Here is a 288,358-nt window from a genome sequence, read left to right on the forward strand (position 1 = left end):
GCGAATTAACTTAATTAGGCCCTTGGAGTGCCCAGAAACGCTTGTTCAGCTATACTGTACGCGTATGAGGATTCGCGTGGAATCTGCAAAACAACAAATGACAACGGACTGAAACCGTGCGAATTACTAACGACACCGACAAATATGGATGTTACACGAACATTTTGTGCTTATGAAGTTTGGGTTGCAATATCAGGTCTCGCAGGAATTACGGGCCACCTACACATGAGATGGGCTTGTGGGCCCTGGACCAAAGCCCAAAACTCGCAAGCCTAAACCTACACATGATATACTAGATCTATTGCTTAAAGATCAATACAAAATCTTGCTAAATCCCTAAAAATCTATACAAAATCTTATCCAAATCTTAACAAAATATTTACAAGATTTTTTTTGATCTAAAGTTGGATCACAAGATCCACACCTAAGATCTCCTAAAGATCTCAAACACCCTCTATAAAACACCATCACCTCCTTGTCTACACCTCACACAACACCCACTGCCAAAACACTCCCTACCTCTCGATTCCATCTACTAAACATTACACACCCATAGAAACTTAAAAATGATTATCTTTTCCTTACAAAAAAAAAGACACACACATACAAAATACTGTCAACACCCTCCCTCTTCATCTATATTTCAAACATTCACAGACCAACAACACCCTCTCTCTCTCTCGATCTCTAATTTCCGGCACCAGTCACCGGCGACCGGAGATCAGAGCTCCGGCGCCTCATTTCTTACCGGCAACAAGCACAGCAACCCCACCCCCTTCAACTTCTGGTTTAACGACATCTGTGGCATGCGGCGGCGCGTGGTGGCGCGTGGCGGCGTGACGACGGGAAGAGAGGAGAGAGAGAGACGAGATAGAGGGAGAGACTGAGTCGACGGAGATGGGGCGGCGCCGCCGATCACGGCGGCGACAGTGGTGAAGCCGACGACGGCAAAGGTGGGTGGCGACAGGGATTACGACAACAGGAGTGATGGTGGTGCTGTTCCGAGTCGGTCAGAAAATCCAGCAGGTTCGATTCTGATTTGTTTCAAGTTTTGGTTCGGGTATGAGTTTCGATTCGAGTTATGTTTGTTTCGGGTTTCACGACTCAGTCGGGTTTGAGTTAACTCAGCTACATTTCGGGTCAAACCCGGTTGACTCGGTCAACACCCGAGTCAACTCGGGTCAACAGCAGATCGGCCGGTCAACAAACAGTAAATGATTTTGGTTTGGATTTTGGTTCAGATTCGCGTATGGATCTCGCGGGTCAAGTCTTGCGGTTCAGGTCAACGGAACGGTTCGGGTCGACACGGTCAACTCAGCGAGTCAACTCAGCCGGTTGACTCAGTCAACTCAGTCAATGTTCGATACGGAGATGGGTAAAGTCTAAACGACACGTTTAATATTTACATTTTTACATATATTTTTAATCTTATGCGATGTCGAGCTCGAACCGAACGGATTGATATTTAGTTTATATTACGTCACTGTTGCAAGAGTTATTTATATTAATTACTGAACATTGGTTGAATCTTGGTAAAAACAACGACAACTTGGTTGTCGGGGGCGTCCAAAAACAGAGGAAACTCTGCCCGATTTTCGAGAAAGTCTGTGAAATAAAACGAGTTTTTATCAGATCCAAACAACCTTCTATGAAAACAAATACGAATATATACTTACTTTCGACGACATTACATAACCTACAAAGCATGTTTATAACATTTCGACAAACCGCGTTACAAAATAACAAAACTTGATGGTTTTATAAAATAAATATATTCAGTTATATTTATTTCCAAACAACGAACAACTCGGATTCTTTTCAAAATAAATATAGTTATATATTTATTCCAAATATCGTACAACACGAATTCTTTTACAAAAATAAATATGGGTTATATATAACAACTCGACGATTCCTCTATAAGATAAATATAACTCTTCATATTTATTTTATACGCCTAAACGGCACATACGTATATTTTTGGCAAATATACACAAGACGTGATATATATAATACAAGTTATTATATATTATTTTCATACGAAACGCGATACGAGTTTGTTATATGATATTTTCATAGAAATATTCTTTTCATACACGTACGACTACTCGAGACGTCTAGCGCGATGATAACAATATATTTATATATTTATATAAATATTTAGTTATTTATTTTAAGTCTCTCGGAAACTAAGTCTTTTTCAAGACTTATTAAATTGCTGCTAACATTAAACGAGACTTAACACGTATAACTTAATCTTTTCCATTAAGTTAACAACATACCGTTGAATCAACGATTCGGTAGAGCTCGGTAACACGTAGTTACCGTTTTTGCTTAGAAACTTATTAGATATTCCATGTTAGGAATATTGTAGAATGCACGCTAGCAAGCCACGTCTTGGAAACGACATCATCGAAGTCGTAATTAGCTAGCTTTGCACAGGAATATTCAGGCGAGTTCATAACCCCCACTTTTTACTGTTTTACATTCTTTTTGTAAATGTTTTCGGGGTGGAAAGACATGCACGATTTTCAGAAACATACAAAGTTTTGAACAAACGCAAAACTCGTATTTCTAAATCATATCACGAATGGATTTTTAGGAACTCAAATGATTTACGAAAGGTTTATGCTAAACATACCGGTTTTTACAAAACAAATGCTTATTTTCAAAATATGAATGATTTTTCATAACTAAGGAGTCAGTCAGGGTGGCTGGGAAGGTTCAGTCAGGGTGGCTCGGAAGGTTCAGTCAGGGTGGCTGGGAAGGTTCAGTCAGGGTGGCTGGGAAGGTTCAGCCAGGGTGGCTGGGAAGGTTCAGCCAGGGTGGCTGGGTGGAATATATGTTACAGTAATTACGAATACTTTTTACATGGTATGGTTAGCGTAAGGAGGTTTACTTTTAGATCATGTGAATGGGTAGGCGGAAACTTGAGGTCATTAATCCTCAGGGTAGGACCGAGGGGCAGGAGCGGTAGATCTATTTGGGTGTAGCGAGCCCAGTCCCAGGTCCAGCATAACGGACCTTGGGATGACTTTGTTCCCGACGCATAAATTTGCTAGGTTTGAGCCTTCCTACTTGCATTTCACACATATCAATGGCCTTGCAAACCATTGGTGATCTCTTTTTCCTTATTTGCTACATACCAGGGATTTTATACTTACGGAAACTTCTTGTTCATATAAATTAACTACCATGTTTTATACAAATTCAAAATATTATGGGGGTATAGAGTCAAAGTCAGGGTGGGCATTGACGGTTATGCGAACATTACAAATACAAGGCTTTACAAATACATGGTTTTATGAACATAACGGGTTACAAACACAACGTTTCCATATAACTTGGCAAGAAAATGATCTTTAAATTCATTTTCTCAATACTATTTTAAAAACCGGTTACCAAAGATTTATTTCAAACCTTTCACAACTCAAAAGATTTATCTCAAATCTTTTATGAACAAACTATGAACTCGCTCAACTTTTTGTTGACTTTTTCGCATGTTTCTTTCTCAGGTTGCATTTCTAAGACAAGGCACGGTTGGAATAGGAGGACCATGAAGAGTCGAGTACTTAGTGGGCGTTCAATTTCTAAAAGACTTAGATTATTTGCTTCCGCTGTGCAATGAAGATACCAGTTCAGTCACGCCAATGCTCTGATATTTCGGGGTGTGACAAGCTAGGCTCGTCATGTTTTTTTGAAACTCGAGCTCGAGCTCGGCTCGGTTCGAGCATACTTATTTGAGTTCGAGCTTGGCTTGCAAGTAAAACCCAAAGCTCGAGCTCGGCTCGAGCTATTTTAAGAACAACCTTAGACGAGTTAAAAACTCGGCTCGAGCTCGCTTCAGTATCGCTTAAACGAGCCAAAGCTCGGCTCGCCAATGTTATCATCATTATTATTATTATATTATATAGAAAATAAATAAATTTTTGTTTGGGCTCGTTTAGGCTCGCGAGCCTAAACGAGCTTTGTATTTCACGCTGGAGCTCGGGCTCGATAAGTAAACGAGCTCTATTTCAGGCTCGAGCTCGGGCTTGGGCTCGTTAAAGCTCGGCCCGTTTCAGCTTTTAACTGAGCCGATAATGAGTAGCTCTTGAGCCTCTGAGCTTGTTTACACCCCTTTGCCTTTGCCTTTATCTGCTACAACATGTACCAAGACGACCACATAGTTCTTTCGCAGATACTTCCGAGCTTGAGTAGAAGACATGAGTTTGAGGCTACTAGCAGGTTTCTCACCATGAACCTGTAGGATCTCACCTGTCGAGAGAGGCACACGAACAATGTTCTCGAAACAAACTACCTCTGTGTGATGCTTGGCTAACCAATCCATACCCACTATAACGTCGAAACTTCCAAGTTGCATTGGTGTGAGGTCGATGGGAAAAAGATGGTTGTTAAGGTTCAGCTGGCAGTAACGAAGAATAGAATTAAGAACAATGGGATCACCACTAGCAACCTCTACTGTCAAAGGCTTTCCTAGTTTCGTTCTAGACATGCGAAGCAATGGCTCAAAAGACAATGACATTAAGCTCTTATCGGCACACGAATAAAAAAGAACAGAGGCAGACTGATTGTTAAGAAAGAACGTAACGTTCACCACCTCGTTGTCTGCACGCGCCTCATTAGCATTCATGTTGAAGACTCGACCTCGAGCCTGAGCATGATTCAGATTTGCGTTGGCCAGCCTTGGACACTGGTTTCGATAATGAGTCAGGTCCCCACAATTGTAGCGTGAACCAGGAGGAAAGTGAGGTCGTGCAGCTTGTACTTGCTGTTGAGCAGGCGGTTGAGCAGCCTGCTGAGCTGGGTTACATGCAGCTAGATTGGGAGCAAAGCGACAAATATCAGCAAGATGACCCGACTTCCCACAGTTAGTACATAAACGACACTAAACTTGCGGTTGATGGTGATTATTGCATCTGTTGCACAACGGTGCATTCCCCGCATACCGTTTCTTTGCTGGTGGTTGTGCAGGTTGGTTGGGAGCTGCCTAGTTGACTTGGGCAGTGACAACAAAATTCTGGGAAGCCTTGCGCTTCCTAGACCCTTTCGAAGAACCAGTTTCCTTACCCTTCTTGTTCTTACGCTTCTTGCTTTCACCCTTATCAGATGACTGTTTCTTACCCTTGTCACCCTTCCTGTGTAGCTTACCCTTTCGGACCTGCGACTCAGTCAATGTTGCAGCTAACTCGATTGCCTAACGAACTGTGGTCGGGTTACTACCAGTGACGATGTCTTGTACGGAGTCAGGAACCATCAATATACCTCTCGATAGCTTTCTCGAGTGGGGTAACCATTGTTGGGCATAGCAAACTCTAGTATTCATACCTATCAGTGTAAGCCCGGTGCTCACCACTATCCTACTTCAAGTCATCAAACTCCCTTTCTAAAGCCCTCAGTTCATGACGAGGATAGAATTCCCTCATCATGAGAGCCCTAAGCTCTGCCCAGGTCTGTGCTAACGCAACCTCAGCACCACGGTCTCTCATAACCCCGTTCCACCAAGTAAGAGCCCTCTTCTGAAACACACTTGAAGCAAACTCGACCATGCGATTATCAGGACACAGAACATGACGAAACGTACTCTCAATGCTCTCGAACCACTGGAGGAGCCCATTTGCTCCTTCAGAACCACTAAACTTGAGTGGTTTAGCCGAATTGAAACTCTTGAAATTGCATGGAGCATTTTGGTTATTGTTGGCTTCGTTAACTTGAGCAATAATGTCTAGGAGTACAGCAGCCATATGCTGCGCCATGATAGCTGCCATTTCGGCATTAGGTAGCGGATTTTCGCGTCGAGGAGGCATTATAAAAGAGGAAACAGAGAGAAAACGAGTGAGATGATTAGATGAAAAGAATGAGATGATACAAAAATAGACAAAAGCAAAGATGGTGGTCATTCGTCCGTACCACAAGGCAAACAAACGACACACAGTGACTAATCAAAGTAAGTGGGTCAAAAATAATGTATCGCGAAGACATGCTCGCCTATAAGTGAACACTCACCCCAAGAGTTCCCAGGTAAGAGTGACTGGTCCGATTATGTGGATTTGTACGAACACTCTAGCCTTAGACAGAAAACTCACGGTACAGGCATTCACCCTTCCAGTTTGCACGCGTTCACATTATTTAGGACCCAAAACCTTGACGAGATTTTGAAAACTTGGAAGGCACAAGGCCAAAAGAATCATTCAAAAATGGATGATTAAATTTTCAAAATCATTCTCAAAAATTGAAGGGTTCAAAACCTTATAACAAATTATTTAAAAATAGATGATTGATTTTCAAAAATTGTTTTGGAAAATCGTGTTCTTGTTTTAGGTAATCACCTAAGGATAGGTGAAATGTATGTTTTAAGTTCTAAACACAAGATAACTTGCGTTGGGGTCCTAGAAAAGTTATAGTCTAGGTCAAAGCACTACTAATAAACTAATTCCCTATAACCATTGGCTCTGATACCAACTCTTCTGTCACACCCCGACCGCGTAAAACAACAAAACCACGGCGGAAACGTCGGGGAGTGTTGTAACAGAATTATTGTTTCACAACCATGGTAATTAAATTTATGTTTTATTTATTAACAAAAGGATTACATTGTCTTAAAACGAAAGAAACAAGAGTGCATAACATAGTTAAACTAGTTCTAGCTTCGTTTTATGTCACTAAGGCACAGGTCCGCCTAAGTGTATCTCGATCATCCTATGCAACAGCTCCTGAAAACACATGTGAAAATAGGTACGTCAGCATAAAAATGCCTGTGAGATACATAGGTTTTGTTAAAATAGGATTCATGACTTAACTTTAAAGAAATGTTTAATAAAAATTAGTCATGAATCTTGTTAAGTGTTTTCTTTTATAAATCATACGAAAATGTGATAAGAAATCAGATTATATAAAAGAAAGGTGTATGGTTAATTAAATAACCAAGTAAAATGAGTTGTATAAAATAAACTGTTTGTAAAACAATGTCTTGTGAAGATATGTTATTTATGTAAAATGTAATATGTCTAACTTGAAATGGTTTAAATAACGCTAAGATATGTAATATCACAAAAGCACTTATATATAGGAAGTACCAGCGGCGTATCCACCATGCTTTTATCATATTACACACACCTCGATACTTAAATCACTTACCCAACAAACCACCAAAATGTCTTGTTTAAACCAATTGTCAAAAGTTTATGTGTAAAAAATGTCTATTGTCAAATGTAAATCATGTAATGTGTAAACAAATGTCAAAAATGTTCATGTGTAAACAATGTCTATTGTCGAATGTAAATCATGTAATGTGTAAACAAATGTAAAAAATGTTTATGTGTAAACAATGTCTATTGTCAAATGTAAATCATGTAATGTGTAACCAAATGTCATGTATGGCACGTGAAATATATCGACTAAACCATATGTAAAATGCACAAAACAAGGTATTGAAATAAATCATTGTTTAAATCAAGGTCATGTTTTATAAAATAATTGCATGCTATACTGATACAAACATCTATGCGGTATTGTGAAAATGCATACATTCAAGCCTTGAGACTGTGGCGACAAACCTTTAAACAAATTAAAGGTTTATCTGAATTATGTGTATCGAATTCGGTCATTCCTTCCATCCAAACAAACCTAGGATTTCAGGAACGGGAGTTGTCAATTCCTATGGTACCACTACCTACTAACGAACGACGTGATCAATGTTAATGAATGTATTTTTGTTGTGGGATCGTTTTCGGCCCTGTTTGAGTCGATTAGAGAAGTTTTTATCCAAATCAAGAGGCGGAAACTAATGATTCGGTGCTATTCTAGCTATATTCACTTTAAACTTGCTGTATTATTGATATTGAACGCGAATACAAGGTTTGACAGCACTTCAGCAGCATGCCGGAACAAACACACCTTCAACTATGTGTTCTCACTAACTGGTTCGCTCATCACACACTCCCCTATATATAGCTTAGTTGGGTTCGCTTATATGGACAGCCATATAAGCGAACCAGTCCCATGTACATATAGGCGATCCATACAAGACCATAAGAGCGAACCTAGACCTACATAGTGACATATAAGCGGACCTAGGACATGTATACATAAGCGAACCTATACAATTCACTATTTCTAGGTTTCCGTGTCATTTCCGATCTGTCTAACTCTAAGACTCGATGGAAGACGTAGTCAGCAGACGTAAGTGCACCAACAGACTCCCCCTCGGATGTTGACGGAGTCTTCATAGAGTCTTCGCACATGTCAATCTACAATCTTTATCAGTCATCAATCTTCCTCTGAAATATCTGTCATTCCAAGAAACCTTGTTCTCTATTTTCGTCAATAACCTTTTCTCTTTCAACTGTTCACACGGTGTCTTCAGACTCCCCCTCTCAAACAGCTGGGATCGTAGTCTGGAATTCACAACTTCATCAGGTTCAAGATCGTAACCTGGCTCTCCAGCACATAATTGTCACCTGGCTCAAAACCTGCACAATCTCTACCTAACCATAAGTTTCTATTAAAAATTAAACTTTCAAACTTTTCAGAAACTATGTTGATAAGCTATAATAATGATTTTGCATTCAGAATCGATTACTAGCTCTTTTCAAACAAATTTTCCAGCCTCACATACACTCTCCCAAACCAGTTCTTCAAGCTTAGCACTTTGAACTTCGAAAATCAGCATCTCAACACCAGTTGTCGAGACTCCTTTTGACTTTTCAAAATTTATGCTAAAACACACCAAAAATATTTTTGGATTTTCTGAAAGAAAGTAAATGCAAAAATAAACTATTTACAGACAATATTTTTGTGAGTTTGTGCAAGAGGATCATATCAGTTATGAAACAGATCACAAACACCGTTAAGCTTGATTACATATTAAGTTCTAAACAATTTACCTAGATTGTCAGTATATTTGTCCACTTAAATTTTCACACAGACTTCAATTGATTCGAGATACGATATTAATGTTTTAGAAACTAAAACTTAATTGTGTATCACTCCACTTGAATATACTCCCGTATCCAGATCCCAAATATTCAGTCTTACAGGTGAGTATGCCACAGATGATATCTGTAAAGAGGTAGATGCGAAACCGTGAGAGCTCAGGTCAGAACTTCCGTTCAGCAGAGAGATGACGGCTCGACTTTTGGTGGGTCCCCTTTAGAGGATCTTTTATTACAACAGCAAAGATTATCAATTTTATTGTTTAATCAGATTGCTGAGGGCGAGCTTGTGTTTCAAAGCTTTTAGCAGAAAGTATTATTCGGGGACTAGGTCAGTATTTCCATACAGCAGAAGTCCCGGAATAATACCCCAGATATCACTGAGTATAAAGACCTAGTATCTCAGAATATGGGACCTTTCAAACAAGATTTCGGGGGTTACCCATATATTCAAGAATAGTTACCCACGAATTAAGCAAGTTCGAATTTAGCTTTATATCTCGTTTCAATTTACTAAATGTGCGAAAACCTACTGACACATCCACAGTAAGATTGTTTATCACTTTTAGCTTTACAATTCTTTAGCGTGCTATGATAGTTCACTGATGTACTATCATTTCCTCTTTTATGCAACAAAAACTCATTTTTCAGTTTTATCATGTTTTTGACTTTTTCAAATTTTCTGATGTTTTTGGATTTTCTAAAATTCTTACTCCCCCTAAAATTCAAATACATCTAGTAAAAATTGATAACAAACTGTACAGAACATGGCAACTGATATCGAAACACTTCAATTCTCCATCCGTTTGCCTTAAACAATCAGAACTCCCCCTCTCAACAAACTATTTTCCAATAATGATTTCAAAACACTTAAGTTTGTTTTAATCAGAATGGTTTTTCCGGAAAATAAGTTTTATTGATTTTACCTCTTGTAAAATTGGGGATCCAATCATCATATCGTTTTACCAATCTTCTGAATAATAGTTAACTCAAGTTCAAATTAATGACCTTGATTTAACCACATGTAAAATCAACTGGTTCTCATTCTGAACCATTTATAACAACCACAAACATATAACCACATGTAGATTTTGCAATAAAACATTTCAAACCTGTTTTTCAACCAATTACCATCTTTTGGTTGAATTCTCAAAGTGCCGATTCCTACTCCTTGCTTACAAACCTGGGAGTTCCGGCAAATCCTGCAAAACTTCAAACACAGATTTAGAAGGATGCCGATTCATGATCCATGATACCATCTTGGGATCTCCGGCAAGTCAGGTTTTTATTCTTTGAAAAATATATCCACCCAAGCCTGACCTTCCTTGGGTGTAACAACATCTTCTTTCTCTTTACTTTCAATAGGCTTGTAAACACGTCCTTTGGAAGCATAAAAATCCTCAATGCTTTTGGCCTTACCATTGACCATTCTTCCAAAGATACGTTTTACATTTCCGTTGAAAGTTTTTTCAACATCAAAGTTCTTCTTATCAGAATAAAATTGATTTGAAATTTCAACTTTTCCGATTTTAGATTTGTAATTTTTAGCATTCAGTGGCGGAAAATTCACATCGTCCACTATCGAAACTTTCTTTTCGACCTTTTTCTCAACACGTGGCTCCTCTGATTTTATGGAATCAGATTCATCACCAGAACTATTACCTGAACCTTTCACAACCCATTTCTGATTTCGCACATTTTCTTTCCTTTTTGAAGCACTCTTTGAACATTCTCCTTTTTCAAAAATTGAATTTTCAAAGCCAGTAAACTTCCGAGTTGACAATTCAGTCTTTTCAACAACTTTTTCTTTCATTTTCCCAGAGACCTCCTGTTTTGGCTTGAATGTCTTCGGACAATCCTTTGCCACATGACCAGCTATTTTGCATTGAAAACAGGTTCTCTTTTTAATTTTCTTTGGGACTTCATTCTTCTTCAGTTCTTCTTGCTTCTTGGCAAGGAATTCCTGATTTGTTTGTCTTCTGAATGATTGTTCTTTTTCAGCCTCTGACGTTTTCCCTGAAACAAACATAGTTTTTGGTTTATACATTTTTTCATATTTATAGTTTTTAGGTGGAACAAAACCAAGACCTTTCTTTTTGAAATTACGATTATGGTTTGGTTTCTGTCGGAAACTATAACCACAATTGTAACCCATTTTCTTGTTGATTCTTTGTTGATCTCTTGAAGTGTATTGTTTAGGTTTTCCATTAAGATTGAAATCTTTTATTTCAGAAATATTAATTTCTGTTATTTTGAAAACCTTTTGAATCATTTCAAGTCTGACACTTCTTATTGGAAAATTCTCGTCAGAATATAATTTGTCAGAACCTTTCAAAGTATATGCTACTTTGATCGATTCATCATTCAAATTAGATTTCGAAAGTAAAAACTCTTTATCATAAACCCGTTTGTCCTTTTTATTTGTCGACTTTGACTCGGTTTTGGACTCCGGATTTGACTCCTCACTGTCATCTTTATCTAACACCTGATCGACCACACTTTTTATCAACTTTGACTCATGATCAGTGTCTGATGACGTATATGTGATATCAATACTTTCTGGCAAGTTATCCGACGGCCCAGACTCCCATTGTAAATTGACTGCTTTATTGACTCTTTCAGAATTTGGATTTCGAGGTGTGTGACAACTCGAGTTTCTGACTTTCGCTTTCGCATTAAATACGCGTTGACTTTGACTGCTTAGTTGCTTGGGTTGTGAACTTGAATTGTACGCGTGGTGTTTTAATGAAACGTATTGTCATTTTGCCTATATGTGATTACTTGCTGTGGTAGAATATAATATTAGAATTATTATTATTTAAAAACACTTAGTCTAGAAACATGACATGCAGATCGACGGATCACGAAAGATATCCTTCGATTCGAAGGATCAACTGCCGGTTCGAAGGATCACGAAACATATCCTTCGACATCCTTCGGCCACGAAACATATCCTTCGACTGGAATCCAGATCCTTCGGCCCAGTCTTTCAGATGGGCTTGGCCCATTCCTGTGATACGATTTAAAAACGTGAAAACATGTATGTCGGCTATTATTGTTAAAACCCTAGCTCCTTTGTGTGTGTGACGGCAGACCCCCACATCCGAAGCCAAATCCCTTTTGTTGATCATCCTTAATCTCGGTTAGTAAAGTTTTTTTTTGATTGCTCGATCGTTCATTTGTGTATGTGTTCATGTGTCGTGTGATTATGCTGATTAATGTTGATACATGTTAAATATTAGGGTTTCCTTATTATCATGTTAGTGATGATATAGATTTCATATAGGATTGTTGTTGACGGATATGCATATGGTTTAATGTGAAACTCGATGCGGTTGAACACTGATTGTCGGTATGGCGTTAATCTGAATTTGGTCATTATTTCTGATAGGGTTTGATAATGTGTTACTGTGTGTTAACCGGTTTCGAGATGCGTTTAAACTAAGGTTCATGCTAGACAATGATTTCAGGATGATTGCGTTGTGTTGAGATGTGCTAGATGAATTCTGATGGTTGTTAATGATGTTGACGGCTGTAGATGATTAGGGTTCTGTTTCTGTGATATCCGTAACTGATGGTGATATACGTAACTGTTGATTGATCGAAAGATGCTTGTAGTCGAAACATAGTTGTGACCGAAAGATATCTGTTGACCGAAAGATATCTGTTGACCGAAAGATATCTGTTGACCGAAAGATATCTGTTGACCGAAAGATATCTGTTGACCGAAAGATACCTGTTGACCGAAAGATATGTGTGTGATCGAAAGATGACAATAGGTTCGAAACATAACCTTCGGTCCGAAAGATAACTGAGATAACTAAGGTGTCGAAAGATAAGGGTGGATTCGAAGGATATTGTAGGTTATGAACATGCTTTGAATAATGGAACGTATGTTTGATTTATTTGGCATGCCATGCTTGGTGATGAATGTTTTGTGTACACTAGCTGATGATTTAATGTGAAATAATACGTGTCGTGCCGAGATGCAAACTGACTGTTATGTGAACATTAAATTTGCATGCGTATCATTGTGAACATGAACTGATTTGTTAAACATGCATACAATAGGACTTGATTTATTACGTGTGAGTGCATAACCTAGCATACCGAGCAAACCAAGGTGAGTTCACACTCCTACTAAGGCATGGGATTCCCGGGTCGTGGGAATGGGTTAAAGGTTTCAATTGACTTATAACGTACAAATGTTTTTCCTAGACTATCACCTATCATAGTCCTCGGATGTCAGGACGGTTCCGTAGGTTGGGATAACACCTACGTGGTTCCGTAGGTTGGATAACACCTACGTGGTCATATGCCATTACTGCCTCGGATGTCAAGCACGCACGTAAAACCTACGTGTACGCATTACTTACTTCTTCTGTAGGTTGGGATAACACCTACGTGGTCATATACTAATTACTATCCTCAATGCAAAGGATACGTGCTACGCACACCTCATACGCGCTACTGTTCTCGGACGAAGAACAGGGATAATACGAATAGTCTAGTGGTCACATAACATGGGAAGCCCCCACCTATATACTTACTATCGGCCCAGTAGAGCCAACCTGTACTTACTGTTACGTACTTATTTACTGTGAACTCGCTCAACTATTTTGTTGATCCTTTCTTTTACATGCCTTGCAGATCGTTAGGTACTGGGAGCTTGCACTGGAGGCGCGGTCGTTGTGGACTTGGATCGTGAACGTCATATGTAACCCATATGATACTGGATACACATTTACATTGGATATTTTTATATATACGCTTCCGCTAAACATTGATAACTGACTTATGTTTTGGGAACACCTTTCATATGGATTTGTTTTGAATTATATTGCAATTACTTCTACTTTATACAATGTTCTATATGATTGGTGGCTTGATCCTGGTCAGTCACGCTCCCAAGCGGTGATACTCCGCGTGTGGATTTTTGGGGGTGTGACAGATTGGTATCAGAGCCATTGGTTATAGAGAACTTGGTTTTAATATGGAAAAACGTTTTTATTAAAACCAGACTATAACCAGAACAGTGCTCTCAACGATCCACAACGACGCTTCGCTCCACGTGCAAGACTCAACTTCCTAGGTAATAAGGTTATGTTTATTGCCTACATGCTAGAATTTGCATAGAACTTTGCTCGTAGTATGCTTACATTACCTTGCTCACAACTTGTCATTGCATGAGAATACTTATGTGCTTACACTCTTCTGTCATCGCACTATTCGCGAACCTTTCTCACTTATGTTGCCTTTGATGTGAAGATCAATGGCCGCACGAATTAACATGACTCAAGCCCAGCTAGAGGCTCTCATTGCTGCGGCAGTTGCAGCCGCCCAAGCAGGTAGTATACCCTGCAGTATAGACACTAGGATCTTTAGATCCTACATTAATTCTCGTACTTAACTTTGCCCTATTCGTACACAATAGGTCAACCCGCTCAGCAGCAGCCTGGGTGCACCTTCAAGAACTTCATGGATTGTCGTCCTAACTCTTTCAGCGGCACAGAAGGAGCGGTTGGACTCCTCCACTGGTTCGAGAAGCTAGAATCAGTATTCGAGATGTGCGAGTGCCCTGAGGCTCGCAAGGTCAAGTTTGCTACTGGCACCTTGGAAGGAATCGCGCTAACCTGGTGGAACGCGCAGGTGCAGATTCTTGGGTTGGCAGCTGCTAACGCCACCCCATGGAACGATTTTAAGGAACTCATCAAGCGTGAGTATTGTACGCGTGAAGATATTCACAAGCTGGAAGACGAGCTATATAATCTGAAAATGGTTGGGTCAGAGATCGAAGCGTATACTAAACGGTCGAACGAGCTGGCCGTTCTGTGTCCTACTATGGTGGACCCTCCATACAAGCGCATTGAGTTGTATCTCAAGGGATTGGCGCCAGAAATTCAGAGCCACGTTACGTCGGCTAACCTCGAAAACATCCAGGAAATCCAACGCCTCGCTCATCGCATCACCGATCAGGCAGTGGATCAAAATCGCCTGCCTAAACGCATCAGCGCTACTACTACTGCTACTACGTCTGCTACTACTGCTACTCCCAGTGACAATAAGCGAAAGTGGGAGGGGGATTCAAGCAAAGCATCAGCGTCAGTCCAGTCCCAAGCTCAGCAACGAAAGACGGAAGGTTATCAAAGCCCCAGTCAGCACTCCTCGGGCAGTCACAAACAGGGAGGATATCGGGGAAATCTTCCGAAATGTAACAACTGCAACAAGCACCACAACGGCCAGTGTAACAGAGGTCGTTGTCAAAGATGCCTCAAGATGGGTCACGAGGCCAAAGACTGCAGGAGCCCTCGTCCTGCGAACCAGAACCAGAATCAGCAGCAGCCACACGCTCAGCAGAATCAGCAACAGGGCAATAAGGGGTGCTATAATTGTGGTGCTGAAGGTCACATCAAGAGACACTGCCCACAGCTAAACAGGAACCAGAACAACAACAACAACAATCAGGGCAACGGGAACAACAACAACAACGGGGGAAACAACAACAACAATGGCAACGAGGCAAGAGGTCGAGCTTTCGTGTTAGGAGGAGGAGACGCAATGAACGCTAATTGAACTTATAACTTGTTTTGGGTTTTCATTATTATGTTTACGCTACTCAAACAAAGTTTGGTTTGAACATTAATCATGTTGGGTTTTATGAATTATTTTAACTACTATACTTTATGTTTGATATGATGAATGGTTTGATATTATTGAGCGCACCTGCCGTATTTATGGACCTTATGAACAGGGTGTGCAAACCCTACCTGGACAAATTGTCCTTGTCTCCATCAACGACATTCTGATCTACTCCAAGAGTCAGGTAGAACACGAGCAGCACTTACGTCTTATCTTGGAACTTTTCGGAAGGAGCAAACGTACGCCAAGTTTTCTAAATGCGACTTCTGGATACGTGAAGTCCACTCCTTAGGCCATGTAGTGAACAGGGATGCGATTCATGTCGATCCATCCAAGATAGATTCGATCAGGAACAGACCAGCACCGCGTACACCAACAGAGATACGCCAATTCTTGGGTTTGACGGGTTACTACAGGTGATTTATCAAGGACTTCTCCAAGATCGCGCAGCCACTGGCTATGCTGACACAGGAAGGTGTCACCTACCGTTAGGGAGATTCCCAAGAGACCGCCTTTCAGTACCTTAAGGATAGGCTTTGCAGCACACCTATTCTCTCACTGCCGAAGGGCACAGATGACTTCGTGGTATACTGTGATGCATCCATCCAGGGTCTTGGATGTGTGTTGATGCAACGTGATAAAGTGATAGCCTACGCTTCGCGGCAACTCAAGGTTCATGAACGGAACTACAAGACGCACGATTTAGAGCTGGGAGCTGTTGTTTTCGCGCTTAAGATATGGCGACACTACCTGTACGGTACCAGGTGCACGATTTACACCGATCACAGGAGTCTCGAGCATATTCTTAAGCAAAAGGATTTGAATATGCGTCAACGGAGATGGGTTGAACTTCTGAACGACTATGAATGCGCCATCAAGTATCATCCAGGCAAGGCCAATGTTGTGGCTGATGCCCTCAGTCGGAAAGACACTCTACCTAAGCGCGTGCGAGCGCTACAGCTTACTATTCAGTTCAGACTTCCTGCACAGATACGAGCTGCTCAGTTAGAAGCACTGAAACCCGAAAACGTCAAAGCTGAAGCCTTACGCGGCTCAAGGCAACGCATGGAACAAAAGGAAGAAGGCGCCTACTATGTAACGGGGCGTATTTGGGTCCCACTTTATGGCGGTTTACGAAAGCTTGTTATGGACGAAGCACACAAGTCTCGCTACTCAGTACATCCAGGGTCGGACAAAATGTACCACGACATCGGAACTACTTATTGATGGCCTAGCATGAAGGCCCACATTGCAAATGTTTGACTGGTACTTCAGCAGCCTAAGATACCTCAATGGAAATGGGAAGAAATTTCCATGGATTTCGTTACAGGCCTACCTAGATCCCGGCGTGGGGAAGATACTATATGGGTGATCGTGGATCGACTCACCAGGTCTGCACACTTCCTGGCTATAAAGGAAACGGATAAGTTCTCCACTCTCGCAGACATCTACCTTAAAGAAGTTGTTTTGAGGCACGGGGTGCCCACCTCCATTATTTCGGATCGGGATGCACGATTCACGTCAGAGCTATGGCAAGCGAAGCACGAATATTTCGGCTCACGATTAGTCATGAGCACAGCACATCATTATCAGACGGATGGGCAGTCTGAGCGCACGATTCAAACTCTTGAAGACATGCTTCGGGCATGTGTTATCGATTTCGGCAATGGCTGGGAAAAGCACCTCCCTTTGGTGGAGTTTTGTACAATAACAGTTATCACACCAGCATTCAAGCCGCTCTATTCGAGGCATTGTACAGGCGTAAATGCCGGTCACCTCTCTGTTGGGCAGAGGTGGGGGATAGTCAGATCACGGGTCCAGAGATTGAAGTGGACGCCACAGAAAAGATTGCACAGATACGACAACGCATGGCGGCAGCTCGTGACCGTCAGAAAGCCTACGCGGTTAAGCGTAGCAAGCCTTTGGAATTTCAGGTCGGGGACCGGGTGTTATTAGAAGTCTCACCCTGGAAGGGTGTGGTTCGATTGGTAAACGGGGCAAACTCAATCCACGGTATGTTGGACCGTTCGAAATCACTGAAAGAATAGGCCAAGTAGCCTACAGACTGAACCTACCAGCTGAACTCGGTGCAGTTCACAACGTATTCCACGTGTCGAATCTGAAGAAGTGTCTGTCAGATGAGACCCTCATAGTTCCTTTTTAAGGAACTCACTATCGACGAGCGGTTGCAGTTCGTCGAGGAACCAGTTGAAATCACGGACCGGGATGTGAAGGTCCTCAAACACAAGAGAATCCCTCTTGTTCGAGTTCGTTGGAACTCCCGACGTGGCCCAGAGTACACCTGGGAACGCGAGGATTAGATGACAGAAAAGTACCCCAGTTATTCGAAACCAATACAACCACTACTGAGGCTGAAGCTACTACTACTGAATTTCGGGACGAAATTCCAAATCAACGGGGGGATGATGTGACACCCCAGGAAAACCGGTAAACGATATAGCTTACCTAGCTTCCTCAGTGAGTGCATACCAAATTTCGGGACGAAATTTCCAATTAGTTGGGGATAATGTGACAACTCGAGTTTCTGACTTTCGCTTTCGCATTAAATACGCGTTGACTTTGACTGCTTAGTTGCTTGGGTTGTGAACTTGAATTGTACGCGTGGTGTTTTAATGAAACGTATTGTCATTTTGCCTATATGTGATTACTTGCTGTGGTAGAATATAATATTAGAATTATTATTATTTAAAAACACTTAGTCTAGAAACATGACATGCAGATCGACGGATCACGAAAGATATCCTTCGATTCGAAGGATCAACTGCCGGTTCGAAGGATCACGAAACATATCCTTCGACATCCTTCGGCCACGAAACATATCCTTCGACTGGAATCCAGATCCTTCGGCCCAGTCTTTCAGATGGGCTTGGCCCATTCCTGTGATACGATTTAAAAATGTGAAAACATGTATGTCGGCTATTATTGTTAAAACCCTAGCTCCTTTGTGTGTGTGACGGCAGACCCCCACATCCGAAGCCAAATCCCTTTTGTTGATCATCCTTAATCTCGGTTAGTAAAGTTTTTTTTTGATTGCTCGATCGTTCATTTGTGTATGTGTTCATGTGTCGTGTGATTATGCTGATTAATGTTGATACATGTTAAATATTAGGGTTTCCTTATTATCATGTTAGTGATGATATAGATTTCATATAGGATTGTTGTTGACGGATATGCATATGGTTTAATGTGAAACTCGATGCGGTTGAACACTGATTGTCGGTATGGCGTTAATCTGAATTTGGTCATTATTTCTGATAGGGTTTGATAATGTGTTACTGTGTGTTAACCGGTTTCGAGATGCGTTTAAACTAAGGTTCATGCTAGACAATGATTTCAGGATGATTGCGTTGTGTTGAGATGTGCTAGATGAATTCTGATGGTTGTTAATGATGTTGACGGCTGTAGATGATTAGGGTTCTGTTTCTGTGATATCCGTAACTGATGGTGATATACGTAACTGTTGATTGATCGAAAGATGCTTGTAGTCGAAACATAGTTGTGACCGAAAGATATCTGTTGACCGAAAGATATCTGTTGACCGAAAGATATCTGTTGACCGAAAGATATCTGTTGACCGAAAGATATCTGTTGACCGAAAGATACCTGTTGACCGAAAGATATGTGTGTGATCGAAAGATGACAATAGGTTCGAAACATAACCTTCGGTCCGAAAGATAACTGAGATAACTAAGGTGTCGAAAGATAAGGGTGGATTCGAAGGATATTGTAGGTTATGAACATGCTTTGAATAATGGAACGTATGTTTGATTTATTTGGCATGCCATGCTTGGTGATGAATGTTTTGTGTACACTAGCTGATGATTTAATGTGAAATAATACGTGTCGTGCCGAGATGCAAACTGACTGTTATGTGAACATTAAATTTGCATGCGTATCATTGTGAACATGAACTGATTTGTTAAACATGCATACAATAGGACTTGATTTATTACGTGTGAGTGCATAACCTAGCATACCGAGCAAACCAAGGTGAGTTCACACTCCTACTAAGGCATGGGATTCCCGGGTCGTGGGAATGGGTTAAAGGTTTCAATTGACTTATAACGTACAAATGTTTTTCCTAGACTATCACCTATCATAGTCCTCGGATGTCAGGACGGTTCCGTAGGTTGGGATAACACCTACGTGGTTCCGTAGGTTGGATAACACCTACGTGGTCATATGCCATTACTGCCTCGGATGTCAGGCACGCACGTAAAACCTACGTGTACGCATTACTTACTTCTTCCGTAGGTTGGGATAACACCTACGTGGTCATATACTAATTACTATCCTCAATGCAAAGGATACGTGCTACGCACACCTCATACGCGCTACTGTTCTCGGACGAAGAACAGGGATAATACGAATAGTCTAGTGGTCACATAACATGGGAAGCCCCCACCTATATACTTACTATCGGCCCAGTAGAGCCAACCTGTACTTACTGTTACGTACTTATTTACTGTGAACTCGCTCAACTATTTTGTTGATCCTTTCTTTTACATGCCTTGCAGATCGTTAGGTACTGGGAGCTTGCACTGGAGGCGCGGTCGTTGTGGACTTGGATCGTGAACGTCATATGTAACCCATATGATACTGGATACACATTTACATTGGATATTTTTATATATACGCTTCCGCTAAACATTGATAACTGACTTATGTTTTGGGAACACCTTTCATATGGATTTGTTTTGAATTATATTGCAATTACTTCTACTTTATACAATGTTCTATATGATTGGTGGCTTGATCCTGGTCAGTCACGCTCCCAAGCGGTGATACTCCGCGTGTGGATTTTTGGGGGTGTGACAAGGTGAATATCCATTTTCGACCGGGGGCGGACATCTGTTATAGACCACACTTAATTTCTTACCAAAATTCTTTAACTTTTCTTCATCTTTTGTCACGGATTTCTTTTCTTCGGAAGTTATCACTTCTTCAAACGTCTTCAAATCTTTCACAACTGGATAAATCCTGTCAACAACAAAAGAAGAACATGAGTAGCTGTCTAATAATTTCATAATTTTTTCAGTTTCTATCTTTTGTGTTGCAAGTTCCAACTCCAGATCAGCACATTTCTTTATGTGAAAATTTGCATCATCAAGCTGTCTCAGATACGCAATCTTTAAGGTATTCATTGCCCCAGCTTGTTCACCACTCGAATCTGTATACTTGTTAATCTCTCTGTTCATCGTATCATACGATTCTTTCAACTTGTGAATATTGTGCAACAACTCATTATTCTGCTTGATCAGTGAATCACAGTTCATACACTTTTCTGAAACTTCAGCTTGTTCTGCATCAATTTTCACTTCATATTCTGGAACTTCTTTGACAATTCTGCTCGGTTGTAAAAACTCAGTGTAACGCCTCGCATTTTCAATCTTTCCATTTTTGGCAAGTCGACTTGTACTTTCTATTTTTGTAATTTGTACCTTTGTGGTATTTGGTTTCATTCCCAAATTGTACTCGAGACTTGAAATCATAATGAAAGTGCATTATTTTATTCATATTTGTGTTTGAATACTATGTATTGTCAAAACAATTAAAAACATGTCAAACTATGTTAAACACGTAAAAACAGTGAAAATACATATTAATCTCAGCACTCAAATTCATCATTGCCAAGAGATTACCCTAAACCGTACAAAAACCGGGAATTTATACGGTAAAAATATCAAAATTGGGTTAAATAATTTTTATATTATTTTGTTAATATTTTAAATAAGTAAACTAATAATTAAAATTAAATAAATAAATATTTTAAACTGAATTTTTAATGATTTTTTTATTATTTTGGTTAGTTAAATTAACCTGGTTAGCTAAATCCTGGTTAAATCAGCTAACCAGGTTAATTTTCTCAAAGGACAGCACTAACTGAGTTAGAAAACTCATTTAGTGACTAACCCAGTTAGTTAAAAAAAATGTAGTAAAAAGGGGGGGTCTCCTGGGTGAGAACCGGCCCCCTTGGGATCGAACTCGCGTCGCTTCGCTCACAAACACGCGCACTTACCACTCGGCCGGGCATGCCTCATCCGACAGATATCGTAATTTAATTGCATTTAACAACTAATTAATTTCGCTGAAATTAAATAAAAAAAAACAAACCGCCAAACCTGATCGTCTTCTCCGACTTTGAATTAATGACCGGAAAGCTTGTGACCTTTCCTGTTCGTAACCTACGGCCTACATGCCCTTTATAAAACGATCAAACCTCAAACATAATCGTTCCTTTCACTCTCGACCCCCAAGCAAACCGAAACCGACTCGCACTTTCGTTCACACCTTCGCCGGAAGAACTACACCACCACCGGAGCCACCACCTTCGCCGGAGTTCACCGTTAATCGCCACCGCGTGTTCGCTGTCCGTCACTGTCGATTCCAGTACCGATTTCGTTTCCGTTTTCCTATTCTTTTATGTTGAAGTTCTGTATTATTATTATTGTTTTTATTATTATTATTAATATTATTATTTATTATTATTATTAGATTATTAATATTATTATTATAATCTTTATTTATTTATCTATATTAATAATAATCAGATTTATTTAATGATATTAAACAAATATATTATTACTACAATATTATTAAAATAATTCAGAATAATTATTATTATTTATGTTTAACAGATTTATAAATATATGTGACATTTGTGCTTGTAATCATTGTAAACAGTTCGGTTATCAATGAAATAAAGTTATTTGATCCCAATGTTTGTTTATTCATGTTTGATGTTTTTCATGTTTTGGCTTTATTCGATTTCAAACTCTATATCGCTTTCTGGAGAATTTTACGCAAACTGGTACGAAAACGTAATCAGTTATATGCAACAAATACTCCGGAACATCATTTTATGCTTAACATACCTTAAATAACCTTTACATAACTTAGAAATAAGTTTCGAAGGCTTTGGTATGGCAAAATTCAGTTAATTCGCTTACAGGGACTAAAATTGACAAACTGCGAAAGTATGCCGATTTGAACTGTAACGAACATTCCGGAACATGATCATAAGTTAAACACACCTTAAATATCCTTTACATAGCTTAGAAATAGGCTTTGAGGGGTTCGGTGTGCTAAAATAAACTTTATGCTCATTCAGGGACTAAAAGTGTCAAAAAGTGCATAAGTTTGCACTTTCGCGCATATCTTACGTTCTGATTACTTCCGGACATCCAAAAATTTATGTAAGCATTAAAATATTATGTTTTAATGTTTGGCATGAGAAAAATCCATTCGTCGCGCAATTTGGATCATTTTTCGCGCTTATGCGCATTCCGTCGTAATTAAGCGAACATCGCGATCGTACGACCAAACGAACCGACATCCGAGATATTTTTGAGCATGTTTTGAGTCCCCTATACTTTAACTTCATTTTAGAGCCTTGAAATGAGGTTAACGGGGCTTAAACGTGTCAAAAATGGGCCGAAACGCATGTTTCTAAGCTGCAGGGACCAAAACTGACAAATCTGTCAAACTGTGCCCAGGCGGCCCGCGTGAACATTCATGCAATCCTTAGGCAGGCCGCGTCAGGTCCCCAGAACTGCAAAAACAGTTTTAACAGCTGCTAACAGCTGTTATGCACTCAAAAACCCATTGCAAATGGTATTTTCGAATCAGGGGACTGAAATAATGGGCTCAAATGGTTTTTAAAAACTATGGGTACACATGGATGGCCAAGATCGAAGCACGCTTTGCGAGGAACGATCTTAACGGTTCACCAAATCCTATATATACCCCTCCATGTCTTGCCCATTTCCCTCACACTTGAATTTAGAGGTTGCTCTCTAAGTTGGGGTGCTTTGACACTTCATACCTGAGAGTACTCGGAATTCAATCTTGCGGGGACCCGTTGTAAGTATTCTTTCGTTTTTTTATTGCTTTTCGAGTCCGAAAGTCAAACTTTGTTTGACTTTCTGCATTGACCAGTTTATGGTCAATGCGAAGTTCGTTTGAACTTCATAACGTGAGCGTAATCACGTTGGTTATAGTCCCTAGCGACTATACCTACTGATTACCACGTTATCTAGGCTTAGTGACGAGCCGTAGTTTCGGTCAAAATGTGTTTTCTTGCGCATTTTGTAACCAAACTACTTTAGGGTATTAAAACCGTTTGTTTTAATACCAAAACCTGTTTTCTAAACATGTTCTAGCATGTTTAGCTCGTCGCTTTTAGTTTTGTGCTTGTTTAGGGTCGTAAGGGTAAGCGATCTAATCAATCGCTTATACTTACGAACCCGACCCATTTGGTCGATCATTAGGATCCGACCAAACACATTAGGTGACCATAGTGTATAGGGAATAACCTTTCAAGGTTATACCTTATGGTCACGCCATTTGAGTAGTTGTATGACAAGTGGTTCTTATGCTTTAGGTAAATTACCAAAATGCCCTTTTTACACTAAAATTCATTTTAAACTTATGTAACATAAATTTTGACACCTAAACTGATTTAGCAACAATATTAAGTGTGTTAAGGCATATCTTGCTTGTCATAGGGCTAGTTAGGCGTTTCAAGCGCGTTTTACGCAAACGACGCGTTAAAGTAGCATAAGCTACCTAAGCGGGTCGTAACGGGTCAAAAGCACTTAGGATAAGTTTCGTTTTAGTATGTAGGCTTTGTCAAACCATATTACATAAGTTCCCACACTTATTTGGTTTGCGAACCCTCGTACTACCCGATCCTCCGATAGGTCCGTTTATTAATGTAGGTGCCTTTATAGGTGCTGTTTGATTCCGTGATCTTCTAGCATTGCTTGGTGGTTGTTCTACGACTTCTAAGCAATCTCAAGTGAGTACATAGTCCCCTCTTTTACTGTTTTCCAAACATTTTGGGGTGAAACACATGTGCCTACTTGTTACTTTCATTCTTTTCATGCTTTCATATCATATACTTGCTATGTTCATTAATACATTTGTTTTACATGACATTTTCACGCTATGTATGTTCATTATACTTAGTACATTTGTTTTTACATGACATTTTCACGCTATGTATGTTCATCATACTTAGTGCATTTATTTTACATGACATTTTCACGCTATGTATGTTCATCATACTTAGTGCATTTGTTTTACATGACATTTTCATGCTTACATTTTGGGTATGACATTTGGTTTGTTTAAGTGGGACAATATACATTCATTAACATTGATCACGCCGCTCGTTAGTAGGTAATGGTACCATAGGAATTGACAACTCCCATTCCTGAAATCCTGGGTATGTTTGGATTGGAAGGAATGACCGAATTCGATTAAAACATTTAGACAGATAGACCTTTAATTTGTTTAAAGGTTTATCACCACAGTTGCAAGGCTTGAATGTATGCATTTTCACAATACCGCATAAATGTTTGTATTCATTATAGCATGCATTTTCCACAAAACATAGCGTTGATTTAAACCATGTTTTACTTCAATACACTGTTTTGTGCATTTTTCCTATGGTTTAGTTGATACATATTTCACTAACCATACATTGACATTTTGATTACACATTACATGATTGATATTTGACATAGACAATGTTGATATTGATATATATACATTTTGACATGGTTTTCACAATAACATTGGGCAAATGGTTTAGACATGGGCAACTTTCATTGGGTGGTTTATTTAAGTCATTCAACTTGGACTTAATCATTTTTCTTACAAATAACACATTTTTCATAAGACATTGTTTTACAACACTGTTCGATATATATATATATATATATATATACAAACTCATTTTACTTAGTTATTCATTTAACCTTACATTACTTTTTCACATATCATCTACTTTATCATCGCTTTTCAAATGATTTATAAAACAAAACATGTTACAAGGATCATGACTGACTTCGTTAAATAACCCTTTTCTAAAACCTAAGTCATGAATCCTATTTTCACAAAACCTATGTTACTCACTGGCATTTTTATGCTAACGTACTTTATTTTCACATGTGTTTCAGGAGCTAATGCATAGCTTGATCGTGATACGCTAGGGTGGACTTGGGCCTTAGTGACTTTAAAATGAAGCTAGTCTAATTAAAACATGTTATGTACTCTATGTTTCAGTTATTTCAAGACAATGTACCTCTTTTATTGATAAATAAAATATAACTTTAAATGCCATGGTTGTGAAACAATAATTCTGTTACAACACTCCCCGACGTTTCCGCCACGATTTGATGTTTTACGTGGTCGGGGTGTGACAGAAGAGTTGGTATCAGAGCCAATGGTTATAGGGAATTAGGTTATTAGTAATGCTTTGACCTAGACTATAACCTTTCTAGGACCCCAACACAAGTTGTCTTGTGTTTAGATTTTAAAACATGCACTTCACCTATCCTTAGGTGATCATCAAAACAAGAACCCAGATTTCTAAAACGATTTTTGAAAAACAATCCTCTATTTATTTCAAATGATTTATTTTATTGTTTTGAACCCTTCGAGTTTAACTCATATTTGGCTTAGTGCCTTTCGAGTTTTCAAAATCCCGTCAAAGTTTGGGTCTAAATGATGTGAACACGTGCAAACTGGAAGAGTGAATGCCTGTACCCTGAGTTTTCTGTCTAAGGCTAGAGTGTTCGTACAAATCCACATAATCGGACCAGTCACTCTTACCTGGGAACTCTTGGGGTGAGTGTTCACTTATAGGCGAGCATGTCTTCGTTAAGCATTGTTTATGGACCCATTTACTTTGATTAGTCACTGTGCGTCATTTGTTTGCTTTGTGATACAGACAAATGACCACCATCCTTGCTTTATTGATTTTGTTTCATCTCGTTCTTTTCATCTAATCTTCTCACTCATTCCTCTCGTGTTTTTCCTCTTTTTAGCATGCCTCCTCGACGCGAAAATCAGCTACCCAATGCCGAACTGGCGGAAATCATCGCACAGCATATGGCTGCGGCGTTCCCGAATCTTATTGCTCAGTTTAACCAAGCAAACGTCAATCAGAACGCTCCTTGTAACTTTAAGAGTTTCAATTCGGCTAAACCACTCAAGTTCAGTGGTACCGAAGGAGCAACTGGGCTTCTTCAATGGTTTGAGAGCATTGAGAATACTTTTCGTCATGTTCAGTGTCCTGATAATCGCAAGGTCGAGTTTGCTTCAAGTGTCTTTCAGAAGAGGGCGTTGACATGGTGGAACGGGGTTATGAGAGATCGAGGTGCTGAAGTCGCTTTAGCACAATCATGGGCTGAGCTAAGGACTCTCATGATGAGTGAGTTCTGTCCTCGTCATGAGCTACGAAAGTTGGAAAGGGAGTTTGACAATCTGAAACAGGTTAGTGGTGAGCACCGGGCGTACACTGATAGATATGAAGAGTTGAGTTTGCTATGCCCAACAATGGTCACCCCACTTGACAAAGCTATCGAAAGATACATCGATGGTCTACCTGATTCTGTGCAAGACATTGTTACCGGGAGTAAACCTACCACTGTCCGTCAGGCCATTGAGTTAGCTGCGACATTAACAGAATCGCAGGTCAGAAAGGGGAAATTGCATAGGAAGGGTGACAAGGGTAAGAAGCAGGATTCTGACAAAGGGGATAGCAAGAAAGGTAAGAAAGGGAAGGATTCTGGCTCATCAAGGGGCTCTACGAAGCGAAAGGCTTCCCAAAATTTTGCAATCACTGCCCAACAGAACCAGGCAGCACCCAATCAGCCAGCGCAGCCTCCCGCGAAGAAACGGTATGAAGGGAATGCACCTTTGTGCAATAGGTGCAATAGTCATCATCAGCAACAACTCCCGTGTCGTTTCTGTACCAACTGTGGGAAGTCGGGTCATCTTGCAGAAGTTTGTCGTTTTGCTCGAAATCAGGTAGCTCAACCACCTGTTCAACAGCAAGCTGCACGACCTCACTACCCTCCCGGCTCATGCTTTAATTGCGGAGACCTGACTCATTATCGAAACCAGTGTCCAAGGCTGGTTAATGCAAATCCAGTTCAGGCTCAGGCTCGTGGACGAGCTTTCAATATGAATGCTGTTGAGGCGCAGGCAGACAACGAAGTGGTGAACGGTACGTTCTTAGTTAATAATCAACCTGCGTCTGTTCTTTTTGATTCAGGGGCCGATAAAAGTTTTGTGTCTTTATCTTTCGAACCATTGCTTCGCGTGTCTAGAACAAAACTAGGTAAACCTTTGACTGTTGAAGTTGCGAATGGTGAACCCATTGTTCTTAATTCCATTCTTCGCAACTGCCAATTAAACCTTAGCAACCACCTTTTTCCTATTGACCTCACGCCTATGCGTCTTGGAAGTTTCGACATTATTGTGGGTATGGATTGGTTAGCCAAGCATCGCGCAGAGGTGGTTTGTTTTGAGAAGATCGTTCGTGTGCCGCTACCGTCAGGTGAGATCCTACAGGTTCGTGGTGACAAACCTGTTAGTAGCCTCAAGCTTATGTCTTGTTCTCAAGCTCGGAAGTATCTGCGAAAGAACTATGTGGCCTTCTTGGCACATGTTACGGCAGATAAAGACCAAGGTAAGTCTATTCAAGATATCCCTGTTGTTCGGGATTATCCGGAGCTGTTTCCTGAAGAATTACCTGGTCTACCCCCAGCACGCCAAGTCGAGTTCCATATCGATCTTGTACCTGGTGCAAATCCTATTGCCAAAGCTCCGTATCGCCTTGCACCATCTGAGATGCAAGAGCTATCTAAGCAGCTTCAAGAGCTTTCTGACAAAGGCTTTATCCGTCCTAGCTTTTCACCTTGGGGTGCTCCCGTTCTCTTTGTCAAGAAGAAGGATGGATCCTTCAGAATGTGTATCGATTATCGTGAGCTGAATAAGCTTACCATCAAGAATCGATATCCCCTACCTCGCATTGATGATCTCTTTGACCAGTTACAGGGTGCTACTTGCTTTTCGAAGATTGATCTTCGTTCTGGGTATCATCAACTTCGTGTGCATGAAGAGGATATTCCCAAAACAGCATTCCGCACTCGATATGGGCATTATGAGTTCACAGTCATGCCATTCGGTTTGACCAATGCTCCTGCTGTTTTCATGGACTTGATGAATAGGGCCTGCAAGCCTTATTTAGATAAGTTCATCATCGTTTTCATTGATGATATCTTGATTTATTCTAAGACGCGAGCTGATCACGAGCAACATCTTCGTCTTACTCTGGAACTCCTAAAGAAAGAACAACTTTTTGCCAAATTCTCCAAGTGCGAATTTTGGCTTAAGGAAGTTCAATTTTTGGGACATATTGTCAACGAACAAGGTATTCATGTAGATCCCTCCAAGATCAGTGCGATTAAGGATTGGGATACGCCAACTACTCCTACTGAGGTTCGTTCTTTTCTTGGTCTTGCGGGTTACTACCGCCGCTTCATTAAAAACTTCTCGAAGATTGCAGTTCCCCTAACTGCTCTAACTCAGAAGAACAAACCCTTTGAATGGGGTTCTAAGCAAGAAGAAGCGTTTCAGACCTTGAAGCAGAAGCTTTGTGATGCACCTATTCTAACTCTGCCTGAGGGCAACGATGATTTCGTTGTCTACTGTGATGCATCGAAATTGGGTCTTGGCTGTGTTCTGATGCAAAGGAACAAAGTCATAGCCTACGCATCTAGACAATTGAAGGTACATGAGAGAAACTACACCACTCATGATCTTGAGTTAGGTGCAGTTGTTTTCGCTCTCAAAATCTGGAGACACTATTTGTACGGTACAAAATGCGTGGTTTTCACTGACCACAAAAGTCTCCAGCACATCTTCAACCAGAAGGAACTCAACATGAGGCAAAGACGTTGGGTCGAACTCCTAAACGACTATGATTGCGAAATTCGCTACCATCCTGGTAAAGCGAATGTTGTGGCTGACGCATTAAGTCGAAAGGAACATACTATGCTTCATTGTGTTCGTGATCAATCTGCTATCCAAGCTCGATCCGATATCCAAGCGCGCATTTCTCAGGCTCAGCATGCTTGTGTTTCACAAGACTTGATGGGTAAGGAATTACCCTATCACATTAAGCCTGATCTTGTTCTGAAGGAAGATGGATCGTATTATTTCATGGACCGTTTGTGGGTCCCAAGCCAAGATGATCTTCGTACTTTGCTTATGGATGAGGCCCATAAATCTCGTTATTCTATCCATCCTGGCTCAGACAAAATGTATAAGGATCTTCGTACTCAGTATTGGTGGCCTGGTATGAAGAAAGACATTGCCTTATACGTTTCAAAATGCCTTACTTGTCTTAAGGTTAAGGCCGAACACCAGCATCCTTATGGTCTTTTGGAGCAACCAGAGATTCCAGTTTGGAAATGGGAAAACATCGCTATGGATCTCATTACTAAACTTCTGCGCACTAAGAAAGGTCACGATGCCATCTGGGTAATTGTGGACCGTCTTACTAAATCAGCGCATTTCTTGCCAATCCGTGAGGATTTTTCTGCTGATGATTTAGCTAAAATCTACGTGGATGAAATTGTATCTCGACATGGTGTTCCTTTGAACATTATTTCGGACAGGGATGCTCGTTTCTCTTCTCGATTTTGGAGAACCATGCAATCTGCTATGGGGACCCAACTCAATCTGAGCACAGCCTATCATCCACAAACTGATGGCCAAACTGAAAGAACAATCCAGACTTTGGAGGATATGCTTAGAGCTTGTGTGATCGACTTCGGTGGTAGTTGGGATTCACATCTTCCATTGATTGAATTCTCCTACAACAACAGTTATCACTCCAGCATCAACATGGCTCCTTTCGAGGCTCTCTATGGTCGAAAATGTCGTTCACCAGTCTGCTGGAATGAGATAGGTGAGGCTCAGATTACTGGACCTGACCTCATTCTGGAGACAACTGACAAGGTAAAGAAAGTTCGTGATAACTTACAGGCAGCTCGAAGCCGTCAAAAGAGTTACGCGGACCTAAAACGCAAGCCCTTGGATTTTCAAGTCGGTGATCGAGTATTACTTAAGGTCTCACCTTGGAAAGGTGTGATCAGATTTGGAAAGAAAGGAAAACTTGCACCTAGATACGTTGGACCATTCCAGATCGTTGAAAGAATCGGTAAGGTAGCCTACAGACTTCAATTGCCTCCTGAACTTGGAAATGTTCATCCAACCTTTCACGTATCCAACCTCAAAAGGTGTTTAGCTGATGAGAACCTCCACATACCACTTGACGAAATTCGTGTTGATAAAACACTACATTTTGTTGAGAAACCTGTGGAAATTATGGATCGTGAAGTCAAATGGCTTAAACGCAAGCGCATTCCGTTGGTTAAAGTTCGCTGGGAATCTAAACGTGGACCTGAGTTTACTTGGGAACGTGAAGATCAAATGAAGGCGAAGTATCCACATCTATTCCCACGAGTTTCCTCTAAACGAATTTCGGGACGAAATTCCCACAAGTAGGGGAGACTGTGACATTTGTGCTTGTAATCATTGTAAACAGTTCGGTTATCAATGAAATAAAGTTATTTGATCCCAATGTTTGTTTATTCATGTTTGATGTTTTTCATGTTTTGGCTTTATTCGATTTCAAACTCTATATCGCTTTCTGGAGAATTTTACGCAAACTGGTACGAAAACGTAATCAGTTATATGCAACAAATACTCCGGAACATCATTTTATGCTTAACATACCTTAAATAACCTTTACATAACTTAGAAATAAGTTTCGAAGGCTTTGGTATGGCAAAATTCAGTTAATTCGCTTACAGGGACTAAAATTGACAAACTGCGAAAGTATGCCGATTTGAACTGTAACGAACATTCCGGAACATGATCATAAGTTAAACACACCTTAAATATCCTTTACATAGCTTAGAAATAGGCTTTGAGGGGTTCGGTGTGCTAAAATAAACTTTATGCTCATTCAGGGACTAAAAGTGTCAAAAAGTGCATAAGTTTGCACTTTCGCGCATATCTTACGTTCTGATTACTTCCGGACATCCAAAAATTTATGTAAGCATTAAAATATTATGTTTTAATGTTTGGCATGAGAAAAATCCATTCGTCGCGCAATTTGGATCATTTTTCGCGCTTATGCGCATTCCGTCGTAATTAAGCGAACATCGCGATCGTACGACCAAACGAACCGACATCCGAGATATTTTTGAGCATGTTTTGAGTCCCCTATACTTTAACTTCATTTTAGAGCCTTGAAATGAGGTTAACGGGGCTTAAACGTGTCAAAAATGGGCCGAAACGCATGTTTCTAAGCTGCAGGGACCAAAACTGACAAATCTGTCAAACTGTGACCAGGCGGCCCGCGTGAACATTCATGCAATCCTTAGGCGGGCCGCGTCAGGTCCCCAGAACTGCAAAAACAGTTTTAACAGCTGCTAACAGCTGTTATGCACTCAAAAACCCATTGCAAATGGTATTTTCGAATCAGGGGACTGAAATAATGGGCTCAAATGGTTTTTAAAAACTATGGGTACACATGGATGGCCAAGATCGAAGCACGCTTTGCGAGGAACGATCTTAACGGTTCACCAAATCCTATATATACCCCTCCATGTCTTGCCCATTTCCCTCACACTTGAATTCAGAGGTTGCTCTCTAAGTTGGGGTGCTTTGACACTTCATACCTGAGAGTACTCGGAATTCAATCTTGCGGGGACCCGTTGTAAGTATTCTTTCGTTCTTTTATTGCTTTTCGAGTCCGAATGTCAAACTTTGTTTGACTTTCTGCATTGACCAGTTTATGGTCAATGCGAAGTTCGTTTGAACTTCATAACGTGAGCGTAATCATGTTGGTTATAGTCCCTAGCGACTATACCTACTGATTACCACGTTATCTAGGCTTAGTGACGAGCCGTAGTTTCGGTCAAAATGCGTTTTCTTGCGCATTTTGTAACCAAACTACTTTAGGGTATTAAAACCGTTTGTTTTAATACCAAAACCTGTTTTCTAAACATGTTCTAGCATGTTTAGCTCGTCGCTTTTAGTTTTGTGCTTGTTTAGGGTCGTAAGGGTAAGCGATCTAATCAATCGCTTATACTTACGAACCCGACCCATTTGGTCGATCATTAGGATCCGACCAAACACATTAGGTGACCATAGTGTATAGGGAATAACCTTTCAAGGTTATACCTTATGGTCACGCCATTTGAGTAGTTGTATGACAAGTGGTTCTTATGCTTTAGGTAAATTACCAAAATGCCCTTTTTACACTAAAATTCATTTTAAACTTATGTAACATAAATTTTGACACCTAAACTGATTTAGCAACAATATTAAGTGTGTTAAGGCATATCTTGCTTGTCATAGGGCTAGTTAGGCGTTTCAAGCGCGTTTTACGCAAACGACGCGTTAAAGTAGCATAAGCTACCTAAGCGGGTCGTAACGGGTCAAAAGCACTTAGGATAAGTTTCGTTTTAGTATGTAGGCTTTGTCAAACCATATTACATAAGTTCCCACACTTATTTGGTTTGCGAACCCTCGTACTACCCGATCCTCCGATAGGTCCGTTTATTAATGTAGGTGCCTTTATAGGTGCTGTTTGATTCCGTGATCTTCTAGCATTGCTTGGTGGTTGTTCTACGACTTCTAAGCAATCTCAAGTGAGTACATAGTCCCCTCTTTTACTGTTTTCCAAACATTTTGGGGTGAAACACATGTGCCTACTTGTTACTTTCATTCTTTTCATGCTTTCATATCATATACTTGCTATGTTCATTAATACATTTGTTTTACATGACATTTTCACGCTATGTATGTTCATTATACTTAGTACATTTGTTTTTACATGACATTTTCACGCTATGTATGTTCATCATACTTAGTGCATTTATTTTACATGACATTTTCACGCTATGTATGTTCATCATACTTAGTGCATTTGTTTTACATGACATTTTCATGCTTACATTTTGGGTATGACATTTGGTTTGTTTAAGTGGGACAATATACATTCATTAACATTGATCACGCCGCTCGTTAGTAGGTAATGGTACCATAGGAATTGACAACTCCCATTCCTGAAATCCTGGGTATGTTTGGATTGGAAGGAATGACCGAATTCGATTAAAACATTTAGACAGATAGACCTTTAATTTGTTTAAAGGTTTATCACCACAGTTGCAAGGCTTGAATGTATGCATTTTCACAATACCGCATAAATGTTTGTATTCATTATAGCATGCATTTTCCACAAAACATAGCGTTGATTTAAACCATGTTTTACTTCAATACACTGTTTTGTGCATTTTTCCTATGGTTTAGTTGATACATATTTCACTAACCATACATTGACATTTTGATTACACATTACATGATTGATATTTGACATAGACAATGTTGATATTGATATATATACATTTTGACATGGTTTTCACAATAACATTGGGCAAATGGTTTAGACATGGGCAACTTTCATTGGGTGGTTTATTTAAGTCATTCAACTTGGACTTAATCATTTTTCTTACAAATAACACATTTTTCATAAGACATTGTTTTACAACACTGTTCGATATATATATATATATACAAACTCATTTTACTTAGTTATTCATTTAACCTTACATTACTTTTTCACATATCATCTACTTTATCATCGCTTTTCAAATGATTTATAAAACAAAACATGTTACAAGGATCATGACTGACTTCGTTAAATAACCCTTTTCTAAAACCTAAGTCATGAATCCTATTTTCACAAAACCTATGTTACTCACTGGCATTTTTATGCTAACGTACTTTATTTTCACATGTGTTTCAGGAGCTAATGCATAGCTTGATCGTGATACGCTAGGGTGGACTTGGGCCTTAGTGACTTTAAAATGAAGCTAGTCTAATTAAAACATGTTATGTACTCTATGTTTCAGTTATTTCAAGACAATGTACCTCTTTTATTGATAAATAAAATATAACTTTAAATGCCATGGTTGTGAAACAATAATTCTGTTACAACACTCCCCGACGTTTCCGCCACGATTTGATGTTTTACGTGGTCGGGGTGTGACAATATAATCAGAATTTTTATGAATTTATTAATATTAATATCAGAACATACATTTATCAGATTTATTTATATAAATATAAAATCAGAATTTTTATTTTATAATTAATCAGAATTATTATCAGATTTATTATTTTATTTAAATCAGAATTATTATTTTATATAATAATCAGATTTATTTTTAGATTTTCAGAATTATTATATAAAATCAGAATTATTAAATAACAGAATTATTATTTAAATAATCCGAATTATTATTTTATAGTAATCAGAATTATTATTATTCTACATATATCAGAATTATTATTTTGAATATATATTAATCAGAAATTATTATCTATATAATCCAGAATTTTAGTAGTAATATTTATAATATATTGGTAAAATCAGAAACATTATATACAAATCAGTATTATTGTATTCACTTATTTATAAAATAAATTTGACATTATTAAATACAAACTATAAAAAAAATGATGAGACATATGATTATTATTTTAGAAATGTTAATATTATTCTATAAATGCCTTGTTATTTAAATAATCTCTAAATTCCCAATAATTAACAAATCCTCAAAATTAATAGGGTAAATCTCTTGTGCACATCCTCTTGGACAATCCCTTGATTCTTAATCTTTTCCAAGAAAAACGCAACGCAACCTAAGGTGAGTATACATGACCCATTTTCTATTTTATCACATTTTGGGTGCTGTATGCATTTCTATATCAAACACACTATGTTAAACATTTTTGCACCCTCAATCCATATTTCATGTGAATCTATTTGACTCATGTTAATCACGTTATGCTACTGTTAAACATTTATGACTGTGTGTTCATTAACTTTGCAAGCCTCCCCTAACAATGGCAGCGCTGTAGGTTGAGAAACGCCCCTCCCATAATATTATGGGTATTTTAGGTTTATTCTATGTTACTCATTTACCATCCTTCTAGGGTTAGGCTATGTTAATTGCGTTAAACTTTGGTTTGAACACATAGATTTCATCGTTACGAGTATAACGGTTAATATGAAATCATATAGTCACGTGGACTTGAGCATGTTAATCTATTTCAAACATATTATACTATTATCAAACTTGTATACTCGCCAACATGTTTTGTTAACTCTATTTTAAATGCATACTCCATGATGAGGAAGTCAAGATTTGAAGAAATGAATAGGATGGCCTAGAAACCCACTTTTGAAATAAACTATGCTTAATGTTTGTTATTTCCTTTTATGACAATGTATGAAACTTTGCCATTTTAATAAATGAAATTTAATTATATTGTCACATGTAGTGTTATGATGTTTTGAGCAATTTGTTCGTCTCATCCCGATGTTTCCGCCATCGGTTGGGGTGTGACAGATTGGTATCAGAGCCATAACTATAGGGAATTAGGAAAAGTAGGAATGCTTTTACCTAGACTATAGTTTAGGAGCTTTCTCATTTATTTGCTGTTTAAGACAATATTCCCTTCTCCCTTCCTTGCTTCCCTCTATTCTTTTGGACTTCTAATATACAAGCCTTTCCTAAGGCTAACACAATACACACATGGAAGCTGTGAAGGCACTCATGTAACACAGTCGAAATGATTCATCAAAACAGGGGAGATTCCCATATTTGGTGATGATTTTCATTCAGCTTAAATTTGATTTTTGCACGAAATCTACCCTCAAGTTAGGAGTGACATCCATACCTTGATGGGAATTTCCATTTCATATTCTAGTGGACCCTCATCTTTGGATGAGTACCAACCACATCAGGGTACGATGTTATCAAGTTAGAGGTGAAACTCGCATCTTGTTAACTAGTCCCATTCCTTGATTTTCAATCTCGCCAAAGTTTCGATTTTCCCAATCGATTAAGGACGTGTAGTAACTGGAAGGACAAATATCGTTAGTCGCTCCTCGATGAGAGTATTTGTCTATTAGGCCAAAGCACGTCTCCTTAATTCGAAAAGGATTTCGATTCACTTTGGAATAGTCTTATGTTACGTTCTGTGACAATCCAAATTTTTATGATAAATCTCTTTTTATGTTATCTCAATTATCATGTGATTTACATTTGAGCGTTATCTTCATTTCAAGTTTGGGAACACGAATCACGTTATTATCGCAATCTAAAACAATGAATAATTACTCCTTCGTGAACAAACTAAATTTATCTTGCTTTCATTATACATGATATTCTATGTGTAACATTATGTTATTCTATGTGCAATACTATGTTATTCTATGTGAAACTATTTGACAATTTATGTGAAAAACAATGTGCTATGTGATGCATACATGAAATCAATTTTTCCTAAGCAAAAACATTATGATTAAAAGTCTCATCCATTCCTTGTTTTGAATTTCTAGATGTCGTCATCTCGTCAGTACTCTCACTCTCCCAGAAAATCCAAGGCTAACTCCAAAAAGAAAATGCTGACGTTCATGGCAAATCAGATTGCCAGAATCGTGCCAAAGATAGTGTCTGAGATTCAAGCCTCCAGCACTCCCAATCATTCTGGCGATTCTCACGTAGTACAGCCTAAACCAGTCTCGTTCAACTACAAACACTTCACTGCCTGTTACCCCAAAACTTTCACTGGGAAGGATGGAGTGACAGTTATGTTGGAATGGTTTGACAGCATGGAAGTCACGTTCATAAATAGTGAATGTCCAGAGGAACCCAAGGTGCGAAGTGCCACTGGTGTTTTCCAAGCCAGGGCACTAGACTGGTGGACTAACGAGAGAAACATTCGATCCAATGAGCTAGCTTACGCGTTGTCTTGGGAAGAGCTCAGACAGCTTATGATGGAGGAATTCTGCCCTCCTCATGAGCAGCAGAAGTTAGAAGAAGAGTTCTGGACCCTCAAACAAGTTGGGGATGAAAACCTTGCATACACTACCCGGTTCAAGCAGTTGTGTTTTATCGTGCCTCATTTGGTGTTGACCACAGATCGCACCATTCGGAAGTATATTAATGGGTTGCCTCCTACGATGCGTGATACCATCGAGGCGGCTAGGTTGGGTAATATTGAGGACGTGTACCGCCTCGCGGCAAGTTTGAATAATAATCGAGTTCGTGATAAACAAGTCGCAGCAGCATCTAAACCTACATCCTCCTCAAAACCCGCTCATCAAATCACCCACAACAATAGGGGAAAGAAGCGTGCTCACCAATCCTCAGTTTGCAACGCTGTTACACCAGTTGAAAATCCAAAACCTAACCCAGCAAACCCAGAAAAGAAGCAATACACAGGAACAAACCCTAAGTGCACAATTTGCCACTTTCATCACCCAACCACGAGCCCATGTAGACACTGTACCTCCTGCAATCGTTATGGGCATTTGGCAGCATACTGTCGCAATAACCCAACGACAGCCCAAAACTCAAAGCCAGCAAATGTGGTCAGGGCATGTTTCAAATGTGGGGATCCAACTCACCTACGACCTCAGTGTCCTCAATTGAGGCAAGATTTACAGCAGAAGGCACCACAAGGCCGTGCGTTTGTTATCAATGCTCAGCAAGCGCGCAACGACAATGAGGTCGTGAACGGTACGTTCCTCGTTAATAATTTGTATGCTTCTATTTTATTTGATACTGGTGCAGATAAATGTTTTGTATCTGTAGAATTTGAACCATTGTTAAAATGCACACGCTCAAAACTACCTAAGTCATTCCCAGTCGAAGTTGCCAATGGCAAGTCTATTCGTGTCGATTCTGTTCTTCGTAATTGTACTCTCACTTTGAATGATCATGCCTTTTCAATTGACCTCATACCCATGGAGTTGGGTAGTTTCGATATCCTAGTTGGCATGGATTGGCTTCGAAAGAACCATGCTGAAATTGCCTGTTTCGAAAAATACGTTCGTTTGCCTCTTCCATCAGGCGATACCCTACATGTTTATGGGGATCGACCTTCCAATGGTCTAAAGCTAATGTCATGCACCCAAGCGAACAGATACTTACGTAAAAAGTACTTTGCCTTTTTAGCCCACGTAGTGGAAGAAAAGGGCAAGGGAAAATGCGTAAGCGATGTTCCAGTGGTGTGTGATTTCCCAGAAGTTTTCCCTGAGGATTTACCTGGTCCTCCTCCTCCTCGGTCAGTTGACTTTCGTATCGACCTTGTGCCTGGTGCAACTCCTGTTGCACGAGCTCCCTATCGCCTTGCACCATCTGAGATGCAAGAGCTTTCCAGCCAACTCCAGGAGCTTCTTGACAAGGGTTTCATTCGACCCAGTACCTCTCCTTGGGGTGCTCCTGTTCTATTCGTTAAAAAGAAAGATGGTTCATTTCGAATGTGTATCGATTATCGAGAGCTCAACAAGCTCACTATCAAAAATCGATATCCACTACCTCGCATTGACGACCTCTTTGATCAACTCCAAGGTGCAAGTTATTTCTCCAAGATCGATCTTCGATCTGGCTATCACCAACTTCGTGTCCTCGAAGAGGATATCCCAAAAACCGCTTTTCGAACGCGCTATGGACACTACGAGTTCGTGGTCATGCCTTTTGGTCTGACTAACGCGCCTGCCGTGTTCATGGATTTGATGAATCGTGTTTGCAAACCTTATCTAGATCGATTCGTAATTGTCTTCATTGATGACATTCTAATTTATTCTAAATCTCGAGTCGATCACGAGCGTCCTTTACGTCTCATACTCGAACTTTTGCGAAGTGAACGTTTATACGCAAAGTTCTCAAAGTGTGAATTCTGGATCAAGGAAGTCCAATTCCTTGGACATGTCGTCAGCGAAAAAGGTATTCATGTCGACCCTGCTAAAATTGAAGCAGTCAAAAGTTGGATCGCACCTAAAAACCCATCAGAAATTCGTTCATTCCTAGGATTGGCGGGTTACTACCGTCGATTCATCTCGAATTTTTCTAAGATAGTTGTTCCTCTCACTATGTTGACCCAAAAGGAAAAACCTTTGTTTTGGAGTCACGAGCAGGAAGAAGCTTTTCAAACCCTCAAGGACATGCTTTGCAATGCTCCTATCTTAACCCTACCTGACGGAAATGATGACTTCGTAGTATATTGCGATGCGTCAAATCGTGGTCTTGGTTGCGTCCTTATGCAACGAGGCAAGGTCATTGCATACGCTTCTCGCCAATTAAATATTCATGAGAAAAATTACACTACTCACGATCTTGAACTTGGTGCTGTCGTCTTCGCATTAAAAATATGGCGTCACTATCTATATGTTACGAAATGTGTTGTATACACTGACCACAAAAGTCTACAACATATCTTCAATCAAAAAGAACTAAATATGCGTCAACGTCGTTGGGTGGAATTACTTAACGACTATGACTTCGAGATTCGCTACCATCCTGGAAAGGCGAATGTCGTAGCTGATGCCCTGAGTCGTAAGGCTCATTCCTATCGTATGCGTTGTTTTCAAGTGTCAAGTGACCTTCACAATTGTATTCGTGAAGCACAGTTTGCGGCAGCTAACGAAGGAAGTCTGCTCGTCGAAATCCGTGGTGCCTCTATGGATCAACTTGTGACGAAGTCAGACGGACTTCAATATCATCTTAATCGCATTTGGGTACCAAATCGCGACAATCTTCGTGAATTTATCATGAACGAGGCTCATAAGTCTAAATACTCAATACATCCTGGTGCTGATAAGATGTATCATGATCTTCGAACATCTTATTGGTGGCCTGGTATGAAGAATGATATAGCCTTGTATGTCTCAAAATGTCTTACATGCTCGAAGGTTAAAGCAGAGCATCAGCATCCCTCTGGTTTGCTCGAACAACCAGAAATTCCTGTTTGGAAGTGGGATAGTATTGCAATGGACTTTATAACTAAACTTCCTCGAACCTCATCTGGTAATGATAGTATTTGGGTCATCGTTGATCGTTTGACCAAGTCAGCCCATTTCTTACCTATTCGGGAAGATTTCAAAGTTGAAAAACTTGCTTGAGTCTATACTGATGAAATCATCTGTCGTCATGGCATACCTCGTGACATCATTTCAGACTGTGATGGTCGTTTCACGTCTCGCCTATGGCAAACTTTTCAATCAGCCATGGGTACTCATTTAAATCTTAGTACAGCCTTCCATCCTCAAACAGAAGGACAGACTGAGCGTACCATTCAAACTCTCGAAGATATGCTTCGATCCTGTGTCATTGACTTTGGTGGTAGTTGGGATGTGCATTTGCCTCTGGTCGAATTCTCGTACAATAACAGCTATCACTCCAGCATTCAAATGGCCCCATTCGAAGCGCTATATGGGCGAAAATGTCGATCACCAATCAGTTGGCACGAAATTGGTGATAAGCAATTTACTGGTCCTGAGCTTATTCAAGAAACCACAGACAAGATTCTTCAAATCCGTGACAATTTACTCAAGGCCAGGAATCGACAAAAGAGTTACACAGATAAAGGGCGCAAACCCATGGAATTCAATGTTGGGGATCAAGTATTACTTAAAGTATCTCCATGGAAAGGGGTTGTTCGATTCGGTAAAAAGGGTAAACTTGCCCCTTGTTACGTTGGACCTTTCAAAATCCTCGAACGAGTTGGCAAGGTAGCGTACTTGCTGGATCTACCACAGGAACTGAGTAACGTTCATCCAACATTTCACGTTTCAAATCTCAAGAAATGTCTAGCTGAAGAAGGACTTCATGTCCCAGTCGACGACTTGCAAATCAACGATACGCTTCATTTCGTGGAAAGACCAGTTGAAATTGTGGATCAAGGTACCAAGCAGCTCAGACGCAGCAAAATTCGCATTGTAAAAGTACGATGGGAAGGCAAGCGTGGTGCTGAGTTCACTTGGGAACTAAAAAGTGACATGATGGCAAAGTATCCACATCTCTTCGATCAGTCTTCTTCTTAAGATTTCGAGGACGAAACCTCCTAAAGTAGGGGAGACTGTAACGCCTCGCATTTTCAATCTTTCCATTTTTGGCAAGTCGACTTGTACTTTCTATTTTTGTAATTTGTACCTTTGTGGTATTTGGTTTCATTCCCAAATTGTACTCGAGACTTGAAATCATAATGAAACTGCATTATTTTATTCATATTTGTGTTGGAATACTATGTATTGTCAAACAATTAAAAACATGTCAAACTATGTTAAACACGTAAAAACAGTGAAAATACATATTAATCTCAGCTCTCAAATTGATCATTGCCAAGAGATTACCCTAAACCGTACAAAAACCGGGAATTTATACGGTAAAAATATCAAAATTGGGTTAAAATAATTTTTATATTATTTTGTTAATATTTTAAATAAGTAAACTAATAATTAAAATTAAATAAATAAATATTTTAAACTGAATTTTTAATGATTTTTTGATTATTTTGGTTAGTTAAACTAACCTGGTTAGCTAAATCCTGGTTAAATCAGCTAACCAGGTTAATTTTATCAAAGGACAGCACTAACTGAGTTAGAAAACTCAGTTAGTGACTAACCCAGTTAGTTAAAAAAAATGTAGTAAAAAGAGGGGGGGGTCTCCTGGGTGAGAACCGGCCCCCTTGGGATCGAACTTGCGTCGCTTCGCTCACAAACACACGCACTTACCACTCGACCGGGCATGCCTCATCCGACAGATATCGTAATTTAATTGCATTTAACAACTAATTAATTTCGCTGAAATTAAATAAAAAAAAAATCAAACCGCCAAACCTGATCGTCTTCTCCGACTTTGAATTAGTGACCGGAAAGCTTGTGACCTTTCCTGTTCGTAACCTACGACCTACATCCCCTTTATAAAACGATCAAACCTCAAACATAATCGTTCCTTTCACTCTCGACCCCCCAAGCAAACCGAAACCGACTCGCACTTTCGTTCACACCTTCGCCGGAAGAACTACACCACCACCGGAGCCACCACCTTCGCCGGAGTTCACCGTTAATCGCCACCGCGTGTTCGCTGTCCGTCACTGTCGATTCCGGTACCGATTTCGTTTCCGTTTTCCTATTCTTTTACGTTGTAGTTCTGTATTATTATTATTGTTATTATTATTATTATTATTATTATTATTATTATTATTAATATTATTATTATTTATTATTATTATTAGATTATTAATATTATTATTATAATCTTTATTTATTTATCTATATTAATAATAATCAGATTTATTTAATGATATTAAACAAATATATTATTACTACAATATTATTAAAATAATTCAGAATAATTATTATTATTTATGTTTAACAGATTTATAAATATAATCAGAATTTTTATGAATTTATTAATATTAATATCAGAATATACATTTATCAGATTTATTTATATAAATATAAAATCAGAATTTTTATTTTATAATTAATCAGAATTATTATCAACTTATTATTTTATTTAAATCAAAATTATTATTTTATATAATAATCAGATTTATTTTTAGATTTTCAGAATTATTATATAAAATCAGAATTATTAAATCACAGAATTATTATTTAAATAATCCGAATTATTATTTTATAGTAATCAGAATTATTATTATTCTACATATATCAGAATTATTATTTTGAATATATATTAATCAGAAATTATTATCTATATAATCCAGAATTTTAGTAGTAATATTTATAATATATTGGTAAAATCAGAAACATTATATACAAATCAGTATTATTATATTCACTTATTTATAAAATAAATTTGACATTATTAAATACAAACTATAAAAAAAATGATGAGACATATGATTATTATTTTAGAAATGTTAATATTATTCTATAAATGCCTTGTTATTTAAATAATCTCTAAATTCCCAATAATTAACAAATCCTCAAAATTAATAGGGTAAATCTCTTGTGCACATCCTCTTGGACAATCCCTTGATTCTTAATCTTTTCCAAGAAAAACGCAACGCAGCCTAAGGTGAGTATACATGACCCATTTTCTATTTTATCACATTTTGGGTGCTGTATGCATTTCTATATCAAACACACTATGTTAAACATTTTTGCACCCTCAATCCACATTTCATGTGAATCTATTTGACTCATGTTAATCACGTTATGCTACTGTTAAACATTTATGACTGTGTGTTCATTAACTTTGCAAGCCTCTCCTAACAATGGCAGCGCTGTAGGTTGAGAAACGCCCCTCCCATAATATTATGGGTATTGTTAGGTTTATTCTATGTTACTCATTTACCACCCTTCTAGGGTTAGGCTATGTTAATTGCGTTAAACTTTGGTTTGAACACATAGATTTCATCGTTACGAGTATAACGGTTAATATGAAATCATATAGTCACGTGGACTTGAGCATGTTAATCTATTTCAAACATATTATACTATTATCAAACTTGTATACTCGCCAACATGTTTTGTTGACTCTTTTTTAAATGCATACTGCAGGATGAGGAAGTCAAGATTTGAAGAAATGAATAGGATGGCCTAGAAACCCACTTTTGAAATAAACTATGCTTAATGTTTGTTATTTCCTTTTATGACAATGTATGCAACATTGCAATTTTAATAAATGAAATTTAATTATATTGTCACATGTAGTGTTATGATGTTTTGAGCAATTTGTTCGTCTCATCCCGATGTTTCCGCCATCGGTTGGGGTGTGACACTCAGCTCTTCTTCTTTTCTCAGCTTTCGCTTCTTCCTTCAATCTCTCTTCCTCTTCTGCCTCTTCTCTATTTCTTCTTCGTTTTTCTTCAGCAGCTTCCATGACTTTTCTGCACCTTTCTGCACATTTCAAATCATAAGCATTAGCAAAGAAAGCATGAGAAATGTTTTTGGACATCTCTTTGGCCATAAGATCTTGATCTGGACAAAAATCATCCCAAGTAAAACCTTCTGCCAACTTCTCATCATCTTGTTCAGCCAAACACACTTTGCTGTCTTTTGGAAGATACTTATCCCAGGTAAAATTATCATATTTTCCCTGACTAACAACACATGCTCTTTTCGAATTATCCATCACATCCCTCCCATGAGCTGTTTGTGCCTGCTGCTGTGCTGGTGGTGTGATTTGATGATAAATAGCCTTCTTGTGATAGTCATTGTTTCCGAAAGGATTCTAGGCACCAGTAGCTTCACGGTTTTTGCACTCCCTCTTGAAATGCCCCTTCTCCCTACAACGAAAACACGTAACTTTAGATTTATCAAAACCTAAAGCTGAAACGTTTGCATCACGAAAATCATCACGGCCGGTAATTTGTTTAAACTTTTCAGCACGTCTCATCACACTCGCCATACACCATTTTATATCCATCAATTCCATTTCCTCAGCATCAATTTGATCGTAATCCTCTTTCGTGGGCATTGGATTTCTGATCTTTCCTGCAACAAAACAACTATAAGACTCTAAAATCATCCCTAACAAAGACATTTGATTTTTTTGCAATGTCTTCAGTGTAGTCTTGATCATTTTCAAGGCTTAACACAATGTTACACTGAAGTTTTCTACCATTCTTTGTTACAGAAATGTTAGGATCATATGATGAAAATCTTGTGCTGTTAGATCCTTGAGATGCTTTCTTTTCAGGAGAATCTTTAACACTGTAAACAGTTTCGATCTTTGGAGAATACTTTGTAGAATCAGTAACACCACTTTTGTAGTACAAACTTATATCCTGTTCCCCATCATAATTCTTCATCCTAGCTATCTTCCTCTGCTCCATCTCCTAAGCTTCAAGATGCTTTATGAAATCTCCAGTGTCATTTTCTTATAATCTGCTTTGTTTGCCCGCAGCATCATCAGAAATGTTCCCCAAGTTTCATATGGTAATGCATCTGCAAGTTTTTCAATTAATTCATTAGTATCTTTCTTAACACCAAGTTTTGTCATATTTCTAACCAAGTTACAATATCTATCAATAATTTGCTTCGTATTTTCATTTTTCAATCCTCGAAACAAATCAAATTCCTTTTTCATGAGAGACATTTTATTTCTGAGCATATCATCACTTCCGGTAAACTTTGCTTCCAGCTCTGTACAAATAGAATACGCAGTTCCATCATGTTGAAGCAGTATCAGAATATCTTCTTTTATAGCTTGCTGAAGAAGACTCACCATCAATTTCTCATCACGATATTTCTTTTTATCTGCAGTACTCATCTCTCTAAGTGTTAATGGAGTACCATTCACAACATCATTATTTGTGGGTTTGACATATGGCTCTTCAGTGTGTTCCCACGCATCTAGATGATAAGCCTCGACCCAGTTTCCAAAACGTTCTGACCACACATTATAATCATCAATATCCATAAGTTTAGGTGGCTTCTGAGACGTTCCGGTTTCATTTTCAATCAAAGCACTTTGTGTCACTGAAATCGGGCTAGCAAATGCGTTATAGAATTCGTTGTCCATCGTTTTAAATGTCCAAATATCACAAAAATTCCAAAACTTATACAAACTGTTCAAAAGAGCGAACTATCACAAAAGCGAACCAACAAATGTTCCAAAAAGCGAACCACAAGTGTTGTATGAGCGAACCACAAATTTGACTTTTGGAGCGAACCAGACAAATGTCAAATGAGCGAACCAGAAAGTAGCACTCTTGAGCGAACCAGAAACTGTCACTGGAGCGGACCACACTAAAAACTTGCACAATGAGCGAATCAACCTTGTACTTTTGAGCGAACCTAACCCAAAGTAAATGTCCACAAGAGCGAACCAGATATATGTTTTGGAGCGAACCGGATTGCTGATGTCACCTTTGTGCGAGAATGTTCGAGCGAACCCCCTAAAAATTAGCTTTCTAGATCGATTTTAGTTCTGAAATCTTCAAGGATTTATTAGTTCATGATTTCGAGTGCACTGTGTGATTTTGATCCGATTTTACCGTGAAAAATTTTGAAAAAAATGAAGAAAGTGTAGAAAATCAGAAGAAATGCAGCTAAAATGGCAAGAACTCCTCCTCCTGAGCTCTGATACCAATTGTAGGATCGTTCTCGGCCCTGTTTGAGTCGATCAGAGAAGTTTTTATCCAAATCAAGAGGCGGAAACTAATGATTCAGTTCTATTCTAGCTATATTCACTTTAAACTTGTTGTATTATTGATATTGAACGCGAATACAAGGTTTGACAGCACTTCAGCAGCATGCCCTATATATAGCTGGTTCGCTCATCACACACTCCCCTATATATAGCTTAGTTGGGTTCGCTTATATGGACAGCCATATAAGCGAACCAGTCCCATGTACATATAGGCGATCCATACAAGACCATAAGAGCGAACCTAGACCTACATAGTGACATATAAGCGGACCTAGGACATGTATGCATAAGCGAACCTATACAATTCACTATTTCTAGGTTTCCATGTCATTTCCGATCTGTCTAACTCTAAGACTCGATGTAAGACGTAGTCAGCAGACGTAAGTGCACCAACATTTGTCCCATTAAACAACCCAAATGTCATACCAAAATGTTAGCATGTTTTATGAAAATAATGAACTAAGTATGCAACAAATGAACATACATAGCATGAAATGTAATGTAAAACAATGTACCAAGTATGCATTAAATGGACATACATAACGTGAAAGGTAATGTGAAACAATGTACTAAGTATGCACTAAATGGACATACATAGCAAAAACATAATGAAATCATGTACTATAAGTGTACTAATGAACATAACAAGCATATGATATGAAAACATGGAAAGCATGAAAGTAACAAGTAGGCACATGTGTTTCACCCCAAAATATTTGAAAAATAGTAAAAGAGGGGACTTTGTACTCACTTGAGATTGCTCAATAGTCTATGGATAACCACCAAGCAATGCTAGAAAGATCACGGAAATCAAACGGCACCTAATATAGGTAACTACGTTAATAAACGGACTTAAATCGGAGGATCAGATAAAATGTGGTTTCGTGAACAAAATGAGTGTAAGAACTTATATAATATGGTTTAACAAAGCCTACATTCTAAAACGGAACCTATCCTATGTGCTTATGACCCATTTTGACCCATTTAGGTACCTTACGCTACTTTAACGCGTCGTTTGCGTAAAACGCGTTCGGACCGCCTAACTAGTCCTATGACAAGTAAAATATGCCTTAAAATGTCTAATAATATTGCCTAATCAGTTTAGATGTCAAAATTTATGTTACATATGCTTAAAATGAATTTTGGCGTAAAAAAGGCATTTTGGTCATTTTTCCTAAGGCATATAATTATCTATCATACAACTAAGTAGACTAAGTGACCATAAAGTATAAGCTCGGAAGGTTATTCCTTATGCAACTATGTCACAAAATGTGTTTGGTCGAATCCTAATGATTGACCAAATGGGTCGGGTTCGAAAGTCTAAGTGGTTGTAGACCGCTTATCTTACGACCCTATATAAGCACTAAACCTAAAGTGACGAGTTAAACATATTAAAACATGTTTTACGAGGTTTGAAAACAAGTTTGGTATCAAAACAAAGGGTCTTGATACCCAAGGATAGTTTGGTCGCAAAATACGCAAGAATACGCATTTTGACCGAAACTACGACTCGTCACTATGCCTAAATAACGTGGTAATCAGTAGGTATAGTCACAAAGGACTATGACCATCGTGATTACGCTCACGTTGCAATGTTCAAACGAACTTCGTGTTGACCAGAAACTGGTCAGAGCTGAAAGTCAAACACTGTTTGACTTTTACGCTTAAAAACGCATAAAAGAACGAAAGAAGCTTGCAAGAGGTCCAAGCTATGAAGGTTTTGATCTAGAATTCTCAAGTATGAAGCAAAGAAGCTTCAACTTAGAGAAAATGGCCAGATTAAAGGTGAGCTTGGTTTGAAAAGTTTGGTGTTTATATAGAGTTCTGGTAACCGTTAAGATCGTTTATTGAAAAACGTGCTTCGATCTAAGCCGTACACACGCACCCCCTGATTTCTAAAACCATGGGCACCTAAAAACAAGCCCATTGACTTGAAAATACCATTTGCAAACATGGGGAACAACTGGAAATGGCTGGAACACATTTTTGCATAACTGGGCTGCTTACACGCCCCGCGTAAAAGCCAAGGCAGTCTTACGCGGCCCGCCTGAGCTGCATATCAGCAAAACAGTTCCAAAATGTGTAGAAATGGTCCCTGCACATGTTTAAGCCTCATTTTGACCCATTTAAGGCCCGTTAAGCTATTTTCAAGGCCCTACAATGATGCCTAAGCATAGTGGACATGAAACATGCTCAAAAATATGCCGGATGTCGGTTCGTTTGGTCGTACGGTCTTGTTATTCGGTTAATTATGACGAAACACGAACGGACGCGAAAAACGATCCAAATCACGCGACGAATGGAATTTTATCATGCCAATCACTAAAATAAAATATTTTAATGATTACATAAATTTTTGGATGTCCGGATGTATTCAGAACGTAAGATATGAGCGAAAATGCAAACTTATGCACTTTTTGACGCTTTTAGTCCCTGAATGAGCAAAAAGTTTATTTTAGCACACCGAACCCCTTAAAGCCTATTTCTAAACTATGTAAAGGATATTTATGGTATGTTTAACTTATGATCATGTTCTGGAATGTCCGTTATAGTACGAATCAGCATACTTTCGCAGTTTGTCGAATTTAGTCCCCGTAAGCGAACAAACTTGATTTTGCCATACCAAAGCCTTCAAAACTTATTTCTAAGTTATGTAAAGGTTACTTAAGGTATGTTAAGAATAAATTGATGTTCCGGAGTATTTATCGCGTTATACTGATTACGTTTACGCATCAGTTTGCGTATAATTCTCTAGAAAGTGATGTAGAGTTTGAAATTGAACAAAAATAAAACATGCAAAATGTCAAACATAAAAAAACAAACATTGGGATCAAATAACATTGTTTTATTGATAATTGAACTGTTTACAATGATTACAAGCACAAATGTCACAATGCGATTAGGGTTTGTCAATATTTATGCTTAACTTAGTAGCGATAATCTGATTACATGAGAAGATTAATCATTATATCGAAATCGTGATTGCATATGATACATGTGATGGTTTAGGGTAAGCAGTGGAAACTTGTGATCATGAATCTGCAATGGGTCTTGATCAATGTTTGTATCATGTTTGAATCCATGTTAATATACATCGATGATGAATATTGAGGGTTGATAGTTGTGATGATAAACAGTGATTAAGATTTGCTATGAACATTATAATGAAACTATTGTTGAAACCATTGTTTTGAAGATGTGTAACAGTTGCGATGAAATCTGGGTTCTGTAACTGACTTCGACGAAATATTGTGGTTTTTCGTCGCACATGTAGCCTGATGAAAGATGTAATCTTTCGTCAAATCCTATATGAAGAAACGTAGGTGGTTTCGTCAGAGTGAGTTATGGTGAAACATATAGTCTTTCGCCGAGATGGTTCACGACGAAACATGGAAGTCTTTCGCCAATGAGTCTTTCGCCGAAGGGTCTTTCGCCGAGGGGAAGTCTGATGGGCTTGGGCCTGGTGGAGTAACCCAGTTAACTGTTTAACTGTTTTTGTATGATATGCTTAGGATGTGAATACATGTGTGAACGAAGTATATATTATTTAACGTATAGTGAGTTGGAATAGCTCTTATGTGTTGTCCAATGATCGTTACTTTGAATGCACCACGATTATGATTTACACGAGAACAATGCGAATGTAAACTGATACGTGTACATGAATACCATAGGCTGTGACTGTTTAAGTGTGAACAAGTAATTAATCAAACCGAGCAAATCAAGGTGAGTTCACTGCTCATTTTCCAAGCATGCATCCCGGGGAGGGATACCGGGTAATGTTCCATGGAGGAATGTCAGGTTATTGGGATGCTGGTTATTACACTCATTTCTATCGATAAGTACCTTACATATACCGAATAGTTGTCGGGGAGGCAACAGGGTTATTAGTTGATAGCGCTATTAGGTTTGGCACCCTCACACCGTACTGGGGAGGACGGTCGTGAACTAATTACCTTAACCACTTGACCAATGTGTGATCGAGCATTGGGGTTTGGGCAAATAAATCTAGAGCCATCTGCGGTAATCGAGTTAATAACAACATCAAATCAAATCATTGAATTGTCTTACACTCATATCTGGTAACTAAAACGTATTAACAAACTTTGAACTCACCAGCGTTGTCTTACACACTTGTCTGCATGCTTGCAGGTCGTTAGATACTTGATTATGGACTTGCTATCTGGGAGTGCTGGAGTGGTCATGGGTCGAGACTCTTGGATACTTGCTTCATTGATTATGAACACATGTTTTGAAACAATTGATTTACAGTTTACATTATGCTTCCGCTGAACGTTTACTTTGGTTTAACTTATGACTTGGATTTATATTTTGAAATGAATGGAATGTTTTATTTAAATATTATGCGTAGTTCAATGTGATTGGTGGCTTGGATCCTGGTACGTCACACGTCCCGTGGTGATTCCTCATGTGGTATTTTGGGGGTGTGACAGTTTGGTATCACAGCCACTGTTTATAGTGAACTAGGTTTTAAAATGTTTTTATAAAAACCAGACTATAACCGAACAACTTCAAAAATCGACCATGACACTCAGCTCCAGATTGCAAGGTTCTTCTTTTGTTTACTTTATGCATTACTTGTCTTGTAGACACACACTCACAGCTTGCATGAAACGATATACTAGATACTATGGTGATTTGATAGTGTGACACTACTCTTCGACTTTTGTGGTTCGTAATCCTGGAATACCTTTCGTTTTGCTATTTGATTGTGGGGGAAACTTTTAGCGCAAGTTAAGAGGCACTGAGATAAGCATGCAAATTGCCTTGTTATTATGGGTGCACACATAATAATAATGTGAGGTGCATGTGAGTCCCAGTGAGGCTTAACGAGTATGAGAAGGGTTCTGTCCTATTGTTTGTTGTAAACTTTGTAGTTTGTAGATGTCAATGTGAGATTTGACTCCTACCTTATCTCGATTCTTAAACTTGTTCCCTCTCCTTATTTAGAATCATGAGTGGACGACGCCATGGACGTGGACACATTGCAATGACTCAGGCTGAGTTGACAAATCTGATTAACACCCGTGTGGCTGAGGCATTAGCAGCCTATCAAGCTGGTACTGTTGGACCGTTCTATGACCCGAAAAGTCAGTCGAAGTAGTTCATCTTTACATACGAAGGCGGAATCAACGTAAGTAAAGTAACAACAGCTAATCCTTTCAATTCCTTGTGTTTATATTGCTTTCTGATAAAATTTCAGCAGAGTTTCAGCACCGTAGCACACACATACATCCTTACAACATATGAACCGCTCACCCCTATATATACAGAACCAGGGCCGCTCATATGTCATGACAAATAAGCGATCCAGACCCCTTGACATATGAGCGATCCAGATAGATGACTAAAGAGCGGTCCACAATGACACAAAAGCGGTCCACAATGTATCATTGTCACATATGCGATCCTAAGTTTATCTTATACAATATTTACACTTTGACCCCCTATAGACCAATCTTGACTTTAGACTTCTTGTAGACGCAGTCAACAGACATTCCGTGCATCAACAGACTCCCCCTTGGATGTTGACGTAGTCTTTTAGCATCTTCAGATCCATAGTCTTCAGTCTTTGTTTTTTTCACCAACTCTGTCTATCTTCATCAGCATTTTTCACAGGTTCTAGAACTGACTCCATACTTCCCATTAGCTGTTGACCCAGACTCCCTCTCTCACTGACTCCCCCTCTCATTATGCTGGAATCTTGAGATATCTGGTTCAAACTTTTGCAATTTGCCTCCGTTGGGAAATATCGTCCAAACCTGTTACTCAACCAATAATATTACAATCTATCTTTTCAATCAACAAACACTAATTCAAACAGTTTTAGAAATCCACTCAAGTTTACAGGTTCAAGTTAATGACCCTGAATACTTGATTAATCTACCAAGTTCAATTTAATGACCCTGGTTGATCTTTTGACGAATCAAACTGATTTAGTAAAACTATTTTCCAATTTTCTTTCTGAAAATACCAAGTATCAACTTAATAAACTTGTTTGTGACTTTGAAAACAAACACATTTCCATCAATGTAAGCTCCCCTCATTCTTCAGCTCAGAATCTCCTGCATCTGCTTCATCTTTCCAGAATCCGACAATCAACTTTCCACTCTGGTTTGTCTAAAATAAAGCAGAAATAAAATCTTTTTGGATTTTAACATGATCTAAACTAAGAAATGAAATAACAGAAAACTTAAATTGTAGAAAATAAACTATTTACAGGTTTGTTTTTGGCGAGCGTGTCAGGGAATCATATCAGCTTTTCAGACAGATTACAAGTACCGTTAAGCTACATTACATACTCAGATTTAAACAATTCACCTCAATTGTCGATATACTGATCCATCTTAAATTTTCATACAAACTTCAATCTATTCAGGATACTGTTTAAGTGTTTTAGGAACTTAGATCAATCCATGTGTCCCACCTCTTGAATATACTCCCGTATCCAGAATCCCAATATTCAGTCTTACAGGCAAAAATACTACAATGATGTCTGTACATAAATTAGGGTATGCGAGAACTGAGGGATCTCAGGTCAGAACTTCCGTTCAGCAGAGAGATATCAGCTTCGACTTTACAGTGTGTTCCCTTTAGAGAATCTTTTCAGCTACAACAACTGATTATTAATTTTATTGTCTAATCAGCTGAGGGCTATAATGCTATGTTTCAAGCATTTTGGTGAAAGTATTAGCCAGGGACTAGGTCAGAACCACCGTTCAGCAGAAGTCCCGGAATAATACCCCAGACATCATAGAGTATAACCACCTAGTATATCAGAATACGAGACCTTTCAAACAAGATTTCAGGGGTTACCTATATATCCAAGTAGTGTTCCCCACGAATTTCACAAGTTTGAATTTTTAGGTTTATATCCCGAATAAATCTACTAAATGTACGAAAACCTATCGACACATCATTAGTGAGACTGTTTAACTCATTTTATCTTTCCAAATCTTTAGCATACTATAATTGTCTAGCTGATGTACTATCAATTTCCCTATATACACAAGCTCTTTTTCAATTTTATCATGTTTTTGTATTTTAGCATTTTTTACTGTTTTTGTATTTTTCTGAAAATAAAATATGTACAACTACAACTATCTATCTCCCCCTAAATACCAAAACACGTAAAAAATCGACAAACCATCGCAGATTGTTTCTCATCTTCATCCGCAACAGTACTCTCATCAACGCTCACAACTCCATCCGACACCGAAAGCAATTTCATACCATTAAGTTTTAACAAATATTGAAACCTATTTTTATCAAAAGCTTTGGTATGCAAATCAGCTTTTTGTTCGTCAGTGTGGATTTTCTCAATTCGTATCAACTTTTTCTCGAAGCAATCGCGAATAAAGTGATGACGAATCTCGATATGTTTAGTTTTAGCGTGATGTACTGGATTTTTAGTTATATTAATTGCGGCCTCATTATCAACAAACAGAGGTGTGTTAAGAAACTGCAAACCGTAGTCGCGCATCTGTTGCTGTATCCACAGGATCTGAGAGCAGCAACTGCTAGCAGAAACATACTCCGCTTCACATGTAGATAGCGCCACAGATGTTTGTTTCTTACACTGCCAGGTAACCAATCCCGAACCAAAGAACTGGTATCCTGCAGTTGTTGATTTCGCGTTAATTTTGCAGCATCCGAAATCTGAATCGGAAAACCCTTCGAGTGTAAAATCGCCTTTGCGAGGATACCACAACCCCAATGTGGGTGTGCCTTTCAAGTAACGTAAAATCCTCTTCACAATAATCATATGCGATTCTCTCGGGTTAGACTGAAATCTTGCTGCGAGGCACGTTGGGTACATGATGTCAGGACGTGAAGCAGTTAGGTACATTAAAGAACCTATCATGGATCGATAAAGTGTCTCATCAACCCTGTCTCCGGTGAGATCTGGGTGAATTCCATGATTAGTCGCAAGTGGGGTAGCAGCTGGAGTAGAACTTGACATTCCAAATTTCTCCAGAATATCATGCACGTGCTTCGTTTGATTAATGAAAATCCCTTCAGGAAGTTGTTCAACTTGTAATCCCAGAAAGAATTTCATCTCCCCCATTGAAGACATTTCAAATTTCTGCTTCATCACCTGTTCGAAATCTTTGCATAATTTCTCATTCGTCGATCCAAAAATTATATCATCTACATAAATCTGTACTATCAGAAGATGACCATCAACGACTTTAGTGAAGAGAGTGGCATCCACTTTTCCACGTATGAACTGGTTAGCGAGTAGGTGTTGAGACAAAGTCTCGTACCAGGCTCTCGGCGCCTGATGTAGACCATACAACGCTTTGTCCAGCAGATAAACTTTGTTCTTGTGGATTGGGTCAGTAAAGCCCGGCGGCTGACCAACATAAACCTCCTCTTTGACCTTCCCATAAAGAAACGCTGATTTAACATCTAACTGAAATACTTTGAAATTCTTCCAAGACGCAAATGCTAGGAAAATTCTGATAGCCTCTAGTCGTGCGACAGGAGCATAGACTTCGGTAAAATCAATCCCCTCCTGTTGACTAAAGCCCTGAACAACGAGTCGAGCTTTGTTCCTTACAACCACTCCTCTGTCATCCCTTTTACATTTGAAAACCCATTTTGTATTGATTTTTCTTTGACCATCCGGTAAATCAACCAACTTCCACACACCTAACTTCTCAAACTGACTTAATTCTTCTTGCATCGCTATGACCCAAGAGTCTTCAGTAAGCGCATCTTTGTAAGTTCGCGGTTCGACCTGCGAGATAAAACAACTTAATGAAAGTTCAGTTTGTAAAGGTGCTATTGTAAAATAAAAACATGTTAAGCCCTGGTCAATTTGACGTCTCGTCCGAACGCCCGATTGCAATTCTCCTATTACCAACTCCTCTGGATGATAAGAAAGAGTGCGCGGCATCACTTCGCTTGGAACATCTACATTTCCTTCCAGATTAGTAACATTCTGCTCTGCATCTTGTTCACCAACTTGGTTTGTTTGACTTGACAACTGGATCTGCTCCCCCTCAAGATCTGAATCACCAAGGTCAAAAACTGGCATATGTTCAGCTTCTTGATCATCATTCACCTCCGACTGATTACCAGGAGCAACTTCATCATCATGTTCACCAGCTTTACTAGGACCTGCTTCAGCATCATTTGAAGTCTCCCGAGGTCTGCTAGAATACTCTGCTGGAAACCTGAGCGACGATTCATACTCTCGTAAAATATCCATCTCATCAAAGAAATCTTCCTCTTCCTCTGATTCTTCTCTCATGTCAAACGATTCCCAAAGTTTGTCATAATGAAAACGCCATGAATCACCAGGATTCTGAGGCGACATAGTATAACCCTGACATTCAACATTTGCTGCTTCAATAATACGCTTTTCACTTGGAACAAAGACACGCCGTGTAGGACCTGAATATCCAACAAATATTCCTTCAAAGTTCTTTGAACCAAACTTGCCATTCGGCTCTATTACCGTACAGGGTGACCCAAACGGTTCTAGATACTTCAAATTCGGCTTGCGTTTATTGATTAGCTCAAAACACGTCTTGTTGAACTTCTTCACAGTAAGAACTCTATTGAGAGTATAGCATGCAGCAGAAACAGCTTCAGCCCAGAAGTTAATAGGTAACTTGGAATCTGCAAGCATCGTTCTGGCTGTCTCGATTAGCGTCCGGTTCTTGCGTTCTGCAACTCCATTTTGCTGAGGAGTGTACGGAGCACTAAACTCATGCAGTATACCTCTTTCATCACAGTATTCCTCCATCTTACTGTTTTTGAACTCAGTATCATTATCACTTCGAATTCTACAAATCGGTCTCTGGTACAGATTCTCAATTTTCTTAAACAATACTATCAAACTATCAAAGGTTTCGTCTTTCGTTTTCAAAAACATGACCCAATAAAATCTGGAGTGGTCATCAGTCATGACCAGACAATAGGAATCTCCTGTTATACTTTTGACGTTCACTGGACCAAATAAATCCATATGAAGTCTTTCCAAAGGTCTTGAAACTGAATTGACTTGTTTTGTAGGGTGTGACTTTTTCTTCTGTTTGCCTCTGACACAACTTATGCACTCCCCTTCCAGATGAAAACCTTTAATATTCACTCCAGTGACCAAGTCGTTATGCACTAAGTGATTCATTTTCCTTAGGTGAATATGCCCCATCTTTCGGTGCCATAACCTTGACTCTTTTTCCGTTGCTCTGGACACAAAACAATGAGCCTGACCCGTGGTTGTAGTAGCAACGCTCATGTCCAACACATACAGATCGTTGACTCTTGGTGCCCTCATGATGATCCACTCTTCAGGTATCACAAATCCCGGTTTCAAGATCAAACATTCTTTGTCGGTGAAATGAGTAGTATACATCCTGTCACAGATCTGGGAGATACTCAGCAGGTTGTTCTCCAGCTCAGCGATGTAGTTAACTCTCTCAAACGTGATAATGCCATTAGATAATGTTCCTTCACCTATGATCCTTCCTCCTTGATTACCCGCAAAACCCACATAACCACCATTAATGTCATTCACATCATACAACAATGCGGTCTTCCCTGTCATATGCCTTGACGCTCCACTATCCATTATCCACCTGGATACAAGTTTTGGAAGATCCTGCACATAACAGATCATCATTTAAACAACTTCAAGAAAGATGCCGATTCATGCTTCGCAATCTAGGAAGCTCCGGCAATTCAAATTGTTTAGTCAAACATGGTGTCCACCCAGGCCTTATCAGCCTTAGGTGTAACAGTGACTTTGGCAATTTGAATTTTGAAATTCTTAGACTTAAGAGGTGGAAATTGTGCATCATAATCAACCGTAATTGATTCTTCAGCCTTTTTCACCTCAGAAGTTGAAACTTTCTTCTCAACTTTAGGTTCAAATTTAGGTTTCCACACCTGTTGAACTACTGCAACCCTCTTATAAAATGTATCATTTTGATTTACCAACTTCTTTACAGGTTCAGTTTTTACTTTCAAGTTGTCAATTTGAACATTTTTCTTCCCAACAACTTTCTTCTCAACATACATCGGTGTTTTACTCTTCACATCAACTTTCTTTTGTTGAACCTTCACAGCTTCAGTCTTAGGCTTCACATATGTACACTTTCGTGCAATATGACCAACCTGTTCACATCTAAAACACGTACGAGTATCAGCTACCCTACTCGTGCCTTCAGACTGAGCCTGTGAAGCTCTCTTCTCAAAAAATTCTTTGTTTGATTTTGTAAAAATTTCTTTTTCTTCATCAGCAAGTGAACTTGAACTATTCACAAACTTTTTCTTTTCGACAAACCTCTTGTTTGCAACATTTCTTTTATGAAATGGTTTACCCCCCTAATAACCACCCAATCAATTGTTTCTGTTGTTATTGTAAAAACGTGGTGAATAAACAGTTTTCTTGTTGTAAACCCTCTCTTTCTTTCGACTCAGATTGTTCACTGCTGACAACTCGACTTCGACCAGTTTGAAAACATTTGTCAATTTGTTCAGATTAACATTCTCTAAAGGAAACTCAGAATCCGAAAACAACTTATCCGATCCCGACATCTTGTACATGACAAGATCAGATTCATCATATAAGTTGTTTTTGGACTTTTGCTTCGGAATGTATTTATCTAGAAAACACCCATCCTCCTCAGAAGTGTCACAATCCGGCTTAAGCACTTTGTCTATCACACTTTTCACCACATCATTTTGGACACCCTCTTCATTGGAAGACGTGAACGTGACATCAATGTTCTCAGGAAGTGTAACATCACTTTCTTCCTCAATTTCCACCAAACTAGACTGCTTTTTCGTGTATTTGTCTAAAATTGGCGGTGGAACTTTGTGAAACCCTACACCCGTTCCATCAGAAAACACATCCTCACCAGCTTTGTTTTTTCCTATAGGTTTGGGAACGATGTGCTGCAAAACAAAGCTAGCTGAGCTATAGCTGTTTAATTTCAACTGAATTCTTTCATTTTCAATCTCAATTTCTTTAACCTTAAGTTTTAGTTTTGCAATCTCATCCAGTTGTTCATTAATTGATTTTTCTTTGAATTGCAACACAGCTCTTAGATGCTCGTTTTCTTTGAATGTTTTGTCGTTTCGATCATCACTGTCTTTCACAACACTTTTAAGTTTCTCAAATTTTTCGGAGATCTGACGGTTTTCCAGAATTAACTTTTCATAGTCAGTTGTAATTTTGTCACATTTAGTTGTTAATTCATTAAACCGTTCAGTTGAAACTTTTAACTCTGTTTCACGATCGAGAATCTGTTCTTCAAAAGTTTTAACTTTTGATTTCAGATTTTTGAATTTCTCATCATTCAAATACGTGACAGTACTACAAAAATTGCATTGTTTGATGCAATTTTTGCATTCAACATTTCCATCGACTTTATTACCTGACCTGGATGTTGACTCACTTTGACTGACCTTCCCTTTTGACTCGGAGACAGAATTAGAATCTACCTCAAGTGCTTTCACAGCTAGCACTTTGTCAGCCATTTTCTCTAAATTCTCAGTTGTCAACTTCCGAGTCACATCGATCAACCCCGTATCAACCATCTTCGATCTCTCAGTCTCTGCGTTTTCTTTCTTCTCTCTTTCTTCTTTTTCCTTTCTCTTTTTTTCTTTCTTCTCCTCAATCATCTTCGAAGTTGGTTTTCCCCACCACTTATGCTGCCTGTATTCATCCTCTTCTTTGTACTCCTGAATGATGGCTTCAATATCTAGCGTTTTGTCATCAATCGCCACATTGCCATACCGATCAAGATAGCACTCTCTGTCCGGATCCTAACGATTTGCTCTTCTTGCTTCCAAGTATACACCAGAAAGTCTGATAATCTTTGTTTCAGCAGTCATCTTCCTGTATTGGTACTTCTTTTCCTCTGTACGATCATCCTTCCATGGAATCGGTTCATCATCATTTGCCATGAATGCGTAACCAACCGCATCTTCTTCCGGTAACACTTCTTTACTCCAATCGTACCCCTCGTCATCATAAATCACTGCCAAAGCCCTTGATTTATCTCTGTTATCATCAGACTGCTTCAATCTAGGTGGCTCGGATTTATTCTGATGGTAGATTGCCTTTTTGTAGTAGTCATCTCGAAATGGATTCTCTGACTCATCAGCATATGCATTTCTGCATTCCCGTTTGAAGTGACCCTTCTGCTTACACTTGAAGCATGTCACCTTAGATTTGTCGAACCTAACTTTGTGGACGGACCACCAATCGTTTTTCTCCCAGTAATTTCCATGAAACGTTGCGCACGTCGAACAGCACTTGCCATTGCCCAACGAATGTCAATAAGCTCCATTTCTTCGGGGTCTATCTGATCGTAGTCTTCTTTTGTCAGATTTGTATTCCCGATCTTTCCAGCCACCAAACCTTCATAGGACTCTAGCACAGATGCCAGAAAAACCATTTGTTGCTTGGCCGACTCTTCATCAAAATTCTGTGCGTTCTTTAGATCTATCACGATGTTACAAGAAAACTTCGCATCAGAACGATTTGCAGAAGACGTAGATCCACTGTGATAACCACTGTGGCTTCCGCTGCTTGAACTGCTTTGACTTTCTTTGTTTGTTGAAGAAACATTCTCAGCAGAAAATGCCGTTTTCGGAGAAGTAGCTTTCGGGATCAAGCTTTTTGGATAATACAGATCCAGATTCTGCTGATAGGATGAGTGATTAACTTTGTATGTTTTCTTCAACTCTAGCTCATGGCTTTCAAGTCTTTCAATCACCACATCTGGTTTCAAATCTTCAGGAGCAATAGTGTTCTTCAACATCAACGCATAATATCTCCAATCCATCTCGTCTGGTAATGAATCAAATAGTTTATCCACAAGTTCTTCCGGAGAATACTCAATATCATGTCGTGCCAGTTCCAGCTTCAGATGACCGAACCGTTCAATCATTTTGCACACCGATTCATTCTTAAGACAACTAAACATGTCAAACTCTTTTTTAAGCAGTTTCTTCTTATTTTTTATAATCTCAGTACTCCCTATACACTTTTTCTTGAGTTTATCCCATAAATCTTTAGCATTTGTATAATCTATTAGAGAGATAATATCCTCCCGAACCGATTGAAACAGCAAAGCAACACACTTTTGTTCAGCCACAAAATTATCAATTTCTTCAGCTGATCTCAATGCTTCGCCATTCTTCTTTCCATTAGCATAACCAGTTTTCATACTCTTCCAACTGGGAAAGGCGAATGCCATCAACCAATCTTCAAACTTTGTTGCCCACCTGCTGTAATCTTCTATAGCCATCAACTTAGGAGGTTTGTTAAATGTTCCAAATGCACTTTTGGACTCCCAAGCTTCTTTCTTTTTCTCTTTTGGTTGATTTTCGTTCGTATTGTTCGATGTCGAATCGTTGTTTCCTGAACTTCCTGTGAATGCGTACATGTCGCTAAATGGATTCAAGAACATATCATCCATTGTGAACGTACCTGCAAAATCAGATAACACTTAGAAAAATTTTTGATTTTGAAAAACAACAGAATCACAACAGCGATCCTGTCTAAACAGTCTGACAGAAAAGCGGTCCAATATAAGTTTGTATACGCGGACCAGACAGTAATGACTAAGTCCTCTCGAGCGATCCACAATATGTAAAAAAAAAACGACCGAGAGTATGTTCGTTCGAGCGATCCAGAGAATGATCGTTCGAGTGGTTCAAATACTGTCCGTTCGAGCGGTCTAAGATACGTCCGTTCGAGCGGTTCAGAGAATGATCGTTTGAGCGGTTCAAATGTGATCGTTCGAGCGGTTCAACAATGTTGTCTGTTCGAGCGATCCTGAGAGTTAAATTGTCCGAAAAAGCGATTCCAAGTGTGAATTTGGAGCGATCCAAGCAGGTTATGTCCAGATAAGCAATCCAATGTCCGAAAACGCGATCGACAGTTTCTAACCAGTTTTTACCATTTTTAGTCCGTATTTTCACCTGATTCTTTCTAGGGTTTGTTAAAAGTGTGTTTTACATGTTATACTCGAATTTCAGACAATTTCAACCGTTGGAACCACTGAAAACCGAAAAAGTATGAGAGAAAGTGAGTAGAAAAGAGAGATTTCTGCAGATTTGTGCTGTCGTAGTATGAACTCCTTGTCCTGAGCTCTGATACCACTTGTTGGACCGTTCTATGACCCGAAAAGTCAGTCGAAGTAGTTCATCTTTACATACGAAGGCGGAATCAACGTAAGTAAAGTAACAACAGCTAATCCTTTCAATTCCTTGTGTTTATATTGCTTTCTGATAAAATTTCAGCAGAGTTTCAGCACCGTAGCACACACATACATCCTTACAACATATGAACCGCTCACCCCTATATATACAGAACCAGGGCCGCTCATATGTCATGACAAATAAGCGATCCAGACCCCTTGACATATGAGCGATCCAGATAGATGACTAAAGAGCGGTCCACAATGACACAAAAGCGGTCCACAATGTATCATTATCACATAAGCGATCCTAAGTTTATCTTATACAATATTTACACTTTGACCCCCTATAGACCAATCTTGACTTTAGACTTCTTGTAGACGCAGTCAACAGACATTCCCTGCATCAACAGGTACGATATGTACCAAATCTTCTTTATTCTTGTGTCACGTACACAACTCTTACCCTTGTGTTGTATTTTCTTTCGTCCATTATGTCACACCCCGGCCGCGTAAAACAACAAACCGCGGCGGAAACGCCGGGGAGGTGAGTGGCGACAGAATTATTGTTTCAACGACCATGGCAAATAAAGTTATGTATTATTAAAATTTAAAGTTACATTGTCTTTGAGTTCAACTAAACTAACATAATAACTGTCTTTTAAGTCACTAAGGCCCAAGTCCGCCTAAGTGAAGCACAAGCATCATCATGCATTAGCACCTGAAACACATGTAAAAATAGGTACGTCAGCATAAAAATGCCTGTGAGATACATAGGTTTTGTTTATGCAGATTCATGACTTGTATTTGAAAGGAGAGTTTAATAAAATGTAGTCATGAACCTTGTAAATTGTTTTCCTTTGTAAAACCATGTGAAAATCAATGAAAATCAATTGATGATGAAATGATAATGCATGGTTAAATGAATAACCAAGTAAAAGTGAATTTGTATAAAATATGTAATTTGTAAAACAATGTCATGTTTTAGTATAAAATGTTTCATGTCTTGTCCAAGTGGTTTATATAACGCAACGATGTATAATACGATAAAAGCACTTATATATAGGAAGTACCAGCGGCGTATCCACCATGCTTTATCATATAACACATAGCCTTGTTACATAAGTCACTTATCAATAACCAACCAAAATGTCTTGTTCCATGTCAAAATGCGTATGTGTAAACCGTGTACAATATCATGTGTATCATGTATAACCAATGAAATGCATAGCAAGTAGGAAATCATCTACTTAACTATGTAATGATGTCTAATGTGAAAACAAATGTCATGTATGGTGAATAACTTGAAGTTACTCAACCCCATAGAAAATGTACAAAACATGTTTCTGAATAAACCTAAGTTTAAATCAAATGTTATGCTTTGCAGAAAAACAATGCTTTATGATTACAAACATTTATGCAGTAATGTTAATCGCATACATTCAAGCCTTGCGACTGTGGCGACAAACCCTTAAACGAATTAAAGGTTTATCTAAATTATGTTGTCGGATTCTGTCATCCCCAACTTCCAAACAAACCCAGGAAGTCGGAAACGGGAGTTGTCAATTCCTATGGTACCATTACATAAGTCCGAGCGGCGTAGCTAATGTTAATGAATGTATTATTGTCCCGATTGATCATACCAGATGTCATAACCAATGTAGCATGTGAAAACCATGTACTAGGAATGCTAAGTAAACATGCCTAGTAGAAATGTTCATGTAAAAGCAATGTGCTAGCATGCTCAGTAAACATACATAGCAGAAACGTCATGTAAAACAATGTGTTACATATGCTAAGTAAACATATGCAACAAATGTGTAACAAATCAGTGTGCTAGCATGCTTGACATACATAGCAAAACACAATGGAAAGCATGTACTATATATGTACTAGGTGAAAGTAGCATGTTTATGTCATAAAAGCATGAAATACACAAAAGTAACATGTATGTACATGTGTATCACCCCAAAGTATTTGAAAACGGTAAAAGAGGGGAACTATGTACTCACTTGGGATTGCTAATTAGTCTTGAGAATAAGACCAATTTAAGCTCCAAGTGTCACGGAATCAACCGGCACCTAGTATAGGTAACTATGTTAATAATCGGCTCCTAAATCGGGAGATAGGATAGAATGAGGTTCTATAAATCAAATGAGTAATTGAACTCATATGGTATGATTTATTAGTCCCAACATTCTGATTGGAAGGCCTACCTAAGTGCTTTTGACCCGTTTCGACACATTATGGTAACATAAGCTACTATAAGGCGTCGTTAGCGTAAAACTATGATCGGATGGTTAACTATGTGCTATGTCAAGTCTTACATGCCCAATTATCCCTAAACATGTTACTAAATCAGATTACATGTCAAAATTATGTTTACATAGTCAAAATACGGATTTATGCTTCAAAAGGGCATTTTGGTCATTTCCTATGGGCATACAAGCTAACAAGCATATGACTAACCAATCCTAGGTGATCATATGGTATAACCTCAGTGGTTATTCCCTATGAAACTATGATCACTAACTAAGCTTGGTCGGATCCTAAAGATCGACCAAACGGGTCGGGTTCGGAAGTATAAGCGGTTGTTTAGACCGCTTACCTTGCGACCCTAAACAAGCACAAACTAATAGTGTCGAGTTAGACATGTCAAAACATGTCTAACCTACTGATTTGGTATCAAAACAAAGTGTTTTGATACCCTAAAGTAGTTTCGAGGCAAAATGCGTGCTAAAACGCATTTTGACCGAAACTTTGACTCGACACTACAACTAGCTAACGTGGTAATCAGCAGCCATAACCGCGAAAGATTATAACTATCGTGATTACAATCACGTTTCAAAGTTCAATTGAACTTTGACTTGACCAATTGATGGTCAAAACCGAAAGTCAAACTGTTGGCCAAACGTTTGACTTTCTGCACTACATAAGGAAAAAGGAAAAAAAATGAAAGAAGCTCACTTAAGGTCCTTGCTATCTTTTCTACAAGAAGACAAAGTCCCAAATGCTTGAGAGAGAGCTCCAAAGCAGATGTGAAGAGAGGAATGAGTGAATGAGCAAAGAAATGAGTTGATGGAGCATGGTATTTATAGTTGGACATGAAGAACAAGATCACTCCAAGTGTTTTTCTTAGTCATTAAGCATGAAATCACAACCATACATTTGTTAGGAGCAGGTGCAAAGCCTTGGAGAGGTGGTAACTTGGTTACCACACAAAGAAATTGCAAGATTGGCCCCTGAATTTACAAACTGTTGCTGAAAACACACTTTCTGCCCAGATGTGATGCTCGCGTAGCGCGACGGCATAGGCAGTAGGTGCTCGCGCTACGCTACCATGTATCAGGTTCAGCAAAGTTTCAAAAATGGCAGAAATGGTCCCTACACGTCTTTAAAGCCTTTTTCGATGCGTTTAAACCCCGTTAACCTCATTTCAAGGCTCTAAAATGAAGTTAAAGTATAGGGGACTCAAAACATGCTCAAAAACATCTCGGATGTCGGTTCGTTTGATCGTAAAATTGCGTTGTTCGGTTAATTACGACGGAAGTCGTAACGAACGCAAAACCGATCCAAATTAAGCGACGAATGGAATTTTTGCATGGCGATCACTAAAATAAAAATATTTTAGTGTGTACAAAAATTTTGGATGTCCAGATGTGTCCAGAACGTAAGATACGCGCGAAAATGCAAACTTACGCCGTTTTTGACACTTTTAGTCCCTGTAAGATCATATAAGCATGTTTTCGCACACCGAACCTATCAAAGCTTATTTCTAAGCCATGTTTAGGTTATTTATGGTATGTTTAACTTATGATCAAGTTCCGGACTGTACGTTGCCTTACGAAACGACAGACTTTCGCAAGTTGACGCAAATAGTCCCTGAGAGCGAATAAACTTGTTTTTGCCATACCAAAGCCTTTAAAACTTATTTCTAAGTTATGTAAAGGTTATTTAAGGTATGTTAAGTTTATGATGATGTTCCGGAGTGTTTGTCGCGTTAAACTGATCGTGTTTACGCATCAGTTTGCGTATAACTTTCCAGAAAACGATATAGAGTTCAAAATCGATCAAAAATCAACATGGGCACAAAACCAAACATAAATGACAAACATTGGGATCAAAACATACTGTTTTATTAATATTGTATTGTTCAGAGTTTGTAAAATGATATCACAAGCACAGATGTCACAGTCTCCCCTACTTCAGGAAATTTCGTCCCGAAATTTATTTAGAGGAAACTTGTGAGAATAGATGCGGATATTTCGCTTTCATCTGATCTTCACGTTCCCAAGTAAACTCTGGGCCACGTTTAGATTCCCAGCGAACTTTGACCAATTTAATCCGCTTGCCTTTCAACTGTTTAAACGAACGGTCCACTATCTCCACAGGTTTCTCAACGAAGTGCATTGTATTATCAACACGAATTTCATCAAGTGGTATGTGGAGGTTCTCATCAGCTAAACACTTTCTAAGATTGGACACGTGGAATGTTGGATGAACATTTCCAAGTTCAGGAGGTAGCTCAAGTCTGTAGGCTACTTTTCCGATTCTTTCAACGATCTTAAATGGTCCAACATAACGAGGTGCAAGTTTTCCTTTCTTTCCAAATCTAATCACACCTTTCCAAGGGGATACCTTGAGTAGGACGTGATCACCAACTTGGAATTCCAAGGGCTTGCGTCGTCGATCCGCGTAACACTTCTGACGGCTTCTAGCTGTCTGAAGGTTTTCACGAATCTTCTTGACCTTATCTGTAGTCTCTAGAATGAGTTCAGGTCCAGTAAGTTGAGCTTCACCTATCTCATTCCAGCAGACCGGTGAACGACATTTTCGACCGTATAAAGCTTCAAAAGGAGCCATATTGATGCTACAGTGATAACTGTTGTTGTAAGAGAATTCGATCAAAGGTAGATGCGAATCCCAACTACCACCAAAGTCAATCACACACGCTCTAAGCATATCCTCCAGTGTCTGGATTGTTCTCTCAGATTGACCATCTGTCTGCGGATGGTACGCTGAGCTTAAATGAAGTTGAGTACCCATGGCAGATTGCATGGTTCTCCAAAAGCGAGACGAGAATCGAGCATCTTTGTCAGATATAATGTTCAAAGGAACACCATGTCGAGATACAATCTCATCAACATAGATTTTGGCAAGCTTGTCAGCAGATAGATCCTCACGGATCGGCAAGAAATGTGCTGACTTTGTAAGACGATCAACAACAACCCAAATGGCGTCATGACCTTTTTTAGTGCGCGGTAACTTGGTAATGAGATCCATAGAAATGTTTTCCCATTTCCAAACCGGAATCTCTGGTTGCTCTAATAATCCAGAGGGATGTTGATGTTCTGCCTTAACCTTAAGACAAGTAAGGCATTTTGAAACATATAAGGCAATGTCTTTCTTCATACCCGGCCACCAGTACTGGGTTCGAAGATCCTTATACATTTTGTCTGCACCAGGATGAATAGAATAACGAGATTTGTGAGCTTCATCCATAAGCAAAGTGCGAAGATCGTCTATACTTGGGACCCACAAACGGCCCGTGTAATAGAAAATCCCAAAATCTCTTAGGTCAAGCTCAGGATTAGTATGACATGGTAACTCTTTACCCATCAAGTCTTGTGCAACACAAGTATGTTGAGCCTGAATTATGCGAGATTGAATGTCAGATCGAACCTGAACACAGTGAAGCTTGACACGTTCCTTACGACTTAATGCGTCAGCCACGACATTCGCTTTACCAGGATGGTAGCGAATTTCGCAATCGTAGTCGTTTAGGAGTTCAACCCAACGTCGTTGCCTCATGTTTAGTTCTTTCTGATTGAAGATATGTTGGAGACTCTTGTGGTCAGTAAACACTACACACTTTGTACCGTAAAGGTAGTGTCTCCAGATTTTGAGAGCAAAGACTACTGCACCTAACTCAAGATCATGAGTGGTGTAGTTCTTCTCATGCACTTTCAGCTTTCTTGATGCATAGGCTATAACTTTGTTTCTTTGCATAAGAACACAGCCAAGACCTAAATTGGATGCATCACAGTACACGACAAAGTCGTCGTTACCCTCGGGCAAAGATAGAATAGGTGCATCACAAAGCTTCTGTTTCAAGGTCTGGAAAGCTTCTTCCTGTTTGGATCCCACTCAAAAGGTTTGCCTTTCCGAGTTAAAGCAGTGAGAGGAACCGCAATCTTGGAGAAGTTTTCTATGAAACGGCGGTAGTAACCCGCTAGACCAAGAAATGAACGAACCTCGGTAGGAGTAGTAGGAGTATCCCAATCCTTAATCGCACTGATTTTGGCGGGATCTACATGAATACCTTGTTCGTTGACGATGTGCCCTAAAAATTGAACTTCCTTAAGCCAGAATTCACACTTGGAGAACTTGGCGAAAAGTTGTTCTTTCTTTAGGAGCTCCATTGTAAGACGAAGATGTTGTTCATGATCAGCTCGAGTCTTAGAATAGATCAAAATATCATCAATGAAGACGATAATGAACTTGTCCAAATAAGGCTTACAAACCCTATTCATCAAGTCCATGAAAACAGCAGGAGCATTTGTTAAACCGAAAGGCATAACAGTAAACTCATAATGACCATATCGAGTACGGAAAGCTGTCTTGGGAATATCTTCTTCGAGAACTCGAAGTTGATGATACCCAGAACGTAGATCAATCTTTGAAAAGCAAGTAGCACCCTGTAGCTGATCAAAGAGATCATCAATGCGAGGTAGGGGATATCGATTCTTGATGGTAAGCTTGTTAAGCTCACGGTAATCGATACACATCCTAAAAGATCCATCTTTCTTTTTCACAAATAGGACAGGAGCACCCCAAGGTGAAAAGCTTGGACGGATGAATCCTTTGTTAGATAGCTCCTGAAGCTGTTTAGACAATTCTTGCATCTCAGATGGTGCAAGACGATAAGGTGATTTAGCAATGGGATTTGCACCAGGTACGAGATCGATGCGAAACTCAACTTGGCGCACAGGGGGTAAACCAGGTAATTCTTCAGGAAATACCTCTGGATAATCCCGAACAACAGGGATATCTTGGATTGTCTTACCCTTACCTTTATCCTCTACGACATGTGCTAAGAAAGCAACATATTTCTTGCGTAGATATTTGCGGGCTTGGGTACATGACATGAGTTTAACGGGTTTCTCCCTATGAACTTCTAAGATCTCACCAGTCGAAAGCGGTATACGAACCAACTTCTCAAAACATACCACCTCTGCATGGTACTTGGATAACCAATCCATTCCTACTATAATGTCTGTGACACCCCAGGAAAACCAGTGAACGATGTAACTTACCTAGCTTCCTCAGTGAGTGCGTACCAAATTTCGGGACGAAATTTCTTTTAAGTTGGGGATAATGTGACAACTCAAATTTCCAAGATTTCTATTTCGTATTTATTGCACGATCATGTATTGATTGCCATGAAATTATATATGTTTTGATTGTTTGATTGTGTATAGTTGTTGGTTATTTGTGAAACTTGTCAAATGTGTAAACTTGGTGGTGGAACTATGAAACAGTTATGAGATGGTGTGCATTTGTAAATTATAATACTTAGGGATGTAGATGGTAATTAGTGAAATCCTAAATACTTAACCCTAATCTCATTTCTCTAATCATTTGCACACAAAACTAAATCACGTACTTGCAACTCTCTAATCCCTTAGCAATCATCATCACCCTCATCATTGGCAAGATAATCATCACACTTGATTCCTATTTCTCTAGAATCATCCAAGGTAATTGTGTTATCTTTTGTTATTAATCGTTTGATTTTTAGCAATGCTTGATTCTTGTAATGCGTGTAAACCCTAGTCTTCACATGATGCTCTGTGTTTTTGATTGATGATTGGTTGTTGTGTTATGAAGATTATAAGTCAGATAATCAATTGATTGATGATTGTGATGTGTGAGATGTAGACATAGAGGTCATTGCTTTGATCTGTATACTGCAAACGTATGAATTTAGGGTTTCATGTTCGTATGTTAGCAAAACGTAACTGTTCTGATCACATTGATTCTGTGCAAATTGAAGTTCACGCATGTAACTGTCTGAGTTTAATGTTATACAACATGTCTGAGTTTAATTGGTGAACACATGGACCGAACTTATTTGAAGAATATAATGATCCGAGTATAATGTATTGTAAATGGACCGAGTTTAATAAGTTGTTCTTGGTCCGAGCTTAATAAGTTGTAAATGGTCCGAGTTTAGTGTTTTATCTTTGGGCCGAGTTTGTAATTTTGTAAATGGTCCGAGTTTAAGGATTGGATCATGTCCGAGTTTAAGGATTGGATCCCTTGTCCGAGTATAATTGGATCTCTTGTCCGAGTTTATTATGTTATGTAATTGGTCCGAGTTTAATTGAAATGGTTATGGTCCGACTTTAATGAGTTTGATGGTCCGAGTTTAATGGTTATGGTCCGAGTATATGGAGGCCTATTGGACCGAGCTTATCAAGCTCAATTGGTCCGAGTTTATGAAGGTCTATTGGACCGAGTTTATTATTATATGTTGGGCCTGAGTTTAATGAATGTATCAAGGGTCCGAGCTTGTGTGTGTAACATGATAGTCTGAGTTTATTGTATGATTACATGTACTATCTGAGTTTTGAACAGGGGAGAACCCCCCCATACTTGTCTGAGTTTTTGTGAGATGCATGATCCTGTATATGTTCATATGAATTACGTGAAGTGTATGAATGGGTTAACTGTTACGTGATACATGATTGATACATGATATTGCGTATCATTGCGAACATGAACTGATTTGTTATGCGTGCATACAATAGGACTTGATTAATTACCTGTGAGTGCATAACCTAGCACACCGAGCAAACCAAGGTGAGTTCACACTCCTACTAAGGCATGGGATTCCCGGGTTGTGGGAATGGGTTAAAGGTTTCAATTGACTTAGAACGTACAAATGCTTTCCTAGACTATCACCTACCATGATCCTCGGATGTCAGGATGGTTCCGTAGGTTAGGATAACACCTACGTGGTCATATGCCAAACACTGCCTCGGATGTCAGGCACGCACGTAAAACCTACGTGTACGCATTACTTCTATCCTCGGTACAAAGGATACGTACGTGAAATCCACGTACACCCCCGCGTCTCCTATCCTCGGTTATGAAGGATACGTACGTAAAACCTACGTACACCCCATACGCGCTACTGTTCTCGGATGAAGAACAGGGATGATACGAGTAGATGATACGAATAGTCTAGTGGTCACATAACATGGGAAGCCCCCACCTGTATAACTTACTATTGGCCCAGTAGAGCCACCCGTTACGTACTGTTACGCACTTACTTACTGTGAACTCGCTCAACTAGTTTGTTGATCATTCTGTTACATGCCTTGCAGATCGTTAGGTACTTGGAGCTTGCACTGGAGAAGCGGGTCGTTGTGGACAAGGATCGTGGTTTCTACGTTGAACTATTATGACATTTAAAACTATTAACTATTGTTGGATTATTTACTATGCTTCCGCTACACTTTGAAACTATGGTTATGTTTTGAACACCTATCGTATTGGATGGATGGTTTACATTTATTTTACTTAATATTAATTACATGTTCAATATGATTGGTGGCTTGATCCTGGTCAGTCACGCTCCCAAGCGGTGATACTCCGCAGGTGGATTTTGGGGGTGTGACAGATTGGTATCAGAGCCATTGGTTATAGAGAACTTGGTTTTAATATGGGGAAAATGTTTTTATTAAAACCAGACTATAACCAGAACAGTGCTCTCAACGATCCACAACGACGCTTCGCTCCACGTGCAAGACTCGACATCCTAGGTAATAAGGTTTATGTTTGTTACCTGCTTGCTAGAACTGCATAGAACTTTGCTCGTAGTATGCTTACATTACTTTGCTCACTACTTGTTATTGCTTGAGAACACTTACGTGCTTACACTCTTCTGTCATCGCACTATTCGCGAACTTTTCTCACTTATGTTGCCTTTGATGTGAAGATCAATGGCCGCACGAATTAACATGACACAAGCCCAGTTGACGGCTCTCATTAACGAACGAATTGCTGCGGCACTGGCAGCCATACAAGCAGGAGGTCAACACGTTCAGTCACCTGCTTGCACCTTCAAAAATCTCAAGGATTGTCAACCTAGTACCTTCAGTGGAACTGAGGGGGTTGAAGGTCTCCTTCATTGGTTCGAGAGACTCGAAACTGACTTCGAGGTGCATGATTGCCCTGAGTCACGTAGGGTAAAGTTTGCTACTAGAACACTCGAAGGTGCTGCATTAACCTGGTGGAAAGCACAGGTTCAGATGTTAGGGCTGGCAGCTGCTAATGCCACCCCCTGGAACGAGTTCAAGGACTTAATTAAGGAAGAGTTTTGCAGTCGAGAGGACATCCACAAACTTGAGGTAGAGTTCCTCAACCTTCAGATGGTGGGGTCTGAAATTGAAGTTTATACGAGGAGATCAAACGAGTTAGCCACATTTTGTCCTACTATGGTAGACCCTCCCACCAAACGCATCGAACTGTATCTCAAGGGTCTGGTGCCCGAAATTCAGAATCATATGACCACAGCTAACCTTGGCACTATCCAGCAAGCCACTCGATTGGCTCATCGTCTCACAGACCAGGCTGTAGAACAGAACAAACTACCGAAACGAGCCAAGACTGATACTGCATGTGCTTCTAGAGATAACAAACGCAAGTGGGATGAAAACCTGAGCACGGGATTAATTTTGGTCCAGCCTCTGACGCAGCAGCAAGAGATAGATGACTACCAGAGCCCCAAACAGCAGTTTTCTAGTAGTCATGGGCAGAAAAGATATCGAGGAATTCACCCATGGTGCAACAAATGTAATAGACACCACGGTGGCCAGTGCAACAGGGGTCGTTGCCAGCAGTGTCTCAAGATTGGTCATGAAGCTAAGGATTGTCGAAACTCACATCCTGTAACTCAAGAACAACAACGACCGCCTCAATCTTCACAGAATCAACAGCAACAACAAAGTTTTAAAGGATGTTTTCAGTGTGATGCTAAAGATCACTACAAGAGGCATTGTCCGCATATGAACCAGGACCAGACTCAGAACCACGACCATGGAAACAGGGACGACAATGGTGATAGCGTTGCGGAAAACAGAGGAAACAATGACGCCGGAACCGCGCGTACGTGATTGGTCAGGGTGACGCAAGGAACGATCTTATCATAATAATGGGTAAGTTTCTTCTTGTCGACTTCTATGTTACTATATTGTCTGATTCGAGTATGAATACCAATTATATGTCTTTGAAAGTTAGTCGAATGTTAAAACGTACACCAACTCCCTTGAACACCAAACCTGTCGTAGTGTTAGCTTATGGTACAAGCCTAGAGGCCACACATAGTTCAGGGTTGTAATATTATCCTCGCTGGGTAGACGTTCCCTATCGACTTCATTCCTATAGTTCTGGACAGCACCTACACCTCGCGCACCGTATCGCTTAGCTCCATCCGAATTGGAAGAACTATCGACGCAGCTACAAGAACTCTTGGATAAGGGATTTATCCGACCTATCTTTCGCCTTGGGGAGCTCCAGTACTATTCGTGAAAAAGAAGGATGGCGCTTTCAGAATGTGCATTGATTATCGCGAACTGAACAAGGTCACGGTGAAGAACCGCTATCCTCTTCCTCACATTGACGACTTATTCGACCAGTTGCAAGGGTCGAGTTACTACTCTAAGATTGATCTAAGGTCAGGTTACCATCAGCTGAGAGTCCGGGATGAGGACGTCTCCAAGACAGCATTCAGAACTCGCTACGGCCATTACGAGTTTCTGGACATGCCATTCGGGCTTACGAACGCGCCTGCAGTCTTCATGGATCTTATGAACAGGGTGTGCAAACCTTATCTTGACAAGTTTGTCATTGTCTTCATCGACGACATTCTGATCTACTCCAAGAGTCAGGAGGAGCACGAGCAGCACTTACGCCTTATCTTGGAACTTCTTCGAAAAGAACAACTGTACGCAAAGTTTTCTAAATGCGACTTCTGGCTTCGTGAAGTCCACTTCTTAGGCCATGTGGTGAACAGGGATGGGATTCATTTTGATCCATCCAAGGTGGATTCGATCAAGAACTGGCCAGCACCGCGTACACCAACAGAAATACGTCAATTCATGGGTTTGGCGGGGTATTACAGGCGGTTCATCAAAGACTTCTCCAAGATCGCACAGTCGCTTACTATGTTGACACAGAAAGGTGTTACCTATCGTTGGGGTAATACACAAGAAACGGCTTTTCAGTACCTGAAGGACAGACTATGCAGCGCACCTATCCTCTCACTGCCCGAGGGCACGGATGACTTCGTGGTTTATTGTGACGCATCGATACAGGGGCTTGGTTGTGTATTGATGCAGCGGGATAAAGTTATTGCCTACGCCTCTCGTCAACTCAAGGTTCATGAACGGAACTACACGACGCACGATTTAGAGCTGGGAGCTGTTGTTTTCGCGTTTAAGATATGGCGACACTACCTGTACGGTACCAGGTGCACAATTTACACCGATCACAGGAGTCTCGAGCATATTCTTAAGCAAAATGATTTGAATATGCGTCAACGGAGATGGGTTGAACTACTGAACGACTACGAATGCGCTATCAAGTATCATCCAGGCAAGGTCAATGTTGTGGCCGACGCCCTCAGTCGAAAGGACACCCTACCTAAGCGCGTGCGAGCGCTACAGCTTACTATTCAGTCCAGTCTTCCTGCACAGATACGAGCTGCTCAGATAGAAGCATTGAAACCCGAAAACGTCAAGGCTGAAGCTTTACGCGGCTCAAAGCAACGTATGGAACAAAAGGAAGACGGCGCCTACTATGTAACGGGGCGTATTTGGGTCCCACTCCATGGCGATTTACGAGAACTTGTGATGGATGAAGCACACAAGTCTCGCTACTCGGTACATCCAGGGTCGGGTAAAATGTACCACGATCTCAAAACTACATATTGGTGGCCTGGTATGAAGGCCCACATCGCCACCTATGTTGGCAAGTGCTTGACCTGTGCGAGAGTCAAGGTTGAATATCAGAAACCCGCAGGTCTACTGCAACAACCTAAGATACCTCAATGGAAATGGGAAGAAATTTCCATGGATCTTGTTACAGGTTTACCTAGATCTCAGCGTGGGAATGATACAATATGGGTCATAGTTGATCGACTCACCAAGTCTGCACACTTCCTGCCGATTAAGGAAACGGACAAGTTCTCCACTCTCGCAGACGTCTATCTTAAAGAAGTTGTTTCGAGGCACGGAGTGCCCACCTCTATTATTTCGGATCGCGATGCACGATTCACGTCAGAGCTATGGCAAGCAATGCATAAATCTTTCGGCTCACGATTAGACATGAGCACAGCATATCATCCTCAGACGGATGGGCAGTCTGAGCGAACGATTCAAACACTTGAAGACATGCTTAGGGCATGCGTTATCGATTTCGGCAACGGCTGGGAAAAGCACCTCCCATTGGTGGAGTTTTCGTACAATAACAGTTACCACATCTGCATCCAAGCCGCTCCATTCGAGGCATTGTACGGACGTAAGTGCCGGTCACCTCTCTGTTGGGCAGAGGTGGGGGATAGTCAGATTACAGAACCAGAAATGGTAGTCGACGCTACGGAAAAGATTGCACAGATACGACAACGCATGGCGGCAGCACGCGACCGTCAGAAAGCCTACGTGGACAAGCGTAGAAAGCCTTTGGAATTTCAGGTCGGGGACCGGGTATTATTGAAAGTCTCACCCTGGAAGGGTGTGGTTCGTTTTGGTAAACGAGGCAAACTCAATCCACGGTAGGTTGGACCGTTCGAAATCACTGAAAGAATAGGCCAAGTAGCCTACAGACTAAACCTACCAGCTGAACTCGGTGCAGTTCACAACGTATTCCACGTGTCGAATCTGAAGAAGTGCCTGTCAGATGAGACCCTCATAATTCCTTTTAAGGAACTCACTATCGACGAGCGGTTGCAGTTCGTCGAGGAACCAATTGAAATCACGGACCGGGATGTTAAGGTCCTCAAACACAAGAGAATCCCTCTTGTTCGAGTTCGTTGGAACTCCCAACGTGGCCCAGAGTACACCTGGGAACGCGAAGACCAAATGAAAGAAAAGTACCCCCAGTTATTCGAAACCAATGCAACCACTACTGAGGCTGAAGCTACTACTACTGAATTTCGGGACGAAATTCCAAATCAACGGGGGGATGATGTGACACCCCAGGAAAACCAGTGAACGATGTAACTTACCTAGCTTCCTCAGTGAGTGCGTACCAAATTTCGGGACGAAATTTCTTTTAAGTTGGGGATAATGTGACAACTCAAATTTCCAAGATTTCTATTTCGTATTTATTGCACGATCATGTATTGATTGCCATGAAATTATATATGTTTTGATTGTTTGATTGTGTATAGTTGTTGGTTATTTGTGAAACTTGTCAAATGTGTAAACTTGGTGGTGGAACTATGAAACAGTTATGAGATGGTGTGCATTTGTAAATTATAATACTTAGGGATGTAGATGGTAATTAGTGAAATCCTAAATACTTAACCCTAATCTCATTTCTCTAATCATTTGCACACAAAACTAAATCACGTACTTGCAACTCTCTAATCCCTTAGCAATCATCATCACCCTCATCATTGGCAAGATAATCATCACACTTGATTCCTATTTCTCTAGAATCATCCAAGGTAATTGTGTTATCTTTTGTTATTAATCGTTTGATTTTTAGCAATGCTTGATTCTTGTAATGCGTGTAAACCCTAGTCTTCACATGATGCTCTGTGTTTTTGATTGATGATTGGTTGTTGTGTTATGAAGATTATAAGTCAGATAATCAATTGATTGATGATTGTGATGTGTGAGATGTAGACATAGAGGTCATTGCTTTGATCTGTATACTGCAAACGTATGAATTTAGGGTTTCATGTTCGTATGTTAGCAAAACGTAACTGTTCTGATCACATTGATTCTGTGCAAATTGAAGTTCACGCATGTAACTGTCTGAGTTTAATGTTATACAACATGTCTGAGTTTAATTGGTGAACACATGGACCGAACTTATTTGAAGAATATAATGATCCGAGTATAATGTATTGTAAATGGACCGAGTTTAATAAGTTGTTCTTGGTCCGAGCTTAATAAGTTGTAAATGGTCCGAGTTTAGTGTTTTATCTTTGGGCCGAGTTTGTAATTTTGTAAATGGTCCGAGTTTAAGGATTGGATCATGTCCGAGTTTAAGGATTGGATCCCTTGTCCGAGTATAATTGGATCTCTTGTCCGATTTTATTATGTTAAGTAATTGGTCCGAGTTTAATTGAAATGGTTATGGTCCGACTTTAATGAGTTTGATGGTCCGAGTTTAATGGTTATGGTCCGAGTATATGGAGGCCTATTGGACCGAGCTTATCAAGCTCAATTGGTCCGAGTTTATGAAGGTCTATTGGACCGAGTTTATTATTATATGTTGGGCCCGAGTTTAATGAATGTATCAAGGGTCCGAGCTTGTGTGTGTAACATGATAGTCTGAGTTTATTGTATGATTACATGTACTATCTGAGTTTTGAACAGGGGAGAACCCCCCCATACTTGTCTGAGTTTTTGTGAGATGCATGATCCTGTATATGTTCATATGAATTACGTGAAGTGTATGAATGGGTTAACTGTTACGTGATACATGATTGATACATGATATTGCGTATCATTGCGAACATGAACTGATTTGTTATGCGTGCATACAATAGGACTTGATTAATTACCTGTGAGTGCATAACCTAGCATACCGAGCAAACCAAGGTGAGTTCACACTCCTACTAAGGCATGGGATTCCCGGGTTGTGGGAATGGGTTAAAGGTTTCAATTGACTTAGAACGTACAAATGCTTTCCTAGACTATCACCTACCATGATCCTCGGATGTCAGGATGGTTCCGTAGGTTAGGATAACACCTACGTGGTCATATGCCAAACACTGCCTCGGATGTCAGGCACGCACGTAAAACCTACGTGTACGCATTACTTCTATCCTCGGTACAAAGGATACGTACGTGAAATCCACGTACACCCCCGCGTCTCCTATCCTCGGTTATGAAGGATACGTACGTAAAACCTACGTACACCCCATACGCGCTACTGTTCTCGGATGAAGAACAGGGATGATACGAGTAGATGATACGAATAGTCTAGTGGTCACATAACATGGGAAGCCCCCACCTGTATAACTTACTATTGGCCCAGTAGAGCCACCCGTTACGTACTGTTACGCACTTACTTACTGTGAACTCGCTCAACTAGTTTGTTGATCATTCTGTTACATGCCTTGCAGATCGTTAGGTACTTGGAGCTTGCACTGGAGAAGCGGGTCGTTGTGGACAAGGATCGTGGTTTCTACGTTGAACTATTATGACATTTAAAACTATTAACTATTGTTGGATTATTTACTATGCTTCCGCTACACTTTGAAACTATGGTTATGTTTTGAACACCTATCGTATTGGATGGATGGTTTACATTTATTTTACTTAATATTAATTACATGTTCAATATGATTGGTGGCTTGATCCTGGTCAGTCACGCTCCCAAGCGGTGATACTCCGCAGGTGGATTTTGGGGGTGTGACAATGTCGAAGCTCCCAAGTTGCATTGGTGTGAGGTCGATAGGGAAAAGATTGTTATCGAGATTCAACTGGCAATTTCGAAGAACCGAGTCGAGGACAACAGGTTCACCACTAGCTACTTCTACTGTCAAGGGCTTTCCTAGTTTTGTTCTACTCATCGCAAGCAAAGGCTCAAATGCTAAGGACACAAAACTCTTATCGGCACCCGAATCAAATAGAACAGAAGCAGGATGGTTGTTAACAAGGAACGTACCGTTCACCACTTCGTTATCCGCACGCGCCTCATTTGCATTCAGATTAAAAGCTCTACCACGAGCTGGTGCCTGATTTGCATTTGCCAACCTCGGGCAATTGTTCCTATAGTGGGTCAGATCCCCACAGTTGAAACATGAACCAGGCGGAAAGTGAGGTCGTGCAGGATTCTGGGCTGGGTTTTGTACTGCTGGATTTTGAGCTGCCTGATTCTGATTAGGAGCAAAGCGGCAAGTGTTTGCAAGATGACCAGACTTGCCACAATTCGTGCAGATACGGCATTGCATCTGTGGCTGGTGGTGGCTGTTACATCTGTTGCACAGAGGTGCATTTCCCGCATACTGCCTCTTGGCAGCAGGTTGTGCAGCCTGATTCTGTGCTGCCTGATTGGTAGCAGCCTGGTTAGTCTGAGCAGTGACCGCGAAATTCTTAGAAGCCTTACGCTTCCTAGATTTCTTTGAAGACTCAGCAGCCTTCTTGCCCTTACTCTCCTTGGCGCTATCAGACTGTTTCTGCTTCTTGTCACCTTTCCTGTGGAGTTTACCCTTCTTGATTTGGGATTCAGTAAGGGTAGCAACTAGCTCAATGGCCTGTCGGACGGTAGTAGGGTGACTGCCAGTTACAATATCCTGAACAGGATCTGGCAAACCGTCTATGTACCTCTCAATAGCCTTATCCAAAGGCGTGACCATAGTCGGACAGAGCAAGCTTAACTCCTCATATCTGTTAGTGTAAGCCCGGTGTTCACCACTGACTTGCTTCAGATCATTGAACTCATCTTCGAGTGCCCTCTGCTCATGTCGAGGACAAAATTCTCTCATCATGAGAGTCTTGAGTTCCTCCCAAGTCTGACCCAAAGCAACATCAGCACCTCTATCTCTCATTACCCCATTCCACCAGGTAAGAGCCCTCTTCTGGAATACACTCGAAGCAAACTCGACCTTACGGTTGTTCGGACACTGAACATGGCAAAACGTGCTCTCAAGACTCTCAAACCACTGGAGAAGCCCAATTGCTCCTTCAGTACCACTAAACTTGAGCGGTTTAGCCGAGTTAAACTGTTTAAAGTTGCACAGAGCAGGTGCATTAACATTGTTATTGGTGGCTTGGTTTATTTGAGTTATGAGACCGGGTAGCATAGCAGCCATCTGCTGTGCTATAATAGCTGCCAGTTCGGCATCAGGTTGGGGAACGTTACGTTGAGGAGGCATTCTAAAAGAGGAAACATGAGAGAAAACAAGTGAGATGATGTGATGAAAATGAGATAACAATAAAATTGACAAAAAGCAAGGAAGGTGGTCATTTGTTTGTTACCACAAAGCAAACAAACAACACACAGTGACAAATCAAAGTAAATGAGTCATAATAATGTATCGCGAAGACATGCTCGCCTATAAGTGAACACTCACCCCAAGAGTTCCCAGGTAAGAGTGACTGGTCCGATACTGCGGATTTGTACGAACACTCTAGCCTTAGACAGAAAACTCAGGGTACAGGCATTCACTCTTCCAGTTTGCACGTGTTCACATTATTTAGACCCAAAACTTTGACGAGATTTTGAAAAATTGGAAGGCACGAGGCCAAAAGAAATCATCTAAGGATAGATGATTCATCCCAAAATCATTTTGGAAATTGTGTTCAAGTTTTGGAAATCACCTAAGGATAGGTGACGGGTATTGTTTTAAAATCTAAACACAAGTAAACTTGTGTTAGGGTCCTAGAAAGTTATAGTCTAGGTCAAAGCATTGCTAATAACCTAATTCCCTATAACCATTGGCTCTGATACCAACTCTTCTGTCACACCCCGGCCGCGTAAAACAACAAACCGCAGCGGAAACGCCGGGGAGGTGAGTGGCGACAGAATTATTGTTTCAACGACCATGGCAAATAAAGTTATGTATTATTAAAATTTAAAGTTACATTGTCTTTGAGTTCAACTAAACTAACATAATAACTGTCTTTTAAGTCACTAAGGCCCGAGTCCGCCTAAGTGAAGCACAAGCATCATCATGCATTAGCACCTGAAACACATGTAAAAATAGGTACGTCAGCATAAAAATGCCTGTGAGATACATAGGTTTTGTTTGTGCAGATTCATGACTTGTATTTGAAAGGAGAGTTTAATAAAATGTAGTCATGAACCTTGTAAAATGTTTTCCTTTGTAAAACCATGTGAAAATCTATGAAAATCAATTGATGATGAAATGATAATGCATGGTTAAATGAATAACCAACTAAAAGTGAATTTGTATAAAATATGTAATTTGTAAAACAATGTCATGTTTTTGTATAAAATGTTTCACGTCTTGTCCAAGTGGTTTATATAACGCAACGATGTATAATACGATAAAAGCACTTATATATAGGAAGTACCAGCGGCGTATCCACCATGCTTTTATCATATAACACATAGCCTTGTTACATAAGTCACTTATCAATAACCAACCAAAATGTCTTGTTCCATGTCATAATGCGTATGTGTAAACCGTGTACAATATCATGTGTATCATGTATAACCAATGAAATGCATAGCAAGTAGGAAATCATCTACTTAACTATGTAATGATGTCTAATGTGAAAACAAATGTCATGTATGGTGAATAACTAGAAGTTACTCAACCCCATAGAAAATGTACAAAACATGTTTTTGAATAAACCTAAGTTTAAATCAAATGTTATGCTTTGCAGAAAAACAATGCTTTATGATTACAAACATTTATGCAGTAATGTTAATCGCATACATTCAAGCCATGCGACTGTGGCGACAAACCCTTAAACGAATTAAAGGTTTATCTAAATTATGTTGTCGGATTCTGTCATCCCCAACTTCCAAACAAACCCAGGAAGTCGGAAACGGGAGTTGTCAATTCCTATGGTACCATTACATAAGTCCGAGCGGCGTAGCTAATGTTAATGAATGTATTATTGTCCCGATTGATCATACCAAATGTCATAACCAATGTAGCATGTGAAAACCATGTACTAGGAATGCTAAGTAAACATGCCTAGTAGAAATGTTCATGTAAAAGCAATGTGCTAGCATGCTCAGTAAACATACATAGCAGAAACGTCATGTAAAACAATGTGTTACATATGCTAAGTAAACATATGCAACAAATGTGTAACAAATCAATGTGCTAGCATGCTTGACATACATAGCAAAACACAATGGAAAGCATGTACTATATATGTACTAGGTGAAAGTAGCATGTTTATGTCATAAAAGCATGAAATACACAAAAGTAACATGTATGTACATGTGTATCACCCCAAAGTATTTGAAAACGGTAAAAGAGGGGAACTATGTACTCACTTGGGATTGCTAATTAGTCTTGAGAATAAGACCAATTTAAGCTCCAAGGGTCACGGAATCAACCGGCACCTAGTATAGGTAACTATGTTAATAATCGGCTCCTAAATCGGGATATAGGATAGAATGAGGTTCTATAAATCAAATGAGTAATTGAACTCATATGGTATGATTTATTAGTCCCAACATTCTGATTGGAAGGCCTACCTAAGTGCTTTTGACCCGTTTCGACACATTATGGTAACATAAGCTACTATAAGGCGTCGTTAGCGTAAAACTATGATCGGATGGTTAACTATGTGCTATGTCAAGTCTTACATGCCCAATTATCCCTAAACATGTTACTAAATCAGATTACATGTCAAAATTATGTTTACATAGTCAAAATACGGATTTATGCTTCAAAAGGGCATTTTGGTCATTTCCTATGGGCATACAAGCTAACAAGCATATGACTAACCAATCCTAGGTGATCATATGGTATAACCTCAGCGGTTATTCCCTATGAAACTATGATCACTAACTAAGCTTGGTCGGATCCTAAAGATCGACCAAACGGGTCGGGTTCGGAAGTATAAGCGGTTGTTTAGACCGCTTACCTTGCGACCCTAAACAAGCACAAACTAATAGTGTCGAGTTAGACATGTCAAAACATGTCTAACCTACTGATTTGGTATCAAAACAAAGTGTTTTGATACCCTAAAGTAGTTTCGAGGCAAAATGCGTGCTAAAACGCATTTTGACCGAAACTTTGACTCGACACTACAACTAGCTAACGTGGTAATCAGCAGCCATAACCGCGAAAGATTATAACTATCGTAATTACAATCACGTTTCAAAGTTCAATTGAACTTTGACTTGACCAATTGATGGTCAAAACCGAAAGTCAAACTGTTGGCCAAACGTTTGACTTTCTGCACTACATAAGGAAAAAGGAAAAAAAAATGAAAGAAGCTCACTTAAGGTCCTTGCTATCTTTTCTACAAGAAGACAAAGTCCCAAATGCTTGAGAGAGAGCTCCAAAGCAGATGTGAAGAGAGGAATGAGTGAATGAGCAAAGAAATGAGTTGATGGAGCATGGTATTTATAGTTGGACATGAAGAACAAGATCACTCCAAGTGTTTTTCTTAGTCATTAAGCATGAAATCACAACCATACATTTGTTAGGAGCTGGTGCAAAGCCTTGGAGAGGTGGTAACTTGGTTACCACACAAAGAAATTGCAAGATTGGCCCCTGAATTTACAAACTGTTGCTGAAAACACACTTTCTGCCCAGATGTGATGCTCGCGTAGCGCGACGGCAGTAGGTGCTCGCGCTACGCTACCATGTATCAGGTTCAGCAAAGTTTCAAAAATGCAGAAATGGTCCCTGCACGTGTTTAAAGCCTTTTTCGATGCGTTTAAACCCCGTTAACCTCATTTCAAGGCTCTAAAATGAAGTTAAAGTATAGGGGACTCAAAACATGCTCAAAAACATCTCGGATGTCGGTTCGTTTGATCGTAAAATTGCGTTGTTCGGTTAATTACGACGGAAGTCGTAACGAACGCAAAACCGATCCAAATTATGCGACAAATGGAATTTTTGCATGGCGATCACTAAAATAAAAATATTTTAGTGTGTACAAAAATTTTGGATGTCCAGATGTGTCCAGAACATAAGATACGCGCGAAAATGCAAACTTACGCCGTTTTTGACACTTTTAGTCCCTGTAAGATCATATAAGCATGTTTTCGCACACCGAACCTATTAAAGCTTATTTCTAAGCCATGTTTAGGTTATTTATGGTATGTTTAACTTATGATCAAGTTACGGACTGTACGTTGCCTTACGAAACGGCAGACTTTCGCAAGTTGACGCAAATAGTCCCTGAGAGCGAATAAACTTGTTTTTGCCATACCAAAGCCTTTAAAACTTATTTATAAGTTATGTAAAGGTTATTTAAGGTATGTTAAGTTTATGATGATGTTCCGGAGTGTTTGTCGTGTTAAACTGATCGTGTTTACGCATCAGTTTGCGTATAACTTTCCAGAAAACGATATAGAGTTCAAAATCGATCAAAAATCAACATGGGCACAAAACCAAACATAAATGACAAACATTGGGATCAAAACATACTGTTTTATTAATATTGTATTGTTCAGAGTTTGTAAAATGATATCACAAGCACAGATGTCACACATTAGGTCAGACAGCGCATCAGAATCAAAACCATCCGCCTGCTTGCACGTTTAAGACATTTATGGATTGTAAGCCATAGACCTTCAGTGGGACTGAAGGGGCTGTGGGGCTACTTCGATGGTTCGAGAAAGCTGAGTCAGTGTTCGCTATGTGTAACTGTCCCGTGGGGGACCGGGTGAAGTATGCTACTGGCATTCTGGAGGATGGTGCCTTATCTTGGTGGAATGCCCAGGTGCAGATGTTGGGCATCGAGATGGCTAGCAACGACTTGGGATGATTTTAAGGAGTTGATGCGAGAAGAGTACTGTCCTCGTGATGAGATTCAGAAGCTCGAGAATGAGTACTACGATTTGAAGATGGAAGGATCTGAGATCGAGGCTTACACGAACCAATCTCATGAACTAGCAATTTTGTGCCCTAACCTGTCTCGACCTCCACATCGACGAATTGAGTTGTATCTCAAGGGCCTAGCAACAGCTGTGAAGGGTTATGTCACTACTGCAAACATTATCAATCTGCCCCAGATCATCCCTTTGGCACATAAGATTACTGATCAAGAGGTCGAACGTGTCTCATTGCCGCCACGTGTTTCTGCTACTACCTTTGCTGCCACAGCTACCACACCTGCTAGTGATAACAAGCGTAAGTGGAACGATGCTGACAAAGCAACCAGTGCGAGTCAATCTCAGAAACGGCCTGACAACATGTAGGTCCGGTTATTGCTCCGAATCGATTGCGTAACGAACGTTCGACGTGCGGAATCCGTTAACGTGCGTGACCGAACACACCAGAACGTACTAATGACGTGATTGTATTGATATGATGCCGTGTACACAGCCGTGAATCACGTGGAGAGACTTTCTCTCTCTAGGATTAGATCTTTAAATCTCCAAATGAGCCAAAAGTCTTTAAATGAAAACCTAAAGCTCCTATTTATAGGCACAAGGTTATAGGGGATTTCCCCTTATTTACAATAATGCCACCTTGCCTATTTCTAACAAATTACAATATAAAGCCTATTTTACTTCTATTTCAACTACGGTTGTGATTGACGAAGGCGATAGACAGTCTGCACTAACAGACTCCCCCTTGGATATTGCCGCAGTTAATCCGTAGTCAAACTCGTAGCAACTTGTCTTTCTCTCTCTCTCTCAGTCTTCTTGAAGGTTTGACGGTATCAGCAACCATAGACTCCCTCTTTCTCAAACAGAATCCCGGTGGATCTGTTTTCGACTTCAGTTGCTCCCCCTCTCGCTTAGACTCTTTTTCTTCATGCTCCCCCTTTCGTCAAGCTTATGTGCTTTTGGGATCGACACCTGGCTTTCCGAATACAAACTCCTCCATGATAGATATCTGGCTCTTTGAATCCACGTTTCCTCTTGCATTGAGCTCGTCTTCAGACTCCCCCTTAGACTCAGCTGTCGGGATCGTAGTCTGGCCTTTACAGGCTCACAAGTTCAGGATCAATTCCTGGCTTTGTTCTGCATCTGCTTGGAATTTGAAACCTGGTTAACCTGCACATCCTCTACCTCAACATAAGTTTCACAAATTTATAACACTTAGATTTAAGAAACTTACTGCTAGAAATCATTCATTCATTAATCTGTAAAGTTACATCAAGTTCAAATGAATGACCTAGATTAACTATCCACACAATCTTTTAAAACATTTGTATATAACATTCAAAGTTTTCAACATATTCTCCCAATCCAATGTAGTTCATCATGTTTAACACTCAGAATTTTGAATATCAGTTATCGAAAATCTTTTTGTATTTTTCAAAATTTTATGCTAAAACACTTCCAAAATCTTTTTTTTTTTTGTTTTTGAATGAAATGCAGTAAAGAAATATATACAAACAATATTTTGTGAGTTTGTGTAAGAGGATCATATCAGATTTTGAGACAAATCACTAGCACCGTTAAGCTTTAATCAATTTAAGTTCTAAACGGTTTACATAGATTGACGATATAGTTGTCCTCTTAAGCTCAATCTAAAAGCTTTCGAAATGCTTACCGATACATTTAAGGTATATTAATTTTGCACTAAGTTCTATGGACCCCACGATCTCAGCATATCCCCTCATCATGCAATACACTAACTCAAGTAATGCTTTTAAACTTTCATCAACTGTGATATGTGCGAAAATTAAGCAGAATGTTTAAACATTAACAATCAGGTCGATACTTCCGTATACGCAGAGAAAGTCCAATGTTTAAACAAAAAAAGAAAATAAAACAAGTTGAAGTTGTTTAGGCTTTAACCACCAGGTCGATACTCCCGTATACGCAGAGGTGATCCAAAGCTCAAACGAAACACCAAAGAAAATAAAGCAGAACGTTTAGGCAATAACATCCAGGTCGATACTCACGTATACGCAGAGGATGTCCAATGATTAAACAAAATAAAGAAATAAAACAAGTTTAAATCTTTGCAAAATAAAATGCACAATCACAGCGACTTTTTCAGCAAGTTGTGAAAGTTCACAAACTGACCGGTTTTTATGCTCTTTTAGCATTCAGCGATTACTGAATAGGCACACAATCAAGAAGGACAAAACTAAGTACTATGCTTTCAACCATGTTTCCCACTAGAACTAGGCTTTTTCATTTAGTTTGTATCGTTATCGCAAATCTACTAGTCTAGATGAGCCTATCGTCATATCCTTAGTGAGATCGTTTATCACATTTGTCATTTCATATCTTTAGCATGCTGTGATAGTCCACTGATTTAATATCATTTCCTCTTTTCTCAACAAAACTCATTTTGAATTTTTTTTAATGTTTTTGGCAATTTCTGGTTTTATCATGTTTTTGTATTTTTCAAATTTTCAAAATTTCTAAAAAATTTTCTTACTCCCCCTAGAATCAATATATGTTTCAATTTTGATTTTCCGGGAAAATTTGAAAACAATAACATGACAAACTGATGAGAATTGCCTCAAATCGCCATCCACTTGGCATAAACAATCAGAACTCCCCCTGACAACAAACTATTTTCCCATTTAGATTTCAAAACATTTAAGTTTGTTTTAATCAAAATGGTTTTTCCGGAAAATTAGTTTTGTATGTCATTTCACAAATTCGGGGTTTTTTCATCACATTGTTTTTCTTTAATCACTTGTCGGAAAGTTTAACATTTTTAGGTTCTTTCAACAATACCACTTGGTAAGAAAGTTAAGTCAAGTACAACTTAATGTCCTTGATTAAATTCTTGAAAGATCGAAATATCACAGTTACCAACCTGTGAATTTCTTCAAGAAAGATGCCGATACCTGTTCTACACTTACCAACCTGGGAACTCCGGCAAGTCAGGATTTTACTTGAACAGATTCACCCAAGCCTGATCAGCCTTGGGTTTGACAGTTTTTACCTCAACAAATGGCTCTTCTGGTTTTGATGAACCAGAATCATTTCCTGGATGTGGCTTGTCTGACTTTGATGAGTCAGATTCATCGCCAACACGTGGCTCCTTTGCTTCTGAGGAAACAAATTCATCGCCAGGAACTTTTTCTTTCTTTTTTAACCTGTCTGTCCTCAGATTTGTATCTGATGAACTCAGTTTGCTTGATTTGTCAGTCTTTAATGAGCAAACTGGATTATTAGAACTCTTTTATGATTTTCTTGTTGTATCCGAGGACAAAATCCTTTCCAGATACTCTCTCGCCTTCTTCCTTTTCTTCCTCAGTTTGTCTTTCTGCCCTTGTGAAAGCTTAATTTTCTTTTCTAGAACTTTCTGTTCTTGAACTTTTGATTCTTGAACTTTCTTTTCTTTGGGCTTGACACTGACTGATTTCTTTTCCATTTTCTGAGATTTAGCCCTCGATCTTTCCTTTGATCTCATTGGGCAATCTCTGGCAATATGACCTTTGATTTGGCATTCAAAGCATCTTCTCGTCTCAAACCACTGACTTTGGCAGTTAACAGCAATGTGTCCTCGAACACCACAAGTGTAGCACACCCTGTTATCGTACCATTTACCATCTTCATACCACACACTTAGATCGAAACATTGAGTTGCCTTGTGGTAGTCATTTCTCTTCTTGTATCCTTGATTTGGCATTTGAGCACTGTGGTCAAACCTGCACCACTGATTACCAACTATTTTTGAGTTTTGATTTTTAAATATTTGTGATTTTTTATTGTGATTGGATGATTGATCTGATGAGCTTTTATTTTCTTTTTGAAAATTTTTCGATTGTTTATCTTTTTGTTTCTGTTCCACATTCTTCTTTACGGGTTTTTGCGTTGAGCATTCACCTTCCTCAGTAGAATGTAAAACAGTATTTTTAAACATTTCATTTAATTTCAAAAATGTTTTTTGTTTTTCTTCTTTTTCTTTTTCATCATCAGATTTGTCATCACAATCTTCAATTTTGACTTTGTCAAAATTTGTGACATTGTCACTTATTGGAACTGAATTGATAGGTTTTGGACAAGGATAATTCAATAATTCTGAAGAAATCACAAAACCTTTCAATTTCTTTTCAAGCTCGCCAATTTTATTTCGAGCACATTCAGCTTCCTTTTCAAGTCGAATAATCGTCTGACGATGGGAATTTTTTACCTTTTGCTTTTCGATATTGTTCTTGCTAAAAACAGATCTCCCATCTTCAAGAATCTTTATTTGACCTTGAAATTCTTTTTCAATTTTTAATTTTTCATTTTCAAAACTTTCAATTTTTTCTTTCAAAGTTATGTTTTCTGATGTCAAACGGTTCACACCACTCAACAGTTTGACATTTTCAGACTTCAATTTCTCACAAATTTCTCGCATTTCAAGAATCTGTTTATTATCAATTCTTACTCATCCTTCAAGCTTTTGATTTCCAATGTTAAATTCTCCACATCCTTCAAGAATTTAACACTGTCTGCTGCAGATTTTTCGCATTTTGAGCATACAACTTCACATTTTGAAGTTTCATCTTTCTTGGATTCTTCAATCTTTGATGTTCCTGCAAGAAAAATTTTAACCATATCAGCAGGATTCAAATCTTTATTTAAAAAACAACCTCTCTTGTAATCATATTTCATCCTACTTCTTACATCAAGACCATTTCTAATTCTTTTGATTATTTCAAAAATCACATCCAAATTTATATTTTCTGAGTTTCTTTCTAATTCCTCTATCAACTCTTTCTTTTTCTTCTCAATTTCACAATTTTGTGTTCTAAGCTCTCTGATGAAATCACCTGGACTAAATTTTGAGAACCTAGAATCCTTTTTCACCTTACACACAAATTCATCCCATTCTAAAGGTAATGCATCTGCAAACTTAGATTTCTGTTCATCATTTGTCATCTTAATCCCATACCTTTCCAACTTATCAAGCAATTCAAAATATCTCCCTTTCAAATCATCAAACTTTTCAAATTTTTTACACAAAAAGTATTCAGATCTTTTAATCCAAGCATCCTTTTTCTCATCTTCTTTCTTGTATTGCCAATTCATATCAAACCAACTATTAATTCTTTCAAGTTTAGTGTTTTCCTATTCGTCAAACATTTTTACCACAAATTCTTTTGTTAAATGTCTTGATTCAAAAATTGTTTTTCGCTCAAAGCTCACACAATTTCAACTTCTCGGAATTTGCACCTTGTAAAAACACCTCGAATCACCTGCAAACACAAACAAATGAATTCAATTAAATTTGAAATAATTCGTGAATCGAATGAACTAATTGATAAACTCAATTGGATAAACTTGATATTCCAGAATCGGTTGAAATTAATCTGTTCGACCAATGAAAATTAATACAATCCGATCAAGTGTGACTTTCCTATTCAATCGGTTAGAATATGCTAGCCGATCGAGTGAGCCACTCGATCGAACAAGACTTGTTAGCCGATCGAGTGAGCCAACCGTTTGAACAATCAAGATGCTAGCCGATCGGGTGAGCCACTCGATCGAACAGAAGGATGCTAGGTTATCAAATAAGATACTCGATCGAACAGGAAAATGCTACTGTTCGATCGAACAGGATGAATACTATTCGATCGAAGGAGATGAATGTTATTCGATCGAACAAGATATGCTGCTATTCGATCGATTATACCAGCCGATCGAATGGGAATGAAAGCTGCTGTTCGTTCGATTATCCCAGCCGATTGAATTGCACTTAAATCTCCTGTTCGATCGGTTTAGCCAACCGATTGAGTTTCACTTTCTCTGCTGTTCGATCGGTTTAGCCAGCCGATCAAAGATGCTGTACGAACCAAAACTTGCTAGCCGATTGAGTGAAACGAACAACAAAAATGTTATTGCTGGCCGTTCAGTGAGATATAATGAAACAAGTATTCTTCACGTGCAAATCGATGAATTTTCACATGCTGATCGACACTTTAATGAATTGATTAAATGTGTATTTTATCTATTGAACCGTTAATTTTCAATTCAGTCAAAGCACATCATGACCATTCCACTAAGGCTTACGTGATTGAACCGAGAATTTGTAAATCACATGAGTTGACAACAGATAATGCTTCACAAATACATTCAATGATTCACATGACAATCAGTTATAAAGGCCGACATTATTATGAATTGTAATTATTTTGACTATTTTGATTGAATCACATGCAATCTGACAACTTAATGTTTTAACATTTTGATTTAGTTGAGATTTATAATATTGATTTTAACTTTTGATTATATGGCCAACAACTTTAATTTTCAATGTAATCCTATTTGACCTCAAAGTTCACTAACCCGACAATCTTGATTTTATCTAATTTCTCATTGGGCCGAGCAGCTTACAAGTCTGAGTCAATTTTTAATCTTTGTTTGATAGGGCCAACAATATGATAAAGAATCTGATAGGGACGATAGATTGTTAACTGTTTATTAAACTCACAATGTTACTTGACCTCACACAATACAATCACATGCTTACTGTCTTCATTAAATGATTTTGACTGTCAATGCATAATGATGTTTGACTTAAATGATGTGTTTGTTAACCGATTGGTTGAATAAGGCGGTGGATCGAACAGCAGTTGCTGGCCGTTCGGTGATGCTGTTCGATCGGCCAGAGTCAACAAAGTCAAAGTTTTAATGAATGGTGTTGTTAGTGATGCTGCTGTTCGATCGTTTACACCAGCCGATCAGGTGACATTTAACGCTGCTGTTCGATCGAACAATACATATCAGCTAATGACGAACAGTTTCAGCAATGTCAAACACAAAAACGCAGATTTCTCCCAAACGGCTTGGAATTTTGATCTGAAAATTTGTAGGCTTGTAGATCAAGTACTTTCGCACAACATATCCGAAAATCAGCAATTTTCAACCGTGAAAACCTGTTCAATTTGTCAAAATTCAGTTAAAAACGTGAAGAACAAGAAAATAAGAAAAATTTGACAAATCTGAATGATTTTGGCTCTGAATCTGCTCAAAACTTGTACAAATCTGTGAGTTTGATCTTCGCAACCGAGAACCTGCTCTGATACCACTTGTTGGTCCGGTTATCGCTCTGAATCGATTGCGTAACGAACGTTTGACGTGCGGAATCCGTAAACGTGCGTGACCGAACACACCAGAACGTACTAATGACGTGATTCTATTGATATGATGTCGTGTACACAGCCGTGAATCACATGGAGAGACTTTCTCTCTCTAGGATTAGATCTTTAAATCTCCAAATGAGCCAAAAGTCTTTAAATGAAACCCTAAAGCTCCTATTTATAGGCACAAGGTTATAAGGGATTTCCCCTTATTTACAATAATGCCACCTTGCCTATTTCTTACAAATTACAATATAAAGCCTATTTTACTTCTATTTCAACTACGGTTGTGATTAACGAAGGCGATAGACATTCTGCACTAACACAACAGCAATAACCATAGCTTCAGTCAGTCGTTCTCAGTTAACCAAGGCCAGGGCAGCAATCGAAATCAAGGCTCCTGCGTTGGTAAGAAGCCAAAGTGCAGCCAGTGTTGTTTTCATAATTATGGATCATGTGTACGGGCCTACCGTAGGTGTGAAAAGGTGGGCCATGAGGCCAAAGACTGTAGAGCCCCGCACCCAAAGCAGCAGCAACAGCAAAATCGGCAACATCAGCAACAGCAAAGGTAGCAGCCCCATCAGAACCAAGGCTATAGGAAGGGTTGCTTCCAATGTGGGGATGAGGGCCACATTAAGCGGGATTGCCCTCAGTTGAATCAGAATGTTAACGACAACAACAACCGCCAGAACAACAACAACAATGCTGGGAACAACAACAATGCAACAATGGGGGCAATGGTGCTCGAGGAAGGGATTTACGATCGGTGCTGGTGATGCTAGGAACGACGGCAATGTCGTGACTGGTACGTTTTCTGTGAACAATCTTTTTACTTCTATGTTATTTGATTCCGGTGCTGATTGGAGTTATGTGTCCCTAGAGTTCAGTCAGCGATTATGGTTAACCCCAACACCTTTAGAAGCTAAGCATGTAGTAGAATTAGCTAATGGCAAAACGTTTGAAGTTTCACATGCCCTTTTTAGGTGTAAACTAGATCTTGTGGGTCAAGTGTTTGATATTGACCTCCTTCCTGTTACCCTCGACAGTTTTGATATAGTGGTTGGTATGGATTGGCTGTCTAAACACCAAGCTAAGATTCTGTGTAAGGAGAAGATTGTACGTATTCCTCTCCCTAGAGGAGAGTCATTATCGGTTCAAGGGCATCGCAGTGGTATGATGGTTGGTATCATCTCAGTTATGCAAGCACAGAAGTGTTTACGAAAGGGGTATCCTACTATTTTAGCACTTGTTACTGATACTCCATCAGAAGAAAGAAAGATTGAAGACCTGCCAGTTGTTCGTGAATTTTCTGATGTATTTCCTGAGGAACTACCTGGTTTACCTCCTCACCGTCAAGTGGAATTCCAGATCGATCTTGCACCAGGAGCAGCTCCGATTGCTCGAGCTCCTTATCGCCTTGCACCTAGAGAGTTGCAAGAGCTATCCAATCAACTTCAAGAGCTGCTGGATAGAGGCTTTATTCGACCTAGTTTTTCACCTTGGGTAGCCCCAGTTTTGTATGTAAAGAAGAAAGACGGGTCCTTTCATATGTGCACAGACTATCGGGAACTTAACAAGGTGACTGTCAAGAACCGCTACCCTTTGCCACGCATCAACGACTTATTTGACCTGTTACTAGGATCAAGTTTTTATTTGAAGATCGACATAAGATCATGCTATCATCAGATGAGAGTCCGAGAGGAGGATGTTCCTAAAACGGCTTTTCGAACGTGTTATGGGCACTATGAGTTTTTAGTTATGCCGTTTGGGTTGACGAACGTGCCAACGGTCTTCATGGATCTCATGAACCGAGTATGCAAACCGTATCTCGACGACTTCATTATTGTATTTATCGACGACATTCTGATCTATTCAAAGAGCAAGGAAGATCACGAGCGGCACTTGCGTCTTATTTTGGAACTCTTGAGGAAGGAGTAAACTCTACGCGAAGTTTTCCAAGTGTGAGTTCTAGATTCGAGAGGTACACTTCCTTGGCCACATTGTGAATGAATCAGGGATACACGTGGATCCTGCTAAGATTGATGCTATTAGAAATTGGGCGGCACCAAAGACTCCTTCGGAGGTGCGGCAATTTCTTGGACTCGCTGGGTACTATCGCAGGTTTATCAAGGACTTTTCGAAGATCGCCCAACCTCTTACCTCATTGACACAGAAAGGTATTGTATACTCGTGGGGAATGAAGCAAGAAGATGCTTTCCAGTTGTTAAAACAAAAACTCTTCAGTGCACCGATCTTGTCTCTACCTGAAGGTACAGAAGATTTCGTGGTATGTTGTGATGCTCCCATTTAGGGTCTCGGTTGCGTGTTGATGCAACGTGAGAAGGTGATAGCCTACGCCTCGCAACAGTTGAAGGACCACGAAAGGAATTATACGACACACGACTTAGAATTGGGAGCTGTGGTGTTTGCGCTCAAAATCTGAAGGCATTACCAGTACGGTACTAAATGCACTATTTATACCGACCATAGGAGACTTCAGTATATTTTCGACAAGAAGGATTTGAATATGGGACAGCGTCGCTGGGTAGAACTTTTAAACGATTACGATTGTGCAATCAAGTATCATCCGGCTAAGGCTAACGTTGTAGCTGACGCTCTTAGTAGAAAGGAATCAAAACCCAAACGTGTTCGCACTTGCAGCTCACCATTCATTCTAACCAACCTGACCAGATCCGTTCTGCACAAACGGAAGCGTTGAAAGAGGAAAACATTGAAGCTGAGTACTTTAGGGGCATGGAAAAACGACTTATAGAAATATCGGATGGTATCCTCTACTTCATGGAGCGTGTATGGATCCCTTTGTTTGGTAACCTTAGAGAGCTTGTGATGGACGAAGCACACAAGTCTCGATACTCTGTTCATCCAGGTTCGGATAAGATGTATCAGGACCTCAAAGTCATGTATTGGTGGCCGAAGATGAAAGCTCACATCGCGACTTATGTGACTAAGTGCTTGACCTGCTCGAAAGTTAAAGTGGAATATCAGAAACCGTCTGGATTGCTCCAACAACCAGAAATACCCATGTGGAAATGGGAGCAAATCGCAATGGATTTTGTCACTGGACTACCTAGAACTCAAAACGGGAACGACACAATTTGGGTGGTCGTTGATCATCTCACGAAGCCATCGCACTTTCTAGCAATCAAGGAAACGGATAAGTTCTCACAATTAGCTGCTGTTTACCTCAAGGAGGTGGTTTCTAGGCATGAGGTGCCAACTTCTATTATCTTAGATCATGACCCGCGTTTCATTTCAGATTTGTGGCAGTCGATGCACAAATCGTTTGGCTCACGCCTCGACATGAGTACTGTTTATCACCCACAGACGGATGGTCAAAGTGAACGAACCATCCAGACACTAGAAGACATGCTACGGGCGTGTGTGATTGATTTTGGCAAGGGTTGGGAGAAACACTTGCCTTTGATAGAGTTTTCTTATAACAATAGCTTCCATACCAGCATCCAGGAAGCTCCGTTCGAAGCATTGTACGGACGAAAGTGTCGTTCACCTCTCTGTTGGGCTGAGGTGGGTGACAGCCAGGTCACAGGCTATGAACTTGTGTTGGAAACTTTAGAAAAGATTGTTCAGATCAGGAATCGGATGGCAGTAGCGCGCGACCGTCAGAAAAGCTACGCTGATAAGCGTAGGAAACCTTTGGAGTTCGTAGTTCGTGATCGTGTCATGTTGAAGGTCTTACCTTGGAAGGGTGTGGTGCGTTTTGGGAAACGCTGCAAGCTTAACCCTCGTTAGGTTGGGCCATTTAAAATTCTGGAGCGAATTGGTAAAGTGGCATACAAGTTGGAGTTACCTGCTGAGTTAGGTAACGTCCATGATGTGTTCCATATGTCGCAATTAAATATGTGCTTGTCTGATGAAACACTGGTCGTACCGTTTCAAGAGCTGAAGATTGACGACAAGTTGTAGTTTGTTGAAGAACCAATAGAAATTATGGACCAGGAGGTCAAGGTCCATAAGCACAGCCGTATTCCGATCGTGAGAGTTCGTTGGAACTTAAGACGTGGACCGGAGTTCATGTGGGAACGCGAGGATCAGATGAAACTCAAGTACCCACATTTATTCCCAGATGACAAGTCCAAGCCTGGAAAATCTAAATCTAATGCAACTAGTGAATTTCGGGACGAAATTCCCATTCAAGTTGGGGATGATGTGGTACCCGCGGAAAATCCACAGTCATCCTGAGTTAACGTCTTGCTGTTTTGGATTACTTGTCAAATTTCGGGATGAAATTTCTTTCAAGTTGGGGATGTTGTGACAACCCGAGATCCCAAGTCTTTGCTGTGCGTATTGTGGTTTTGCAAACCTGTTTTTATTATGTACCATCATCTGATTAATCAATGTCTATGTGTAATGTTTGGTTGCTTTTATGTATGAGTATGTTTGGTTTTTAAGTGTTGTGTTTATCAAGATTATTCGTCACAAGTACATCCCGATGAAAGTTGGAGTTTCGCCACATGTAACCTCGATGAAAGATGGGTCTTTCGTCGAGAATAGTGTTTCGCCGGAAACGGGCCTCAGCCCAAACTCATTCGCGGCCCAACTGTGTTTCGTATAACTTCTTATATTATAACTTATTGCCGTAAAAAAAAACCCTAAGGCTCCTTCTCCAGAAACCTTGTGCGACGGCAATCATTAGATCACGAAACCCTCTGTCTTGATTAACCTGAATCTTTCGACATACGGTTAGTGTCCTCTCGTTAATGGTATGTTATGATTCTGTGTTTGCTTTGTTATGATTCCATGCGATTAGGGTTTGTCAATATTTATGTTTAACTTAGTAGTGATAATCTGATTACATGAGAAGATTAATGATTATATCGAAATCGTGATTGCATATGATACATGTGATGGTTTAGGGTAAGCAGTGGAAACTTGTGATCATGAATCTACAATGGGTCTTGATCAATGTTTGTATCATGTTTGAATCCATGTTAATATACATCGATGATTAATATTGAGGGTTGATAGTTGTGATGATAAACAATGATTAAGATTTGCTATGAACATTATAATGAACTGTTGTTGAATCCATTGTTTTGAAGATGTGTAATTGTTGCGATGAAATCTGGGTTCTGTAACTGACTTCGACGAAATACTGTGGTATTTCATCGCACATGTAGCCTGACGAAAGATGTAATCTTTTGTCAAATCCTATATGACGAAAGGTAGGTGGTTTCGTCGGAGTGATTTATGGCGAAACATATAGTCTTTCGCCGAGATGGTTCACGGCGAAACATGGAAGTCTTTCGCCGATGAGTCTTTAGCCGAAGGGTCTTTCGCCAAGGGGAAGTCTGATGGGCTTGGGCCTGGTGGAGTAACCCAGTTAACTGCTTAACTGTTGTTGTATGATAGCCTACGCCTCGCAACAGTTGAAGGACCTCGAAAGGAATTATACGACACACGACTTAGAATTGGGAGCTGTGGTGTTTGCGCTCAAAATCTGAAGGCATTACCAGTACGGTACTAAATGCACTATTTATACCGACCATAGGAGACTTCAGTATATTTTCTACAAGAAGGATTTGAATATGGGACAGCGTCGCTGGGTAGAACTTTTAAACGATTACGATTGTGCAATCAAGTATCATCCGGCTAAGGCTAACGTTGTAGCTGACGCTCTTAGTAGAAAGGAATCAAAACCCAAACGTGTTCGCGCTTGCAGCTCACCATTCATTCTAACCAACTTGACCAGATCCGTTCTGCACAAACGGAAGCGTTGAAAGAGGAAAACATTGAAGCTGAGTACTTAAGGGGCATGGAAAAACGACTTATAGAAATATCGGATGGTATCCTCTACTTCATGGAGCGTGTATGGATCCCTTTGTTTGGTAACCTTAGAGAGCTTATGATGGACGAAGCACACAAGTCTCGATACTCTGTTCATCCAGGTTCGGATAAGATGTATCAGGACCTCAAAGTCATGTATTGGTGGCCGAAGATGAAAGCTCACATCGCGACTTATGTGAGTAAGTGCTTGACCTTCTCGAAAGTTAAAGTGAAATATCAGAAACCGTCTGGATTGCTCCAACAACCAGAAATACCCATGTGGAAATGGGAGCAAATCGCAATGGATTTTGTCACTGGACTACCTAGAACTCAAAACGGGAACGACACAATTTGGGTGGTCGTTGATCATCTCACGAAGCCATCGCACTTTCTAGCAATCAAGGAAACGGATAAGTTCTCACAATTAGCTGCTGTTTACCTCAAGGAGGTGGTTTCTAGGCATGAGGTGCCAACTTCTATTATCTCAGATCATGACCTGCGTTTCATTTCAGATTTGTGGCAGTCGATGCACAAATCGTTTGGCTCACGCCTCGACATGAGTACTGTTTATCACCCACAGACGGATGATCAAAGTGAACGAACCATCCAGACACTAGAAGACATGCTACAGGCGTGCGTGATTGATTTTGGCAAGGGTTGGGAGAAACACTTGCCTTTGATAGAGTTTTCTTATAACAATAGCTTCCATACCAGCATCCAGGAAGCTCCGTTCGAAGCATTGTACGGACGAAAGTGTCGTTCACCTCTCTGTTGGGCTGAGGTGGGTGACAGCCAGGTCACAGGCCATGAACTTGTGTTGGAAACTTCAGAAAAGATTGTTCAGATCAGGAATCGGATGGCAGTAGCGCGCGACCGTCAGAAAAGCTACGCTGATAAGCGTAGGAAACCTTTGGAGTTCGTAGTTCGTGATCGTGTCATGTTGAAGGTCTCACCCTGGAAGGGTGTGGTGCGTTTTGGGAAGCGCTGCAAGCTTAACCCTCGTTAGGTTGGGCCATTTAAAATTCTGGAGCGAATTGGTAAAGTGGCCTACAAGTTGGAGTTACCTGCTGAGTTAGGTAACGTCCATGATGTGTTCCATATGTCGCAATTAAAGATGTGTTTGTCTGATGAAACACTGGTCGTACCGTTTCAAGAGCTGAAGATTGACGACAAGTTGTAGTTTGTTGAAGAACCAATAGAAATTATGGACCAGGAGGTCAAGGTCCATAAGCACAGCCGTATTCCGATCGTGAGAGTTCGTTGGAACTTAAGACGTGGACCGGAGTTCATGTGGGAACGCGAGGATCAGATGAAACTCAAGTACCCACATTTATTCCCAGATGACAAGTCCAAGCCTGGAAAATCTAAATCTAATGCAACTAGTGAATTTCGGGACGAAATTCCCATTCAAGTTGGGGATGATGTGGTACCCGCGGAAAATCCACAGTCATCCTGAGTTAACGTCTTGCTGTTTTGGATTACTTGTCAAATTTCGGGATGAAATTTCTTTCAAGTTGGGGATGTTGTGACAACCCGAGATCCCAAGTCTTTGCTGTGCGTATTGTGGTTTTGCAAACCTGTTTTTATTATGTACCATCATCTGATTAATCAATGTCTATGTGTAATGTTTGGTTGCTTTTATGTATGAGTATGTTTGGTTTTTAAGTGTTGTGTTTATCAAGATTATTCGTCACAAGTACATCCCGATGAAAGTTGGAGTTTCGCCACATGTAACCTCGATGAAAGATGGGTCTTTCGTCGAGAATAGTGTTTCGCCGGAAACGGGCCTCAGCCCAAACTCATTCGCGGCCCAACTGTGTTTCGTATAACTTCTTATATTATAACTTATTGCCGTAAAAAAAAACCCTAAGGCTCCTTCTCCAGAAACCTTGTGCGACGGCAATCATTAGATCACGAAACCCTCTGTCTTGATTAACCTGAATCTTTCGACATACGGTTAGTGTCCTCTCGTTAATGGTATGTTATGATTCTGTGTTTGCTTTGTTATGATTCCATGCGATTAGGGTTTGTCAATATTTATGTTTAACTTAGTAGTGATAATCTGATTACATGAGAAGATTAATGATTATATCGAAATCGTGATTGCATATGATACATGTGATGGTTTAGGGTAAGCAGTGGAAACTTGTGATCATGAATCTACAATGGGTCTTGATCAATGTTTGTATCATGTTTGAATCCATGTTAATATACATCGATGATTAATATTGAGGGTTGATAGTTGTGATGATAAACAATGATTAAGATTTGCTATGAACATTATAATGAACTGTTGTTGAATCCATTGTTTTGAAGATGTGTAATTGTTGCGATGAAATCTGGGTTCTGTAACTGACTTCGACGAAATACTGTGGTATTTCATCGCACATGTAGCCTGACGAAAGATGTAATCTTTTGTCAAATCCTATATGACGAAAGGTAGGTGGTTTCGTCGGAGTGATTTATGGCGAAACATATAGTCTTTCGCCGATGAGTCTTTAGCCGAAGGGTCTTTCGCCAAGGGGAAGTCTGACGGGCTTGGGCCTGGTGGAGTAACCCAGTTAACTGCTTAACTGTTGTTGTATGATATGCTTAGGATGTGAATACATGTGTGAACCGGCTAGTATTATGTAACGTACAGTGATATTTATGATGTTAAGTTAAGTACTTTTACGATACACGCATGCGAATGTAGATTTGTATGAGTTGGAATAGCTCTTATATGTTGTCCAATGATCGTTACTTTGAATGCACACCACGATTACGATTTACACGAGAACAATGCGAATGTAAACTGATACATGTACATGAATACCATAGGTTGTGACTGTTTAAGTGTGAACAAGTAATTAATCAAACCGAGCAAATCAAGGTGAGTTCACTGCTCATTTTCCGAGCATGCATCCCGGAGAGGGATACCGGGTAACATTCCGGGGAGGAATGTCAGGTTATTGGATGTTGGTTATTACACTTATTTCTATCGATAAGTCTTCTTACATATACCGAATAGTTGCCGGGGAGGTAACGAGGTTAATAGTTGATAGCGCTATTAGGTTTGGCACCCTCACACCGTACCGGGGAGGACAGTTGTGAACTAATTACCTTAACCACTTGACCAATGTGTGATATAGAATTCGGGTTTAGGCAAATAAATCTAGAGCTATATGCGGTAATCGAGTTAATAACAACATCAAATCAAATCATTGAATTGTCTTACACTCATATCTTGTAACTAAAACGTATTAACAAACTTTGAACTCACCAGTGTCGCCTGACACACTTGTCTGCATGCTTGCAGGTCGTTAGATACTTGATTATGGACTTGCTATCTGGAAGTGCTGGAGTGGTCATGGGTCGAGACTCTTGGATACTTGCTTCGTTGATTATGAACACATGTTTTGAAACAATTGATTTACAGTTTACATTATGCTTCCGCTGAACGTTTACTTTGGTTTAACTTATGACTTGGATTTATATTTTGAAATGAATGGAATGTTTTATTTAAATATTATGCATAGTTCAATGTGATTGGTGGCTTGGATCCTGGTATGTCACACGTCCCGCGGTGATTCCGCATGTGGTATTTTGGGGGTGTGACAAGTAGTGTGTTAAGGATTAAGTCTCGTCGTGGATAATCAGATATAATGCGTTTGTGAGTTGTTTAAAGTTTGAATTAGGTCCAAAAGGTCTACAAAACACTGAATTTCTGATGACACGTTTTACGAAAGTTTGGTACACTTATGTATAGGAAGTACTAGCGGCGTATCCACCATGTTTTGACCACATTACGTCCGTTTCGTATTCGGTGTCATGCTACATTCTGTGTCTTACCATACCAGTAGTACACTCTATGGTTCTCATACACCCAATTACTATAATCCCGTGTGCACCCGCGATTATACCAATCGTCGCATGATCTGCATAGCTTGTACTATTTGCGTACGAATTAAGGTATACATAAATTCTGAAAATAAGATTGCGCGTGTATAGAAATGTAGCATATAAGCACGTTTGTGTTCCAACTAGTACAAGACCAACGTAAGCGAATCCCTCGGGTTTCGCTCGCGCACAGGTGCGAGTGTATAAATTTTGAGTAAAAAGCATGAGCATAGTATAAGCTTAAATATGACCACGCAGGTCAGCATAAACACAAAAGCATGTCAAGAGTACGAGCACAAGTATAAGCATAACGTGTATGAAAAATGAGTACAAATGTGAGTGCAATTTGAGCACAAACGAATGACGTGAGTATAAACACAATTCGCATAAATGAGAGTTTAAACATAAGTACGATCAGAAATCGTATAAACATGAGTATAAATGGAAGTATGAGTATAACATAAATCGTATAAATGCGAGTACGAGTATAACATAAACCGTATAAGTGAGAATATAAACACGAGTACGAGTGTGAATACGAGTATAGATATGAACACAAAACGTGTGAGTATGAATAGGAGTATAAGTATGAGTATGAACATAAGATGTATGAGCATGAATATGAACGTGAATATAAGTGTAAAACATGAATGTTCGAGTATGAATAGAATGTATGCGTATGAATATAATAAGTGTAGGAATAATTGTATAAGTATGAACAAAGTGTATGAACGTGAAGATAAGTGTAAGCATAATTGAATAAATATGAGTAGAACATGATTGTGAATATTAGTGTAACCATAATTGTATAAGTGTAGGTGTAAGTGAAATGTATGAGATGAATGTGAATATGACAATAGGTGTAAAACATGTTTAAGTATGAAAAATGTACGAGTGGAAATATGAAAGTGAACATTAATATATACGTAAACGAGGGGAAATGAATATAAGTACCAACGTATAATGTAAGAATGTGTATATGGGTTTGAACATAGATACAGCGAAATTGTATAAGTGTGGTTATAAACATAAAGGTATGATTTTTTGAAATATAAACATAAATGTGTAGGTACGGATATAAGTGTGGACATAAAATGTATGAATACGAATATTGATATGGGTGCAAGAAATGGTGAATCTATATATGATATTAATCGTAATATACGAATTTAGGCCTGTAAAAGGCCAAGAATTGTTTAGTATGGAAACAAAAATGAGCGGTATATGTGAAATTGTCATGAGATATAAACTAAAATACGTAAGATGATGTGCATATATAGTTATTTGAGCGAAACGTGAACTTAAAATAGATTGAGTTGTTATGGAGCGTAGAATCTAGTTTGTGAGTGTAAAGGGAGTATAAAACATCCATTGATTATGTAAATTTTACTTTGTAAACGAATGGGAATGCTAATATGGTTTTAGAAGAATTGATGTAGTTGAAAATTTATTGGTTCCTATGAGGTTTCCTTGCCCACATGTTTTAAAGTCCAATTGATGTATTGAGTAAAAATGAGATTGCATTGTTTTAAATAATCTTGTATAAAGGAAGAGATTCAAAGTTTAGAGGTCCTTGCGAAAATGTTGTTCCTTAGAAAAAGAAATTTGGTATATGATCTTAGTGATCGTGATACGTGTTCTTAATAAAATATTTTGTTGATTTTGAAAAGAGTTTTGATAAACGATCGAATAACATTTGTAATATTTTGTATGAAAAGTTGGTTTGATTCTCAGTTGAAAAATAACAATATTTAGTATAATGGTACGAGATGAGTGTGTTTTTGTAATTACGTGGAATATGAAATTTTGTAGGCAATGGATTTATTGGGCTGACTAAATTGATAAGTACCATTTCGTGGGATTTTAAAAATCAAGAAATGAGCGTTTACGATAATATTAAGAATTTCGTGGATGTGAGAGAATGTGAAAATAGATTGCAGGATAAGAAGTAGGTTTAAATAGACAATGCATGTTGAGATGAATAAGAATTTGACTAATAATAATCAATTTAGGTATAATCGTGATAGTGTATACATAATAAAGTCTATTAAAAGTAAGTCTTGGTAACGATCACCTAAGTAAGGGAATCACTCCTAACTCGTTGGTGAGGTCGTTGTAAGATGAGAAAAGAAACAAAGTTAGTCGTCAAGGTAAGGAAATCACTCCTATCCTGATGATATGCCTCCATTTATTGTTACAAGGGATATAAATAAAATTATGTGAAATCATGTAGGTGAATAATGTTTAAATGTATGAAAACGTATTAGTACGATACATGCGTAAAAGTGAAATTTCAAAAATAATTCGAATTCGAAAAGAGGGAATTGTATTATAAATGATCGAGAATAATAAAACGTAAATTCGATTAAAACATGGATGGTTCCGAAACAGAACGTTGAGTAACCAAAGTGGTCGTAAAGTCTTTTGGATTTGAGAAGCATGCTTTGGCCTAATAGGTGGTATACTCTCGCCGACACGTCGGTTAACAGTGTTCACCCTTCCGGTTACTACATGTCTCAATTCAATCGAAAATTCGAGACTTGGCGCGAATTATGAAAATCAAGGAGTGGGACTAATCGATGAGATGCGGGTTTCACCCCTAACTTGATTATTTCGTACCTTAAGTGTGGTTGGTACTCATCGGGTCAAAATTTAATTTCGACACGTTGACGAGGGTCCACTAGAATTTGAAATTGAAATTCTTCATCAAGGTGAGGACTTTACTCCTAACTTGATCACAAATTTCGTGTAAAAAGAATAGGTAGATTGAGAGTCGTTCACCAAATTGTGGGTTTCACGCCTAGTTTGGTGAAATCGCCTCGTTTGTATAATGCGAGTGTTTTTGAGTTTAGTGGAAATCGAGTAAAATATGTGAGGAAGATGTATGTTAAAGATTAAACCAAGAATTATAAACATGTCAAGAATAGCACATAAGGAATGTAATAATAAAACATGTATTAACACATAATAAAACAAGTATTAACACATAAGAATAGCATGTCAAGTATAATACATAAGGATAAAACGACATATATGTTTAAAAGGCCCAAAGAGAATAAATAAGAAACACATAAAGTGGTATGCATGTAGGTTCAAGCAAAACATAAGAATAAGGCTCTAAAACTATAGACTAGGTAAAAGCATTCCTACTTTCCTAATTCCCTAAAGTTATGGCTCTGATACCAATCTGTCACACCCCAACCGATGGCGGAAACATCGGGATGAGACGAACAAATTGCTCAAAACATCATAACACTATGTAAAAATATAAATTAAATTAAATTTCATAAATTACTAAACTATAATACAAGAAATCAACATGTACAACATTGTTTCGAATATACAACAACAAAATAGTTTAATCTAGGTGTGTTTCTAAGTCCACTTAAATCTTGTTTTTTCACTTAGCATCATCTTGGCTATTATCCTGCAACATGTATTAAAATACAATCAACAAAAAGTTGGCGAGTATACAAGTTTGTTACATAGTATAACATAGCATAAAATTGTTTAACGTGTTAATATCCAACATAAATAACATGATGCAAGTTACTAATACGCTGAAACAATGTCACTATGTTTTCAAACCCTTGAATACAGTGCATTAAGATAGCCAATCCCAAAGAATAACAGGAGGTAACATGTTTGACTTAACAATACCCCGAGACTAGTGGGCGGTGCATTATTCCTATAGCGCTATAATTGTTAAGGTGGGCTTGTACGAAGTTAATGAGCATATAGACACTAATAGTTTACATAGCATATGAGATTAACAAGCATCAAATCGTTCATAGATTAACTCCCAATAGACTAGCGGGAGGTGAACATGTTTACATGTGGATAGAATATGATTCAAATAGTTTGAAATGTTTAGTGTTATTACATAGAATACATGTTGCACCCAAAAGTGTTTAAAAAGTAAAATGGGTTCGAGTATACTCACCAATTTGCATGTGCTTTCCGATTATCCAATGTAACAAAGTTGTTGAGACTAGATAGTTGAATATGTTCGATTTGGAGTTTTAAGAGGTGGTTACATTCGGTCTAAGGATTTGGAGTTTAAAGTACATGAAAAATAGAATGTGAAAATAATCATCTTGTACACATAACACTTGTTATTGACACTATTGAAACTCAAAAGAGTTTGTGTGTTTTCATGGATTCAAAGATCCATTAGAATCGTAACAAGTGCATGGTCAAAGATGATGTAACTCACACTTGACAAATAACTAATAAGTTATCATCAAGGTCTAGTTACTTGGATAATTATAGATTATATAGATATCATATGATTATTTTATAGAGATTACAAAGTCCCATAGGTCAAGCATGAGGTATGAGATTAAAGTCTCCATTTAGGTACCTCTTTGTGTCATATAATTCATACATGAGGTAGGAAGAATCAAGTCTTCCATTTAGGTACCTCTATGGTTCACCACTACACTTGTTGTTATGAATAACAAGGAGGGTCATGAGCTTACAAGTAATTAGAGAAATAAGAACAACTAATCTATGGAAAACATCAAGAAGTGAGTGGATTCTTATGAAAGATAGCACAAGCTAGTCTAAGAATCACACATACATCAAGCTTCAAGCTTGAACACTTCTTGTGGGTAAAACCCTTTCTAAAACAGAATGTTTGTGAGGTTTTAACCTCTGATTTAACTAGTCTCAGCCTTGTTTTTAAGCCCGACTAACCATTCAATTGATTATGAGCATTAGGACATAGGTTTGAGATGAGATAACTCAAGTTTGGTTAAGTTTAATAAAGTTTACATGAAAATAGAAACTAACAGTCTACTTTGGAGCCTTTTGGTGACATTCCAAAGGTTGGTTTTCCATGGAAAACCTCTGGAAATGTTCCTAAGGTTTTTCCAAGCAAGTGGGAAAAAGAATCAAGTGAAAATGTTAAGTATTGAGTGAGTTATGCTCACTTTAGTGAAGGTTGATGATTCTGCTCGAACTTTTGATTAACAACTGATTATGGACTGATTTGAGAGAGTTTAGAACAAGTTGCAAAGTGGAAAATGCATGGATTAGGTGTGGATTTATAGGGAAGTTTTATGGTTGAGATTGGTGGGAAATTAATGCTAGGAATGAGTTTAAAACTCAAATAAAACACCAAATCCCGCTCAAAATCACGTCTTATCACAAATCTGTGAGCTGGGCTGCTCTCGCGAGCCGCGAGGACTATCCTGGGCCGGGTCATGGGCCGCCATGAAGTTTGATGGCAGAATTTTTGATTTTTGTACACTTTTGGCCTCTAGACTTTCGTAATATGTTGTTTTAAGTTGAAATTAGGGTTTTTTTTGGTACAAGACCCATATGTAAAGGTATGTTATGCAATTGAATCATAAGATAGATATAAAACAAGTATAATTATGTTTATTTGTCGAGAAATAGCATCGAATTTGCCTAATTTAGCATATAGATCAATAGTTTGCAAGTTTGACGTTTTTAGCACAAGGTATGAATAAAGTGTCACATGAAGGATGTTTTTGAACGTAGTAACATGTATAAGACGTATTTAACACAAATGTAATGAAAACACGAGTTTTATTATGATTCAAGTCTCAGATTTTACATCGATTACAGCGAAAGAAGGCATACGAGAGTACAAAGTTTCCAAAAATAGGGTTTCAAGCAAGGGTTTCCAAATATAGAAAGTATGAAAAACGCAGGGCGTTACGGGTAAGACCCGTGTGCAAACACGGGTGCCTTTTAGAAAACCATGCATACTACATTTAAGTATGTTGTTAGGAAAATAGAATTAGAAGAGTATATTATTAGAAATACAATTACTTTTTTTTGGGAACAATAGTGTAATCTAATTGCTTGATTATAGCAGACATAATATTACAAATGACAGGTGCATCAGTTATTAATTTATATGTTTATTCTAAGAGTGAATACTCATGAAGAAAACGTTCCACCCAAACCGAAGTCTGATATCTTTGGACGCATCTAATGATAAAGTAAAATGTTCCCTGCTTTCAACTACCTATGTACAACTTTAAGCGGGGAATCTTGATGAAGATAAAGAAGACCTCGAGCAATCCCATTAATTATTTGGAAGCGTTGTGGCCAATCAAGTGACAACTTCCTTGATTCATCTACTCAGTATGCAACAATTAGTTTACAAATATCATATTCCTTTGCTTTTTAAATAAATATGTAATATGTAATGTAATTTTAGGATTGTATGAGAGCCCAACCAAATAAAAAACTGTCGAGGCTTTTGTTGGACATATATTCATAAATTAGCATGTTCTCATCGCCTTGTAATCCCAACTGGACTGAGATTTATACCTGCAAAATTAATTTCAAATTACACAAACTTATACATTAACCAGGATATATATGTAAACCAGTCTACCAAATCGAATGAATATATGTTATTAAACTTCGGCCAACACTTATGAATCATGCAATGGGTCAGGTTTGGGTAATCCCGCCCAATTGTAATACCCGTCGGTTTCACAAATTTCCTAAAAGGTATCAGGTATACCCACTTGTGAACTAATTTAGTTAAAATTACCCATTGAGATTCTCGTTACCAAAAACCCAATTTCGTTAATGAGCTGTACCTGATCTTTCGACTTTTAGAAGCATGCCGGTCGACAATTTTGCATTTTTTAGTTTGTAATCTCTTCAGAGCATAAAATGCAGTCTCTGAGAAAAAACAAAAAAAAAAAAAAAAAAAAAAAAAACATCACCAAATTGACAACTCACCAAGCATTGGGTATCTAACTAAAAAAAGAAGATGTATCAATTCAATGCTCAGGTTTCTTACCGGATGATCCCGCATCAACAGTTTCAAAAAATTCTCTTAGTAATTGTTGATAGAACTCAAAATCATCAAGTAATTCAGGATCGCCATCAGCATTTATTGCCTAACTAGAACCAAAAAATAGATATTAATCCACAAATGATTTGGTGTAGAAAGATATTTCAGATCATCGAATGGCATCATTATTATCATCATCATACTCAGCAAATCCCACCAATAGATCATCGAATGTAGATTGCAATAATAAAAGTTGACTTTTGAATCAAATTTTGGTAAAAGTCAAATAAGAAGTGGGTTACTATATTAAACTACCATCATATAACAAAGTAATTAAAGAACATATAAAACTAAACCCGTTGGAGTTAATATTAACTTTGAAAATACTAAGATAAAATTTTGAGTAACTGCATACCTCATCCTTATCCAGAAACCTGTCAATAACATGAGTAGTAAACTTAATTAATTTGGAAAATGATAGCCAAAAATAAGAATATCAAACACAGGCAATTTTATTCAAAGTTGACGCAACAGGAAATAAGAAATGTTGAAAACTACATGAGACTTGTATAAATAAGGAATTATTAAACTTACATCACTAAAAACTAGGACAACAGATCTCCTTTGCTGCACCCCTTTTATCATTCTACCTGGAACCCGCATTATGATGCAACTTGATCACTGATATTCTACAAAAGAGAAATAATCAGGTGAGCAATGGTGCAGATGTGTAGCATAAGCAACCAAAAAACCCAAATGGCAAACCTGATTAAAGGCTTGAAATTTATTTTTCATGTCGGCTACACCACTTGTCACATGTGTCTTCCTCTGCCACTTATCGACCGAAATATTTCTAAAAGGAGCAATTCTGCATCACAACAATATCGTCGATAACAAATTCAGTGTGCAAAACATATTTAATTATGAAAAGTCATGATATAGATTTACTCATGATAATCTGATTGATACTGTGACGTTATGTAACGTTATACAGAATATAAGTACCTAGATTGCATTTGAGAAATATGAAACCATTGTTCATCTCCTTCAGTTGAGTTCCTAAAAGCATCTAAGCTTTTAGAAGATCGTGCAACATCTAGGTACTTATATTTTGTATAATGTTACATAGCGTCACAACATTCTATTATATAATGAACAACTTTAATAAATATTATAACTAGTAAATGCATATATGACACGAATAATATACCTCATGACCGGCAAGTGTGAGCAAAACAGTCCCGTCTGCCAGCACTATAATTTTTCCTATGTATTTTAAGTAAAATGTAAACAACCTAATAAGAATATACTATAGAATTACTATCGTTTTCACTCTTACATCCTGGATCTAAGTGAGAACATTTTTATAGAAATCACTGTTTTAACCCAACAGTGGTTTCAAACTACAGTTTTATCCCAACAGTGGTTTCAATCACTGTTTTCTCCAAAAATATTGTTTAACCCAACAGTGGTTTCAAACATCTGTTTTCTCCACAAAACACTGTTTTAACCCAATAGTAGTTTCAAACCATAGTTTTAACCCAACTGTGGTTTCAACCACTGTTTTCTCCACAAAACTCTGTTTTAACTCAACAATGGTTTCAAACCACAATTTTAACCAAACAGTGGTATTATTTAATAGTGTTGTATAATTTAAGAGTGGTGTACAAATCAGGGCATCAAAATGAGTGAATAACATGATTCATGGACTCAATAGCTTCAAAGTGAGTCCCTATAAATAGCTAGATTTTACTCCGACGCTATCCGGTTACAAGTTCGATAGTATTTTCCAAACATTCAGAAAAACCTAATCAAACTCTCTGAAAACTACTGCAACTCAAGCCATATACATGTTGATTTTGTCACACCCTGACTCTTGCGGAAGCGTATGATGTGTGACTTGTTCAATATCATTGCATTCAATCATAATAAACAACTACATGATTAAAACAGGATGTTCATCCATTCATAAAGTTTCAAAACATTACAAACACAAGTCATTTAAGTTTCAAACAACACAACTTCTGATTAAGTTACAACCAATAAAAGTGGGTGACATCTAAACTTGAAATTTACTTCCCGAAACAACACCAGCGCCCAAGATCCAACTTATTCCCTGAAATACATGTAATTTTGAAAACAACAACAAAAGTTGAGTGAGTTTATGCGTTTTGTATGAGTACTGATAAACTTGTAAACATTTGAGAGACTCCTTTGTAAACGGGTATGAAAAGCGTCTATGAACAGATCAAATTAATGTTTTGCAAGGACATTAATGTATGTGAAGACATAGGGAGTACTCAATATGAGTAGGCTTTTGTCTTTGTCGAATCTCCTCGACTATGTCGAATTCCCCCTCGACTGTGTCAAATTCACCATGTTTGTGTCAAATTCCCTTGACCGTATCAAATCACCTTGATTGTGTCAAATCCCCTTGACAGTTGTCGAATCACCTCTACTTGGACACTAAAGCACACTAAGTGGTCACATAGGACCATGAGTGGGGCTCGGCCGTACCCGTTAGATCTAACCTTTGTCTGTCACACCCCGACCACGTAAAACAACAAATCATGACGGAAACGTCAGGGAGTGTTGTAACAGAATCTTTGTTTCACAACCATGGATTTAAATAATTTCGTTTTATTGAAATATTGAACTCATTGTTTTATTACAAATCAAATAAATACATATATTGTCTTTCAAGTTTTGAAGTCGCTACAGCACAAGTCCATCCTATGTATTACATGTATCAACAATCATCACATAGCAGCACCTGAAACATGTGTAAAAATAGGTACGTCAGCATAAAAATGCCTGCGAGATACATAGGTTTTATTAATGCATGATTCATGACTTATGAGTTTAAAAGAATGTTTAACAAAAAGTAGTAATGAACTTTCAAAATGTTTTCTTTATAAATCATATAACAAGTGATAAAAAATCAAATGATATAAAAGAAAGATGCATAAATAAATAATTAGGTAAAATGAGTTTGTATAAAAAATATGTTGTTTGTAAAAAGGTTTGTAGTATACATAAAAATATACTTTGGTTTTAAGAAAGTCGAATAAGTAATATATTAAAATATATTTCAGTTCCAAAATAGTTAAACAGATAGTATATTAAATATACTTTAGTCGTCAAAATAATAGTTTTCAATAGTATATCAAAAGTATACTTTGGTTTTATTAATAACATATTAAATCATGCTTTGGTTTTATGAATAGCATATTAAACTATGCTTTGGTTTTATAACTAACATATTGTTAGTGCATACATTTATCGACTTCGTCTTGTATCGGGTCTTAGTCTTAGAATGTTAGATTAGGGCACATTGTACGAGATTTCCATATATGGGAAACCACATGCCCATATGTGGGAAACCACATGTCCGTATGTGGGAAACCACTATGTTCATATGTGGGAAACCACTATGTTCGTATGTGGGAAACCACTAGTTTCGCTCATATGAACATATGGAGGTTTCGCTCATATGTACATGTGACATAAAAGCGAAACCACCAACTCTATATAAGGGTCCCATGAGCAAAATCATTTGTAACGTGTTCTTGTTTTCCATATCGAGGTGCTGCCGGTGTGAGATTTGGTTGTAAACGCTGTTATATCAATCAAAATTGTGATTTAAGTGAAGATCTAGTTGTTTCTACGTCAGGTACTTTTTTTCCGCACCTGTATCTTATCAAAACTCCTCTGATAGACTCGTTCGGGTCAGAATACGATCCTACAAGTGCTCACACCGGCAGCACTGTCACACCCCCAAAATCCACACGCGGAGTATCACCGCCTTAGGAGCGTGACTGACCAGGATCAAGCCACCAATCATATCGAACACAGCATTTAATAATAAAAGAAGATAATGTAATTCATCACGACATGATTGATGTTCAAAACCAAACTTTGTTTAAGTAGCGGTAGCATGTAAATAAACCCAACATAAATAATAATGTATGAAATGTCATAAGTGTTTAATTAAGCATTCATGATCCATGCCCACAACGTCCTGCTCCTCCCCGTGCAAGCTCCATGTATCTAACGACCTGCAAGGCATGCAGCAGAGAGTCAACAACTAGTTGAGCGAGTTCACAGTGTATAGTTCAGTAATGGTAATAGTATGAGTAGCATTATGTTCATTCGTTAAATCGTATATCGTATTAGTTTCCATCGCGGGCCTCTCGGCATGTATGCGAAGATTTGGGGTAATACTCCCAAATATCCTAGACTATGTATAATTGTATCGCGGCCACCCTGGCATTACTTGTGAAGTTTTAGTATCTGTAGTTCGCGGCCTTCCCAAGGCATGTGTGCGAATGATTAGTCATAATATCGCAGCCAACCCCTGGCGTGTGTGCGAAGATCAGTTCAAATGGGTATACTAGTCTAGCCGTATCGTATCTTTACTCTTCCTCTCCCGAGGACCATATCATTAGGTTCGATTAACTAAGTATGTACGAATAAATCATTCAATCCCATTCCCACCCTGGGAACCCCATGCCTTGGCTGTGTGAACTCACCTTGGTTTGCTCGGTATGTATTGCTTCTAGGGTTTATCAAATGTCTAAGTCCGTTACACACGACCTAGGATATGTTGCACATGATACGATGTAAGTGTTTGCATCAAATTAGGGTTTGCGAGTCATTGGTAATCAAGCAACTGTGTTTTGTGTGCTTATTGTGTACAGGATGATATCACATAGACCGATTCATACATGCAAGATCATACAGTTGCATTAAGTATCATACGATTATATACAAAATCATACATCACGTAAACAGTTAATCGTATTCACATAATTCATGCGTCGCGTCTTTGATTACACAGTTTAATCTAACATGGAGGTTAACATATTTGTCACTGTTAACATACTTCGTACATTCAACGGCGTTATTAACTTAACAAGTTTAACGGAATTTGTGGCTTCATTTTAATCATACAACCTTAACAGATTCCACATCAATTAACAAGCAACTCATGGCTTCACATTAAACATCACACAACGTCGGACAGGGCCTTGCCCTACTTAGAAACTCGGACAAGTGTGGGGGGGTGGGGGTTTCCCCAGTTTAAAAGTCGGACATGGGTCCCTGGCATGAAACTCGGACAGAATCAAGGGGGTGGGGGTTTAAAAGTCGGACATGCTTGTCCTTGGTCAAAAAGTCGGACAAGAATGCCCTTAACAAAGCTTGGACACTTAACAACTTTGTAAAACTCAGACTCCACTCAACATCATATTAAAACTCGGACTCTAAGTGCTTAACACAAAAACTCGGACCTGATACATTATGTCACAAAGGTCGGATAAGGTTTTGAGTCTTTAAAACTCTGACAAGCATGATATATAAACATCGGACTACTACACACCTTTAAAGTTCGGACTGCCTAACCCCCTTATATAAAGGTTAGACATCTTGTTGTTCATAAAAGTCGGACCTTAGGGTCTTAATCAAAAACTCAAACAACCACATTCATTCACAAAAGCTCAAACACTTACATTAGGGTTACGAAACTCTGACAATAAACAATACGTGAATTCCAATCATTGCAGAATCAAAAGAATCAAATCAGTTACGTTCTTATTTTCATACGAACAGAAAACCCTAATTCGTACATTGCATTACGGAATCAATTTAACAATTAACAACTTCATCATATCAAGCATATCTTGTCATCAAACAAACGATTTCACGACTAATCATCATCATAACACAATAATCAAGATTCAAATTAAAGCACAGAACCATCAAATCAAAGCTAGGGTTTACAAGTATTCTAATAACCAAGAATTGATACAATCAAACAACCAATAAACGATTACCTTGAATTGATTCTAGTTAGGGTATGGAAATCAAGAGTGATGGATATCTTGTGCTAATGATGATGGTGATGATGATTGCCAGAGAATCAGAGGATTGCAAGTACGTGTTTTTGTTTTGTGTAAATGATTAGTGAAAAGAGATTAGGGTTAAGTATGGTTTAATTTTCACTAATTACTCTATACACCCTGAATTACTATATCTTACACAAGCACACCATCTCACATCAATTTCACAGTTTCACCACCAAGTTCACATATTTAACAAGTCTTCCACAATTAACACATAACCATGCATAATCACACAATACACTTCATTGTATCAAAACGTTACAGTTCCATAGCCAATTATTTGTGCAATTAAACAACTAAACAATACATGAACGTGCAATAAATGCGAAATATAAATCTTGGAAATTCGAGTTGTCACATTATCCCCAACTTAAAAGAAATTTCATCCCGAAATTTAGCATGCGGTTACTGAGGAAGCTAGGTAAGTTGTATCGTTTACTGATTTTCCTGGGGTGTAACATCATCCCCCCGTTGATTTGGAATTTCGTCCCGAAATTCCGCAGTAGTAGCTTCAGTCTCAGTAGTGGTTGTATTGGTTCCGAATAACTGGGGGTACTTTTCTGTCATCTGGTCTTCGCGTTCCCAGGTGTACTCTGGGCCATGTTTGGAGTTCCAACGAACTCGGACAAGAGGGATTCTCTTGTGTTTGAGGACCTTAACATCCCGGTCCGTGATTTCTACAGGTTCCTCGACGAAGTGCAACTGCTCGTCGATAGTGAGCTCTTTCAATGGAATTATGAGAGTCTCATCTGACAAACACTTCTTCAGATTCGACACGTGGAATACGTTGTGAACTGCATCGAGTTCAGCTGGTAGGTTTAGTCTGTAGGCTACCTTGCCTATTCTTTCAGTGATTTCGAATGGTCCAACGTACCGTGGATTGAGCTTGCCCCGTTTGCCAAAACGAACCACACCCTTCCAGGGTGAGACTTTAAGTAAAACCCGGTCCCCGACCTGAAATTCCAATGGCTTCCTACGCTTATCCGCGTAGCTTTTCTGGCGATCACGAGCTGCCGCCATGCGTTGTCGTATTTATGCTATTCGTTCAGTAGCGTCAACTACCATTTCCGGACATGTAATCTGACTATCCCCCACCTCTGTCCAACATAGAGGTGACCGGCATTTACGTCCGTACAATGCCTCGAATGGAGCGGCTTGTATGCTGGTGTGGTAACTGTTATTGTACGAAAACTCCACTAACGGGAGGTGCTTTTCCCAGCTGTTGCCGAAATCGATAACACATGCCCGAAGCATGTCTTCTAAAGTTTGGATCGTGCGCTCAGATTGCCCATCCGTCTGAGGGTAATAAGCTGTGCTCATGTCTAATCGAGAGCCAAACGCTTTGTGCATTGCTTGCCATAGTTCTGAAGTGAATCGTGCATCGCGATCCGAAATAATAGAGGTGGGCACCCCATGCCTCGAAACAACTTCTTTAAGATAAACGTCTGCGAGGGTGGAGAACTTATCCGTTTCCTTAATAGCCAGGAAGTGTGCAGACTTGGTGAGTCGATCCACGATCACCCATATAGTATCATTCCCACGCTGAGATCTAGGCAGGCCAGTAACAAAATCCATGGAAATTTCTTTCCATTTCCACTGTGGTATTCTGGGTTGCTGAAGTAGGCCTGAGGGTTTCTGATATTCTGTCTTGACTCTCGCACAAGTCAAACATTTGCCGACGGAATTTGCAATGTGGGCCTTCATACTAGGCCACCAATATGTAGTTCTGATGTCGTGATACATTTTATCCGACCCTGGATGTACCGAGTACCGAGACTTATGAGCTTCATCCATTACAAGTTCTCGTAAACCGCCGTGTAATGGTACCCAAATACGTCCTGTTACATAGTAGGCGCCGTCTTCCTTCTGTTCTAATCGTTGCCTTGAGCCGCGTAAGGCTTCAGCCCTGACGTTTTCTGGTTTCAATGCTTCAACCTGAGCATTTCGTATCTGTGCAGGAAGATCAGACTGAATAGTGAGCTGCAAAGCTCGTACACGCCTAGGTAGAGTGTCTTTTCGACTGAGTGCGTCAGCCACAACATTGGCTTTGCTTGGATGGTACTTGATGGCGCATTCGTAATCATTAAGCAGTTTGACCCACCGTCGTTGACGCATGTTCAATTCCTTCTGCTTGAAGATATGCTCGAGACTCCTGTGATCGGTGTAAATAGTGCACTTGGTACCGTATAAGTAGTGTCGCCATATCTTAAGCGCGAAAACAACAGCTCCCAGCTCTAAATCGTGCGTCGTGTAGTTCCGTTCATGAACTTTGAGTTGCCGCGAAGCGTAGGCAATAACTTTATCACGCTGCATCAACACACAACCAAGCCCCTGTATCGATGCATCACAATAGACCACAAAATCGTTCGTGCCCTCTGGCAATGAGAGAATAGGTGTGCTGCAAAGCCTATCCTTTAAGTACTGAAAAGCGGTTTCCTGAGAGTTGCCCCAACGGTAGGTGACACCTTTCTGTGTCAGCATCGTAAGCGGTTGTGTGATCTTCGAAAAGTCTTTGATGAATCGTCTGTAATACCCCGCCAAACCCAAGAATTGGCGTATTTCCGTTGGTGTACGCGGTGCAGGCCAGTTCCTGATCGAATCTACCTTGGATGGATCGACATGAATCCCATCCCTGTTCACCACATGGCCTAAGAAGTGGACTTCACGAAGCCAGAAGTCGCATTTTGAAAACTTTGCGTACAGTTGCTCCTTTCGAAGAAGTTCCAAGATAAGTCGTAAGTGCTGCTCGTGTTCCTTCTGACTCTTGGAGTAGATCAGGATGTCGTCGATGAAAACAATGACGAACTTGTCTAGATAGGGTTTGCACACCCTGTTCATAAGATCCATGAAAACTGCCGGCGCGTTCGTAAGCCCAAATGGCATGACTAGAAACTCGTAGTGACCGTAGCGAGTTCTGAATGCTGTCTTGGAGACGTCCTCATCCCGGACTCTCAGCTGATGATACCCTGACCTTAGATCAATCTTGGAATACTAACTCGACCCTTGCAACTGGTCGAATAAGTCGTCGATGCGTGGAAGAGGATAACGGTTCTTCACTGTGACCTTGTTCAGTTCACGGTAATCGATGCACATCCTGAAAGTGCCATCCTTCTTTTTCACGAATAGTACTGGAGCTCCCCAAGGCGAAGAGCTTGGACGAATGAAGCCCTTATCCAAGAGCTCTTGTAGTTGCTTTGACAGTTCTTCCAGTTCAGTTGGAGCTAAACGATATGGTGCGCGAGCTATAGGTGTTGCTCCTGTAGCTAGCTCGACTTGAAACTCAACCTGACGATGAGGCGGTAGACCAGGTAAATCTTCAGGAAACACTTGAGGAAAGTCGCGTACAACTGGAATATCCTATATCCTTTTCTCTTCCGTCGATGCATCAGTAACAAGTGCAATATTTGGCAGTATGACCCTTTCGTAAACATTTCTGAGCCTTCAAGAAAGAGATGATGCCAACCACAGCACCACTCTTGTCGCCTTGAACTTCGAGAGGTTCTTTACCCGAACGAGGAATACGAATGATCTTCTCCTTACATAAGATTTCTGCTTGCTGCTTCGACAACCAATCCATGCCAACAATGATGTCGAAACTACCCAGAACTATAGGAATGAGGTCGATGGAGAAAGTGTGACCAGCGAGGATAAGATTACAACCCTGAACTATGTGTGTTGCTTCTAGACTTTTACCATTAGCTAACTCTACGACATGTTTGGTGTTTAGGGGAGTTGGTGCACGTTTTAACATTTGGCTAACTTTCAAAGACACGTAACTTGTATCCGCACCCGAATCAAATAATACTGTAACATAAAAGTCATCAAGAAGAAACTTACCCATGACTACGTTGGGATCATTTCTGGCATCACCCTGCCCCAACACGAATGCACGACCCCTTGCTTCATTGCCGTTGTTGTTCCCACCATTGTTGTTGTTGTTGCCATTTCCCTGATTGTTGTTATTGTTGTTGCGATTCTGGTTCTGCTTCAGCTGGGGGCAATCACGCTTGAAATGACCTTCAGCCCCACACTGAAAACATCCCCTGTTGCCCCGTTGTTGCTGCTGCAGATGCTGGTTCTGTGGAGCTGGTAGTGGGTGTTGCTGATTCTGATTTGCAGGTCACGAACTCTTGCAGTCTTTAGCTTCATGCCCTAACTTGAGACATCTCTGACAACGCTCCTTACGACACCGTCCACTGTGGTGCCTGTTGCACCTATTAAACAATGGGTGAATTCCCCGATATCCACCCTGCCCCTGATTGCCTGAAGAGTGCTGACTGGGACTCTGATAACTATCAGTCTTTCGCTGCTGTACCTGTGACTGAACTGAAGCTGAACCATTACTGGAATCCCCATCCCATTTTCTTTTGTTGTCACTGGGAGTAGCAGAGGTAGTAACAGTAGTAGTGGTAGCACTAATGCGTTTTGGCAGCTTGTTCTGTTCCAATGCCTGGTCCGTAATACGATGAGCAAGGCGCTGAATAGCCTGGATATTATCAATATTAGCCGATGTCACATGGCTCTAGATCTCTGGCGCTAATCCCTTGAGGTACAACTCAATGCGCTTGATAGGAGGGTCCACCATAGTTGGGCACAGCACGGCCAGCTCGTTCGACCGTTTAGTATAAGCTTCGATTTCTGACCCAGTCATTTTCAGATGGTAGAACTCATCTTCCAACTTGTGAATATCTTCCCGTGTGCAGTATTCACGTTTAATCAGTTCCTTGAAGTCATTCCAAGGGGTGGCGTTAGCAGCAGCCAACCCTAAAATCTGAACTTGCGCGTTCCACCAAGTTAGCACAATTCCTTCCAACGTGCCAGTGGCGTACTTCACCTTGTGATCCTCAGGGCATTCACACATTTCGAATACCGACTCTAACCTCTCAAACCAATGGAGGAGTCCCACTGCCCCCTCGGTGCCACTGAATGTGCTTGGACGACAGTCCATAAAGTTCTTGAAAGTACAAACAGGCTGATGAGCGTGTTGACCTAATGTGTACAAACAGAACGAGGTTAAACATAAGAGTTGTTTAGGAACGTAGGATCTAAAGATCCTAGGATGAGTTACGACTGCAGGGTATACCTCCTGCGTTTGCAGCTGCAAGTGCCGCAGCAACTTGTTCATTGATAAGAGCCGTCAACTGGGCTTGTGTCAAATTGATACGTCCGGCCATTGATCTTCACATCAAAGGCAACATAAGTGAGAACAGTTCGCGAATAATGCGATGACAGAAGAGTGTAAGCACACAAGTGTTCTCAAGCAATAACAAATAGTGAGCAAAGAAATCTAAAGCATACTACGAGCAAGGTTCTATGTAATTCTAGCATGTATGCAATAAATATAAACCTTATTACCTAGGATGTCGAGTCTTGCACGTGGAGCGAAGCGTCGTTGTGGATCGTTGAGAGCACTGTTCTGGTTATAGTCTGGTTTTAATAAAAACGTTTTCCCATATTAAAACCAAGTTCTCTATAACCAATGGCTCTGATACCAATCTGTCACACCCCCAAAATCCACACACGGAGTATCACCGCCTTGGGAGCGTGACTGACCAGGATCAAGCCACCAATCATATCGAACACAGCATTTAATAATAAAAGTAGATAATGTAATTCATCACGACATGATTGATGTTCAAAACCAAACTTTGTTTAAGTAGCGGTAGCATGTAAATAAACCCAACATAAATAGTAATGTATGAAATGTCATAAGTGTTTAATTAAGCATTCATGATCCATGCCCACAACGTCCTGCTCCTCCCCGTGCAAGCTCCATGTATCTAACGACCTGCAAGGCATGCAACAGAGAGTCAACAACTAGTTGAGCGAGTTCACAGTGTATAGTTCAGTAATGGTAATAGTATGAGTAGCATTATGTTCGTTCGTTAAATCGTATATCGTATTACTTGCGAAGTTTTAGTATCTATAGTTCGCGGCCTTCCCAAGGCATGTGTGCGAATGATTAGTCATAATATCGCAGCCAACCCCTGGCGTGTGTGCGAAGATCAGTTCAAATGGGTATACTAGTCTAGCCGTATCTTATCTTTACTATTCCTCTCCCGAGGACCATATCACTAGGTTCAATTAACTAAGTATGTACGAATAAATCATTCAATCCCATTCCCACCCTGGGAACCCCATGCCTTGGCTGTGTGAACTCACCTTGGTTTGCTCGGTATGTTATTGCTTCTAGGGTTTATCAAATGTCTAAGTCCGTTACACACGACCTAGGATATGTTGCACATGATACGATGTAACTGTTTGCATCAAATTAGGGTTTGCGAGTCATTGGTAATCAAGCAACTGTGTTTTGTGTGCTTATTGTGTACAGGATGATATCACATAGACAGATTCATAAATGCAAGATCATACAGTTGCATTCAGTATCATACGATTATATACAGAATCATACATCACGTAAACAGTTAATCGTATTCACATAATTCATGCGTCGCGTCTTTGATTACACAGTTTAATCTAACATAGAGGTTAACATATTTGTCACTGTTAACATACTTCGTACATTCAACGGCGTTATTAACTTAACAAGTTTAACGGAATTTGTGGCTTCGTTTTAATCATACAACCTTAACAGATTCCACATCAATTAACAAGCAACTCATGGCTTCACATTAAACATCACACAACGTCGGACAGGGCCTTGCCCTACTTAGAAACTCGGACAAGTGTGGGGGGGGGGGTTTCCCCTGTTTAAAAGTCGGACATGGGTGCCTGGCATGAAACTCGGATAGAATCAAGGGGGGTGGGGGTTTAAAAGTCAGACATGCTTGTCCTTGGTCAAAAAGTCGGACAAGAATGCCCTTAACAAAGCTCGGACACTTAACAACTTTGTAAAACTCGGACTCCACTCAACATCATATTAAAACTCGGACTCTAAGTGCTTAACACAAAAACTCGGACCTGATACATTATGTCACAAAGGTCGGATAAGGTTTTGAGTCTTTAAACTCTGACAAGCATGATATATAAACATCGGACTACTACACACCTTTAAAGTTCGGACTGCCTAACCCCCTTATATAAAGGTCAGACATCTTGTTGTTCATAAAAGTCGGACCTTAGGGTCTTAATCAAAAACTCAGACAACCACATTCATTCACAAAAGCTCAGACACTTACATTAGGGTTACGAAACTCTGACAATAAACAATACGTGAATTCCAATCATTGCACAGAATGAAAAGAATCAAATCAGTTACGTTCTTATTTTCATACGAACAGAAAACCCTAATTCGTACATTGCATAACAGGAATCAATTTAACAATTAACAACTTCTCATATCAAGCATATCTTGTCATCAAACAAACGATTTCACGACTAATCATCATCATAACACAATAATCAAGATTCAAATTAAAGCACAGAACCATCAAATCAAAGCTAGGGTTTACAAGTATTCTAATAACCAAGAATTGATACAATCAAACAACCAATAAACGATTACCTTGAATTTTAGAGTATGGAATCAAGAGCGATGGATATCTTGTGCCAATGATGATGGTGATGATGATTGCCAGAGAATCAGAGGATTGCAAGTACGTGTTTTTGTTTTGTGTAAATGATTAGTGAAAAGAGATTAGGGTTAAGTATGGTTTAATTTTCAGTAATTACTCTATACACCCTGAATTACTATATCTTACACAAGCACACCATCTCACATCAATTTCACAGTTTCACCCCCAAGTTCACATATTTGACAAGTCTTCCACAATTAACACATAACCATGCATAATCACACAATACACTTCATTGTATCAAAACGTTACAGTTCCATAGCCAATTATTTGTGCAATTAAACAACTAAACAATACATGAACGTGCAATAAATGCGAGATATAAATCTTGGAAATTCGAGTTGTCACAAGCACCTCGGTATGGAAAACAAGAATGTTACAAATGATTTCGCTCAAGACCCTATTTATAATGTTCTTGTTTTCCATACCGAGGTGCTGCCGGTGTGAGATTTGGTTGTAAACGCTGTTATATCAATCAAAAGTGTGATTTAAGTGAAAATCTAGCTGTTTCTACGTTAGGTACTTGTTTTCCGCACCTGTATCTGATCAAAACTCCTCTGATAGACTCGTTCGGGTCAGAATACGATCCTACAAGTGGTATAAGAGCTTCAGGAGGAGGAGTTATACGGAGATTTGCTGGATTTCATCATAAATTCTTACTTCTACACCTTCTTTCATCATTTCAAAAAGATTTACCGGTCGAAATTCGCTCAAAATTTCACAGATTGTGTGTTATTGGAAATAGACAAATCCCTGAAAGTTTGAGCCTAAAAGTCGAACTAAAAATGGTCCAAAATAACCCCCGAGTTGGTTTCGCTCATACGAACAACCAGCGATTTCGCTTTTACATACATCTAGTTTCGCTCCAAAGGACCTCCTAAGTGACTAGTTTCGCTCCAAATGACCTCCCAAGTAACTAGTTTCGCTCATAAGGACATCAAGTAGTTTCGCTTATAAGGACATCAAGTATTTCGCTCATAAGGACATCACTTAGTTTCGCTAATATGGACACCTAAGTGACCTAGTTTCGCTCATAAGGTCACTTAACATCCCGATTTCGCTTGACCTGTCATTGTTTTGTGACCCAATACATATAATCGGTCCAATCGGAAATCGTTTGGTGTCTTTGTTGTCGGATCATTTATAGCATTGCATGTGATCTGATAAAATAAACATTGTCGGCTCAATCAGAATACATTTAATACTTTCAAATGTCAGACTAGTGGATTGTGCATAACTTGTCGGTTTAGTGGGTTTATAGGTCCAATAACAATAGTACCACACGGCCAAATCACATGTCTTGGATGAATATGTTGAGATCCAATCAAGTTGAGGTCAAATATGTGACAACTCGAATTTCTAAGATTGATTTCATACGTATTACAAGAGCATGTGTTTGACTAATTACTTAATTTCACATTTGATTGATATGAAAGTATATATATATGTTTGATTGCTTGATTGTGCATAATTGTTTGATTGTGTATAATGGGTTCCATATTGTGAAACTTGTACTGTATGTTAGCTAGTTAGTGTGAATCATGGCCCAACCTACGAAGGATGTTCCACGAAACATGATGCATGAATCGAAGGATGTCGAAACATATGAAGTCTCGAAACATATCCTTCGCGCTCGAAACATATCCTTCGCGCTCGAAACATATCCTTCGCGCTCGAAACATATCCTTCGATATGTTTCGGCCCAGTTGTTCTGTTGGGCTTGGCCCATTACTGTGATACGTATATATAAGGATGCATGTAAACTGATGGTTATTTTCAAAGAAAAACCCTAGTTTTCAGTTCGTGTGTGACGGCAATTACAAACACCCGGAGATTATTTGCTGAACAATTCCCTTTTTGCTCTCAATTCCGGTTAGTATTTAAGGTGTATGTGATTATATGATTTACCGATTTACTTGTAATATGTGGATTGTATGATTTATCGGATACGTATATTAGTCGGATATATGTTAACCAAATTGTTCATATCGTGATCGGATAGTATGTATGTTTTGAAAGATATTAGGGTTGCATGTTTTCGGTTGTGAATGATTGGTAGAATTTGGATGTTCCTCGGATTTGTATACGAATTGGATATGTATGTTAACCAGATTAATAATCGGCTGGATATTGTAATCGGACAAGTTTATGTAATCAAAACATATGTGTAAATCGGATGGTTTGAATAATCTTGTAGCTTGAATGATCGGGTTATTCAGATTAGGGTTCTTGATAAACATGAGAAGTATGCTTGTTTGATCTTGTTGATGTTAGCAGATTTGTGAAAATTGTGTTAAGGGTTAATCGGATAAACGTAACTGTTACTAGCCGAAGGATACTTATTGATCGAACCACTGTTGGACCGAAAGATACCTATCCTTCGAATCATAGTAGTAGTGACCGAAGGATAGTTTGACCGACAGATAGTTTGACCGAACCATTAATTGACCGAAACCTAGTTTGACCGAAAGATAACTTGGGTCGAAAGATAGTGTTAGTTCGAAACATAACCTTCGGACCGAAGGATCATTTTGATGATTATGATTACTGATGTCGAAAGATAATGATTTGATTCGAAAGATATTAGGGTTTTGAATAATGTCTGGAACAATAGAACATATGTTGATTTAATTGACATGCCATGCTTAGTGATGAACGTATTCGTGCCATACTACGTGCTGTGCCGATATGCAAACTAACTGCTATGTGAACAATTAATTGCATGCGTAACATTTCGACCATGAACTGATTTACTATACGTGTATACAATAGGACGTGATTAATTACTTGTGAGTGCATAACTTAGCATACCGAGCAAACCAAGGTGAGTTCACACAGCCAAGGCATGGGTTCCCAGGGTGGGAATGGGTTGGATGATTACTTGTGCATACTTTGATACTGTAACGAACGATTAAACTGTTGATGCTTACGAACTACTCAACTGCCTTCGCACACACCCTGGTCGGTAAAGACTATGGTCGCGAACGAACTGATCAATTGCCTTCGCACACACCCTGGTCGGTAAAGACTACGGTCGCGAACTAACGAACATAATCTTCGCACACATGCCTGTGAGGCCGCGATGGAACTGATACGATACGAAACTTAATTGAACAAACGCACTATTACCCAAACTAAACTATAAACTGTGAACTCGCTCAACTAGTTTGTTGATTATCTGCTGCATGCCTTGCAGGACCTTAGGTACTTATGGAGCTTGCACTGGAGGAGCGGGACGTTGTGGGCAGTGGGTTAAGAACGCTATGTTTAAACATTTCGAATAATTGAACTTATGGTTTACTTGGGTTATTTACTTATGCTTCCGCTACTGATACTATGATTGTTTTGAAACGTCAATTGTATTGAATGGAGTTTTACGAATTACTTTATTTATATTATGCTATGTTCAATATGATTGATGGCTTGATCCTGGTCAGTCACGCTCCCACGCGGTGGTACTCCGCAGGTGGATTTTGGGGGTGTGACAGATTGGTATCAGAGCCATTGGTTATAGAGAACTTGGTTTTAATATGGGAAAAACGTTTTTATTAAAACCAGACTATAACCAGAACAGTGCTCTCAACGATCCACAACGACGCTTCGCTCCACGTGCAAGACTCAACTTCCTAGGTAATAAGGTTTATGTTTATTGCCTACATGCTAGAATTTGCATAGAACTTTGCTCGTAGTATGCTTACATTACCTTGCTCACAACTTGACATTGCATGAGAATACTTATGTGCTTACACTCTTCTGTCATCGCACTATTCGCGAACCTTTCTCACTTATGTTGCCTTTGATGTGAAGATCAATGGCCGCACGAATTACCATGACTCAAGCCCAGCTAGAGGCTCTCGTTGCTGCGGCAGTTGCAGCCGCCCAAGCAGGTAGTATACCCTGCAGTATAGACACTAGGATCTTTAGATCCTACATTAATTCTCGTACTTAACTTTGCCCTATTCGTACACAATAGGTCAACCCGCTCAGCAACAACCTGCGTGTACCTTCAAGACTTTCATGGACTGTCGTCCTAGCTCGTTCAGTGGCACGGAGGGAGCAGTTGGACTCCTCCACTGGTTTGAAAAGCTCGAGTCAGTTTTCGAGATGTGTGAATGCCCTGAGGCTCGCAGGGTGAAATTCGCCACTGGCACACTTGAAGGGATTGCGCTCACTTGGTGGAACGCACAAGTGCAGATTTTAGGGTTGGCAGCTGCTAACGCCACACCCTGGAATGAATTCAAAGAACTGATCAAGAGGGAATACTGCACTAGAGAAGACATTCACAAGTTGGAGGACGAGTTGTATAATCTGAAGATGGTTGGTTCGGAAATTGAAGCTTACACCAAGAGATCAAATGAGTTGGCTGTGTTATGTCCAACTATGGTGGACCCTCCTTACAAGCGTATCGAGTTGTATCTTAAAGGTTTGGTGCCAGAAATACAGAGCCACGTTACCTCGGCTAACCTCAACAATATCCAGGAAATACAGCGTCTCGCTCACCGCATCACCGATCAGGCAGTGGATCAGAATAAACTGCCGAAGCGTGTCGGCGCTACTGCTACAGCTGTTACTTCAGTCACTCCCACTGCTGCTACTTCTGCCACACCCAGCGAGAATAAAAGAAAGTGGGACGGGGATTCCAGCAGGGGATCAGCGTCTGTTCAGTCCCAAACTCAGCAACGTCGCACCAACGATTACCAGAGTCCGAGTCAGCAGTCATCGGGCAGTCAGGGACATAGTGGTTATAAGGGAAATCACCCGTGGTGTAACAGGTGCAACAAACACCACAGTGGAAGATGTCGCAGGAGTCAATGTCAAAGATGCCACAAGATGGGCCATGAGGCCAAAGATTGTAGAAGCGCGCGACCAGTGAATCAGAACCAGCAACTTCCACCGCCAGCTCCACAGAATCAGCAGCAGCAGCCACAGCGTGGAAACCGGGGGTGTTTCCAGTGTGGGGCTGAAGGTCACTACAAACGCGATTGTCCCCAGTTGAACCAGAATCGCAATAACAACAACAACCAGGGCAACGGGAATAACAACAATCAGGGTAATGGTAACAACAACAACGGGGGAAACAACAACGGCAATGAAGCTCGTGGTCGTGCTTTTGTGTTGGGTCGAGGAGATGCAGTGAATGATCCCAATGTGGTTATGGGTAAGTTTCTTCTCGACGATATTTATGTTACTGTCTTATTTGATTCGGGTGCTGATACAAGTTATATGTCCATGAAAATGAGTAACTTATTAAAACGTACACCAACACCTCTAGACACTAAACACGTCGTAGAACTAGCGAATGGTAAAAGTGTAGAAGCCGCTCATGTAGTCAAGGGTTGTAGCATTGTTCTAGCGGGTCAGACTTTCACGATTGATCTTATACCCATAGTCTTGGGTAGCTTCGACGTCGTCATCGGCATGGATTGGTTATCTCAACATCACGCAGAGATCTTATGCAAGGAAAAGGTTATTCGTATTCCTCGCTCCAGTCAAGAACCTCTCGAAGTTCAGGGCGACAAGAGTGGTGCTGTGGTTGGCATCATCTCTTACTTGAAGGCGCAGAAATGTTTACGAAAGGGGCATACTGCCATTTTGGCCCTCGTTACTGATGCATCAGCAAAGGAAAAGAAGCTGGAGGATATCCCAGTTGTACGCGACTTCCCTCAGGTGTTTCCTGAAGATTTACCAGGCTTACCGCCTCATCGTCAAGTCGAGTTTCAGATTGAATTGGCTCCTGGAGCAGCGCCAATAGCCCGCGCACCATATCGTTTAGCTCCAACCGAACTGGAAGAACTGTCGAAACAGCTGCAAGAGCTCTTGGAAAAGGGCTTTATTCGTCCAAGCTCTTCGCCTTGGGGAGCTCCAGTGTTATTTGTGAAGAAGAAAGACGGTACGTTCAGGATGTGCATCGACTATCGTGAACTCAACAAGGTGACGGTGAAGAACCGTTATCCTCTTCCACGCATAGATGACTTATTCGACCAGTTGCAAGGGTCGTGTTACTATTCCAAGATCGATTTGAGGTCAGGGTATCATCAGCTGAGAGTCCGGGATGAGGACGTCTCCAAAACTGCTTTCAGAACTCGTTATGGTCACTACGAGTTTCTGGTCATGCCATTCGGGCTTACAAACGCGCCAGCAGTCTTCATGGATCTTATGAACAGGGTGTGCAAACCCTATCTCGACAAGTTTGTTATCGTCTTCATCGACGACATTTTGATCTACTCCAAGAGTCAGGAGGAGCACGAGCAGCACTTACGCCTTATCTTGGAACTTCTTCGAAAAGAGCAATTGTACGCAAAGTTTTCAAAATGCGACTTCTGGCTTCGTGAAGTCCACTTCTTAGGTCATGTGGTAAACAAGGATGGGATTCATGTCGATCCATCCAAGGTTGATTCGATCAGAAACTGGCCAGCACCACGTACACCGACAGAGATACGCCAATTTTTGGGTTTGGCAGGTTACTACAGGCGATTTATTAAAGACTTCTCAAAGATCGCGCAACCACTTACTATGCTTACACAGAAAGGTGTCGTTTACAGATGGGGTAATACGCAAGAGACCGCTTTTCAGTACTTAAAGGATAGGCTTTGCAGCGCGCCTATTCTCTCACTGCCCGAGGGCACGGATGACTTCGTGGTTTATTGTGACGCATCAATACAAGGGCTTGGTTGTGTATTGATGCAACGGGATAAAGTTATCGCATACGCCTCTCGGCAACTCAAGGTTCATGAACGGAATTATACGACGCACGATTTAGAGCTGGGAGCTGTTGTTTTCGCGCTTAAGATATGGCGACACTACCTGTACGGTACCAGGTGCACGATTTACACCGATCACAGGAGTCTCGAGCATATCCTTAAGCAAAAGGATTTGAATATGCGTCAACGAAGATGGGTTGAACTTCTGAACGACTACGAATGCGCCATCAAGTATCATCCAGGCAAGGCCAATGTTGTGGCTGATGCCCTCAGTCGGAAAGACACTCTACCTAAGCGCGTGCGAGCGCTACAGCTTACCATTCAGTCCAGTCTTCCTGCACAGTTACGAGCTGCTCAGTTAGAAGCACTGAAACCCGAAAACGTCAAAGCTGAAGCCTTACGCGGCTCAAGGCAACGCATGGAACAAAAGGAAGACGGTGCTTACTATGTAACGGGGCGTATTTGGGTCCCACTTTATGGCGGGTTACGCGAACTTGTAATGGATGAAGCTCACAAGTCTCGCTATTCGGTACATCCAGGGTCGGATAAAATGTACCACGACATCAGCACTACTTATTGGTGGCCTAGTATGAAGGCTCACATCGCTACTTACGTTGGAAAATGTTTGACCTGTGCGAGGGTCAAGGTCGAATATCAGAAGCCAGCTGGTCTACTTCAGCAGCCCAAGATACCGCAGTGGAAATGGGAAGAAATTTCCATGGATTTCGTTACGGGCTTGCCTAGATCCCAGCGTGGGAATGACACTATTTGGGTAATCGTTGATCGACTCACAAAGTCTGCTCACTTCTTGGCTATCAAGGAAACGGATAAGTTCTCCACCCTAGCAGATGTTTACCTTAAAGAAGTTGTTTCGAGGCACGGAGTGCCCACTTCTATTATTTCGGATCGCGATGCACGATTCACGTCAGAGCTTTGGCAAGCGATGCACAAATCCTTCGGCTCACGATTAGACATGAGCACAGCATATCATCCTCAGACGGATGGGCAGTCTGAGCGAACTATTCAAACTCTAGAAGACATGCTCCGAGCGTGTGTTATCGATTTCGGCAACGGCTGGGAAAAGCACCTCCCTTTGGTGGAGTTCTCGTACAATAACAGTTACCATACCAGCATTCAAGCCGCTCCATTCGAGGCATTGTACGGACGTAAATGCCGGTCACCTCTCTGTTGGGCAGAGGTGGGGGATAGTCAAATTACGGGTCCAGAGATTGTTGTGGACGCCACAGAAAAGATAGCACAGATACGGCAACGCATGGCGGCAGCACGCGACCGTCAGAAAGCCTACGCGGACAAGCGTAGAAAGCCATTGGAATTTGAGGTCGGGGACCGGGTTTTATTGAAAGTTTCACCCTGGAAGGGTGTGGTTCGTTTTGGTAAAAGAGGCAAACTGAATCCGCGGTACGTCGGACCGTTCGAAATCTTAGAAAAGATTGGCAAGGTAGCCTACAGATTAAACCTACCTCCTGAACTCGGTGCAGTTCACAATGTATTTCACGTGTCGAATCTGAAGAAGTGCCTGTCAGATGAGACCCTCATAGTTCCTTTTAAGGAACTCACTATCGACGAGCGGTTGCAGTTCGTCGAGGAACCAGTTGAAATCACGGACCGGGATGTTAAGGTCCTCAAACACAAGAGAATCCCTCTTGTGCGAGTTCGTTGGAACTCCCAGCGTGGCCCAGAGTATACATGGGAACGCGAAGACCAGATGAGAGAAAAGTACCCCCAGCTATTCGAAACCAATGCATCCACTTCTGAGGCTGAAGCTACTACTACTGAATTTCGGGACGAAATTCCAAATCAACGGGGGGATGATGTGACACCCCAGGAAAACCGGTGAACTATGTAACTTGCCTAGCTACCTCAGTAAGTGCGTACCAAATTTCGGGACGAAATTTCTTTCAAGTTGGGGATAATGTGACAACTCGAATTTCTAAGATTGATTTCATACGTATTACAAGAGCATGTGTTTGACTAATTACTTAATTTCACATTTGATTGATATGAAAGTATATATATATGTTTGATTGCTTGATTGTGCATAATTGTTTGATTGTGTATAATGGGTTCCATATTGTGAAACTTGTACTGTATGTTAGCTAGTTAGTGTGAATCATGGCCCAACCTACGAAGGATGTTCCACGAAACATGATGCATGAATCGAAGGATGTCGAAACATATGAAGTCTCGAAACATATCCTTCGCGCTCGAAACATATCCTTCGCGCTCGAAACATATCCTTCGCGCTCGAAACATATCCTTCGATATGTTTCGGCCCAGTTGTTCTGTTGGGCTTGGCCCATTACTGTGATACGTATATATAAGGATGCATGTAAACTGATGGTTATTTTCAAAGAAAAACCCTAGTTTTCAGTTCGTGTGTGACGGCAATTACAAACACCCGGAGATTATTTGCTGAACAATTCCCTTTTTGCTCTCAATTCCGGTTAGTATTTAAGGTGTATGTGATTATATGATTTACCGATTTACTTGTAATATGTGGATTGTATGATTTATCGGATACGTATATTAGTCGGATATATGTTAACCAAATTGTTCATATCGTGATCGGATAGTATGTATGTTTTGAAAGATATTAGGGTTGCATGTTTTCGGTTGTGAATGATTGGTAGAATTTGGATGTTCCTCGGATTTGTATACGAATTGGATATGTATGTTAACCAGATTAATAATCGGCTGGATATTGTAATCGGACAAGTTTATGTAATCAAAACATATGTGTAAATCGGATGGTTTGAATAATCTTGTAGCTTGAATGATCTGGTTATTCAGATTAGGGTTCTTGATAAACATGAGAAGTATGCTTGTTTGATCTTGTTGATGTTAGCAGATTTGTGAAAATTGTGTTAAGGGTTAATCGGATAAACGTAACTGTTACTAGCCGAAGGATACTTATTGATCGAACCACTGTTGGACCGAAAGATACCTATCCTTCGAATCATAGTAGTAGTGACCGAAGGATAGTTTGACCGACAGATAGTTTGACCGAACCATTAATTGACCGAAACCTAGTTTGACCGAAAGATAACTTGGGTCGAAAGATAGTGTTAGTTCGAAACATAACCTTCGGACCGAAGGATCATTTTGATGATTATGATTACTGATGTCGAAAGATAATGATTTGATTCGAAAGATATTAGGGTTTTGAATAATGTCTGGAACAATAGAACATATGTTGATTTAATTGACATGCCATGCTTAGTGATGAACGTATTCGTGCCATACTACGTGCTGTGCCGATATGCAAACTAACTGCTATGTGAACAATTAATTGCATGCGTAACATTTCGACCATGAACTGATTTACTATACGTGTATACAATAGGACGTGATTAATTACTTGTGAGTGCATAACTTAGCATACCGAGCAAACCAAGGTGAGTTCACACAGCCAAGGCATGGGTTCCCAGGGTGGGAATGGGTTGGATGATTACTTGTGCATACTTTGATACTGTAACGAACGATTAAACTGTTGATGCTTACGAACTACTCAACTGCCTTCGCACACACCCTGGTCGGTAAAGACTATGGTCGCGAACGAACTGATCAATTGCCTTCGCACACACCCTGGTCGGTAAAGACTACGGTCGCGAACTAACGAACATAATCTTCGCACACATGCCTGTGAGGCCGCGATGGAACTGATACGATACGAAACTTAATTGAACAAACGCACTATTACCCAAACTAAACTATAAACTGTGAACTCGCTCAACTAGTTTGTTGATTATCTGCTGCATGCCTTGCAGGACCTTAGGTACTTATGGAGCTTGCACTGGAGGAGCGGGACGTTGTGGGCAGTGGGTTAAGAACGCTATGTTTAAACATTTCGAATAATTGAACTTATGGTTTACTTGGGTTATTTACTTATGCTTCCGCTACTGATACTATGATTGTTTTGAAACGTCAATTGTATTGAATGGAGTTTTACGAATTACTTTATTTATATTATGCTATGTTCAATATGATTGATGGCTTGATCCTGGTCAGTCACGCTCCCACGCGGTGGTACTCCGCAGGTGGATTTTGGGGGTGTGACAAAATAAAATTGAAGTGTGCAAATTGTCAACTCACATACTAATATCGGCCCAATCAGTGAACATTTATGGTATTATCGGTTTAGTGGAATTTGAGGCCCAATCACAGTTAATTTTGATCATTATATGCAGCTCATGTGATTGTCATCAAGCATTGTGAGGTCCAATGAGCAGCCCATGTGAAATAATTAACATCACCAACAAAGCGGCCCAATCAAAAGTTTAATCAAAAGTTTGTCGAGCTTTTATGTTTGCACGTGAAGTTCTCGGCCCAATAAGGTGTTATCATTTAATAACGGCCCAATCATATTTCTTTGGGTATTAAAATTGTCGGCCTGTTTGATTCTTAAAGGAAACAACAATTGGTCGGTTATGCATTAATTGATTGATTTCATAGTATGCACATGATCTTTGTTAAATAGCCAAATGTGTGTCAGCCATTTAATTGTCCACGAGATTGGTTGAGTTAGTTTGAGTTCACATGAGTTGAATTTTTATTCGGGTTTGATTTTTGATCAGTTCACACAAAGTGAACTCTGTTTCATACGGTGAGAATTTGATCCCAGTTCACAGGTCCGGTCTGTTTGAATTCAAACTCGTTTCAGTTCATTTAGTGTGTTCAGGTCGCGTGAAAAGGTCCAATTCGTTTGAAAGTCATCATTTCGCCTGGAAGTTAGTTCCAGTTCGTACGGTTTGGAGTTCACAATTTTCAAAGGTTTATCACGTTGTCCGAAAGTCCATCAGTTCGCACGTAGTGAGTCTGGTTGTTTGAAATTGATCCAGGTCATAGCAGTTCTCATGGTTTGGCAATTTAAACCTCAGTCCGCACAAAATATTCATCAGTTCTTGTGATTCAGTTCGCACAGAGTATTAGTTTGATTCAGTTGCTTTGATAAATGTTTTAAACTGATTGTGTTTTGTTTGTTTGTGTGTCGTTAGGTGATACAGGTGTATTATGAGGTGAACCAGTTAGTTTGAAAGCTTCTTTGAAAAATTCTTTGATATCGAAACATGGATTCTGAATTCTACAATGCGTTTGCTACAACCCCGACTAGTCCATCCGACACTACTAAGACCATGACAATGGAGATTGAAATTGGAACAATGCAAAAACCTCCGAAACTTCTGGGAATTGAGGATTATGGTTTGAGAATTGGGTTCAGGCGAATCATCTAAAAGCTTGGGAGAGCATCGAAACTGAATATGAAAGGCCAAAGAATTCAATTGGAGTTGGTAAAATCATTTCAGAGTTCACTGAGCAAGAGAGAGAAAGTTACAAAGCCGAAAAAATGATGATCAATCTGTTACAACAAGCTGTTAAAGAGGATATATTTGTGTTGCTTCAACATGATGAAAGTGCTTATTCTATCTGGGAAGCTCTTAAAAAGAAGTTTGAAGAAAGTACTGAGATGCTACAGAGCAAAGCAGCATTGCTGAAAAAAGAGTTTGAATTGTTTACGTGCATCCCTGGTGAAACAACAAAGACTCTTATTAAGAGATACTTTCATCTTGTACGCACTATGTCACAGTTGAAGATTACAAAAACTCCAGCAGAATGGGTTGAAAAGCTTGCTGATGCGTTACCGCAAAAGGAATGGGGTACATATCTGATGATATTGAAGAATTCCGGACAGTTTAGCAGGCTATCAATTGCACTGTTTATCGAGAAGCTGGAGGCACAGGATCTGGAGCAATAGAAAATTGCTAGAATGAACAGTTCAACTCATCAACAAGATATTAAATTGTACTATAAAGGAAATATTCAAACTGCTGAAGCCAGTCCAAAGATACAAACTGCATTTAGTGCTGGAAATCAGTCTACACCAAGCAGTCAAGGATCAGTCAACACTAGTGGGTTCTCAACGGTGAATCCTCCAAGTGTTCAAAGTACATCTGCTGGAAATGGTCATCTGATTCAGTGTAATGTAGCTCTACATCTTCAAAATGGTCAAAATTATTCTGAAGAAGTTGTAAAGCATCATATGGGATTATTGGTCACTGCATTGGAGTCTTATGAAGTGTTGATTACCGGAAGATTTGGTAATCCGATGCTCACAAAGGAAGACTATGACCAAATCGATGCAGAAGAGCTGGAACTGATGGATATTAAATGGGCTTTAGTGAGTGTTTTGAGGAGAGCAGAAAAGTTTAGATTGATTACAGGAAGAAATGACTTCTTGGATGCAAACCTTTCTAATCTAGGATTTGATAAATCTAAAGTTGTCTGTTTTCGTTGCAGGGAGAAAGGCCATTTTAAAAGAGAGTGCAAGAATCAGGAGCCGAGAGGAGCAAAGGAGTCATCTGGGAAAGATGATTATTATAGGAAAACTATCTATCAGTATATCACTCATCAACCGAATCAACAAAAAGAAGCTCAAACGGCACATAGAAGAATGATTGAGGATGCAAACAGGAAAGCTTTTTATGGCATCGTTGATCAAGATGATGAGAAAATGGCTGAAGGTTTTAGCTGGGACAAATTCATTCCAGCTGATCCAAATGTTCAAGCTTTTATTGCACATATTGTTCAAAAGCCAGAAATGTTGAAGGAATGGATGGAAGTGTTATCTGATGAGGAGAAAAGTGAGGATGAAGGATCTGTTTCATCTGAAAACAGTTCTTCAGAAACAAGTGATGATGAAGAGATGGAACAGATAAATCTTGGAAAAATGCATTAATCTTCTGACACTTTTAAATTTTATTTTGCAGAAAAATTGAAGAAACTGAAAGAGAAGAAAGCTGCAAAAGAATTGAAAAAAGTCAAAGTGATTGAGAAGACAGTTGAAGTGGAGAAGATAGTGGAAGTTGAGAAGATTGTGGAGTTAGAAAAGATAGTTGAAGTCACAAAACCCTGTCTTACATGTTTAGAGTCTTGTAAACAATGTATAGAAAAAGATGAGAGGTTTAGTGAGTTAGAAAAGTTGAAAGAACAATTGTTGTTTGATGTAAAGAATTTGAAAAAGTCGTATGATGTATTGAACAGACATGTGAATAGTCTGGAGAAGACTAACTCTGAAAGAGAGAAAGCATTGAAGATGATGAATGCTTCCATGATGACAAAGCAGAAAGAGATCAACTTGTACATAGAAGAATGTGCAAAGTGGAAGAAAGAGTTGGATAGTGAAGCAGCCGAGAATGAAAGAATCAGAAGATTGCTGCAAAGTTACAAAGGTTGTGACTACATAATCGATAGAATTTATCCAACAGTTGAAGGATTTGAAGCGTTTAAAGGTGAAGAAACAAAGCCAAAGAAGAAAAAGGATACCGGTAAGAAACAGGGTGTATGTTATAATAAGTGTCCGCCTCCGATTTGGGAAGGGTACTCGCCTAGAAAACCTAATGAGGAAGAACTAAAACAGGAAATTAAGCTAGAATCCGAGATAACCGATGTTTTACCAGACAATATTGGCATCACGTTCACAGCGTCCGACATAGATCGTGAGTCCGAATTGATAAAAAGAATGGTCGATCAGGTGTTGGATAAGGATGAGGAGTCAGAGTCAAAGTCCGAGTCCGAAAGTTCGTGTCAGTCAGTTGGGAGTTCAAATTCGTCAGAAAAGAGTTCAAAATCATTGGGAAAACGGGTTTACAGTAAAGAGTTTTTGTTGTCAAAATCTAATTTGAATGATGAAACATTTGAAGTTGTGTATACTTTGAATGATTCTGACAAATTATATTTTGATAAAGAGTTTCCAATAAGAGGTGTTAAACTAGAAATGATCAAAAAGGTTTTCAAATTAACAGAAATTAATATTTCTGAAATAAAAGATGGAAATCTTAAAGTAATACCTAAACCTTACACCTCAAGAGTACAACAACGTTTAAACAAGAAAAAGGGTTACAATTCTGGTTCTGGTTTTCAAAAGAAACCAAACCAAAATCGTAGCTACAAAAAGAAAGGACTTGGTTTTATTCCACCTGAAAACTATAAAAATGAAAAATTTTCTAAAAATACAAAATTTGTTTCAGGACCATTTGCTGAAGAGGAAAAGAGGAGATCATTCTGGAGACAAACAAATCAAGAATTCCTAGCTGAGAAAAAGCATAATGAAATTCAGAGAAAGAAACCAGAATCTGTTTTAGATGCAATGAAGTTGGTCACATTGCATGGAATTGTCCTAAATCAACCAAGACAAAACAGGGAGTTTCTGGAAAACTGAAAGAAGTTTTTGTTGACAAAACCGAAACACCAACTGAAAAATTTAAAGTTTTCAAAAATTCAACATTTGAAGTTGGTCAATGTTCGAAGAGATTTTACAGGCGAAGTGTGAAGCTTGACAACCAAAAATGGGTTGTTAAGAAATCTGAAGTAAAATCTGGTGATGAATCTGATTCCACAAAATCAGAGGAGCCACAGTTTGATGAGAGTGATGAAAACTCAGTTCCTTCAATAGATGACGAGAACTTTCCACCATTGAGGACTGAGAATTTTAAAAGAAAAGTTGGAAAGACTGAAATATCAAATCAGGGTTATTCTGAAAAGGATAATTTTGATGTTGAGAAAGCATTTAATGGGAAAGTAAAGAAGATTTTCGGAAAAATGGTTGATGGGAAGGTGAAAGGGGTAAAGGATTTCTACGCTAAAAAGAAAGCAACTTACACCCCAACAAAATCCGAATTGAAATCACCCAAGGCTGGTCAGGCTTGGGTGGACATTTTCTTTGCTTGAAAAACCTGACTTGCCGGAGATCCCAAGTTTGTAATCGTGGACCAGTAATCGGCATCTTTTTTGTTTAATAAGGTTGTTTTTTGAAAATACTTGAAATTGTTAAAATCTTACAGGTTGAATGACTACGTCGGAGCTTCCAGGTTGGTAAGTGCGAAGCAGGAAACGGCACTTTGATGGGTAAAATGTAGATGACTCATTCCTACAATTGGTATTGATTGGTTATATCTACAAGTGGTTATTCTTATAAGTGGTTTAGAGGTTGCTTAATTGCAAAACTGGTAAATCAGGGACATTAAGTTGTACTTGATTTACTACATTTGATAAAACTAACAAGCTGATGAACCATATCCCCGTACATAAACAAGTGGTAAACTTACAAGTGGTAAAAACAAACTCATTTTTCGGAAAAATCATTTTGATTAAAACAAACTTAAGTGTTCTGAAATCTAAATGAGAAAATGGTCTGTGGAAGGGGGAGTTCAGATTGTTTATGCCTAGTGAATGGCGAATTCAGGCGATTTGATATCGGTTGTCATGTTTCTGTACAGTTTGTTTTGAATTTTCTTCAAGTTGGTCAAGAGCTTAGATAGCATTCAAATTTCTTTAATGTGTTTGCATTTTAGGGGGAGTAGAAAAATTCAGAAAATCCAAAAACATTAGAAAATTTGAAAAAGCCAAAAACATGATAAAATTCAAAAATGAGTTTCGTTGTGAAAAGAGGAAATGATAGTACATCAGTGGACTGTCACAACATGTTAAAGAATTGGAAAGTTAAAATGTGATAAACAATCTCACTGCGGATATGCCAGTAGGTTTTTACACATTTAGTAGATTGTGACGAGATATAAACCTAAAAATTCAAACTTGCTTATTCTGTGGGGAACAACATCTTGGATATATAGGTAACCCCTGAAATCTTGTTTGAAAGGTCCCTTATTCTGAGATACTAGGTCTTTATGCTCAGTGATATATGGGGTATTATCTCGGGACTTCTGCTGTATGGAAGTACTGACCTAGTCCCCAGATAATGCTTTCCGCAAATGCTTGAAACATAGCATCGCCCTCAGCAAGCTGATGAAACAATAAAATTGATAGTCGCTGCTGTTGAAATCAAAAGATCCTCTAAAGGGGAAACACCGAAAAGTCGAAGCCGTCATCTCTCTGCGTATACGGAAGTATCGACCTGAGCTCTCACGGCCCTCGCATTTAACCCCTGAACAGATATTATCTGTGGTATACTCACCTGTAAGACTGAATATTGGGATCTGGATACGGGAGTATATTCAAGTAGTGGGATACACGGATAAGTTTAAGTTCTTAAAACATTAATATCGTATCTCGGAACAGTGGAACTTTGTGTGCAAATTTAAGTGGACAAATATACTGACAATCTAGGTGAATTGTTTAGAACATAAAATGAAATGAAGCTTAACGGTGTTGATGACTTGTCTCAAAAACTAATATGATCCTCTTACACGAACTCACAAAAATATTGTTTGTAAATATTTCTTTACTGCATTACATTTTTCTTTATTTCAAAATCCAAAAAGATTTTCAGTGTGTTTTAGCATAAAGTTTCAAAAACTCAAAAAGATTTTTGACAACTGATATTGAAAAGCTGATTTTCAAAATTCTGAGTGCTAAACATGATGAGTATAATTTGAGGGGGAGTTTTGTCTTTAAAACTGATTATTTTTTTTTGATCAAGCATTCAAATGGTGCATCAGATTGATATGAAAAATCATTTTGTTTTGATTTTGAAGGTGAGTCTGAGTTAGTGCATGTGTTTATTTTGAAATATGTATGTAAGAGAAATTTACTTTGAGGTAGAGTTTTTGCAGGATAAGATGTGCCAGGTTATTTGTTCCCGAGATTTGAGCTAGATGAGAGTCAGGTTCCAATACCTGAGGACTCTGATTGGAGATAGCCAGGCAACTATCTTGGAACATGAAGATCCAAGCTGATTGGTATTGAGAAGCTGTTAAATGGAAAGCCAAACAACGATCCTAAAGCTGATGATGCTGATGAACTGAAGAAATGCCAGCATATCGCAAGGGGGAGTCTGAAGACCTGCAAGAAAAGATTGAGAGAGTGAAGCCCAGAGACAGATCAAGACTGAAGATGCGAAGACTCGACACTTAAGACTCGTCAACATCTGAGGGGGAGTCTGTTAGTGCATACATCTGTCGACTTCGTCTTGTATCGGGTCTTAGTCTTAGAATGTTAGATTAAGGCACATTGTACGAGATTTCCCGACATGTCCATATGTGGGAAACCACATGTCCATATGTGGGAAACCACATGTCCATATGTGGGAAACCACTATGTTCGTATGTGGGAAACCACTATGTTCGTATGTGGGAAACCACTATGTTCGTATGTGAGAAACCACTAGTTTCGCTTATATGAACATATGGAGGTTTCGCTCATATGTACATGTGACATAAAAGCGAAACCACCAACTCTATATAAGGGTGCCATGAGCGAAATCATTTGTAACGTGTTCTTGTTATCCATACCGAGGTGCTGCCGGTGTGAAATTTGGTTGTAAACGCTGTTATATCAATCAAAATTGTGATTTAAGTGAAGATCTAGCTGTTTCTACATCAGGTACTTGTTTTCCGCACCTGTATCTGATCAAAACTCCTATGATAGACTCGTTCGGGTCAGAATACGATCCTACACATATCAAACTATGTTTTAGTAATTTAACAAAATATATGTTGTTTTGTACAATATCACATATGAGAGCATATCAAACTATACATTTGGGAGTATAACAAAATATACAACAAAAATGTGATTTTAGAATTCATCTAAACCTTAGTGTATCAATATACACCTTTGAGACTATAGAAATATCACAAAGGCAATCCCTATTTGGATAAAATATCGGTTTCTGACATTCCATACAACTGGAATGGGGTGTCAAATCCTATAGCCCTATATCGTACTACCAATCGGACTCGTGAACATATAAAACAAGTACAATCCAACAATTATTTTTATAATCTTTGAATAATTAGTGTTTAAACCATAAATAATCACTTAGTTTGTCAAAAGATAAGTACTAACATGTATATACAATTATACTTTGAAATCATGAACATAACAAATAGGTACACATGTTTCACCCCAAAACATTGAAAACAATAAAAGAGGGGACTATGTACTCAATTGAGAATGGTTAGGAGTCTTAAATAACAACCAAGCAAAGCTAGAGGGATCACGGAATCAACAGGCACCTAATATAGGTAACTATGTAAATAAAACGGACCTAAATTAGAAGATCGGATAGAATGAGGTTTCGTAAACCAAATGAGTATGGGAACTCATGTAATATGGTTTAACAAAGCCTACATACTAAATCGAAACCTAAGCTAAGTGCTTACGACCCGTTTAGGTAGCTTACGCTACTTTAACGCATCGTTCGCGTAAAACGCGTTTGGACCGCCTAACTAGTCCTATGACAGGTAATATATTCCTTAACATGTCTAATAATGTTTCCTAACCAGTTTAGATGTCAAAATTTAGGTTACATATGCTTAAAATGAATTTATGCGTAAAAAGAGCATTTTGGTCATTTACCTAAGGCATTTAAACTCCCTATCATACAACTACTTAAACGAAGTGACCATAAGGTAAAACCTCGGAAGGTTATTGCCTATACAACTATGGTCACAAAACATGTTTGGTCGGATCCTAATGATCGATCAAACGGGTCGGGTTCGAAAGTCTAAGCGGGCGTTTAGACCGCTTGACTAACGACTCTACATAGGCACTAAACCTATAGTGACGAGTTAAACAAGTTGAAACATGTTAACGAAGTTAGAAAACAAGTTTGATATCAAAACAAACAGTTTTGATACCCAAGAATAGTTTGGTTGCAAAATACGCATAAACACGCATTTTGGCCGAAACTATGACTCGTCACTACGCCTAAACAACGTGGTAATCAGTAGATATACTCACAAGGGACTATAACCATCATGGTTACGCTCACGTTGCGAAGTTCATACGAACTTCGTGTTGACCATAGACTGGTCAAAGCAGAAAGTCAAACACTGTTTGACTTTCATGCTTAAAAACGCATAAAAGAATGAAAGAAGCTTACAAAAGTTCCAAGCGAGAAGGATCTTGATCTAATACTCAGATATGAAGCATAAAGATTCAACTTAGAGCATAAAATTAGATCATGAGTGAAGAATGAAGTGAAGAAGTGGTGGGTATTTATAGATTTCATAGAACTGTTAGGATCGTTTCTCGTAATCCGAGCTTAAATCTTGGCCCTCCACTTGGGTTCATGGTTTTGCAATACAAGGGGATGCCAAAAACCATAAAAAACAAGCAAATGGTATTGAGAAAATTGCATTTAAACCCCTGAAAATCGACCAGAATGCCTAAAACAAAATCTGATCTGAGCTTGTCCTCACGGCCCGCATAAGTAGAGGTCCTGGGCTACGCGGCCCGTGTAGAACACTTTCACAGATTGTCATTTCAGGTCCCTGAACTTGTAAAACTTGCAATTCGAAGCATTTTTAAACTTTTAAGCCCCGTTAACCCCATTTCAAGGCTCTAAAATGTAGTTAAAGCTTATGGAACATGAAACATGCTAAAAAACATCTCGGATGTCGGTTCGTTTGGCCGTACGATTGCGTTGTTCGGTTAACTACGACGAAACATGAACGGATGCTAATAACGATCCAAATTACGCGACGAATGGAATTTTATCATGCCAAACACTAAAATAAAATATTTCAATGCTTACATAAATTTTTGGATGTCCGGATATATTCAGAACGTAAGATATGCGCGAAAATGCAAACTTATTCACTTTTTGACGCTTTTAGTCCCTGAATGACCAAAAAGTATATTTTAGCATACCGTACACCTCAAAGTCTATTTCTAAGCTATGTAAAGGATATTTAAGGTGTTACACCCCCAAAAATCCACATGCGAAGTATCACCGCTTGGAGGCGTGACTGACCAGGATCAAGCCACCAATCATATTGAACGAGCATGTAAGTAAATATAAAGTCCAACACAACATAATTGGTGTCCAATTCAAAACATAGTTTAAGTTGCAAGCGGAAGCATAAAGTTTAAAACCAAAGCATAATTTAAATGTTTCAAATGTTTACATGGCACACAACTCTCCATGTCCCACAACGACCACGCCTCCTCATGTAAGCTCCATAAGCATCTAACGACCTGCAAGGCATGTAACAACAAGTCAACAACAAAGTTGAGCGAGTTCACAGTTGGTTGTTTGGTTTTAGTGTTTGTTTCGAAAACCATACGTTGATTCATAAACCATGAGTTAACCAATATCCTTGTTTCCCAAACCATATCCATAACCAGTGGGGGCTTCCCCATGTAAACCACTAGACCGTTACCATATCGACAACTAACGAACAATAAGTTGTGCCCTACGTCAATGTCTATCATCATTGACTTAATGCCCATATCCATTAGTATACGCCCGTCCTACCGGCACGGTGTGAGGATTGTCAACCCTAATAGCGCTATTAACTAATGACCCGCTCGCCATTGGCCCGGCGATTAAGTCGATATAAAAATGAGGGACTTCATGATAGAGTTTTGTATAGTAAGTTAGTGTTGCCGTCCTTCCTATGGAGGAGCGGAGGTACGTAATCTACCCAAGGAGATTGCGCAGGTTCAATGTTGTCGTCCTTCCTATGGAGGAGCGGAGGTACATATTCTACCCAAGGAGAATATGCAGGTTCTATTTAGTTTCTTAACCCATTCCCAACCACCGGGAATCCCATGCCTTATAAAGATTGTGAACTTACCTTGGTTTGCTCGGCAGACACACGAAAAGGTCTCTTGAGCAATAGAAGGTCAACCACGTCCTAACATGGTTACCATACAAGTCAGGTCTAGGTTCAAGTAGTGCACATAGGTTTTACGCATAAACTATAAGGTTACAATTCACAATGATCACGGCAAACATGTAAATCATCTAAACAGTCAAGTCCACATAATGTTTACTTGTGCGACATAGATGAGTGGGCTGTTATAGTTGTGCAGGTGCAGGCCCAACTATCTTGTGCGATCCAAAGAGTGAAGCCCAATAACAATCGGCCCAACCTGTTGTGCGTCCAGCACAACCTTGTGCGACTCACAACTGGTTGTGCGAATGGAACTATACCCGGCACAAAACATGCAAATCCAATATCCATACGGCCCAATTTAAACAGCAAACATTGGTCTTGTGCGATCCGAATGGACTTGTGCGGTCCGGGTCATCTTGTGCGACTGGGTTTTGGGCTTTAAGGCCCAATCAACATAATGAAGTCCAAACATTGTGTGTGGCCCAATACTTGTGCGATCAGCACTGCCATGTGCGATCCACAAGTCTTGTGCGATCATGCATATCCTAATTGTACACTGTGCTTTATGTGATTGTACTCAGCTTGTGCGACAAGCTCTTGTGTGATCAAGGGTGGCCTTGTGCGATTAGTTGCAAGTTTCCTTAAAACATGCAATCGGTTACAATTATCCTAACAGTTTCCATTCATGCATCAAATCGGTCAAACAATCAAACAGTTTCCAACTTGAACGTGGATCGATCAAACTAGGGTTTTATCAATTAATTCATATGAACCCTAATCATGTTCAATGCATAACAACAACCATTACATTAAACACACTAACACGGCTCATATTCTTGATTTCTAGCATGCATCCTAACGTAACAACACAACAATCATCCGAATATGAACACATCACAGCCGATTAACATGTATTCGGTTCTGTATATATACGAGCCGATTAGCATATTACCACACCATGTTTCATCAATAATCAGATTAACATACTAGCTAGTCGTTTGTACCAAATCTCATGAATACATAACATCAATGATTCTATTAGCAAGAACCCTAACTATTGTATGAGATCATAACAATCACTATATTAATTAACATACAACCATAGCAATTATAACATCACGCAACATACAAACAACAATGAAACACTAACCGGATTAGATGTTTGGAACGAAGAAGACTTCGAGTAAAGAAGGGGCTGCCGACTTCGAGTAAGAGGGAGGAGAGAACTAGGGTTTGGTGTGTGTTGTGTGATTTGCAAGAATAGGGAAAACCCTCACAAAAGGATTATGCGTTGCTTTATAAAGGGGAATGGCCGAAACCCCTAATGGGTTGCCCATTCGGTTCAATTACAAAGAGTGTGGACCGAGAGAGGTGTGGAATGTGTAGCCCAAAGGCTTGTGCGATCGGCTAAGTGTTGTGCGGTCGGGTTGTGTTGTGAAACGACGTTAAATACATGCATCACACACATTCATATAACATGTAACATTTATCTCATAACATTCATCAAACCAACATATCAGATAATCACACAAGGTTCACACACGTTACATTAGACACAAAGATAGGTTCTGAAATACGAGTTATCACACTATCCCCAAGTTGAAAGAAATTTTGTCCCGAAATATAGCACGTACTCACTGAGGAAGCTAGTTAAGTTGTATGGTTTTCCTGGGGTGTCACATCATTCCCCCGTTGGTTTGGAATTTCGTCCCGAAATTCCGTAGTAGCTTCAGCCTTAGTAGTGGTTTCGCTGTTCTCGAACAACTGGGGATACTTGTGTTTCATCTGGTCTTCTCGTTCCCAGGTAAACTCTGGGCCACGACGGGAGTTCCAACGAACTCGAACAAGAGGTATTCTGGTACGCTTGAGAACCTTAACATCTCGGTCAGTAATCTCTACTGGTTCTTCGATGAATCGCAACTGATCGTCGATAGTGAGCTCCTTGAGAGGAACTATGAGGGTCTCATCTGACAAACACTTCTTCAGATTCGACACGTGGAAAACATTGTGAACTCCACTGAGTTCATCAGGCAGATTCAGTTTGTAGGCCACTTTGCCTATTTTCTCCATGATTAAAAAAGGTCTGATATATCGCGGGTTGAGTTTGCCTTGTTTGCCAAAACAAACAACACCTTTCCAAGGTGAGACTTGGAGTAGCACTCGATCCCCAACCTGGAACTCGAGTGGTTTCCTGCGCTTATCAGCGTAGCTTTTCTGACGGTCACGAGCTGCCGCCATTCGTTGTCGTATCTGAGCAATCCTCTCAGTTGTGTCTACCACAAGTTCTAGGCTAGTGATTTGACTGTCACCAACTTTTGCCCAGCAAAGAGGTGATCGGCATTTCCTACCGTACAATGCATCGAACAGAGCAGCCTGGATACTGGTGTGGTAACTATTGTTATATGAAAACTCCACTAACGACAGATGCTTTTCCCAGCCGTTACCAAAGTCGATTACACATGCCCTAAGCATGTCTTCAAGGGTTTGGATGGTGCGTTCAGACTGCCCATCTTTTTGCGGATGATAAGCGGTGCTCATGTCTAAACGTGAGCCAAAGGACTTGTGCATTGCTTGCCACAGTTCCGAAGTAAAACGAGCATCACGATCAGAAATAATAGAGGTTGGCACTCCGTGCCTGGATACTACTTCCTTTAAGTAAACGTCTGCTAACTTAGAGAACTTGTATGTTTCTTTAATAGCCAAAAAGTGTGCAGACTTGGTTAATCGATCCACTATTACCCAAATAGTGTCATTTCCGCACTGAGATCTAGGCAGGCCAGTAACAAAATCTATGGAAATTTGCTCCTATTTCCATTTTGGGATCTCTGGTTGTTGAAGTAGGCCTGATGGTTTCTGGTATTCGATTTTGACTCTCGCATAAGTCAAACATTTACTGACGTAGGTTGCTATATGGGATTTCATGCTAGGCCACCAATACGTGGTCTTTAAGTCATGGTACATGTTATACAAACCAGGATGTACTGAGTAACGAGACTTATGTGCTTCATCCATCACAAGCTTGTGTAAATTTCCATAAAGTGGGACCCAAATGCGTCCCGTAATGTAGTATGCGCCGTCTTCCTTTTGTTCTAACTGTTTCCTTGATCCTCTTAGGGACTCCGCCCTGACGTTCTCTGCTTTCAATGCTTCAACCTGAGCATCTCGTATTTGAATAGGAAAACTAGATTGGATGGTAACTTGTAACGCGCACACTCGTTTAGGTGTAGTATCCTTTCGACTGAGGGCGTCAGCCACAATCATATTGATTTCTAGCATGCATCCTAACGTAACAACACAACAATCATCCGAATATGAACACATCATAGCCGATTAACATGTATTCGGTTCTATATATATACGAGCCGATTAGCATATTACCACACCATGTTTCATCAATAATCAGATTAACATACTAGCTAGTCATTTGTACCAAGTCTCATGAATACATAACATCAATGATTCTATTAGCAAGAACCCTAACTATTGTATGAGATCATAACAATCATTATATTAATTAACATACAACTATAGCAATTATAACATCACGCATCATACAAAAAACAATGAAACACTAACCGGATTAGATGTTTGGAACGAAGAAGACTTCGAGTGAAGAAGGGGCTGCCGACTTCGAGTTAGAGGGAGGAGAGAACTAGGGTTTGGTGTGTGTTGTGTGATTTGCAAGAATAGGGAAAACCCTCACAAAAGGATTATGCGTTGCGTTATAAAGGGGAATGGCCGAAACCCCCAATGGGCTGCCCATTTGGTTCAATTACAAAGAGTGTGGGCCGAGAGAGGTGTGGAACGTGTAGCCCAAAGGCTTGTGCGATCGGCTAAGTGTTGTGCGGTCGGGTTGTGTTGTGCAACGACGTTAAATACATGCATCACACACATTCATATAACATGTAACATTTATCTCATAACATTCATTAAACCAACATATCATATAATCACACAAGGTTCACAAACGTCACATTAGACACAAAGATAGGTTCTGAAATACGAGTTGTCACATTATCCCCAAGTTGAAAGAAATTTTGTCCCGAAATTTAGCACGTACTCACTGAGGAAGGTAGTTAAGTTTTATGGTTTTCCTGGTTTTCCTGGGGTGTCACATATGGTATGTTTAACTTATGATCAAGTTCCGGAATGTTCGTTACCACACGAATTGGCATACTTTCGCAGTTTGACACAAATAGTCCCTGCGATCGAATAAACTTGATTTCAACACACCAAACCATCCAAAACTTATTTCTAAGTTATGTAAAGGTTATTTAAGGTATGTTAAGCCTATGTCACTGTCCCAGAGTGCTTGTTTGCATTAAACTGGTTATATTTACGCATCAGTTTGCGTATAACCTTCCAGAAAGCGATTTAAAGCTCGAAATCGAACAAGAATTGATATGTGCAAACGATACACATATTTATACAAATCCCAAGTATTATGTCACACCCCCAAAATCCACCTGCGGAGTATCACCGCTTGGGAGCGTGACTGACCAGGATCAAGCCACCAATCATATCGAACATGTAATTAATGTAAAGTATAATATATGTAAACAAATCATTCAATACGATTGATGTTCCAACAAAACATAGTTAAGTTGCGGAAGCGTAACAATGAGAATCCAATGTTTGTAAATAGTTCAAGTGTTGTAAGTATAACATAACATCCACGATCCAATCTCCACAACGACCTGCTCCTCCCTGTGCAAGCTCCATATGTACCTAATATCCTGCAAGGCATGCAGCAGAGAGTCAACAACTAGTTGAGCGAGTTCACAGTTAACAGTTCAGTAATAGTATAGTGTGAGTAGCAGTATGTTCGTTCGTTATGTCATGTATCGTATTGGTTTCCATCGCGGCCTCCCAGGCAGGTATGCGAAGATATTAGGGGATTGTTCATCCCGAGTATTCTAGACTAGGTTTATGTGTATCGCGGCCTACCAGGCAGGTGTGCGAAGATTAGTAGATTACAGTTCGCGGCCTTCCAAAGGCAGGTGTGCGAAGTCAATCATAATATCGCGGCCAACCCTTGGCAGGTGTGCGAAGATCAGTTCAATAAGTGTTACTAGTCTAGTCGTAGTTCAATCAGCGGAGTTTGTTCCATAGTTCATCAAATCACATCACTACGTTCCAGTGTCGATAAGTACCAGTAAATAATCAAATCCCATTCCCACCCTGGGAACCCCATGCCTTGGCTGTGTGAACTCACCTTGGTTTGCTCGGTATGTTATTGCTTCTAGGGTTTATAAATCTCTAAGTCCGGAACACACGACCTAGGATGTGTTGCACATGATACGATGTAAGCGTTACATTCAAGTAGGGTTTACAATCCAGTGATGTCCAAATAGTTGTGATCTGTGTGCTTGTTGTGTACAGAATGATATGATAGGGGTTGTTCACATCTATAGGATCATGCAGTACCATTCAATAGCACGTATCGTCATAATCAGACAGTATCACACAGTCGTATCAGTAGTAAACAGTAGCATGTAGAGTCATATAGTTACATTCAGTACCGTACACTTATATACATAGAGAATCATACATCATGAACTCAGTTCATCATATTCGCATAATTCATGGGCGATAGCAAGAACATGTAGTCAACACACTTCACCAAGTTTGCAGACAGTTTACCAGACAAATCAGTTGACATAATTTGCTCATATCTAATGAAATGCACCAACACACTTACATTCTACTTAGTTGAACCCCTTAACATGAAATCACAGTTAGTATAAAACCATGTTATACCAAAACTCGGATAAAGGATGGGGGGGGGGGCTTCCCTACTTGAAAGTCGTACATGGAATTTAAACTCGGGCATGTGGGAGAGGTCACAAAGTCGGACCTCTTGCATTTTCTAAACTCGGCCACCCCTTTTATTCATTAAACTCGGACACAATGTTAAACTCGGGGAAGAGGTTTCCTTCATTAAACTCGGACAAGAGATCCTTTTACATTCGGACATGGTTGCCCCTTTTAAACTCAGACCACATGAAATTAAACTCGGACTCACCCACTTGAATATACTCGGACTAGATTGCTTGTTAAACTCGGACATATGTATGCTTACTAAACTCGGACCATATGTTGATCATTTAAACTCAGACCATATGTTTCCCCTTTAAATTCGGACCTACACTTGTTTTAAAGGCCGGCTCCCTTTTGTTAGTTTTAATATTCGGACTATTATATGCATCATGAAACTCAGACAATTACCTTTAGTTTTTAAATTCGGACCAGAGTCATTGTTATAAACAAAGTCTGATATGCACCAAAGCTCAGACCTGGTTGCTCTTTAAACTCGGGTAAATTAACATATTCATAAAGCTCGGACCAGTTATCTTTGTTATTAAACTCAGGCAAGAGAAAGGAGATTAAACTCGGCATACATGACTTATCATTTAAACTCAGACAGGAAACATGATATTAAACTCTGACTAACATCAATCGTACATACAAATGATCAAGTTCCACAGGATTATAACAGTTACGTTTCTTATATTCAATCAGTTACGTCTACATGAACTCAAAACCCTAATTCGCATTTCAGAAATCATAGGCAGTCAATCGATGATTACAATAACTATTACAATACAAACGATCCATCACGCATACAATTAATCATCATCGTCATCACAGTAATTCCAAATCAAATCAATCATCACAGTAATTCCATGAAGAACTAGGGTTTTAATAATAATAAATCAATCAACAATTAATCATGAGCAATGATCAAACACTTACCTTGATTTGATTCTAGATGGATTAATAATCAAACTTGATGCCAAGAACTTGTGAATCCAAGAATGATGAGGAGGTGTTGTAGAGAGGATTAGAGGAGGTGAAAGTACGTGTTTTGATTCTTGAGAATGATTAGTGAATGATTAGGGAGGAGATTAGGGTTTTAAGTTGTTAAAGTTTCACTATTCACACAAAACACCCTAAGGAATTATCTATCATATATCTCATGCACAAGATATACAATTTACAGTTTCACCACCACATTTAAGTATTTGTCAAATCGTTCACAAGTAATACATAACCATGCATAACCACATAATACACTTCATTGTATTTAAACGCATACAGTTCCATAGCAATTAATTGTGAAATAAATCAACTAAACAATACAAGAACGTGCAATAGATGCGAAATAGAATCTTGGGAATTCGAGTTGTCACATTATCCCCAACTTGAAAGAAATTTCGTCCCGAAATTTGGTACGCACTCACTGAGGAAGCTAGGTAAGCTGTATCGTTTACTGGTTTTCCTGGGGTGTCACATCATCCCCCCGTTGATTTGGAATTTCGTCCCGAAATTCAGTAGTAGTAGCTTCAGCCTCAGTAGTGGTTGCATTGGTTTCGAATAACTGGGGTACTTTTCTGTCATCTAGTCTTCGCGTTCCCAGGTGTACTCTGGGCCACGTCGGGAGTTCCAACGAACTCGAACAAGAGGGATTCTCTTGTGTTTGAGGACCTTAACATCCCGGTCCGTGATTTCAACTGGCTCCTCGACGAACTGCAACCGCTCGTCGATAGTGAGTTCCTTAAAAGGAACTGTGAGGGTCTCATCTGACAGATACTTCTTCAGATTCGACACGTGAAATACATTGTGAACTGCACCGAGTTCAGTTGGTAAGTTCAGTCTGTAGGCTACTGGGCCTATTCTTTCAGTGATTTCGAACAGTCCAACATACCGTGGATTGAGTTTGCCTCGTTTACTTAAACGAACCACACCCTTCCAGGGTGAGACTTTTAATAAAACCCGGTCCCCGACCTGAAATTCCAAGGCTTGCTACGCTTGCCCGCGTAGGCTTTCTGACGGTCGCGTGCTGCCGCCATGCGTTGTCGTATCTGTGCAATCTTTTCTGTGGCGTCCACTACAATCTCTGGACCCGTAATCTGACTATCCCCCACCACTACAATCTCTGGTACCGTACAGGTAGTGTCGCCATATCTTAAGCGCGAAAACAACAGCTCCCAGCTCTAAATCGTGCGTCGTGTAGTTCCGTTCGTGAATCTTGAGTTGACGTGAAGCGTAAGCAATAACCTTGTTGCGCTGCATTAACACACATCCAAGTCCCCGAATGGATGCATCACAATAAACCACGAAGTCATCTGTGCCCTCTGGCAAAGAGAGGATAGGTGCGCTGCAAAGTCTATCCTTTAAGTGCTGAAAAGCAGTCTCCTGGGGCTCTCCCCAGCGATAGGTAACACCCTTCTGTGTCAGTAACGTAAGCGGCTGAGCAATCTTCGAAAAGTCTTTAATAAACCGTCTGTAGTAACCCGCCAAACCCAAGAATTGGCGTATTTCCGTTGGCGTACGTGGTGCAGGCCAGTATCTGATCGAGTCTACCTTGGATGGATCGACATGGATCCCATCCTTGTTCACTACATGGCCTAAGGAGTGGACTTCACGTATCCAGAAGTCGCATTTTGAAAACTTTGCGTACAGCCGCTCCTTTCGAAGAGGTTCCAAGATAAGACGTAAGTGCTGTTCGTGCTCCTCCTGACTTTTGGAGTAGACCAGAATGTCGTCGATGGAGACAAGGACAATTTGTCCAGGTAGAGTTTGCACACCCTGTTCGTAAGGTCCATAAATACGGCAGGTGCGCTCAATAATATCAAAACATCCATCATACCAAACATAAAATATAATAAGTAAAATAATTCATAAAACCCAACACGATTAATGTTCAAACCAAACTTTGTTTGAGTAGCGTAAACATAATAATGAAAATTCAAGATAAGTTATGAGTTCAATTGGCGTTCATTGCGTCTCCTCCTCCTAACATGAAAACTCGACCTCTTGCCTCGTTGCCATTGTTATTGTTGTTTCCCCCGTTGTTGTTGTTGTTCCCGTTGCCCTGGTTATTGTTGTGGTTATGATTCTGGTTCAACTGAGGGCAATCGCGTTTGTAATGTCCTTCTGCCCCACACTGGAAACATCCCCGGTTTCCACGCTGTGGTTGCTGCTGCTGGTTCTGTGGAGCTGGCGGTGGGAGTTGCTGGTTCTGATTTGCTGGCCGAGAGCTTCTACAATCCTTAGCCTCATGACCCATCTTGAGGCATCTTTGACATTGTTCCCTGCGACATCTTCCACTGTGGTGTCGGTTGCACTTATTACACAATGGGTGAATTCCTCGATATCCACCCTGTCCCTGACTGCCAGATGATTGCTGGCTCGGGTTCTGATAGTCATTTGTCTTGCGCTGCTGAGACTGAACAGAAACCGATCCCTTACTGGAATCCCCCTCCCATTTCCTCTTGTTGTCACTGGGAGTAGCAGAAGTGGTGACAGCAGTAGTGGTAGCCTTGACACGTTTTGGCAGTTTGTTCTGATCCACTGCCTGATCTGTAATACGGTGAGCGAGGCGCTGAATAGCCTGAATGTTGTCAAGATTAGCCGATGTCACATGGCTTTGGATCTCTGGCGCCAAACCCTTGAGATACATCTCAATACGCTTGTATGGTGGGTCTACCATAGTTGGGCATAGCACGGCCAGCTCATTCGACCGTTTAGTATATGCTTCGATCTCCGATCCAACCATTTTCAAATTATACAGCTCGTCCTCCAACTTGTGAATATCTTCACGTGTGCAGTACTCCCTCTTGATAAGTTCCTTAAAATCATTCCAGGGTGTGGCGTTAGCAGCTGCCAACCCTAAGATCTGGACTTGGGCATTCCACCAAGTCAACGCGATTCCTTCCAAAGTGCCAGTGGCGTACTTGACCTTGCGAGCCTCAGGGCACTCGCACATTTCGAATACTGACTCTAGCTTTTCAAACCAATGGAGAAGTCCCACTGCCCCCTCGGTGCCACTGAAAGAGTTTGGACGACAGTCCATAAAGTTCTTGAAAGTGCAGACAGGCTGCTGCGCGTGTTGACCTGCTTGAGCTGCTGCAACTGCCGCAGCAACTTGAGCTTGAACGAAAGCCTCTAGCTGGGCTTGTGTCATGCTAATTCTTCCAGACATGATCTAAAAAGTAATGTAAGTGAGAGTGATTCGCGAGTAGGGCGATGACAGAAAAGTGTAAGCACGTAGGTGTTCTCAAGCAATAACAAGTAGTGAGCAAAGTAATGTAAGCATACTACGAGCAAAGTTCTATGTAGTTCTAGCAAGCAGGTAATAAACATAAACCTTATTACCTAGGATGTCGAGTCTTGCACGTGGAGCGAAGCGTCGTTGTGGATCGTTGAGAGCACTGTTCTGGTTATAGTCTGGTTTTAATAAAAACGTTTTCCCCATATTAAAACCAAGTTCTCTATAACCAATGGCTCTGATACCAATCTGTCACACCCCCAAAATCCACCTGCGGAGTATCACCGCTTGGGAGCGTGACTGACCAGGATCAAGCCACCAATCATATCGAACATGTAATTAATGTAAAGTATAATATATGTAAACAAATCATTCAATACGATTGATGTTCCAACAAAACATAGTTAAGTTGCGGAAGCGTAACAATGAGAATCCAATGTTTGTAAATAGTTCAAGTGTTGTAAGTATAACATAACATCCACGATCCAATCTCCACAACGACCTGCTCCTCCCTGTGCAAGCTCCATATGTACCTAATATCCTGCAAGGCATGCAGCAGAGAGTCAACAACTAGTTGAGCGAGTTCACAGTTAACAGTTCAGTAATAGTATAGTGTGAGTAGCAGTATGTTCGTTCGTTATGTCATGTATCGTATTGGTTTCCATCGCGGCCTCCCAGGCAGGTATGCGAAGATATTAGGGGATTGTTCATCCCGAGTATTCTAGACTAGGTTTATGTGTATCGCGGCCTACCAGGCAGGTGTGCGAAGATTAGTAGATTACAGTTCGCGGCCTTCCAAAGGCAGGTGTGCGAAGTCAATCATAATATCGCGGCCAACCCTTGGCAGGTGTGCGAAGATCAGTTCAATAAGTGTTACTAGTCTAGTCGTAGTTCAATCAGCGGAGTTTGTTCCATAGTTCATCAAATCACATCACTACGTTCCAGTGTCGATAAGTACCAGTAAATAATCAAATCCCATTCCCACCCTGGGAACCCCATGCCTTGGCTGTGTGAACTCACCTTGGTTTGCTCGGTATGTTATTGCTTCTAGGGTTTATAAATCTCTAAGTCCGGAACACACGACCTAGGATGTGTTGCACATGATACGATGTAAGCGTTACATTCAAGTAGGGTTTACAATCCAGTGATGTCCAAATAGTTGTGATCTGTGTGCTTGTTGTGTACAGAATGATATGATAGGGGTTGTTCACATCTATAGGATCATGCAGTACCATTCAATAGCACGTATCGTCATAATCAGACAGTATCACACAGTCGTATCAGTAGTAAACAGTAGCATGTAGAGTCATATAGTTACATTCAGTACCGTACACTTATATACATAGAGAATCATACATCATGAACTCAGTTCATCATATTCGCATAATTCATGGGCGATAGCAAGAACATGTAGTCAACACACTTCACCAAGTTTGCAGACAGTTTACCAGACAAATCAGTTGACATAATTTGCTCATATCTAATGAAATGCACCAACACACTTACATTCTACTTAGTTGAACCCCTTAACATGAAATCACAGTTAGTATAAAACCATGTTATACCAAAACTCGGATAAAGGATGGGGGGGGGCTTCCCTACTTGAAAGTCGTACATGGAATTTAAACTCGGGCATGTGGGAGAGGTCACAAAGTCGGACCTCTTGCATTTTCTAAACTCGGCCACCCCTTTTATTCATTAAACTCGGACACAATGTTAAACTCGGGGAAGAGGTTTCCTTCATTAAACTCGGACAAGAGATCCTTTTACATTCGGACATGGCTGCCCCTTTTAAACTCAGACCACATGAAATTAAACTCGGACTCACCCACTTGAATATACTCGGACTAGATTGCTTGTTAAACTCGGACATATGTATGCTTACTAAACTCGGACCATATGTTGATCATTTAAACTCAGACCATATGTTTCCCCTTTAAATTCGGACCTACACTTGTTTTAAAGGCCGGCTCCCTTTTGTTAGTTTTAATATTCGGACTATTATATGCATCATGAAACTCAGACAATTACCTTTAGTTTTTAAATTCGGACCAGAGTCATTGTTATAAACAAAGTCTGATATGCACCAAAGCTCAGACCTGGTTGCTCTTTAAACTCGGGTAAATTAACACATTCATAAAGCTCGGACCAGTTATCTTTGTTATTAAACTCAGGCAAGAGAAAGGAGATTAAACTCGGCATACATGACTTATCATTTAAACTCAGACAGGAAACATGATATTAAACTCTGACTAACATCAATCGTACATACAAATGATCAAGTTCCACAGGATTATAACAGTTACGTTTCTTATATTCAATCAGTTACGTCTACATGAACTCAAAACCCTAATTCGCATTTCAGAAATCATAGGCAGTCAATCGATGATTACAATAACTATTACAATACAAACGATCCATCACGCATACAATTAATCATCATCGTCATCACAGTAATTCCAAATCAAATCAATCATCACAGTAATTCCATGAAGAACTAGGGTTTTAATAATAATAAATCAATCAACAATTAATCATGAGCAATGATCAAACACTTACCTTGATTTGATTCTAGATGGATTAATAATCAAACTTGATGCCAAGAACTTGTGAATCCAAGAATGATGAGGAGGTGTTGTAGAGAGGATTAGAGGAGGTGAAAGTACGTGTTTTGATTCTTGAGAATGATTAGTGAATGATTAGGGTTTTAAGTTGTTAAAGTTTCACTATTCACACAAAACACCCTAAGGAATTATCTATCATATATCTCATGCACAAGATATACAATTTACAGTTTCACCACCACATTTAAGTATTTGTCAAATCGTTCACAAGTAATACATAACCATGCATAACCACATAATACACTTCATTGTATTTAAGCGCATACAGTTCCATAGCAATTAATTGTGAAATAAATCAACTAAACAATACAAGAACGTGCAATAGATGCGAAATAGAATCTTGGGAATTCGAGTTGTCACATATTAAATACAATATTTCATTGGTTTGGTATTTGTTTGATGGTTAAAGTGACACAGGTGTCACAGTTTCCCCTACTCGAGGAATGGATACCTCTCCACTGGGTTTTGACAAGTCAAAGGTTACCTGTTTTCGATGTAAAGGAAAAGGCCACTTTAAACGAGAGTGTAAAAATCAAGAATCAACTGGGAGTCAAGATAAGAGCAATTATTATCAGAAATCAATCTTTCATCAGATCGATCAACAACCTCAACAAAAGGATCAGAAAACTGCTCATGGGAAAATGATTGAAGAAGCAAATAAGAAAGCTTATTATGGGATAATAGATCAAGGTGATGAGTTTGTTGCAGAGGGATTTAGCTGGGACAATTACATACCTGGTGTGACTATATCTGATGTGGCTCTTGTTACAAGAATTTTGGGTGAAAATGAAGATTGTCAGAAAAGAATTCCAATATTTCCAGATCTAGGAAGTGATTTTGATACTGATGATGCGGAAGAATATCTTAACAAATGTAGAAAAATTATTGATCCTGACAGTTTTAATTTTTTCTATGCAGATAAAGTTGAGATGTTGAATCAAAAGAAGATTGACAGATTGAAGAGAGAGCTGGAAGCAGCAAAGTTACTCGCAAATGAAAAAGCAAAGATAGAAGTTGATGAAACTAAAGTTGAAGCAGTAATTAAGAATGCAATAGAAAAGATTGTTGAAGTGGAAAAAGTGGTGGAGAAAATAGTTGAAGTTGAAAAAGTTGTCGAAGTAGAGATGATTGTCGAAATAGAAAAAATTGTTGAAGTCGAGAAACTTGTTGAAGTTGAAAAGATTACCGAAGTTGAAAAGATAGTTGAAAAGGTGGTTGAAGTCACTAAGCCTTGTGAGAAATGTTCAGAATCTTGCAAAGTTTGTGAAGAAAAAGATAAAAAGATTGCTGATTTAGAGAAAATGAAGGAAGATTTACTGTCTGATGTGAACTATGTGAAAGAGTCTTACGATGTACTGAACAGGACAGTTGATAGTTTGAAAAGAACGAATGCAGACTTTGAAAAAGCAAATGACAAAATGAGTGCAACTTTAATGACAAAGCAAAGCGTCATCAATGATTATATTGAAGATTGTGCTAAGCTGATGAAGGAGCTAGAACTTGAGAAGATTGAGAGTGAAAGGATTAAACGATTACTGTTGAGTTATACTACTTGTGATTATTTGATTGATCGTGTATATCCTACTGTTGCAGGTCTTGAGGCTTTCAAGAAAGAAAAGACTGAAGATACTGATACTGGTAAGAAACCAAGTGTCAAGTATAACAGATGTCCGCCTCCTATCTTTGAGAGTTACTCCCCCAGGAAACCAAATGAGGAACGGGTAGACAAGGCTCTAAACATCAAATTAAAGTCTAAAATCACTGATGAATTACCAGACAATATTGATGTCACATTCACAGCGTCTGACACTGATCATGAGTCTGAGTTAGTTAAGAGAATTGTTGATCAGGTGTTGGATATGGATGAAGAGTCAAAGTCGGAGTCTAAGTCAGATAGTTCGAGTTCGTCTGAGAAGAGTCCGGGTTCACCGGTTAAGAGGGTTTACAACAAGGAATTTTTATTATCAAAATCTAATTTGAATGACGAATCAATCAATTTGGCTTATATTTTGAATGATTCAGACAAATTATATTCTGATAATGAATTCCCAATAAGAAGTGTTAAAACTGAAAAGATCAAAAAGGTTTTCAAACTAACAGAAATTAATATTTTTGAAATAAAAGATTTAAATCTTTCTGGAAAACCTAAACCTTACACTTCAAGAATCAAACAAAAGATAAACAAGAAAATGGGTTACGGTTGTGGTTAGGGTTTTCAAAAAAAACCAAACCATAATAGTAATCTCAAAAACAAAGGTCTTGGTTTTATTTCACCTGAAAATTATAAAAATCAGAAAACTTATAAACCAAATACAAAATTTGTTGCGGGAGGAAGTTCAGAGGATGAACAGAAGAAACCATTCTGGAAGCAGTCGAATCAAGAGTTTCTTGCTGAAGTAAAGAAGAATGTGAAAAAGTTTGGTCAAAGAGTTGATCGAAGAACATGTTTCAAATGTCAAGAAGTTGGACATATTGCTTGGAATTGTCCCAAGTCTAACTATACAAAACAGGGAGTTTATTCATATTCAAAACTGAAAATTAATGTTGATGAAAAGAAACAACCAACTGAGAAACTTAAAATGAATTCAACTTCTGAAAACAGTGAAAATTCAAAACGTTTTTACAAAAGAAGAGGTGATTTGAACAAGCAAAAGTGGGTTGTAAAAGCTGAAAACAGTTCTGACAATGAATCTGATTCCATAAAATCAGAGGAGTCTTTGATTGAGAAAAGATTGTAGATTCCGTTCCAGTAGTGAACGATGAAAATTTCCCTCCATTGACAAAGGAAAATTTGAAGTTGAAAGTGGGAAAGGTTGAGATCTCAAATCAATTCTTCACTGATAAAGGAGAATTTGATGTTGAGAAGGCTTTCAATGGGAAAGTCAAACACATTTTTGGGAAGATGGTTGATAGGAAGGTAAAGGGTGCAAAAGAGTTTTACAAATCAAAATGTTGGTGGGACAGATGTGTTCCAAAATCACCCAAGGCTGGTCAGGCTTGGGTGGACATAATGTTTGAGTAAAAACCTGACTTGCCGGAGCTCCCAGGTTGGTAAGAGTGGAGCAGGAATCGGCATCATTCTTGAAATGTTTGTTTGGTAAATCTTTAGGTGACATCTTTAAATTGTTAGATTTTGATTTACAAGTGATTATGGTTGGTGAGTGTACCTGTAAGTGGTTGAAAGAGGTTTTCATTGATAAGTGGTTAATCAAGGTCATTAAGTTGAACTTGATTGGACCATACTTACAAGTGGTATTTTGGAGAACAAATGATGAATTTATCCCCTACCCTACAAGTGGTTTGAAAATCAACAAAACTAATTTTCTGGAAAAACCATTTGATTAAAACAAACTTAAGTGTTTTGAAATCACAATGGGAAAATAGTTTGTTGTGAGGGGGAGTTCTGATTGTTTATGCCGTGTGGATGGCGACTTGAAGTGATTTGATATCAGTTGTCAATTTGTTTGTACAGTTTATTTTCAAATTTTCCTTTAAATGTGTTTGCATTTTAGGGGGAGTATAAATTTCACAGAAAATCCAAAAACATTAGAAAATTTGAAAAAGCCAAAAACATGATAAATTCAAAAAATGAGTTTTGTTGTATAAAAGAGGAAATGATAGTACATCAGTGGACGATCACGGCATGCTAAAGAATTGGAAAGTTAAATAGTGATAAACAGTCTCACTGATGATGTGTCAGTAGGTTTTTGCACATTTAATAGATTGTGACGAGATATAAACCTAAATTTCAAACTTGCTTAATTCGTGGGTAACATCTCTCGGATATATGGGTAACCCCCGAAATCTTGTTTGAAGGACCCCTCTTTCTGAGATACTAGGTCTTTATGCTTAGTGATATCTGGGGTATTATCCCGGGACTTCTGATAATGTGGAAGCAATGGCCTAGTCCCCGGAGAATTAATTAGGCTTGCTTGAAAAATAGCACCGCCCTCAGCATAAATGATGAGACAATAAAATTGCTAATCTATGCTGTTGTAACAAAAGATCCTCTAAAGGGGACACACCAAAAGTCGAAGCCGTCATCTCTCTGCTGAACGGAAGTTCTGACCCGAGCTCTCACGGCCTTTGCAATTTAACCCCTTACAGATACCATCTAGGTATACTCACCTGTAAGACTGAATATTGGGATCTGGATATGGGAGTATATTCTGAGGTGGGACACACGAATAAGTTTAAGTCTCTAAAACACTAATTTCGTATCTCGAAACAGTTGAACTTTGTGTGAAAATTTAAGTGGATCAATATGCTGACAATCTAGGTGAATTGTTTAAAACTTAAAATGATTAAAGGTTAACGGTGTTGGTGATTTGTCTTAGAAACTGATATGATCCTCTTACACAAACTCACAAAAATATTGTATGTAAATATTTCTTTACTGCATTTCATTTCGGTTATTTCACAAAATTCCAAAAAGTTTTTCAGTGTGTTTTAGCATAAAATTTTGAAAAATTCAAAAAATTTTAGACAACTGATGTTGGAGAGCTGATTATCAAAATTCCAAGTGCTGAACATGATGAACAGGTTTGGGAGTGTTTGATTGAAAAGTTTTTCAGAGAAAAGAAATTTATCGTAAAAAATGATTTTAAGAATGTTCACAGTTATTCTGATTGAATATTGAAAGAAGGGGAGTCAGTGTTGGTGCATACAATTTTTAAAATTTGTTAATATCTTATTTTTATGAATCTTATGTTTTGGGTAGATAATCTACAGATGAACCTGGTAGCTAGACTACGATCCCTGCACAAGTTGAGGGGGAGTCGGTTTGACAAAGAGAAAGGTTCTGATCCTGAAAGTGCAGATGCTGATGAATTTAAAGAATCAAGAAATCTGATCAAGATAATTAGAGTGGAACAAAGAGTTTGAGAAAGTTTTTGGAAGCCCGAAGACCGATAAAGACTAAAGTTGCAAAGACTCGACATAGTCAGACTAGTCAACATCTGAGGGGGAGTCTGTTGGTGCATACATTTGTCGACTTCGTCTTGTATCGATTCTTAGATTAGATTATATAGATCAGGGCACGTAGATCGAGAAAATAGGAAAGTTTGTATGTTTATGAAGCTGATTTCGCTCCAAATGAACATATGTAAGTGATTCCGCTCGAAACGGTTACAAGCGAAATCAACATCTTGTTGATTCCGCTACAACTGCTTCTGGTGTCTTTCGAGCGAAATCAAGGCCACTATATATAGTCATCCTGGAGCGAAATCAAAGGTACGATCTTGTTTTCCGGTACCGAACTGCTGCCGAAGTGCCGTTTTGACTGTATAGCTGTGAAATCATTAATACAAGGCAAATTTAAGTGAATCAAGCTGTTTTTCAAGTCCGTTTCTTATTTTCCGCATCTGAAACAGATAAGACCTCTTCTGATTGACTCGTTTGGGTCAGCACGCGATCCTACAACTTTATAATCCAAGAGACTTAACTATAACGTAGAAGCCCATTTAGGATTTATGGTAGTACCTTTGGATATCCTACTATGAATCCCTCATATGGAGTTATGGAAGATTCTACGAGGATTTGGATAATGAACATTCAGATCACACAAAAACATAAAACATATAAGAAAACACATAAGCACATAATCACATAATTGTTTAACTTGATCTTGTTATCTTTGGACACGGGTATTTAAAGCATACCAGGAATCCAATCCGTGGATTTCATTTGGCACTTTAAACATCTTCAAGAATCTAACTATGGAAATAGAAAGACCTTAATAGGAATTCGACTCTGTCCTTATTGAATCGTAATATATGTATTAAGGTATACGAATAATTCAATTAAGGGCTCCGATTTGAGCGATATTTATCCGCAAGGATCTAATTATGAGGATAGAAAGATCCTATTTTGGATTTTGGAATTTGTGTAACGAGAGGTGTTACGAAACCTTGCACTAAACGTGCTTAAGTCGATACACAAGGTAGAAAGTTCATGAGGTTGAGGTACTAGATATGCCAAGGCGACATATGAAGCAGAATTTGGAGTTTGAGCAGCGGCAGGATTTGCAACAACTTTGTTTTGGATAGCAAAGCGGCACATGTTAACCAAGTGTCCCAATCGTCCGTAGTGGGTACAGGGTATTTGATTTGCATGATGACGGTTACATTAATTGCACCAAAGTGGTTCCCTTGTACGACTTCATCCTTGAGGCGAGTCATGGTGATAGCTAAATCAACGGTCCTCTGGAGTATGACGCCTATTTGTTGGGCAATTGTAGCACCTGGTTCGGACACTTGAGTGTTGTTGCGATGAAGAGGCATCATGAAGAAAATGGAAGACATGGGAGGAAACAAGGGAAATGAAAACAGAATGACAACGCATAAAAATTGCGATCATTTGTTTGTTACCTAAGTCAAACAAATGAGATGGTGACTAATCAAAGTAAGTGGGTCATATTAATGTATCGCGAAGACATGCTTTAGCCTATAAGTGGACACTCACCCCAAGAGTTCCCAGGTAAGAGTGACTGGTCTGATTATGTGGATTTGTACAAACACTCTAGCCTTAGACAGAAAGCTCAGAGTAAAGGCATCCACCCTTCCAGATTGCACGTGTTCACATTATAAGACCCAAACTTTGATGAGATTTTGAAAACTTAGAGGGTTTAAAACCTAGTAATCAATCATCCTAGAACAGATAATTGTTTTTCAAGGCGGATTCGAAATTTGTGTTCTTGTTGTGGTTGTCACCTAAAGATAGGCAACGGTATTGTTTTAAAACTAAACACAAGATAACTTGTGTTAGGGTCCTAGGAAGGTTATAGTCTAGGTCAAAGCATTACTAATAACCTAATTTCCTATAACCATTGGCTCTGATACCAACTTTTCTATCACACCCCGACCACGTAAAACAACAAATCGTGGCGGAAACGTCGGGGAGTGTTGTAACAGAATCATTGTTTCACAACCATGGATTTAAATAATTTCGTTTTATTGAAATATTGAACTCATTGTTTTATTACAAATCAAATAAATACAAATATTGTCTTTCAAGTTTTAAAGTCGCTAAGGCACGACTCCATCCTATGTATAGCATGTATCAACAATCATCACATAGCAGCACCTGAAACATGTGTAAAAAAAGTTATGTCAGCATAAAAATGCTTGTGAGATACATAGGTTTTATTAATGCATGATTCATGACTTGTGAGTTTAAAAGAATGTTTAACAAAAAAGTAGTCATGAACTTTAAAAATGTTTTCTTTATAAATCATATAACAAGTGATAAGAAATCAGATGATATAAAAGAAAGATGCATAAATAAATAATTAGGTGAAATGAGTTTGTATAAAAAATATGTTGTTTGTAAAAAGGTTTGTAGTACACATAAAAATATACTTTGGTTTTAAGAAAGTCGAATAAGTAATATATTAAAATATATTTCAGTTCCAAAATAGTTAAACAGATAGTATATTAAATATACTTAAGTCGTCAAAATAATAGTTTTCAGTAGTATATCAAAAGTATACTTTGGTTTTATTAATAACATATTAAATTATGCTTTGGTTTTATGAATAACATATTAAACTATGCTTTGGTTTTATAACTAACATATCAAACTATGTTTTAGTAATTTAACAAAATAGATCTTGTTTTGTACAATATCACATATGAGAGCATATCAACCTATACCTTTGGGAGTATAACAAAATATACAACAAAAATGTGATTTTAGAATTCATCCAAACCTTAATGTATCAATATACACCTTGAAGACTATAGAAATACCACAAAGGAAATCCCTATTTGGATAAAATATCGGTTTCTGACATTCCATACAACAGGAATGAGGTGTCAAATGCTATAGCGCTATATCGTACTACCAATCGGTCTAGTGAACATATAAAATAAGTACAATCCAACAATTAGTTTTATAATCTTTGAAAAATTAGTGTTTAAACCATAAATAATCATTTAGTGTGTCAAAAGATAAGTACTAACATGTATAATCAATTATACTTTGAAATCATGACATAACAAATAGGTACACATGTTTCACCCCAAAACATTGAAAACAGTAAAAGAGGGGACTATGTACTCACTTGAGAATGCTTAGGAGTCTTGAATAACAACCAAGCAAAGCTAGAGGGATCATGGAATCAAACGGCACCTAATATAGGTAACTATGTAAATAAAACAGACTTAAATCGGAAGATCGGATAGAATGAGGTTTCGTAAACCAAATGTGTATGGGAACTCATGTAATATGGTTTAACAAAGCCTACATACTAAATCGAAACCTAACCTAAGTGCTTACGACCCATTACGACCCGTTTAGGTAGCTTACGCTACTGTAACGCGTCGTTCGCGTAAAACGCGTTCGGACCGCCTAACTAGTCCTATGACAGGTAATATATGCCTTAACATGTCTAATAATATATCAGTTTAGATGTCAAAATTTAGGTTACATATGCTTAAAATGAATTTATGCGTAAAAAGGGCATTTTGGTCATTTACCTAAGGCATATAAACTACCTATCATACAACTACTTAAACGAAGTGACCATAAGGTATAACCTCGGAAGGTTATTCCCTATACAACTATGGTTAAAAAACATGTTTGGTCGGATCCTAATGATCGACCAAACGGGTCGGGTTCGAAAGTCTAAGCTGGTGTTTAGACCGCTTGACTTACGACTCTACATAAGCAATAAACCTATAGTGATGGATTAAACATGTTGAAACATGTTTAACGAAGTTAGAAAACAAGTTTGCTATCAAAACAAACGGTTTTGATACCCAAGAATAGTTTGGTTGCAAAATACGCATAAACGCGCATTTTGGCCGAAACTATGACTCGTCACTACGCCTAAACAACGTGGTAAACAGTAGATATAGTCACAAGGGACTATAACCATCGTGGTTACGCTCACGTTGCGAAGTTCAAACGAACTTCGTGTTGACCATAGACTGGTCAAAGCAGAAAGTCAAACACTGTTTGACTTTCATGCTTAAAAACGCATAAAAGAATGAAACAAGCTTACAAAGGGTCCAAGCGAGAAGGATCTTGATCTAATACTCTGGTATGAAGCATAAAGCTTCAACTTAGAGCATAAAATCAGATCATGAGTGAAGAATGAAATGAAGAAGTGGTGGGTATTTATAGATTTCATAGAACCGTTAGAATCGTTTCTCGTAAACCGAGCTTAAATCTTGGCCCTCCACTTGGGTTCATGGTTTTGCAATACAACGGGATGCTAAAAACCATCAAAAAAACAAGCAAATGGTATTGAGAAAATTGCATTTAAACCCCTGAAAATCGACCAGAATGCCAAAAACAGAATCTGATCTGGGCTTGCCCTCGCAGCCCGCGTAAGTAGAGGTCCTGGACTATGCGGCCCGTGTAGAACACTTTCACAGATTGTCATTTCAGGTCCCTGCACTTGTAAAACTTGCAATTCGAAGCATTTTTGACACGTTTAAGCCCCGTTAACCCCATTTCAAGGCTCTAAAATGAAGTTAAAGTATATGGAACATGAAACATGCTCAGAAACATCTCGGATGTCGGTTTGTTTGGTCGTACGATTGCGTTTTTCGGTTAATTACGACGAAACACGAACGAATGCTTAACGATCCAAATTACGCGACGAATGGAATTTTATCATGCCAAACACTAAATTAAAATATTTCAAAGCTTACATAAATTTTTGGATGTCCGGATATATTCAGAATGGAAGATATGCCCGAAAATGCAAACTTATGCACTTTTTGACACTTTCAGTCCCTGAATGACCAAAAAGTATATTTTAGCATACCGTACACCTCAAAGCCTATTTCTAAGCTATGTAAAGGATATTTATGTTATGTTTAACTTATGATCAAGTTCCGGAATGTTCGTTACCACACGAATTGGCATACTTTCGTAGTTTGACACAAATAGTCCCTGCGATCGAATAAACTTGATTTCAACACACCAAACCATCCAAAACTTATTTCTAAGTTATGTAAAGGTTATTTAAGATATGTTAAGCCTATTTCACTATTCCTGAGTGTTTGTTTGCATTAAACTGGTTATATTTACGCATCAGTTTGCGTATAACCTTCCAGAAAGCGATTTAAAGCTCGAAATCGAACAAGAATTGATATGTGTAAATGATACACATATTTATACAAATCCCAATATGAAATACAATATTTCATTGGCTTGGTATTTGTTTGATGGTTGAAGTGACACAGGTGTCACATTGTCCATGTTTCTTATGAGAGTTAGGCATTTCTGTTTCAGCCTATGCTCACATGATCTAGTAGTTCATTTCATAGCCAAATCATACCATTGAAACATATGTAACATGTATTTCACCCCCGAGAGTTATAAATCTGAAAACAGTTAAGAGAAAAGGTGGACATGAACTCAGAAGTTTGCATCCTGCTATCTCGTATGCTCAAGGTCCTTCTATGAGTCGTACAACTACCTACACACTTGCCATGTTTTATTAGATGTTTAGGTCGTGTAACGACTCTTTGTATTTGTTGTTCATTAAGACTTGTTTTGGAAATCTGAGTATACTTTGAGTTACATCTTTGATGTACATCGTATAATTCCAAAGTATATAATTACTTGTTAAAATAATAAATATTTTAATTAAATTATATTTATTAATTATTGGAATATTAGTTAAAATAATATATTTTAACTTGACACAACTAAGTATTTATTCATGTATATCTTCCCCAAGGATGCGTGTATTCATACTCGTATTGTTAAACTTGTATATTTTTGCCAAGTATCGGTGGCGTATTCCGGTGTATTTATACGTACGAGAATACGTACTCTTATTGTGTTTATTAAGTATTCTTATACTTAATTTTGTATTTTATACTTTCCGGAATAATATTTTCAATAAAGAAAATCACCAACATATGTATATATATTCTTAAAATATATATTTTTAAGAAATCATTTATAGAAATTTATCTATACTTCTTCTTGGCAAAAATATATTTATATTTTCATATAAACCTCAAAAAGAATATATTTTCAAGTTTAACTTAGAAAAAATATATATAAATCCATTTTTCACCCAAAAATAATATATTTTCTAGTAATTCAAGAAAACATATATATTTTCCTTTGTGATTCTTGAGTTTAACCACTTACATAACACTTTATCCATTATGATTAGAAGTAAAAACATGATCAAGAAGCTTACTACTAGCTCTAATGGCTAGGGAAATGGCACAAGAATGTTGAAGATGAATATGGAAGAAAATGGGTGGTTAATGGCTCCACAAAGAGGTCCTTCAAGTTTCAATGCTTCCAAGCTTCTTAACTTTGCTTCTTACACCTTATAGAGCCCTTAGAATGTAGGAGATTGAACTTGAAATGAATGGATGTGTGTGTGATGTTGTGGCCGTAAGTTTGATGTAACATCCGTCAAAATGGATTCCCAAAATCCGACCTGTTTTTAAATTCGGATTATAACCCTTTGAAACATCGGAAAATTTTCGCGAATTAAATAACGATCGAAAGATTTTAAATGTTATAATAATATTCTATATGGTTATTTATTTATTTTATTTAATTAACTAAATTCACTAAGTTTACAATTAGAAGTTCTTGTTTTATTTTATAAAAATTAATCTAGTTAATTCGTTGTTGGTTCATGCATCTGTCGACTTCGTCTTGTATCGAGTCTTAGTCTTAGATTGTTAGATCAGAGCACGTTTTATGAGAAAATAGGAGATTGTATGTATTTTAGATGATAGTTTTGCTTATAGTGACATAGGATAGGTTCGCTTATATTTAGTTCCACTTGAATGTCAGCTAAAGGTTCCGCTTGAATGTCATGTACAAACAAGCGAAACCTTAGCACCTATATATAGTCCCATAAGCGGATCATTTGAAACGTTCTTAAAAACTCGTACCGAAGTGCTGCCGGATCGAGATTTGGATGTAATCAGTGTCAAATCAATAGAGAAAGGTGTTTAAAGTGATTTGCAAGCTGTTTCTACGTTGATTACTTGTTTTCCGCACCTGTAATTGACGAAAACTCCTCTGAACGACTCGTTCGGGTCGAGACACGATCCTACAAGTGGTATCAGAAGGATTGTGTGTAATAGGATATTGACAAACCCTGGAAAGTTTGGTGTTAAAATTCGGATTAAAAATGGGTCAAAACTGTTCGTGAATAGGTTTCGCTTATACGGACACTTCATAGTTCCGCTTCAGTGACTCAGTGGTTTCGCTTGAAAAGTTCCGCTTCAAAAGTCATTCTTGAAGGTTTCGCTCATAAGGTTCCGCTTCAAAGATAAAATAGTTCTGCTCTTGTGATCACATAGTTTTGCTTATCTGAACAACATCAGTTTCGCTCATTTGAACATAATAGTTCCGCTTCAGAGCACATTCTAGTTTCGCTTTTTCAGACATCTTATCTCTTGGTTTCGCTTATAAGGTCTGTTGTGAAATTTGATAAAATTTGAAAATGGATGAGGAATTTTTCAATGCATTCGCTACACCAGTTACCCCAATGAGTATTGTTCAAAACACGATGTTGGAAAACGAAACGGGAACAATGCAAAAACCGCCCAAACTATTGAATATCGAGGAATATAAAGGATGGCAAGAACGGTTTGAAAATTGGGTACAAGCAAACTACTTGGACGCTTGGGAATGTGTGGAAACGAAGTATGTTAGACCAAAGAACGAAGATGATGAAGAGGTTGCAATTAAAGATTTGATTGGAGATGATAGGAAGAAATACAAAAACAAGAAAATGATGCTAAGTTTGCTACACCAAGCCATAAAGGAAGATATTTTAGTGTTATTGCAGCATAATGGGAGTTCATATTTGATATGGAAAGCGTTAAAATCAAAATTTAAAGGAAGTGAAGAGATGGTTAAAAACAAGAAATCACTTCTAAAGAAAGAGTTTGATTTATTTCGTGGATTGAAGAATGAAACTACAAAAGAACTCATTGAACGATATTGTAATTTGGTAATGTGTATGAAAAGATTGAGCATCACAAAAACAAATGATGAACTAATTGAAAAATTGGCTGAAGCATTACCCTATGAAACTTGGGGAATGTTTTTGATGATGTTGAGAAACAAAAAAGGGTTTAAAGACTTGACATTGAGCAAATTCATTGAAAAGTTGGAAGCTCAGGAAATGGAGCAGAGAAAGATTGTTAGAATGAAATATTTTGATGGTGAACAAGATATTGGATTGTATTACAAAGCAGGGGTGAACGCGAAATCTACAAATCTTTCTCCAAAAACAGAGACTGCTTTCAATGCCAAGAATTCTTCTGGAGGTTCATCATCAGGATCAAACAGCAAAACAAGCTTCACATCGTTTCCTTCTTTTGATCCAAACATTTCAGCAACTAAAAATGGAAGAAAACTTCAGTGCAATATTGTATTAAATCTTGAAAATGATCAAGATTATTCTGAAGAAGTTGCAAAAAGTCAAATGTCTTTGTTAGGAATGGTTTTAGAATCTTATAGTTGTTTTGTTGCAGGTCATATCGGAAATCCAATGCTAACCAAGGAAGATTACGACCAGATAGATGCTGAAGAGATGGAGCTGATGGACATAAAATGGTGTTTGGCTAGCGTGTTACGGAGAGCTGAGAAATTTAAGCAGATCACGGGGAGAGATAATCTTCGTGAGGCTAATATTTCTACTTTAGGTTTTGACAAATCCAAAGTTACTTGTTTTTGGTGCAGGGAGAAAGGTCACTTCAAGAGGGAGTGCACTAACCGTGAAGCAAGTGGAGCTCAGAATCCTTTCAACAACAACAATGATTACTATCGAAAAGCCATACATCACCAAGTTGGTCAACAATCATCTCAACAACATAAACATCAAGCTCAAACTGCACATGGAAGAGATGTGATTGAAGATACTGGAAAAAGAGCATGTGTGGTTAATCAAGATGAAAAGAAGTCATTCAACTGGGATAAATATATTCCAGATAATGCAAAAGCTTGTTTGATTGATCAAGAAGATGAAAAGCTACCAGAGGGTTTTAGCTGGGAAAATTTCTCCTGGGATAACTATATTCCTGATCAAGCTACAGCTCATACAGCTTTTGTTGCCAGAATTGAAGAAGACAGTGATAGTGATGATGGCACTAAGTATTATGCAAAAAGAATGGCTGAACATTTGAAACAAATGGCAGAAACTGATAGTGAAGATGAGAAAGTCAAGAAGAAAAAGAAGAAAGTGAAAACACCGGTGAGCAGTGATGATGAAACAACTCCGGTGATTCGAAAGAAAGTGAAAGTTCCAGAGTTCAAGATTGAGGAAGATGTTGTTGCTAAGAAGAGTCCAATAATTTGTGAAAATTGTGAAGTTGTGGAGAAACAAAATAGTTCTTTGATTCACAATATGAATAGATTAAAGGAATCTTATGATGTGCTCAACAAAGCGATGGACATGTACAATAACACAAGTGAAGAACAAGCAACTGCGATGAAGACACTTCAAGGAGCTTTCATGGTCAAACAAAAAGTTGTAAACAACTATATTGAGAAGTGTGCTGAACTTGAACAGAAATTGGAACTTCAAAGAATTGAAACTGAAAGAGTTAATCGTTTATTGAAAAGTTACTCATGTTCGTCTTATGTCATTGACAGGATTTATCCGACAGTTGAGAGCTTGAAGGCATTTGAGGACAATGATATAATTGAAGAAAAGAAAGTTTCAGAAGAAAAGGTTGATGAAAAGACCCAAGTGAAGAAGATTAAGAAGAAGAAAGACACTGAAAAGACGTGATCTGGTAAGAACCAAGGTGTCAGTTACAACAGATGTCCACCCCCGCTGGAAAATGGATATCTGGCTAGAAATCCAAATGATGAAAGAGTCAAAAAGGCAACAAATTTACAGTGGGAGTCGGAGTCGTCAGTCAATCTACCAGATAGTATTGATGTTGTATTTACATCGTCTGACACTGATCAACAGTCTCAATTGATGAAGAAAGTCGTGGATCATGTGTTAGAAAACGATGAAATAGAGGAGTCAAAGTCGGAGTTCACGTCAAGCACTCCATGTCAAACAGAAAAACCGGGCAAAATAGTTTATGATAGAAAATTTTTGTTATCAAAATCTAATTTTGATGATGGATTGTTCAAAGTTGCCTGCACTTTGAATGATTCTGACAAATTATATTCTGATGAGGAATTTCCAATAAGAGGTGTCAAAACTGAATTGATAAACAAGGTTTTCAAACTCACAGAAATTAATATTTCTGAAATAAAAGACTTAGTCTTAATGAAAAACCTAAAATATACACCTCAAGAGTACAACAAAGATTAAACAAGAAAAAGAATTACAGTTCTGGTTCAGGTTTCCAAAAGAAATCAAACCATAACGGAAAAATGAAAAATATGTTCGTGATTTTAAATCAAAAATGATTTTTGTTTCAGGAACGTCATCTGAAGAAGAAGAAAAGAAAGATTTCTTGAGACAGTCTAACAATGAATTCCTTGCAAAGAAGCAAGATGAATTGAAGAAGATGGCTGAGGAGAATACAGATACGAGAACCTGTTTCCGGTGCAACACTATTGGACATATTGCCCGAGATTGTTCTAAGGCAATACAATCAAAACCGGGAGTATCTCGTAAACTCAAAGAAACAGTAGTTGAGTTCGAACCACCAATTGATAGAACAAAATTGTTTCAAGATTCTACATTTGAAATTGGTGAGAGTTCGAACAAGTTTTACAAGAAGAGAGCCAAATTTGACAACCGGAAATGGGTTGTTAAGAAGGTTGGTGAAAGCTCTAGCGATGATTCTGATAGGTCAAAATCAAAGGAGCTATCTTCGGGCGATGAAACTGATTCCATAAAATCAGTTGAGCCACAAGTTGTTTTAAAATGTGAAGCTGTTTTAAAAAATGAAAAATCAGTTCCGAGTGTGAATGATGAGGATTTTCCATCACTCCGGGCTGAGAATTATAAAAAGAAAATTGGTAAAATTGAAATTTCTAAACAATTTTATAATGATAAACAGGAATTTGATGCTGAGAAGGTCTTTAACCCCAAGGTAAAACATATCTTTGGAAAGATGATTGATCGAAAAGTCAAAGGGGTTAAAGAATTTTATAAGAAGAAAACAAAGAAAGAAAAGGTTGAACCATCCCTGGTTTGTGACTGGGATGGTACATATTATGAACTGTAAGTCTCAGGACTTGCCGGAGCTCCCAGGTTGGTAAGCGTGGAGCATGAATCGGCATCTTTCTTGAGTTTTATTCGGTAACGTCAATCATACAAACGGTAAAGAGGTTTGTTTATGTTTGTTGGTTATAATTACAAGTGGTTAGACGATTTGATTGCATATGGTAAATCAAGGACATTAATTTGTCCTTGTATTTTCCTACAACTGGTTGGAAGACAAGATGATGAACCACATCCCCGAACATTTGTTTGATAAACCTACAAGTGGTAAAATCAATCAAACTTATTTTCTGGAAAAACCATTTTGATTAAAACAAACTTAAGTGTTTTGTCAAATTTTTGTACAGTTTGTTTTGTGATTCAAGTGTGTCTAGAGCTTAGATAGTTTTTCAAATTTTTCTTTAATGTGTTTGCATTTTAGGGGGAGTAGAAAATTTCAGAAAATCCAAAAACATTAGAAAAATTGAAAAAGACAAAAACATGATAAACTCAAAAATGAGTTTTTGTTGCATAAAAGAGGAAATGATAGTACATCAGTGGACTATCACATCACGCTAAAGAAATGAAAAGTAAAAATGTGATAAACAATCTTATTGCGGATGTGTCAGTAGGTTTTCGCAAATTTAGTAAATTGAAACGAGATATAAACCTAATTCAAACTTGCTTGATTTGTGGGTAACTATTCTTGAATATATGGGTAACCCCCGAAATCTTGTTTGAAAGGTCCCGTATTCTGAGATACTGGGTCTTTATACTCAGTGATATCTGGGGTATTATTCCGGGACTTCTGCTGTATGGAAATACTGACCTAGTCCTCGAATAATACTTTCTGCAAAAAGCTTTGAAATATAAGCTCGCCCTCAGCAAGCTGATGAAACAATAAAATTGATAGTCGCTGCTGTTGTAATCAAAAGTATCGACCTGAGCTCTCACGGCCCTCGCACATAACCCCTTTACAGATATCATATGTGGTATACTCACCTGTAAGACTGAATATTGGGATCTGGATACAGGAGTATATTCGAGTGGAGTGATACACAATTAAGTTTAAGTTTCTAAAACACTAATATCGTATCTCGAATCGATTGAAATTTGTGTGAAAATTTAAAGTGGACCAATATACTAACAATCTAGGTAAATTGTTTAGAACTGAGAATGTTCAAAGCTTAACGGTGTTAGTGATTTGTCTTAAAAACTGATATGATCCTCTTGCACGAACTCGCAAAAATATTGTTTGTAAATATTTTATTTCTGCATTCTTTTGTTTTTCAAGTAGTGTTAGTTATTATCTTTCAGAAAATTCAAAAATATTTTTAGTGTGTTTTAGCATAAATTTTAGAAAAAGTCAAAAAGATTTTCAACAACTGATATTGAAAAACAGATTTTCAAAATTCTAAGTGCTAAATATGATGAACAGATGGTTTGGGAGATTGTAATATTTTGATAAAATGATACAATTTCAAGTGGTTCATCAGTATCTGATTGATTGATTTGATTGTGATAAGTTTCAAATGTTGTCTAAATGCTTAAATGTTTGTTATAAATCTTATGTTTGTGATATAGTTTATTCAGGAAAAGTCAATATTTGAGGGGGAGTGCATGTTGGAGATGACGAACTCAAAAGATGTCAACATCAAAGTGAGTGAGTTTGTTGGTGATAAAAGAGAAAGAGACGAAGATAGAGAGAGAAGCCTAGAGACTGATCAAGACTGAAGACGTGAAGACACAACATTGTCATGACTCGATAGTCGACTCGTCAACATCTTAGGGGGAGTCTGTTGGTGCATGCATCTGTCGACTTCGTCTTGTATCGAGTCTTAGTCTTAGATTGTTAGATCAGGGCATGTTTTACGAGAAAATAGGAGATTGTATGTATTTTAGATGATAGTTTCGCTTATAGTGACATAGGATAGGTTCGCTTATCTATCATTTAGTTCCGCTTGAATGTCAGCTAAAGGTTCCGCTTGAATGTCATGTACAAACAAGCGAAACCTTAGCACCTATATATAGTCCCATAAGCGGATCATTTGAAACGTTCTTAAAAACTCGTACCGAAGTGCTGCCGGATCGAGATTTGGATGTAATCAGTGTCAAATCAATATAGAAAGGTGTTGAAAGTGATTTGCAAGCTGTTTCTACTTTGATTACTTGTTTTCCGCACCTGTAATTGACGAAAACTCCTCTGAACGACTCGTTCGGGTCGAGAAACGATCCTACATTCGTTAAGTTTCATGTTAGTTTAAGTCAACCTAGTTAGTAACCAAGTTAGTGTCAGCTATTGTAAACATGTAAGTCAAGGGGCGTTATTGTAACATTTTTAAACTATAAGAAAAAAATGGATACAAAATGTGAGCCGCGGGTTTCAAACCTGGGTTCACCCGTTCACCACAATAAACAAACGAGCAGCAGACCACTTCACCAGTCTATCTTTTGGTACAAATCTTGCAATCCAACAACTTATACTCGCTTGCCTTCAGTGAGTTTCCTTTTGAACAGCCAAAGTTGTCGCCCAAGACCAGCACATAACTCGCTGTCATCATTTCCTTTGAACAGCCAAAGTTGTCGCCCAAGACCAGAACTTGAGAAGATTGAGAGTGAAAGGATTAAACGATTACTGTTGAGTTATACTACTTGTGATTATTTGATTGATCGTGTATATCCTAATGTTGCAGGTCTTGAGGCTTTCAAGAAAGAAAAGACTGAAGATACTGATACTGGTAAGAAACCAAGTGTCAAGTATAACAGATGTCCGCCTCCTATCTTTGAGAGTTACTCCCCCAGGAAACCAAATGAGGAACGGGTAGACAAGGCTCTAAACATCAAATTAAAGTCTAAAATCACTGATGAATTACCAGACAATATTGATGTCACATTCACAGCGTCTGACACTGATCATGAGTCTGAGTTAGTTAAGAGAATTGTTGATCAGGTGTTGGATATGGATGAAGAGTCAAAGTCGGAGTCTAAGTCAGATAGTTCGAGTTCGTCTGAGAAGAGTCCGGGTTCACCGGTTAAGAGGGTTTACAACAAGGAATTTTTATTATCAAAATCTAATTTGAATGACGAATCAATCAATTTGGCTTATATTTTGAATGATTCAGACAAATTATATTCTGATAATGAATTCCCAATAAGAAGTGTTAAAACTGAAAAGATCAAAAAGGTTTTCAAACTAACAGAAATTAATATTTTTGAAATAAAAGAATTAAATCTTTCTGGAAAACCTAAACCTTACACTTCAAGAATCAAACAAAAGATAAACAAGAAAATGGGTTACGGTTGTGGTTAGGGTTTTCAAAAGAAACCAAACCATAATAGTAATCTCAAAAACAAAGGTCTTGGTTTTATTTCACCTGAAAATTATAAAATCAGAAAACTTATAAACCAAATACAAAATTTGTTGCGGGAGGAAGTTCAGAGGATGAACAGAAGAAACCATTCTGGAAGCAGTCGAATCAAGAGTTTCTTGCTGAAGTAAAGAAGAATGTGAAAAAGTTTGGTCAAAGAGTTGATCGAAGAACATGTTTCAAATGTCAAGAAGTTGGACATATTGCTTGGAATTGTCCCAAGTCTAACTATACAAAACAGGGAGTTTATTCATATTCAAAACTGAAAATTAATGTTGATGAAAAGAAACAACCAACTGAGAAACTTAAAATGAATTCAACTTCTGAAAACAGTGAAAATTCAAAACGTTTTTACAAAAGAAGAGGTGATTTGAACAAGCAAAAGTGGGTTGTAAAAGCTGAAAACAGTTCTGACAATGAATCTGATTCCATAAAATTAGAGGAGTCTTTGATTGAGAAAAGATTGTAGATTCCGTTCCAGTAGTGAACGATGAAAATTTCCCTCCATTGACAAAGGAAAATTTGAAGTTGAAAGTGGGAAAGGTTGAGATCTCAAATCAATTCTTCACTGATAAAGGAGAATTTGATGTTGAGAAGGCTTTCAATGGGAAAGTCAAACACATTTTTGGGAAGATGGTTGATAGGAAGGTAAAGGGTGCAAAAGAGTTTTACAAATCAAAATGTTGGTGGGACAGATGTGTTCCAAAATCACCCAAGGCTGGTCAGGCTTGGGTGGACATAATGTTTGAGTAAAAACCAGACTTGCCGGAGCTCCCAGGTTGGTAAGAGTGGAGCAGGAATCGGCATCATTCTTGAAATGTTTGTTTGGTAAATCTTTAGGTGACATCTTTAAATTGTTAGATTTTGATTTACAAGTGATTATGGTTGGTGAGTGTACCTGTAAGTGGTTGAAAGAGGTTTTCATTGATAAGTGGTTAATCAAGGTCATTAAGTTGAACTTGATTGGACCATACTTACAAGTGGTATTTTGGAGAACAAATGATGAATTTATCCCCTACCCTACAAGTGGTTTGAAAATCAACAAAACTAATTTTCTGGAAAAACCATTTGATTAAAACAAACTTAAGTGTTTTGAAATTACAATGGGAAAATAGTTTGTTGTGAGGGGGAGTTCTGATTGTTTATTCCGTGTGGATGGCGACTTGAAGTGATTTGATATCAGTTGTCAATTTGTTTGTACAGTTTATTTTCAAATTTTCCTTTAAATGTGTTTGCATTTTAGGGGGAGTATAAATTTCACAGAAAATCCAAAAACATTAGAAAATTTGAAAAAGCCAAAAACATGATAAATTCAAAAAATGAGTTTTGTTGTATAAAAGAGGAAATGATAGTACATCAGTGGACGATCACGGCATGCTAAAGAATTGGAAAGTTAAATAGTGATAAACAGTCTCACTGATGATGTGTCAGTAGGTTTTTGCACATTTAATAGATTGTGACGAGATATAAACCTAAATTTCAAACTTGCTTAATTCGTGGGTAACATCTCTCGGATATATGGGTAACCCCCGAAATCTTGTTTGAAGGACCCCTCTTTCTGAGATACTAGGTCTTTATGCTTAGTGATATCTGGGGTATTATCCCGGGACTTCTGATAATGTGGAAGCAATGGCCTAGTCCCCGGAGAATACATTAGGCTTGCTTGAAAAATAGCACCGCCCTCAGCATAAATGATGAGACAATAAAATTGCTAATCTATGCTGTTGTAACAAAAGATCCTCTAAAGGGGACACACCAAAAGTCGAAGCCGTCATCTCTCTGCTGAACGGAAGTTCTGACCCGAGCTCTCACGGCCTTTGCAATTTAACCCCTTACAGATACCATCTAGGTATACTCACCTGTAAGACTGAATATTGGGATCTGGATATGGGAGTATATTCTGAGGTGGGACACACGAATAAGTTTAAGTCTCTAAAACACTAATTTCGTATCTCGAAACAGTTGAACTTTGTGTGAAAATTTAAGTGGATCAATATACTGACAATCTAGGTGAATTGTTTAAAACTTAAAATGATTAAAGGTTAACGGTGTTGGTGATTTGTCTTAGAAACTGATATGATCCTCTTACACAAACTCACAAAAATATTGTATGTAAATATTTCTTTACTGCATTTCATTTCGGTTATTTCACAAAATTCCAAAAAGTTTTTCAGTGTGTTTTAGCATAAAATTTTGAAAAATTCAAAAAATTTTAGACAACTGATGTTGGAGAGCTGATTATCAAAATTCCAAGTGCTGAACATGATGAACAGGTTTGGGAGTGTTTGATTGAAAAGTTTTTCAGAGAAAAGAAATTTATCGTAAAAAATGATTTTAAGAATGTTCACAGTTATTCTGATTGAATATTGAAAGAAGGGGAGTCAGTGTTGGTGCATACAATTTTTAAAATTTGTTAATATCTTATTTTTATGAATCTTATGTTTTGGGTAGATAATCTGTAGATGAACCTGGTAGCTAGACTACGATCCCTGCACAAGTTGAGGGGGAGTCGGTTTGACAAAGAGAAAGGTTCTGATCCTGAAAGTGCAGATGCTGATGAATTTAAAGAATCAAGAAATCTGATCAAGATAATTAGAGTGGAACAAAGAGTTTGAGAAAGTTTTTGGAAGCCCGAAGACCGATAAAGACTAAAGTTGCAAAGACTCGACATAGTCAGACTAGTCAACATCTGAGGGGGAGTCTGTTGGTGCATACATTTGTCGACTTCGTCTTGTATCGATTCTTAGATTAGATTATATAGATCAGGGCACGTAGATCGAGAAAATAGGAAAGTTTGTATGTTTATGAAGCTGATTTCGCTCCAAATGAACATATGTAAGTGATTCCGCTCGAAACGGTTACAAGCGAAATCAACATCTTGTTGATTCCGCTACAACTGCTTCTGGTGTCTTTCGAGCGAAATCAAGGCCACTATATATAGTCATCCTGGAGCGAAATCAAAGGTACGATCTTGTTTTCCGGTACCGAACTGCTGCCGAAGTGCCGTTTTAACTGTATAGCTGTGAAATCATTAATACAAGGCAAATTTAAGTGAATCAAGCTGTTTTTCAAGTCCGTTTCTTATTTTCCGCATCTGAAACAGATAAGACCTCTTCTGATTGACTCGTTTGGGTCAGCACGCGATCCTACAACTTTATAATCCAAGAGACTTAACTATAACGTAGAAGCCCATTTAGGATTTATGGTAGTACCTTTGGATATCCTACTATGAATCCCTCATATGGAGTTATGGAAGATTCTACGAGGATTTGGATAATGAACATTCAGATCACACAAAAACATAAAACATATAAGAAAACACATAAGCACATAATCACATAATTGTTTAACTTGATCTTGTTATCTTTGGACACGGGTATTTAAAGCATACCAGGAATCCAATCCGTGGATTTCATTTGGCACTTTAAACATCTTCAAGAATCTAACTATGGAAATAGAAAGACCTTAATAGGAATTCGACTTTGTCCTTATTGAATCGTAATATATGTATTAAGGTATACGAATAATTCAATTAAGGGCTCCGATTTGAGCGATATTTATCCGCAAGGATCTAATTATGAGGATAGAAAGATCCTATTTTGGATTTTGGAATTTGTGTAACGAGAGGTGTTACGAAACCTTGCACTAAACGTGCTTAAGTCGATACACAAGGTAGAAAGTTCATGAGGTTGAGGTACTAGATATGCCAAGGCGACATATGAAGCAGAATTTGGAGTTTGAGCAGCGGCAGGATTTGCAACAACTTTGTTTTGGATAGCAAAGCGGCACATGTTAACCAAGTGTCCCAATCGTCCGTAGTGGGTACAGGGTATTTGATTTGCATGATGACGGTTACATTAATTGCACCAAAGTGGTTCCCTTGTACGACTTCATCCTTGAGGCGAGTCATGGTGATAGCTAAATCAACGGTCCTCTGGAGTATGACGCCTATTTGTTGGGCAATTGTAGCACCTGGTTCGGATACTTGAGTGTTGTTGCGATGAAGAGGCATCAGGAAGAAAATGGAAGACATGGGAGGAAACAAGGGAAATGAAAACAGAATGACAACGCATAAAAATTGCGATCATTTGTTTGTTACCTAAGTCAAACAAATGAGATGGTGACTAATCAAAGTAAGTGGGTCATATTAATGTATCGCGAAGACATGCTTTAGCCTATAAGTGGACACTCACCCCAAGAGTTCCCAGGTAAGAGTGACTGGTCTGATTATGTGGATTTGTACAAACACTCTAGCCTTAGACAGAAAGCTCAGAGTAAAGGCATCCACCCTTCCAGATTGCACGTGTTCACATTATAAGACCCAAACTTTGACGAGATTTTGAAAACTTAGAGGGTTTAAAACCTAGTAATCAATCATCCTAGAACAGATAATTGTTTTTCAAGGCGGATTCGAAATTTGTGTTCTTGTTGTGGTTGTCACCTAAAGATAGGCGACGGTATTGTTTTAAAACTAAACACAAGATAACTTGTGTTAGGGTCCTAGGAAGGTTATAGTCTAGGTCAAAGCATTACTAATAACCTAATTTCCTATAACCATTGGCTCTGATACCAACTTTTCTATCACACCCCGACCACGTAAAACAACAAATCGTGGCGGAAACGTCGGGGAGTGTTGTAACAGAATCATTGTTTCACAACCATGGATTTAAATAATTTCGTTTTATTGAAATATTGAACTCATTGTTTTATTACAAATCAAATAAATACAAATATTGTCTTTCAAGTTTTAAAGTCGCTAAGGCACGACTCCATCCTATGTATAGCATGTATCAACAATCATCACATAGCAGCACCTGAAACATGTGTAAAAAAAGTTATGTCAGCATAAAAATGCTTGTGAGATACATAGGTTTTATTAATGCATGATTCATGACTTGTGAGTTTAAAAGAATGTTTAACAAAAAGTAGTCATGAACTTTAAAAATGTTTTCTTTATAAATCATATAACAAGTGATAAGAAATCAGATGATATAAAAGAAAGATGCATAAATAAATAATTAGGTGAAATGAGTTTGTATAAAAAATATGTTGTTTGTAAAAAGGTTTGTAGTACACATAAAAATATACTTTGGTTTTAAGAAAGTCGAATAAGTAATATATTAAAATATATTTCAGTTCCAAAATAGTTAAACAGATAGTATATTAAATATACTTAAGTCGTCAAAATAATAGTTTTCAGTAGTATATCAAAAGTATACTTTGGTTTTATTAATAACATATTAAATTATGCTTTGGTTTTATGAATAACATATTAAACTATGCTTTGGTTTTATAACTAACATATCAAACTATGTTTTAGTAATTTAACAAAATAGATCTTGTTTTGTACAATATCACATATCACATATGAGAGCATATCAACCTATACCTTTGGGAGTATAACAAAATATACAACAAAAATGTGATTTTAGAATTCATGCAAACCTTAATGTATCAATATACACCTTGAAGACTATAGAAATACCACAAAGGAAATCCCTATTTGGATAAAATATCGGTTTCTGACATTCCATACAACAGGAATGAGGTGTCAAATGCTATAGCGCTATATCGTACTACCAATCGGTCTAGTGAACATATAAAATAAGTACAATCCAACAATTAGTTTTATAATCTTTGAAAAATTAGTGTTTAAACCATAAATAATCATTTAGTGTGTCAAAAGATAAGTACTAACATGTATAATCAATTATACTTTGAAATCATGACATAACAAATAGGTACACATGTTTCACCCCAAAACATTGAAAACAGTAAAAGAGGGGACTATGTACTCACTTGAGAATGCTTAGGAGTCTTGAATAACAACCAAGCAAAGCTAGAGGGATCATGGAATCAAACGGCACCTAATATAGGTAACTATGTAAATAAAACGGACTTAAATCGGAAGATCGGATAGAATGAGGTTTCGTAAACCAAATGTGTATGGGAACTCATGTAATATGGTTTAACAAAGCCTACATACTAAATCGAAACCTAACCTAAGTGCTTACGACCCATTACGACCCGTTTAGGTAGCTTACGCTACTGTAACGCGTCGTTCGCGTAAAACGCGTTCGGACCGCCTAACTAGTCCTATGACAGGTAATATATGCCTTAACATGTCTAATAATATATCAGTTTAGATGTCAAAATTTAGGTTACATATGCTTAAAATGAATTTATGCGTAAAAAGGGCATTTTGGTCATTTACCTAAGGCATATAAACTACCTATCATACAACTACTTAAACGAAGTGACCATAAGGTATAACCTCGGAAGGTTATTCCCTATACAACTATGGTTAAAAAACATGTTTGGTCGGATCCTAATGATCGACCAAACGGGTCGGGTTCGAAAGTCTAAGCTGGTGTTTAGACCGCTTGACTTACGACTCTACATAAGCAATAAACCTATAGTGATGGATTAAACATGTTGAAACATGTTTAACGAAGTTAGAAAACAAGTTTGCTATCAAAACAAAAGGTTTTGATACCCAAGAATAGTTTGGTTGCAAAATACGCATAAACGCGCATTTTGGCCGAAACTATGACTCGTCACTACGCCTAAACAACGTGGTAAACAGTAGATATAGTCACAAGGGACTATAACCATCGTGGTTACGCTCACGTTGCGAAGTTCAAACGAACTTCGTGTTGACCATAGACTGGTCAAAGCAGAAAGTCAAACACTGTTTGACTTTCATGCTTAAAAACGCATAAAAGAATGAAACAAGCTTACAAAGGGTCCAAGCGAGAAGGATCTTGATCTAATACTCTGGTATGAAGCATAAAGCTTCAACTTAGAGCATAAAATCAGATCATGAGTGAAGAATGAAATGAAGAAGTGGTGGGTATTTATAGATTTCATAGAACCGTTAGGATCGTTTCTCGTAAACCGAGCTTTAATCTTGGCCCTCCACTTGGGTTCATGGTTTTGCAATACAACGGGATGCTAAAAACCATAAAAAAAACAAGCAAATTGTATTGAGAAAATTGCATTTAAACCCCTGAAAATCGACCAGAATGCCAAAAACAGAATCTGATCTGGGCTTGTCCTCGCAGCCCGCGTAAGTAGAGGTCCTGGACTATGCGGCCCGTGTAGAACACTTTCACAGATTGTCATTTCAGGTCCCTGCACTTGTAAAACTTGCAATTCGAAGCATTTTTGACACGTTTAAGCCCCGTTAACCCCATTTCAAGGCTCTAAAATGAAGTTAAAGTATATGGAACATGAAAGATGCTCAGAAACATCTCGGATGTCGGTTTGTTTGGTCGTACGATTGCGTTTTTCGGTTAATTACGACGAAACACGAACGAATGCTTAACGATCCAAATTACGCGACGAATGGAATTTTATCATGCCAAACACTAAATTAAAATATTTCAAAGCTTACATAAATTTTTCGATGTCCGGATATATTCAGAATGGAAGATATGCGCGAAAATGCAAACTTATGCACTTTTTGACACTTTCAGTCCCTGAATGACCAAAAAGTATATTTTAGCATACCGTACACCTCAAAGCCTATTTCTAAGCTATGTAAAGGATATTTATGTTATGTTTAACTTATGATCAAGTTCCGGAATGTTCGTTACCACACGAATTGGCATACTTTCGTAGTTTGACACAAATAGTCCCTGCGATCGAATAAACTTGATTTCAACACACCAAACCATCCAAAACTTATTTCTAAGTTATGTAAAGGTTATTTAAGATATGTTAAGCCTATTTCACTATTCCTGAGTGTTTGTTTGCATTAAACTGGTTATATTTACGCATCAGTTTGCGTATAACCTTCCAGAAAGCGATTTAAAGCTCGAAATCGAACAAGAATTGATATGTGTAAATGATACACATATTTATACAAATCCCAATATGAAATACAATATTTCATTGGCTTGGTATTTGTTTGATGGTTGAAGTGACACATGTGTCACATTGTCCATGTTTCTTATGAGAGTTAGGCATTTCTGTTTCAGCCTATGCTCACATGATCTAGTAGTTCATTTCATAGCCAAATCATACCATTGAAACATATGTAACATGTATTTCACCCCCGAGAGTTATAAATCTGAAAACAGTTAAGAGAAAAGGGGGACATGAACTCACAAGTTTGCATCCTGCTATCTCGTATGCTCAAGGTCCTTCTATGAGTCGTACAACTACCTACACACTTGCCATGTTTTATTAGATGTTTAGGTCATGTAACGACTCTTTGTATTTGTTGTTCATTAAGACTTGTTTTGGAAATCTGAGTATACTTTGAGTTACATCTTTGATGTACATCGTATAATTCCAAAGTATATAATTACTTGTTAAAATAATAAATATTTTAACTTAAATTATATTTATTCATTATTGGAATATTAGTTAAAATAATATATTTTAACTTGACACAACTAAGTATTTATTCATGTATATCTTCCCCAAGGATGCGTGTATTCATACTCGTATTGTTAAACTTGTATATTTTTGCCAAGTATCGGTGGCGTATTCCGGTGTATTTATACGTACGAGAATACGTACTCTTATTGTGTTTATTAAGTATTCTTATACTTAATTTTGTATTTTATACTTTCCGGAATAATATTTTCAATAAAGAAAATCACCAACATATGTATATATATTCTTAAAATATATATTTTTAAGAAATCATTTATAGAAATTTATCTATACTTCTTCTTGGCAAAAATATATTTATATTTTCATATAAACCTCAAAAAGAATATATTTTCAAGTTTAACTTAGAAAAAATATATATAAATCCATTTTTCACCCAAAAATAATATATTTTCTAGTAATTCAAGAAAACATATATATTTTCCTTTGTGATTCTTGAGTTTAACCACTTACATAACACTTTAACCATTATGATTAGAAGTAAAAACATGATCAAGAAGCTTACTACTAGCTCTAATGGCTAGGGAAATGGCACAAGAATGTTGAAGATGAATATGGAAGAAAATGGGTGGTTAATGGCTCCACAAAGAGGTCCTTCAAGTTTCAATGCTTCCAAGCTTCTTAACTTTGCTTCTTACACCTTATAGAGCCCTTAGAATGTAGGAGATTGAACTTGAAATGAATGGATGTGTGTGTGATGTTGTGGCCGTAAGTTTGATGTAACATCCGTCAAAATGGATTCCCAAAATCCGACCTGTTTTTAAATTCGGATTATAACCCTTTGAAACATCGGAAAATTTTCGCGAATTAAATAACGATCGAAAGATTTTAAATGTTATAATAATATTCTATATGGTTATTTATTTATTTTATTTAATTAACTAAATTCACTAAGTTTACAATTAGAAGTTCTTGTTTTATTTTATAAAAATTAATCTAGTTAATTCGTTGTTGGTTCATGCATCTGTCGACTTCGTCTTGTATCGAGTCTTAGTCTTAGATTGTTAGATCAGAGCACGTTTTATGAGAAAATAGGAGATTGTATGTATTTTAGATGATAGTTTTGCTTATAGTGACATAGGATAGGTTCGCTTATCTGTCATTTACTTCCGCTTGAATGTCAGCTAAAGGTTCCGCTTGAATGTCATGTACAAACAAGCGAAACCTTAGCACCTATATATAGTCCCATAAGCGGATCATTTGAAACGTTCTTAAAAACTCGTACCGAAGTGCTGCCGGATCGAGATTTGGATGTAATCAGTGTCAAATCAATAGAGAAAGGTGTTTAAAGTGATTTGCAAGCTGTTTCTACGTTGATTACTTGTTTTCCGCACCTGTAATTGACGAAAACTCCTCTGAACGACTCGTTCGGGTCGAGACACGATCCTACAAGTGGTATCAGAAGGATTGTGTGTAATAGGATATTGACAAACCCTGGAAAGTTTGGTGTTAAAATTCGGATTAAAAATGGGTCAAAACTGTTCGTGAATAGGTTTCGCTTATACGGACACTTCATAGTTCCGCTTCAGTGACTCAGTGGTTTCGCTTGAAAAGTTCCGCTTCAAAAGTCATTCTTGAAGGTTTCGCTCATAAGGTTCCGCTTCAAAGATAAAATAGTTCTGCTCTTGTGATCACATAGTTTTGCTTATCTGAACAACATCAGTTTCGCTCATTTGAACATAATAGTTCCGCTTCAGAGCACATTCTAGTTTCGCTTTTTCAGACATCTTATCTCTTGGTTTCGCTTATAAGGGCTGTTGTGAAATTTGATAAAATTTGAAAATGGATGAGGAATTTTTCAATGCATTCGCTACACCAGTTACCCCAATGAGTATTGTTCAAAACACGATGTTGGAAAACGAAACGGGAACAATGCAAAAACCGCCTAAACTATTGAATATCGAGGAATATAAAGGATGGCAAGAACGGTTTGAAAATTGGGTACAAGCAAACTACTTGGACGCTTGGGAATGTGTGGAAACGAAGTATGTTAGACCAAAGAACGAAGATGATGAAGAGGTTGCAATTAAAGATTTGATTGGAGATGATAGGAAGAAATACAAAAACAAGAAAATGATGCTAAGTTTGCTACACCAAGCCATAAAGGAAGATATTTTAGTGTTATTGCAGCATAATGGGAGTTCATATTTGATATGGAAAGCGTTAAAATCAAAATTTAAAGGAAGTGAAGAGATGGTTAAAAACAAGAAATCACTTCTAAAGAAAGAGTTTGATTTATTTCGTGGATTGAAGAATGAAACTACAAAAGAACTCATTGAACGATATTGTAATTTGGTAATGTGTATGAAAAGATTGAGCATCACAAAAACAAATGAACTAATTGAAAAATTGGCTGAAGCATTACCCTATGAAACTTGTGGAATGTTTTTGATGATGTTGAGAAACAAAAAAGGGTTTAAAGACTTGACATTGAGCAAATTCATTGAAAAGTTGGAAGCTCAGGAAATGGAGCAGAGAAAGATTGTTAGAATGAAATATTTTGATGGTGAACAAGATATTGGATTGTATTACAAAGCAGGGGTGAACGCGAAATCTACAAATCTTTCTCCAAAAACAGAGACTGCTTTCAATGCCAAGAATTCTTCTGGAGGTTCATCATCAGGATCAAACAGCAAAACAAGCTTCACATCGTTTCCTTCTTTTGATCCAAACATTTCAGCAACTAAAAATGGAAGAAAACTTCAGTGCAATATTGTATTAAATCTTGAAAATGATCAAGATTATTCTGAAGAAGTTGCAAAAAGTCAAATGTCTTTGTTAGGAATGGTTTTAGAATCTTATAGTTGTTTTGTTGCAGGTCATATCGGAAATCCAATGCTAACCAAGGAAGATTACGACCAGATAGATGCTGAAGAGATGGAGCTGATGGACATAAAATGGTGTTTGGCTAGCGTGTTACGGAGAGCTGAGAAATTTAAGCAGATCACGGGGAGAGATAATCTTCGTGAGGCTAATATTTCTACTTTAGGTTTTGACAAATCCAAAGTTACTTGTTTTTGGTGCAGGGAGAAAGGTCACTTCAAGAGGGAGTGCACTAACCGTGAAGCAAGTGGAGCTCAGAATCCTTTCAACAACAACAATGATTACTATCGAAAAGCCATACATCACCAAGTTGGTCAACAATCATCTCAACAACATAAACATCAAGCTCAAACTGCACATGGAAGAGATGTGATTGAAGATACTGGAAAAAGAGCATGTGTGGTTAATCAAGATGAAAAGAAGTCATTCAACTGGGATAAATATATTCCAGATAATGCAAAAGCTTGTTTGATTGATCAAGAAGATGAAAAGCTACCAGAGGGTTTTAGCTGGGAAAATTTCTCCTGGGATAACTATATTCCTGATCAAGCTACAGCTCATACAGCTTTTGTTGCCAGAATTGAAGAAGACAGTGATAGTGATGATGGCACTAAGTATTATGCAAAAAGAATGGCTGAACATTTGAAACAAATGGCAGAAACTGATAGTGAAGATGAGAAAGTCAAGAAGAAAAAGAAGAAAGTGAAAACACCGGTGAGCAGTGATGATGAAACAACTCCGGTGATTCGAAAGAAAGTGAAAGTTCCAGAGTTCAAGATTGAGGAAGATGTTGTTGCTAAGAAGAGTCCAATAATTTGTGAAAATTGTGAAGTTGTGGAGAAACAAAATAGTTCTTTGATTCACAATATGAATAGATTAAAGGAATCTTATGATGTGCTCAACAAAGCGATGGACATGTACAATAACACAAGTGAAGAACAAGCAACTGCGATGAAGACACTTCAAGGAGCTTTCATGGTCAAACAAAAAGTTGTAAACAACTATATTGAGAAGTGTGCTGAACTTGAACAGAAATTGGAACTTCAAAGAATTGAAACTGAAAGAGTTAATCGTTTATTGAAAAGTTACTCATGTTCGTCTTATGTCATTGACAGGATTTATCCGACAGCTGAGAGCTTGAAGGCATTTGAGGACAATGATATAACTGAAGAAAAGAAAGTTTCAGAAGAAAAGGTTGATGAAAAGACCCAAGTGAAGAAGATTAAGAAGAAGAAAGACACTGAAAAGACGTCATCTGGTAAGAACCAAGGTGTCAGTTACAACAGATGTCCACCCCCGCTGGAAAATGATATCTGGCTAGAAATCCAAATGATGAAAGAGTCAAAAAGGCAACAAATTTACAGTGGGAGTCGGAGTCGTCAGTCAATCTACCAGATAGTATTGATGTTGTATTTACATCGTCTGACACTGATCAACAGTCTCAATTGATGAAGAAAGTCGTGGATCATGTGTTAGAAAACGATGAAATAGAGGAGTCAAAGTCGGAGTTCACGTCAGAGTCAAAGTCTGAGTCAAGCACTCCATGTCAAACAGAAAAACAGGGCAAAATAGTTTATGATAGAAAATTTTTGTTATCAAAATCTAATTTTGATGATGGATTGTTCAAAGTTGCCTGCACTTTGAATGATTCTGACAAATTATATTCTGATGAGGAATTTCCAATAAGAGGTGTCAAAACTGAATTGATAAACAAGGTTTTCAAACTCACAGAAATTAATATTTCTGAAATAAAAGACTTAGTCTTAATGAAAAACCTAAAATATACACCTCAAGAGTACAACAAAGATTAAACAAGAAAAAGAATTACAGTTCTGGTTCAGGTTTCCAAAAGAAATCAAACCATAACGGAAAAATGAAAAATATGTTCGTGATTTTAAATCAAAAATGATTTTTGTTTCAGGAACGTCATCTGAAGAAGAAGAAAAGAAAGATTTCTTGAGACAGTCTAACAATGAATTCCTTGCAAAGAAGCAAGATGAATTGAAGAAGATGGCTGAGGAGAATACAGATACGAGAACCTGTTTCCGGTGCAACACTATTGGACATATTGCCCGAGATTGTTCTAAGGCAATACAATCAAAACCGGGAGTATCTCGTAAACTCAAAGAAACAGTAGTTGAGTTCGAACCACCAATTGATAGAACAAAATTGTTTCAAGATTCTACATTTGAAATTATTGAGAGTTCGAACAAGTTTTACAAGAAGAGAGCCAAATTTGACAACCGGAAATGGGTTGTTAAGAAGGTTGGTGAAAGCTCTAGCGATGATTCTGATAGGTCAAAATCAAAGGAGCTATCTTCGGGCGATGAAACTGATTCCATAAAATCAGTTGAGCCACAAGTTGTTTTAAAATGTGAAGCTGTTTTAAAAAATGAAAAATCAGTTCCGAGTGTGAATGATGAGGATTTTCCATCACTCCGGGCTGAGAATTATAAAAAGAAAATTGGTAAAATTGAAATTTCTAACCAATTTTATAATGATAAACAGGAATTTGATGCTGAGAAGGTCTTTAACCCCAAGGTAAAACATATCTTTGGAAAGATGATTGATCGAAAAGTCAAAGGGGTTAAAGAATTTTATAAGAAGAAAACAAAGAAAGAAAAGGTTGAACCATCCCTGGTTTGTGACTGGGATGGTACATATTATGAACTGTAAGTCTCAGGACTTGCCGGAGCTCCCAGGTTGGTAAGCGTGGAGCATGAATCGGCATCTTTCTTGAGTTTTATTCGGTAACGTCAATCATACAAACGGTAAAGAGGTTTGTTTATGTTTGTTGGTTATAATTACAAGTGGTTAGACGATTTGATTGCATATGGTAAATCAAGGACATTAATTTGTCCTTGTATTTTCCTACAACTGGTTGGAAGACAAGATGATGAACCACATCCCCGAACATTTGTTTGATAAACCTACAAGTGGTAAAATCAATCAAACTTATTTTCTGGAAAAACCATTTTGATTAAAACAAACTTAAGTGTTTTGTCAAATTTTTGTACAGTTTGTTTTGTGATTCAAGTGTGTCTAGAGCTTAGATAGTTTTTCAAATTTTTCTTTAATGTGTTTGCATTTTAGGGGGAGTAGAAAATTTCAGAAAATCCAAAAACATTAGAAAAATTGAAAAAGACAAAAACATGATAAACTCAAAAATGAGTTTTTGTTGCATAAAAGAGGAAATGATAGTACATCAGTGGACTATCACATCACGCTAAAGAAATGAAAAGTAAAAATGTGATAAACAATCTTATTGCGGATGTGTCAGTAGGTTTTCGCAAATTTAGTAAATTGAAACGAGATATAAACCTAATTCAAACTTGCTTGATTTGTGGGTAACTATTCTTGAATATATGGGTAACCCCCGAAATCTTGTTTGAAAGGTCCCGTATTTTGAGATACTGGGTCTTTATACTCAGTGATATCTGGGGTATTATTCCGGGACTTCTGCTGTATGGAAATAGTGACCTAGTCCTCGAATAATACTTTCAGCAAAAAGCTTTGAAATATAAGGTCGCCCTCAGCAAGCTGATGAAACAATAAAATTGATAGTCGCTGCTGTTGTAATCAAAAATATCGACCTGAGCTCTCACGGCCCTCGCACATAACCCCTTTACAGATATCATATGTGGTATACTCACCTGTAAGACTGAATATTGGGATCTGGATACAGGAGTATATTCGAGTGGAGTGATACACAATTAAGTTTAAGTTTCTAAAACACTAATATCGTATCTCGAATCGATTGAAATTTGTGTGAAAATTTAAAGTGGACCAATATACTGACTGTCACACCCCCAAAATCCACCTGCGGGTAACACCCGCTTCGAGGGCGTGACTGACCAGGATCCAGCCACCAATTATACCGAATACTTAAGTTGATAACAAAAGTAATACTTACTATTCATAAGCTTAGCAAATATTAAGTTCAGAGTTTAAAGTTTTAAGTTCAAAACAGTAATAAGTAGCGGAAGCATAAGTAAGGTAGTTTAAAACAAAGTTCATGATTCAAAATAAGGTAACACCCAACACAAGGGTGAACAGACACTACACGTTCCCAAGCTGCAAGCTCCTTCGTCACTGGTTACCTGCAAAGCATGCAGTAAGGGGTCAACAATAATGCTGAGTGAGTTCACTAGTTGTCCAGTTTTAATTACCAAAAACTTTGTTTCACCGGTCAATTTATCCGTTTATACATGCCCTGGGGAGCTACCCCAAAAGTTAGCGACTAAACTGTTTTCCAATACCGAACACTAGGTAACCGTTGCGTATCCGCAGGATGCCCCGATGTCAATGTTCTATCATCATTGACGAATATCTGAGTACATTAGTTCACGACCGTCCCAAACCAGGGCACGGTGTGAGGCTGGTAAACACCTAAATAGCGCTATCAACTAATAACCCGCTCGCCTAACCCGGCGACTAATCGGTATTTGTAGTAGGGACTTGAGTGATAGAGTTTCGTTTAGTGCCGTTAGTTGCAATCCGTATAAACAGTAATTAACCAAAAGGTTTCCCAATAACCGGGAAGGAAAAGTAAGTTTTGTTCCCAATAACTAGGGGAGGTATGTAAATGGTATCCCCTTTTACCAGGGGATAGGGTTGTTTTAGTCTCGTGTCCCAAACCACCGGGACGCATGCTTTTAAGTTGTGAACTCACCTTGGGTTGCTCGGTAGGTTTAGGTTACTTGTCAATCACGTTGGTCACCACGTCCTAACATGGTTACCGGTATAGGTCAGGTTCGGTATACAAGCATTCACGTGAAATACATACAGGTACGTAACATGCAAGCAAATAGTCATGGGGTTATTGGGCCGGCCCTAATCAGTAACACAGAACACAGCAACACATAGTCCTCTAACAGATAGCCCAAGTTAACACAGAATGGCCCAATAACTAAAATGAACAGCCCACTCGCAACCAGCTGGTCTCGAGTCGCAACCAGGTGGTCTCGGCTTGTCACGCTGTGGTTGCGAGTCGCAACCGTAGTCTCGAGTTGTCACGTTTTGGTTGCGAGTCGCAACCGTCGTAGTCTCGAGTCGCAACTGCGCGGTTTCGACTTGTCATGCTTTGGTTGCGAGTCGCAACGGCGTGGTTTCGAGTCGGAATGCTGTGGTTGCGAGTCGTAATCTGTCACTTTCATACACACGTGATGATGCAGATATGACAGTCCAAATTGTACATATGAAATCAGACCCAGATTAGGAAACTACCAATAAGATTTCTACAAACACTTTTCCTAATCTGCCTTTAATAAAATATGGATCAAACTTTGCCATTTTAAATCTTCAAACCAACATTCAACAAGTTCATCCTACATTCATATTTTTCTAGGGTTTTCTCTTTAACAAACCATACATTTATTATCCAAAAATCACATATTACTAGCAAGATTATTATGCAAGAACAAGTAAAACATACACTTTATAGCCGAAATCTTATGTTTATCAACATCATATTTGCAAGAAACTTTAAAGCATAGAGTAGTTGGCTATGAACACTTGTAAACTACCAATATCAAGTCATTTTAGTCATGTTAACACATATTCACAAACTTTACAAAACAACCTAATAATCATGCATAAACTACTAACCACACATTTTCTAGTTCTTATACATATCATTCAAGCAAGAATAGAAGGCATCCATTACACATAAATCTATACACAAACTAGAACACTAACCGGGTAGAGAAGAAGGAGCCGTAAACAAGGAAAAGAACCGAGAAGATGGAATGTCCGAGTGATAGTCTTGGCCGAGTTTCTTGTCCGGGATCCTTGCTTGAACCGAAAAGAGAAGGAGAGAATGGTTTGTTGTTGGAGGTTCACTAGTGAGAGAAGGAATAGGAGAAGTGTGGATATGTGGTGTAACAAATGGAGGAAAAAGGGGAAAGTGGGGGATTATATACCAAGTGTCAAGTAGGCCAAGGGGGTTTCGGCCCAACCGGTTTCGGCTCATCGGCCCACTCGAGACCGAGTGGCCCACTCGCAACCGCCCGGTTGCGAGTCATGGTCTCGGGTCGTGGTTTCGGCTCTCATATATATATAATACATACATACATCACATATCATGCACAAAGGTCACGTTTTCATTTAATAATATTTATATTCACACAAAATATTACAAGGTGATCGTTCGGAAAAACCTCGAGTGTCACATTATCCCCAAGTTTTAAGAACTTTCGTCCCGAAAGTTGAAGCAGCCACTGCCAAGCTAGCGTGTTTCAACGGGGTGTCACATCATCCCCCCGTTAGTTTGGAATTTCGTCCCGAAATTCGGTTGTAGCTTCAGTGCTGGGGTTTTCGTTTGGGAATAACTGGGGATACTTGGACTTCATCTGGTCCTCCCGCTCCCAGGTAAACTCTGGGCCGCGCCGTGAGTTCCAACGAACTCGCACAAGGGGTATCTGGCTACGTTTGAGGGTTTTGATCTCTCGATCCATGATCTCAATCGGTTCCTCAGTAAAGTGTAGCTGTTCATCAATCGTCAGTTCCTTAAAAGGAATTACCAGTGTCTCATCCGACAAACACTTCTTCAGGTTAGATACGTGAAAAACGTTGTGCACTGCACTCAGCTCTGCAGGCAGGTTTAATCTATAAGCCACCTTACCGATTTTCTCGGTAATTTCGAATGGTCCAACATACCGTGGATTCAGCTTGCCCCGTTTACCGAAACGGACCACACCCTTCCAGGGTGAGACTTTAAGTAGAACCCGGTCCCCGACCTGGAATTCTAACGGTTTCCTACGCTTGTCAGCGTAGCTTTTCTGACGGTCACGAGCTGCCGCCATGCGTTGCCTGATCTGTGAAATCTTTTCCGTTGTATCAACCACTAGTTCTGGGCCTGTGAGTTGACTATCACCGACTTCCGCCCAGCAGAGAGGTGATCGGCATTTACGACCGTACAATGCCTCAAAAGGTGCCGCCTGAATACTAGTGTGATAGCTGTTATTGTAGGAGAATTCCACCAGCGGTAGATGCTTCTCCCAGTTCTTGCCAAAATCGATCACACATGCTCTAAGCATGTCTTCCAGGGTTTGGATGGTGCGTTCAGACTGCCCATCCGTTTGCGGGTGGTAAGCGGTGCTCATGTCCAAACGTGAGCCAAAGGATTTGTGCATAGCTTGCCACAACTCGGAAGTAAAACGAGCGTCTCGGTCGGAAATAATAGAAGTTGGCACCCCGTGCCTGGAGACTACTTCCTTTAAATAGATTTCTGCCAAGGTTGAGAACTTATCTGTTTCCTTAATGGCCAGAAAGTGTGCAGACTTAGTCAATCGATCTACTATCACCCAAATAGTGTCATTCCCGCGTTGGGATCTAGGTAGCCCTGTAACAAAATCCATGGAAATCTGTTCCCATTTCCACTTCGGGATTTCCGGTTGCTGCAGTAGACCTGCTGGTTTCTGGTACTCGATCTTGACTCTTGCGCAGGTCAAACATTTGCCAACGTAGGCTGCTATGTGGAATTTCATGCCAGGCCACCAGTAAGTGGTTTTTAAGTCGTGGTACATCTTATCTGAACCAGGATGTACTGAATAACGGGACTTATGAGCTTCGTCCATCACAAGCTCTCGTAAATCTCCGTAAAGTGGGACCCAAATGCGCCCTGCCACATAGTAGGCGCCGTCTTCTTTCTGTTCTAGTTGCTGTCTCGATCCTCGCAGGGACTCAGCCCTGATGTTCTCTGGTTTCAAAGCTTCAATCTGAGCATTTCGAATCTGGGTAGGAAGACTAGACTGGATGGTGAGTTGTAACGCTCGCACGCGCTTTGGTATAGTGTCCTTCCGGCTGAGGGCGTCTGCCACAACATTGGCCTTGCCCGGATGATACTTGATGGCGCATTCATAATCATTCAAAAGTTCGACCCATCTACGTTGTCGCATGTTTAAATCCTTCTGCTTGAAAATATGCTCGAGACTCCTGTGATCGGTGTAAATGGTGCACTTGGTACCGTACAGGTAATGTCTCCATATCTTAAGCGCAAAAATCACTGCTCCCAGCTCCAAATCGTGCGTTGTGTAGTTCCTTTCGTGTGTCTTAAGTTGTCGAGAGGCGTAAGCGATAACTTTCTCGCGTTGCATCAACACGCAACCGAGCCCATGAATAGACGCATCGCAGTAAACCACAAAGTCGTCCGTTCCTTCAGGTAACGATAGAATAGGAGCGCTGCAGAGGTTATCCTTTAATTTCTGAAAAGCAGATTCCTGCGCTTCATTCCACTTGTAGGTGACGCCTTTCTGAGTGAGTGTAGTGAGGGGTTGAGCGATCTTTGAGAATCCCTGAATGAATCTGCGGTAGTAACCTGCCAATCCCAAGAATTGGCGAACTTCAGTCGGAGTTTTAGGGGTAGGCCAATTCTTTATAGAGTCGATCTTAGCTGGGTCGACGTGGATTCCATCCTTGTTAACCACGTGCCCAAGGAAATGGACTTCTCGAAGCCAGAAGTCGCATTTCGAGAACTTGGCATACAGTTGCTCATTGCGAAGGAGTTCGAGGATAAGGCGTAGGTGCTGTTCATGCTCTTCCTGACTTTTCGAGTAGATCAAGATGTCGTCTATAAACACGATCACGAATTTGTCGAGGTAGGGTTTGCACACTCGGTTCATGAGATCCATGAACACTGCAGGGGCGTTGGTCATTCCAAAGGGCATAACGAGGAATTCATAATGACCATAACGAGTTCTGAATGCAGTCTTGGAAATATCTTCATTACGGACCCTTAACTGATGGTAGCCTGATCGCAGGTCAATCTTAGAATAGTAGCTTGATCCTTGTAGTTGATCGAACAGGTCGTCGATTCGAGGAAGAGGGTAACGATTCTTGATGGTAACCTTGTTCAACTCACGGTAGTCTATGCACATTCGGAACGAGCCATCCTTCTTCTTAACAAAGAGTACCGGTGCTCCCCAGGGTGACGAACTAGGGCGGATAAACCCTTTATCCAAAAGTTCCTGTAGTTGAGTAGAGAGTTCCTTCAATTCTGCGGGGGCTAGTCGATAAGGTGCACGAGCTATAGGCGCTGCTCCGGGAGCTAGCTCGATCTGGAATTCGACCTGACGATGGGGAGGGAGTCCAGGTAATTCCTCAGGAAATACCTCAGGGTAGTCACGCACTACTGGAAAGTCTTCAATCCTCTTTCCCTTTTCCTGCGTGTTGGTGACGAGTGCTAAGATAGCGGTGTGCCCTTTTCGTAAACACTTCTGGGCCTTCAAGAACGAGATAACGCCGGAGACTTCTCCACTTTTGCCACCTTGTACAATGAGGGGTTTGCCAGAACGGCGAGGTATACGAACTGCTTTCTCTTGACAGAGGATCTCAGCGCGATGCTTGGATAACCAATCCATACCAATAACGACGTCGAAGCTTTCAAGAGTAACAGGGAAAAGGTCGATACTAAATGTCTGACCAGACAACTCTAGTTTGCAGCCCTTGACAACATGTGAGGCCTCGATGTTTCTACCATTAGCTAACTCGACGATATGAGGAGAACTTAGTAACGAAAGCGGACGCTTAAGCTCCTTACTAATACGTAGGGATACATAACTAGCATCGGCACCGGAATCAAATAACACAGAAACATAACGATCATCGAGTAGGAACTTACCCGTCACAACATTGGGGTCATTCCTTGCTTCACCAGCTCCAATCACAAAAGCTCTTCCTCTAGCACCATTCCCAGCATTGTTGTTCGGATTGTTGTTCCCAGCTCCCTGATTATTGTTGCGGTTCTGGTTCAGTTCAGGGCAATCCTTCTTAAAGTGTCCCTCAGCTCCACACTTAAAACATGCCCGGTTGTTTCCCTGCTGCTGTTGCTGTTGGGGTTGTTGCTGATTCTGTCTTGCTGGGAACTGACTTCGACAATCCTTGGCGTCGTGCCCCATCTTGTGGCATCGCTGACACTGGCCCTTGTTACATGCCCCATTGTGGTGCTTGTTACACTTGTTGCACTTAGGGTAGCTTCCCCGGTAGCCACCCTGTTGCTGAGTGCCTTTGTTGTTTTCAGTTTTCCTTTGTTGCGCTGGGGCCTGAGTGGGGTTAGCATCCTTGCTTTGACTTCCTTCCCACTTACGCTTGCTGTCACTAGAAGTTCCGATGGTAGCACTGATCCTTTTGGGCAACCGGCCCTCTTCTACGGCCTGATCAGTAAGTTTGTGAGCAAGTCGAACAATCGGCTGAATGGTAGTGTGGTTGGCTGAAGTGACATGGCTTCGAATCTCTGGAGCCAAACCCTTGATGTACAGTTCGATCCTTCGGTACATAGGTCGAGACATGTTTGGGCAAAGAGCAGCATAGTCATTAGACAGTTTGGTGTAGGTCTCAATCTCCGACCCAACCATCTTGAGCTCATAGTACTCGTTCTCAAGCTTGTGGATGTCATCCCGGTGACAGTATTCATCCTTAATCATATCCTTGAAATCCTCCCACGCAGTAGCATTTGCAGTTTCTAACCCAAACATCTGAATCTGCGCCTTCCACCAAGAAAGCGCGCTCCCTTCAAGCGTAGCAGTAGCAAACTTTACCCAATTTGCAGGAGGACACTCGCAAACAGCAAAGACAGCTTCAATTTTCTCAATCCAATGTAGAAGACCTATGGCACCCTCAGTGCCGTTGAAAGGGAGAGGCTTGCAATCCATGAAAGTTTTGAAAGTACACACTGGTGGTTGCGCAGGTGCATGCTGACCTATAGGGTGAGAAACGAAACGTATAGGTTTAGAGGCGAAAAGTCGATGTGGCGGTAGGATCTAAACATCCTAAAACAACGAGCTTACCTATAGGGTGAGCTGCGAAAGCTGCAGCCACAGTGTTGAGCAGGTTAGTGAACTGAGCCTGCGTCATGTTGATGTTTCCTCTTCCACGTCCACTCATTGTCTTCATAACCAGAAAACACAGTATGAGTGTGATGTCGTAGTGTAGCGAGAATGAGATAGAAGAGAGAGGTGTATCTATCTAGTTTAGGCACACTAGTACGTATAGTAAATCAGGAAACATAAAGCAAACAAGTAAACACTGGTCCGAGCTATGAGGTCAAATGTGTCGAGCCTTGCACTTGGAGTGTAGTGTCGTCATGAGTCACGGGTTATAGTCTGGTTTTCTCCAAAAAGATTTACCCCTTTTTAAAACCAAGTTCACTATAACCAATGGCTCTGATACCAATCTGTCACACCCCCAAAATCCACCTGCGGGTAACACCCGCTTCGAGGGCGTGACTGACCAGGATCCAGCCACCAATTATACCGAATACTTAAGTTGATAACAAAAGTAATACTTACTATTCATAAGCTTAGCAAATATTAAGTTCAGAGTTTAAAGTTTTAAGTTCAAAACAGTAATAAGTAGCGGAAGCATAAGTAAGGTAGTTTAAAACAAAGTTCATGATTCAAAATAAGGTAACACCCAACACAAGGGTGAACAGACACTACACGTTCCCAAGCTGCAAGCTCCTTCGTCACTGGTTACCTGCAAAGCATGCAGTAAGGGGTCAACAATAATGCTGAGTGAGTTCACTAGTTGTCCAGTTTTAATTACCAAAAACTTTGTTTCACCGGTCAATTTATCCGTTTATACATGCCCTGGGGAGCTACCCCAAAAGTTAGCGACTAAACTGTTTTCCAATACCGAACACTAGGTAACCGTTGCGTATCCGCAGGATGCCCCGATGTCAATGTTCTATCATCATTGACGAATATCTGAGTACATTAGTTCACGACCGTCCCAAACCAGGGCACGGTGTGAGGCTGGTAAACACCTAAATAGCGCTATCAACTAATAACCCGCTCGCCTAACCCGGCGACTAATCGGTATTTGTAGTAGGGACTTGAGTGATAGAGTTTCGTTTAGTGCCGTTAGTTGCAATCCGTATAAACAGTAATTAACCAAAAGGTTTCCCAATACCCGGGAAGGAAAAGTAAGTTTTGTTCCCAATAACTAGGGGAGGTATGTAAATGGTATCCCCTTTTACCAGGGGATAGGGTTGTTTTAGTCTCGTGTCCCAAACCACCGGGACGCATGCTTTTAAGTTGTGAACTCACCTTGGGTTGCTCGGTAGGTTTAGGTTACTTGTCAATCACGTTGGTCACCACGTCCTAACATGGTTACCGGTATAGGTCAGGTTCGGTATACAAGCATTCACGTGAAATACATACAGGTACGTAACATGCAAGCAAATAGTCATGGGGTTATTGGGCCGGCCCTAATCAGTAACACAGAACACAGCAACACATAGTCCTCTAACAGATAGCCCAAGTTAACACAGAATGGCCCAATAACTAAAATGAACAGCCCACTCGCAACCAGCTGGTCTCGAGTCGCAACCAGGTGGTCTCGGCTTGTCACGCTGTGGTTGCGAGTCGCAACCGTAGTCTCGAGTTGTCACGTTTTGGTTGCGAGTCGCAACCGTCGTAGTCTCGAGTCGCAACTGCGCGGTTTCGACTTGTCATGCTTTGGTTGCGAGTCGCAACGGCGTGGTTTCGAGTCGGAATGCTGTGGTTGCGAGTCGTAATCTGTCACTTTCATACACACGTGATGATGCAGATATGACAGTCCAAATTGTACATATGAAATCAGACCCAGATTAGGAAACTACCAATAAGATTTCTACAAACACTTTTCCTAATCTGCCTTTAATAAAATATGGATCAAACTTTGCCATTTTAAATCTTCAAACCAACATTCAACAAGTTCATCCTACATTCATATTTTTCTAGGGTTTTCTCTTTAACAAACCATACATTTATTATCCAAAAATCACATATTACTAGCAAGATTATTATGCAAGAACAAGTAAAACATACACTTTATAGCCGAAATCTTATGTTTATCAACATCATATTTGCAAGAAACTTTAAAGCATAGAGTAGTTGGCTATGAACACTTGTAAACTACCAATATCAAGTCATTTTAGTCATGTTAACACATATTCACAAACTTTACAAAACAACCTAATAATCATGCATAAACTACTAACCACACATTTTCTAGTTCTTATACATATCATTCAAGCAAGAATAGAAGGCATCCATTACACATAAATCTATACACAAACTAGAACACTAACCGGGTAGAGAAGAAGGAGCCGTAAACAAGGAAAAGAACCGAGAAGATGGAATGTCCGAGTGATAGTCTTGGCCGAGTTTCTTGTCCGGGATCCTTGCTTGAACCGAAAAGAGAAGGAGAGAATGGTTTGTTGTTGGAGGTTCACTAGTGAGAGAAGGAATAGGAGAAGTGTGGATATGTGGTGTAACAAATGGAGGGAAAAGGGGAAAGTGGGGGATTATATACCAAGTGTCAAGTAGGCCAAGGGGGTTTCGGCCCAACCGGTTTCGGCTCATCGGCCCACTCGAGACCGAGTGGCCCACTCGCAACCGCCCGGTTGCGAGTCATGGTCTCGGGTCGTGGTTTCGGCTCTCATATATATATAATACATACATACATCACATATCATGCACAAAGGTCACGTTTTCATTTAATAATATTTATATTCACACAAAATATTACAAGGTGATCGTTCGGAAAAACCTCGAGTGTCACACTGACAATCTAGGTAAATTGTTTAGAACTGAGAATGTTCAAAGCTTAACGGTGTTAGTGATTTGTCTTAAAAACTGATATGATCCTCTTGCACGAACTCGCAAAAATATTGTTTGTAAATATTTTATTTCTGCATTCTTTTGTTTTTCAAGTAGTGTCAGTTATTATCTTTCAGAAAATTCAAAAATATTTTTAGTGTGTTTTAGCATAAATTTTAGAAAAAGTCAAAAAGATTTTCAACAACTGATATTGAAAAACAGATTTTCAAAATTCTAAGTGCTAAATATGATGAACAGATGGTTTGGGAGATTGTAATATTTTGATAAAATGATACAATTTCAAGTGGTTCATCAGTATCTGATTGATTGATTTGATTGTGATAAGTTTCAAATGTTGTCTAAATGCTTAAATGTTTGTTATAAATCTTATGTTTGTGATATAGTTTATTCAGGAAAAGTCAATATTTGAGGGGGAGTGCATGTTGGAGATGACGAACTCAAAAGATGTCAACATCAAAGTGAGTGAGTTTGTTGGTGATAAAAGAGAAAGAGACGAAGATAGAGAGAGAGAGAGAAGCCTAGAGACTGATCAAGACTGAAGACGTGAAGACACAGCATTATCATGACTCGATAGTCGACTCGTCAACATCTTAGGGGGAGTCTGTTGGTGCATGCATCTGTCGACTTCGTCTTGTATCGAGTCTTAGTCTTAGATTGTTAGATCAGGGCATGTTTTACGAGAAAATAGGAGATTGTATGTATTTTAGATGATAGTTTCGCTTATAGTGACATAGGATAGGTTCGCTTATCTATCATTTAGTTCCGCTTGAATGTCAGCTAAAGGTTCCGCTTGAATGTCATGTACAAACAAGCGAAACCTTAGCACCTATATATAGTCCCATAAGCGGATCATTTGAAACGTTCTTAAAAACTCGTACCGAAGTGCTGCCGGATCGAGATTTGGATGTAATCAGTGTCAAATCAATATAGAAAGGTGTTGAAAGTGATTTGCAAGCTGTTTCTACTTTGATTACTTGTTTTCCGCACCTGTAATTGACGAAAACTCCTCTGAACGACTCGTTCGGGTCGAGAAACGATCCTACATTCGTTAAGTTTCATGTTAGTTTAAGTCAACCTAGTTAGTAACCAAGTTAGTGTCAGCTATTGTAAACATGTAAGTCAAGGGGCTTTATTGCAACATTTTTAAACTATAAGAAAAAAATGGAAACAAAATGTGAGCCGCGGGTTTCAAACCCGGGTTCACCCGTTCACCACAATAAACAAACGAGTAGCAGACCACTTCACCAGTCTATCTTTTGGTACAAATCTTGCAATCCAACAACTTATACTCGCTTGCCTTCAGTGAGTTTCCTTTTGAACAGCCAAAGTTGTCGCCCAAGACCAGCACATAACTCGCTGTCATCATTTCCTTTTCTGCCGAAATCGCTGATTACTCGGGATTAGCATTGTATACGCGTTTCCTTTCTCACCGATCATGAACCTAGACTTATATTGATGCACATACAATCAATCAAAGATCGTTTCCAAGTTTATGAGACTTACTGAGGCTCTATATAAACAACATCTAATAAACCCATAAATTCACACAACCTGTTTACGACACCCACACATCTCACAACCCCTTTTCGCATATCTCGCACACTCGTCGAAGACAACCGGAGTTCTACGAAGTAAACCACACTCACCATCAACGAATAACAAGTCATAGCAGTCCGAACCGGAGTCGAAGTATTCGCGACGGAGTTTCGTTCCTTGTCATTTTGTAGAAGGCGTCACCGTTTAACGTTCATTCTACGTACTCACCGAAGCCACCGAACCTGAGCTTTCGCTGTTTGCCGAACACGGAGTCAAGACGAGGAGCTTTTGTGGAAACTAACCCACATATCATACACATTTTCGGTATACATTTCTTTAACTCTTGATCTCTCGTTCAAACCACTGTGGAGATGCTAACATCTTCCCATGCTAATCAACTAAATATATGTATGGTAGATACATAACAGTTTAGGTGACTCTTTATTTAAAGAAGATGACAAACAAGTAATATAGTATCATTACTATGGAAATGTTCATTTTTTTTCTAAATAATAATAGATAATTTAAATTAGTATTTTATTTCATAATAAACCTCAAAATTAATAACATATATAAGTTATCAATCTTATTTTTTTCTTATAAAAGTCTATATGAGAAAATATAATGTGCAGATTATTAAATTGTAAACAATAAATATTAGGATTATTTATAACGAGTTCATTATGTGTTATTCTAAAATATTTAGGGTAATCGTTTCCCTCTCGTTCTTTTGGATTCTCCATCTTTAGTGCGTTATTACAAGAAATCGCAACGCAATCACTGTGAGTATACTCGATCACGTTTTTATTCTAACACTTTTGGGTGTAACATGCATTCTATAAAAAAACACGCAACACTTGAATCTTGCTTTACCACACTCTATCCACATTTAAACATGAAACAACTTGATGTTGTAATCTCATTTGCTACGCAAGTTGAACGTGTTAATCTCAATGCCCTTGAGTCTTTGGGTATTGTGAAGTTGAACGATATTTGAACGATGTTGAATGATATTTGAACGATGTTGAACGATATTTAACGATGTTGATCGGTATTGAATGGCAAAGTAGTAACTTGCATCATTCATGTTGGATATAAGCACATTTAAACACTTTATTCTACTATGCTATGTATCAAACTTGTATACTCGCCAACTTTTGTTGATGTTATTTTATTACATGTTGCAGGATGATAGACGAAGTGATCAAGAAAACAAGCTAGGACGTATCTAGAAACCCACCTAGAGAATAAGCAATGTTTTGAATTATGTTTTGATCATGTTTGAACAATGTATGACATTTTAGCATTTATGAAATTGAATTTAATCTATATTGTCACAATTAGTGTTATGATGCTTTTGAGCGATTTGTTCGTCTCATCCCGATGTTTCCGCCATTAGTTGGGGTGTGACAGATTGGTATCAGAGCCATAACTATAGGGAATTAGGAAGATTGTTATACTTTTACCTAGCCTATAGTAGGAATACTCTGATACCAGATTGGTATCAGAGCCATAACTATAGGGAATTAGGAAAACTAGGAATGCTTTTACCTAGTCTATCGTTTAGGAGCTTTATCCTTATGTGTTGTTTAAAACTACCTTCCTTCTATCTTATTTGCTTCCCACTATTCTCTTTGGTCTCTTAACATATATGCCTTTCCTAAGACTAACACGATACACACTTTGAGGCTTTGAAGACACTCTTATAACACAATCGAAACGACTCACCAAAATAAGGGTGATTCCCACATTTGGTGATGACTTTCATTCATCTATACTTTGAATTTTGCACGAAATCTACCCTCAAGTTAGGAGTGATATCCAAACCTTGGAGGAAAATTTCCATTTCATACTCTAGTGGACCCTTATCTTTTGATAAGTACAAACCACGTTAGGGTACGATGTTATCAAGTTAGAGGTGAAACTCGCATCTTGTTAACTAGTCCCACTCTTCGATTTTCAATCTCGCCAAAGTTTCGATTTTCTCAATTGAATAAGGACGTGTAGTAACTGGAAGGATAAATATCGTTAGTCGCTTCTCGATGAGAGTATTTGTCTATTAGGCCAATGCACGTTCCCTTAATTCGAAAAGGACGTCGATTTACTTTGTTATAGTCTTATGTTACGTTCCGTGACAATCCAAATTTTTATATTAAATCTCTTTTATGCTATATCTCAATTTTCACGTGTTTTACATTTGTACGATATATGTGACAACTCGAAATTTAGAACCTTTCGTTGTGTCTTGATGTAACATGCTTGTACGTTATGTGATTAGTTGACATGTTTAGTGCAATGATATATGTGAACATCTTATGTGAACTACATGTTATATTATGTGTATGCGTGTATATATATATGAACCGAAACAACAAGGACCCGACTCGAGACCATGTGGTCTCGAGTGAACAGTAATCGGTTGGGCCACTTGGGCCGTGATATCCCTTAGCCGATTGTAAACCCTTTAAGGGTGCACCACTTGAACTAGTATATATACCACACCCATGGACACATTCACCATTCTTTGGACAACACACTCACTCTCCTACACATACTCTCCTACTTTCCCTCTCACTAAAACCCTAAGAAACACAAACACACTCCAAGTTCTCGGATCCAATCGGTTGGCACAAGAACTCTCGGATTTGGACTTTGGATCGGCTCACACACGCACCTCACCAACCGGTTAGTATTTATGGTGTTTAGTGATTGATGTTTGTTGTTGTTAAATGATAAAATGAATGATATGATGTTTATTGTGTTTATATTAGTGCTTTCATGATGTTCTTAATATAGATGATGTCCTTAGTATGTATAATGTTGGTAATCGGATTAACATGTCTTGATTTCGGTTATATTGCATGATGAGTTGATGATATCTTGTATTTAAATGAAGTTTAAACCATTAGATGTAAATGTTCATAAAACCGGTTTGCACTTGGCATGTAATCGGATTAGTATAAAAAAAAAAAACCGAGCTTGTGGTGTTATGCTAAATGTTTTGATGCTTGTTCATAATTTTGGTAGAATGAGGGTTGAATGTGTTATGAATATGTTTTGAATATATGAAGAACTTGATGAATGTGTTTGAATACATGAAGAACAACTTGAATATGCAATGGAAGTGTGTTGAATATTTGAAATCTGCACTGTTTGATCCGATTTGGGTAAATATTAGACAACAAAACATGTTTAGTGGATAGTACATAATTCTGCATGAATTCTATTGGATAGTACAATCTGTGCAGAATCAGCAACTGTTGGGGAGTCGAGACCCCCGGTTGCGACTCGAAACCTCCACGTTGCGACACCAGTTGCGAGTCGAGAACACCTGGTTACGACTCGCAACCATAACATGACAAGCCGAGACCACAGGTTGCGACACAGGTTACGAGTCCCGTTGCGACTCGAGACCTTAGCATGATCAGCCGAAACCATGGTTGCGACATAGGTTGCGACTCGCAACCATCCATGATCAACACAAACAGCATAACCCGCAACCATGCTTGCGAGTCCGGTTGCGACTCGAAACCACACTTATGGGCTTGCTTAATTATGGGCCTACGTTAATGGGCCGGGCTTATGGGCTTCTGTGCTAACTGTTTAATACGTGTTTTGGGCTTAAGTAGTTGGACTGAACTTATGGGCCAAATGTGCTACTGTTGTTAAACTGCTATGATAGAACTTGTATGCCGTGACTGCTACTTGTACGTGCACTGCTTGGTTTGAACCTGATTATAAGTGGTATCTATGTTAGGACGTAATTGACTACTTGCGACTTGATTGACCCTTCTGTGTTACTACCGAGCAAACCAAGGTGAGTTCACACCCTCTACAAAGCATGGGATTCCCTGGGTTGGGAATGGGGTTAAGGAACGGGGGTTCCTCGTCCTCCTTGGGTAGGACAGCAGTGGTTCAGGAATGTGATTCCTCGTCCGGACGGACGGATAACTCGTACTAGACTAAAACTCTATCACGAAGTCCCTCCTTTTTATATCGACTTAATCGTCGGGCCAATGGCGAGCGGGTCATTAGTTAGATAGCGCTATTTAGGTCTGACAAACCTCACACCGTGCCGCAGAGGGCGGGCGTGAACTAATGGATCTGGGGCACGTCAATGATGATAGACATTGATGTTTTCAGGGCACATAAACATGACTACAGTCAGCAGTCGATATGGTAACGAGTCTAGTGTACGCATGGGGTAGCCCCCACGGCCGAAATGCCTGATAACTAACATGGGGTAGCCCCCACGGCTGGAATGCCAGCGTAACTGGGAATGAACATGTCACGTTTTTTTTAACTATGGGGTAACCCCCACGGAAGGATGCCAGTAAAGGAAACTGTTTTCGAAACAACTAAAACGAACACCCTACAGTGAACTCACTCAACTAGTTGTTGACCCGTTACTACATGCTTTGCAGGACCATAGGTACTCAGCTGGAGATTGCATGGAGGAGAGTCGTTGTGGGACATGGATAGCTGTGTGCCATATTAAACTTGATACAATTAAACTTATGTTTTAACTTTTGAGACTTATGCTTCCGCTTGCAACTTAAACTTTGTTTTGTTTGAACACCAATCGTAATGGTTAGACCTTTATAACTACTTATATGCTTGTTCAATATGATTGGTGGCTGGATCCTGGTCAGTCACGTCTCCAAGCGGTAGTACCCCGCAGGTGGGATTTTGGGGGTGTGACAGATTGGTATCAGAGCCATTGGTTATAGTGAACTAGGTTTTAATAAAGGAGAAACGTTTTTGTTAAAACCAGACTATAACCGGTATAGTGCTCAACGGTCCACAACGACGCTCCACTCCACATGCAAGGCTCGACATACTAGGTGATATGATATGTGTATATATTGCCTACTTGTTAGTTACATAGTACATCGCCCATGGTATGCTTGATTAGTATAACTACTGTTGTTTGAACACGTGCGTGCTTACTCTATCCTACTATCGTACTTTCACGAACCTCTCTCTCACTCGTATTACTCTTGTTATGAAGAATCATGTCTGGACGCGTTAACATGACACAAGCCCAGTTGACGGCTTTGATCAACGAACGAGTTGCCGCAGCACTCGCAGCTGCGTACGCAGGAGGTATATCCTGCAGTCCGAACTTATCCTAGGATCTTTAGGATCCTACTCTCGTGAACCAACCTTTGTGTTAAACTCGGTCTTTCTTTCACCTACCTTAGGTCAACATGCTCAGGCACCGGTGTGCACTTTTAAGACCTTTATGGACTGCCGACCCACTACTTTTAGCGGAACTGAAGGAGCAGTAGGTCTCCTACACTGGTTTGAGAAACTAGAGTCTGTGTTCGAAATGTGTGAATGCCCTGAAGCGCGCAGGGTGAAGTATGCTACTGGTACTCTCGAGGGTTTGGCCCTCACGTGGTGGAATGCTCAAGTGCAAATGCTGGGGTTGGTTGCTGCCAACGCCACCCCATGGGAAAATTTCAAGGAAATGATCAGGGAGGAATACTGCAGTCGTGATGACATTCATAAACTGGAAGATGAGTTCTACAATCTCAAGATGACGGGATCAGAGATTGAGGCATACACTAAGAGATCGCATGAGCTTGCCTTGTTGTGTCCTACTATGGTGGACCCTCCGTATAAGCGAATTGAACTCTATCTCAAGGGATTGGTGCCAGAGATCCAAAGTCATGTGACTTCAGCAAACTTGACCACTATCCAGCAGATTGTTCAGTTGGCTCACCATCTCACTGATCAGGCGGTGGAGCAGAACAAGTTACCAAAGCGCATAGGTGCTGCAACTACTTCTGGTACCTCTAGTGAGAACAAACGGAAATGGGATGGAACTTCAAGCAAGGGTTCAACTTCTGTGCAATCTCAGTCTCAGCAGAGAAAGACTGACGACCACAAGAGTCCCAGTCAGCAATCATCTGGTGGTCAAAGTCATGGTGGGTACAAGGGGAATCACCCCAAATGCAATCGTTGCAACCTACACCACAGTGGGCCATGCACCAGGGGCAACTGTCATCGGTGCAACAAGCCTGGTCATGTTGCAAAGGATTGCAGGAGCGCATACCCCGCCAATCAGAATCGTCAGCAACCTCAACAGAACCAGCGACAACAACAGGGTAACAACAAAGGGTGCTTTCAGTGTGGAGCTGAAGGCCACTTCAAGAAAGATTGTCCCCAACTGAACCAGAACAACAACAACAACAATCAGGGGAATGGTAACAATGGAAACAACAACAATGGTGCCAGGGGACGAGTGTTCGTGATTGGTCAAGGTGAAGCAAGGAATGATCCCAACGTGGTGACGGGTAAGTTCCTTCTCGATGACTTTTATGTTACAGCCTTATTTGATTCGGGTGCCGATACTAGCTATGTGTCACTAGAAGTTAGTAAAATGCTTAAGCGTATTCCAACACCCCTGAACATCAAGCACACTGTAGAGCTAGCCAATGGTAAGAGTTTGGAGGCCTCACACGTAGTCAAAGGTTGCCAACTTATTCTTGCTAACCAGACCTTCTCTATTGACCTTATTCCTATCATCTTGGGTAGCTTCGACGTTGTCATTGGGATGGATTGGTTATCCCAACACCGAGCAGAGATTCTTTGCAACGAGAAGATCGTTCGTATTCCGAGTTCCGGTAATGAACCACTCATGATTCGTGGCGACAAGAGAAGTGCTGTTGTGAACATCATCTCTCTCCTTAAGGCCCAGAAGTGCTTACGAAAGGGCCACACTGCGGTTTTGGCTCTAGTTACTGACACCACGGAGAAAGAGAAGAAGCTAGAAGATTTTCCAGTTGTACGAGACTATCCTGAGGTATTCCCTGAGGAATTACCTGGTCTTCCACCCCATCGCCAAGTCGAGTTTCAGATTGAACTAGCTCCTGGAGCTGCGCCTATAGCCCGTGCACCTTATTGTTTAGCTCCATCAGAGTTGGAAGAACTCTCTACGCAACTACAGGAACTCTTGGATAAGGGTTTTATTCGTCCTAGCTCATCGCCTTGGGGAGCTCCAGTACTATTTGTGAAGAAGAAGGACGGTACCTTCAGAATGTGTATCGACTATCGTGAACTCAACAAGGTGACTGTGAAGAACCGTTATCCTCTACCGCGTATTGACGACTTGTTCGACCAGTTGCAGGGGTCGAGCTACTATTCCAAGATCGATCTGAGATCGGGATATCACCAGCTGAGAGTTCGGGAAGAGGATGTCTCCAAGACAGCCTTTAGGACTCGATATGGGCACTATGAGTTTTTGGTCATGCCGTTTGGGCTGACAAACGCACCCGCAGTTTTTATGGACTTGATGAACCGAGTGTGCAAGCCCTATCTGGACAAGTTCGTTATAGTCTTCATTGACGACATCCTAATCTATTCTAAGAGTCGGGAGGAACACGAACAGCATCTACGACTTATTTTGGAACTCCTTCGAACAGAACAGCTTTATGCAAAGTTCTCGAAATGCGACTTCTGGCTTCGTGAAGTCCATTTCCTAGGACATGTGGTGAACAAGGATGGGATTCACGTTGATCCATCCAAAGTGGACTCTATTAAGAACTGGCCTGCGCCTCGTACACCAAAGGAAATTCGCCAATTCTTGGGATTGGCAGGTTACTACAGGAGATTCATTAAGGATTTTTCTAAGATCGCGCAGCCTCTCACCTTACTAACGCAGAAAGGCGTTGTTTATCATTGGGGAAATGCACAAGAGCTAGCTTTTCAGCATCTAAAGGATAGACTTTGTAGTGCACCTATCCTTTCACTGCCAGAGGGCACAGACGATTTTGTGGTTTACTGTGATGCATCAATTCAAGGTCTTGGTTGTGTATTGATGCAACGAGATAAAGTCAAAGCCTACGCCTCACGACAACTCAAAGTTCACGAGAAGAACTACACTACACATGATTTAGAGCTGGGAGCTGTTGTTTTCGCACTTAAGTTATGGCGGCATTATCTGTACGGAACCAAGTGCGCTATCTACACCGACCACAGGAGCCTAGAGCACATATTCAAGCAGAAGGAACTGAATATGCGGCAACGACAATGGGTCGAGCTGCTGAATGACTACGAGTGCTCTATCAGGTATCACCCGGGCAAGGCCAATGTTGTGGCAGACGCCCTAAGTCGAAAGGACACCGTGTCTAAGCGCGTAAGAGCTCTACAACTCACGATCCATTCTAGTCTACCTTCGCAAATACGAGCTGCTCTGTCACACCCCGAAATTATCAGAGCATTGGCGTGACTGGACTGGTATCTTCATTGCACAGCGGAAGCAAATAAGCTAAGTCTTTCTAGAAACTGAACGTCCACTAAGTACTCGACTCTTCATGGTCCTCCTATTCCAACCGTGCTTTGTCTTAGAAATGCAACCTGAGAAAGAACATGCGAAAAAGTCAACATAAAGTTGAGCGAGTTCATAGTTTGTTTGTAAAAGATCTGAAATAAATCTTTTGAGTTGTGAAAGGTTTGAAATAAATCTTTGGTAACCGGTTTTTGAAATAGTATTGTGAAAATGAATTTAAAAATCATTTTCTTGCCAAGTTATATGGAAACGTTGTGTTTGTAACACGTTATGTTCATAAAACCATGTATTTGTAAAGCCTTGTCTTTGTAATGTTCGCATAACCGTCAATGCCCACCCTGACTTTGACTCTATACCCCCATAATTCTTTGGATTTGTATAAAACATGGTAGTTAATTTGTATGAACTAAAAGTTTCCGTAAGTATAAAATCCCTGGTATGTAGCAGTGTAAGGGGACTTGTGATCACCAATGGTTTGCAAGGCCACTGACATATGTGAAGTGCAAATAGGGAGACTCAAACCTAGCATATTTCGCCACGGCAAAGTATGTGGACAAAGTCACCCCACGGTCCGTTTCTAGTTTGGCCGGGGGCTGGGCTCGCTACACCCAGATAGATCTACCGCTCCTGTCCCTCGGTCCCTCCATGAGGACTAATGGCCCCATGTTGTTCCTATCCACTCACATGATCGTATAACACCTCCTTACGTTAACCATACCATGTAAAAATTTTTCGTAATTACTGTAACATATATTCCACCTCAGCCACCCTGGCTGAGCCTCCCCAGTCACCCTGACTGAGCTTTCCCAGCCACCCTGACTGAACTTTCCCAGCCACCCTGACTGAACCTTCCCAGCCACCCTGACTGAACCTTCCCAGCCACCCTGACTGACTCCTTAGTTATGAAAAATCATTCATATTTCGAAAATAAGCATTTGTTTTGTAAAAACCGGTATGTTTAGTATAAACCTTTCGTAAATCATTTGAGTTCCTCGAAATCCATTCGTGATATGATTTAGAAATACGAGTTTTGCGTTTGTTCAAAACTTTGTATGTTTCTGAAAATTGTGCATGTCTTTCCACCCCGAAAACATTTACAAAAAAGAATGTAAAACAGTAGTAAAAAGTGGGGGTTATGAACTCGCCTGAATATTCCTGTGCAAAGCTAGCTAATTACGACTTCGATGATGTCGTTTCCAAGACGTGGCTTGCTAGCGTGCATTCTACAATATTCCTAACATGGAATATCTAATAAGTTTCTAAGCAAAAACGGTAACTACGTGTTACCGAGCTCTACCGAATCGTTGAATCAACGGTATGTTGTTAACTTAATGGAAAAGATTAAGTTATACGTGTTAAGTCTCGTTTAATGTTAGCAGCAATTTAATAAGTCTTGAAAAGACTTAGTTTCTAAGAGACTTAAATATTTATATAAAAATATATAAATATATCGTTATCATCGCGCTAGACGTCTCGAGTAGTCGTACGTGTATAAAAAGAATATTTCTATGAAAATATCATATAACAAACTCATATCGCATTTCGTATGAAAGTAATATATAATAACTTGTATTATATATATCACGTCTTGTGTATATTTGCCCAAAAATATACGTATATGCCGTTTCGGCGCTTGAAATAAATATAAAAACTTATATTTATTTAATGGAGTTTTAGTGTTGAAGTCGTTTAAAATAAATATAATGGTTTTATTTATTTTATAAAGAAGTCATATGGTTTGCTATCTGAAATAAATATACCAACTACAACTTTTTTTTATAAAAGAGTTGTCGAAATATCCATGTTTAAAATAAATATAAATATTATATTTATTTTTGTAAATTACTTTCTAAATCGTCGTTTTCGAAAATTGCGAAGTGTTGTCGAAAGTAATTATATGCTTTTGCTAGCTTTCATAAAAGTCGCCTGATATCACTAGTCGTCGTTTCTCAATAAAACATGTTTTGCTTTATAAATAAACGCCCTTTATTTTACGGATTTTCTCGAAAAACGGGCAGAGTTTCCTCTTGTTTTTGGACGTCCCTGACAACACGAGTTGTCGTTATATTTAAAAATTCAGCCAATAACTAATGCAACGTAATCAAATATCGTCAAGCATTTCAAAATATAAACTAAATTATAACCGAAATGGTTCGAGCTCGTTCACGTAATAAAATAAGGATTCGCGTAGACAATATTCGTTCTAAAACTTTTACCGAATACTCGTGTCGAAAAGCCGAATGTGTTGACTGGGTTGACCAGGTCAACTGAGTTGACTGACTGAGTTGACTCGGTTGACTGAGTTGGACCGAGTCGAGTCGAAATACACCGAGTCGAACCGAGTGGGACTGAGTGGAGCCGAACCCGTCACGAAACTGCTAACTTGACCCTCCTTGACCGTTGACCAGCTGACCCGAGTCCATCGTTGACCGAACCGAAACCAGTTGAATCTGACCCGGACCTGAGACCCGAACCGCCTGACCTGAGAAACCCGTAACTAAGATTTGAGATGACCGAACCAACATAACCAACCTACTGTCACAGCCATTGTAATCCTTCAGTCGACAAGAACAACACCAACATTCCGAAAAATAAAAATGTAGCAATCAGGGGGGGGGTTTCTTACCGGAAGACATGTCGGACCAAAGGCCCGAACCACCGCCACGCCACCACTACCGTCCGTCACCGTCGCCGCCGTGAGCGCCGCTGCCTCGCCGCCACATCTCTCTCTCTCTCATCTCTTCAGTTCTCTCTCTCTCCCTCGACTGCTTTCTGCTCCGTCCGGCACCAACCACCACAGCGCCGCCGCCTGTGGTGGTGGTGTTGCTGTTGTAGTCTGCCACCACCAAAAGATGTGGTGGTTGGTCGATTAACAGGGGGGGTCTGCTGATGGGAGACATCTGAAAAGGGAGCCGAGGGGTGAGGGTGTGAAGCAGGTAGGGTCGCCGGAGAGGGGAGTCGCCGGTGACTGAGGGTTAGAGAGGAGGAGGGAGATCGGGTGTTGTGTGTTGTCTGAGAGAGAGGGAAAGGAGATGATAAGGAGGTGTTTGTGTGCATTTGATTTGAGAAGATAAAGGTTCTGTGCTTGCTTGAAGTCACCGATTTCTCTGTTTGATTTGTGGGTTTGTGTGGTTTGCTTGTGGTTGGGCATGGTATTATATAGAGGTGTAGAATGCTTTTATTGTCCCTTATATATTCAAATTACCTGGTCATTTTTTTTTATCCAATGACTCAAAATCTTTTGAAGAGATTTGTAGAGATTCATTAGGATTTTTGACAAGATTTTAATAGATTTTGTAAGATTGTAGTAAATCTTGTAGAGATCTTTCGAGATCTAGTATATATGCGCAGGTTTAGGCTTGTGGGTGTTGGGCTTGGGCCCAGGGCCTACAAGCCCATCTCGTGTGTAAGTGGCCCGTAATTCCTACGGGACCCGTTGTCAAATCCTGAACTCTTGTTTTAGCGTCAAAAACAAAAACACGGTCGGTAGTCGTTAGCACACCCGTTCATCGATCACGGTAATAATCGCGAAAAAATTGTATCGTTGCCTTCTTTAATCCGTTTTTCGATCCGGTTTCGACTTTAGTCACTAAAATTTAATTACGAAGCTAAAATATATCGTAAAAAATTTGATATCTGTAGGCGTTGTCAATATTTCGTACGGTGTCGGTTCGTTGTCGCTTAACGTTTAGCATGTTCCTCCGCAGTCACTATTCGTGCACTGTAAAGTCGAGTAGACGTTCCGAGGCACTCCAAAGCCCTAATTAAGTTAATCTGCGCTGTAAACACTATTTATTGTTGCGTAAATCGCTTGTTAATCACGTAATTAAGATCCGTAAATTACCGGTTGTCACATTCTCCCCCTGTTACAGAAATTTCGTCCTCGAAATTTAGACTATGTTATCTCTTCAGAATTGTTTTTCAAAAGTTGATGTCAAGGGAAACTAGATGTATAGATACATTCACTAGTGTGACTAAGTTAACAGGATCCAACAATGAACAGGAACTTTGACCAATCGAATTCCATATGAACGTTTATAACATGTAAACGAGTTCTAGAAGCGATAACATCCACTGGATGAACTCAAAATCAACAATCTCAAATATAATAGTTTGCATGAAACGCTCGATCGTGATCAGCACAAGCTGCAAGTTATACTGACGCCTCAAGGTGTCGTAATGAATGAAATAATTCAATAATACCGGTGATTGAACAAGTATCACCTGTGTTTTGCATGAAAAGATCGATCATGATTAGCCCAAGCTACAAGTTTGTACCAACACCACAAGGTGTCGTAATGATTTAAACAATCCAATAATAGCGGTGATCAAACAAATTCACCGTGTTTGAAGTCAAATGAATGCGCAGTAAAGGGAATCTGAAAGTTCGTTTCAAATGACATCATAGAATTTTCAATTGAAAATGAAACACCAAGGAAATAATATTCTCGATCGAAGGTGCAGAAGCAATGAATATCGTAAGATAGTCGATCGATGTTGAAAGGACCGTTAGAAGGTACACCGGAATATGAAACGAATTTTGTGTACCCTTGTCTTATCACGCGATTGTGTTAAGACTGTTTTAATTATGATAAATCAAAGCGGATTTAAAGCAATCAATAAGTAATATTTAAATCCGTGCATGAGATGCCGAAATGAGTTTAGCGCAAGCTTTAGTTAAGTGGAAACACCACCACAAGGTGTCGAAATCAACAAACAATTTAATGGAGTCGAATGCCAAACAAGTTCACTTCGACTTGGAACAAATGAAACGTTTGTTAATACGAATTTGAATATGATGTTTTCAATACATCATATTGTATCTTGAATAAAATGTGTGTAATGAACAAGTTCAAACAATTGAGCTTGGTTTTAGCGCAATCCGACAATAAACATATGTATCAACAAGAAAATTTTCGGCATGGTCACAATGAAAAACCATGTATGTAACTTGTAAAGAAATGATCGTGATACAATAACCATTGAGAGGAGTAGAGATGCGAAAATCTACTCAGTGAGCGTGAAATTCGAAATTTCAATAATAGAAATTTGAGGACTTTACCTGGGGTTTCGTGTGACGACCAATTGTTAGGTGACATTACCGTTGTTAACCGAAATAGGGGGGATGTGGAGACATACGTCTTTTCCTTGGAGTGATTCGTGTCGTTGCAGGATCGCGTGACAAGTTGTCGTTTCCTGGCCGTTAGTTCTCCTGCTGACAGGAATCTAGCGTCGTCGTTGAGTTGCGTCGTCGCGTTTTTTTTTCAAAGGCCTCGCCTTGATAGTCGTATGTGACGTACTTCAACCTCTGTTGATGTAAGATTAAGTTCCACGTATACCTGTGCACTAGCGTCGTGTGCCATGTAGAAGGTGATGTACCCCGACATCCGTGGACGTAAAAATTGAGTTCCATGTATTCCCGTGCGCTATCGTTTTGTTATGCGTAGGCTGCCTGCTCGGGGAGTTAAAATATCATAGGCAATGTGGATAATAGTGTGTACCCGAGTTAATATTCGCGATTCCTACGTGATGTCCATGCACAAATAATCGATCATATACGCATGTTAGTCATCAATAAGCAATCAAGTAATTCCCCTAGTCCCACTAGTCTATCCTCCCAGCCTCTCAGACTGAATCCCCTAGTCCCACTAGACTATCCCTCCAGCCTCTCAGACTGAATCTCCTAGTCCCACTAGACTATCCTTCCAGCCTCTCAGACTGAATCTCCTAGTCCCACTAGACTATCCTTCCAGCCTCTCAGACTGAATCTCCTAGTCCCACTAGACTATCCTCCCAGCCTCTCAGACTGTATCTTCTAGTCCCACTAGACTATCCTTCCAGCCTCTCAGACTGAATCTCCTAGTCCTACTAGACTATCCTTCCAGCCTCTCAGACTGAATCTCCTAGTCCTACTAGACTATCCTCCCAGCCTCTCAGACTGTATCTTCTAGTCCCACTAGACTATCCTTCCAGCCTCTCAGACTGAACCTCCTAGTCCCACTAGACTGCCCTTCCAGTCCTCCCAGACTGAATCTCCTAGTCCCACTAGAGTATCCTTCCAGCCTCTCAGACTGAATCTCCTAGTCCCACTAGACTATCCTCCCAGCCTCTCAGACTGTTGTGTACTGTATGTAATTATTTTATGCACCGTGTATGAAACACCGTAACAGCGTATGTTTGAAAACAATATTTTGACTGCTTGTTTTTCGGCAACGGTTGGAGACCATATTCGAGTACTAGGTGTTCTGTATGTATTCAACGTCTCAATGATCTAAGTCCCCAGGGGGAAAGGTGAGGTTAGAGCCTAGGTATCACAACAGAAACCTAATTCGCTGTAACCTATAGCTCTGATACCAATCTGTCACACCCCGAAATTATCAGAGCATTGGCGTGACTGGACTGGTATCTTCATTGCACAGCGGAAGCAAATAAGCTAAGTCTTTCTAGAAACTGAACGTCCACTAAGTACTCGACTCTTCATGGTCCTCCTATTCCAACCGTGCTTTGTCTTAGAAATGCAACCTGAGAAAGAACATGCGAAAAAGTCAACATAAAGTTGAGCGAGTTCATAGTTTGTTTGTAAAAGATCTGAAATAAATCTTTTGAGTTGTGAAAGGTTTGAAATAAATCTTTGGTAACCGGTTTTTGAAATAGTATTGTGAAAATGAATTTAAAAATCATTTTCTTGCCAAGTTATATGGAAACGTTGTGTTTGTAACACGTTATGTTCATAAAACCATGTATTTGTAAAGCCTTGTCTTTGTAATGTTCGCATAACCGTCAATGCCCACCCTGACTTTGACTCTATACCCCCATAATTCTTTGGATTTGTATAAAACATGGTAGTTAATTTGTATGAACTAAAAGTTTCCGTAAGTATAAAATCCCTGGTATGTAGCAGTGTAAGGGGACTTGTGATCACCAATGGTTTGCAAGGCCACTGACATATGTGAAGTGCAAATAGGGAGACTCAAACCTAGCAGATTTCGCCACGGCAAAGTATGTGGACAAAGTCACCCCACGGTCCGTTTCTAGTTTGGCCGGGGGCTGGGCTCGCTACACCCAGATAGATCTACCGCTCCTGTCCCTCGGTCCCTCCATGAGGACTAATGGCCCCATGTTGTTCCTATCCACTCACATGATCGTATAACACCTCCTTACGTTAACCATACCATGTAAAAATTTTTCGTAATTACTGTAACATATATTCCACCTCAGCCACCCTGGCTGAGCCTCCCCAGTCACCCTGACTGAGCTTTCCCAGCCACCCTGACTGAACTTTCCCAGCCACCCTGACTGAACCTTCCCAGCCACCCTGACTGAACCTTCCCAGCCACCCTGACTGACTCCTTAGTTATGAAAAATCATTCATATTTCGAAAATAAGCATTTGTTTTGTAAAAACCGGTATGTTTAGTATAAACCTTTCGTAAATCATTTGAGTTCCTCGAAATCCATTCGTGATATGATTTAGAAATACGAGTTTTGCGTTTGTTCAAAACTTTGTATGTTTCTGAAAATTGTGCATGTCTTTCCACCCCGAAAACATTTACAAAAAAGAATGTAAAACAGTAGTAAAAAGTGGGGGTTATGAACTCGCCTGAATATTCCTGTGCAAAGCTAGCTAATTACGACTTCGATGATGTCGTTTCCAAGACGTGGCTTGCTAGCGTGCATTCTACAATATTCCTAACATGGAATATCTAATAAGTTTCTAAGCAAAAACGGTAACTACGTGTTACCGAGCTCTACCGAATCGTTGAATCAACGGTATGTTGTTAACTTAATGGAAAAGATTAAGTTATACGTGTTAAGTCTCGTTTAATGTTAGCAGCAATTTAATAAGTCTTGAAAAGACTTAGTTTCTAAGAGACTTAAATATTTATATAAAAATATATAAATATATCGTTAACATCGCGCTAGACGTCTCGAGTAGTCGTACGTGTATAAAAAGAATATTTCTATGAAAATATCATATAACAAACTCATATCGCATTTCGTATGAAAGTAATATATAATAACTTGTATTATATATATCACGTCTTGTGTATATTTGCCCAAAAATATACGTATATGCCGTTTCGGCGCTTGAAATAAATATAAAAACTTATATTTATTTAATGGAGTTTTAGTGTTGAAGTCGTTTAAAATAAATATAATGGTTTTATTTATTTTATAAAGAAGTCATATGGTTTGCTATCTGAAATAAATATACCAACTACAACTTTTTTTTATAAAAGAGTTGTCGAAATATCCATGTTTAAAATAAATATAAATATTATATTTATTTTTGTAAATTACTTTCTAAATCGTCGTTTTCGAAAATTGCGAAGTGTTGTCGAAAGTAATTATATGCTTTTGCTAGCTTTCATAAAAGTCGCCTGATATCACTAGTCGTCGTTTCTCAATAAAACATGTTTTGCTTTATAAATAAACGCCCTTTATTTTACGGATTTTCTCGAAAAACGGGCAGAGTTTCCTCTTGTTTTTGGACGTCCCTGACAACGAGTTGTCGTTATATTTAAAAATTCAGCCAATAACTAATGCAACGTAATCAAATATCGTCAAGCATTTCAAAATATAAACTAAATTATAACCGAAATGGTTCGAGCTCGTTCACGTAATAAAATAAGGATTCGCGTAGACAATATTCGTTCTAAAACTTTTACCGAATACTCGTGTCGAAAAGCCGAATGTGTTGACTGGGTTGACCAGGTCAACTGAGTTGACTGACTGACTGAGTTGACTCGGTTGACTGAGTTGGACCGAGTCGAGTCGAAATACACCGAGTCGAACCGAGTGGGACTGAGTGGAGCCGAACCCGTCACGAAACTGCTAACTTGACCCTCCTTGACCGTTGACCAGCTGACCCGAGTCCATCGTTGACCGAACCGAAACCAGTTGAATCTGACCCGGACCTGAGACCCGAACCGCCTGACCTGAGAAACCCGTAACTAAGATTTGAGATGACCGAACCAACATAACCAACCTACTGTCATGTGACAACTCGAATTTCTAAGATTGATTTCATACGTATTACACGAGCATGTGTTTGACTAATTACTTAATTGCACATTGGATTGATATGAAAGTATATATATATGTTGATTGCTTGATTGTGCATAATTGTTTGATCGTGTATAATGGGTTCCATATTGTGAAACTTGTACTGTATGTTAGCTAGTTAGTGTGAATCATGGCCCAACCTACGAAGGATGTTCCACGAAACATGATGCATGAATCGAAGGATGTCGAAACATATGAAGGACTCGAAACATATCCTTCGCGCTCGAAACATATCCTTCGCGCTCGAAACATATCCTTCGCACTCGAAACATATCCTTCGATATGTTTCGGCCCAGTCTTTCAATTTGGGCCTTGGCCCACTGCCGATTTAATATAAGTTGGATTAGAAACTTTACGTAATAACATTTTTGATCGGCAAAACCCTAGAGCTTTCGGTTCCCTTGTGTGTGTGACGGCATATAGCAGACCTACACTCTGTTCAAAGGATTTCATTACGTAATCCAGATTTCCGGTTAGTATGTGATGCTTTATGTGTATATGATCTCGTGATTTTTCCAGTTGTCTTGCAATATGTTTGTATGTTAAACAGACACGTATGTTAATCGAATATGAATGTTAATCGGATATAGATGCTAATCGGATATATTGTGATGATATTGATTATGGTAAACGAAAACGAAACAAGTGAACACGGTTTGGTTAGTTTAAACGCAAAGATCTAAACCTGCTATCAATTAGGATCTTTGGTATTCTGTTCGGATTATTAATCAATATTACAGATCGATTGTAGTGAGGAATCGTGCTTGTATGATACTCGTTATGTAGATGTACTGTTAAGAATTGGTACTTGTTGTGATTTGTTTGGACATGCATGATAGATGATGATTGTTATGATGATGACGGCTGTAGATGATTAGGGTTTCTGTTTCTGTATTTGGCTGCATGATATCCGTAACTGATGGTGATCAAACGTAACTGTTAATTGTCAAAAGATGTTGCTACCCGAAACATAGTTGTTGTCGAAGGATGCTTGTTAGTCGAACCATAAATTTGACCGAAAGATACTAGTTTGACCGAACCATTATTGGACCGAAAGATAGTTGGACCGAAAGATAGGTTGGCCGAAAGATGACATAGGATTCGGAACATAACATTGGTCCGAAGGATAATTGTGATTACTGTTGTCGAAAGATAGTGACTGGATTCGAAGGATGTTAGGGATTATGAACATACTTTGACTGATTGATTATATGCTGGATTATTTGACATGCCATGCTAGAGATGAATGTTAGCATCTGTATTCGTGCAAGGTGAAATAATACGTGTGTGTTGTTATGCAACTGACTGTTATGTGAACATTAACTGCATGCGTACAATTGTGAACATGAACTGATTTGTTATACGTGCATACACTAGGACGTGATTAATTACTTGTGAGTGCATAACTTAGCATACCGAGCAAACCGAGGTGAGTTCACACTCCTACTAAGGCATGGGATTCCCGGGTCGTGGGAATGGGTTAAAGGTTATTATTGAAAGGAACGTACTAATGCTTTACTAGACTATCACCTATCATGTCCTCGGATGTCAGGACGGTTACGTAGGTTGGGATAACACCTACGGGTTCACATGCCATTCTATCCTCAGTTACGAAGGATACGCACGTAAAACCTACGTGTACGCATTACTTACTCCTATCCTCAGGTTACGAAGGATACGTGCGTAAAACCTACGCACACTTTATGCACACTTCTGTTCTCGGACGAAGAACAGGGATAATAATACGAATAGTCTAGTGGTAACTTAACATGGGAAGCCCCCACCAGCATAACTTACTATCGGCCCTGTAGAGCCACCTGTTACTTACTGTTACACATTTACTTACTGTGAACTCGCTCAACTAGTTTGTTGACCATTCTGTTACATGCCTTGCAGATCGTTAGGTACTTGGAGCTTGCACTGGAGAAGCGGGTCGTTGTGGACAAGGATTCGTGGTTTCTATGCTGAACTATTATAACATTTGAACTATTTACTATTGTTGGATTATTACTATGCTTCCGCTACACTTTAAAACAATAACATGTTTTGAACACCTTTTGTATTGAACGGATGGTTTTCTTTTATCTTACTTAATACTATATGCATGTTCAATATGATTGGTGGCTTGATCCTGGTCGGTCACGCTCCCAAGCGGTGATACTCCGCAGGTGGATTTTGGGGGTGTGACAGATTGGTATCAGAGCCATTGGTTATAGAGAACTTGGTTTTAATATGGGAAAACGTTTTTATTAAAACCAGACTATAACCCGAACAGTGCTCTCAACGATCCACAATGACGCTTCGCTCCACGTGCAAGACTCAACTTCCTAGGTAATAAGGTTTATGTTTATTGCCTACATGCTAGAATTTGCATAGAACTTTGCTCATAGTATGCTTACATTACTTGCTCACAACTTGTCATTGCATGAGAATACTTATGTGCTTACACTCTTCTGTCATCGCACTATTCGCGAACCTTTCTCACTTATGTTGCCTTTGATGTGAAGATCAATGGCCGCACGAATTACCATGACTCAAGCCCAGCTAGAGGCTCTCGTTGCTGCGGCAGTTGCAGCCGCCCAAGCAGGTAGTATATCCTGCGGTATAGATTCATACAAGGATCTTTAGATCCTACAATAATTCTCGTATTTAACCTTGTCCTATTCGTACACAATAGGTCAACCCGCTCAGCAACAACCTGCGTGTACCTTCAAGACTTTCATGGACTGTCGTCCTAGCTCGTTCAGTGGCACGGAGGGGGCAGTCGGACTCCTCCACTGGTTTGAAAAACTCGAGTCGGTTTTCGAAATGTGTGAATGCCCTGAGGCTCGCAGGGTGAAGTTCGCCACTGGCACACTTGAAGGGATTGCGCTCACTTGGTGGAACGCACAAGTGCAGATCTTAGGGTTGGCAGCTGCTAACGCCACACCCTGGAATGAATTCAAAGAACTGATCAAGAGGGAATACTGCACTAGAGAAGACATTCACAAGTTGGAGGACGAGTTGTATAACTTGAAAATGGTTGGTTCGGAAATTGAAGCTTACACCAAGAGATCGAATGAGTTGGCTGTGCTGTGCCCAACTATGGTAGATCCTCCATACAAGCGAATTGAGTTGTATCTCAAGGGGCTCGCGTCAGAGATTCAGAGCCACGTAACGTCGGCTAACCTCAACAACATCCAGGAAATCCAGCGTCTCGCTCATCGCATCACAGATCAGGCAGTAGACCAGGGCAAACTGCCAAAGCGTATCAGTGCTACCGCTACCGCTACTGCTACTACTACACTTGCTACTCCCAGCGAAAGTAAGAGAAAATGGGAGGGGGATTCTAGCAAGGGATCAGCATCGGTACAATCACAGTCTCAGCAGCGAAAGACGGATAGTTACCAAAGTCCCAGTCAGCACTCATCGAGCAGCCACAGACAGGGAGGGTATCGAGGAAACCTTCCAAAGTGTAACAACTGCAACAGGCATCACAGCGGCCAGTGCAATAAGGGCCGTTGTCAAAGGTGTTTAAAGATGGGTCACGAGGCCAAAGATTGTAGAAGCGCTCGTCCTGCAAATCAGAATCAGCAGTCTCAGCAACCAGCTCCACAGAATCAGCAGAATCAGCAACAGGGCAACAGGGGGTGTTATAAGTGTGGGGCTGAAGGTCACTTCAAACGCGATTGCCCACAGTTGAACCAGAACCGTAACAACAACAACCAGGGCAACGGGAATAACAACAATCAGGGTAATGGTAACAACAACAACGGCAATGAAGCTCGAGGTCGTGCTTTTGTGTTGGGTCGAGGAGATGCAGTGAATGATCCTAACGTAGTTATGGGTAAGTTCCTTCTCGACGATATTTACGTTACTGTCTTATTTGATTCAGGTGCTGATACAAGTTATATGTCCATGAAAATGAGTAACTTATTAAAACGTACACCAACACCCCTAGACACTAAACACGTCGTAGAACTAGCAAATGGCAAAAGTGTAGAAGCCGCTCATGTAGTCAAGGGTTGTAGCATTGTTCTGGCGGGTCAGACTTTCACGATAGATCTTATACCCATAGTCTTGGGTAGCTTCGACGTCGTCATCGGCATGGATTGGTTATCTCAACATCACGCAGAGATCTTATGCAAGGAAAAGGTTATTCGTATTCCTCGCTCCAGTCAAGAACCTCTCGAAGTACAAGGTGACAAAAGTGGTGCTGTGGTTGGCATCATCTCTTACTTAAAGGCGCAGAAATGTTTACGAAAGGGACATACTGCCATTCTGGCACTTGTCACCGACGCATCAGCAAAGGAAAAGAAGCTGGAGGATATCCCAGTTGTACGTGACTTCCCTCAGGTGTTTCCTGAAGATTTACCAGGCTTACCGCCTCATCGTCAAGTCGAGTTTCAGATCGAATTGGCACCTGGAGCAGCGCCAATAGCCCGCGCACCATATCGTTTAGCTCCAACCGAACTGGAAGAACTGTCGAAACAGCTGCAAGAGCTCTTGGAAAAGGGCTTTATTCGTCCAAGCTCTTCGCCTTGGGGAGCTCCAGTGTTATTTGTGAAGAAGAAAGACGGTACGTTCAGGATGTGTATCGACTACCGTGAACTCAACAAGGTGACGGTGAAGAACCGTTATCCTCTTCCACGCATAGATGACTTATTCGACCAGTTGCAAGGGTCGTGTTACTATTTTAAGATCGATTTGAGGTCAGGGTATCATCAGCTGAGAGTCCGGGATGAGGACGTCTCCAAAACTGCATTCAGAACTCGTTATGGTCACTACGAGTTTCTTGTCATGCCATTCGGGCTTACAAACGCACCTGCAGTCTTCATGGATCTCATGAACAGGGTGTGCAAACCGTATCTCGACAAGTTCGTCATCGTTTTCATCGACGACATTTTGATTTACTCCAAGAGTCAGGAGGAGCATGAGCAGCATCTACGTATTATCTTGGAACTTCTTCGAAAAGAACAACTGTACGCAAAGTTTTCAAAATGCGACTTCTGGCTTCGTGAAGTCCACTTCTTAGGCCATGTGGTAAACAAGGATGGGATTCATGTCGATCCATCCAAGGTTGATTCGATCAGAAACTGGCCAGCACCACGTACACCGACAGAAATACGCCAATTCTTGGGTTTGGCAGGTTACTACAGGCGATTTATTAAAGACTTCTCCAAGATCGCGCAACCACTCACTATGCTTACACAGAAAGGTGTCGTTTACAGATGGGGTAATACACAGGAGACCGCTTTCCAGTACTTAAAGGATAGGCTTTGCAGCGCGCCTATTCTCTCACTGCCCGAGGGCACGGATGACTTCGTGGTTTATTGTGACGCATCAATACAAGGGCTTGGTTGTGTATTGATGCAACGGGATAAAGTTATCGCATACGCCTCTCGGCAACTCAAGGTTCATGAACGGAATTATACGACGCACGATTTAGAGCTGGGAGCTGTTGTTTTCGCGCTTAAGATATGGCGACACTACCTGTACGGTACCAGGTGCACGATTTACACCGATCACAGGAGTCTCGAGCATATCCTTAAGCAAAAGGATTTGAATATGCGTCAACGAAGATGGGTTGAACTACTGAACGACTACGAATGCGCCATCAAGTATCATCCAGGCAAGGCCAATGTTGTGGCTGATGCCCTCAGTCGGAAAGACTCTCTACCTAAGCGCGTGCGAGCGCTACAGCTTACCATTCAGTCCAGTCTTCCTGCACAGATACGAGCTGCTCAGTTAGAAGCACTGAAACCCGAAAACGTCAAAGCTGAAGCCTTACGCGGTTCAAGGCAACGCATGGAACAAAAGGAAGACGGTGCTTACTATGTAACGGGGCGTATTTGGGTCCCACTCTATGGCGGATTACGTCAACTGGTAATGGATGAAGCTCACAAGTCTCGCTATTCGGTACATCCAGGGTCGGATAAAATGTACCACGACATCAGCACTACTTATTGGTGGCCTAGTATGAAGGCTCACATCGCTACGTACGTTGGAAAATGCTTAACCTGTGCGAGAGTCAAGGTTGAATACCAGAAACCAGCCGGTCTACTTCAGCAGCCCAAGATACCGCAGTGGAAATGGGAAGAAATTTCCATGGATTTCGTTACGGGCTTACCTAGATCCCAGCGTGGGAATGACACTATTTGGGTAATCGTTGATCGACTCACAAAGTCTGCTCACTTTTTGGCTATCAAAGAAACGGATAAGTTTTCTACTTTAGCAGACATTTACTTGAAGGAAGTTGTTTCGAGGCACGGAGTGCCCACCTCTATTATTTCGGATCGCGATGCACGATTCACGTCAGAGCTTTGGCAAGCAATGCACAAATCCTTCGGCTCACGATTAGACATGAGCACGGCATATCATCCTCAGACGGATGGACAGTCTGAGCGAACTATTCAAACTCTAGAAGACATGCTTCGAGCGTGTGTTATCGATTTCGGCAACGGCTGGGAAAAGCACCTCCCTTTGGTGGAGTTCTCGTACAATAACAGTTACCATACCAGCATTCAAGCCGCTCCATTTGAGGCATTGTACGGACGTAAATGCCGGTCACCTCTCTGTTGGGCAGAGGTGGGGGATAGTCAAATTACGGGTCCAGATATTGTTGTGGACGCCACAGAAAAGATAGCACAGATACGACAACGCATGGCGGCAGCACGCGACCGTCAGAAAGCCTACGCGGACAAGCGTAGAAAGCCATTGGAATTTGAGGTCGGGGACCGGGTTTTATTGAAAGTTTCACCCTGGAAGGGTGTGGTTCGTTTTGGTAAAAGAGGCAAATTGAATCCGCGGTACGTCGGACCATTCGAAATCTTAGAAAAGATTGGCAAAGTAGCCTACAGATTAAACCTACCTCCTGAACTCGGTGCAGTTCACAATGTATTTCACGTGTCGAATCTGAAGAAATGCCTATCAGATGAGACCCTTATAGTTCCTTTTAAGGAACTCACTATCGACGAGCGGTTGCAGTTCGTCGAGGAACCAGTTGAAATCACGGACCGGGATGTTAAGGTCCTCAAACACAAGAGAATCCCTCTTGTTCGAGTTCGTTGGAACTCCCAGCGTGGCCCGGAGTATACATGGGAACGCGAAGACCAGATGAAAGAAAAGTACCCCCAGCTATTCGAACCCAATGCATCCACTTCTGAGGCTGAAGCTACTACTACTGAATTTCGGGACGAAATTCCAAATCAACGGGGGGATGATGTGACACCCCAGGAAAACCGGTGAACTATGTAACTTGCCTAGCTACCTCAGTAAGTGCGTACCAAATTTCGGGACGAAATTTCTTTCAAGTTGGGGATAATGTGACAACTCGAATTTCTAAGATTGATTTCATACGTATTACACGAGCATGTGTTTGACTAATTACTTAATTGCACATTGGATTGATATGAAAGTATATATATATGTTGATTGCTTGATTGTGCATAATTGTTTGATCGTGTATAATGGGTTCCATATTGTGAAACTTGTACTGTATGTTAGCTAGTTAGTGTGAATCATGGCCCAACCTACGAAGGATGTTCCACGAAACATGATGCATGAATCGAAGGATGTCGAAACATATGAAGGACTCGAAACATATCCTTCGCGCTCGAAACATATCCTTCGCGCTCGAAACATATCCTTCGCACTCGAAACATATCCTTCGATATGTTTCGGCCCAGTCTTTCAATTTGGGCCTTGGCCCACTGCCGATTTAATATAAGTTGGATTAGAAACTTTACGTAATAACATTTTTGATCGGCAAAACCCTAGAGCTTTCGGTTCCCTTGTGTGTGTGACGGCATATAGCAGACCTACACTCTGTTCAAAGGATTTCATTACGTAATCCAGATTTCCGGTTAGTATGTGATGCTTTATGTGTATATGATCTCGTGATTTTTCCAGTTGTCTTGCAATATGTTTGTATGTTAAACAGACACGTATGTTAATCGAATATGAATGTTAATCGGATATAGATGCTAATCGGATATATTGTGATGATATTGATTATGGTAAACGAAAACGAAACAAGTGAACACGGTTTGGTTAGTTTAAACGCAAAGATCTAAACCTGCTATCAATTAGGATCTTTGGTATTCTGTTCGGATTATTAATCAATATTACAGATCGATTGTAGTGAGGAATCGTGCTTGTATGATACTCGTTATGTAGATGTACTGTTAAGAATTGGTACTTGTTGTGATTTGTTTGGACATGCATGATAGATGATGATTGTTATGATGATGACGGCTGTAGATGATTAGGGTTTCTGTTTCTGTATTTGGCTGCATGATATCCGTAACTGATGGTGATCAAACGTAACTGTTAATTGTCAAAAGATGTTGCTACCCGAAACATAGTTGTTGTCGAAGGATGCTTGTTAGTCGAACCATAAATTTGACCGAAAGATACTAGTTTGACCGAACCATTATTGGACCGAAAGATAGTTGGACCGAAAGATAGGTTGGCCGAAAGATGACATAGGATTCGGAACATAACATTGGTCCGAAGGATAATTGTGATTACTGTTGTCGAAAGATAGTGACTGGATTCGAAGGATGTTAGGGATTATGAACATACTTTGACTGATTGATTATATGCTGGATTATTTGACATGCCATGCTAGAGATGAATGTTAGCATCTGTATTCGTGCAAGGTGAAATAATACGTGTGTGTTGTTATGCAACTGACTGTTATGTGAACATTAACTGCATGCGTACAATTGTGAACATGAACTGATTTGTTATACGTGCATACACTAGGACGTGATTAATTACTTGTGAGTGCATAACTTAGCATACCGAGCAAACCGAGGTGAGTTCACACTCCTACTAAGGCATGGGATTCCCGGGTCGTGGGAATGGGTTAAAGGTTATTATTGAAAGGAACGTACTAATGCTTTACTAGACTATCACCTATCATGTCCTCGGATGTCAGGACGGTTACGTAGGTTGGGATAACACCTACGGGTTCACATGCCATTCTATCCTCAGTTACGAAGGATACGCACGTAAAACCTACGTGTACGCATTACTTACTCCTATCCTCAGGTTACGAAGGATACGTGCGTAAAACCTACGCACACTTTATGCACACTTCTGTTCTCGGACGAAGAACAGGGATAATAATACGAATAGTCTAGTGGTAACTTAACATGGGAAGCCCCCACCAGCATAACTTACTATCGGCCCTGTAGAGCCACCTGTTACTTACTGTTACACATTTACTTACTGTGAACTCGCTCAACTAGTTTGTTGACCATTCTGTTACATGCCTTGCAGATCGTTAGGTACTTGGAGCTTGCACTGGAGAAGCGGGTCGTTGTGGACAAGGATTCGTGGTTTCTATGCTGAACTATTATAACATTTGAACTATTTACTATTGTTGGATTATTACTATGCTTCCGCTACACTTTAAAACAATAACATGTTTTGAACACCTTTTGTATTGAACGGATGGTTTTCTTTTATCTTACTTAATACTATATGCATGTTCAATATGATTGGTGGCTTGATCCTGGTCGGTCACGCTCCCAAGCGGTGATACTCCGCAGGTGGATTTTGGGGGTGTGACATGTCACAGCCATTGTAATCCTTCAGTCGACAAGAACAACACCAACATTCCGAAAAATAAAAATGTAGCAATCAGGGGGGGGGTTTCTTACAGGAAGACATGTCGGACCAAAGGCCCGAACCACCGCCACGCCACCACTACCGTCCGTCACCGTCGCCGCCGTGAGCGCCGCTGCCTCGCCGCCACATCTCTCTCTCTCTCATCTCTTCAGTTCTCTCTCTCTCCCTCGACTGCTTTCTGCTCCGTCCGGCACCAACCACCACAGCGCCGCCGCCTGTGGTGGTGGTGTTGCTGTTGTAGTCTGCCACCACCAAAAGATGTGGTGGTTGGTCGATTAACAGGGGGGGTCTGCTGATGGGAGACATCTGAAAAGGGAGCCGAGGGGTGAGGGTGTGAAGCAGGTAGGGTCGCCGGAGAGGGGAGTCGCCGGTGACTGAGGGTTAGAGAGGAGGAGGGAGATCGGGTGTTGTGTGTTGTCTGAGAGAGAGGGAAAGGAGATGATAAGGAGGTGTTTGTGTGCATTTGATTTGAGAAGATAAAGGTTCTGTGCTTGCTTGAAGTCACCGATTTCTCTGTTTGATTTGTGGGTTTGTGTGGTTTGCTTGTGGTTGGGCATGGTATTATATAGAGGTGTAGAATGCTTTTATTGTCCCTTATATATTCAAATTACCTGGTCATTTTTTTTTTTATCCAATGACTCAAAATCTTTTGAAGAGATTTGTAGAGATTCATTAGGATTTTTGACAAGATTTTAATAGATTTTGTAAGATTGTAGTAAATCTTGTAGAGATCTTTCGAGATCTAGTATATATGCGCAGGTTTAGGCTTGTGGGTGTTGGGCTTGGGCCCAGGGCCTACAAGCCCATCTCGTGTGTAAGTGGCCCGTAATTCCTACGGGACACGTTGTCAAATCCTGAACTCTTGTTTTAGCGTCAAAAACAAAAACACGGTCGGTAGTCGTTAGCACACCCGTTCATCGATCACGGTAATAATCGCGAAAAAATTGTATCGTTGCCTTCTTTAATCCGTTTTTCGATCCGGTTTCGACTTTAGTCACTAAAATTTAATTACGAAGCTAAAATATATCGTAAAAAATTTGATATCTGTAGGCGTTGTCAATATTTCGTACGGTGTCGGTTCGTTGTCGCTTAACGTTTAGCATGTTCCTCCGCAGTCACTATTCGTGCACTGTAAAGTCGGGTAGACGTTCCGAGGCACTCCAAAGCCCTAATTAAGTCAATCTGCGCTGTAAACACTATTTATTGTTGCGTAAATCGCTTGTTAATCACGTAATTAAGATCCGTAAATTACCGGTTGTCACATGCTCAGATAGAAGCACTGAAACCAGAAAACGTAAGGGCCGAAGCCCTACGCGGGTCAAGGCAACGCTTAGAACAGAAGGAAGACGGTGCTTACTACGTAACAGGACGTATTTGGGTCCCACTCTATGGCGACTTACGAGAACTTGTGATGGATGAAGAACACAAATCTCGCTACTCGGTACACCCTGGTTCGGACAAGATGTACCACGATATTAAAACTACGTATTGGTGGCCTAGCATGAAGGCCCACATAGCAACTTACGTCAGCAAGTGTTTGACTTGTGCGCGAGTCAAGACGGAATATCAGAAACCCTCAGGCCTACTCCAACAACCAGAGATACCACAATGGAAATGGGAGCAAATTTCCATGGATTTCGTTACTGGCCTACCTAGATCCCAGCGCGGAAACGATACTATCTGGGTGATCGTGGACCGACTCACAAAATCCGCACACTTTTTGGCAATTAAGGAGACGGATAAATTCTCCACTTTAGCGGAAATATACCTCAAGGAAGTTGTTTCGAGGCACGGGGTGCCCACCTCTATCATCTCTGATCGAGATGCACGTTTTACTTCAGAGCTGTGGCAAGCAATGCACAAGTCCTTTGGCTCACGATTAGACATGAGCACAGCGTATCACCCACAGACGGACGGACAGTCCGAGCGCACTATTCAGACCTTAGAAGACATGCTACGTGCATGCGTAATTGACTTTGGCAACAGCTGGGAAAGGCATCTGCCACTTGTGGAATTCTCATACAATAATAGCTACCACACCAGCATTAAAGCTGCTCCGTTTGAGGCATTGTACGGACGTAAATGCCGGTCACCTCTTTGTTGGGCAGAAGTGGGGGATAGTCAAATCACTGGTCCAGAACATGTGGTAGACACTACTGAGCGGATTGCTCAAATACGACAGCGCATGGCGGCCGCTCGAGACCGTCAGAAGGCCTACGCCGATAAGGGCAGGAAACCACTTGAGCTCCAGGTTGGGGAGCGGGTATTACTCAAGGTTTCACCCTGGAAGGGTGTGGTTCGTTTTGGTAAACGGGGCAAACTCAACCCACGATACGTTGGACCTTTTGAAATCATTGAGAAAATAGGCAAGGTGGCCTACAGACTGAACTTGCCAGCGGAACTCGGTGCAGTTCACAACGTTTTCCATGTGTCGAATCTGAAGAGGTGTCTGTCAGATGAGACCCACGTAGTTCCTCTGAAGGAACTCACGATCGACGAACAGTTGAAATTCGTCGAGGAACCAGTCGAAATCACGGACCGGGATGTTAAGGTCCTCAAGAGCACTAGAATACCTCTCGTTCGAGTTCGTTGGAACTCACGTCGCGGCCCAGAGTTCACCTGGGAGCGCGAAGATCGGATGAAACAAAGGTATCCCCAACTGTTTGCAAACGGTACGACCACTACTGAGGCTGAAGCTACGGAATTTCGGGACGAAATTCCAGATCAACGGGGGGCGGATGTGACACCCTAGGACAACCGGGAAAACCATGCAACTTAACTAGCTACCTCAGTGAGTGCCATCAAATTTCGGGACGAAATTTCTTTCAACTTGGGGATGATGTGACAACTCGAAATTTAGAACCTTTCGTTGTGTCTTGATGTAACATGCTTGTACGTTATGTGATTAGTTGACATGTTTAGTGCAATGATATATGTGAACATCTTATGTGAACTACATGTTATATTATGTGTATGCGTGTATATATATATGAACCGAAACAACAAGGACCCGACTCGAGACCATGTGGTCTCGAGTGAACAGTAATCGGTTGGGCCACTTGGGCCGTGATATCCCTTAGCCGATTGTAAACCCTTTAAGGGTGCACCACTTGAACTAGTATATATACCACACCCATGGCCACATTCACCATTCTTTGGACAACACACTCACTCTCCTACACACACTCTCCTACTTTCCCTCTCACTAAAACCCTAAGAAACAGAAACACACTCCAAGTTCTCGGATCCAATCGGTTGGCACAAGAACTCTCGGATTTGGACTTTGGATCGGCTCACACACGCACCTCACCAACCGGTTAGTATTTATGGTGTTTAGTGATTGATGTTTGTTGTTGTTAAATGATAAAATGAATGATATGATGTTTATTGTGTTTATATTAGTGCTTTCATGATGTTCTTAATATAGATGATGTCCTTAGTATGTATAATGTTGGTAATCGGATTAACATGTCTTGATTTCGGTTATATTGCATGATGAGTTGATGATATCTTGTATTTAAATGAAGTTTAAACCGTTAGATGTAAATGTTCATAAAACCGGTTTGCACTTGGCATGTAATCGGATTAGTATAAAAAAAAACCGAGCTTGTGGTGTTATGCTAAATGTTTTGATGCTTGTTCATAATTTTGGTAGAATGAGGGTTGAATGTGTTATGAATATGTTTTGAATATATGAAGAACTTGATGAATGTGTTTGAATACATGAAGAACAACTTGAATATGCAATGGAAGTGTGTTGAATATTTGAAATCTGCACTGTTTGATCCGATTTGGGTAAATATTAGACAACAAAACATGTTTAGTGGATAGTACATAATTCTGCATGAATTCTATTGGATAGTACAATCTGTGCAGAATCAGCAACTGTTGGGGAGTCGAGACCCCCGGTTGCGACTCGAAACCTCCACGTTGCGACACCAGTTGCGAGTCGAGAACACCTGGTTACGACTCGCAACCATAACATGCCAAGCCGAGACCACAGGTTGCGACACAGGTTACGAGTCCCGTTGCGACTCGAGACCTTAGCATGATCAGCCGAAACCATGGTTGCGACATAGGTTGCGACTCGCAACCATCCATGATCAACACAAACAGCATAACCCGCAACCATGCTTGCGAGTCCGGTTGCGACTCGAAACCACACTTATGGGCTTGCTTAATTATGGGCCTACGTTAATGGGCCGGGCTTATGGGCTTCTGTGCTAACTGTTTAATACGTGTTTTGGGCTTAAGTAGTTGGACTGAACTTATGGGCCAAATGTGCTACTGTTGTTAAACTGCTATGATAGAACTTGTATGCCGTGACTGCTACTTGTACGTGCACTGCTTGGTTTGAACCTGATTATAAGTGGTATCTATGTTAGGACGTAATTGACTACTTGCGACTTGATTGACCCTTCTGTGTTACTACCGAGCAAACCAAGGTGAGTTCAAACCCTCTACAAAGCATGGGATTCCCTGGGTTGGGAATGGGGTTAAGGAACGGGGGTTCCTCGTCCTCCTTGGGTAGGACAGCAGTGGTTCAGGAATGTGATTCCTCGTCCGGACGGACGGATAACTCGTACTAGACTAAAACTCTATCACGAAGTCCCTCCTTTTTATATCGACTTAATCGCCGGGCCAATGGCGAGCGGGTCATTAGTTAGATAGCGCTATTTAGGTCTGACAAACCTCACACCGTGCCGCAGAGGGTGGGCGTGAACTAATGGATCTGGGGCACGTCAATGATGATAGACATTGATGTTTTCAGGGCACATAAACATGACTACAGTCAGCAGTCGATATGGTAACGAGTCTAGTGTACGCATGGGGTAGCCCCCACGGCCGAAATGCCTGATAACTAACATGGGGTAGCCCCCACGGCTGGAATGCCAGAGTAACTGGGAATGAACATGTCACGTTTTTTTTTAACTATGGGGTAACCCCCACGGCAGGATGCCAGTAAAGGAAACTGTTTTCGAAACAACTAAAACGAACACCCAACAGTGAACTCACTCAACTAGTTGTTGACCCGTTACTACATGCTTTGCAGGACCATAGGTACTCAGCTGGAGATTGCATGGAGGAGAGTCGTTGTGGGACATGGATAGCTGTGTGCCATATTAAACTTGATACAATTAAACTTATGTTTTAACTTTTGAGACTTATGCTTTCGCTTGCAACTTAAACTTTGTTTTGTTTGAACACCAATCGTAATGGTTAGACCTTTATAACTACTTATATGCTTGTTCAATATGATTGGTGGCTGGATCCTGGTCAGTCACGTCTCCAAGCGGTAGTACCCCGCAGGTGGGATTTTGGGGGTGTGACAATATATCATTTCCATCTAGTACATGCATGCTAGTATATTATACTGGATTCGTGTTACTGGGTGATTCTTATGTGATGAACTTGTCCTTTAACCCACGCCTTAACATGTATACCACTATGCGTAGTGCTATAGGAGTAGCGCCCGCCCGTAATCTAATGGTCATGTTAAGTTAACAACATTACACCCTCTTCGTTGCGATGATGTTGGGTAGTCAACATTGCGGTACACGATGGGTTGACCTATTTATTCACATGCCAGTGATACGTTAATCTTGTTAACTAAGTATGTGATGTGGATTGTTCTAAATTTTTATGCTAATACTCATATTTCCAAAAATGGGAGCTTATCGTAAAGATTGGAGTGATCCTTACCTTGACGATTAGCTCCGCTCACTTTACACCTTCACCAATGAGCTAGGGGTGATTTCCTTACTTCGGAGGTAGTTACCAACTCTTCTTCGATGAAACTTTATGTTTGAACGTTACTTTCATTTCAAGCTTGGAACCACGAATCGCACTATCTTCGCAATCTAAAACAAATAATATTAATATCCCGTGAATAAACTAAATTTATGATGCTTTCATTATCTATTTAAATTCATGATTGTATGTTATATGAAACTAATTTAACCTTTTATATGCTATGTGAAACTATATGCTATGTGATGCATTCATGAAAACAAATTCCTTAAACATTATGATCAAGTCTCATCCATTCTATTTTTTCCATTGAATCTTTAGATATCATCTTTTCAAAAGTCTTCTCTTAGATTTCGAGGACGAAATCTCCTAAAGTAGGGGAGACTGTAACATCCGTCAAAATGGATTTCCAAAATCCGACCCGTTTTGAAATTCGGATTATAACCCTTTGAAACATCGGAAAATTTTCGCGAATTAAATAACCATCGAAAGATTTTAAATGTTAAAATAATATTCTATATGGTTATTTATTTATTTTATTTAAGAGTTAATTACATAGTTAGTCCCTGTGGTTTGCACAAAGTAACATACTTAGGTACTAATAGTTTAAAATCACATTATAGGGTATTAACTTTTCATTTTGTAACGTTTGGAGGTATTAGCGTTATTTGTAGGTTTAAAATCACAATCTATTAGTAGCTAAATATGTTATTTGTGCAAATCACAGGACTAACTATGTTAATACCCTAGAAGTTAATACCTTCAAATGTTACAAAATGAAAAGTTAATTCCCTAGAAGGTGATTTTAAACTATTAATACCTAAGTATGTTATTTTGTGCAAACCACAGGGACTAACTATGTAATTAACTCTTTTATTTAATTAACTAAATTCACTAAGTTTACAATTAAAAGTTTTTGTTTTTTTTATAAAAATTAATCTAGTTAGTTCGTTAAGTTTCAGGTTAGTTTAAGTCAACCTAGTTAGTAACCAAGTTAGTGTCAGTTATTGTAAACATGTAAGTCAAGGGGCTTTATTGTAACATTTGTAAACTATAAGAAAAAAATGGAAACAAAAAGTGAGCCGCGGGTTTCGAACCCGGGTTCACCCGTTCCCCACAATAAACAAACGAGCAGCAGACCACTTCACCATCTATCTTTTGGTACAAATCTTGCAATCCAACAACTTATGCTAGCTTGCCTTCAGCGAGTTTCCTTTTGAACAGCCAAATTTGCCACCCAAGACCAGCACATAACTCGCTGTCATCATTTCCTTTTCTGCCAAAATCGCTGATTACTCGGGACTAAGCTTTGTATACGCGTTTCCTTTTTCACCGATCATGAACCTAGACTTATATCGATACACATACAATCAATCAAAGATCGTTTCCAAGTTTACAAGACTTACTGAGGCTCTATATAAACAACATCTAATAAACCCACAAATTCACACAACCTATTTACGACACCCACACATCTCACAACCCCTTTTCGCATATCTCGCACACTCGTCGAAGACAACCAGAGTTCTACGAAGTAAACCGCACTCACCATTAACGAATAACAAGTCATAGCAGTTCGAACCGGAGTCGAAGTATTCGCGACGGAGTTTCGTTCCTTGTCATTTTGTAGAAGACGTCACCGTTTAACGTTCTTGCTATGTACTCACCGAAGCCACCGAACCTGAGCTTTCGCTGTTTTCCGCACACGGAGTCAGGACGAGGAGCTTTCGTGGAAACTAACCCGGATATCATACACATTTTCGGTATACATTTCTTTAACTCTTGATCTCTCGTTCAAACCACTGTGGAGATGCTAACATCTTCCCATGCTAATCAACTACATATATGTATGGTAGATACATAACAGTTTACGTGACTCTTTTATTAAAGAAGATGACAAACAAGTAATATATTATCATTACTGTGGAAATGTTCATTTTTTTCTAAATAATAATAGATAATTTAAATTAGTATTTTATTTCATAATAAACCTATAAATTAATAACATATATAAGTTATCAATCTTGTTTCTTTTCTTTTAAAAGTCTATATGAGAAAATATAATGTGCAGATTATTAAATTGTAAACAATAAATATTAGGATTATTTATAACGAGTTCATTATGTGTTATTCTAAAATATTTAGGGTAATCGTTTCCCGCTCGTTCTTTTGGATTCTCCATCTTTACTCGTGCGTTATTACAAGAAATCGCAACGCAATCACTGTGAGTATACTCGATCACATTTTTATTCTAACACTTTTGGGTGTAACATGTATTCTATACAAAAACACGCAACACTTGAATCTTGCTTTACCACACTCTATCCACATTTAAACATGAAACAACTTGATGCTTGTAATCTCATTTGCTACGCAAGTTGAACGTGTTAATCTCAATGCCCTTGAGTCTTGGGGTATTGTGAAGTTGATTGATATTTGAACGATGTTGAATGATATTTGAACGATGTTGAACGATATTGAACGATGTTGAACAGTATTGAATGGCAAAGTAGTAACTTGTATCATTTTATTCATGTTGGATATGAGCACATTTAAACACTTTATTCTACTATGCTATGTATCAAACTTGCATACTCGCCAACTTTTGTTGATGTTATTTTAATACATGTTGCAGGTTGATAGACGAAGTGATCAAGAAAACAAGCTAAGACGTATCTAGAAACCCACCTAAAGAATAAGCAATGTTTTGAATTATGTTTTGATCATGTTTGAACAATGTATGACATTTTAGCATTTATGAAATTGAATTTAATCTATATTGTCACAATTAGTGTTATGATGCTTTTGAGCGATTTGTTCATCTCATCCCGATTTTTCCGCCATCGGTTGGGGTGTGACATTAGAGGAAGTAGAAGGAGAGTGTAGTCTGTTGAATATGGTATGTGATCTTTGGTTATGTTCTTATGGTTATAAATATTATCTTTCCAACAACAAATCTCCTTTAGAAAATTATTTCTCCATCTTGCCAACATATCAACTAAAATAATGCAAGAAAATCCCAAGTGGGACCCACATCCTAACCGTCCACTAATGGGGGGGGGGTGTTGGTTTGCTTTCAAGTCTTAGTTTCTCCTATCTAGTTAAGTTATAAGTGTAAATTTTAGGGATTTAAGTGTTTAGTGTTTATATGATGTGTTATGATGTTCGGTGACCATAACTAGCTTCGTAACACAAAAACAATGCTTCTAGTGGAAATTTGGTTTTTCAGGTAATGTCTGGTTGTTCGGTTGGTTATCGGTTCATTAAGGTGCTAAATAACGCAGTTTAGTGTGCTTTATGCTATCTTTTATGACAGTTTTGATTCCCGGCACTTAGGAAAGTATTCTGGACCATTAAACCACATTTCTGTGTTATATTTAGTTGTTAAAATGCTGAAAATTGCTGAATTTGTTTATTTTCTGCAGAATTGTGTAGTTTTAGTGTGTTTCTGGCACTTTCCGGTACCTATGTCATCACTAGGAAGGCAGTTTTGTAATCCCTTCTTTCCTACATGCTATTCTTGTGTAACACTTGGTTCGGAGGCTCATTCTGTGTCTTAACATCATGTCTGCCTGAGTACTGAACTCCCGTCAGTACTTATAATTTGTCTGATGGCTGTGCTAACTTTGTTTTGTGCACTAATTGTACCACGCTGTGTTGCATGTAATAATGATAAAAATTTTGCAACATGAAATGCCATTGTATGTATATGTCAGTAATCAGAAAATCATTCCTCTTGTTAATTCAATCACACACAGTCATTAAAGCACATATTACTGTTTATTATTGTATGAAATTCATGGAAAAGTGCCAGTTGTCACATTCTCCCCACGTTAAAAGAATTTCGTCCCGAAATTCAAGCTATGTTATAGATTGCAGGGGAGTTGTGAAATAGGTATGAATACTAGACTTGATTCGGTCAGCATGTTCCCAATTAATTTATGGGCCATGATGTGAATTTCCAACGAACTTTAACAAGTTTAATACGACTTCTCCGAGTTTTGTGGACTTCCAGTTCATAACCTTAACAGGTCCTTTAGTATATCGGAGTTTGTCATTGATGTGAATCTTGTTTGCGGGAATAACAACTGTTTCTTGAGTCAGACTCTTCTAAGACTAGACATGTGAAACGTGTAATGGACACTACAAAGTTTCTTCTGGAAGTTTTAGCTTTGAAAACAACGGTTCCGATCCTTTCCAGGATCTCAAAAGGTCTAACATACCGTGGGTTCCACCTCCCATGTTTTCCAATCGTACCACGCCCTTCCGAGGCGAGACTTTCAAATACACCATATGTCCATCCTTAATTTCCAACAGTTTTCGTCGCTTTTCGGCGTAGCGTTTCCGTATATCACGTACTAACTTGGTACGATCACCTATCTGAACGGTCTTAACTGTGGTTTCCTGACCCAACTCGGGCCAATAAAGCGTTTATCTCCGGTCTCCGCCATACATAACGGAAACTGACGCTTACATATATATAAGGCTTCACACGAGGCGGCCTAAATGGCGGTGTGATAAACATGATTGTAGGAAAACTCCACTAAGGGCAAGTGAGTATTCCAACTTTTCATCAAGGTTCATCACACATGCACGTAGTATGTTTTCCAAAGTCTGTATCGTACGATCATTCAGACCATCCGTCTGAGGGTGAGAGGCAGTACTAAGGTTCAACCGTGACCCCAAACGCCTTCTGAAACGTCTGCCATATCCTTGGCACAACACGACCATCTCGGTCGGACATGACAGAAACAGGCACTCCATAACGTGCCACAATCTCTCTAAGATAAATCTCTGCTAACTTCCTTGTGCTGTCTTCCTCACTAATTGGTAGGAAATGTGCAGACTTGGTGTGTCGATCAATAATCACCCAAATTATATCGTGACCTCTTTGGGTTCTTGGTAACTTTGTAATGAAGTCCATGGAGGTTTGTTCCCACTTCCACACGGGAATCTCAAATTGTTGCAGCAGTCCTGACGGTTTCTAGTATTCTGCCTTAACTTTAGCACAAGTAAGGCAGTTAGCCACATATACAGCGGTGTCGGTTTTCATCTTGGGCCACCAATACCAATCTTTTAAGTCTGGGTACATCTTGTTGGATCCAGGACGGATCGAGTACCTCGACTTATGAGCTTCATCCAGAAGAAGTGCTCGTAGATTGCCTAAGGATGGTGCCCACATTCGTTCTATGAAATACATTGTTCCATCTTCCTTTGGAACCAATTTCACTTCCATACCACGCAACGATTTTCGCTCGTAAGTTCTCTGTTTTAAATGCTTCCTGTCGGGCTTCATGAATCCGAATGCTGAGATAGGTTTATGTTGTCGTCTCTAAGGCTCGCACCCTTAGTGACTTTACGCATTCCTTGCGACTCAAGGCGTCGGTTATAACGTTCGTGTTACCCGGGTGTTACCTGATCTCACACTCATAATCATTCAACAGCTCAACCTATCTACGCTGTCTCATATTTAAGTCCTTCTGGCCAAAGATGTGTTGCGACTCTTGAGATCAGTAAAGATTGTGCATCGTGTTCCATGCAAGTAATGACGCCAAATCTTCAACGCGCAATTCACATCACCTAGTTCCAAGATGTGCGTGCTGTATTTCTTCTTATGATCCTTCGATCGACGTGACGTGTACGCAATGACTTTGTCTCGTTGCATCAACACACAACCGAGACCTTGTCGAGAGGCGTCACAATAAACCACAAATCCATCGGTACTATCAGGTAAAGAGAAGATACGTACCGTCTAGGTTAGGGTTGTTAGCGGTTGAGCAATCCTAGAAAAGTTTTCTATGAATCGTCTGATATAGCCTACAATCCCCAGAAATTGTCATTTCTTAGTTGTGTCTTTGGGACTCCTTAGTTCTTGATTGCAGGATCGATATGAATCCCGTTCTTATTTGCCACGTGTCCTAAGAATCTTTCCTCGCGAATCCAAGGTTCGCACTTTGACATCCTAGCACACAACTGTTCTTTCTCTAAGAGTCCCAATATAAATCACAGTTGTTGCTCATGACCTTCCTTGGTCTTTGAGCATATAAGAATGTAGTCAATAAATATAATCACGATCTTATCCAGGTACGACTTACACACCCGATTCATGAGATCCATGAATACTGCTGGTGCATATGTTAAGTCAAACGACATGACAAGGAACTCGTAATGCTCAAAGCGAGTCCTAAAGGTCGTATTAGGGATACTTTCATCACATGTCCTCAACTAGTGATATCTTGTCCTTAAGTCCATCTTGGAATAGCAGCTGGGACCTTGTAGTTGGTCGACAAGTCTTCAATTCTCGGTAAGGGGTACCGATTCTTGATGGTTAGTTGTCTATCTCCCTGTAACCTATGCGTAATACTTTTCCACATTAATTCCTCCGAGTTCCTCTCGGATTAGGTTGTGTACACGTATAAAAATTGTCGTCCTTCTTCCTAACGAATAACACTAGGGCTTCCCAAGGTGAGAAGCTCAGCCTGGTAGATTTCCTCTGTCTAGCAGCTCTTGCAGTTACATCGGAGGCTCCTGTATCTCGGACAGAGCTAGTCGGTAAGGCGCCATCCGTCACTGGTGCCGCTCCTAGCACTAGATTTATCCTAAACTCCTCTTGTCGTTGTGGAGGTAACCCAGGAAAGTCTTCGGGAAAGGCTTCTAGAAATTCCTTCACAAAACGGGGATGTCTTCTGGCTTTGGCTTCTTGCTCTCTTTATCGACAACATGAGAAAGGAGGGCTATGCAGCCTATTCGGAGGCGCTTCTATGTCTCTATGACCAATGTGTGATGTCGCAAATTCACCGCCTTAGTGGGCCTAGTGCTCTCGTATCTATTGCAAGAAGGTTATGTACTATAAGTGTTTCATCATTTGCAAGAGGGATGCAAATGATTTTCTCATGACAAACAACTTCAGCTCCATCTTTGAATAGCCAATCTATGTTGATTACAACATCATGACTTCCCAAGTCAATAGGCAATAGAAGGTTCCCGCTCTCTAAGTTCCAAGATACAATCCTTAATCACCTCATTTGCTTTAACTAACCTTCCATTTGCCAATTCTAAAGAACACGGGACGTCTATCCTACTTGAAACTAGGCCAAGTAGGTTCTTAAGTTCTAAGGATACGACGTTAAAGTCGGTGCCAGTATCAATCAAAATGGATGCATAGTGTTGGTTAATAGGGAACATACCTGTAATCGCATCTAGATCCTGGCGTGCTTCACGAGCTCTGATCATGAAGACCCTTCCTCGCTCGGTTCATCCTAGGGCAATCTTTCCTAAAGTGCCCCACGTCCCCACATTTGAAGCAACCTGGAACTCTACCATTTACATTTCTGTCTTGGTTGCTGTCATCATTTCCTCCTTGTTTGGGATACTTCGCCCAACAGGCATCCTTGTTGTGTCCTTCTTTACCACACCTATCGCACTTAGGCCTTAGACATCGACCTTCATGGTGAAACTTGCACTTATCACATCTCGGCTTAGTCCCCAAGTAAACCTTACCCCCGACCTTATTGGTGGCTCCATAAGCTCGCATGCCACGAGGCGGGTCCACTTCCCTTCTTTTGTTTGCTTTAGAGCTTTCATAACTGACTTGGGTGCCTATCATTAGGTTCGAAGACTTTCTTTTGTTTTTGCCCGAAGACTCCATGTTGGTGCATCCGTCTGTCGTCTTCGTCTTGTATTGAGTCTTGTATAGATGTAATTAGATCAGGGCATGAAAAACGAGAAAATGGTTTAGTGGAGATTCCGCTTGAAATGACCTCAAGTCAGTTTCAAGCAAAATCACAAGCTTCTTATTCCACTTGAGTTGTTTTTGCTGAGTTTGCTTGAATGTTATTGTTGTAATTCCGCTTGAACTGAACATATACATGTTCAAGCGGAATCAGGAGGCTATATAAAGTCTTCCCAAGCGAAATCTCAGTAGTAAGTCCTTCCGGTTTGCAACGAAGTGCTGCCGAAGTGTTGAGTCGCTGTAAAAGTTATTCAATCTATACAATCGACTGTTTAAAGTGTATTCCTTGCTGAATTGAACTCAGTTTCTTAGTTTCCGCCTCTGAAATTGAGATAAACTCTTCTGATCGACTCGTTCGGGTCTGAAAACGATCCTACAAGTGGTATCAGAGCTCAGGAGGAAGAGTTCATACCAATTCAGCTGCGATTCCTGATTTCTACACCTTCTTTTCAAATTGAACATCATTTCACGGTTAAAATTGGCTCAAAATTTCACTGTACACGCGTAATCATGATTTAACAAATTCTTAAAAGTTTCAAGCTAAAATTCAAACTAAAACTGGTCATTTTGATAATTCCGCTTGAAAGTGTTCGATTGAATGATGACGTCACAGTGATTCCGCTTGAAGATTGGTCTTAATTTAGCTCAGAACTGTGTTTCGCTTGAGATTGTATTTTGATTTCGCTTGAAATCAAGATCCCGCTTGGAGGTTCAGTGTGATTCCACTCTAAATTGTTGTGTGATTCCGCTTCAAAATTAATTGGTGATCCCGCTTGAAAATACATTTCTGATTCCGCTTCAAACTGTGTTTCCGCTTGAACATTGTTTGACTGATTTCGCTTGAATTAGTGATATCGCTTGAAAAGGGGTCTCGCTTGAAGATTGCTATTTCGCTTGAACAAACAGTTTTTGAAATTTTTGAAATCCGAATCATGGACGTGGATTTTTATAATGCCTTTGCTACCCCGATCACAGTTGCTCAGCAGACGATGTTGGAAAACGAAACGGGAACTATACAAAAACCGCCCAAACTGATGAACATCGAGGAGTATAAGAGTTGGGAAGAACGGTTTGAGAACTGGGTGCAAGCAAACTATCTAGATGCTTGGGAATGTATTGAAACGAAAAACGTTAGACCAACAAATGATGATGATGAGTTGATTGCTATCAAAGATCTTAGTCCCGATGAGAAAAATAAATACAAAAATGAAAAGATGATGATTAGTTTACTGCAACAGGCAGTCAAAGAGGAAAGCATTGCGATCTAAGTTTGTTGAAAGCCAAGAAATGATCAAAAACAAGAAATCACTTCTGAAAAAAGAGTTTGATTTATTTCGTGGTTTGAAAAACGAAAGCACAAAGTAGATAATTGAAAGATACTGCAATTTATTGGTGAACATGAAGTGGGCTAGTATCACCAAAGAGAATGAGGAGTTAATTGAAAAACTGGCTGATGCATTACCACATGAGACTTGGGGTACATACTTGATGATGCTAAGAAACAAAAAGGGTTTTAACAATCTAACACTGAGCAAGTTTATTGAAAAACTTGAAGCATAAGAAATGGAACAGATAAAGATTTCAAGAATGAAAGTGTTTGATGGTGAACAAGACATCGGTTTGTAATAGAAAGCAGGGTTGATTGATAAAACAACCAACATGTCACCAAAAGTTGAAACTGCATTCAATGCAAAGGGTTCATCAAGTGGTTCATCTAAAGGATCAAGCAGCAACACAAGTTTTTCATCATTTCCATCATTTGATCCGAATGTTTCAACAACTAGAAATGGCAAAAAGCTTCAATGCAACATTGTGCTGAATATTGAAAATGATCAGGAATATTCTGAAGAGTTAGCTAAAAGCCATATGTCTTTGTTGGGAACTGTCTTAGAATCTTATGGTAGTTTTGTTGCAGGTCGGATCGGGAATCCAATGCTGACGAAGGAAGATTACGACCAGATCGATGCTGAAGAAATGGAGCTGATGGATATAAAATGGTGTTTGGCTAGCGTGTTGAGGAGAGCTGAGAAATTCAAGCAAATCACAGGAAGAGATGATCTCTGTGAGGCAAATGTTTCTACTTTGGGTTTTGATAAATCTAATGTCACTTGTTTTCGTTGCAGGGAAAAAGGACACTTCAAGAGGGAGTGCACCAATCGCGAAGCAAGTGGAGCTCAAAATCCATTCAACAACAATGATTACTACCGAAAGGCCATCTACCATCAAGTTGCTCAACAACCAACTCAACATCAGGCACAAACTGCACATGGAAGAAATGTGATTGAAAATTCTTCAAAAAGAGCTTGTGTGGTTAATCAAGAAGAGAAGAAGCCATCAGCAGGGTTCAACTGGGATAAATATATTCCATCTAATGCTAAAGCATGTGTGATTGATCAAGATGATGAAAAGTTACCTGAAGGGTTTAGCTGGGATAATTTCACTTGGGATGATTATATTCCTGACCAAGCTTATATTCACACAGCTTTTATTGCCTGAGTTGAAAAAGATAGTGATGACGATACTGAGTATTATGCTAGAAGAATGAGAGCTCATTTGAAGATGATGGCTGAAAGCGATAGTGAAGATGAAAAAGCCAAGAAGAAAAAGAAAAAGATCAAGACACCAGTGAGCAGTTATGATGAAACTCCGGTGGTCAAAAGAAAAGTAAAAGAAGTTCCGAAGTTCAAAATTAATGAAGCGGTTATTGCCAAAGAGATTCATATGAACTGTGAAACCTGTGAGATCATGAAAAAGAAAAAACAGTGAGTTGATCAACAACATGAACAGGTTGAAGGAATCTTACGATGTGCTGAACAAAGCAATGAACATGTATAATGACACAAGTGAAGAACAGGCATCTGCTATGAAAACTCTTCAAGGAGCATTCATGACGAAGCAAAAAGTTGTGAATAACTACATTGAAAAGTTTGCTGTTCTTGAACAGAAACTGGAGTTGCAAATAATTGATGCTGAGAGAGTAAATCGTTTGTTGAAAAGTTACTCATGTACTTCTTATGTCATTGATAGGATTTATCCAACTGTTGAAGGCATGAAGGCATTTGAAGATGAGGAAGTAACTGAAGAACAGACAGTTTCTGAACAAAAGACTCCTGAAAAGAAGACCAAGAAGAAGAATGACACAAAGAAAAAGAGTGACAAGAAGAGTTCTGGTAAGAAACAAGGTGTCAGTTACAACAAGTGTCCACCCCCACTAGATAATGGATATTTACCCAGAATTCCAAATGCTGAAAGAGTCAAAAAGGCAACAAATTTGCAGTGGGAGTCAGAGTTGTCAGTAAATTTGCCAGAAAGTATTGATGTCACGTTTACATCATCTGACACTGATCAACAATCTCAATTGAGGAAGAAAGTAGTGGATCATGTGTTAGATAACGATGAAACTGAGGAGTCAAAGTCGGAGTCAATGTCGGAGTCAATGTCAGAGTCAAAGTCTGAGTCCAGCACTCCGGGTCAAAATGAAAAACAGGGCAAAAGAGTTTATGGTAAAGAATTCCTGTTATAAAAATCTAATTTGAATGATGAAACATTTAAAGTAGCATATACTTTGAATGATTCGGACAAATTATATTCTGATGAGGAATTTCCAATAAGAGGTGTCAAAACTGAAATGATAAACAAGGTTTTTAAACTAACAGAAATCAATATTTCAGAAATAAAAGATTTAAATCTTTCTGATAAACCTAAAAAATACATCTCAAGAGTTCAACAAAGATTAAACAAGAAAAAAGGTTACAGTTCTGGTTCTGGTTATCAAAAGAAACCAAACCATAACGGTAATTTCAAAAAGAAAGGTTTAGGATTTACTCCAACAGAAAAATAGAAAAATGAAAAATATGTTCGAGATTTTAAATCAAAGATGACATTTGATTCAGGTACATCTTTTGAAGAAGAAAAAGAAAAGATATTCAGAAAGCAGTCAAACAGAGAATTTCTTGCAAAGAAGCAAGAAGAAATGCAGACTATGGATCAGAAGAAGAAAACTCAAACCTGTTTCAATTGTGGAAAAACTGGTCACATTGCCATGAATTGTTTACAGGCAATTCAAACCAAACAGGGAGTTTCTAAACTGAAAGAGAAAGTAGTTGAGTTTGAATCACCAATTGATAGATCAAAATTATTCAAAAACTCAAAATTTGAAATTGGTGAATGTTCAAACAGGTTTCACAAAAAGAGAGCTAAATCTGACAACCATAATGGGTTGTTAAAAGGTCTGGTGATAGTTCTAGCGATGATTCTGATAGGTCAAAATCAGAGGAGCTATCTTCTGACGATGAATCTGATTCCACAAAATCAGAGGAGCCACAGGTTGAGAAAAATGGTGAAGAATCAGTACCGACTGTGGATGATGAGAATTTTCCATCACTTCGGGCTGAAATATTTAAGAAGAAAATTGGAAAAGTTGAAATTTCTAACCAATTTTATTCTAATAAGCAGGTTTTTGATGTAGAAAATGCCTTTAACCCCAAGGTAAAACATATCTTTGGTAAGATGATTGATCGAAAAGTCAAAGGGGTTAAAGACTTTTATGAGAAGAAGACGGGAGGTAAGAAACCGAGGGTTGATGTCTCGGTGACACCCACATGAGTTTCTTTCTTGTTTGTCTCAGGTCCCGAAAACTTTCCCATACAAAGAGCTTCTTCAGTAAGTGTAACACTCAAATCGATAGCCTCTGTGATGGTTGGAGGCTTTGAGGTAGTAACCATGCTTAGGATTTGAGGTGCAAGTCCCCAAATGAATCGTTCAATCCTCTTGAATTCAGGCTTAGCTAAGTAGGGAACAACCCTAGACAAGTCGTGAAAGCGTTGGACATACTCAGCAATCTTTGGCCAATCCATTTTCAAATTCCAGAACTCAGTCTCAAGCTTCTGGATTTCGGCCCTGGCATAGTACTTGTCACACCCCCAAAATCCACATGCGGAGTATTACCGCTTGGAGGTGTGATTGACCAGGATCAAGCCACCAATCATATTGAACAAGCATGTAAGTAATTATAAAATCCAACACAATACAATTGGTGTCCAAACAAAACATAGTTTAAGTTGCAAGCGGAAGCATAATGTTTAAAAACCAAAACATAAGTTTAAACGTTTCAAATGTTAAAACATGGCACACACTGTCCATGTCCCACAACGACTCTTCCCCATGCAAGCTCCAGCTAAGTACCTAATGACCTGCAAAGCGTGTAGTAACGAGTCAACAAAAAAGTTGAGCGAGTTTACAGTTGGGTGTTTGTTTAAAGTTGTTCCAAAAACAGTTTCCTTTAACTGGCATCCTTGCCGTGGGGGTTACCCCATAGTTGAAAACGTGATTTGTTTTATCCCATTTACTCTGGCAATCCAGCCATGGGGGCTACCCCATGTTTACACTACTAGACTCGTTACCATATCGACCACTAACTGGAGTCATGTTTATGTGCCCTTTGCATCAATGTCTATCAACATTGACGTGCCCATATCCATTAGTTCACGCCCGTCCTCTGCGGCACGGTGTGAGGCTTGTCAGACCTAAATAGCGCTATCTAACTAATGACCCGCTCGCCATTGGCCCGACGATTAAGTCGATATAAAAGGAGGGACTTCGTGATAGAGAGTTTTGGTCTAGTGAATTTTAAACCGTCCAAGAGGACGAGGAATTACATTCCTTAACCCGTACTGTCCTACCCAAGAAGGACGAGGAATCCATATTCCTTATCCCATTCCCAAACCACCGGGGAATTACCATGCTTTGTAGAAAGTGTGAACTCACTTTAGGTTAGCTCGACAGATAAGCGAAAGGTCAAATCGAACTGGTAGGGGTCAACCACGTCCTAACATGGTTACCATACAAGTCCGGTCTAGGTTCAAGTAGTGCACGTATGTTTACAAAGAACTAGCAAGTTACAAACACATAGTATACACGACATACACGTTGAGCAATATCAGACAAGTTTATGAACAAGCCCAATATGAATAGCCGACCCAACCTATTGTGCGATCAGCACAACTTGTGCGATCCATAATGGGTTATGCGATCAACATAACCCGACCTAAACAATAAAAGTCCCAAACATATACACGGCCCAAATAATAACAAATAAATGTCTTGTGCGGTCCGGATGGACTTGTGCAATTGAAAAGTTCTTGTGCGACTGGGTTTGGGCTTTGAGGCCCAACAGCATAGTAATGTTCAGCAGATGTCTGTGGCCCAAGCCTTGTGCGATCGGCACTGTCTTGTGCGATCATGCAATCCTAGGTTGTACAATGTGCTCTGAACAGTTGTACCATACCTTGTGCGATCAATCCCCTTACACGAAACAGTTTTCGTGTGGTTCATGCAAACTTGTGCGAATCACGTTTCGTGTGACTTGTGCGATTCGTTTTATTATCCGAATATTATGCTAATTAGTTACATTGTTTCCATTATTCGATTCAGTTACAATCATTCAATGGTTTCCAATTATGAAATTTATCAATTAACAACACTAATAGTTTTGATCTTGCATATCTTGATCAAATTAAACATTTGCCCATTAATTCTTATGAACCCTAATACATCCAAATCATGAACACTAAATCATCATGCAAGGAATATAATCAGATTATCAGATTATAGAATTCGAGTACTAATATGCAACCTAATTCACCATACAATTTCTCATGCCAAAATCAAGTTAATCAATTAACACCCAATCAAAATCAAATCCCTTTACATGCAATCGGCTCTAGGTTAACATATATCATCATTCGATCCATCAACCAAAAACAATTCCCATCACATACGTATATAAATTGAACACATATTTCAACTTCATGATCCCAATAACTATCAATATTACTACTAACATGAATCCTAGTTATCATCTAAAAATCATAGCAATCGAAATCATGATAACTAATAAAGGTGTAACACTAACCAGAAATCAAAGGGCTATCATGATCGAGATGGGAGGACTTTGAATGATGGGACAGCCGTTGAACAAAAGAGAGAAGATGAGAGCTAGGGTTTTACGTGTGTTGTGTGATTTGCAAATAATGAGAAGTGTATAACCTCCTCATAAGGTTATGCGTATGAGAGGTGGGCCTAACCCATCATGGGCTGCCCTTGGGATTCGAATGCGGATGTGGGCCGAGAGAGATGTGACGAGAAGAGGTGCATGGCCCAACTTGGGCTTGTACGATTGGGTTGGGTTGTGTGGCCAGGTTTGCATATTAACATTTTAATATAACTAGACATAAACACATAACATAACATTCGATTAAATCAATGCATTACATAATCACGTAGCGTTCAAACATGTTACACTAAGCACAAAGATAGGTTCTGAAATACGAGTTGTCACATTATCCCCAAGTTGAAAGAAATTTCGTCTCAAAATTTAGCACGTACTAACTGAGGAAGCTAGTTATGTTGCATGGTTTTCCTGGTTCTCCTGGGGTGTCACATCCTTCCCCCGTTGGCTTGGAATTTCGTCCCGAAATTCCGCAGTAGCTTCAGCCTCAGTAGTGGTTTCACTGTTCACAAACAACTGGGGATACTTGAGTTTCATTTGATCTTCGCGTTCCCATGTAAACTCTGGACCACGACGGGAGTTCCTACGAACTCGAACAAGAGGTATACTGGTACGTTTGAGAACCTTAACTTCTCGATCAGTAATCTCTACTGGTTCCTCGACGAATCGCAGCTGATCGTCGATAGTGAGCTCCTTCAAAGGAACTATGAGGGTCTCATCTGACAGACACTTCTTCAGATTCGACACGTGAAATACGTTGTGAACTCTACTGAGTTCTGTGGGTAGGTTCAGTTTGTAGGCCACTTTGCCTATCTTCTCAATGATGTCAAAAGGTCCAATGTATCGCGGATGGAGTTTGCCTTGTTTGCCAAAACGTACAACACCCTTCCAGGGTGAGACTTTGAGTAGCACTCGCTCCCCGACCAGGAACTCGAGTGGTTTCCTACGCTTATCAGCGTAGCTGATCTGACGGTCACGAGTTGCCGCCATTTGTTGTCGTATCTGAGCAATCTTCTCAGTTGTGTCTACCACAAGTTCTGGGCCAGTGATTTGGCTGTCGCCGACTTCTGCCCAACAGAGAGGTGATCGGCATTTACGTTCGTACAATGCCTCAAACGAAGCTGCCTGGATGCTGGTGTGGTAACTGTTATTATATGAAAACTCCACTAACGGGAGATGTTTTTCCCAGCCGTTACCAAAGTCGATTACACATGCCCTAAGCATGTCTTCAAGGGTTTGGATGGTGCGTTCAGACTGCCCATCCGTCTGCGGGTGATATGCTGTGCTCATGTCTAAGCATGAGCCAAAGGACTTGTGCATTGCTTGCCACAGTTCAGAGGTGAAACGCGCGTCACGATCAGATATAATAGAGGTTGGCACCCCGTGCCTCGAAACTACTTCCTTTAAATAAATGTTTGCTAAGGTAGAGAACTTGTCAGTTTCTTTGATAGGCAGGAAATGTGCAGACTTAGTCAATCGATCCACTATCACCCATATGGTGTCATTTCCGGGCTGAGATCTAGGCAGGCCAGTAACGAAGCCCATGGAAATTTGCTCCCATTTCCATTTCGGGATCTCTGGTTGTTGAGGTAGGCCTGAGGGTTTCTGGTACTGAAACTTTGACTCTTGCACAAGTCAAACATTTACTAAGGTATGTTGCTATATGGGCCTTCATTCTAGGCCACCAATACGTGATCTTTAAGTCATGGTACATCTTTCGTGATCTTTGGCCAATCCATTTTCAAATTCCAGAACTCAGTCTCAAGCTTCTGGATTTCGGCCCTGGCATAGTACTTGTCACACCCCCAAAATCCACATGCGGAGTATCACCGCTCGGAGGCCTGACTGACCAGGATCAAGCCACCAATCATATTGAATAAGCATGCAAGTAATTATAAAATCCAACACAATATAATTGGTGTCCAAACAAAACATAATTTAAGTTGCAAGCGGAAGCATAATGTTTAAAAACCAAAACATAAGTTTAAACGTTTCAAATGTTTAAACATGGCACACACTGTCCATGTCCCACAACGACTCTTTCTCATGCAAGCTCCAGCTATGTACCTAATGACCTGCAAAGCATGTAGTAACGAGTCAACAACAAAGTTGAGCAAGTTCACAGTTGGGTGTTTGTTTAAAGTTGTTCCAAAAACAGTTTCCTTTAACTGGCATCCTTGTCGTGGGGGTAACTCCATAGTTGAAAACGTGATTTGTTTTATCCCATTTACTCTGGCAATCCAGTCGTGGGGGCTACCCCATGTTTACACTGCTAGATTCGTTACCATTTCGACCACTGACTGGAGTCATGTTTATGTGCCCTTTGCGTCAATGTCTATCATCATTGATGTGCCCAGATCCATTAGTTCACGCCTGTCCTCTACGGCACGGTGTGAGGCTTGTCAGACCTAAATAGCGCTATCTAACTAATGACCCGCTCACCATTGGCCCGGCGATTAAGTCGATATAAAAGGAGGGACTTCGTGATAGAGAGTTTTGGTCTAGTGAATTTAAACTGTCCAAGAGGACGAGGAATTACATTCTTTAACCCGTATTGTCCTACCTAAGAAGGCCGAGGAATCCATATTCCTTAACCCATTCCCAACCCACCGGGGAATTACCATGCTTTGTGGAAAGTGTGAACTCACCTTAGGTTAGCTCGGCAGTAAGCGAAAGGTCAAATCGAACTGCTAGGGGTCAACCACGTCCTAACATGGTTACCATACAAGTCAGGTGTAGGTTCAAGTAGTGCACGTATGTTTACACAGAACTAGCAAGTTACAAACACATAGTATACACGACATACACGTTGAGCAATATCAGACAAGTTTACGAATAAGCCCAATATGAATAGCCAGCCCAACCTATTGTGCGATCCACAATGGGTTGTGCGATCAGCATAATCCGACCCAAACAGTAAATGTCCCAAACATATACACGTCCCAAATAATAACAAATATCGGTCTTGTGCGGTCCGGATGGACTTGTGTGATTGAAAAGTTCTTGTGCGACTGGGTTTGGGCTTTGAGGCCCAATAGCATAGTAATGTTCAGGAGATGTGTGTGGCCCAAGCCTTGTGCAATCGGCACTGTCTTGTGCGATCCACAAGTCTTGTGCGATCATGCAATCCTAGGTTGTACAATGTGTAGGATCGTTTTCAGACCCGAACGAGTCGATCAGAAGAGTTAAGCTCAGTTTCAGAGACGGAAACTAAGGAACTGAGTTCAATTCAGCAAGTATTACACTTTAAACTGTCTCTTGTATTGAAATAATGACGTTTACAGCAAGTCGACACTTTAGCAGCACTTCTTTGCAAACCGGAATGAACAGTTACTATGATTCTGCTCCAACAGCCTATATATAGGCGATGGGGTTCCGCTTGAACATGAGTATGTTCAGTTCAAGTGGAAACAGGACAATAATACCCAAGCGGAATCAACAAGTAATCTCGAGCGGAATCAGAAAGAATGTGATTTCGCTTGAAATGTTTAGATGCCATTTCAAGCGGAATCTCTACTATATATTCCTATCTCGTTTTTCATGCCCTGATCTAACTAGTACAATACAAGACTCGATACAAGACGAAGACGACAGACGGATGCACCAACAAACTCCCTCTCGGATGTTGACGAAGTCTTCAGTGACGAGTCTTCGAATCTTAAATCTTTATCAGTCTTTGGGCTTCTCTTTGAAGTATCTGACGCTGTAAGCATCCTCAATCTCTATCTTCTCTTCCCTTTCATCACCAACAAACTTCTTTCCTCGGATGTTGACTTCTTCTCTATTCTTTTGCACCAACATACACTCCCCCTCGAGTGTTGAATCTTTAAATTCACCAGTTCAGAATCCATTCCAAGATCGTGACCTGGCTCTCCTCCAGCTCAGGGTTATCTGCACAATCTCTACCTCAAACATAAGTTTTCTAATATAAACCTTTAACTCACTCAGACACCACTTGTAGAAATCATAAAATGATCTAACATTTAGTCTCTGATGAACCACTTGTAGGAATATAGTTTTTACCTCTTGCAAAAACATTTTCTCTACAAAAATTTCTGATGACCACTTGAAATATTTAAACTCTTAAACACACTCTCCCAAACCAACTGTCATCATGTTTAGCACTTAGAATTTTTGAAAATCAGCTCTTCAACACCAGTTGTCGAAATTTTTTTTGAATTTTTTCAAAATTAATGCTAAAACACACTAAAATCTTTTTGGGATTTTTGAATTTAAAGAAATGCAGTAAAGAAACATTTACAGACAATATTTTTGTGAGTTTGTGTAAGAGGATCATATCAGATTATGAGACACATCACCAACACCGTTAAGCTTCATTTCATTTTACGTTTTAAACAATTCACCTAGATTGACAGTATACTGGTCCACTTAAATTTTCACACAAAGTTCAACTGCTTCGAGATACGAGATTAATGTCTTAAGCACTTAAACTTATTCGCGTATCCCACCACTTGAATATACTCCCGTATCCAGATCCCAATATTCAGTCTTACAGGTGAGTATACCACAGATGACATCTGTAAAGGGGTTGGATGCAAAACCGTGAGAGCTCAGGTCAGAAACTTCCGTTCAGCAGAGAGATGACGGTTCGACTTTTGGTGTGTCCTCTTTATAGGATCTTTTCTTCAACATCAATGATTATCAATTTTATTGTTTCATCATTTTGCCGAGGGCTGTGCGTAGAAAGTATTATACGGGGACTAGGTCAGAATTTCCATTCAGCAGAAGTCCCGGGATAATACCCCAGATATCACTGAGTATAAAGACCTAGTATCTCAGAAAGAGGAACCTTTCAAACAAGATTTCGGGGGTTACCCATATATCCAAAAAGTTGTTCCCCACGATATAAGCAAGTTTGAATTAGGTTTATATCTCGTTACAATCTACTAAATGTGCAAAAACCTACTGGCACATCCGCAGTGAGATTGTTTATCACATTTTATACTTTTCATTTCTTTAGCGTGTTGTGATAGTCCACTGATGTACTATCATTTCCTCTTTTTTTCAACAAAACTCATTTTTTATTTTTATCATGTTTTTGACTTTTTCAAATTTTCTTATGTTTTTTATTTTCTGAAATTTTTACTCCCCCTAAAATACAAACACATTTAAAGAAATATTAACACAAACTGTACATAAATTTGACAACTGTTGTATCAAGCTTCAAATCGCCATCCACTTGGCATAAACAATCAGAACACCCCCTCACAACAAACTATTTTCCCATTAAGATTTGAAAACACTTAAGTTTGTTTTAATCAAAATGGTTTTTCTGGAAAATTAGTTTAGTTGATTTTATCACTTGTAGGTATGGGGATGTGGTTCATCATGTTGTCTTTCAACCATTTGTATGAGGATTACATCAAGTTCAACTTAATTACCTTGATTAATCACTAGTTAAGAACCAACCTCTGTACCACTTGTACATGAAACAAAATCAAAAACAAAGAATGATGTCGATTCATGCTCCGCGATTACCAACTTGGGAGCTCTGGCAAGTCAGGTTTTTTTCTATTCAAGGAATATATCCACCCAAGCCTGACCAGCCTTGGGTGTTACCGAGTCACCAACACTCGGTTTCTTACCTCCCATTTTCTTCTCATAGAACTCTTTAACCCCTTTGACTTTTCGGTCAATCATTTTCCAAAGATGTGTTTCACTTTGGGGTTAAAGGCCTTTTCAACATCAAAAACCTTTTTGTCAGAGTAAAATTGGTTTGAAATCTCAACTTTACCAATTTTCTTCTTAAAATTTTCAGCTCGAAGTGGTGGAAAATTCTCATCATCCACAATCGGAACTGATTTTTCCCCAATTACCTCAACTTGTGGCTCCTCTGATTTTGTGGAATCAGATTCATCGCCAGAAAATAGCTCCTGTGATTTTGTGGAATCAGATTCATGGCCAGAAAATAGCTCCTCTGATTTTGACCTATCAGAATCATCGCTAGAACTATCAACATACCTTTTAACAACCAATTTCTGGTTGTCAGATTTAGTTCTCTTCTTGTATAACTTATTTGAACACTCACCAATTTCAAATTTCAAATTTTTGAATAATTTTGTTCTATCAATTGGTGGTTCAAACTCAACTACTTTCTCTTTCAGTTTAGAAACTCCCTGTTTGGTTTGAATTGCCTGTAAACAATTCATGGCAATGTGACCAGTTTTTCCACACTTGAAACAGGTTCGAGTTTTCTTTTTCTGATCGATAGTCTGCATTTCTTCTTGCTTCTTTGCAAGAAATTATCTGTTTGACTGCTTTCTGAATATCTTTTCTTTTTCTTCTTCAGAAGATGTACCTGAAACAAATGTCATCTTTAACTTAAAATCTCGAACATATTTTTCATTTTTCTGTTTTTCTGTTGGAGTAAATCCTAAACCTTTCCTTTTGAAATTACTGTTATGGTTTGGTTTCTTTTGATAACCAGAACCAGAACTGTAACCCTTTTTCTTGTTTAATCTTTGTTGAACTCTTGAGGTGTATTTTTTAGGTTTATCAGTAAGATTTAAATCTTTTATTTCAAAAATATTGATTTCTGTTAGTTTGAAAACCTTGTTTATCATTTCAGTTTTGACACCTCTTATTGGAAATTCCTCATCAGAATATAATTTGTCCGAATCATTCAAAGTATAAGCAACTTTAAACAGTTCATCATTCAAATTAGATTTTGATAACAGGAATTCTTTATCATAAACTCTTTTGCCCTGTTTTTCATTTTGACCCAAAGTGCTGGACTCCGACTTTGACTCCGACTTTGACTCCTCTGTTTTATCGTTATCTAACACATGATCCACCACTTTCTTCATCAATTGAGATTGTTGATCAGTGTTAGACGATGTAAACGTGACATCAATACTTTCTGGCAAATTGACTGAGGACTCTGACTCCCACTGTAAGTTTGTAGCCTTTTTGACTCTTTCATCATTTGGATTTCTAGGCAAATATCCATTATCCAGTGGGGGTGGATACTTGTTGTAACTGACACCTTGTTTCTTACCAGAATTTTTCTTGTCAGTCTTTTTCTTTGTGTCTTTCTTCTTTTCAGTCTTCTTCTCTGGAGTCTTTTCTTCATTTTGATCTTCTGTCACTTCACCCTCTTCAAATGCCTTCATGCCTTCAACAGTCGGATAAATCCTGTCAATTACATAAGAAGTACATGAGTAACTTTTCAACAAACGGTTTACTCTCTCAGTCTCAATTCTTTGCAACTCCAACTTTTGTTCAAGAACAGCACACTTCTCAATGTAGTTGTTCACAACTTTCTGCTTGGTCATGAATGCTCCTTGAAGAGTTTTCATAGCAGATGCCTATTCTTCACTTGTGTCATTATACATGTTCATTGCTTTGTTCAGCACATCGTAAGATTCCTTCAACCTGTTCATGTTGTTGATCAACTCACTATTTTTCTTTTTCATAATCTCACAAGTTTCACAGTTCACAGGAATATCTTTGGCAATAACCTCTTCATTAATTTTGAACTTCAGAACTTCTTTTACTTTTCTTTTGACCACCGGAGTTTCATCATCACTGCTCACTGGTGTCTTGATCTTTTTCTTTTTCTTCTTGGCTTTTTCATCTTCACTGTCGCTTTCAGCCATCATCTTCAAATGATCTCTCATTCTTCTAGCATAATACTCAGTATCATCATCACTATCTTCTTCAACTCGAGCAACCGCTGTGTGAATATGAGCTTGGTCAGGAATATAATCATCCCAAGTGAAATTCTCCCAGCTAAACCCTTCAGGTAACTTTTCATCATCTTGATCAATCACACATGCTTTAGCATCAGTTGGAATATATTTATCCCAGTTGAACCCTGCTGATGGCTTCTTCTCTTCTTGATTAACCACACAAGCTCTTTTTGAAGAATCTTCAATCACATTTCTTCCATGTGCAGTTTGTGCCTGATGCTGAGTTGGTTGTTAAGCAACTTGATGGTAGATGGCCTTTCGGTAGTAATCATTGTTGTTGAATGGATTTTGAGCTCCACTTGCTTCGCGATTGGTGCACTCGCTCTTGAAATGTCCTTTTTCCCTGCAACGAAACAAGTGACTTTAGATTTGTCGAAACCCAAAGTAGAAACATTCGCCTCACGAAGATCATCTCTTCCAATGATTTGTTTAAACTTCTCAGCTCTTCTCAACACACTTGCCAAGCACCATTTTATGTCCGTCAGCTCCATCTCTTCAGCATCGATCTGGTCGTAATCCTCATTTTTCAGCATTGGATTCCCGATTCGACCTGCAACAAAACTACCATAAGATTCTAAAACAGTACCCAATAAAGACATATGGCTTGTTGCTAACTCTTCAGAATATTCCTAATCATTTTTAATGTTCAACACAATGTTGCATTGAAGCTTTTTGCCATTTCTTGTTGTTGAAACATTTGGATCAAATGATGGAAATGATGAGAAACTTGTGTTGCTGTTTGATCCTTTTGATGAACTACCAGTTGAATTCTTCGTGTTGAATGCAGTTTCAACTTTTGGTGACATGTTGGTTGTTTTCTCATTCAACCCTGCTTTGTAGTACAAACTTATATCTTGTTCACCATCAAACACTTTCATTCTTGAAATCTTTATTTGTTCCATTTCTTGTGCTTCAAGCTTTTCAATAAACTTGCTTAGTGTTAGATTGTTGAAACCCTTTTTGTTTCTTAGCATCATCAAGTATGTACCCCAAGTTTCATGTGGTAATGCATCAGCCAGTTTTTCAATTAACTCCTCATTCTCTTTGGTGATACTAGCCCTCTTCATGTTCACCAATAAATTGCAGTACCTTTCAATTATCTGTTTTGTGCTTTCGTTTTTCAAACCACGAAATAAATCAAACTCTTTTTTCAGAAGTGATTTCTTGTTTTTGATCATTTCTTGGCTTCCAACAAACTTAGATCGCAACGCTTTCCAAATCGAATAAGCACTCCCAGTGTGTTGCAGTAAAACCATGATATCTTCTTTGATTGCCTGTTGCAGTAAGCTAATCATCATCTTTTCGTTTTTGTATTTCTTTTTCTCATCGGGACTAAGATCTTTGATAGCAATCAACTCATCATCATCATTTGTTGGTCTAACGTATTTCGTTTCAATACATTCCCAAGCATCTAGATAGTTTGCTTGCACCCAGTTCTCAAACCGTTCTTCCCAACTCTTATACACCTCAATGTTCATCAGTTTGGGCGGTTTTTGCATGGTTCCCGTTTCGTTTTCCAACATCGTCTACTGAGCAACTGTGATCGGGGTAGCAAAGGAATTATAAAAATCCTCGTCCATGATTCAGTTTTTCAAAGTTCTCAAAACAGCCTATTCAAGCGAAATATTATGTTTCACACACAAAATGTTTTTCAAGCGGAACCACTGATTCAAGCGAAATCAGTCTTAGAATCTCAAGCGGAATAACCCAAATACTTTAAAGCAGAATTACGAGACAATTTGAAGCGGAATCAACACAATGCTTTCAAGCGGGATCTGTTTTGAAGCGGAATCACCAGAAAAACTCAAGCGAAATACTGAATTTCAAGCGAAATTAGGCTCAAATTCAAGCCGAATTACTGTGACGTCATCATTCAATCGAACATTTTCAAGCGGAATTATCAAAATGATCAGTTTAAGTTCGAATTTTAGCCTGAAACTTTTAAGGATTTGTTAAACCATGATTACGCGTGAACAGTGAAATTTTGAGCACATTTTAACCGTGAAATGATGTTCAATTAGAAAAGAAGGTGTAGAAAAATAGAAAACACAGCTGAATTGGTATGAACTCTTCCTCCTGAGCTCTGATACCACTTGTAGGATTGTTTTCAGACCCGAACGAGTCGATCAGAAGAGTTAATCTCAGTTTCAGAGGCGGAAACTAAGAAAATGAGTTCAATTCAGCAAGTATTACACTTTAAACTGTCTCTTGTATTGAAATAATGACATTTACAGCAAGTCGACACTTCGGCAGCACTTCGTTGCAAACCAGAATGAACAGTTACTGAGATTCCGCTCCAACAGCCTATATATAGGTGATGGGGTTCCGCTTGAACATGAGTATGTTCAGTTCAAGCGGAAACAGGACAATCATACCCAAGCGGAATCAACAAGTAATCTCGAGGGGAATCAGAAAGAATGTGATTTCGCTTGAAATGTTTAGATGCCATTTCAAGCGGAATCTCTACTATATATTCCTATCTCGTTTTTCGTGCCCTGTTCTAACTAGTACAATACAAGACTCGATACAAGACGAAGACGACAGACGGATGCACCGACACAATGTGCTCTGAACAGTTGTACCCTACCTTGTGCGATGTACCTTGTGCGATCAATCCCCTTACACGAAACAGGCTTCGTGTGGTTCATGCAAACTTGTGCGAATCACGTTTCGTGTGACTTGTGCGATTCGTTTTATTATCCGAATATTATGCTAATCAGTTACATTGTTTCCATTATTCGATTCAGTTACAATCATTCAATGGTTTCCAATTATGAAATTTATCAATTAACAACACTAACAGTTTCGATCATGCATATCTTGATCAAATTAAACATTTGCCCATTAATTCTTATGAACCCTAATACATCCAAATCATGAACACTAAATCATCATGCAAGGAATATAATCAGATTATCAGATTATAGAATTCGAGTACTAATATGCAACCTAATTCACCATACAATTTCTCATGCCAAAATCAAGTTAATCAATTAACACCCAATCAAAATCAAATCCCTTTACATGCAATCGGCTCTAGGTTAACATATATCATCATTCGATCCATCAACCAAAAACAGTTCCCATAACTTACATATATAAATTGAACACATATTTCAACTTCATGATCCCAATAACTATCAATATTACTACTAACATGAATCCTAGTTATCATCTAAAAATCATAGCAATCGAAATCATGATAACTAATAAAGGTGTAACACTAACCAGAAATCAAAGGGCTATCTTGATCGAGATGGGAGGACTTCGAATGATGGGACAGCCGTCGAACAAAAGAGAGAAGAGGAGAGCTAGGGTTTTACGTGTGTGTGTGATTTGCAAATAATGAGAAGTGTATAACCTCCTCATGAGGTTATGCGTATGAGAGGTGGGCCGAACCCATCATGGGCTGCCCTTGGGATTCGAATACGGATGTTGGCCGAGAGAGATATGACGAGAATTGGTGCATGGCCCAACTTGGAATTGTGCGATTGGGTTGGGTTGTGTGACCAGGTTTGCATATTCACATTTTAATGTAACAAAACATAAAAACATAACATAACATTTGATTAAATCAATGCATCACATAATCATGTAGCATTCAAACATGTTACACTAAGCACAAAGATAGGTTCTGAAATATGAGTTGTCACAGTACTTCTTCCGCATCAATTCCTTGAGCTCGTCCCGGCTCAGTGCATAAGCAGTAGGTTCACGAAGGGTCTGAACCTGAAGGTTCCACCAGGAGAGTGCGCCATCCAAAAACAACCCTGAGATATAGGTAACTCTCTGCTCGGGCGAACATTTACTAATTCGCAGAACGGAGTCAGTCTTTTCTGCCCAACGAACAAAAGCAACGGCACCTCCTATGCCATCAAAATTCAATGGCTTGCAGTCCAGGAACTGTTTATAGGTGCAGCCAGTTGGAGGGTGATTTCCGAAGGTGCAACCGCTGTGTTCAGTGCGGAGGGCTTCATGCTGCGCTATTGCTTGGGAAATGTGCTCATTGAGTTCGACCTCAGTTCTTGGTAACGTATTGGTGTCTGTGTCACGTCTGGGCAGCATTTTCTTCTGGCAAAAGGTATGGGGTAGGTTAGACAACATTCAATAATCGTCTATGAGGTATACATCACCACAAGCAAACATGTAATCACTTAACATCACATGCATATAAAATCAACAATGTATAAGAAAACAACCACTGAGCTTTAATATATTCTTGACACTTGACTTATTGTTTTTAACAGGGAAAACAAAGTGAACTCGAGGTTACATCACCTCGGTCATACAAGTTCCATAATATGAAAGTGGTAGTTATTTTCCTTCTACATTGGTTTTCTTAGGTCTTTAGTTTCGCAAAGATGGGTATACTTCCCAAGAGATGGGGGTCGTGCATTCCTACCACATGTAGGGGTGATAGAGAGTGTAAAGTTACTGAATCTTTCCCGAGTGTTAGCCATCCTCACTTGCTTAGATATCGGTTCCCAATGACTCGTATACGGGTAGAAGTGTCAAACACGAAGTAGGCAAAGACAGGTTTCCTACTTTGTAGAGTGTTATAGCAACTGTCTAGGTATTGTTCTACTAGATGAAGGTGTGAAGACTTAGAAATTTTTGGATGGGTGGTGATCATTAGGTTGACCCGCAGAGTCCACCAGGATTTCCATGCATTACAAGTTGCTATTACATGGGCCCCCGTAATAATAAATTGTCTTGCATGGTCACCCCAATTTTCCCTCGTTCAAAGTAGACGGTCACCCCTAAAGGGGACACTACTGTCCTTATACCTCCGACATGGAAAGGGCCATTATGGTGGTCCACGTGCTAACATCCGTTATCATTACGCGCGAATAGGCACGATGCTTAGACGTAATAGGAATAAGGAGAATTCCTAGTAGTTGGAGGGGCACCATTATGATGAGTACTTCATCTTACTTGACTGGACGAGAGTATTGTCAATCTTGTTTTACAAAAGCCACAGGGACCTCGTCCTGTTGATAAGGGTGTTGTCCAAGTTTGCCTCCTCCGCCTCGCCGTCACTAACATAGTCAGGCACCTTCGCTTTCGAGAGGGAAGAACAGCCATCTTCTACGGAAACAAGCTCAGAATCTTGTTTGGTAATCACCCCAGCCATGAGCTTCGTAATAAACGCGAGGTCGACAGTTTCATCGTGCGAGTCAAGAACAATAATAGGATTCGGAGTCGAAGGTATTTCGTTCACGTCAATAATTATTCCGTACACTTATACGCATATATATTAATGAATAAGTATGTTACTTAGTATAAACAGGCAAATAGATGCATCATGTCACATATAACTCTCGTTTGTCCTTTCAGGGGGGGTTATTTTGTCTTTGGCAAGTCTATCTCACGTAGATTATACCTCAATTGGCACTTTAATTGGGGTGTTCTCCTCCCTACTAATGTCCTTGCTTTGTCTTCCTTTTGAAAAATGTTTGATTCATGGATCTTGGCGCTTTCGTGAATGCAATGAAAAAACTTTTTGTAAAAATGTTTTCGTGAGAGAGTTCCTAGTGATTGTAGTCTAGACTCTAGAAGGAATCCTAGTTCACTACAATCGAAGCTCTGATACCAAACTGTCACACCCTGACTCTTGCGGAAGCGTATGATGTGTGACTTGTTCAATATCATTGCATTGAATAATAATAAACAACTACATGATTAAAACAGGATGTTCATCCATTCATAAAGTTTCAAAACATTACAAACAACAGTTATTTAAGTTTCAAACAACACAACTTCTGATTAAGTTACAACCAATAAAAGTGGATGACATCTAAACTTGAAATTTACTTCCCGAAACAACACCAACGCCCAAGATCCAACTTGTTCCCTGAAATACATGTAATTTTGAAAACGTCAACAAAAGTTGAGCGAGTTCATGCGTTTTGTATGAGTACTGATAAACTTCTAAACATTTGAGAGACTCCTTTGTAAACGGGTATGAAAAGCGTCTATGAACAGATCAAATTAATGTTTTGCAAGGACATTAATGTTTGTGAAGACATAAGGAGTACTCAATATGAGTAAGCTTTTGTCTTTGTCGAATCTCCTCGACTGTGTCGAATTCCCCCTCAACTGTGTCAAATTCACCTTGATTGTGTCAAATTCCCTTGACCGTATCAAATCAACTTGACTGTGTCAAATCCCCTTGACAGTTGTCGAATCACCTCGACTGGGACACTAAAGCACTCTAAGTGGTCACATAGGACCATGAGTGGGGCTCGGACGTACCCGTTAGATCTAACCTTTGTCCATGTTTCTTATGAGAATTATTGGCATTTCAGTTTCAGCCTATGCTCACATGATCTAATAGTTCATTTAATAGCCAAATCATACCATTGAAACATATGTAACATGTATTTCACCCCCGAGAGTTATAAATCCGAAAACAGTTAAGAGAAAAGGGGGACACGAACTCACAAGTTTGCGTCCTGCTATCTCGTATGCTTAAGGTCCTTCTATGAGTCATACAACTACCTACACACGTGCCATGTTTTATTAGACGTTTAGGTCGTGTAACGTCTCTTTGTATTTGTTGTTCATTAAGAGTTGTTTTGGAAATCTGGGTATACTTTAAGTTACATCTTTGATGTACATCGTATAATTCCAAAGTATATAATTACTTGTTCAAATAATAAATATTTTAACTTAAATTATATTTATTAATTATTGGAATATTAGTTAAAATAATATATTTTAACTTGACACAACTATGTATTTATTCATGTATATATTCCCCAAGGATGGGTGTATTCATACTCCTATTCTTAAACTTGTATATTTTTTCCAAGTATCAGTGGCGTATTCCGGTGTATTTATACGTACGAGAATACGTATTTTTATTGTGTTTATTAAGTATTCTTATACTTAATTTTGTATTTACACTTTCCGGAATAATATTTTCAAGAAAGAAAATCACCAACATATGTATATATATATATATTCTTAAAATATATATTTTTAAGAAATCATTTATAGAAATTTATCTATACTTCTTCTTGGCAAAAATATATTTATATTTTCATATAAACCTCAAAAAGAATATATTTTCAAGTTTAACTTAGAAAATATATATATAAATCCAGTTTTCACCCAAAAATAATATATTCTAAATTTTTTAAGAAAATATATATTTTCTCCAAAAATAATATATTTTCTAGTAATTTAAGAAAACATATATATTTTCCTTTACTAAAAATAATATATTTTCTTCTTGTCAAAAATATGATATACTTTTGTAACACTTATAAAATCATATTTTCATTTTCTTGGTTTCCAAAATACCGTTTACCAAAATATACTTATGAATTTAATTCTGGAATATTTATATAAGTTATATTCCTTGTTGGTTTTCTCCAATTTTGGATATAAATTATATATTCATTTCTTGGAATTTTGGTAATATTTTGTATTGTAGTTCTTGGTATTTTGGTGAGTTACATTATTTCAAGTCCTAAAATAATATGACTAATACACATAATATAAAAGTAATCACACAAATGCGACATCTAAATATATATTTTCCTAAATATATATTTAGTCACTTTTATTTATCAAAATCAACCTCCAATATTTGTAATCTTTGTAACAAAATTTTGGCAAATTTTATAGGAAAAATCATGGTTAAAATACACTTGTAAATACTTGTTTAAAAATATTTTACTAAGTGTTTAAATTCTAGAAAAATTTTGCCATAGTTTCCCCTTAAAAATGGAGGTTTCCATGCTTTCAAAGCATATCATTTTCTTTTAAAAATCATCACAATTCATCAAGAAAGCAAACAATACTTACTAAGTGCCAAAATCAAGCCATAATCACTACTTCATGAACTTGAAAATTTATAAAAATTTGTAGTAACTTAGCAGTGTGTTTAGTAAGCTTAGTTACTCTTTAAAGTGTGGTTGTTTGTTTAAAAACATCATTCTTGAAGATTTTAGATGTTTACAACTTGTAAAATAATTTTCTAAAAATGTCTCTTCTTGAATTTTTCTTGGTAATAATATGTTTCTACACTTGATTAACCACTAAAAATGTGAATAGTTTCTTTAAGAACCAAGTTTATGTAAATCTTGCATTTTAACTTAGTTTCTTGAGAAAACTATTTTTGAGATCATCCATTTACAAAACTATTTTTGAGATCATCCATTCACCATCATACTCTAAGACAACATCATTCTCAAGTTCATGATTCACATAAAGAATGATCATTATGATTTCTTCAAGATCCAACGTTATACTTGCTAGATCATGTGTTTAATCATCATCTAGCAAGGTTATTATGATGATCAACATCATAAAAACAAGAAATCCACAAACAAGTTTCATACATACATTTAATCAACTTGGATCTCATGTTATTTAGCTTTATGTTAGTGATCATCTTCATATTTCTTTGTGATTCTTGAGTTTAACCACTTACATAACACTTTAACCATTATGATTAGAAGTAAAAACAAGATCAATAAGCTTACTACTAGCTCTAATGGCTAGGGAAATGGCACAAGAATGTTGTAGATGAATATGGAAGAAAATGGGTGGTTATAGGCTCCACAAAGAGGTCCTTCAAGTTTCAATGCTTCCAAACTTCTTAACTTTGCTTCTTACACCTTTGAGAGCCCTTAGAATGTAGGAGATTGAACTTGAAATGAATGGATGTGTGTGTGATGTTGTGGCCGTAAGTTAGAGGAAGGAGAAGGAGAGTTTAGTGTGTTGAATATGGTAAGTGATCTTTGGTTATGTTCTTATGGTTATAAATTTATCTTTCCAACAACAAATTTCCTTTAGAAAATTATCTCTCCATCTTGCCAACATATCAACTAAAATAATGCAAGAAATTCCTAAGTGGGACCCACATCCTAACCTTCCACTAATCGGGGGGGGGGGTGTTGGTTTGCTTTCAAGTCTTAGTTTCTCCAATCTAGTTAAGTTTTAAGTGTAAATTTTAGGGATTTAAGTGTTTAGTGTTTATATGATGTGTTATGATGTTTGGTGACCATAACTAGCTTCGTAACACAAAAACAATGCTTCTAGTGGAAATTTGGTATTTCGGGTAATGTCTGGTTGTTCGGTTGGTTATCGGTTCGTTAAAGTGCTAAATACCGCAGTTTAGTGTGCTTTATGCTACCTTTTATGACAGTTTTGATTCCCAACACTTAGGAAAGTATTCTGGACCACTAAACCACATTTCTGCATTTTATTTAGTTGTTAAAATGCTGAAAATTGCTGAATTTATTTATTTTCTGCAGAATTTTGTAGTTTTAGTGTGTTTCTAGCACTTTCCGGTACCTATATCATCACTAGTTAGGCAGTTTTGTAATCCCTACTTTCCTACACACTATTCTAGTGTAACACTTGGTTCTAGGGCTCATTCTGTGTCTTAACATCATGTCTGCCTGAGTACTAAACTCCCATCAGTACTTATAATTTGTCTGATGGCTGTGCTAACTTTGTTCTGTGCACTAATTGTACCACGCTGTGTTGCATGTAATAATGATAAAAATTTTGCAACATGAAATGCCATTGTATGTATATGACAGTAATCAGAAAATCATTCATCTTGTTAATTCAATCACACCCAGTCATTAAAGCACAGATTACTGTTTATTATTGTACGGAATTCATGGAAAAGTGCCAGTTGTCACAGATTTTGCATCAAAATCCATACTAATTTTATTTTCAAAACTACTATATGTTCAAGATCAAAGTTAGCTTCATGTATTAACAACAATCCTTACCCTTGCTGAAATAGGTGTAGGTTATGAAACCTATCAATATAAATCGCAACTTCATGAACAGCCTCCAACATTGACTTCCAATTCTGATAATTGCTAAACCCTAAAACTCACCAATGGAATGTAATTCATTAAAACCAGGAATAACTTTTAATGATAACAATGAATCCACAGTTTCAGTAAGTTGTTTCCTGAATTCTGGACTCCTGAAGTCGTTATCAGTCATGAGAAGCTGTGCTGATGTCACATCCAACTGTAAATAGGATTAGTAAGCGTTGTTGACCATTCGAAGAAGTTAAATGACCGGATTATGGATTATACCTGGCTAAACAGTGTATCATAAAGTGCCATAAGACCGTTTTGTCGAACAGCCCCACATGCCTTATCGTCAAGCTCCGCTTGTTATTTTTGATGATCCACAAAGCTTTAAGAGAAGAATAGCTATAAGTCACTAATATAACAACAATCTCACTAATAATATCATGCAACAGAAATAAAATTATATTGTAAATAGGATTAGTAAGCGTTGTTGACCATTCGAAAAAGTTAAATAACCAGATTATGGATTTTACCTGGCTAGTGTATCATATAAATTGCCATAAGACCATTTTGTTGAACAGCCGCACATGCCTTACCGTCAAGCTCCGGTTGTGGTTTTTGATGATCCACAAAGCTTTAAGAAAAGAATAACTATAAGTCACTAATATAATAACAATCTCACTAGTAATATCATGCAACAGAAATAAAATTATACTGTAAATAGGATTAGTAAGCGTTGTTGACCATTCGAAGAAGTTAAATGACCAGAATATGGATTTTACCTGGCTAAACAGTGTATCATAAAGTGCGATAAGACCGTTTTGTTGAACAGCCGCACATGCCTTCCTGTCAAGCTCCGCTTATGGTTTTTGATGATCCACAAAACTTTAAGAAAAGAATAACTATAAGTCACTAATATAATAACAATCTCACTAATAATATCATGCAACAGAAATAAAATTATATTGTAAATAGGATTAGTAAGTGTTGTTAACCATTCGAAGAAGTCAAATGACTGGATTATGAATTTTACCTGGCTAAACAGTGTATCATAAAGTGCCATAAGACCGTTTTGTCGAACAGCCGCACATGCCTTACCATCAAGCTCCGCTTCAGATTTTCATTCCTTTTCAAGAATCTTCCTCATTTAGGTTGGGTATTGTACAAACCTGGATGAAGAGCATGAAAATATCTTAGATTACATGCATGAATAAACATATAGGCATAAGTATGCAACCTTTTTGTATTGAGGTGGAAAATCATGCTCGAACTGTAGTAATTGTAGTTAGGCGCAAGTCTTGTAGCATTTCAGACCGTGCTTTGTAGACACCCTGTTGTGCTTTCGCAACATTATTGCTTTAATTTCTTACTACATGGCAACTTATTTTCCATGGTGTTGTTTGCTTTCTCCCAAAGGCTGTTGGCCTTTTATAGTTATTGTAGGAGCCCGGTGTTAAGTAGCTTATCTGTTAGTTGTCTTCTTCTATCTACACTATTGGTAAATTTTTCCACTTGACAGAAAATGATGAAAAGAAATCGTCTACTTTGACTGATATTAGAGAGCAAAGGATCACAACTAACACATCAATGGTGACAGAAGGTATGTCTTGATGTTGAATTTTATTTTTCTGAATTTGATTTGTTCCTCAACTTGATCCTTCATCTCTCTATTCACTTAAACTCACAATGAAAATAGGGTAATCTGAAGTTCACCTGCTCATCAATGTTTCCAGCTTGTGTAAGTGCATCTTGACTCTTAGAAGAGAGTTTAGCTAATGTGGTGGTGTGAATACCTCCAATAACCGCAATAAAAGGCACAACAGCTAGTGTTACCAGTGCCAACTGCCAAACTACTGTGAATCCCACAACAAATGTTGCCATGTCGTGTATGAAATTTCCCAACTGCCATACACATACAACACCAAAACACACAGTCATATAATATAATTCCAAAAAGAAAAACAAAAAAAACTTGATTTTTAGCTTTTTACCTTCTCACTAATGGCATCTTGGACCATAACAGTGTTGATAGCAAACACAACATCAGAAGTTCTAACTTTAGTGTCAAAGAACTGAATGTATTGACTCAGTGCTGCTTATAGGTATTTGATCCTCATTTTAATTGACTGTCTCTCTCATGTATACATCCAACATGATATCTCAGTGCCATAAGACTGTTTTTTCGAACAACCGCACATGCCTTACCGTCAAAGATTACAAAGAATTTCAAAAAAAATGTTCCTTTAGAAACTCTAGCATTTCATCGAACAACTTGTGTGCATAAAATAAACACAGTATAGAAATGTTAAATGTGATTTAATCATGACCCATAATTACAAATTAATCAAGAAACTATATTGAATTCAAGAAATCATGGTAAATCGGATCTTTACGCACTTGTGTTTTATGTACTGCAGCCCCAATTTCATCAAACTCCACACCCTCACAACCCATCATATTCTTGTCACTGTCTCCTGAACAACCCTCACGCCGGAATCAGTTGGCGACGACTCACTGCCGCAGATACAATAGGTATGCTCAGTTTAATTATTTCCGGTGTACGTGTTTTGTCAAAATATAATAACGAATTAATCACATGAATCTTTCGTCTGGCATGTTTCACCGAACAATTCTGTTTCTTTGTATTATGATATTCTATCTGTGTTATATGTATAGGATATTGTATTCCAACTTAACTGGTCCCTTTCATCTCTCTTCCTTCACCAGTTGCCGGAAATGCCATTTTTCGATGAACTGGAACTGAACTGAGAGAGAGAGTTCTGGATTTGAGAGAGAGAAAGTGAGTTTTAGAGAGAGAATTGAGTTGATAAAGAGAAATTAAAAAGAATTTTTTGTACATATATGGTTTGAATTTTGAATCTGGAGCCAGAATTTTGAATTTTAAATATCGGCAGAGGTTTTGATTGCAGAGGTTTGGAGTATGTATAGAGCTTTGGGGAATTGGCCTGTAATAATTCCACTTAGACCTTATTGGCCATTAATAATCCCACCTCAGAATATTCCCCCTACCAGTCCCACCTTTCACCTATTTTTCCTACAGTGGTCCCCTGTTAAAAAAACTTAACGGAGTTAAGTTTTTTTCTAAATTACAAACAGATTTTTAGGGCTTTTTATTAGAACGAAGATACGAGTCCATTGATGTAAAACTTGCCTCGAAATGGCGCTCTAATTGATGAAAACGGCGCTTCAATTCGAGTGTTTAAATTTCCAATTTACCAAAATCAAGTCACTTGGAGCACCATTTCGAAGTAAGTTTTACATCATTGGACTCGTATCATCGTTCTGATCAAAAGCCCTAAAAAATATGTTTGTAATTTGGAAAAAAGCTTAACTCCGTTAAGTTTTTTTAATGGGGGGACCATTGTAGTAAAAAATAGGTGAAAGGTGGGACTGATGGGGGGAATATTCTGAGGTGGGATTATTAATGGCCAATAAGGTCTAGGTGAGATTATTACAGGCCAATTCCTCTAGAGCTTTAGCTTTTTGTATGTGGGCAGAGCTTTGCCCATTTATATGTGGGCAGACCTTTAAAAAGCTGATTGTGGGCCAGGGCTTGGAATTTTAAGTGCTTTATATATTAAGCTTTATGATGTCACTATGGCTCCCGATGTGGCTGCCACCTCAGCTTTGAAAATTGTTGGACAGCCTCTATGTTTTGGTCAAAAATTCCTGAAGCAATTAAGTGATCAAATTAGTTTTGTGAGGTAGTGTGCTAGTAATACTTTCAAGAAAATATGTTGGTTTGTTAGTTTGCAAAAACTGTTTCAGGATATAGCTCAGGATACCAAGCTGTATCAACAATCAAACACTGAGCGGGAATGTAAAGGTTGACACGAGATGTACGAGGAAAGCCCTTGATCAATCTAGATCGCCGGCACAAAACCTCGGGAGCTGACAATCACAGCTTCCTTGTTCTTCTTATTACTTCAAAATTCAAGATACAGTGCAGGATATTGTACGGATCAACTAAGGGTTACAATGAATTTCAAGTGTGAGTGTTTGCGAATGTGATTGCGAGTGATTGCAGCATGTAAAGAGAGTAGAAGAGTGAGTGAAGTTATGTGTTTCTATCGATCTGTGCAACTCCTGTTTATAGTAAACAGAAATAACTAACTATTCTATAAACTAGGGATGCTTCGAATATTCCTTCTTGAACGTTGGAGACCCCTTCTTCCGGCTTCAATGTTCCTCTTTCAACTGAATAAACCGAGTCTTCAAGAGAACAAGTCCACTCGAACATTATAAGCTTGCCACCCTAATCTGCACGTGAATAATTAGTAACTACGAGGATAATACATCAGGATTTACCAATATCCTGATCTGGTATCCTGGTCAGAAACAGAAACAATAAAGTCAGGTTATAATTCAAGATATGGGTTCAGAAAACCACCCATAACAATTGTCCCCAAAATATATCTGTTAGAATCCTAAATTCAAACGGATATATTTTAAACTTATCGCTTAGATCGAGGTAATTATGATGATGAGACGCTTGAAGTGACCCGCTTCAACTTCCAACGCGAATTTTACTCATCACACCCCTATCTTTGGCCTATATCTTCCGAATTTCTGCTTATTCATCACCATACTCTGAGCAATCTCAGGTACTTTTCCTTCACTCTCCTCTTTGTTTTCTCTGCAAGATTTCTTCATTTTTCATGGCTAGTCGAACCAGATCCCATACGGCTGATTCCGTCCCCACTTTAATTGAACAAAACCTTCTTAAAGAACCCAAAAAAGAAATTTGCTCCTTCAATAATGTCGACATTGCTGCCCTGAAAGCCTCCGGTGCCTTTCCTGCTGGAGCAATTATACGGCCGTTCGACCGGGAAATCCGATCGGACGTGTATTCCGATGAATGGGTGTGCTTCTTGGCCTATCCTTTCTCCATAGGACTCTGATATCCTTTTTCGGCCTTTATCTCTCATTTCTTTGAACTCACCGGTCTCAGTTATGCCCAAACTATGCCTATGGTTTGGCGAGTTTTAGTCACACTGGACCAAATAAAATCTCATCACATACCTGATTTGTGCATTGAGGATCTTCCGATTGCATATCGTTTACGGTCCCATGGTTCCAGCCGATTCCTTCTTTTTTCAACCTCTAAGGATCCCCTCATCCTCAAAGCGTCTAAAAACGAGGATGAATGGAGACGAAAGTTCTTTTTTTTTTTAAAAGAAACTCCATTAACAAGGGTGTTGACCTTCCCACGAAGTGGTTGACCTCCGGTAGGATTTAGGGTTTTAGGTATATCCCCAATCATATTCTGAAACTATATTCTAAACCAATATCTTGACTTTTCTGTGCAACAAATTTCAAAGAATTGGCACCTCCAAGCGCTGAATCAGAACAAAGAATCAAAAGATCTACCGGCTCTCAGAGAGCAAAAGAACTTTCTCCCTGTCATTTGCAAGCTCAAGCCAAAAGTCAAGTTCCGAGATATCTGATAAGCATATTCTTGCAATTTATTCTTATACACATTAAATCTATTATAACCTATAAGTACTTAAAAGTTTAGCATTTCTTCCCTTTATGCAGCACCAGCCAAAAACCTTGAAGCCTTCGACCTGGAAGAACTGGACAGCTATTGTGGTCCCGTTCAAGTCAAAAAGGAACCAAGCCCCAAGCCAGCCGTCACCTCATCTAAACATGTCAGCTCCAAGGCCACCGCTGTTCCCAAGCCTTCAACCGCCACAAAGCCACGTGGCTCCAGTTCCCGCAAGAGTAAAGAATCATATTCCCCTGCCACCTCTGATGCCTTCCCATATGAGAACCATGATTTTCTAGAATTCAGCAAGTTTATGATCAGCTTCCTCAATCAGGTAAGTATCCTTATTGCATATCCTACACATTCATACTGATTATGTATATTAAGTATACACATTGATACCTGTTTTTCCAATTGTATGGTCTTGAGCGGCTAATGCATTTATACGAGGACTCATGTGGGTTGAAAAAAATGCTGGAAGTCAAACTGAAGAAGGCTGAGACCACCATTGCAAATCAAGCAGCGATCGCCACCGCTAAGTCACAGTATTACGAGGATAAATACAAGGCCATGACTTAAGGCTCAGACTACCATCAACAAGGCTAACCAGGATGCTCAACTCAAGCTGGATGCTGCTCAACTTCAGCATGAGTAGGATATGAACTCCTACCGGGAGGGCCTCAAAGGATCCGTTGTGATTTCTCTCCTCCAAGCTAGGCTAAAAATGTCCTATGAAGCCAGAGCCCTGGGTTTTGAATGCCCTTCATGGAACGTTAGCGCTTAGGAGGTGAAATTGAAGGATCTTGGGGGCAATCCTGTGGAGCTTCCTACAAAGCCCGTGGTTAAAGATCCTTCCAAAAAGGCTGGGATGGTGGTGGATGCTGGTGGTGATGCTGAGAAGGATGCTGGAGCTGATCCCGGAGCAGGAGCTGGTAATGAAGCGATGGTTGAAGAGGGTGCTGCCCCTTGAAGGTAGCGAAGTGGGCGATGATGGATGTTGATGCCTAGGCCGGAGCCCACTTTTTTAAATTTGATGGTTGTGGTTGATAAACAATTTACTTTCCTGTCTTTAGATCAATATGATGGCCAAAGGTGGAGGGATCCTGAGTTTCAGGGCAAAGCCCTTAGGTCATCAATCTTTAGTATGCTCTTTTGAACAATTAACAGTTGAAGGTGGAGGGATCCTGGGTTTCAGGACAAAGCCTTCAACTCTTTAGGTAAATATGGTTAAGAATTAGTTGCACTATTGGTGGATGGGTCTCACTTTGAGATGAAGCTAATAGTGCAACCTTTTGTTGCATGTGTTTGATTTGAAAGCATTTTTCTCCTTTATTCCAATACAATATTTCAAATATCCCGATAAAATATCCTGGTCAGGATACTATTATCAAACTTAGTATTTTAATCAGAAGTGTTCCATTAAAACTTTGTCAAATACAACTCCAAAAACATAGGTTATAAGGTTTCAAAAGATGAAAAAGAGAGATCATACCAAAGACACTTAGAGGATAGATTCCAACTTCCTACCTTTGAACCCTTTGCAATATTTCCATCATGGATGTCCCCTGTCTGGAACACTTAGGAAATTGAGTTTCAATCTCATCCTTTGAACCGTTTACAACGTATCAAGATGGATGTCCCCTGTGTACAACATACTTGAATACGGATTTTTGTAAAATGCAACATATAAATTACATCAAATGAGGCACGAAACTTGTCACACCCCGACCGTGTGTAACATGCAACCGCGGCGGAAAACGTCGGGGAGTGTTGTTGACAGAATTAATTGTTTCATAACCATGGAAATCAAAGTTGTATTTTATTTATTAAACAAGAGTAGTACATTGTCTTAAACATGAAAACAAAGAGTTTATAACATAATTAACTAAGTCTATCTTCAGTTTTAGTCTCTAAGGCACAGGTCCGCCCTAGTATCGTGATCAACATCTTATGGAACAGCTCCTGAAAACACATGTGAAAGTAGGTACGTCAGCATAAAAATGCCTGTGAGATACATAGGTTTTGTGAAAATGGGATTCATGACTTGAGTTTAAAGAATGTTTAATAACAGTCAGTCATGAACCTTGTAATTTGTCTTGCTTTGTAAACCATTTGAAAAACGATAACATCAAATGATATGTATAGATAAGTGCAAGGTTAAACGAGTAACCAAGTAAAATGAGTTGAATATAATAAGTTGTTTTGTAAGACAATGTTTTATGAAAAGTATGTTATTTGTATAAAATGTTATATGTCTAAACTGAAATGATTTAGATAACGCTAAGATATGTAATATTATACAAACATTTATATATAAGAAGTACCAGCGGCGTATCCACCTTGTATGCATCATATTACATACTCCACGTTACTCAAACCATTAACCCAAACCAATCCACCATATAAATTGTATAAACCAAATGTCAAGTGTTATTGTATAAACCATGTCAAATGTTTATGTTCAATGTAAACCATGTATTGTGTATCCCAAAATGTATCATGTATGGTAAGCGAAATGTATCAACTTAAACCATATGTAAAATGCACAAAACAAGTCGTTGAAGTAACACGTGGTTTAAATCAACGTTATGTTCTATGGAAAAATGCATGCTCTATTGATATTAACATTTATGCGGCATTGTAAACTATGCATACATCCAAGCCTTGAGACTGCGGCGATAAACCCTTAAACAAATTAAAGGTTTATCTAAGTTATGTATATCGAATTCGGTCATTCCTTCCAATCCTATCAAACCCAGGATTTCAGGAACGGGAGTTGTCAATTCCTATGGTACCACTACCTACTAACGAACGGCGTAGCTAATGTTAATGAATGTATTGTCCCATGTTAAACAAACCAAATGTCATAACAAAATGAAGGCATGTGATGTAAACAATTGCACTAAGTATGCTAAGTAAACATACGAAGTAGAAATGTTCATGTAAATCAATGTGTCCATATGCTGAGTAAACATATGCAACAGAAATGTTCATGTAAATCAATGTGTCCATATGCTGAGTAAACATATGCTACAGAAATGTTCATGTAAATCAATGTGTCCATATGCTGAGTAAACATATGCAACAGAAATGTTCATGTAAATCAATGTGTCCATATGCTGAGTAAACATATGCAACAAAAATGTTCATGTAAATCAATGTGTCCATATGCTGAGTAAACATATGCAACAGAAATGTTCATGTAAATCAATGTGTCCATATGCTGAGTAAACATATGCAACAGAAATATAATGTAAATCAATGTACTAAGTACGCACACAATGGTCATACATAGCATGAAATGTAATGAAATCGTATACTATAATGTACTAACAACATAGCAGGCATATGATGTGAAAACACGGAAAGCATGAAAGTAACAGATAGGCACATGTGTTTCACCCCAAAACAGTTTGGAAAACAGTAAAAGATGGGGTTCTATGTACTCACCTGAGATTGCTTTGGAGTTCTTGTATAATAACCAGATAATGCTAAAGATCACGGGATATCAAACGGCACCTAATAGGTAGCTATGTTAATATACCGGACCAAATCGGAAGGATCAGATAGTACGCGGGTTCGTAAACCAAACGAGTATGGAGACTCGTGTAATATGGTTTAACAAAGCCTACATACTAAAATGAAACTTAACCTAAGTGCTTACGGTCCATCACGACCCGTTTAGGTAGCTTATGCTACACTAACGCGTCGTTCGCGTAGAACGCGTTCGGAACGCCTAACATCACGACCACAAGGTATAACCTCGGAAGGTTATAGCTATGGTCACCTAATGTGTTTGGTCGGATCCTAATGATCGACCAAATGGGTTGGGTTCGAAAGTATAAGCGATGGTTTAGATCGCTTACCTTACGACCCTATATAAGCACTAAACTAAAAGTGACGAGCTAAGCATGTTAGAACATGCTTAACTAAGTTTAGAAAACAGGTTTGGCATCAAAACAAACGGCTTTGATGCTCACGAGTAGTTTGGTTACAAAATATGCAAGAATGCACATTTTGGCCGAAACTACGACTCGTCACTGAGCCTAGATAACGTGGTAATCAGTAGGTATAGTCACTACGGACTATAACCATCGTGATCACGCTCACGTTATGAAGTTCCAAGAACTTCGTGTTGACCATAGGCTGGTCAATGCAGAAAGTCAACAAAACATTGACTTTCGGACTTGAAAAGCGAATAAAAGAGCGAAAGAAGACTTACGGAGGGTCCCCGAATGCTAATCTAGATCAAAATAGCTCAGGTATGAAACAAAGGTTCCAACTTAGAGCTTAGATCAGATTCTTGTGGGTTTTTGGAACAAAGGGGGGGGTATTTATAGGAAAAGCATAACCGTTAGGATCGTTTATCGAATATCATGCCACGATCAGGTGCGTACACTTGTCAAAAATGTGGTGGTTACTGAAAATGGCCTTTGGCCTTTGATTGGGTGAAAGGGCATTGCCCCTTGATCGAACGAAAGGCCAACTGCATTAAATGCAAACATTGAATCTGGTCTGACAGTCCCACGCGGCCCGCCTCAATATGCAGGCCAAACTCACGCGGGCCGCCTGGCCCCGTCTGATCTGCACATATTTTCAGAATTGGCAGTTTTGGTCCCTGTTGCGTATTTAAGCCATTTCCGACACTTCTAAGGCCCGTAAAGCCATCTTTAAGGCCCTAAAATGATGCCTAAACATTGTGGACATGAAACATGCTCAAAAATGTTCCGGATGTTGGTTCGTTTGGCCGTACGATCGCGATGTTCGCTTAATTACGACGGAATGCGCATAAGCGCGAAAAATGATCCGAATGACGCGACGAATGGATTTTTCTCATGCCATACACTAAGGCATAATATAAGGATGCTTACATTAATTTTTGGATGTCCGGATGTATTCAGAACGTAAGTTATGCGCGAAAGTGCAAACTTGTGCACTTTTTGACACTTTCAGTCCCTGAATGATCCAAAAGTTTGTTTTAGCATACCAAACCCCTCAATGCCTATTTCTAAGCTATGTAAAGGATATTTATGGTATGTTTAACTTATGGACATGTTCCAGAATGTTCGTTACAGTTCAAATTGGCATACTTTCGCAGTTTGTCAAGTTTAGTCCCTGTAAGCGAATTAACTTGTTTTTGCCATACCAAAGCCTTCAAAACTTATTTCTAAGTTATGTAAAGGTTATTTAAGGTATGTTGAGTATATGTTGATGTTACGGAGTATTTGTCGCATTAAACTGAGTATGTTTTAGCACCAGTTAGCGTATAACTCTCCAGAAAGCGATATAGAGTTTGAAATTGAACAAAAGTCAAAACATGAAAAATGTAAAACACAACCAAACAAACATTGGGATCAAATAACATTGTTTTATTGATAATTGAACTGTTCACAATGATTACAAGCACAAATGTTACAGTCTCCCCTACTTGGGGAAATTTCGTCCCGAAATTTATTTAGAGGAAACTCGTGGAAAAAGATGCGGATATTTTGCCTTCATTTGATCTTCACGTTCCCAAGTAAACTCGGGTCCACGCTTAGATTCCCATCGAACCTTGACCAAAGGAATGCGCTTGCGTTTGAGCCACTTGACTTCACGTTCCATTATTTCTACCGGTTTCTCAACAAATTTCAGTGTCTTATCAACACGAATCTCGTCAAGCGGTATGTGGAGGTTCTCATCAGCTAAACACCTCTTGAGATTGGACACGTGAAAAGTTGGATGAACATTTCCAAGTTCAGGAGGTAACTCAAGTCTGTAGGCTACCTTACCGATTCTTTCAATGATCTTGAATGGTCCAACGTATCTAGGTGCAAGTTTTCCTTTCTTTCCAAATCTGATCACACCTTTCCAAGGTGAGACCTTAAGTAATACACGATCACCGACTTGAAAATCCAAGGGTTTGCGTTTTAGGTCCGCGTAACTCTTCTGACGGCTTCTAGCTGTCTGAAGGTTATCACGTACTTTCTTAACCTTATCTGTTGTCTCTAAAATGAGGGCAGGTCCAGTAAGTTGAGCCTCGCCAACCTCATTCCAGCAGACGGGTGAACGACATTTTCGACCATAGAGAGCCTCGAAAGGAGCCATGTTAATGCTGGAGTGATAACTGTTGTTGTAGGAGAATTCAATCAATGGAAGATGTGAATCCCAACTACCGCCAAAATCAATCACACAAGCTCTAAGCATATCCTCCAGTGTCTGGATTGTTCTTTCAGACTGACCATCCGTTTGCGGATGATAAGCTGTGCTCAGATTAAGTTGAGATCCCATAGCAGACTGCATGGTTCTCCAAAAATGAGAAGTGAAACGAGCATCTCTGTCAGAAATGATGTTCAAATGAACACCATGTCGAGCTACAATTTCATCTACATATATTTGAGCAAGTTTGTCTGCCGAAAAATCCTCACGGATTGGCAAGAAATGCGCTGACTTGGTAAGACGATCCACGACTACCCAGATGGCATCGTGACCCTTCTTTGTGCGCGGGAGTTTAGTAATGAGATCCATAGTAATGTTTTCCCATTTCCAAACTGGGATCTCTGGTTGCTCCAATAATCCGGAAGGACACTGATGTTCAGCCTTAACTAAGGCATTTGGATACGTATAAGGCAATGTCTTTCTTCATACCAGGCCACCAATACTGTATACGAAGATCCTTATACATCTTATCTGAGCCAGGATGAATAGAATAACGAGACTTATGGGCTTCATCCATAAGCAAGGTACGAAGATTATCTTGGCTTGGGACCCACAAACGGTCCATGAAGTAATACGATCCATTGTCCGTCAGTTCAAAAGCAGGCGTTATGTGATAAGGAAAATCCTTATCCATCAAACCTTGTGAAACACAAGCTTGTTGAGCCTGAGAAATACGGGCTTGGATATCGGTTTGAATAACAGATTGGACACGAACACAATGAAGCTTAGTACGTTCCTTGCGACTCAGAGCATCGGCTACGACATTCGCCTTACCAGGATGGTAGCGAATCTCGCAGTCGTAGTCGTTTAGAAGTTCAACCCAACGTCTTTGCCTCATGTTGAGTTCTTTCTGATTGAAGATGTGTTGAAGACTCTTGTGGTCTGTGAAAACCACACATTTTGTACCGTACAAATAGTGTCTCCAGATTTTGAGAGCGAAGACAACTGCACCCAACTCAAGATGATGAGTGGTGTAGTTCTTCTCATGAATCTTCAACTGCCTTGATGCGTATGCTATGACTTTGTTCCTTTGCATCAGGACGCGACCAAGACCTAATTTAGATGCGTCGCAATAAACGACGAAATCATCATTGCCCTCAGGCAATGTTAGGACAGGTGCGTCGCAAAGCTTTTGTTTCAAAGTCAGAAACGCTTCCTCTTGTTTGACTCCCCAATCAAATGGCTTGTTCTTCTGAGTTAGAGTAGTTAGAGGAACTGCAATCTTTGAGAAGTTCTCAATGAAGCGGCGGTAATAACCCGCTAGACCAAGAAAAGAACGAACTTCAGTAGGAGTACTAGGTGTATCCCAATCCTCAATCGCACTGATCTTGGAGGGATCTACATGAATAGCTTGTTCGTTGACAATGTGTCCCAAGAATTGAACCTCTTTAAGCCAAAATTCACACTTGGAGAATTTGGCGAAAAGTTGCTCTTTCTTTAGGAGTTCCAATGTAAGACGAAGGTGTTGCTCATGATCAGCTCGCGTCTTAGAATATATTAAAATGTCATCAATGAAAACGATGATGAACTTATCCAAATAAGGCTTGCAGACCCTATTCATCAAGTCCATGAAAACAGCAGGAGCATTAGTCAAACCGAATGGCATGACTGTGAACTCGTAATGTCCATAACGAGTACGGAACGCTGTTTTGGGAATATCTTCTTCATGCACCCGAAGTTGATGATATCCAGATCGCAGATCAATCTTTGAAAAGTTAGAAGCGCCTTGCAATTGATCAAAGAGATCATCAATGCGAGGTAGGGGATATCGATTCTTGATGGTAAGCTTGTTAAGCTCACGATAATCGATACACATCCTAAAAGATCCATCCTTCTTCTTTACAAAAAGAACGGGAGCATCCCATGGTGAAAAGCTAGGTCGGATAAAACCTTTGTCGGAGAGCTCCTGAAGCTGTTTAGATAATTCTTGCATCTCTGACGGTGCAAGATGGTATGGAGCTCTGGTAATGGGATTTGCACCAGGTACGAGATTAATACGGAACTCGACTTGGCGTGCTGGAGGTAGACCAGGTAACTCTTCAGGGAAAACCTCAGAATAATCCCGAACGACAAGAATGTCTGAAATAGTCTTACCCTTGCCTTTATCTGCTGTAACATGTGCTAAGAAAGCCACATAGTTCTTCCGAAGATACTTCCGTGCTTTAAAACAAGACATAAGTCTGAGACCACCGGCAGGCTTCTCACCACGAACCTGTAGGATCTCGCTTGTCGACAGCGGTATACGAACAATCTTCTCAGAACAAACTATCTCTGCGTGATACTTGGATAACCAATCCATTCCCACTATAACGTCGAAGCTTCCAAGTTGCATTGGCGTGTGGTCAATAGGAAAAATATGGTCGTTAAGGTTCAACTGGCAGTCGCGTAGAACAGAATTAAGAACAATGGGTTCTCCACTGGCAACCTCTACTGTCAAAGGTTTACCTAGTTTCGTTCTAGACACGCGAAGCATTGTCTCAAAAGACAATGACACAAAACTCTTGTTGGCACCCGAATCAAAAAGAATAGATGCTGGCTGATTATTAATAAAGAACGTACCGTTCACCACCTCGTTGTCTGCTTGTGCTTCTTGTGCATTCATGTTAAAGACTCGACCTCGAGCCTGAGCCTGATTTTGGTTTGCATTCTGGTTCTGGTTGGCTAGCCTTGGACACCGATTTCTGTAGTGGGTCAGATCCCCACAGTTATAACAAGCACCTGGTGGGTAGTTTGGTCGTGCAGCCTGACCCTGTTACTGAACAACTTGTTGAGCAGGGTTCTGAACTGCGCGATTCTGAGCAAACCGACAAACATCGGCAAGATGACCTGACTTCCCACAGTTTGTACAGAAACGGCACTGATGTTGCGGCTGATGGTGACTGTTGCATTGATTGCACAAAGGTGCACTTCCTGAGTAGGGCTTCTTTACTGGAGGCTGGTTGGGAGCTGCCTGGTTTGCTTGGGCAGTGACAACATAGTTTTGGGAAGCCTTACGCTTCCTTGACCCCCTTGAGGAACCAGAATCCTTTCCCTTCTTATTTTGGCCTTTCTTGCTATCTTCCTTGTCAGCCGACTGTTTCTTGCCCTTGTCGCCCTTCCTGTGTAGCTTATTCTTCCGAATCTGCGACTCAGTCAGTGTCGCTGATAACTCGATTGCCTGACGGAGTGTGGTAGGGTTGCTACCAGTGAGGATGTCTTGTACTGAGTCAGGTAGGCCGTCGATATACCTTTCGATGGCCTTATCGAGTGGGGTAACCATAGTCGGGCAAAGCAGACTCAACTCCTCAAACCTATCCATATAAGCCCTGTGCTCGCCACTATCTTGCTTCAGAACTCAAATTCTTTCTCCAACGCTCGTTGTTCATGACGAGGACAAAACTCCCTCATCATAAGAGCTCTCAGTTCAGCCCATGTCTGAGCTAGAGCAACTTCTGCACCTTGATCTCTCATAACCCTATTCCACCATGTAAGAGCCCTCTTCTGGAACACGCTTGAAGAAAACTCGACCTTGCGATTATCCGGACACTGCACGTGGCGAAAAGTGTTCTCGATGCTCTCGAACCACTGAAGAAGCCCAGTTGCTCCTTCAGAACCACTGAACTTGAGTGGCTTAGCCGAGTTAAAATCCTTGTATTTGCATATACCATTGTTGTTGTTGTTGGCTTGGTTCCATTGAGCGAAGAGATTTGGGAATTGAGCAGCCATCTGCTACGCAATAATCTCCGCCAGCTCGGCAGTAGCTATCTGGTTGTCGCGTCGAGGAAGCATTCTAGAAGAGAAAAACATGAAATGAAATGAGTGAGATGATTGGATGAAGACAATGAGATGAAGCAAAATCAACCAAAGCAAAGATGTCGGTTATGCATCGCAAAGCAAACAAGCGACATGAAATGTCTAGTCAAAGTAAATGGGTCGATAATAATGCATTGCGAAGACATGCTCGCCTATAAGTGAACACTCACCCCAAGAGTTCCCAGGTAAGAGTGACTGGTCCGATTATGTGGATTTGTACGAACACTCTAGCCTTAGACAGAAAACCCAGGGTACAGGCATTCACTCTTCCAATCCGCACGTGTTCACACTATTAACCCAAAACTTTGACGAGATTTTTGAGAATCCAAAGGGGTTCAAAACCATATAACAGAGGGTTTAAAACCTTATAACAGAGGGTTCAAAACCAAGTAATCAATCATCCTAGAACAGATGCTTAATTTTCAAAGCGGATTCGGAACCGAAGTTCCCGTTGTGGTTATCACCTAAGGATAGGTGATGTGCATGTTTTAAACTCTAAACACAAGATAACTTGTGTTAGGGTCCTAGAAAGTTATAGTCTAGGTCAAAGCATTACTAATAACCTAATTCCCTATAACCATTGGCTCTGATACCAACTCTTCTGTCACACCCCGACCGCGTGTAACATGCAACCGCGGCGGAAAACGTCGGGGAGTGTTGTTGACAGAATTAATTGTTTCATAACCATGGAAATCAAAGTTGTATTTTATTTATTAAACAAGAGTAGTACATTGTCTTAAACATGAAAACAAAGAGTTTATAACATAATTAACTAAGTCTATCTTCAGTTTTAGTCTCTAAGGCACAGGTCCGCCCTAGTATCGTGATCAACATCTTATGGAACAGCTCCTGAAAACACATGTGAAAGTAGGTACGTCAGCATAAAAATGCCTGTGAGATACATAGGTTTTGTGAAAATGGGATTCATGACTTGAGTTTAAAGAATGTTTAATAACAGTCAGTCATGAACCTTGTAATTTGTCTTGCTTTGTAAACCATTTGAAAAACGATAACATCAAATGATATGTATAGATAAGTGCAAGGTTAAACGAGTAACCAAGTAAAATGAGTTGAATATAATAAGTTGTTTTGTAAGACAATGTTTTATGAAAAGTATGTTATTTGTATAAAATGTTATATGTCTAAACTGAAATGATTTAGATAACGCTAAGATATGTAATATTATACAAACATTTATATATAAGAAGTACCAGCGGCGTATCCACCTTGTATGCATCATATTACATACTCCACGTTACTCAAACCATTAACCCAAACCAATCCACCATGTAAATTGTATAAACCAAATGTCAAGTGTTATTGTATAAACCATGTCAAATGTTTATGTTCAATGTAAACCATGTAATGTGTATCCCAAAATGTATCATGTATGGTAAGCGAAATGTATCAACTTAAACCATATGTAAAATGCACAAAACAAGTCGTTGAAGTAACACGTGGTTTAAATCAACGTTATGTTCTATGGAAAAATGCATGCTCTATTGATATTAACATTTATGCGGCATTGTAAACTATGCATACATCCAAGCCTTGAGACTGCGGCGATAAACCCTTAAACAAATTAAAGGTTTATCTAAGTTATGTATATCGAATTCGGTCATTCCTTCCAATCCTATCAAACCCAGGATTTCAGGAACGGGAGTTGTCAATTCCTATGGTACCACTACCTACTAACGAACGGCGTAGCTAATGTTAATGAATGTATTGTCCCATGTTAAACAAACCAAATGTCATAACAAAATGAAGGCATGTGATGTAAACAATTGCACTAAGTATGCTAAGTAAACATACGAAGTAGAAATGTTCATGTAAATCAATGTGTCCATATGCTGAGTAAACATATGCAACGGAAATGTTCATGTAAATCAATGTGTCCATATGCTGAGTAAACATATGCTACAGAAATGTTCATGTAAATCAATGTGTCCATATGCTGAGTAAACATATGCAACAGAAATGTTCATGTAAATCAATGTGTCCATATGCTGAGTAAACATATGCAACAAAAATGTTCATGTAAATCAATGTGTCCATATGCTGAGTAAACATATGCAACAGAAATGTTCATGTAAATCAATGTGTCCATATGCTGAGTAAACATATGCAACAGAAATATAATGTAAATCAATGTACTAAGTACGCACACAATGGTCATACATAGCATGAAATGTAATGAAATCGTATACTATAATGTACTAACAACATAGCAGGCATATGATGTGAAAACACGGAAAGCATGAAAGTAACAGATAGGCACATGTGTTTCACCCCAAAACAGTTTGGAAAACAGTAAAAGATGGGGTTCTATGTACTCACCTGAGATTGCTTTGGAGTTCTTGTATAATAACCAGATAATGCTAAAGATCACGGGATATCAAACGGCACCTAATAGGTAGCTATGTTAATATACCGGACCAAATCGGAAGGATCAGATAGTACGCGGGTTCGTAAACCAAACGAGTATGGAGACTCATGTAATATGGTTTAACAAAGCCTACATACTAAAATGAAACTTAACCTAAGTGCTTACGGTCCATCACGACCCGTTTAGGTAGCTTATGCTACACTAACGCGTCGTTCGCGTAGAACGCGTTCGGAACGCCTAACATCGCGACCACAAGGTATAACCTCGGAAGGTTATAGCTATGGTCACCTAATGTGTTTGGTCGGATCCTAATGATCGACCAAATGGGTTGGGTTCGAAAGTATAAGCGATGGTTTAGATCGCTTACCTTACGACCCTATATAAGCACTAAACTAAAAGTGACGAGCTAAGCATGTTAGAACATGCTTAACTAAGTTTAGAAAACAGGTTTGGCATCAAAACAAACGGCTTTGATGCTCACGAGTAGTTTGGTTACAAAATATGCAAGAATGCACATTTTGGCCGAAACTACGACTCGTCACTGAGCCTAGATAACGTGGTAATCAGTAGGTATAGTCACTACGGACTATAACCATCGTGATCACGCTCACGTTATGAAGTTCCAAGAACTTCGTGTTGACCATAGGCTGGTCAATGCAGAAAGTGAACAAAACATTGACTTTCGGACATGAAAAGCGAATAAAAGAGCGAAAGAACACTTACGGAGGGTCCCCGAATGCTAATCAAGATCAAAATAGCTCAGGTATGAAACAAAGGTTCCAACTTAGAGCTTAGATCAGATTCTTGTGGGTTTTTGGAACAAAGGGGGGGGGTATTTATAGGAAAAGCATAATCGTTAGGATCGTTTATCGAATATCATGCCACGATCGGGTGCGTACACTTGTCAAAAATGTGGTGGTTACTGAAAATGGCCTTTGGCCTTTGATTGGGTGAAAGGGCATTGCCCCTTGATCGAACGAAAGGCCAACTGCATTAAATGCAAACATTGAATCTGGTCTGACAGTCCCACGCGGCCCGCCTCAATATGCAGGCCAAACTCACGCGGGCCGCCTGGCCCCGTCTGATCTGCACATATTTTCAGAATTGGCAGTTTTGGTCCCTGTTGCGTATTTAAGCCATTTCCGACACTTCTAAGGCCCGTAAAGCCATCTTTAAGGCCCTAAAATGATGCCTAAACATTGTGGACATGAAACATGCTCAAAAAGGTTCCGGATGTTGGTTCGTTTGGCCGTACGATCGCGATGTTCGCTTAATTACGACGGAATGCGCATAAGCGCGAAAAATGATCCGAATGACGCGACGAATGGATTTTTCTCATGCCATACACTAAGGCATAATATAAGGATGCTTACATTAATTTTTGGATGTCCGGATGTATTCAGAACGTAAGTTATGCGCGAAAGTGCAAACTTGTGCACTTTTTGACACTTTCAGTCCCTGAATGATCCAAAGTTTGTTTTAGCATACCAAACCCCTCAATGCCTATTTCTAAGCTATGTAAAGGATATTTATGGTATGTTTAACTTATGGACATGTTCCAGAATGTTCGTTACAGTTCAAATTGGCATACTTTCGCAGTTTGTCAAGTTTAGTCCCTGTAAGCGAATTAACTTGTTTTTGCCATACCAAAGCCTTCAAAACTTATTTCTAAGTTATGTAAAGGTTATTTAAGGTATGTTGAGTATATGTTGATGTTACGGAGTATTTGTGGCATTAAACTGAGTACGTTTTAGCACCAGTTAGCGTATAACTCTCCAGAAAGCGATGTAGAGTTTGAAATTGAACAAAAGTCAAAACATGAAAAATGTAAAACACAACCAAACAAACATTGGGATCAAATAACATTGTTTTATTGATAATTGAACTGTTCACAATGATTACAAGCACAAATGTTACAGTCTCCCCTACTTGTGGAAATTTCGTCCCGAAATTTATTTAGAGGAAACTCGTGGAAAAAGATGCGGATATTTTGCCTTCATTTGATCTTCACGTTCCCAAGTAAACTCGGGTCCACGCTTAGATTCCCATCGAACCTTGACCAAAGGAATGCGCTTGCGTTTGAGCCACTTGACTTCACGTTCCATTATTTCTACCGGTTTCTCAACAAATTTCAGTGTTTTATCAACACGAATCTCGTCAAGCGGTATGTGGAGGTTCTCATCAGCTAAACACCTCTTGAGATTGGACACGTGAAAAGTTGGATGAACTTTTCCAAGTTCAGGAGGTAACTCAAGTCTGTAGGCTACCTTACCGATTCTTTCAACGATCTTGAATGGTCCAACGTATCTAGGTGCAAGTTTTCCTTTCTTTCCAAATCTGATCACACCTTTCCAAGGTGAGACCTTAAGTAATACACGATCACCGACTTGAAAATCCAAGGGTTTGCGTTTTAGGTCCGCGTAACTCTTCTGACGGCTTCTAGCTGTCTGAAGGTTATCACGTACTTTCTTAACCTTATCTGTTGTCTCTAAAATGAGGGCAGGTCCAGTAAGTTGAGCCTCGCCAACCTCATTCCAGCAGACGGGTGAACGACATTTTCGACCATAGAGAGCCTCGAAAGGAGCCATGTTAATGCTGGAGTGATAACTGTTGTTGTAGGAGAATTCAATCAATGGAAGATGTGAATCCCAACTACCGCCAAAATCGATCACACAAGCTCTAAGCATATCCTCCAGTGTCTGGATTGTTCTTTCAGACTGACCATCCGTTTGCGGATGATAAGCTGTGCTCAGATTAAGTTGAGATCCCATAGCAGACTGCATGGTTCTCCAAAAATGAGAAGTGAAACGAGCATCTCTGTCAGAAATGATGTTCAAAGGAACACCATGTCGAGCTACAATTTCATCTACATATATTTGAGCAAGTTTGTCTGCCGAAAAATCCTCACAGATTGGCAAGAAATGCGCTGACTTGGTAAGACGATCCACGACTACCCAGATGGCATCGTGACCCTTCTTTGTGCGCGGGAGTTTAGTAATGAGATCCATAGTAATGTTTTCCCATTTCCAAACTGGGATCTCTGGTTGCTCCAATAATCCGGAAGGACACTGATGTTCAGCCTTAACTAAGGCATTTGGATACGTATAAGGCAATGTCTTTCTTCATACCAGGCCACCAATACTGTATACGAAGATCCTTATACATCTTATCTGAGCCAGGATGAATAGAATAACGAGACTTATGGGCTTCATCCATAAGCAAGGTACGAAGATTATCTTGGCTTGGGACCCACAAACGGTCCATGAAGTAATACGATCCATTGTCCGTCAGTTCAAGAGCAGGCGTTATGTGATAAGGAAAATCCTTATCCATCAAACCTTGTGAAACACAAGCTTGTTGAGCCTGAGAAATACGGGCTTGGATATCGGTTTGAATAACAGATTGGACACGAACACAATGAAGCTTAGTACGTTCCTTGCGACTCAGAGCATCGGCTACGACATTCGCCTTACCAGGATGGTAGCGAATCTCGCAGTCGTAGTCGTTTAGAAGTTCAACCCAACGTCTTTGCCTCATGTTGAGTTCTTTCTGATTGAAGATGTGTTGAAGACTCTTGTGGTCTGTGAAAACCACACATTTTGTACCGTACAAATAGTGTCTCCAGATTTTGAGAGCGAAGACAACTGCACCCAACTCAAGATGATGAGTGGTGTAGTTCTTCTCATGAATCTTCAACTGCCTTGATGCGTATGCTATGACTTTGTTCCTTTGCATCAGGACGCGACCAAGACCTAATTTAGATGCGTCGCAATAAACGACGAAATCATCATTGCCCTCAGGCAATGTTAGGACAGGTGCGTCGCAAAGCTTTTGTTTCAAAGTCAGAAACGCTTCCTCTTGTTTGACTCCCCAATCAAATGGCTTGTTCTTCTGAGTTAGAGTAGTTAGAGGAACTGCAATCTTTGAGAAGTTCTCAATGAAGCGGCGGTAATAACCCGCTAGACCAAGAAAAGAACGAACTTCAGTAGGAGTACTAGGTGTATCCCAATCCTCAATCGCACTGATCTTGGAGGGATCTACATGAATAGCTTGTTCGTTGACAATGTGTCACAAGAATTGAACCTCTTTAAGCCAAAATTCACACTTGGAGAATTTGGCGAAAAGTTGCTCTTTCTTTAGGAGTTCCAATGTAAGACGAAGGTGTTGCTCATGATCAGCTCGCGTCTTAGAATATATTAAAATGTCATCAATGAAA

This window comes from Helianthus annuus, chromosome 2 (genome assembly GCF_002127325.2).
Source record: "Helianthus annuus cultivar XRQ/B chromosome 2, HanXRQr2.0-SUNRISE, whole genome shotgun sequence".
In the NCBI taxonomy this organism is placed as follows: Eukaryota; Viridiplantae; Streptophyta; class Magnoliopsida; order Asterales; family Asteraceae; genus Helianthus; species Helianthus annuus.